At 45.9% G+C, this 284,255-nt stretch overlaps 1 protein-coding gene across 2 annotated transcripts; it reads right to left on the reverse strand.

Moving 5' to 3' along the window:
- Positions 1-13,332: 13,332 nt before the first annotated feature.
- On the reverse strand, positions 13,333-189,057 carry KCNN3 (potassium calcium-activated channel subfamily N member 3). Of its 2 annotated transcripts, XM_060201539.1 has the most exons (9): positions 187,849-189,057; positions 133,658-133,753; positions 85,851-86,269; positions 49,590-49,731; positions 42,509-42,619; positions 29,630-29,757; positions 28,457-28,526; positions 21,294-21,485; positions 13,333-15,872 (listed from the first exon to the last, which is right to left on the reverse strand). In XM_060201539.1, the coding sequence occupies exons 1-9, from the start codon at positions 188,743-188,745 to the stop codon at positions 15,804-15,806; spliced, it is 2,124 nt and encodes a 707-aa protein (XP_060057522.1). In that variant the 5' UTR covers positions 188,746-189,057; the 3' UTR covers positions 13,333-15,803. The 2 variants fall into 2 exon arrangements, with proteins under 2 accessions (XP_060057522.1, XP_007525408.1); XM_007525346.3 differs by having other exon boundaries at positions 13,333-21,485.
- Positions 189,058-284,255: the final 95,198 nt, after the last annotated feature.

Below are 284,255 nucleotides of genomic sequence, written 5' to 3' on the forward strand. Positions count from 1 at the left end.
CAATGTGATCCACCACATCAACAAAAGCAAGACCAAAAACCACATGGTCATATCAATAGATGCAGAGAAAGCCTTTGACAAAATACAACATCCCTTTATGATCAAAACACTACAAAAAATAGGAATAGATGGAAAATTCCTGAAGATAGTGGAGTCTATATATAGCAAACCTACAGCCAACATCATACTCAATGGTGAAAAACTGGAAGCATTTCCCCTCAGATCAGGTACTAGACAGGGATGCCCACTATCACCATTACTATTCAACATAGTGTTGGAAGTTCTTGCCATAGCCATCAGGCAGGAGCAAGGAATTAAAGGCATACAGATTGGAAGAGAAGAAGTCAAACTCTCCTTATTTGCAGATGACATGATAGTATACATAGAAAAACCTAAGGAATCCAGCAAGAAGCTTTTGGAAATCATCAGGCAATACAGTAATGTGTCAGGCTATAAAATTAACATTCAAAAGTCAGTGGCATTCCTCTATGCAAACACTAAGTTAGAAGAAATTGAAATCCAGAAATCAGTTCCTTTTTCTATAGCAACAAAAGCAATAAAATATCTAGGAATAAACCTAACCAAAGAAGTGAAAGACTTGTATACTGAAAATTATGAGTCACTACTCAAAGAAATTGAAAAAGACACAAAGAAGTGGAAAGATATTCCATGTTCATGGGTTGGAAGAATTAACATCATCAAAATGAATATACTACCCAGAGCCATCTACAAATTTAATGCTATCCCCATCAAGATCCCAAGCACATTTTTTAGGAGAATAGAAAAAATGCTACAAATGTTTATCTGGAACCAGAAAAGACCTAGAATTGCCGAAACAATCTCGAGAAGAAAGAACAGAACCGGAGGCATCAGACTCCCAGATCTCAAACTGTATTATAGGGCCATTGTCATCAAAACTGCTTGGTACTGGAACATGAACAGACACACTGACCAGTGGAATAGAATTGAGAGCCCAGAAATGAGGCCCCACACGTATGGACATCTAATCTTTGACAAAGGGGCCCAGACTATTACATGGGGAAAGCAGAGTCTCTTCAACAAATGGTGTTGGAAACAATGGGTTGAAACATGCAGAAGAATGAAACTGAATCACTGTATTTCACCAAATACAAAAGTAAATTCCAAGTGGATCAAGGACTTGGATGTTAGACCAGAAACTATCAGATACTTAGAGGAAAATATTGGCAGAACTTTTTTCCGCATAAATTTTAAAGACATTTTCAATGAAACGAATCCAATTACAAGGAAGACTAAGGAAAATATAAACCTATGGGACTACATCAAATTAAAAAGCTTCTTCACAGCAAAAGAAACCACTACCCAAACCAAGAGACCCCTCACAGAATGGGAGAAGATCTTTACATGCCATACATCAGATAAGAGTTTAATAACCAACATATATAAAGAGCTTGCCAGACTCAACAACAAGACAACAAATAACCCCATCCAAAACTGGGGGGAGGACTTGGACAAAACATTCACCACAGAAGAGATCCAAAAGGCCGAGAAACACATGAAAAAATGCTGCAAGTCTCTGATTGTCAGAGAAATGCAAATCAAGACAACAATGAGATACCACTTCACTCCTGTGAGAATGTCAGACATCAGAAAAGGTAACAGCAGCAAATGCTGGAGAGGTTGTGGGGTCAAAGGAACCCTCCTGCACTGCTGGTGGGAATGTAAATTGGTCCAACCTCTGTGGAGAACAGTCTGGAGAACTCTCAGAAGGCTAGAAATGGACCTACCCTATGACCCTGCAATTCCCCTCCTGGGGATATATCCTAAGGAACCCAACACATCCATCCAAAAAGATCTGTGTACACATATGTTCTTGGCAGTACAATTTGTAATAGCCAAAACCTGGAAGCAACCCAGGTGTCCAACAACAGATGAGTGGCTGAGCAAGTTGTGGTATATATACACAATGGACTACTACTCAGCTGTAAAAAATGGTGACTTCACCGTTTTCAGCCGATCTTGGACGGACCTTGAAAAAATCATGTTGAGTGAAATAAGTCAGAAACAGAAGGATGAATACGGGATGATCTCACTCTCAGGCCGAAGTTGAAAAACAAGATTAGAAAAGAAAACACAAGTCGAACCTGAAATGGAATTGGACTATTACACCAAAGTAAAAGACTCTGGGGTGGGTGGTGGGTGGGGAGAATACAGGTCCATGAAAAATGATGAATGAAATAGTGGGGGCTGTATTGTTAAATGGGAATCTGGGGAATGTTATGCATGTAAAAAAAAAAAAAGAAGTAGAAATGCAAAGCAGAAATTGACTGAGTTTGGAGTATGGCACCAAAGTAAGAAAGCAGAAGTACACTAGAGTTTGCAGTGAGTACCTCCCTAATACTTCCTCTCCACTTTTCCAAGCTTTGGGTCCATGATTGCTCAACAATTTGTTTGGCTTTGTATGTTAACTCTTTTTTCAGTCACCAGGTTCCAGGTGTCATCAGGATGCCGGCCAGATTTCCCTGGATTGAAGACCCCAGCAATATGTCCTGGAGCTCAGCTTCCCCAGAGCCCCACCCTACTAGGGAAAGAGAGAGGCAGACTGGGGGTATGGACCGACCAGTCAACGCCCATGTTCAGTGGGGAAGCAATTACAGAAGCCAGACCTTCTACCTTCTGCAACCCACAATGACCCTGGGTCCATGCTTCCAGAGGGATAGAGAATGGGAAAGCTATCAGGGGAGGGATGGGATATGGAGATTGGGCTGTGGGAATTGTGTGGAGTTGTACCCCTCCTACCCTATGGTTTTGTTAATTAATCCTTTCTTAAAAAAAAAAAAAAAAGAACAGGGCTCCATCTCCAGACAGGCATTGCTGAAAGGCTCCTGGTGGCATCCCAGGTATTCTGACACATAGACTGGAAAGGAGCTCCACAGTGAAGGTGGGTGGTGATGTGTAAGAATTTAGCCAGAAGCATCATAGTGTTCTTGGTGAGAGTGAAAAGTCAATTGCTGGAAATTAAATGCACTGTGAAGTGGCTAATATTTCACTGACTTACCTCATTTGGAGGGTAAAAGGTATTTTCACAGAGTAAAATCAGGAGTCAGGAGGGGACCAGAGCATTCTTTGTACCTGGTCTTACCCAGTGGAGGGGCACATGGCCTTAATAGCATGGCCGGTGGGAGTGACAGAGGGTCTTACAAATTGCTGGCGAGTGAGAGTCCAGCACTTAATTCACTGTGCCACCTCCTAGGCTGGGTGAACTCAATTTTTGTTTGTTTTTGCCACTGTTACTATGGGTGGGGCTCATAGCAAGTATGGTGCCTCCACTACGACTCTACAGGCTGCTTTTATTTATTTATTTATTTATTTTAGCTGACAGGGTTGGGACTTGGTGCCTGGGGGCTTTAACCTGCGTCTTCAAGTAAGGTAATGTGTGTGCTCTACTGGGTGTGCCACCGCCTAGGCTAATTTAGTTCTTTTAAGGTCTATTCCCCACCCACCCACCTACCCCTCATATATATATATATATATATATATATGTAATATATATATATATATATATATATGTAATATATATATATTAGGCCCACTTTCTTTTGGTTAAGATTAGTTGTATCTTATAAAAATTTTGTACTTTCAGTTTTGTTAATGCTTTAGATGCAACCCCTGAGAAAAAGCACTTATGTGGATAGTTTAAAATGTTTGATTTGACCATCTTTTTTCTTTTGCCTGGAGTAGTTAGTCTATTATATTTAGTCTATTATATTATTTTCATTGTGGTGATGGCAATATTTGGATATGTTTATTACATTTTGCTTTGTAGTCCCATTGGATTCTTTTTGTTTTTGCTTTCCTTGCTGGTGGATTTGAGTCTTCAAAGATGTTTCTAAAGAAAACATCATGGAATGTTCTATCAATACTTTCTTCTATGTTTTTGATGGTTTATGATCTAACATCATGTTTTTGACCCATTTGGAGTGGACTTTTGTGCACAGTGGTATGTGTTTGTCCTGTTTCATCCTTCTGCATGCTTCTTTTTTAGATTTTAATTTTAAAATAATTAATTAATTAATTAATTTGATAGAGACAGAAAAATCAAGAAAGAAGCAGAAGATAGGAAGAGAGATAGAGAGACACCTGCAGCAATGCCACACTGTTCTTGAAGCTTCCCACATTCAGGTGGGGACTGAGGTCTTGAACTCAGGTCCTTGCACATGGTAATATGTGTGCTCTAAGGGGTGTGCTATTGCTTGCCCCCCCCACTGCACATTTTAACCCAATTTTCCAAGCACAACTTTCTTGTTGTCTTATTCAGCTTCTCTGTTCTAAGCTTTTTAAATGCTAGGGTTGAGAGCTAGACCTGTCCCTTAACTTTCACATATTGCTCCTCTGGGGACTCAGAAAAGAAGAATGGCTTGTCTTCACTTTGTGCTGGATGAGACTGGAAAGCCACCTCCACATGGCTTTGCTACATAGCAAGGCCATCGACTTCAGGTTACTGGGAGCATCCATGTCTCTGAGGATGTCATCAGTGTTCCTATCACTCCCTTCTTGCCCCCTCTGTCATTAGTGTCCCTATCATTCCCTTCTTCTCCCCTCTGTCTTCTGAGCTGCTGGGTTTCCAGGATGACCTCCTGTTACTCCCATCATCTCCCCATGAAGCAAAACAGAATCTTTGTTCTTGACAGAATCCTCAGCATAGATCAGAAGTTTTCTGGAAACACCTGCTTGATCCCTGGCTTTGGACCCAACTTGGGCCCCTCTTAGGAGGAGACTAGTTGCCTGAGCCTGATATGGTGACAGTTGAGTCTTAAGTAGGATTAATCCAACCCTGAGGCCTGGTGGAATTGGGGAGTGTATAGACAAAGCTCCCAAACAGCACAAAATTGAGATACTGTGGGCTGGAGAACTGGGGACAGATGCTGTGAAGATAAAGAAGACTGGGGAAAGTGACATAGCTCACTGGGGTAGTGCACTGCTTTGTCATGTGTGTGATCCACGTTCAAACCTGGTCCCCACTGCATTGGAGGAAGCCTTGGTGCTGTGGTCCTTCTCTCTCTCTCTCTCTCTCTCTGAAAAAGTCATCCTAGAGTTGTGAAGCTATGGTGATAACAAAAAGAAAAGCAGGAGGAGGAGAAGGTGGTGGCGGCGGCGGAGGAGGAAGAGGAGGAGGATGTGGAGATTCCCAAAACAGCTTTCTTTCATCAAAGAGAAGCCAAGGCGATGCTAATTTTTTGAGATGCAAGGCCATTGCTTTCTCATTGGAACCTGAGCCTGAACAGGGCCCTAGGCCCAAATCTGTGAGTTGGGTAAAATGTTGGTCTTTCTTTGAAAGCCTCTAAGATCTCCTAGGGAAAACTCCTCCAGGCTTCCTCAGTTTTGTGGTTTAGGCTGAATTCTCCCATCTCATCCTGCGGGGGAGGGGTTGCTGAAAGAAAAAGCAACTGAATCATAGCTCAGAGGAGCCCTGACATTTCCCAAGATGAGTGACTGGGGTGTGGGTGCCCCACTTTTGTGTGATGTCGTTCTTGAGAGAAGCTTGATGACTTTGAAGTGATACCCTGGTGCTGGCAAGTAGGAGGCAAAGCAGATCTGGGAGGAGGTTTTGCTGAAGTGAAGAGCAAGGGCCTGTTGCCCATGGGCAGAGGGACCTGATGTGTTTGTGTTTCCCACTTCTGATTTCCCTGGGGCACAGATCACACGTAAAGATGTGCTGTTAAGTGTGACTTGTCCCCCCCAAAAGCAGTGTAAATGTTAAATTCATACCATACACACACACCAAAAAGAAAAAAAAAAAGAAATTATTAAGCTAATCTTGATGTGTGTGTGTGTGTTTGTGTGTGTGTATACATACAGAGTTTTTTTTTTTTTTTCCTGAGCACTGCTCAGTTCTTTAGTTCTGGCTTATGATATTGGGGTGGGGGTTTGAAACTGGCATCAGAATCTGTTTACATAACCACTATGCTATCTCTCCCATCTCCTGATCTTCATATTCTCTTTGCAGAAGTGAATGAAACAGAGATTAGTAACTCCATTAGCATAGTACACTAGAATGTTGGATATAAAATGGCATCATTTTAACAGTGTAATCTAATGTTTCCCAACCAGTGGAGTGGGGCGAGGCAGAGATGTAGGGGTTCCTGTAGATTTGTAAGCATTAGCTCTAAACTCTTTTGTAAAATTTATTTATTGGAAAGAGACAAAGAGAAATCAAGAGGCAAGGGAGAGTGTGATAGATAGATCTATAGATACATACATAGATACATACATACATAGATACACACATATATAGGGGGACAGCCCTATTTGACCACTTGTGAAGCATTCCCCCTGCAGGTGGGGACCAGGGACTTGAACCTGAATCTTTGTACATGGTAACACATGCGATCAACCAGATGCACCACAGCCCAACCCCACTCACAATTTTTTAAACTCAAAGCAGGTAGCTTTGGACACGATCATTGTCCTGCTGGAATAGAAATTGTACCATGGACTAACTTAACCAGTCCAAAGGCACAGCTTTGTTTTCAGAGAGAGCGACTGGCACTGTCGTGTACGTTTGTGGGTGAATGTATGTGAGCATGTATGTATGGGGAAATTAGCTTTAAAATTTTTTGCTTACCTTTTAGCTAATCTATTTGATTTATATATTTTTAGGGTTTTTAAAATTAAATTATTTTTTTTTTGCCTCCAGGGTTATCACTGGGGCTTGGAGCCTGCACTAGGAATCCATGTTCTTGGAGACCTTTTTTTTCCTTTCCATTGTTGTTGTTGAATAGGATAGAGAGAAATTGAAAGAGAATGAGGGAGAGAAAGACACCTGCGGACCTGATTCGTCACTTGTGAAGTGACCCCCCTGCAGGTGAGGAATGGGGGGGGTCCTTGAACTGGGATCCTTGCACTTCGCACTGTGTTTAACCTGGTGCACTCTGCCCGGCTCCCAATTTACATATATTTTGATGTAGTGCCAGGGATTCGACCTAGGGCCTTATTTAAGTCATGGGTTCTATCACTGAGTCACCTCCCCAGTCTGCTTTTTATTTTACTACACATTAGACTTTATACATTTACTTATGAGAGAGATGGGAAGAGGGAGGAAAGAGAAGTAGAACATCACTCTGGTACATGTATTGCCAGGGGTTGAACTAGAAAGCTCATACTTGAAAGTTCAACACTTTATCCACTGTGCCACCTCCTGAGTTGCTATTTTATTATTATTATTAAATATTTATTTATTTATTAGTGAGAAAGAGAGGAGTGATAAAGAACCAGGGCATCACTCTGGAACAATGCCAGGCATTAAACTCAGGACCTTGTGCTTGAGAATCCAATGCTTTATTCAGTGTATCTTCTCCTGCACTGCTCCAGCCTTATTTTTGTTTGCTTGTTTGTTTACTTATTTTATGAGAAATCCAAGCTCTATATTCATGAGGTTCCATTTGCTTTCTCTCTGCTGCTGCTGTCCTGCAGCCAAGGATCATACCCAGGGCCTCACATATGCAAAGTGTGCTTCTCTAGCATTGGGTCACCTCCCTGGCTCTTAGGGGCCTTTTACTTTTCTCTGAGGTGCCTAACTGGTAATTGCTCTAGGCAGCCGCTCTGGGCAGGCTCAGCTATCTGCTCCACAATGAACGGAACACTTCCTCAACATGGCCAGTTGTTGCTTGAATTTTCTGTGTGGGGACCAGGGGCTTGAATCTGGGTTCTCTTGGATGGTAAAATGTATGCTGTACCAAGTATACCACTGCCCAGTCCCCAGAATTTAAAAAATGGGTTATTTTCTTTATCTTGAATAGAGACAGAGAAGAGGTAAGAGGGAGGCAGAGAAGAAGAAAGAGAGGGAGCGATACCTGTAACATTGCATTACTACTTATGAAGCTTCCTTTCTGCAAGTGGGGAGTGGGGCTTGAACCTGAGTCCTGGTACATGATAACATGTATGTTCAACTGAGTGCACCACCAACCAGACCCCAGTATGTTCTTTGTAATCTTGGCTTTTTTTTCTTACTGACAAATGTCTGGGGGGTTGGCTCTGATCCAGACTTCAGCCAGGACTGTGTGCCTGACAAAGGTGGAGATTTGAGCATGAGGCAAGAGATGATAGATAACCCTGCAGTGCCAGGAGTGGGTGTGTGCAATGTAAATCTGCACAGATGCATGGGTTCAAGATAAAATGGCCCACTGGGTAAGCTGAGGAAAGAAGGGGCCTTTAAGAGCATCAGCTAGCATCTTGATGAAAACCCATCCCTTGCCTGGTCTCCTTTGCCCACATGGCAGGGGAGGTGACAGAAGGGACACTGGCCAGGCTGGGCAACCAGGGTCTCACTTCCACAAGCTTTTAAAAAAAATTTATTTATTTATTCCCTTTGGTTGCCCTTGTTGTTTTATTGTTGTAGTTATTATTGTTACTGATGTCGTCATTGTTTGCTAGGACAGAGAGAAATCATGAGAGGAGGGTAAGACAGAGAGGAGGAGAGAAAGATAGACACCTGGAGACCTGCTTCACCGCTTGTGAAGCGACTCCCCTGTAGGTGGGGAGCCGGGGGTCCGACCGGGATCCTTACACTGGTCCTTGCGCTTCGCACCACGTGTGCTTAACCCGCAGTGCTGCCAACTCCCTCCACAAGCTCTTGATCAGCATGCACCCTAGGATGCAGTGGGAGTCTTCAGGGGGAAGGTATATGCCCAGACTGCCTTGGGAATCTCCAGGGGCTGAGTTGGGGTGTTTGCAAAATCCCCCAAGGGAATCTAGTGTGAGGCCAAGGTTGAGCTTGATGGGATAATTGTAGTGTGGGACTGCCTGAGACTTTCTTGATTGGGGCTGCAGATCTGCCTGATGTCAGTGTAGCCTGATGCATGTTCTGCATGAACTTTCCCCTTGCCAGCAGGTCTGGCTTCCTCTCCAGACTGTCACAGTGGGGGTAGGAATTTAGCTGGCACTGTGCCTTCTCATTCAGTACTATCAGAATCTGGTCCATCACAGCCTTGCTTACATAGGCATACCTTACAGGGGCCTCTGCCCCTCCCGGAATAGGTAAAGATTTCCTCCTTAAAAATCCCTTTGCCAGGAGTTGGGCGGTAGCACAGTGGGTTAAGTGCAGGTGGCTCAAAGTGCAAGGACCAACATAAAAATCCTGGCTGAGCCCTTGTGACTTATATATGTCACAAAACCAAATCATCCTTCAATACAGTGGAGGCTGGGCTCATACCTGGGCCATGCAATGGCAAAGCAGCACACCATCCAAGTAAGCTATTTTGCCAGCCCTATTTTCATTTAAAGAGTTTGTGTGGAGAAATCTGCTGCTATTATTATGGGTTTTCCTCTGTAAGTTATTCTTTATTTTTCTCTTGCAGCCTGCAGAGTCCTTTCTTTATCCTTATTCCTTTTCATTCTAAATATGATGTGTCTTTAAGTCTAGGTTAGTTCTGTTTGGGATCCTCTAGACTTCTTGAACCTTTATGTTGTCTAGAGTAGGGAAGTTCTCAGGAATTATGTCCTGTAAAATGCTTTCTTCCTCTTCCTCTCTTTCTTCCTCTGGTAAGTCAATGAATTAATCACATATGTCTCTGTTACTGTTTTCAGTATCTCTTTTTTAGTTCTCTTACTTCTTTCTCAGTTTTCTCTAATACATTCTTGATCTTGCTAATTCTGTTTTCTGCCTCAGTTATTATGCTCCCTCTCTCCATCTGCTATTGTCTGTAGCTCATCTATTTTGTTATCCTGTTCAGATACTGTATTAGCTTGTTCAGTTACTTGTGCACTTAACTCAGCAATCCCATCTTTTAGCTAATTACCTCAAGGTTAAGTGTTTCCTTTCAGTCTCATTTGTTGTTTCCCCAATTCTGATACTACTACTTTCAAAATCTTTCCTCATTCCTGTAATTATTGCATCAATTAGTGTTTGGATATCATCCTCATTCTTATGTGCTTCTACTTTTGGGGGATTTATGTCTGGGCTTTTGTCCTAGTTCATTTCTTCAATGTTTCATCTCAATTTAACCATTATATCTGGTGTGTTATTAGGTCCCCTCCTCACTACTTTTCAACTTATTGATCCTACATGCCTGGATTGACTTGTGTCTAAATAAGGTACTTAAGAGTTCACAGTTGTGAAAAAGTAACAGTTGTTTCAATGTTATCTCAATCCCTAGGTGAAGCACAGTGACTGAACCGTCTTAAGTTATGATATTTATCTTCCCTTCAGGCTATGGGAGCCTGAGGGCTTTCTAACTATAAGTAGATTTTTTAAAAAAATATTAATCACTCACTAGGGACCAAGAGATAAAACTGGGTGGGGATAGATAGCACAGTGTTTATACAAAGATACTCCCATACCCTGAGGGTCCAAAGCCCCAGGCCCAATTTGATGCTCTGCCAGCAGCCAGAGCAGAGCTGGGCAGTATTACTTGGCCCTGTGAGTTCTAAACAAATCCTGTTTGTATTCCATGGGTTCTGAGGCAATTATTCACTATGTCTTCCAATTCATTAGGAGAACAATGTGGAAAGGCTCACAGTATATAGCCCCACCTCTGGACCAGTTCTCTACCCTTCCCCCACACCAGCACAGGGTTTCCCTGCTATTGCTCTAGCCACTAAGGCGCAGCAGTGGTGGAGACTCACAATTGCAATTGGTGAATATTAGGGGATCCTCTCCTCCCTTCAGCAGTCTTTTTGTTGATATAACTCAGACCAGAGATGGCACATCAACTGGCAAACTGCCGACTGGTACCAGCTGCTCCTGAGTAGGTATGGGCTTTTAGCCCCAGGAATCTATCCTTAAGCCTCTATCTGTCCATGAGCCACATGTGTTTTCACTCACCTGAGACTTTGTGGGTTCCCAAAGTAACCCTAGTCTTATATTGTTATATTCTCAGGTGGTCCTCTTTGCTATTCTCAGTTGATCGGGGAGAGTGAAATGCAGCTGCTACTACTCCATGGCCACACCTCCAGAAGTCTGGCCCTTATCTTTCATTTATTTATTTATTTTGCCACAAGGGTTATCACTGAGGCTCAGTGCCTGCTCAACTCCACTGCTTCTGGCAGCCATTTTTTTCTTTCCTCTATTTAGAGGGTGACACAGAGATGGAGAAATTGGGGGGGGGGAGAGAGAGAGAGAGAGCCTGTGGTCCCACTCCACTGCTCCCCTGTGGTGGCCCAGAGTTCAAATTTGGGCCCTAGAGCATGGCAACATATACACTCTACTGGGTGAATCATCTGCTGGCTCCTGCAGTGTCTCATCTGAATGACATCATCAGTGGCTTGACTCTAGCTGACCTGCAGGGATTTGGAGAGGAGGAAGTCCGTGGAAGGAAGTAAAATGTTTCCTTGGTTCAAGAGCAGAACAGTGCAAACCTGGAGACCCCTCGGATCTTTTGGAGCTTCTAACCAGAGAACTTGGTCCCTTGTCAGCTTTTATGCTTTAGCAAGAGGCCTCTGGCTAGGACAGAGAAACAGCTGGCTATATGTGATAGTATTATTAGAGAAAGGCAGGGTGCTAGAGCCCCTCTGAAATTCTTCTATGACAGGTCTCCCACGTGGAGGGACTTCCCACATATCTTTCACATATCTGAAGGGCAACAATATTGGAAGCTGATCAAAACCTCACCCTCCTGCAGCTTTTGTTATAAGGAACAGAGTGCCAAACAAGATACTCAGAGTATGGAGAGTCCAAGTCTGATGATCTTCTTCTAGCGTTTGCCCTTCTTCTGTAGCCAGTCAACAGCGTCAGGTTGAGCCTGATGTAAAGTTTTGAGACCTCCTTTGAATCTGGAGAGGTGGCAGTCATTGTAGCCGCAGGGGCAGTTCGGGTCATCTCTGGCTCCCCAGCGATGGAACATAGCGGCGCACCGGCCATGGCCTGTTCGATAGCGATTGAGGAGGGCCCAATCATAACATGCTAGGTCAAAGCCGGATTGACGCTTGCAGGGGTCTGTGATGAGGTGTTTGTTCTTTACCTCAGCTGACTGCCAACTCTGTTTCCAAGAGACTGGAACTGAGAATTTCAGTGTAGGCGTAGGGGACCAGATTGGGTGATGAGACGTCAAGCGTTGGACAGGGTGGGCGAAGATATCCGCGTATATTGGCAGGTCCGGTCGAGCGTAGACGTGGGAAATGAATTTAGATGATGCCGCATCCCAACGAATATCTGGCGGGGCGATGTTGCTAAGAACTGGCAGCCATGGAACCGGGGTGGGACGGATGGTTCCAGAAATTATCCTCATGGAGGAATATAATTTGGAATCGACCAAGTGGACATGGGGGCTACGGAACCATACTGGGGCACAGTATTCTGCAGTGGAATAGCATAATGCCAGAGATGATGATCGTAGTGTGGAAGCGCTCGCGCCCCATGAGGAGCTGGCCAGTCTAGCAATGATGTTATTCCTCGCGCCCACCTTTGCTGCAGTTTTTATGAGATGTTTGTGAAATGACAGAGTGCAATCTGATGATGATGTGTGACAAGAATGAGATATTAGGAGGTATCTGATTTTTGCTGTTGACTGTGGAGACCACTGGATTACTTTTTATTCTTTTCTTTTGAAATTTATTTTGTATAGAGACAATGAAATTGAAAGAGAAGTGAGAGATAGAGAGGGTAAGAGAAAGACACCTGCAGCACTGCTTCACTGCTCATGAAGCTTCCCTCTGCAGGTGGGAATTGGGTTTAAACTTGAGTTCTTGCACATGGCAACATGTGTGCACTCAACCAGGTGCATCACTGTCCTGCCTCTTAGAACTGGATTCTAATGAACATCATAAAAATCATGAACCACTCTGGTTTTTCATGGACTCCCTCCCAGGGGAAAACCAAAACAACAACACAGAAAAGCATATTCCCAAGGAAATTCCCATTTTCTCCTTGGGCAACCTGAGAAAGTTTACCATGACTCCATTCAATACCTTCAGGCACTTGACTTTTTTTTAATATCATTTACCTTTTTAATAAAAAGTAAAAAACAAACCAAAAAAATACATTGATGTCATGAATAGAAGCTCTCTATGTAAATGTCTTTACTAGACAATTAAACAGAGGACCAGACAAAAATGGAACTGCAGATAGCAATATGATCTATTATGAAGCACTTATATATGCATGTATATATTATATATGAATGTGTTAGTACATGTGTGTGCACCTATGTATGTATTAACATGTAAATATTTGCCTACATATGTCACACACATATATGTATATATTTATACTGACCTCTTTAGATTGAAGTCCAAGGCACTTTTTACAATGAACAGGTTAAAGCCATTAATTCCGAACAAAACTATTTCTGGGTACAAATAGATTTATGGTGCTGCCATCAGAATTCACATCTTTCCTGCCTTACCTTGGGGTATCTCTTGTTGGTGTCATAAAGAGAGAACAGTTTCATTTGAAGGATTTGGAATGTTCCTGGAGGGCTAAGCTAATTTCTTGGGGAGTTTCCTCTGGGAGAGGAGGGTCTCCACAGGTGGATGCTGAGTCACTCAATGATGGAACATAAATGTAGCTCTTTCTGCACTTTGATGAGTGGATACTCAGGTGGACTTCCAGGGACCTGCCTCAAGATGAATCAGGTGTTCTGCTGACCTGGCCTAGACAGGCTAAAGTAGAACACATAAAGGGGATTTGGACATGACTCAACACTACAAACTGAGACCATTGCCAGTGAGGCTGGGAAAAGCCTGCCCCAATATTGAGAGATATTTGTGTTTCTCTGGTCATATATTTATGCCATTAAATGTGTTGATTTTCTGATTATTAATGTTTCCCATTGCTGAGTGGTGAGGCCAGTGCTAGAAATATCTCCTGCATACACTCACCAGGTGGGGACCTTGTTAAAAGGCAGAATTGGACTGTGCAAGTCTGGTGTGAAGCCCAAGAGTCTGCATTTCTGATCAGCTGCCAGATGGTGCCAGGGCTGGTGGTCTTCAGACCAGACTTTGAATAGTGAGGGTTGTTAGCATGGAGCCACATCCCTGAATCATTGTCATGAGGTTGGTGTTCCCTAAATTGGGGATCTGCATTGGTTTACTTGGTTGAGATTGGATAATGACTTAGGGAGGGGGCAGAGGAAAAATCAGAATTATCCACTCTTCATAAATGTAAAGGTCTGAATTTGAGACTAATTCAAAGGAAAAAGGAAAAGCTGAATGAGATTGTTCTATTGAGAAGCACAAAGGACAGATTGACCACCACTAGGACATTCATCTATCAATTATAAAACTGAGAATGAATGAATGCTCATCACCCAGTGAGGGATTGACTTGCTAAAAACAAACAAAACCAAACTGATGCCCAGGGGTTCTGATGGCTTGTGCACAACTAAGGGATAAGTCAGACATGGAGCCTACTTACTCCATCAAAAGGAAATGTATTTACAGTCGAGGTCTCAGCTCCACAAAGAACCCCAATTTGGGCCTTTCTCTAAAGGTCTCTCTTCCAGAGAACACGAATAACTTCTATTACTGAGACCCCAGCCTGATATATATTTATACTGAAATTAGTGGAATCTTGAGAAGATTCTAGCCTTCTCCCAGGAGAAAAACCCTCATCCTGCACCAGCATAACCTCTTTATGGATTTTCAGTCACTAGGTGGGTGGGAACCCTCCTCAGTTAAATTTACTCTTCTGCTCCCTGCTTTGCATCTGTACTAAGCACAGGGTGAGGAAAGTGGAGGGAAGGGATTCCCCCTGGGACGAGGCCCAGATTTGTTCTAGATCTCAGAACACCCCATTTTAAATCTGTAAGCATTCCCTCAGTCTTTCAAAAGAGAGGAAGTGAGAACTAGCTGTGCATCTCATGGTTGTAGTAGAGAAGGAGGGGAGAGGGCTTCATGAGTTGCCTAAATAGAAACCATCTCCTGATACACCTTTCCTTGGGAAACATCTCAAAAGGGGTTCTCTCTGCTCCCAGTTAGAGTGAAATTAACAGAAAAGGCAGCCCAACTCTGGGCATGCCCCCATAGGCTTCCTCATTCCCTTCGGAGCTGTGCTCTGGTATTGTGATCAACACATGTAGACCTTGTCCCTGCCAGGGTCCCACCAGCTCATAAAAACACACTTGTGCATGGGACTCTGTAAATATAGAACTCTGATCCCATTTCAATCTGACATAGAGAATGCTTAGGACTCTGCTCTGTCATACCACAGAACAAAGCTCTTCCTAAAGCCTAACTCTGACATTGTCAAAGCTGACATTGCTTGGCTGAGTTAGAGACTCACCAAAGTTTAAGGCGGGGGTGGGTGGGGGCTCTGCAGGGTCATAGGGAGAACCCACACTTCTCCTGAACTGCTTTGGCACAGCTCCTAAAGGACTGATGGCTTTGAAAAAAGATCCTCTTCTTAAATGGCTTGGTAGCGTCCTATACGGTAGAAGCATCCTTTTACATTCAAAACAGTGTTCTCATGCCTCTCCTAGTCAGGTCTGGAGAGTGAGCAGATGGCAGGTCTACAGGTTGAGGGTCTTCAGAGTGGGGGGTCAGGCAGCCACCAACATCGATGTGTACTCAGAAACAGTCATGGGAGGGTTAGGTGGGGGGAGCAGGCTGACACGGGCCTTGCTAGACACAAGTTTGATATACAAAAGATGTTAATTGAAAGTTACAATATATTTTATAATATAGCAATATATTTCATATTTAAAATAAACTGTTATGCTTTCTCCTATCATTAAAAAATAGCAAGCAGTACAGAGGCAAGATGCAAATTCAGATTGACAAAGCTCCTCCGATTCGGAATACGAACGCTGCAGTCTCTGGCTTTGCTGAGACCACACTCCCTCCATCTGTGTCTGGTGGCTGTGCTCTTCCAGGCAGTGCAGAATGGGGCATCAGAGGCACCAACACCAAGCTGTTGCCTCCTTGGGAAGCATGTCTGATGAAGGTGGGTTGGCCCCCAGCTGAGAGTCAAAAGTGGAGAGAGCATGTGACACACCTAGAGATGGCTGTTGACAGCCTGTCCTCTTTCTGGGAACTTGGACATTGGCTGACCCCATCAGATTCAGAGTGGATGTGTCATGAGTTTTTTGGGGGTGAGGCTATAAACCTAGCATCTCTTTGGGACCCTCAATACAGATTGATGTTGACTTTTGTGCTTTTCCTCCACAAGCTTGGTTGACTGACCTTGGATGCAACACCTCTTTTGTGTGTCCCAACACTAGCTCTAGGCCTAAGATGACAGATTCCAGAATGCATGTCTTGGGTGTGTGAGCAATAGCTGTCCCCGGGCACCCACCACCTAGACCAGAAGGCCATACATTGAAGGGAACTCCATTTTACGCTTGAGCATTTCCAGTAATGGTTGTAAGAAAACAAAAAGATCATAGTTATTTTTTGCCCTCTACCTGTATATACATATACACCACTGTAGTCAATACTCTTTAATTAGCTTGGGACTATTTCAACAATAATAATAATAATAAATCTATGTATTACTTGTCTGATGGGGTGGCATGTTAATTTCTGTCATGCAGTCTGGCACAAGCATTCAGAGTGAAGGGCTCTCACTATTTTACTCCCAGAAGCAGGCAATTAATATTGCTACCATAATACTTCTTTCTCATTAGTATCAAGGAGACCAGCCGCTAGTGTTTACTTTGGTGGCAGTAAGAAGGAAGGGAACTGTCCAAGGCAGTTCCCTAGCCCACAGGCGGCAGTGAGAGAAGCTTCCTGCCTAAGGACGCTGCAGTCGCTGTCCAAGGTGCTGAAATTAACGGCAGAGCAGCCCATGCAGACAGAGAGGACAGCCATCGGATCCTGACTCTGCTTCTGAGTAATTTCCAGGAAAGGAAAACGTCTTGGCTAGACCACGGACATATTCCCGACTTCAGAAGCAATGACTTAGAGCAGTAACCTAGTGGTAGTGCAATGACCTCATTGTGTCTCAGTGTGGTACTGCCATGATGGCGACACCCTTTCTTCTGGAATGCAACACAATTTTTTTTTTTAATTAAAGGAATGGGGGCACTGTTTGTTGAGGTACACTCTGAAGGAGAGAGGGCCTGCAATTAGGTGTTAATCTCATATTTCTCCCTGCTGACTTAACTATCTAGACAATATACAATAAATACCTTTTGGTAATGATTGGCTGCATTTGTTTATTTTTTATTTTTATTTTTTATCAGAGCACTACTCAGTTCAGGTTTATGGTGGTGCTGGGGACTGAACCTGGGACCTCAGAGCCTCAGGCATAAAAGTCTTTTTGCATCACCACTGTGTTATCTTTCCAGCCCTGGTTGCATTTAGCTAACACTCACGAAGTGTCAACTAGAATTGGTCTGGTCTGCTGTTGGTGACAACAGTGATTCCATCTTTCAATCTACTGAATACTTTTAACTTAAAAATATTAATGCTTATTTTCATTACTAGGGGCAGAGAAGTTGAGGTATGTGGTTAATTGGCCAAATAAATGGACCTGGCTTTAGTTTTATTTATTCTGATTATGTCTTTAGTTTTTAAAATTTTCCATGGCTAACCACAAAGAAACTTCTGGAAATCTAATGGGGAGGGAAAAACTCAAGTTTATTAAAAGCTCTCTCTCCATATCTCTCTCTCTCTCTCTCTCTCTCTCTCTGTGTGTGTGTGTGTGTGTGTGTGTCTGTGTCTCAATCAGACTGCTGCTCAGTTCTGGCTTATGGTGGTACTGGGGATTGAACCTGGGACCTTGGAGCCCAAGGCATGAAATTCTGTTGCATAACCACTATGCTGTGTTTCCAGCCCTAAAATTAGTATTTCTTCAGTACCACCCCTTCTTGAGCTTTAATCAGTAACAACAGCCTTCTCTTATTTGGCACTTTAGAATTTATGTGCAGGTACCTTTTCTACACTTCCTGACCCATGAGATTACTGTGATCCTACCAAGGCCTTCAGTCTCTTGTCCTTTTGAACTGTACAAGCATTATAAAGACATAATGCCATAAAGTCACACACAATAGAGATGGCAAGAGCATCTTGTGGGAATACTTTATGATGACTTGCTAATGATGACCACACACATGTAGCCTTTGATCCTATGGAACAGTTTCTATTTGGACTTCAATCTAAGGAGGAATAAGCCCCTAGTCTGGTATCATTTACCAACTGATACTATGTCCTGACATTCCACTGAGATTAGTGGGCTTAAATATATCACATGCTTTACAGTACATGAAGCTAGAATATGGCTTAAGCAATGAGTGGGTGGCTCTTGATTTTTAATTCAAGTGTCTAGATATTTTAGTGACTATTAGAGATCTTTTTGAAACCTATCAGAGAAGGTCAAGTGAGCCACCGAGTCAGCCTTCATGCATGGGTAGAATTCAGTACATTCAGTCTTGGATTGAGGTTATCATAAGTAGTAGTATTTTAAAAAAGACACATGTAGCCAATTCTTGAATAGAAATTAAAGTTCCTTCACCACCAAACTGGGAAGTAGAGAATAAGAAGGCAAGGCAGGCAAATCCATCGACTCCCTGTCCCCACCTAACTCTGCTCCTGACATGCCAGGGAGTGAGCCAAAGACAGAGGAAGAACACTTGTCTGAGTCATGCCCTGGGTGTCATCAAGGGCTGATTATACTTGCAGGCGAATGGACAACTCTCCCCACAGAGAACAGAGGTGCTAGCCTAGGGAAGTATCTCCCAATTTCCCACTTAGGGTCATTGTGCACAGTCAGTCCCTGGCTTTTGGTTTGTGTTCATAAGAGTGAAGGACTGGTTCACCAAGGAGAAGACCCACACATAGACTGCACTACCAGTAGGTCCACTCTTGCAGCAAATGGCCACATGTTTACAGGATGCCTGGAACCACAGCTGGAAAGAACTCTGACCAATTCCATAACCAGTACTGCTAGTTTGGCCTTCAAGGATTTTACCTAAGTGGACACTTTCATGATGGTTTAGGGGAGGATTAGTCACAGCCTACAACAGGCCATCGGCAATCTGGACATAAGAAGAGTGGCTGCATGGTATTTCTTTGAAATCAACTCAATTTCCATGAGCATGTGCATGTGCTTGGGAGTGCGCGCGCGCGTGTGCGCACACACACACACACACACACACACACACACACACACACACACACGGAATTATAGCAAAAACAGAAAGGGTGGAGAGGAATCAGTGATTGGAGGCTGCAGTTGAAAATAAGCAGTCATGGCACATCCGGGCTGCCTTGTGGGTGGTCTGCACTTTGTGAAATGGGACTAATACAGCCCAGACACTATGTGGCTATGTAATCCATTTAGATACCTGTTTTTGTGTTCCAGTCACTGAAAACAAGGGAGCATGAATGAGGAAAGGGGCATCTTTAAGATAACCAATAGTTCAAAGAAAAAGTAAAAAAACAACAACAACCAAATAAACAAAATCAAGCCAACAGTAAATAATGGCATCTGTCATATGCAAAAACAGCAAGTGACAACATTCAAAAGAATCATCGTGATGAGAAAAAAAAAAAAAAGGAAAGTGAGATCATCAAAGGGTCAGCAACAGCAATAGAAAGAAAGAAATGGAGGATAGCAAGGTCTTCTCTCTCTGCATTTCTTAGCTGCTTTTGGCTGTCCAATGTGTCCCTCATCCTTAGAATAGGCTTAGTGCTGCAGAAGCAACTCCTCCTTAGCCAGGAATGGGGACAAGACAATGTTCCCTTGCAATGAGAAACCCAGCGGAACAAAGGTCTCTTTTTTGATTCACCCTGGACAGATGAAATATTCAGCATGGTATTAGCCAACTCCCCTTTCACAGAAATCCTAGGACCCCAGGAGGAAAGTAAAACAAAAAAGAAGTGGATAGATTTGCACATCACAGATGTTAAATGTGGCTTAATTGGGTGCAAAGAACATATTTTGTACTGGCCTGCCCTCTCCTTACAACACCTGCCCCCCATGCTGCATCTAGAAGTCTCAGAGTTTGAGCTAGAGTAGAATTGGTTTTGTTTGTTAGTTTTTGCACCAGGATTAACATAGCATAGTAGGAGCAAGCTACTGATGGATTATGGTTTGTGAACCTTCCCTCTGGCTCCCTTGAATCTAATATCTCAAGTCAGGTGAAAGGAAGTAACATGGGCCACTCACCATGTCTTCTCCTCCCTGCTTTGTTGTTCTCAGTGAAGGCACCTGACTCCTTTGCATACCTAACATCTGGGACTGGTGCCCTGTGGCTAGATAAATAGAGCTGAGCAAGTGCCCAGATGTTCCACTCCCATTCACTCAGGTGACACTGGGCCACGCACACGCACAGATCCTGTCCCCTCCCTCACAGCCATACACCCAGACAGGTGCTCTATGAGAACACAGCTCCTCTGGGAAAGTGGAAGAAGATTCTGCAGAAGCTACTGTTTTGGTTGCAAATCCCCCTATGCCAATGGTCTGGGCTTGTCATTCCTTGCAAAGCTGACATGGTGCCTGCTTAGAGGGTGTGGAGGCCCTTGTATCTTCCAGATGTGCTTAGAAGATGCCTGACCCTTGCAGGCTACCAGAGCTGAAAGCACCCATATCTGGGTCCAAACCACCTCAATATGTACATGGAGGGCCCCTGCTGTGTGCAGGGTGAGGCGCTGGGTCTCTTTGACTATAGGATTGCATTCAAACAAGAGAAAGCCTGGATGGATTGTGGGATGTGCATGTGTGGGGTGTGTGTGCATGTGTGTGTGTACATGTGCAAAAACACAGGGCTATGCAGGTATCCATCCTGTATGGAAGTCTGGCTTATAATTTGACTTTTTTTCAGTCTAAATTAGGTTCTGTGATGGTCTATAGTACAGGAGAGAAGGATGTCTGTTTTGGCAAGTTGTGGGCACTCTTCTTTCCTTTTGTCACTCAGAGGCTCCCATGGACAAAAGGCAAGGAGACCTGCCACCCAGAGCTGAGGTACCCCTCCCCTGCCCCATGAGGCTCCACTGTGGGCCCCCTCTATACACCTGCTTCCCCCCACCCCCCATGTGAAGACCTGAGATTGAGTGTGGATTTCTGTGCTCCACTGCTCTGTGGCAAGGGCCTCCTATCTTATCTTTCTGCTCCCCAGCAGAGGCACCTGGTCAGAGATTAGATTTCTGGTTTCAAGGCATAGCGAACCGAGCACACCAAAGGAACACGAGTTAGTCAGTTAGCCGGTCTCTCTTCTGCTCTTCCCCTGGTCTCCCGGGTCCTGGATGGCAAAATGACCAGGGGATGGCTGAATTGCATCTTAAGACCTATGGGTAATGCTGCTGCTGCTGCGGCGGCAGCAGTGGGACTGTATTTAGCAACTGCTGGAACTGGTGTATGGGGTGGGGAAGGAGGTGGAGCTGACCCCAATGGGGCTGTCTGAGATGGGTGTGTGGGTGGTGCCCACAGCCACACTGACCCCCCTTGCCTCCAGCATGGCCGACAGGAGCTGCTGCTGCTGCTGCCGCAGGGTGTCAGCGATGAGCAGGGGCAGAGAGTTGAAGCTAGCCGATAGGTGTTCCAGCTTCGACTCCAGGCTGCTGATCTGTTTCTCTAAGTCTTCGCTCCGGTCGTTGAGCTCGGTGATTAAGTCATACATGACATTCTGCATCTGTGCAGACAGACGTATGGACAGAAAGGAGACAGGGAGATGACAGGTCACCATGGGGGTCAGCAATAGGAGAGATGGGACACTCGTTTCCATTACAATAGGGATGAGGACTTTGCTGGCCAAGAGACAGAGAGAAACACACACACACACACACACACACACACACACACACACACACACAGACAGAGACAGAGAGACAGAGAGACAGAGAGTGCCAGCACAGTTCTCTGTTCTTGGAGACACAGAGCATCAACCAGGTGTGACCTTCTGGCTTTAAAAAAGTACTACCAGGAGTTGGGTGGTAGCGAAGCGGGTTAAGAGTATGTGGCCTGAAGAACAAGGACTGGTAAGGATCCCGGTTGGAGCCCCTGGCTCCCCACCTGCAGGGTAGTCGCTTTACAAGTGGTAAAACAGGTCTGCAGGTTTCTATCTTTCTCTCCCCTCTCGGTCTTCCCCTCCTCTCTCCATTTCTCTCTGTCCTTTCTAACAATGACAACATCAATAACAACAACAACTACAACAACAATAAAAAAAAAACAAGGGCAACAAAAGGGAAAATAAATAAATAAATAAATATTTTTTTTAAAGTACTACCAGAAGTCCAGGAGGTGGTGCAGTGGATAAAATGTTGGATTCTCAAGCATGAGGTCCCTAGTGCGATTGTGGGCATCACATGTACTAGAGTGATGCTCTGGTTCTCTCTCTTCCTTCTCTCTATCTAATAAGTGAATAAACAATACTAAAAAGAATAACTGAGGGGCTGGGTGGTGGCGCACCTGGTTGAGCGCACACGTTACAATGCGCAAGGACCCAGGTTCGAACCTCCGGTCCCCACCTGCAGGGGGAAAGCTTCACAAATGGTGAAGCAGGGCTGCTGGTGTCTCTGTCTCTCACCCTCTCTATCCCTCCCTTCTCTCTCGATTTCTGACTGTCTCTATCCAATAAATAAATAAAGATAATAAAAAAATTTTAAAAAGAATAATTGGATAAAGCATTGGACTCTCAAGCATGAGGTCCAGAGTTTGATCCCTTGTTGATGCCTCCACTAGGTTCTACTTTTTTTTTAGATAGGGACAGAGGCAGAGAAAGAGAGTGAAAGAAGCCATAGCACTGAAGCTTCCTCCAGTGTGGTGGAGGCCAGACTTGAACCTGAATCCTGCACACGGAAAAGCAGTGCACTATTCAAGTGAGCTGTTCTACTGGCTCCACCATGTGTGTAACCATGTGTGTAACACAGCACAGACCTCATCATGCCCTGCCACCCCCCACTCCCAATCTTGTTAACCCTGCTCAGCTTTTCCTTTATTATTTTACTTTAACTATATGTTTTATTTTGTGGAGCTGAGTAATGAACCCAGGGCCTTTATGTGTGATACCACCACTGAGTAACCTCCTTGGCCCAATGTTCACATTCTTTCATTCTTATTTTTTCTAGGTGAGGGAAGGATAGAGGAAGACAGATATGCAGAGAGGAAAAAACACCACAGCACTACTCCACCATCCATGGAGCTTCCTCTAGTGCCATCCATAGTGCTTCCATGTGGTAGTGGGGTCCCAGCCCAGGGCTTCCAAGATAATAATGCATGTGCTCCACTGGAAGATTTGAGCGGTTGGAAAAAAATTGAACACAGGCTTCTGGTTCTATAGGGCATGTATTCAGGATTGTTCTGGGAATTAATGTGAAGGAAGGAGCTGGGGAGCAAAAATAAATGGGCATCTCCACAGATCTAACTTAAGGGGCAGGGGTGGGTGGTACACTTGGTTGAACACATGTGCAAAGAACAGGGTTCAAGCCTCCAGTCCCTACCTGTGGGTGGAGGCCAAGAGGGAATTTCGTGAATGATGAAGCAGTGCTACAGGCATCTTTCTTTATCTCTTACCATCTATCCAAGAAGAAAACAAAAAGAAAGGAAGGAAGAAAGAAAAAGAAAGAACTGAAATGGAGTAAGATAATCTTGCCTTTTGAGTGCTAGGTCATAAAATCAGGTCAGAGTAGAGCTGACCAAAGGAGCCTGTGTCAGGAATATGGTTTCCTTCTGGCTGCTGGCTGCCAGCTCATGCACCCAAGCTGTCCCCATCAGAGACCCAGGCTCTAACTTCCCCTCACCTCACATGGGGTGCCATGTTTCACCAGTGCCAAGTTCTACCTGACCCTCTTTCAGCTCTTCCAAGTTCTATCCCACAGCAACTAACCCACTGTGGCTCCAGCCTGTCTCTTCTAGCTTCTGTGTACCCGTATGGGTGCAGCTCTTGCCTCTGGCTTCATGCTCCTTTGGCAGTTTTGACTCTAATTCAGCTTCCCAGACTGGTCTGCAGGATTCTCACCTCAGTGACAGCTCTGCAAGTGAACTAAAAGATGCCACCAGGCCCTCATACAGGAAGGTTCATGCACCTCTGTCCTCACCCCAGACACTGCTGTTCTCAGGACTCTGATCATCTTCCAGTGACACCCTGATCTTATGCCACCCTGAAACTCAGGTCACTCTGTTACAGGTCACTGCTAGGCTGTTGTCTTTGCTTCATGATTCTAAAGAATTGAGGTGCATAACTTGAAACAGAAAAATGACATTTCCCAGAGTTCCTGGTAGCAAGCAACAAAAAAAGGAAAAGATAGCTCACAGGAAGAATGCAGGCAAATGCCTGGACAGGAGAAGACCTTTCACTCTGAGTTATAAATGCCAGGAGAAGAGCAAGAAGAAGCTGAATGGAGGAAGAGCTGGAGAAGGAGATGCAGGAACTGAGCTGAGCTGAGCTAAGCAGAGGATATGTGAGGGCTGGGCCAGCAAGAGGAGCAATAATGACTAGAGGTGGACGGGAATAGTCGTAATGGCTACTTCTTTTCTGAGTGTTTTTCACTGTCTCTAACACACACACACACACACACACACACACACACACACACACTCCACTACGACCACCACCACCAAAAAAAAAACATGTTTGGGCCCTGGAATATGATGGCAGAAGAGGACCTGGGGGGTTAGATTGTTATGTAGAAAACTGAGAAATCTGCTCAACAAATTGTTTGACTTCATATGTTAACTCTCTTTTCAATCACCAGGTTCCAGATGCCACCAGGATGCTGGCTAGGCTTCCCTGGATTGAAGACCCCACCAATGTGTCCTGGAGCTCAGCTTCCCCAGAGACACACCTTACTAGGGAAAGAGAGAGGCAGACTGGGAGTATGGACCGACCAGTCAACGCCCATGTTCAGCGGGGAAGCAATTACAGAAGCCAGACCTTCTACCTTCTGCAACCCTCAACGACCCTGGGTCCATGCTCCCAGAGGGCTAGAGAATGGGAAAGCTATCATGGGAGGGGGTGGGTTATGGGGATTGGGTGGTGGGAAGTGTGTGGAGTTGTACCCCTCCTACCTTATGTTTTTGTTCATTAATCCTTTCTTAAATAAAAAATTTTTTAAAAAAACTGAGAAATGTTACATATGTACAAACTATTGTATTTTACTGTCTGCTGTAAACCATTAATCCCCCAATAAAGAAAAACAAAACAAAAATATGCTAGCCCCTGGTAGGTAATAACCTCAAATTAGTGATTTCTATACTAATAGAGGCAAGAAATCATATGTTAATTTGGGGGCATATGAGGTCTCCCTTTAACAACCTTAAAAAGGTGAAAGAATAATTGGTGGTGTGTCTGGGGGGGCAAGGGGGCAAGAGTGTAGGACAGAAGGTGAGAGAGGCGCAGAAGAGGAGTGAAGGGAGGAGGCAAAATAGAAGAAAGCAGAGAGGAGCTCAGGGATGAAGGTAGGTAGAGGGTGACACCTTCCCAACCAAGGACAAGACCCACAAGGAAACCTACTAGGACAGCAAAAGGAGTGGGTGGCTGTGTGAAGGAAGGAAGAGGGGCAAGGCCAAGAGTAACATTGGTTCTTTAATTCATTAACATTCTCAAGGACTCTCCAAGGTGCATCCATTTCCTGGAATCTGCAGGATAACTACAGATGTATCTGACTTCAAGAGCCCCCTGACTGACACCAGGCCCCCAGGGCTCAGCCTCCCCATAGCTGCTCATTTGCTGGGCAACCCTGGGACAGCCACTTTGCTCCACTGAGGCTTGGAGTCCTCATCCGTATTCAGCAGCAGTCCAAAGGCTCACAAAAACTGTCGGAGTTGGCAAAGTATGTGCAGGGCCAGCTTGTATGTTCACTCCAGTTTCAGTTACTAGGGATTATTTGCACATATTCAGTGCAGAAACTGCAGTGAGCAGAGGGGAACCCAGGCCCTCCAGGCTCTGCCATCCTATGGGAGAGTGATTCACTACCAGAGGGCAGTCCTTATTCTAGAGAGCCCCAAAAGGCAGGACTGGAGGGTGGTGTATTGGAGGACAGAACTCCACTGCTGGGAGATGGTGTGTGTGTATGTGTATGTGTATGTGTATGTGTATGTGTATGTGTATGTGTATGTGTATGTGTATGTGTATGTGTGGGGGTGGTAGTGGTGATGGTGGAGGTGGAGGTGGAGGTAGAGGTGGATCAGTGTGACATTTGCTGAGCTGTGGTCCAGACCTTGGGTGAGCCTTCCTGGGGGAGGACAAAGACCAGATGGCCAGCAGAATCCCCTTCTTCCCAGGCCTCACATGCCTCCCAACAGTGCTTCCTGGATACTGCCCTCTGCCCATTCTATCCTGGTAGTTCACTCTGCATTGTGGTTGGTTCAGGCCCTCCTGGACAACTTCCACTGTGGGAGCCTATGGGTCCTGGGAGAGACTGATGAGAGGGAAGGCAGGATAAAAAGTCTGGGTGCACCCTGTCTCTCACTGCCCTTCAGAAATCTCCCAGGATGGGTTCCCACTTCTATTTCCTGGTCACAGCTGATTGGCCCATGGGTGGGCAGGTCACCCCAACTGGCCAATCACTGCATTACTTAGAAAAAGCAATCACTGCATTACTTAGATAAAGATGGACAACAGGCCTACTGGCCTTTGCCTGTGGCTGGAGCAGAGAAGGGGCTCTGCAGAGAGGAACTGCCACATCTGCAGAGGAGTCAAGGAGTTCAGGAAAGGGGAGGGAGAGGGAAAAAAAAAAGAGGAGAGAAGAGAAGTGAGCACTTGAAGAGAAAGGGTGGGAAGAGAAGGTAGGAGGTGTGTGGCTCTTTCCTGTGTTGCTCAGACCTGCCTGGTTCTAGATGGTTCCTTCCTGCCTCTGTCCACAGGCCTACTCTGAGGTTTCCATACTCCTCACCCTGATACCCCTCACTCCAGAGAGTTCCCAATGCTAAAATCCTAGAATTCACATCACCTGGAGACTTCAGGTTGCTACACCCCCTGTTCTGGGCCTGTGGTCACTCCCATTCTCAGGAGCTCCACACTGGCTTCAGCACATTCCCCCTCCCAGGCATGTGGGCATGTGGGCATATGGGTTTCCCCACCCCTGCAGAGTGAGGCCCTCCCAGACCAGGGAGGCCCTTTCCTTGGCGAATCCCCCCTCATTGAGCGAATCGCCTACACGTGGCCCTGTAACTGGCAGTTTCTCTGATGGCACCCTCTGTTTAAATGCCACCTAATTTGCCCGGAGGAGTTTCTCTGGCTCCCCCAGGGCCAGTGTTCCATTAGAATAATTGACATCTGCTGGAATGTTCTGCCTGCCTGACCCTGGGCTCTGCACTTGATATACAATTTCTATCCAGAGGGAGCAGGGAATTGAGGCTATAGAGGGGGTGGCCCTTTCTCAGGGCTCTCACTTACAGCTATGTTGGCCCCCAATGTGCACTCCATGGCTTCAAGAATTGTAAGAGGAGCAAGACTTTTCACTGCTAACACAAGACAGTGCCAGAAATGTGGGATGAAAGCTCTTGAGCCCCAGGCACCATTTTGGCATTTTCCTGTTCCTTGGAAGCTACCTGCTTCTTCAGACATAATGAAAGACACCCAGGCTAAGGAGATAGCATAATGGCTATGCCAAAAGACACTCATGCCTGAGGCTCCAAATCCAGGTTTAATTTCCAGCACCACCATAAGCCAGAGCTGAGCAGTGCTCTGGTTGAAACAAGGACCTTTTTATGCCCTCTCACCTGTCCACCTTTGGGCCAGAAAGATTAGGTTGTAGGACTGGGAGGGTGCAGGGGAAAGAAAGTCTGTTTATCACAGCGAGAACAAGGCTCTTCCTAGGTCACATGATTCACCCCTCATGGACCCCCAAGTTCACAGTTAGGAATCCTGACTGAACTGGATGGCTAAGAAAGTGACTTTAGGAGGTTACTGCTGGCCACAACATGATAAATACACAAGGAAGCCAGAGCTGTCAGATTCAGAGGGGCAGATGGCAGAGCACTGGTTACATCAGGTGTGGGGAGAGGAGGCTGGGGTAGGGGTGAGGCAGGTGATTGTTCTGGGGGTAGAGTGTCAGCTTCTGAAGGTGGAGAGAGGGTTCTGGAACTGGATAGGAATAGTGTTTGTACAGCACACTGAGTACACAAAGTGCTATGGATCTGCATACTTAAATGGATCAGATGGGGTCTATATATTAATAATAGTATAATAATAATAATTATAATTATTTTACCAGGGTTATCACTAGGGTTTAGTGCCTGCATGGCTTCACTGTTTCTGTCAGGCATTTTACATTTCTTTTTAACAGAGAGACAGAGAAAGAGAGAGACAGAAGGAGAGGTACCTACAGCACTGCTCCACGACTTGTGAAGCTTGCTTCCTGCAGGCAAGGACCTGGGGACCAGATGAGCTACCTCTTGGCTCTAATATATTTATATTTTTCCACAACGAAAATTAATTATTCCCAAAAGATAAAAAAAAGCACGAAAGAGAGAACTGACAACAGATCCAATAACAAAAATCAAGAACTTGGAACCCAGGTGGTTTTTCAACCAAGGGGGGGGGCATTGCTTTTTTCATTTCAAATCCTACACAGCACGGTGCAGACAGGGGGCCCAGAGCTCCCCAGTCTGGCCTGAGAAGTCTGTGCCTTTTCTAGGCTGTCACTGTACAGGGTTACTCACCTTGGAGAGGTCCACCAGGGTATTGGCTTGGTCACTTAGCTTCCTCTGCTCCATCTTGACACTCCTCAGTCTGTCATAGGAAAAAGTCATCACAGCCACACCCCTCCAGTGTGCCTTGGGGTTCAGCCCTAAGAACAGTGTCCACTTGCACAGCCAGTGACCTGGTGTCAGAACTCAGCTCAGAGGCCTCAGATGCGGGGCTGCTTACCCGACTCTGGGGCTGTAAGGGAGGGCCAGCACTTGGCTGCCCACACTTCTGTTCCCTCACTTGGCTTGGGCCATTTCTGCTGTCTTGTTTTTGTTCACAGTACACCTTCTACATCCAGGCCCCTCCCCCAAACCCCAAGGCATATCAGCCTGCAGAACTCCCCCAAATCTCGTCAGAAAAAAAAAGATTTCCTCCTCTACTTTCTCACTATTTAACCTCTCTTAGAGAAAACATTGGTCAGAATTTGTCTTCCTTACTGTTGTACTGTGTGTGTGCGTGTGCATGTGTGTGTGTGTGTTTATGATGAGAGTCTTGAAGCTCTAAGCCTAATTTTATTTCTTCTCTCTTTTTTTAGCTAGAAACAGAGAGGTGGAGAGAGGGAGAAAGAGAGAGAAAGAGATAGACAAAACTTCCTCCAATGCAGTGGGGGCCATGCTTGAACCCAGGCCACATATTTGGCAAAGCAGTGCACTATCCAGGTGAGCTATTTCTCCTGGCCATATTTATTAATTTATTTGCCACCAGATTTATCACTAGGGCTCGGTCCCTGCATGGCTCTATCATTTCCAGTGGGCAGTTCTTTCCTTTTTCTTTCTTTCTGATAGAGGGGCAGAGACAGAGAGAAGGAGAGACACTTGCAGCACTGCTCCACTGCTCATGAAACTTTCCCCCACTGCAGGTGAGCATGAGGGGCTTGGACTTGGCCCCTGGTATATGGAAATATGTGTGTTTTATGGTGTGCACCATTGCCAAGCCCCTCTAGTTCTGGCTTTCCATGGAACCTGCCTGGAAGTGGCAGGTTTGGAAATGAACAGACAGACCCGCCTGTCAGCTGTCCCTGGTGCTTATGGAGTGAAGCAGAAGCTGCTTTCTAGAAGGACAGGAGATCCTGTGTCGTCCCATCCCCTACAACACCCCCTCCCTAATGGTCTCTGGCCCTGGAGCCAGGCCATCTGCATACTCACTGATGGATGGCTTGCAGGAACTTGCGTTGGTGCTTCCTGACTTTGGCATGGTCGATCTTCTTGAGCAGCTTTGTGTGCTTGTAGATGAGCCATGTCTCCCGAAGGACATTGGCTGCAGCGTTCTTGATCTGAGAGAACAGAGACAGGGCTGTGCTTGCCGATAAAGCCTATCAGTGAGGATGCAAAGAGCTCATTCCTGAACATCAACTTTTGTACAGACAGAGAAGGGAGAGAGAGAGAGGGAGAGAGATAGAGATAGAGATAGAGAGAGAGAGAGAGAGAGAGTTGGGGGAGGAGATAGAGAGACTACAGCATGAAGCGTTGTCCTGTGTGGTGGCGAGGGCTGGCTTGAACCTGGGTTGTACACCTGGAAAAGCAGCACACTATCCAAGTGAGCTCTTTTGCCAGACCAAGTCATGAGCTCTGAGAAAAGATGATTAACATTCCTCTCTCACTGATCCTCTGTTGGGTGTGACAGCCTGGAGCTGAAGTTGAGAGGTACTTCTTGTTTCTTAATTATTCCAGGACAGCTCTTGACTGCTGTTGCTGACACTATATTCAGACAACTACATTATCAATACCCAGAGGCTTAGGGAGCCCCTTGAAGAGATAAATACACACTGCTGGTGGCCCAAGAGGTGGCACAGGGGATAAAGTGTTAGACTTTTAAGCCTGAGGTGCCCAAGTTAAATTTCCAGCATTGTATGTGCTAGTGTGATGTTCTGGTTCTCTTTCCTCTTCTCTTTCTTATTAATTCATAAATAAATACATCAAAAATAAACAAACAAGCAAAACCCCACAGCTGCTGCACTTGCCTGAGGAGTCCCACATTCTATCTGAGATTCTAATTTTTGGGGCTCAAAGAGTAAACAGATTTCCTATCAACTGTGGGTTTCTTTCTTAAGAAATTTTAAAATTTATTTATTCATTTATTGGATAGAGATAGAGAGAAACTGATATGGAAGAAGATAGAGAGGGAAAAGAGAAACATATGCAGCTCTGCTTTACCACTTGTGAAGCTTCCACACTCCACCCCTGTGCCCCCAGTCAACTGGGGACCAGGTGCTTGACCTGAGTCCTTGCACATGGTTACATGTATGCTCAACCATCCAGAACTACCAACTGGGAATTTTAAAGGTCCTCCCTCAGGCAACCCCTTTCCCACTACATGGTGCTATAGGTAGCAACAAGTCCTCTGTTTCCTCTCCCCATGGGATGACACACTCTCTCTGCTGTGTCACACATCAGTGAATTGGACTAGTCTCAGAGCTGCCTCAGAACATGGGTGGAGACACTGATGTGTGAACCCAGAGCTGCTGCCTTCCTGGGGCTGGCTCCTCCACAGAGAGCCCGGCAATACCACACACAGGACACTTTCATCCGTTGACATGGAAACCCTTGGCAACTCCCTGCTCGAGACTTAGCAGATACCTATCAATGGCATCCAGATGGCAGGGGACAAAGTTTGAATCCAAAACACAGACATCTTTAGCAATTAGTAGCCAGAGCAAGAAGAAGTGTTTCTCATGCAGCACAGCTAAGCAGACTTCAGACGACCCACTGCTTTTGCTTCTGTCAGTCATGCACACTGGCACAGAGTCATGGGCCTGGAGCCTGGGAGAAAGCTGGCCTGCCCTAAAGCAGTCAGGTTACTAGCCAGAAAACATTTTAATAAAACTGAAAAGCACAGACTGGCTTCTTCAGACTGACACCAACAAATGGAACGATACTGAGATCCTGAGACGTATGTGAAGGCCCAGGGAGCATTGTTCTGCAGGCTGATTACTTCTCTCTGTGTGTGTATGTTTAAAAAATTTATTATCAGGGCTGGGTTCTATTTTTCATTGGTGCTGACGGGATTTTTTTTTTAAGCACAGCTAAGTCTGCTCAGAGACGTCTTAAGTAACATAAACATTGTTTTCTTGGCGCAGTGAAAAGGCTCCACAGTGCAAAAAAACTTTGGGGTGACATCATTGCTTGACCGTTGTTTGTGTTTTCCTGCCTGAGTGGAAGCAGGTGGTAGTGAGCTGCAGCTAAGAAGGCAGCTAGCAGGGCACTGTCTAGGGTTTAATGGACAGAGCCCTCTTGGCCAAGGAGGCAGAACTGTAGAGAGGCACGTGCCTCTGCAGGCCAAGCACTGACATAGGATTTTTCTTCTGTCTCCAAGGTGTTGAGTCTCCAAGGATAGAGGGAAAGCCTGGGCTGGCATTGTGGGTACCAGCAGGGCCCCAGAACCATGTGCTTTCTCCACAGGGTCCTGGCAGTGTTCCTGCCGGTAGCCTTTGGCAGTTGTATCTGTGGCTGTCAACAAACCCTCACAACTGGAAAGCCTGCAGGTGAAGGTTTGGTCCCTATGCTCTGTATCAGTTCATAGGGGAATGTGTGATCATCTAGGAGTGGGGACCTCCTGGCAGCTGAGAGACTCACAGGAAGTGGCAATGATGTTGCTGATGGCAGCAGGGTGACTGTTAGCATGAACCAGGTGTCATGCCCAGGTCTGAATACTTCATAAGTATGAGCTCAGCATCCACAGTAATACTGCCCAGCAGAACACCATTATTCCAGATGGAGAAACAGCTGAAGACCACAACTGGAGGGGTTAGAGAAAGAGCTCTCTGGGTAGGGTGCCTGCTTTGTTATGTGAGGCCCAGCACCACGTGAGAATGCTACAACACTGGGAGCAGCTTTGGTGCCATGATTCTTGCTCTCTCTCTCTCGATCTCTCTCTCTCCTTCTAACCTCTTCTACCACCCCACTCCCACCAGAGCACTGCTCATCTCTGGTTTGTGGTGGTGCTGAGGACTGAACCTGAGTCTTCAGAGTCTCCAGCATGAAAAGCTTTTTTTTTTTTTTTTTAATGTAATCATTAAAAAACCAGTTCTTTCCTTCTCTTTTTGTGTCTCTATCTGGATAAAAAGCAGATCAGGAGTGGTGAAATACCACATGAGTAAGGTTCTGATTTGTAAAAAAGATAGCAACTGGCAAAGTGAGTCATGGTAGGTTTCAGCAACACAGAAACTGCCAAGATTAGTTATCATCATCTAAAGGACAGGGAGATTGCTTCCGAGAAACGGTGTGAGGGCCAGATGCATGCACTAGTGAGCAGCCAGGTCCCAGCAGACAGCTTCCATGTGGCCTGGCCCCATGTGCTCTCCACGCAAACAGTAGCTTCCTGTTTCCCAAGTGAGTGGAGGGGGTGTCCACATGTGGTTTCCATTGCCACAGCCTGATGGCGGCAGTTCTTCTTCTAGGGTTTGCCCTTCTTCTGTAGCCAGTCAACAGCATCAGGTTGAGCCTGATGTAAAGTTTTGAGACCTCCTTTGAATCTGGAGAGGTGGCAGTCGTTGACTATGTGGGTCATAGTCTGTCTGTAGCCGCAGGGGCAGTTCGGGTCGTCTCTGGCTCCCCAGCGATGGAACATAGCGGCGCACCATGGAACATAGCGGCGCACCAGCCATGGCCTGTTCGATACCGATTGAGGAGGGCCCAATCATAACGTGCTAGGTCAAAGCCGGGTTGACGCTTGCAGGGGTATGTGATGAGGTGTTTGTTCTTTACCTCAGCTGACTGCCAACTCTGTTTCCAAGAGTCTGGAACAGAGAAGTTCAGTGTAGGCGTAGGGGACCAGATTGGATGACGAGACGTCAAGCGTTGGACAGGGTGGGCAAAGATATCCGCGTATATTGGCAGGTCCGGTCGAGCGTAGACGTGGGAAATGAACTTAGATGATGCCGCATCCCGACGAATATCTGGCGGGGCGATGTTGCTAAGAACTGGCAGCCATGGAACCGGGGTGGAACGGATGGTTCCAGAAATTATCCTCATGGAGGAATATAATTTGGAATGGACCAAGTGGACATGGCGGCAGTGCTGTGCTAGAACACAGAGTTTGGGTCCCAGGCTCAGCTTCAGTACAGGGGGAAGGCATAGCATCACAGCATATTCAAGTGCTGAGGGTGTGTCACTAGGATAGATTAAAAGAAGGTGCCCTGCACCCTCAGGAACCTGGTGGCACAACAGGCCTTGGAGCTGACTCTGCAAATGCATGGCCAGCAGACAGCCTGGCAGGAAGCTAAATGTATCAGTTAATGGCAGGAGAAAAAGGTGGTCAGCAGGGTGGCTTGTTCCCCTGGGTTGGTGGTCATTGTCTTCGTGACCCAGCTCTCTTCACTGGGTAGCTGTTTGTCAGTGGGGTGTCTGTTCCTCCCAGGACTCCTAGGAGCTGGGTACCCTCAGAGAACACCCAGTGGGTAGGGGCACCAGGCTCAAAGGTGGGACAGGTCAGGGAAACGAGAAGGACTAAGCAAATCAGTCACCGGCAGATGGGCTCAGGGGTCTCATGCCACTTGCTCACAGCCCTCAAACCCATCAGCTCTAAGGGTCCATACCTTTGCTCTCTTGCAGCCTGAGAGGTAGTACAGTGAATAAGGCATGGGGCTTAGAAACATGAGGGCCTAGATTCAGTCCTCAGCATCACATGTGCCAGAATATTGCTCTGGTGTTTTTTTTTTTTTCTCTCTCTCTCCTATTTCATTGATGAGTGAGTAAATTAATCTTTACAAAGATGTCTGTGTTCATTCTGGCTGGGGATGATAAAGGGTCAGTGACCCCCATATTTAGAAGAAGGCTAGATTCATGGGCCTGGATGGGATACTACAAATAAGATACCACAAAGGCCTGGTGAGCCTAGCCCTGGTTGAGTGCTCACATTGTTTGCTGAACCATTAGCCAAATGGCCTGCAATCTCTGTCAGGACCCCATTTTGACCCTGAGACTCAGTGTTCTTATGTGTTCCTCCAAAAAATACTGAATGAGCCCCAGGTGGTGGTGTACTCAGTGCCCACCTGTAGGGGGGGAACTTCATGAGTGGTGGAGCAGGACTGCAGGTGTCTCTGCTTTTCTCTTCCTCTATCTCTCTACCCAGGGCAAGGTGAGAGAGAACCCCTATTGCAAGCCTGGGAAGGTGGATCCTGGAGGGGGGTGGTCACTGCCCAGGGTGCCAGCAGGAGCTCTTCCCAGGGAAAGGAGATTGGGATGGGAAGAAGGGGGCAATGCAAATCCTGTAGTGGGTGTAGCTTAGAGAATCTTAAAGAGATGCACAGGCCCCAGGTTGATTAACCCAAGACAGGCAAGTCAGATTTTATAATGCTATTCGAGTGATGTTTAGGGGCTGGGAGACAGCTCACTTGGGAGGGCACACACTTTGTTATGATTGAGGACCTAGGTTCAAGCCGCCAGCAATATCTGGGTGCACCATGCACAGGGAAGTTTTATAAACAGTACAGTATCATGTATTAGTATTAGTATTAGTATTAGTATTAGTATTAGTATTAGTATTAGTATTGCCACCAGAGTTATTGCTGTACTGCTAGGGCTCAGTATCTACCACTCCCAGAGGTCATTTCTCTTTCTTTTTTTCTTTCTTTCTTCCTTTCTTTTTTCCTTCTCTCTTTCTTTCTTTTTTCTCTTTTTTTCTACCCTTTTTAAAATATTTGATAGGGTAGAGGGAAATTGAAGGGGGAGGAGGAGATAGAGGAGAGAGAGAGAGAGAAAAAAAAAACCCTATAGCTATGCTCTATTATTATGAAGCTTCTCCCCTGCATGTGGGAACCTGGGGCTTGAACCCAGGTCCTTGCATATGGTAACATGTGCACTCTACCAGATGCGCCAGCACCCACTCCCAGTAGTAGACTATAACTGTGATGTCTCGGCTTTTCTCTATCTCTGGAATTAAAAGGGGGATTACTAGTGGGTTGAGTGCATGGTATGTGGCAAAAGCTGTCTGCCTCAGAAAATGCTGGGGGCTCCAGGAAGCAGAGAGGTAGCTGACCAAAAAACCAAGAAACCAGTTTAGGGAAGCAGAGGGCTTTTGCTCTGGTCTCAGTGCCCACTGACTTCATGGGGAAATGGACCTGGATGGAGTATTAAGGGCAAGAAGCCTCTCCTACCTTTGGTCAAACACACACTGAAGGCAGAACCAGGAGAGCAGGTATAGACATCAGACTGTCTCTCTGGGAGGCACCCCTTCACCCGAGAGTCTCCATAGTCAGGGAACCAGAGGCAGAGCATCTCCTGACACTTGGGCCCCCAAGTGGAGTGTGGCATCCAGTTGGGGGAACTGCATGATGCTGTGTGCAGTCACAGAGAACAGAGCTGGAGATGGGTAGTACAGAGTGGGCAGAAATATGGTAGATCTGATATATATATAAATTGCCTCTGTATAGCATTTGCATATATCTCACTGAGCAGCCCAGAGGTTAGCAAAAAGCATAGCTATAGAATAACAATGGCAGGAACACCAGCGTGGGAAGGCCTGATTGTACCAAAAGCAAAAATGATGGTGCCACCTGGGTCCACCAGTTAGATGAGTGAATGAAAGCCAGAAAACTCAGAAATTGCTTTTCTCCATTTTCCCCACCCCAGCATGGCCCTGCCCACAACAAATCAAACAGCCCATTACAGACTCATGGAGAAGGCTGAGGTGAAACATTTATAGCAAGGCAGGCAAAGAGAAGTAAGAGTTTTGTGACTAAGAGGTTGCAACTCATCTTTTTGTTTTGTTTTTGCTTGTATGGTGGATGAATGATGATTGCATGCACTTTTAAGAGATTGTTTTGAGTTGTTCATCTATCCGATTGTCCTCTCCTGCGAGGTTTGCAATCATGCCATGGTACCTCCTCTGAAGCCTCATTGAGACCGGCTGCATACCCTCAGCTCAGCAGCCCTTTGATGCTAAGAGCAGATTCAGCTGGGCTGTAGGCAGGGTGGTTGGCCAGTGTACAGTCAGAGTGATGTAAGAAGACACAACTCCGCCAGCTTTACAAAGTCTCTCTGCAATAACCATCACTCTTGAATTGTTTGTTTCTCTGGGAAAAGATATTGGACATTATAGGGACATTTCAACAGATGGAAGGCTTCTCAGAACTAGCAAGATGTGATTTCACTTCAAAGGTGCCTTGTACTCACGGATGGGCAATAGAGATATGTTGATTGGTTCTGCAGCCCCACTTTGCACATAGTAAGTCGACTTGAACAGGGAGCCCAGAGCATCATTATGGAAAGACTGAAATTAGTAAGTGCAGTCTCACACCCATCAACAATTATAGTGCAGAAAAATTGTTTGCTTTCCCATTGTTGGAGGGAGCTGGCTCTTCTTGGCTTTATTTTCCCCCTGTGTCTGATTTACAGAGTAAAAGATGGAGATAGAGGCTTCATATGTGATACAAAGCATATTCTGGGCTTTTCAAATCAGACCAGAATCAACCAGGAGACCTGTAATGTCTGAGTTCTAGGAAGGCAGAAATCCAGCCCCTCACTCTGGCACTGAATTATTTCAGAAGACAAGAGTGCAAGCAGAGTCAAGGGGTTCCAGGGCTTTGAGTGGAACATAGCTCTCCCCCACCCCCACACAAAATCCTCCAATCCTGCCACCTCAATGCCATGAATAATTGTCCCTCCATCAGACAGCTACCTACAACCCTCTACCTGTACCCACATAGGCATCTGAACCCTTGGCTGCTCCTTTTGTCGTCTGCACAGGCTCTTTAAAGATGTTAATAGATCAAAAACCAAACAATCAAATGCCAGGAATGATTCTGCTGGGAGAGTGGAGAGCCCTTGGCAACCGCACATTCTCCAGTAGCGTCCCCTTCTTTTTTCTTTTTGCTTTCTCCTTTCCTTTGTCTCTACTCCTAGTGCATTTCTGCTGCCCTGCAGTGGTCATTGCTGATTAAGTTTCCTCTGACTCTCAGAGAGTCAAATCAAGCCAGGGAGACAGCACATACAAGACACACCAGACTTGCCTGCCTGGGCCCCTGGAAATCTGAGGTTCAACCCTCCTGCTCTGAGGTATCTGCCTGTTTCTCTCACACAAGTAAATAAATAATCTTCAAGACCTCAGAACAAAGCCAACTCATGCACAGACTTCTTTGCCAACTTGAGGTCTAAATAAGCAGGGCTAACTCTGGGTGGTCATCACACCAAGTCTGCCCATCCTCTCCAATCCCTAGAGCAGCCACAGCTTTAAGAAGCCTCCCCACCCCCCCACCCCATCAGCTAGGGCACTAGTCAGGGAGTCCTGAGATTCCCAAACAGACATGATGGGCCTAGATCTTGAATAGATCCCTCTCTCCATTGTTTCTAGCCATGAAATAATCTCCCCAGACAATAACTTAGATCCACCAGCATATGAGGTTAGGCTCAGGGAAAAAAGAAAAACAAAACAAAACAAAACAAACTAGCATAGTCACGGGCTCTTTGGAATATAACTAAAATAGGACTACTATCTACAAAATGGAAAATCCCTAACTCTTAATGTGAACTATTCTAGCCTTTAGGTTCATGATTAATCAACACATTTTTTTTGCTCTATGTTAACTCTTTTTTTCAGCCACCAGGTTCCAGATGCTAACATGATGCCAACTGGACTTCCTTGGGCAGACGACCCTATCAATGTGTCCTAGAGCCCTGATTCCCCAGAACCCCACCCCACTAAGGAAAGAGACAGACAGGCTGGGAGTATGGATTGACCTGCCAATGCAGGTCAATATTGTTGACTGTAAACCCCATCGATTTGATGTGATCTGGGGCCCACATTCAGCTTAGGAGTCTATGTGACCTCTGCATCCCTATAGATCTGAGCTCACATTCTGTGGTCATGAGTAGGAATGTTCCAAGCTGCCCCAATTTCAGGATCCATCTTCCTCAGGTGTAGCATAGAGTATGTTGTCCATCCTCCCTTCAGAGGATGGAACATTCTTTACTGTTGCTGATCCATGTTCAGCAGAGAAGCAATTACAGAAGCAAGATCTTCCACCTTCTGCACCCCATAATGACCCTGGGTCCATACTCCCAGAGGGTTAAAGAATAGGAAAGCTATCAGGGGAGGGGATGGGATATGGAGTTCTGGTGGTGGGAACTGTGTGGAGTTGTACCCCTCTTATCCTATGGTTTTTGTTAGTGTTTCCTTTTTATAAATAAAAATTTTAAAAAAGAAAAAAAGAAGTTGCACAAGCTTACTTAAAATTAAATGAAAGCTAAACTGTATATGTCTTGTTGTGGTAAAATAAATAAAACATTTATGTTTTTTTTTTTAAAGTCTCCCATAAACATGGCCATTATGCAAACAGCCCCTGCCTGGGCTCAGTTTGCCCTGCAGCTTATCAGGTAAGCTTGTTTCTTTCTTTCCTTAAGGCCCCCCACCCTGACACTTCAGTGGTGTGTCAGGCTCCCAGCAGCAAAGCCACTCCAATCCCTGAGGAAACAAATGAGTGCCCTGTCCTCTCTAAGGGCTCTTTCAAGTCCACAAGTGACAGACACCATGCAGAATGCCTCCAAGGGGATCCTGCACCCAGTTGAACTTTATGAGGGTTCTATAGGGCAGGTCACCTTGGATGGCTTTCTTTTTTTTTTTTTGTCTTTTTTTATTTGCTAGGACAGAGAAAAATTGAGAGGGAAAGAAGTAGAGATAGAGACACCTGAAGCACTGCTTCACTGCTTGTGAAACTTCTCCCCTACAGGTGGGGACCAGGGACTTGAACCCAGGTGCATAGTAACCATGTTAGGGATTTGCTTAGGGAAAGAGTTCTGGAGGAAGGACATCAGCAAACCCTCCCTTTGTACCCTGCAAATAGCCAGGAAAAGAGGCCAGAAGCATCAGTGTATAAGCATTCTGCACCAGTATCTCCCTCTCTGCCTGATTACTAAGGCCACAAAAAGCAAATGAGTGCGGATGTGAGCATCTGGAGACAAGGCTGAAGCAAACCCCCTCAGGGTCTTCTGCATCCCTGGAAGGGAAGTTACTATAACATTTATTTATTTTTAATTTTATTTATTATTGGATAGAGACAGAGAAAAATTGGGAGGGGGAGATAGAGAGGGAGAGAGACAGAGAGACACCTGCAGCCCTGCATTACCACTTGTGAAGCTTTACCTCTGCAGGTGGGGACCAGGGGCCTGAACCCGGGTCCTTGTGTACTGTAATGTGTGTGCTTAACCAGGTGCACCACCACCTGGAAGTCACTATAACATTTAGAAGACCAGGAAACTTGGGACCCTTGCACACCTTTCTCTTTCTTTTTCTCTTTCTCTTTCTCTCTTCTCTGGTCTGCATGCCTCTAAAGTATGTGCTTTCTCTCTCTTTTTTTTTTAAACATTTTTTTTATAGTTGCCCTATTTTCTTTCTTTTTTGGAATTTATTTATTTATGAGGAAGATAGGAGGAAAGAGAGAAAACCAGACATCACTCTGGTACATGTGCTGCTGGGGATTGAACTCGGGACCTCATGCTTGAGAATCCAGTGCTTTAACCACTGCGCCACCTCCCAGACCACAGCTTTTTCTCTTTTTTATCCTTGTTTTGACTCAATAAATGCTCATCTCCCTGAAACATGGCTGTTTTGCTAATGGTTCTTTCATGTAGATGTCAGTCTAGGTACCACCTCCACAGGCTTCACTTCAGATTGTGTCCAGAGATGCCAGGCATGGAATGTCAGCCCTTCAGCTTCAGTAGTCAAGTGAGACCATTCCTAGCTCATAGCACTCCTCAGTTTCATATTGGGTGGTGAACTTCCTAACAAAGCCACAGAACCTAGATATAGACCAGGGCCCATGAAATAGAATGATATGCACATGTATCCATAAGTTAGGGGAAAATATGTGCCTTAATGTGAAAGTGCACAATAGTTTGCAGTGACTCAATATGTGTAGCAAACAGTAGAAGGACCTAAAAAGTATACTTTTTGGGGGTCGGGCGGTGGCGCAGTGGGTTAAGTGCATGTGGTGCAAAGAGCAGGGACTAGCGTAAGGATCCGGTTCGAGCTCCTGGCTCCCCACCTGCAGGGGAGTCGCTTCACAAGCAGTGAAGCAGGTCTGCAGGTGTCTATCTTTCTCTCCCCTTCTCTGTCTTTCCCTCCTCTCTCCATTTCTCTCTTTCCTATCCAACAATGAACAACATCAACAATGGCAATAATAATAACCACAACGAGGCTACAACAACAAGGGCAACAAAAAGGGGGGGAAAATGGCCTCCAGGAGCGGTGGATTCATGGTGCAGGCACCGAGCCCAGCAATAACCCTGGAGGAAAAAAAAAGTATACTTTTTAATCAAGTACCATAAAGTACCTAATCAAATATTTTCTACTTAGACTTAGATACCCTCCTCACTTACTTCCTATTTTACTTCCCTCAGTCACTCTAAATCTAACCCTGCCAGATAAACTACAGACTACATAGCTAGATAAGGGCAAGAGACTGGCAAACTCTGATGATGACCCTTTTGGTCACTACCAGGCCACCCATTATCTAGGGCCCCAGTCAGGGAATCCTGGGATTCCCACATAGACATGTTGGGCCTAGACCTCTAACAGATCCCTCTCTCCACTGTCACTGATTATCTCCATGAGGAACAACATAGTGGACCCTCTTGTGGGCCTCTACAGGACCTTGCCCTCAATGTAGGTCAACATTGATAGGGACAGCCCTGTTCTCTGAAGGGAGGCTGGGTAAACATACTCTGCCACTTGAGGAAGACTGGTTCTGCAATGAGTACAGCCTAGAATGTTCCTAGCTATGACTACAGAATGTGAGCTCAGACTGGCAGGGATGCAGAGGTTACATAGACTCCTATGCTGAATATGGGCCCCACATCAAATAGATGGGGATTACAGTTAACAATATTTATATACTGTTCCCATATGTAGGAGCTATTTTCTGCCCAGATCCAGTTTTCCAGTTCTATTTCCAACTCTGGCACCATCTCCTCAGACAACACCTTTATCCTGCCTGCATGTTAGCTGTCGGGCTCAGGCAAAAACTAGTAGTGTCATGGGCCCCTCGGAACACACCTAAAATAGACCTATTAGCTTTTGTCCAAAATGGAGACCCCAAATCTCACCTGCTATAGTCTTTCTATAGATTCCTGATTATCAAACAATTTGTTCTGATTTATACCTTAGTGCTTTTTTAGCCACCAACTGCAGATGCTACCAAGATGCCAACCTGATTCCCCTGGACAGGTGACCTCACCAATGTGTCCTAGAACCCCATCTCTCCAGAGCCCTGCCCCATTAGGGAAAGATAGAAACAGGCTGGGAGTATGAATCGACCTGTCAATGCCCATGTTCAGAAGAGAAGCAATTACACAAGCCAGACCTTCCACCTTCTGCACCCCATAATGATCCTGGATCCATGATCCCAGAAGTATAAAGAACAGGAAAGTTTAATGGAGGGGATGGGATACAGAACTCTGGTGGTGGAAACTGTGTGGAACTGTACCCCTCTTATCTTATGGTGTTGTCGATCATTATTAAATAGTAATAATTAAAAAAAAAAGATGTCAGTCTAGAACCCTATCAGCAGATCTTTGAGGGGATCTTTGTCCTTTGGCCTGGTCTCTCTCACTCCCATGCTACAAACCAGATGAGCCACCTCCCACCCTTACTTTTTTTTTTTTAAAGAACTGGATTTGTGAACATTTCCAGCAGCATCTGGAAGGCTCTCTTCTGCCTATCCTAAGGATACCATGAAAACATTGGAGAGTGTACAAAATCCTGACCCCAAGTCCTGAGATTTTGGGGCCACCATTATGCAAGGGTGGGCCCCACCAGGATGAGCCATAGATTTCATTATTGGGGTGACTATTCACCTGCTGGGGTCAGGCAGTGTGATTTCAGAGAGGATGGGTGCTGAGACTACTAAGACACAGTGCCCACTTATGCATGAGGCTGTCTACACATGTGGGGGCCCCCTTACCTCTGCACTGAGAGGCACCTTAACCTCTCTCTGTATGTGACTGCTCCCTTTGATGGCTCACCCACTGGTTATAAGATAGCCTTCCCCTCAGCTCCATGTCCCCCCTAAAACATGGGCAGTGGTGTCTTACCCGCTTGGTAAGCTGAGTGTCCATCATGAAGTTGTGCACATGCTTCTCGGCTTTGGTGAGTTCCAGCTTCCGGGCCACCACGGCCACCACGAGGGCAGTGCAGCCTGCACCCTGCAGGGGACAGTGAGGGGACCCAAGAGACAGCCCGTCATGGAGGGGAGAGGCTCATTCAGGCAACTATGGGGGGACTGTGCAGCTAGGGGCCAGGAGCAAATAAGGCCACACACATGCTCTGGGCTGCAGACTGAATGCCTAGGCAGAGAATTCTCCAGAAGATCAGCCAGCACCCCATCCCTCCTTCTTAGGAGGTCCAGGCTGACATGTCACTGCTCCAGGCTGTGACTCAGCACAGGAAAAGGCTCTCTCTTGCTTTCAGGGGAGTCTAATGGTGAAAAATAATACAGACACTGTGTCTGCCTTACTCCAAGATTTTCAGGGGGACCACAGCTTTCCAGAGCAGAGCTCCTACCCCACTGGGGCCAAGCCATTCAAGAACTGGGTGGTGGGGAGCCAGCAGGATTCTCTGTGCCTCCCTTTCTTCCCTCCCCTAATCTTCAGACATAGCAAAGAACAGGGACAGGAAAGAGGCTCAGGGGATGGGAAGACAGGACAGTGGTTCTGCAAAAGGCTTCCATGCCTGAGACTCCAAGGCCCCATGTTCAATCCCCAGTACTTCTACCAGTCAGAGCTGAGCACTGCTCTGGTTAAAAAGGAAAAGAAAGAAGGCTGGGGTTACAATATAATGGCTCTGCAAAAAGATTTTCATGTCTGAGGCTCTGATGTCCCAGGTTCAATTCCCAGCAACAGAGTTGAGCAGTGCTCTGATTAAAAATTAATTAGAATGAAATTAATTAATTGATAAGAAAGAAGCTCAGCTCATCATTGTCCTGAAGGGTGTTAAGCCCCCCCCCCACTATGCTTCAACGATGGTCAGTGGGCACTGGGGGCAGTGTCAGTCACTCCCTGGGTTCTCCACTGGTGGCAGACATCAGCCCTGCCCCGGCCAGTGTGCCCTCTGCCCACACACCGGGCCCTGGGCTCAACCCCCCACTTGAGGAAAGAGCTGACAAGCATGGTGAAGCTGGCAGTCTGCCCCATTTCAATGCCTAGCTGGAAAGTCCTGGTTGGCTTGGAGGTCAGTGGAGATCTGAAACCTCGAGTTGGAGGGTGGAGGCTCCTCTCACCTAACAGGGTGTGTTAGAAACAGACAAGAAAGATGTTCAAAAGTCCTTTAATCTGCCCTAGAGATTGTGAGGAAAACCTGGGGCCAACCATTTCTGCACTCCCTCCTTGACTGTCTCCTTCTCTTCTCTCCCTCAGCCTGGCAAAGCCCAGCATGAGCATGGCTGAGGTTGGCAGCGCTTTCTGTGAACATTCCCACTGAAGCCAATGCGTCTTAAGTAGTGTACTTGGTGGTTTGATCAGCGGCCCTCTCTGGCACAGTGGGGTTCTTCACCAGGGCAAGCCTGTGTGACCTGTCTCTTTCTGTCCTTGTTTCTCTGTCTTTATTCAGGATTGCTGTGTTTTCTTGGCCTCTGTGACTGGCAGGAAGCTCTGTGCCCCATTTTTGAAAGGTGTGGATGGGCAGTTGGACTGTCTGGTCTAGAGCCTTAATCAAGTCAGCCACGTGCCCCAAATTAAAAAAAAAAATGGCTTTAAAGGCACTGTCCTAGTGGGGATGTGTGTACTCTGTCCTCTAGCCAGACCTGGTACCAGCTCCTCCAAGAGAACTTTGGGATGAAGCCCATAAAACAGGGACATTTTTAAGCCCATAAAACAGGAACAACAAAAAAAATAGAACAACAGGGACCTGGTGGTAGTACACGCAATAAAACACACAAGACCCAGGTTCAAGTCCTGGTCCCCACCTGCAGGGGTGAAGCTTCACAAGCAGTAGTGTTGCAGGGCTCTCTCTATATATACACATCTCCCTCTCTCTCTGACTCTCTATCTCTCTCATCTTATATCAAAAAAAGAAAGAAATTGCCACTAGGAGTGGTAGAGTCATGCAGGCACCAAACCCTGGTAGAAAAACAAAACAGAAGAAAAGGGAATGCCTGATGGAGAGGGTTCTCCCCAGGCCCTGTACTCCCCTGTTTGCCTGGACCCAGAGGAACTCTGCTTAGATCACCCCCCCCTGAGTCTAGAGTGGAACCCTCCCCTGATTTTCCTGCTGTGCTGGGGATTTCATTGTCATCCATCCCTGACCCCATGCCCAGGGTGCCCCAGGTGCTTAGCATAGCCTCTTTACTGGAGGGTCTTCCAAGCAGGCGCTCCAGGGCTTTAGCTAAGCAGGCATCTCTCCTTCCTACTGAAGATGGATTTCTGTAAGGAGGTGGGGCAGGCATGCAGGCTGCTCCCCACTGTTTTTCACTCTTGAGCTATTAAGACTCTCTAGTGGATGCTTCTCTGGAGGATGTTGGGTTCTCTGCTCCTGGTTTTCACTCCAGTAGACAGCAGTGTATACTCTTGTGAAAAATCCACCCTTTGAATACCATGAGGGAAGCTATCAGTAAAAATATAATTGTGTCATTTCCATTAAGAAGGAACCCTGGGGGCTAGAGAGACAGCTCACTGGGTAGAGTGTGTGCTTGGCTTTGTGGTCCAGGTCTGAATCCTGGTACCACCTAGGAGGTGCAGTGCAGTGGGGTAGGAGTTCAGATGATGTAGTATCTCTTTCTCTTCTTTCTACTTTCTTATTTTTTCAAATGTTTATTATATTTTAATGAAAGATAGACGATAAGATAGGCAGACAGACAGAGGAGAGACCAGAGCACTGCTCAGCTTTGACTTAGGGTGGTACTGGGGATTGAACCTGGGCCCTTGGAGCCTCAGGCATTAAAGTCTTCTGCATAACCATCATGTTGTTTGCCCTATTTCTCTTTTTAGTGTGAATGAAAGGAGGCTGGAGTAGTGAAATCTCACATTCCAGAAGTCCTGAGTTAGAGGTCAAATATATTATACCATAAAACTGTAAGACTTTGGCCAGGCTGACAATGCAGCGGTAAGCCAGTGAAAACCCCCAGACTTAAGACATTTACACGTGCAAAAACTCACGTAGTCATTCTGAATATCAAAAGATAAGGCTATCACTAGGCAATTGAATAGGAGATATTGGACAGAAATGTGCCCTTATGCCAAGGTGGCACATACTGGACAACTCTTCCCCCTACTTTCCCACAGACCTAATTTTCATTGAAAAATAAATAACCAGTGCATTCCTGTCTAGCAAACAGGCAGTAAGTTGGCCCTAGCTCTTTGCTGACAAGCCTCTCTGAGGTAGGTGGCTCCTCTTTACTGTCCACCCTGCCATCTCTTGGTGACCACTTCTTCGCTTGTCTATTCCAATGAACTCCGTAAAACCATCACTGCCTGCTGCCTTATTCTCTCCTGGATTCCCTGTGTATTGCTGGCCAGAAGAAGGGCAAAATATGCCTTCTGCTCCCCTCCAAGTGCTCCTTTGGGGGTACTGGGCCTTCGTACCTAGGTGAACTCATGGGGGGGCAGCTTGGCTGTAAAAGAAGGACTGTCAAGGACCCAACTGCTGTGCCATATGAAGGTGTAGGTTGTCCTGGGGGGGAATTTCAGGGCAGACAGGCAAGAAGAACAGGAAAAGGGCAGAGGAGGGTGGGCAGCTGCTGGGATGCTGACAGCAGGGGCTTCTCTGCCCAACTCCTTCCTCCCACTTTTTCCCTGCCTTGTTCCCCTGAGTAAGGTCAAACTTTCTGAGGGACACACTGAGTAGGAGCAGAACGGGGCCAGGCAGGACACACCAAACTCATCTCCACACTCCCCTGACCCCAATCCCTTCTTGTTTCCAAGAAACACTTGCAGCTGGGAAACCTCAGCTTTGGGGCAAGTGTGTGTGTGTTGGGGAGGAGGGGGGAACCGGGAGGGTTTGCAGCCGGCTTCTGTCCCCACTTTTGTCCATGAAGTAAAGAAAATCACATTAATGGGTTGGGATCCAAGGCACAGTCAGGGAGAAGCCCAGCTTTCCAGACTGACATTAAGCAGACAGCTTGCTGAATCTTTTTTTTTTTTCTTAATTTCCCCTCCGCCCAAAATGACTCAAGGCCTGCTACCTCTGTCCTTGCCATCCCCAGGCCTGGGGAAAACTCAGAGTTCCCAGCAGGCATTCTGGAAGGGCCTGCCTGTTGGATCCAGCTTAGAGGAAACAGCCAAGCAGACACCCTCAGACTCTGCCCAGAGACTCCCTTCCCCCAGACAACCGTCACCTCTTGAAGGCTGGGTGCCTTCACACCTGCCATTTTTCAGTTCCTAGAGTGGCAAAGTGGCAACACCCTCTCTGCTGGTGTTATCATAGATTCTTGCTAGGGAGATAAGGGGTTTGCTATCTCTGCTCTGGGGGTGAGTTCCCTCAGCCACGTGGGACTATACCCAGAAAGTCATTTGCTCAGACAATGAGCTAGCTTGCTAATGGTGGGTAATTACCCCACGGCTGGGATTGCCAAGAGAAAACAATGATTAAGACTATTGCAGCCTCACACACAGTGCCTTCCTTCCCCTCCCCAGCAGGCTTTGGCCTGCGTGGTGTCCATGGCAACCAAACAGGAAGCACTACTTTGACAGACAACAGGGAGCCCTGTTGGGGGAGACTGGGGGGAGGTGAGCCATGGAAACCCACAAGCAAGGAGTGACTCAGCTGGAAAAGTCCAATCTGTCAGAAACCCCAGGGCCAGGCAGGTGACATGAATTTGGGTCAAAGCAGTGACAGAGGGGACAAGAGAGGATGAGAGGGGATGGAGAGAACCTCTTAGAGCTGGGCTGTGCAAAAGGTTGGAAAGTCATATTCAGTGTATTGTTCAGTTGTTGTTTATTTGTTGTGTGTGTGCATGCATGCATGTGTTTTAACCAGGGCTGGGGAGACAGCATAATGGTTCTGCAAATAGACACTCATGCCTGAGGCTTGGCAGTACCGGGTTCAATCCCTAGAACTACCATTAAGCCAGAGCTAAGCAATGCTATAATCTTTCTTTCTGCGTCTCTTTCATTCATAAATAAATGACATATTTTAAAAAATCAGGGCACTGTTCAGCTTTTGATGCTGGTAGTGCTGAGGACTGAACCTGGAACCTCAGCATGAAAGTCTGTTGCAGAACCGCTACACTATTCCTACCACCACTCTGAGCTGTATTTGTAATGTGGCAGGAGAGTATTAGGTTCTCCTCATCCATTTTCTCTTTCTACTCTGTGCCAATACTCACTGCTCTAAGCCAGGGAGCCAGAGGGAGCTGCAGACCTCTTGACATAGGATGGTGGAGCTGTGCCTAGGGACCCAGCTGTGCTGGGTCAGGCAGGTGTTGAGGGAATGAGAGAGACAGAGAGCAAGGGGCCCTGGGCTGCTTCTGGGACACAGTGTGCATATCAGGAGGATGAATTACTAGTATTTAAAAGTAATATGGCAGGGGGCCAGGCAGTGTCATACCTGGTTAAGTGCGTACTATGTGCAAGGATCTGGGTTCAAGCCCCTGACCCCCACCCATGGGAGAGCTTTGACAGCAGTGAAGCAGGGCTACAGATGTCTTTCTTTCTCTCTCCCTCCCTACCTCCCCACCCCTCCCAACTTCATTGTCTCTATCCAAGAAAATAAAAATAAGTAAAATATTGAAAAATAAATAACAGGGCAAGTAACACGTCTGTCCACCTCTGGGTAGCTGGGTTCAGCCTGTAGGCTGGACCCCACTGTGGAAGCCTGAGCCCTGGCATGGCTCTCAGGCAGACCATTTCTGCTCCTGGAGGTGGCATGTTCCCTTTTGGAAGAACAGGTCATTCCTGGCTCCCTGGTGACCGGAGGTGCTATGCCAGACTCCTCCTAACCTGGGGACCATGCTCCGAGTCCTGGCACTCCCTTGGGTGCTAAGCCTGTGATCCTTAACTGCTGATTCCCAGATTTTGATTGCCAGATGCTGATTGCAAGATTCTGGGCAGGGCCGTACCCACCTGTGGGTGGCTGACTGGCCCAAACCCTCTTGTTCTTGCCTGGCCTCAACCTGGGAGCAGGGGAGTCTCCCGTGCTCTGAGTGGTCCAACCATGTTGCCTTGTCCCTGGGATGGGAAGAGGGAGCCTACCCTGTTGAAGAATTAACAAGTTAATTTCCTTTCTAGAGGGAGGGGGTTTCTTTAGCTCCCCACCATATATCCCAGAAAAGTGAGAGCAAAGAATGGAATCTTTAGGAGCACTGAAAATAAGAATTTTCTTGACTCTTCATTTCCTTTCCCTTTCCTCCTTCCTCTTATTTCTGTCTCTTAACCTCTCTCTCTCTCTCTCTCAAACTCTCTCTCTCTCTCTTTCTCTCTCTCTTTCTGTTGTTTTTGTAGAGCTGGAACTTCATAGATGGGTGATTTCATCATTCCTGGGTGGCATTTTTTCATTCACAAGAAAGTGTGAGAGAGGAAAGGGAGGGATATCACAGCATGGGAGTTTCCTCTGATGCTATAATACTCCCATATGGTGCTGGGGCTTGAGTCTGAGTGCAGAAGAAAGGCCCACTACCTCCTGAGCTGGCCCTCTGAACTAAAAAGAAGCATGATGGGATGCAGAGAGTTCCCCCAAGGGAGAGCTATGATATTCCCCCTAGAGACCTAAAACAAAGTTATAAGCCCCACGCAACACCAGGACTGGCCATGTACTTCCTGGTGTGAGTCCCAGTCTCCTGTTCTGAAAGAGGAACACTTGAATATTCCCTCTGATTCTAGGGTTGGGGCAGGGGGCATTCATTCCATAATCCTCATCACCAGTCAGTGAGCAAGGCATGGCAGGCCTCCCCATTCATCTGGGAAGCCTTCCCCTATGAGTGGGGAGCAACAGAAGGGGGCCCACAGTCCATGTCCCATCTATGCACATGCTGTGACATGTGACAGCCATGTGATGGGAAAGGGGCCAAAGTCATTGCTGGAATCATAGCCCCCAACTCCAGCACTGGAGGACCACGCACCCGAAGCCTACCACCTCTACATGCAGATGTGAATGCCAAGGTCCTGGGATGAGGGGACAGCCATGGGGGACTTATCTCTAGTGGGGGTGTAGGTGGAAGGGCATGGCGAGATAGGTGCTACTTACCATGATGCCTGTGAGCAGGCAGACACCCTTTCCACAGTAGGTGTGTGGCACCATGTCGCCATAGCCAATCGATAGGAAGGTGATGGAGATGAGCCACATGGCCCCCAGAAAGTTACTAGTGACGTCCTGCTGGTCATGGTATCTGTAATGGGGAAACAACATTAGACCAGGGAGAGGTCCGCTGTGGACCTCGGCAGCATGCTTAGCAGTTGAAGATGTCATGTTGGCTTTGCTCAGCTGCTCCCCCGCTCCATGCCTGGCCTCAAGGTGGCGTGTTCGGGCCTGCTTTACCTTAGGGTGGCCATCCTCTTGTTGCTGGTGGAACAGCTCTGGCTAAATCCGTGCAACAATAAAATACAGGCTCTCAAATACTCAGAAGGCTAGACATGGACCTACAATGACCCAGCAATTCTTCTCCTAGGGATCGATCCAAAAGAAATAAACACATCCATCCAAAGAGATCTCTGTAAACCTACATTCATAGCAGCATAATTTGCAATAGCTCAAACTTGAAAACAAGCCAGGTGTCAAATTACAGATGAGTGACTAAGAAAATTGTGGTATAGATACACAATGGAATACTACTCAGCTGTTAAGAATGATGAAGTCATCTCTTTCACCTCATCTTGAATGACAACTGAAGGAATCATGTTGAGTGATACAAGCCAAAGAGAGAAGGAAGAATATCAGATGATCTCACACACAGGTAGAACTTAAGGAACAAGGTCAGAAAGGGAAAACACACATTAAAGCTTGGACTGGGTGTGGTGGATTGAACCAAAGTGAAAGACTCCAGAGAAAGAGGACAGGGTAGGGGGAGGTGGTCTTTCAGGTCTTGGCACATGATGGTTGGAGGTAAGAGTATTCTGCAGACACTGATCATGGGGAGATGAGAGATTGCACCCATGTGTCCAAAACTGTCCTGTAAACAACTAACCCCCTAATAAAATTATTTTTTTTTAAAAAGCAGGAGTTGGGCGGTAGTGCAACTGGTTAAGCACACGTGGCGTGAAGCACGAGGACCAGTGTAAGGATCCTGGTTCGAGGCCTCGGCTCCCCACCTGCAGGGGAGTCGCTTCGCAAGCAGTGAAGCAGGTCTGCAGGTGTCTATCTTTCTCTCCCCCTCTCTGTCTTCCCGTCCTCTCTCCATTTCTCTTTGGCCTATCCAACAATGATGACATCAACAACAATAATAACTACAACAATAAAACAACAAGGACAACAAAAGGGAATAAATATTAAAAAAAAAAAAAAACAGTTTCTCCCTCCCAGGCTGACAGTCTAAATGGATGGGTATGGGATTGATCTGAAGTCACAAGCTCTTGGGAGAGGGGAGATGGCAACACATGTACATTAGCCAGCATATTTAGTGATTTCCAGCCAGAGTGCTGATAGAGCCCAAAGACTGACCTTTCCCAGGGAGCATAGGGATCTAGAGGGAAGCTGGGGGCTAGGGCTGTCCCATTACAACTGCCAGAAGAGGTGGGTCCCCATGGAGGGGTTCTCTCCTGAGATGGGTGGGAGCCCTAGGTGGCCCCATATGGGAAAGAATCATGAGGAGGCATGTCATCCCACTACCTCTGTCCACACTCATACCCCCTCCCCCTTTTTCCTTTACCCCAAATACCAAGGCCCAATGTGTGCAAGCGTCTGACATCAAAAAACTGGGGAGGGGGGCAGATGGTAGTGCACCAGGTTGAGGCCATATATTACTATGCACGAAGATCTGGGTTTAAGGCCCATGTCCCACCTGCAGGGGAGAAGCTTTACAAATGATGGAGCAGTGCTGCAGGTGTCTCTCTTACTTTCTGTCTATCTCTCCTCCTCTCCTCTCTCAGCTTCTGTCTTCCTATCAAATGAAAGAGAAAAAGAAAAAAGAGACAGAAAGAAAAACTGTCGGGAATAGTGGATTTGACATACAGGCACCAAAAAATTAACAAGAACCCTGAAGGCAATTTAGAAAAACTTTTTAAGGGGCTGGGAGGTGGTTCACTTGGTTAAACATACTTATTACCATATGCAGGTTTAAGCCCTAGCTCCCCACCTGCAGGGGGGATGCTTCAGAAGCATTGAAGCACATCTGTGGGTGTCTAGGTTTCTCCTTCTGTATCTTCCCTTTCCTTCTTAACTTCCCTCTGCCTCTATCCACTAATAAATAAATAAATATATATAAATAAAATTAGAAAAATTTTAACATAGCAGATAGGAGTAAACAGTGTCAAGTATGTATGACACCATCAAGTGGCCTCCTGGGCCTAAATTTTCTTTTTTTTTTCCCTGGGGCCCAAATTTTCTATTCTTCATCCTGATAGAGATAGAGACAGAGACAGACAGAGAGAGAGAGAGAAAGAGAGAAGGGAAAAAAAAGAGTGGGTGATGCACCAAAGCATCACTCCCATCCTTAGAGAGTGAGCCCTTGGTGCTGTCTGTTGTGCTGCCACATGGAGCTATGGACAGAACTCAGGGTTATATATAATAAGGTGAGTGCTATACCCACTGAACCACCTCCCAGCATTTGAAATACAAAATGAACAGGGCATAGTCCTGCCCTTGGGCTCAGCACAGGGGAGGGGCAGTCCTGCAGGGCATGGACATTGGCAGATATCTGGGATAGAAGGGACAGGACAGGAGGAATGGTCAGAAGCTGGCCAGGGGGTGCTCATTGTGGAGCTAGCACCTTTAGAAAACCCAAAATGGTGGTCTGAGAGGTGGTGCAGTGAATGAAACATTAGACTCTCAAGCATGAGGTCCTGACAGCACATGTACCAGAGTGATGTCTGGCTCTTTCTCTCTCTTTCTCTTCCTATCTTTCTAGTAAATAAATAAAAACTAAAGAAAAAAAAAAAAAAGAAACCCAGAATGGATTCAAGCCAGAGGCTTGGCTGCACCCAAGCAGCTTCTTGGGGCCACCAGATGGGGAAGGGGACTGGGCCAGGAACAACGGCAGCACCGCTTTTGGGAAACTCAGTCCACAGAAGTGAGTCGCCAGCCAGGCCAATGAGAAGTGACTGTGTTTGAGACAGAGAGTGGATCCTGGGTGTTAGGAACCATAATCAATGCTGCCCACCCCTCTAGGCCCTGTCTGGTGGCCAGTGGATAGCTGGCAGGTGTGTTGGAGGCTGCAGGTGTAGATGGAGAAGGGCTGAGAAGGAGACAGGAGCTCTGCTATGGAAAGAAGGTGCAGGGCTGGGAAGGTATTAGGCTGTCAGAAAAGTCATGATGCATTTTTGCATAGAAAAACAGACAAATAAGTAGTGACTTTTCTGACAACCCAATAGCTCACCTGGATAGTGTGTTGCTTTGCCAGTTGCATGGCCCAGGTTCAAGCTCAGCCCCCATTGCATTGAAGGAAGCTTTGGTGCAGTGGTCAGTGGTCTTTTTCCTTTTCTCTCTCTGCCTCCATCTGAAAAAGTGAGGCTAGAGAAGTGGATTCCTATAGATATGCAAAAAAAGAGAGAGGGAGAGAAAAGAAAGGACAGGACAGGCTCCTGAGTTGGGGCACATCAAGGGTTCAGGGTGACAGATACTACTCATTGGCCACACTTTAGTTGCAAACCCCACCTGGTACAACCATAACCTGTGTGAACACTCTGGTCATCCCGCAAAGCATTTACATGTCAGCAGTCAGAAGAACAGAGATGTGCTGTGAATTTCCCAAGGACACACAGGAAATAAAGGAAGTTAAGCTCCTGCTCTTTTGCTACCCTGCCAGACCTGGAGGAGGCATGGAGAGTTGAGGGAGCCTTAGAGAGAGGAGATGGGCTCCAGTAGGAGGCCTGAGAGGTGATTCCCCTCTACTAACCAGCGAGGCAGAACATCATTCTGGCCCACATAGTGCTGGGGCTCAAACTTGGGACCTTTTGCTCTCAAACCCTGTGCTTGACTACTGAGCCACCTCTGGGTACTGCCTTTCTTCTCTCAGTTGGTGTCTGGCTTACTGCTCCGATGCATCTACATGCTTCAATTCACCACAGAGTCCTATTGGACTCATGTGTGCTGAGGGCAGGAAGAGCAGAGTCTCATTCATGCATTCATTTATCCTCTGACATGCTGTTGTGATGCTTTTCCCTCTGGTGTAGACAGGAGCGCTAAGCTGCAATGTTTGGGACCTACACCCCACTCTCCCTCCCAGGGGCTTGGAGTGTTGCTATGGAGATAAGACACTCAGCTCAGCATGCAGGAGGAGATGAGCGCCTAGTGATTCAGGCCTGTGGGGGCGATGGGGGGGGGGGAGGGAGAAAGCGTTCCAAGCCAATTCACAATTTTCAAGTGGTTTATACTTGTCCCATGTCAATGCACGAGCCTCATGCTAATGCTTGTGACAGAGAATTGTTTGAGTGAAACAGCACTGTGTTTTCCTTTTAGGGATTGAGAGGAAAAGGTATATCCCTACCTCCCTGAGTGATCCTAGTTACTAGTGTGTTTTTCCATCTTTTGATATTGTAAAGTAAATGACTGAGATGAAAGATTCCATGATCGGTAAGGACAGTGGACTAGATGAGCACACCTGCTCTTGCTCTCCCCTCAGCCCTCTGCAGCAAAGAGATAGTCTCCAACATGACAGGCATGACCCAAGCCAGCCAACTAAAAAAACAAAGGACAAGAAAGGACTCTGGATCAAGCACAGACCATTTATAGAAAAGAAGGCTTGAAAAAAAATCTCATCACTAATATTGGAAGAGAGATAAAATGACATATTGGACCCATAAGACAATGGTCTACAAAAAAAAAAAAAAAAGAAAGAAAGAAAATCAATCTTCCTCAAGGGCTAGAAGATAAATTGAGGAAGTCTCTCCAGAGGCAGAAAAAGGGAAAGACAAGAAGAGAGAACATTTTGAAGATATTATTGAGTCAGTTTACCAGTTCAAACAATCATTTGAGAAATGACTGAGCACTATCCCTAAGTAACTAGGGAAATAGCTCAGCTGGTACAGTGCAGGATTTGGAAGACTGAGGCTCTAGGGTCTGGCTCTAATTTGGCTATACTTCACTATAGTGGTTCTTCTAAATTATTTTATTATATTCTCTGACTTAGTACAACATGGAATGCTCCTAGCCCTGACCACAGAATGTGAGATCTACAGGGATGCAGAGGTTACATAGGCTCTGGTGCTGAATATGAACCCCAGATTAAATTGATGGGGTTTATAGTTAACAGTATTTATATATTTCCCCCATATTTGGGAGCTACTCTTTTCCTTGATCCAGCTTTCTGTTCCTTTATCCAAGTATGACACCATCTCCCCAAACAATAACCTGGGTCCATCTGCATATATCTTTTTTCCTCCTACCGACTCTCACATCACTCACACACAGACCCAATGTCATTTCCAAGCTCTCTGCTCTGTCCCACTGGCCCACTCATCTATCCCTGCTGTACAGCACAGTCCTCTTTGGACCTCTAGGGACTGAGCATATAGCAGGTGTCCTGTAAATACTTGTGGAAGTAAAATGGCCCGGTTGTCGTCTTTCCTCCCCCCCGCCCCCCAACTCCCTGTGAAGGTCATGTGCACATCAGTAATTCCAGGAAGCAGGTCATGACAATCTTAGCTTTCTCTTTGGCGGGCAAACTTCTGTCAAGTTGCTGCCAGACTCCTTGAGCTGGAAGTCGGTTCTCACCCTAAATAAGAACTTGCCTTCCTGACACATGCTGCAGCTTGGTAATGGCTGAAGACACTTGTCCTTGGTCTGAGCTGTTTGTTGGGAACTTGCAGGAATGGAGATAAGTGGGCTGCTTTGTCTCAGTACCCAGCACCCCCACATCCAGCTTCATGCAGTCAAACCCCAACCTCTTGGCCCTCAGAGGCATCCCAGGCTGTTGGCAGTTAAATGCACAGATTCAAATCCCAGATTTGCATCCACTGACTACATGACCTGACCTCAGTCCCTCTTCCCCCACTTGTAAAAGGAAGCGATACTGGTGCTGACTCTCACGCAGCTGCCATAGGGTTAAAGGCACTGAGGTTTGCTGCCTTCTGCCCTCTGTGACCTTGAGCAAATCCCCCACCATTGCCATTGCTAGACCTATCTCCAATGGATGCAGGTGCAACAGACAGTCTGCCTGCCTATCTTGCAAACTGTGGGGGAGGGAGTATGATGAGGCTGTCCCCCTGCCTCCCCATGTATGATATGTGACATAGGCAATGGTGTGTGACCACCTCTAGGAGTCTCCGGCCTGGGTGGCTCACATCTGGGGCTTTGCAAGGACAAGGACAGCTGCCGGGGACACGGGGGAAAGGCAGCAGGCACTGGCCTGCAGGGAAATGGGGCTTCCTGCCATCTCCTCCAACTCAGCCTGATCTCCCTGGTCTTTTTTTTTTTTTTTTTTCTGCTACCAGGGTTATCCTTGGGACTTGGTCAAGTCTGCCTCATTCCACCACTCTCCTCAAAACATTTTTTTTCTTTTTGATAGAGAGTGAGGGGCAGATAAAGATACAGAAGGACAGAGAGGAGAGATACCTGCAACACTGTTTCACTACTCATGAAGCTTCCCCCTGAAAGTGGGGACTGAGGACTTGAACCTGGGTCCTTGAGCATGGTAGCATGTGCTCAACCAGGTGCATCACCGCCTGACCCCTTCCTGTTCATATGAATCACTCATACCCCTTCCTACAGATGAAAGCCTTTATCTCCACTGAGTCCTCTCTGCTCTACCTTCAAAATACATCTGGGATCTGAAAACTCTCACCACTTCTGGTGCTCCCATAATGGCCTGTCCCCTCACAGGACATGCATTGGTCACCACCTGGCCTCCCCGACCTGCTCTGCCCCAGGTGATCCCTGCCCCCACCTAGTGTCCTTACAACAGAGTACAATAGCATATGCCACCAACTCGTACATTCCTGTGTCCCTTGGTACAAGAGATAAGAAGGGAGTCTGTGAAGGCCTAAAGAACCCCCCAAGTCCCCAGGCTGTCATAAGCCCATGTCCCACAAGCTGCTCTGTGTGCTCTCTGCTTCTGCACCTGGTGTCATCCAGCCACTTCCCTGTGTCAGAGTCTCCCTACAGGCCTGAACCCCAGAATTCCAGGCATTGCTCCAAATATCAGCCTCTCCCTAAGGTGCCCCCAGACCACCTCATGTTCCACACTGGCTATGCTCCTTCATGGGTCCCACCCTCCCCACACCCATCACTAGTTGAGCTGCCTTTGTGTCTGTCTGTGAGCCCTGTTACACACACCCCATTAGTGTGGAAGTGTCATTCTTCCTCTGCTTTGTTTACCAGGTGTCACTAGTGCCCAATAATTAATTGTCAAATGAGTGAGTGATCCCATTTCCCTTTTCTCACAAGCCAGTGGGACATGGATAGCAGGCTGGGCTGTCACCCTGATTTTATAAAGAAACAATGAGATGCTCAGGAGAGCAGTAGACCCCACATCTCAGCACCAGAAAGAGGGAAAGCAGAAGCCTTATCTCTCCTGTTACTGAGCATGGTGGTTGTTGTCAGCAGAGCAAGGGGCATCCATGTGTTGGGTGGGGGTGATGACCAGGGAACCCCAAATGCCACTTGCTAAAAGGGAGTCCTCTTGGAGTCACCCTGGGTGTCTCCCTAACCTCCATGTCAGCCTTCTAGTTGAGTCACCTCATAATTTTCAAGCCCTCTCACACGCCAGGAAAGTAAGCTGCAGTTTGGGGAGAGAAATGGTTGTTAGCTCAGCTGAGGGGGGCTTGGCATATGTGAGTGAGCACCCCTAAAACTCAGGCTTTGCAGGACACTGAAGGGCTGATGGTGATTTTTGCTTATTCCAGTCACAGGTAGACTCATAAGGCAAAAAAAAAAAAATTTAAAAATTAAAAAAAAGTTTTTCTTTTCTCTTCTTTAATTTTCTTAAAAGTGATTTCCCATGTGTAAACATCCTGAAAGGTGTAATAAGCTACTTTGGAGCTTGGGGGCTGAGCATGGGCTCTGGGTGGTGGTACTGTTTCACCCACTCCATGCCTATAGTCAGTGCCCCACTTTTCAAGAGCAGGTGTAGGGTTCAAGGAAACTGGACCATTCCCCGACCTGGTAATGCAAGGCAACAGCCCTGGCTCTTTCCAAGGCAAGTCTAAATCTAGGTTTTTTTGTTTGTTTGTTTTGTTTTGTTTTCCCAGCCCTAAGAGCATGAGTACAAGGCCTCCGGGCATTTTTGAAAGGGGAGAAAGACAGCAGTGCCTGAGCCAGCAAGCAAGTCACCACCCTAAGGAGATAGACTATGAGAATGAGCCTGCTTTCTGCTGCTAATGGTGGTGGTGTGCACATCCCCTCTGACAATGCCCTGCGTGGAACAGTGAGAGGCTGGGTAGATGGTCCACCCAGTAGAGCACACATGTTACCATATACAAGGACCTAGGTTCAAGCCCTGACTACTATGTAGGAGCACCTACAGGGGGGAAGCTTCATGAGCAGTGGAGCAATGCTGGGGTGTCTGTCCTCCCATCTCAGCCTCTTCTCCTGTCTCTCACTCTCAAAGTCTACCTGGAGCAGTGGAGTCGTGCAGGCTCAAAGCCCCAGTGAATCCCTCTTGACAAGGACAAAACACTGAGGGGAAGGGGAGGAGGACACATGACTGGGGCTACCTCTCCAGGTACAGCCTCTCTGCAGCCTTTGGAGGGAAATTTGAACAAGAGGACCCTCATGGGTGTCTCTTGTCTGTCTGTCTGAGCTCTTTGGCACCACCTCCCTGCTTCGCACAGGGCTGCCCTGTTTGAAGGGAGCCACCTGTCGCTCCTCCTCATGGGGTGCACAGCTGACCTCTGTGGACAGCTAGTGAGTCAGAAACCAGATGGCTGCTCTGGCAAAGCCCACTCCGAGTCCGTTTCTCCATGTGCACTGTTTTCTCTCATTAAAAAAATATTTCCCCATTTCCTGATTAGGAAGCAGTTCATCAAATGCATGAAAATGGAGCAAAACAATATGCTTGGGTGGGGTGATATGTGTGTGTGTGTGGGGGAAGCACGGCTCTGGGGGTTCATGTCTTCCCTGGTGTCTGGAGGTGGCATGCTGGGGGAGACTGAGGGTTTGGGTCCCTCTGCCCCCCACCAGTCTCTCCTCATTTAAGCTTCCCATCTGGACAGTCATATGGTTAAATAAGATGTTAAATCTGAGGTCTTGCATGGTGCCAGGGCCCTAAGGGGTGAGTTCATGAGTCAGCAGTTATGAGGACCCCCAGTGCCTTCCAAGCCTGATACCACTAAGGGCAACATCCATTCCAGAAAGGAGCCCACCGCTGGGAGACAGGAAAGCAAAAGAGACAGCAAGGTACACATGGTGGAGGCCTGAAGACATAATCTGTACAGTGTCTAAGACAGCAGGGGTGGGGGTAGGGATAGGAAAGGAGGGGGCACCTAGCCAGGGGACAGACTCTGCAGAAGCCCATGGTGAGGAGGGGAGTCTGGGAGTGGGGCCAGGTGGTGATGCACCTGATTGAGCACACATATTACCAGCTGGGGGGTGGGATGGGTGGGGAGGCGGCAGGAGGCAGAGTGGCCCCAGCCCCAGTCCTCAGTTGACCAGGTGGCCTCATATGGTCTCAGCTGCTTTGTCCCCAAATGGCCCCTCTGAGCTTACACTCATGAACCTACCTGCCAGCCTGGGGCTCCTGGGTGTGGGTAGGGGCAGGTCAACAAAACTCAACTTGTGTGTGTGTGTGTGTGTGTGTGTGTGTGTGTGTGTGTGTGTGTGTGTGTGTGTGTTTATTTTGCAGAGCCAAGGCCTGGCCTATGTGGAATGCCACCACTCTTAAATCTACTTCTTTTTTCATTCAGATAGAAAAAAACACAAAGAGAGACAAAGTTGGAGGTGGGGCTGACCATAATACAGGAGCTTCTTCCAGTGCCGTGCCACTCCAATGCAGTGCCAGGACTTGCATCTGGGCTTTCTTTGGGTATGGCAGGGCCTGCACCTTACCCAGTGAGCTATCTCTCTGGCCTAGGCTCAGCTCAGTTACCCTCCTCACACCCCCTTCGTTGCCTCTCCCTGTGCAAAGCTGGTCTCCTGATGACCTTGTGCTCCCTTCAACTCTACCCTGTGATCAGGAAGGACACTCCCCTGCTCCAAGCCCATCAAGGGTACCCTTGAGTCCATGTATGGGAGGGTGGGGGAGGTGGTATTCACATCAGTGTAGACACAATGGGTCCCACAGGAACTGGCAAGGCATATTTTGCATCAGGTTAGTTTCCAGGCTCTCCCTGGGCCGTGTCAGCCCTGTTGTAGGCCCTCTGATTGGTTTTCTCCCTGAAAAGGAGGGGACCCACCTCCAAGCCAGCGTGGGGAAAGGAGTTAGAATCTAAGCACGGGCTGGTGAAATAGCTCACTTAGATAGCGTGCTGCTTTGCCATGTGTATGACCCAAGTTTGAGCCCAGCCCTTACTGAATTAGAGGAAGCTTCAGTGCTGTATTCTCTCTCGTGCACACATGCACTTAAAAAAAAAAAAAAAAAAGGACCTGGGCATACCCAAAGCAGAAGCTGGCGTCTGCATGGTGGGGAGGTAAGGAAACCAGCAAACAGATAAGACAGGAGCTTGAGCTTTAGTGGATAGTCAAGTGCAGGCCTATGCAGCTACCTCTCTAACTCCCAGCACTGATGGGGCTGCCCAATGCAGCCTGACCTGCAACTCACCACTGCCCTCGCCCCATGCTCTGCCCACCTCTGAGTGTTCACATGCTGGCCCCTTCACCTGGAGCCATGTCCTCCATGATGCCTTTCTGAATCAAGTCCCTCTGTGACCTCCCATCATGGGATCTATTTCATTTTAAAAGATTCATTTGTTTATGTTTTAATAAGTGAGAAAGAGGAGAGAACACATCACTCTGGTCCACAGTATCACTCTGGATCATGTGTTGCCAGGGACAGGATATAACATTGGACTCTCAAGCATGAGGTCCTAAGTTCAATCCCTGGCAGCAGGTGTGGTCTCAGAGTCAGTCCACGCTCATCTGTCTCTAGGACTGAGCAGAAAGGCTCAGAATCGAGGGAGAGCACGGTGTGAGAGGGGGTGCCTTCCTGCTTAAAGGAGCCTGTAAATCTTCAGAGCAGTAGCTGGAAGGCTAGGCTCCTGTCCCAAGGCACAGCAGGAAGCCCCACAGCTGAGCAGAGGCCTCTTTGGTGCCAGAATTGCCTCTTCTTGGGAACAGAGGTAAAGAGAAGGCCCACCTGGAGGCTGATGCTTGCTTCCAGCCTGGGAAGAGGGGTGAGAGACCCCTCAGCATCAGTCAGTGCCATACAGCTCTGGTCTGAACACTGAGGCAGTCCTGGCTACAGGAGGCCCACAGGGGGCCCATCTACCAAGGGCTGTGGCCAAGACTGGAATCACTCTGAAACCAGAGAGGCTAGCTATAAGCCCACCTGCAGTAAACAGGACTTCTAAGGGTACCACAGTGGCCAGGCTGAGGGCTGAGGGTCTCTGTCTGCAGAAAGCATCTCTCAGAGCACTTTACCTACCCCCCACACCCCCACACCCCCACTCCCACCACAAGCTTCTGGGCCTTTTCCAAGAAAGAAGAGAGCAGCTAAGGACTTGAAGTTAGAGACCTGAGCAGGGCATGCTTAGCCAGTGGGTTATCCTGGCCCCCAGAGTCTGTCTGTCTGTATTTATTTATTTATTTTAGATAAAGACAGAGAGAAATTAAAAGGGAAGGGGGAACTAGAGAGAGGGGAGAGATACCTGTAGCACTGTTTCACCACTTGTGAAGCTTCCCCCCTCAGATGGGAACTGGGGGCTCAAACCCAGGTCCTTTCACACGATAATGTGTGTGCTCAACCAGGTGCACTACCACCCAGCCCCCAGAAGCTTCCCACCAGCTTCCTCTCTCCAGGTGAGTGAGTGGATGCAGAAGAAGAGCATGAATGGGCTCCAGGCCACCATGATTGTCACTACTGTTGCCTCCTTTTGCCTATCAGGTTCTACACACAGCAGAGGGACTGCCTGTCCCAGGAGAAAGTGCCTCCCTAGAGCTTGCATTCTCTCCTACAAGCCTGTAAGAGTTACTTCCTGCCTCTGGGCCCTGTTTTCCTCATCAGTAAAATGTCAGGATTGGGGCATCAGCCTAGAAGATGACAATAAGGAGTCAGACTTTTCAGGCAAGAAGTCTTGGGTTCAAACCCTGGCATTACATGTGCCAGAAGTGATGCTCTGGTTTTCTTCCCCCCCTTCTCTTTTATTGATAAACAAATTAAGATACTTAAAAAAAAAAGCAGCCTTGGAGGTGGTGCAGTGGATAAAGCACTGGACTCTCAGGCATGAGGTCCCAAGTTGGATCCCCCATATTGCATGTACCAGAGTGATGCATGCTCTGCTTCTCTCTCTCTCCCTCATATGTTAATATATGAACAAATATTACAAAGAGAAAGAAACTTACAATGTGAGGGCCTGGAGTCCTTTCCAGCTCAGAGTGACACAGTTCTTTGAATTCTATGATAACACTCTGCTCTCCCCCCCACCCCCCACCCCCCACCCCCCACCCCCCACCCCCAGGTGTCCCAATAGATCTGCAACTGAGGAGCTTGTGGCTATGCTAGCTGCAGGCCTAGAGGCTCCTCATTCACAAGGTCTCCACAGGAACAAGATAAGGTGTTTGGCTCTGAGTACCTGGGGAGATAGCTCAGCTGAGAGAGCACAGGATGTGCAGGCTTGAGGCTCCCGGTTGGATCCCTGGCTGCATGTGCCAGAGTGGTGTTCTGGCATCTCTCCATGGAAACACTCCATCTCATGTGAAATAAAATAAAGTAAAATAAAAGTTTGGTTCAGATGGCATCATGGATGACAGAAGCCAGCCCGTGTCACCATGGGAGCCCATCTGTCTGCCTGTCTCTCCCCTCTTCCTCCCCCTACCCTGGCAGGCCCCTGCACAGCCTTCCAGCCCCAGCTCCACAGGAAGCAGTCACCACAGACACTTGTTATACATGTTGCCAGGCAACGAAAGGCTGCCTGAAATCTACAGTCCACCTCTGACAGTTCTGGGAGCAGGCAGAGCAGAGGAGGCTTCTAGAAAAAAGAAGGAGCTGAGTGGACACAGAAGGTGGAATAGAAGTGCTTCAGGTGTACAACGTGCCCTGAAGCAACAAGAGAAACTGAGTCACTGAAATGCAGGAGGTGGGGCTAGGGAGACAGTATGATGATTCTGCAAAAGGTTCTCAAGCCTGAGACTCTGAGGCCCCAGGTTCAATCCCCAGTATCACCAGAAGCCAGAGCTAAGCAGGACTCTAGGGAGAAAGAGAGAAAGAGAAAAATAAGGGGAAAGAAAGAAGAAAGGAGCATGGGAAAGAAAGGAAGAAATGAGTTGGGTTAAGCGCACATGCACAAAGCACAAGGACCAGTGTAATGATCCCAGTTTGAGCCCCTGGCTCCCCACCTGCAGGGGAGTCGCTTCACAAGTGGTGAAGCAGGTCTGCAGGTGTCTCTCTTTCTCTCCCCCTTTCTGTCTTCCCCTCCTCTCTCCATTTCTCTCTGTTCTATCCAACAGTGACATCAATAACAACAACAACAATAATAAAAAAACCAACAAGAGCAACAAAAGGGAAAATAAATAAATAAATATTAAAAAAAAGAAAGGAAGAAAGAAAGAGGGAGATGGACAGAGAATGAGACACAGTCCTCTGGGTGTCAGTACACAGAAGATTCTCTATCTCCCTCTTTCTATCTCTTTCTCTCTTTCTTTTTTTTTTTTTTCTTTCTTTCTCTGCTGCCATCTGTGATGACTGAAGCTGAGGCTGGAGGATGAAGACGGGAGTGATGATAACAGTGGTGATTTCATGACACTTTTGGGTAAACACCAATCTACCAGGATTTCCCGGGTTAGGTGGTTTTGTCACCTCGATAGATTTTCCAAGAAGCACAACCAGCTCCCAAAACCAGGCTGGCCACAGCCTTCAAGGCCATCTCTCCACCCAGCTGAGAAGGAGGCCAGCTGGGTTGCTCAGGCAGGGGAGCAATAAATTATTCCTGTGCTTGCTTGTGCAAATAATAAATGAATACATAAATAAAAATAATGGATATAGCATAAAGTTGGTGTAAAAAAAAACAACTTCCAGGCATAGGTCCCTGAGGTTCCAGGTTCAATCCCCAGTATCACCAGCAGCCAGAGCTGAATAGTGCTCCAGTATTGGGGAAAAACAAAGCAAAACAAAACAAAAAACTTCCCTTTCTTGAGGGCCAGGCAGCCTCAGGCCTACCAGCTACACACATAGCGGGAGCTACACTGCCACTCAGGGCCTCAGTTTCCCTCCATGAAATAGAGATGATATGACCAAAGATGGCTATACAGGTGACCTGGGATTGTAGGTACAAGAAGCCAGCACTTGGACAGGGAGGGTTCCCTGCTCCCCTGGGTAAGAGGTTTCCTTAGCCAGGTGCTGGGGACCATACGCCACCTCTCTCTCTCTGTTTTTAAAAATTATTTATTTATTTATTTTAACTAGATAGACATAGAGTAGGACCAGAACACTGTTCAGCTCTGGTTTATGGTAGTGCTGGGGATTGAACCTGGGACTTTAGAGCCTCAGGCATGAAAGTCTTTTTTTATAATCATTATGCTGTTTCCCCAACCCTACATAGGCCACCTCTAATTGAACCCCAATCCCCCATTCAGCCACAGTCTGACAACCTCAGGAGGAGGTAATCTAATGTCTGAAATGGTGGGAGCTGTGTCATAGGTTCTGCTTGACAAAAAAAGATTGTAGAGCCACTCCCAGGGGCTACTGCAGAGCCCTGGGAGTCAGGCAGGAGAGAGACCTGCTTTGTCACCTCTCCGAAGCTGTCTAGCTGCTCTCCAAACCTGTATCCCTCCTCCCCCCAAAATGACATTTATTCAACAATGAGGGACTGCTTCTACCTGTGACGACTCGAGGGAAGGGTTTCCCCACTAAAATTGCTGATTTTTTAAGGACCAGTGATGTATCTGGCTGAGCACACATATTATAATGCACAAGGCAAGGATCCAGGCTCAAGCCCATGATCCCCATTTGTAGCAGCAAAGCAGTGCTGCAGGAATCTCATTCTCTCCCTATCTCCCCCTCTTCTCTCAATTTCTGTCTCTATTCTAAATAAATAAGCATTTTTATAATAATAATAATAATAATCTGGGAGCCAGGCGGTAGCGCAGCGGGTTAAGCACACGTGGTGCAAAGCGCAAGGACCGGCTTAAGGATCCTGGTTTGAGCCCCTGGCTCCCCACCTGCAGGGGAGTCGCTTCACAGGTGATGAAGCAGGTCTGCAGGTGTCTATCTTTCTCTCCCCCTGTCTGTCTTCCCCTCCTCTCTCCATTTCTCTCTGTCCTATCCAACAATGATGACATCATTAACAACAAAATAATAACTATAACAATAAAACGACAAGGGCAACAAAAGGGAATAAATAAATATTAAAAAATAAATAAATATTATAAAAAAATTCAAAGAAAAATAATAATCTCTGATTTTCTTGGCACCAATCACAGTGGCAACCCAGGTCCCAGACAGCGCACCCAGAGCAAGTTATAAAATATCCTCATAATTCAGACAGAGATGAAAGATCAAATTTGTATTGTGCTCTCTCTCCTTTCACCCTAGTAGTCACATAAGTTGGCTTCCTCTTCAACTTGGCAAATATGCAAGGAAACCCTCAGTAGACAATTGGGAGCCAGCGGTCTCAGGCTCCCCTGTCTTGTACATAAGGGTAAAGAAAACCTCCCAGGCCTGTCCTAGTGGGGACTCTGAAAATCGCCCCTTACAGGCGAGGGTCACTGGAAATAGCAGAAAATACCTGGCCTGTATGTTGGGCTTTCTCAATTTGGACAGTATCACCGACAAAAGACATAAGGCAGGTTTTTGTCTCTTGCCTTTAGATCAGAATGAGGCCTAGGAAAGAAGAGGCCCCATTGTTTGTCAAGAACCTTCCACAGAGCTGTTCAAGTAGCTCACTAGGATAGTTCACTGCTTTGTCATGTGCAAGACCCAGGTTCAAACTTGACTCCAATCACATTAAAGGAAGCTTTAGTGCTGCAGTCTCTCTTTACCTGTCTCTATCTTTAAAAAGAAAGTAACAGCAATACAACACTGAGTGTCCCTTCTCCACACCAAGGAAATCCAACCCCAGAGCCATTATAACTATGGGTAGGGTGAACATTGATGATGATAGCACATGGGACACTGTGAAGGCTAAACAGTATAGACTATATGAACACTGTCAAGAACTGGTAGAAGGAGTTTATTGTGTGTGGCAACCAGACAAAGAAAATGTTACACTGCTCCATTGGGCTGCCATAAACAAAACAGATTTTAGTCAAATACTATATTTTGAAAGGCACTATTGTGGATCAACTTGGAGGAGACTTAATTTCAACTCCACTGTACTGGGCCACAAGGTTTAGATTTGTCTCTGTATTTTCTTTTCTTTTTTATAAATATTTATTTATTTATTTATTTATTTTTGTTTCCCTTGTTGTTTCACTGTTGTAGTTATTGTTGTTGTTGTTGATGTTGTCATTGTTGGATAGGACAGAGAGAAATGGAGAGAGGAGGGGAGGCAGAGGGGGGAGAGAAAGGCAGACACCTGCAGACCTGCTTCACCACCTGTGAAGCGACTCCCCTGCAGGTGGGGAGCCGGGGGCTTGAACCCGTATCCTTAAACTGGTCTTGCGTTTTGCGTCACGTGCGCTTAATCTGCTGTGTTACCATCTGACTCTCTATATTTTATTGTATTTTTAATTAACTATTATGTTATAGCTACCAATGGGCAGACACCTGTCTACTCATGTATCAACAACTGTCCTGTAAACCATTATTTCCCTAATAAAATGGTCTGAAAAAATTTTTAAAAGAGGGAGTCAGGCGGTAACGCAGTGGGTTAAGTGCACATGGTGCGAAATACAAGGACGGGCTTAAAGATCCCAGTTTGAGCCCTGGCTCCCCACCTGCAGGGGAGTCGTTTCTCAGGTTGTGAAGCAGGTCTATAGGTGTCTATCTTTCTCTCCCCTCTCTGTTTTCCCCTTCTCTCTCCATTTCTCTCTGTCCTATCCAACAATGATGACATCAATAACAACAGCAATAATAACTACAACAATAAAACAACAAGGGCAACAAAAGGGAATACATAAATACTTTAAAAAATTTAATTAAAAAATAAATAAAAATCCTGCTACAATTATAGGCACTGACTTACTAGAGGATAAATAGGTCATCTAAGGTCATAAGGTTAGGACAAGGTCATGAAGCCAGGCTGTCAGTCTTGTAAGGAACAAAACTTTGCACTTAGAAACATCAGGCAGGGCCAGCAGGTGGCTCACCCTATAGAGCACACATGTTACTGTGTGTAAGGATCCAGCATTGAGCTCCTGGCCACCACAAGGAAGCACCTGCAGAGGGAAGCTTTACAGGGAGTGGAGCAATGATGTTACCTCTCTCCCTCTCTCTCTCTATCTCTCTCTGTCTCCCTCTGTTTCTCAACCTGTATCCACAGAAAGGGAAAAAAAATGGCCACTGGGTATAGTGAAATTGTGCAGGCACCAAGCCCCAGTGATAACCCCAGTGGCAGAGGAAGGGAGGAAAGAAGAAAGAGAAAAAGAAAGAAGAAAGGAAGGAAAGAAAGAAGGAGAGAGGGAGTCGGGCTGTAGCGCAGCGGGTGAAGCGCACGTGGTGCAAAGTGTAAGGACCGGCGTAAGGATCCCGGTTCGAGACCCCAGCTCCCCACCTGCGGGGGAGTCCCTTCACAGGCAGTGAAGCAGGTCTGCAGGTGTCTTTCTCTCCCCCTCTCTGTCGTCCCCTCCTCTCTCCATTTCTCTCTGTCCTATCCAACAACGATGATATCAGTAACAACAACAACAAAGCGATGACATCAGTAACAACAACAAAGCAACAAGGGCAACAAAAAGGAAAATAAATAAATATTAAAAAAAAAGAAAGAAGGAGAGAGATGGGAGAAATGGAAGAAAGGAGAGATGAACTTGATAAACATTTCAGAATAAAGACCCCTGGAACTGGGCGGTGGTGCATTTGGTTGAGAGCACATGTTACTATGCATAAGGACCCTGATTTGAGCCCCCGGCCCCCACCTGCAGGGGGAAAGCTTTGTAAGTGGTGAAGCAGGGCTGCAGGTGTCTCTCTGTCTCTCTCCTCTTCACACTTCCCTCTAGATTTCTGTCTGTCCCTATTCAATAAATAAATAAATATTAAAAAGAAATACATTAAAAAAGACCTTTCAAGAGAGAGAGAGAGAGAGAGAGAGAGAGAGAGAGAAAGAGAGAGAAACAGAATAAGGACCCTAGCTTGGTGCCTACATAGAGGGCTGAATGGGGTATGGGGGTGGGGGGTGGGCTGAGCGGCGATGCATCCAATAGAATGCACACATCACTATTCTTGAGAACCCAGGTTCAAGCCCCCAGTCCCCACCTATCAGTGTGTGTGTGTGTGTGTGTGTGTGTGTGTGTGTGTGTGTGTGTGTGTGTGTGTAGGAGCTTCACAGATGGTGAAGCAGTGCTACAGGTATCTCTCTTTTTCTCTCCCTCTCTATCTCTCTGTCTCTCATTCTTTATAAGGAAATAAAAAGAGGAAGAAACGGGAGGAAAGAGAAAAAAAGAAGAAGAAAGAAAAAGAATGGTCACCAGGAGTGGTGGAGTAGTTCAGGCACCAAGTGTTAATACCTTAATAGCAAAAATAAAAATAACAATAATAATCTCCTCCTCCTCCTCTTTTTCCCTGCTAAGAACCCCCCCAAGAATGAGCCTTGACCACCAATGACGAGGACACCTTTTTCCTAGCCACTGCGTGTGGCTGCAATGATAATGGGCCAGGTTACTTGTGAGGACTATGGTGTATGTAACACACCTTACTATGGCCTACCTGCTTCCTCCTGATTGCAAGAAGTGGGGACACCTCAGTGGGGACCTAACAGAGTGAAAGGGTCTCAAGCTACACAGAAGCAGCCACAGCAGCACCCAGAGGAGAAGCTTGGCCCTCAGATACCTCACAGCCTGAAACTGAACTTGTCCAGTTTTTGCACAGAGAAGAGATTTCTGTGTTGTTTAAGCTCCTGTTATCCTGGGATCCTTGTCACTGCCAGTCTAAAGCCAGTCTACCTAGTCTTCATTCAGGTGCCCCCTTGTTTGTGGACTCCTGGGAACGTGGGGCGAGGGGCAAGAATGCTGCTTCATTAGAATTGCAGCACAGGGCTCAGCCTCAGGCCTCTCATCTTGTGTCCTTATCCATGTCTAGTTTCGTCTCTCTGGTGGTTGGTGGGCACCAGGCTAGCATTTTCCATCTGTTTTTGTACATTTTTTTCTGTACCCCATGGTACAATGTACTTCCCCTATTTTTTTATTATAGTCTGCTACAGAACAAATATTGAAAAATACATTAAGAACATTATAAATGATGCAGAAGTGACATTCTCTAGTGTCATCTAAAGACAGTTGACAAACCCACTCTCAGTCCAGTCCATCCTGCCTGAGAGACCGGCAAGGGGAGACTCCTCTTTTATGAACAGATTTCAGGAACAGAGCTCTGGTACTAAGTGAGAATGGCTTGTGCCAATGGAAGGAGCTCCTGAGACAAAGACCAAAGCAGGAGTGGGAGGAAATTAGAGATAGCGTGAGAAGTTCAAATGCAAGATGTAGTCTTTTTTATTTTTAAAATAGAGGTGGTGGCGGAGGAGAGAAAGAGAGAGGGAAAGGAAGAGAGAGCACAGGAGATCACAGAATTGAAGCTTCCTTGAGTGCAGTGGGGCCTGGGCTTGAACCTGAGTTGTGCACACGGCAAAGCAGAGCACTAACCAAGAGAGCTGTTTTGCTGGTCCTTAAATGTGAGGTGGTGGGACATGTATAGGAATTTCATCCCACCTCCATCAACTGCCCTTCTAAGTCACTGTTTGATCCCACCTGCTTTACTAGCCCACTATCCTACTAGCCCACTATCCTACTAGTCTTCTTGTCCACTTCCAATTTATTTTCCACATGGGTGCTAGGGGGGGTAGTCCTAGAATGAACCAGCTTGATCTATTCTTTTTTTTTCAAACTCTCCAGAGGCTGCTGGCTGCAATTGGCTCGAATCCCTTGACAGCCCAGAGGCCCCGAACTCTCAGTCCCCTCTCCCCCCACATATCTGAGGCTCTACCCCACCCTCCATTTCGCTCTCCTGCCAGAAACGAGCTCAGGGCTTTTGTGCATCCTGCCACGCCTCAACCAGGGTTATCGCTGGGACCAAACAACTCCACTGCTCCCAGTGGTGAGTCCCCCCCCTTTTCTTTTAGATAGAGTGACAGATAAATATAGAGGGTGAGACAGAGAGAAGAGAGACACCATAGCACCACTCATGAAGTTTCCCTCTCTGCAGGTGCTTTCTTATGGTGATCTGGGGCTCAAACCTGAGTCCTCACACATGGCAGTATGTCACTTAACCAGGTGAGCCACCTGCTGGCTCTGAACAACTGCCTTTATCAGTGGAAAAATCTAAGGCAGAGAAAGGAACCCCAGACTAGGTCCTATCTCCCTAGGGGCCTAGGATGGAGCAGAGCATGAATCTCTTGCCTGAGTCTTACTTGCTCCCTAGATGGCTTGATGTCTTTTCAGCTATAGCTCCTGCCAACTGGTGGGCCATGTGGGCTGGGGTGCTGGCCACTCCCCACTGAGCTGCAAGTAGGGCCTCTGCAGCTGTGCTGGGGATGAAGGGGGACAATCATCAACAAAGTGTGTGACTAGAGTGACAGACTTCAACAGAGATGTGCAATGGGCCTCACTCCCGAGCCCCAGAAAGCCCTTGTGTTGTGGTGCCTTTCTCTCTCTCCTTCTGTCTCTATCTCAAAAAGTCAACCAGAGTGAGAAAATCCTGACAAAGACGAAAAAATTAATAATAATAATGATGATGATGGTGATGATGATGAAGGCAAATGATGTGTCTAGCTTTCTACCCCAGTGTGCACCCAGGCTGGGCTGAGAACTATGTAAGAACTAGCTGCCTGTCTGGCTCACGCATGGTCCCACCTTCATACTGTAGCTACCATGGGGACTTTATCTCTGGGCTTCTGGCATTGCTGGCAGTGCCTTAGCTCACCTGATAAGCTGAAACTTCTCTAGAGGAGGCTTCCTCCCTAGGTTCTGTGACCCCTTTATTGTGGGAATCTTGCAGCCTATCTAAAGTGTCTCAGCACATCTGGATCAACCTGTGGGCCTCTGCTGGATGCAACTCCCATGAGCCTTTGGGGCAGGGAGAGTGACCACACATAGCTGAGCCAGTGGTTTCCCAGGGCCACTGCTACCCAGTTCCCAGGGGTCTCTGACTGTCCCTGAACTCTTGGATGGGAGGTAGGTATCCAGGCAGAGTATGTTGGGACAGGGTCCTTGACAACAAGCACTTGGAGCAGAGCATGCTATCATCTGTGTTCCTGCTCAGTCCAGTCTGTGTGTGTGTGTGTGTGTGTGTGTGTGTGTGTGTGTGTGTGTGTGTGTAGGGAACACTGCAGAACCCCTTTGCTTGCGCTGATTTGAGGCTCTAGGTGCCACCAGCAGGGGGTGCTCCAGAGCATGGAGGTGGTGCAGAGCTAGGCCTAGGCAGCCCTTTGCTAATCACCTTTGCTCCTCCAAGGATGCCCAGTCCAGTAGGGTTTGGGACACTGTGTCCTCAGTGGAGCAGCCTTTACAACAGCATACCCCCCAAGGAGGGGAGGAGCTTGCATGCCTAGAGGCAGCCACCATGTGGCCACTGTTCCAGGCAACATCTGGAAGCATTGGAACTTACTCCCACTCATGCCCCTTGTGAAAGAAGGCTAGGTAACCCCCCCTCAGCCTGAGAAGGCAATCCTACCATTTAACTGAGCCTAACCACAACAGAAATCCTGGAAACCAAACCACACTGGCTGTGGGGGCTGAGTGTAACCCAGGCTGGAGTAGTCTGGGAATTGACTCAAGGAGGGGGGTTATTGAGATGAATGGTTTCTCACTGAATTATGGAGCTCCCTCTGCAACCCACACTGTCCCAAACTTAGAGCCTCTGAGTGCTAATTTTACCCTATTTTCCCTCTCTCCCTTGTGGCTTGATTATCCTTTCGAAGAGGGGCCATCTATTAATTATTCTTCTTCTTCTAGCGTTTGCCCTTCTTCCGTAGCCAGTCAACAGCGTCAGATTGAAAGCTGTCAGGAGCTGCTTGTTGCTGGCTTTGAAAGTGACTGGGATCCATGTGGATCCAATGATACACTGCAAATGTGAAACAGCATTCCTAATCTAAGTTAAAGCCCTACAAAAAAACAATAACCAGTCGCAAGTGAATGGAAGCGTCTCGGACAGATACGAGGAGAATGAGGAAGTGAGGAAGATGTGCTGAATTGGCAACAAACGGCGAGCTGTGGAGTAGGTATGGGGCGACGAAGACAAGCGCAGGGCAGCAGAGTGGGGGATGCGAACTGGGGCACCGCAGCCACTCTGAAAGCTCAAGTGGGCAGCGGGGTTGAACCTAAACCTGGAGCCAGCAGACTCCACCCAAAGTCCCTGCCATGAGCCCCACCTGTCTGCTCTTTCCCTCCTGCCTAGTGCCCCCTGGTGGACAGAACCGCCTCTGCAGAAATCCATCTGTTACCATTCTGGACACCTCTGACAGGCTCTAAGTGACACCTGCTGGGTTTAGAAGGCTGTTGTTTAGATCTCTGTGGTCACCACACCTCTATCCATTAAGACAACAACAGGCCACAAAGTGGGAGGGGGACTCTTCAAGGAGAAAAGTTTACCGTCCTTTTTTGAGGGAATTAGACATCAAAGCCAAGCCTCCCAACTTTGCTTCCCAACCCCATGCGGAGTTTCTAAGCGCACGTGGCGCAAAGTGTTAAGCATGGGCGTAAGGATCCCAGTTCGAGCCCCCGGCTCCCCACCTGCAGGACAGTCGCTTCACAGGCAGTGAAGCATGTCTGCAGGTGTCTATCTTTCTTACCCCTCTGTCTTCCCGTACTCTCTCCACAACAACAATAATAACTACAACAATAAAACAACCATGGCAACAAAAGGGAATAAATAAACAAAAATCGTTTAAAAAGAAGATGAAAACTTTTGTGGAAAACAAATGCTACCTCTTTCCATGAAAAGAAACCCCTAGCAAATGCATGTATATATTAAGTCATGCATCCCCATTGTCAAAAACACAATAAGAGGTAATGAGGAAAATCATGCTACATCCAAGTGAGAAGAAATATGTATACACAGTTCCCATTTTCTTTGTACATGTATAATTTGTATTGGTAAAATTATTTTTATTTACTTATTCATTTGTTTATTTCACCAAAACACTACTCAGCTCTGGTTTATGGTGGTGTGCTGGTGACTGATCCCAGGATCTCAGAGTCTCAGGCAGGAAAGTCTTTTGTAGAACCATTGTACTATCTCCCTCAACCTAGTAGCATCATTTATATTATTGTTGTTGTTATTGTTGTTATTTTACCAAAGAACTACTCAACTCTGGCTTATTGTGGTGAAGGGGATTGAACCTAGGACCTCAGAGCCTCAGACATGAGCATCTGTTTCCATAACCATTTCACTATCTCTCCCATAATCCTAATATGTATGCTCCTTTTTTCTTTCCACTTCCCTCCTTCCTTTCATTTCTTCTCTTATATACGTGTGTGTGTGTGTGTGTGTGTGTGTGTGTGTGTGTGTGTGTGTGTGTGTGTTTAGCTTGGAGGACATACCTGTAATTTTGTGACTCTGGACCACTCTTTAGTTGGATAAGAGACACACAGAGAGAAAGTTTCCCATTTTTGCATAACCATTATGCTATCTTCTACCTGATTCAATTATTTAAATTCTGGGTATTTCCTTGATTTCTGCTTCTCCACTACTGGGACAGCATTGTATTAAAAATTCTAACTGGCTGGGTGGAATTACATACTTGTAAAGGTTTGTGACATACTGTTAACTTGTTTTCTAGGAAGGTGGTGCTAATTCCTTTCTTTCATCATTGTGAGAAAGATAGCTCACCCCCCCCCCCCAGCTATAAACTAAGCCCTCCAGAGATGAAGTATATGGACTTAAATTGGTTTTTTTTTGTTTGTTTGTTTTTTAACAACTTTTTTCTCTTTTACTTTTTAAATAATTTTTTATGTTTATTTATTTATTTTCCCTTTTGTTGCCCTTGGTGTTTTATTGTTGTTGTTATTGATGTCATCCTTGTTGGATAGGACAGAGAGAAATAGAGAGAGGAGGGGACGACAAAGGGGGAGAGAGAGAGAGAGACACCTGCAGATCTGCTTCACCACCTGTGAAGTGACTCCCCTACAGGTGGGGAGCTGGGAGCTCGAACTGAGATCCTTACACTGGTCCTTGCGCTTTGCGCCACCTGTGCTTAACGCGCTGCGCTACCACCTGACTCCCATGGACTTAAATTGTTATCAAACCCAGGGAGGAAAAAATAACTCTTCTCCTGATTCTAATTCATAATTCTTTGATTAGTAAGGCTGAATATGTGGATTTCCTTTTGTTGACATTTTAGTATTTTTTAAAAAGATTTTATTTATTGATTAATGAGAAAGACGGTAGGAGAGAGGAAAAACCAGACATCATTCTGGTGTATGTGCTGCCAGGGACTGAACTTAAGACCTCATGCTTGAGATTCCTAGACCATGACCTTTTAGTCTTGTTTTCTTTGGGACTGTCTTATAGACATTTTTATTTTCCTAAACTGAGGTTATTTTTCCAGGTAATTTCCAAGACTGCTTTGTATATAAGGGATATTTTATTGACAATATTTTAAAAAATCAGTTTACCTCTTTTTAAATATTTTATTTATTTATTGGATAGAGACAAATAAATTGAGTTGGAAGGGACAGATAGTGAAAGAAACCCACTACATGGTTTTACGGGGGGTGGGCTTATGTATTGAAACATGTGCACTCTACTGGGTGCACCACTGCCTGGCTGAGTTTACCTCTTTTGTAAGGCAGAAATTGGAGTTGTGGGTAGGTGTAATCAGATAGTCCTGTATTTTTTATCCTGTTTCTTCTCTTCTGAGACCTTGTGCTGAGCAATTCTCTCCCAGCTCACATGTAATGAAATGCCCTCTTTGTTTTCCAAACCTTGTTCCTATTTTCTTCTTTTACACTTGACTCTTTCATCTGCCTGGAATTACTGCAGGGGACTGATGAGGCACAGGATTCTGATTTGGTTTTTTATCCGAGTACCCAATCTCCCCCTTAGCATTATTGAATTTCTAACTGGTCTTTCTTTCTCATACATTGGGTTCTTACACACAAGGGTTTATTGCAGGATTCTCCATTAGGTTGCATTGATCTGTCGTTACTGAGTTTTCAGTAATGTCACAGGCACTCCACTACCTCTATTTTAAAATGCATTTTAATCTCTAGTAGAAGGAAGCCTGTCAACGACCTTCTTTCAAAACATTAAGGAGCTGGTATGACATTTCTGTATACAAACAAGAAGTCAGAGGAAAGAGAAATAAAAGACTAAATCCCATTTATAATCCAGCCCAAAAAGATAAAATACCTAGGGGTGAATCTCACAAAGGAGGTGAAGGATCTTTTCAACGAAAACTATATGACATTGCTAAAAGAAACAGGGAAGGACACACAGAAGTAGAAGAACACTCCTTGTTCCTGTATTGGTAGAATAGACATTATTAAAACGGTCATTTTACCAAAAGCAATCTACAATTTCAATGCAATCCCTATCAAAATTTCAGTAGCTTTTATCCAGCAAATTGAATAGCATGTCCAAAAATTTGTGTAGAACCACAAAAGGCCACAAATTGCCAAAGCACTTTTGAGGAAAAAGGGAAATTATGGAGGTATCACACTTCACTATAAAGTGATACCTATAAAGTGATAGTAATCAAAACAGCAATGGGGTAGAGAAAGTCTATTCAACAGATAATGCTGGGGAAATTGGACAGCCACATGTAGAAAAGTGAAACTAGACCAACACCTAACACCATACACAAGGTCAAATAAAAATGGATTAAAGATCTAGATATTAGACCAGAAACTCTAAATTTTATAGAAGAAAATGTTGTCAGGACCTTTACATCAAAGATGTATTTGGAGACTCAACCCCCTACGCATGGGAAATGAAAACAAGAGTAAATAAATGGGATTCAATGAAACTAAAAGGCTTCTACACATCGAAAGCAAACTACACAAGGATAACCAGGCAACCTAGTAAATGGGAGAAGATATTTGCACATAACACATCAGACAAATGACTGATATCAAACATCTATACAGAATTGGTACAAATCTACAAAAGAAGCAAAAGTAACCCAATACAAAAGTGGGCCAAAGAACTAAACAGATAGTTTTCTAAAGAAGAGATACACATGACCCACAGACACATGAAGAAATGCTCCACTTCACTTCTCATTAGAGAAATGCAAATTAAAGCTACACTGAGATACCATCTTACACCTGAAAGAATGGCTTACATCTACAAACCAGGGAATGACAGGTGTTGGAGAAGTTGTGGAGAAAAGGGAACTCTGCTTCAATGCTGGTGGGAATGCAAACTGGTACAGCCCCTTTGGAAGACTGTATGGAGAGCCCTTAAACAAACAAAAATGGAATTACGTTATGATCTAGCATTTATCTCTTAAGCATTTATCCAGTGTACATTAAAGCACTAATTCGAAGGGACATATGTACATATATATTCATAGCTGCATTATTCACAATAGCTAAAGAGTGGAAGCAGCTTAAATGCCCATCATCAGATAACTGGCTGAAGAAGTTTTGGGATATATATATATTCATATTCCATGGAATATTACTCTGCAATCAAAAAGGTGATATTATGACCTCTGAAACAAAATGGATGGAACTGGATGTGATTATGCTTAATGAAATAAGAGATGAAAGACATTTATGGTATCTAGAAATCTGATTTATATGAAGTTGCCCTAAAAAAACAGAAGCAAACAAACTGTTTGTAAGACTTATGAGAGCTATGGTGGTTATCTTTGTGAAGTGTGAGGTTAGGGATAGGGAACTTTGGTGGTAGGTGTGGTGTGGAACTATACATTGTAATCTTACAATTGTGTAACAAACTATAAATAACAGATTAAAATAAATAAATAAATCAGGGTGGAGGAGGGGGTGCTGGGTGGTGGTGCACCCCGTAGAGCGCACATGTTACAATGAACAAAGACCTGTGTTCATGTCTCTGGTCCCCATCTGCAGGGGGGAAGCTTCTCTATAAAAAAAAGTAATTTTTTTTCTAACTGTTCTTGCTTTGAAAGTTTTATTAAAAGTTGGTGTCTTTTGGATTTCTAAGTTCTATTTTTCTAGTTTATTAATTCCTCCCATGGTCATGAACGTAATGTGCTCTCCTGAGTCTTATTTTGTCTAATGAATTGAGATTTTTTTTCCCTTCAGTGCTTCATTTTATTCTAAATGAAAATGTTTAAAGGCTATTTCTCATCTGCCTACATACAACTTTGGTCATGCTCCAAATTTTGATCTGATGACTGTAATTTTCTACATAGTCTTTAACTGCAATTTTGAAAAAAAACTCTTTTGACCAGGTTGTGATTGAGGAGATTGCTGAAACTCCTCATCGAGAGTTTCCTTTAATTAAAGTTTTATGGTTCTGTGGTTGGAGGACATGCCTGAAATCCTCTTCCAACATTTTGAACCATGTAGCTAAAAGTTCGATCCATTTTTCCAAATGTGCCTTGAGTTCCTGAAAAGATGCATTGCTCATTTATAGCGTACAAAATTCAATATCTACCAGTTAATTAAAACATGTGTTAACTCGGATTCTCAGTCACCTCTTTTTTTTTTCCTGAGTGTTCACAATTTTACTGTGTGCGGCATCTAAATCCATATTCATTGTTTTCTTTGGGTCATATAAGGATTTTTGGTTTAAATTCAACTAATTTCTACTCTATTGCCCTGTGGTTTTCTCCCACCTAATAAATCATCACTGCTGTTCATTTCTTCAGCTGGGTTTTTCCATTTTAGGGATCTCAGTTGTAAACAGTGTGAACGTAAATCTTAAGTACTATCCACATAAAGGATATTGTGCTCTTATAGGGGAGGTAAGCCCAAATATGTGTTTTATTTTATTTGTTTAATTTTTAGATAGATAGGTAGATAGATAGATAGATAGATAGATAGATAGATAGATAGATAGATAGATAGCACTGAAGCTTCTTCCAATGCAGTGGGCGCTGGGCTCCAAACTGGGGCATGCGCATGGCAAAACAGGGCACTATCCAAGTGAGCTATTTGGCTGGCCTGCCTAGTTATGTGAAATTGAAGTTGGGTTTTCTCCCATCTTGTTTCATGTTTTCTGCTTTTAAATCATTTATTCTTGCCTTTGTCTGTCTGTCTATCTGTCTGTCTGTCTGAGATATTGTTTCTGTGTCTGTTTACAGGCGTCGGAATCACACCTGCTCAGGCCAGGGAAGTGCTAGACCCCTGACAGAATACTGGGGTTTCAGGTCTGCTAAGGTCCTGCTCTGTCATCTACAGCACAGCACTTAAGTGCTCTGCACTTCAGTCTTTTGACAAATAAAAAGGACATCATGGCAGTCCCCTAACTTCACAGCCCTGTGCTTGCATGCAGAGAAACAACACCTGCTAATGTTAGCACTGCTGCTACATTTTGCAAATCCTCCCTGGGGTTGCTTTCAGGTTTTTTTAAAAGTTTATTTAAACCATATTTTGCTTGCTATTATTGAATAACATCAAGAAATAGAGCTTTTGAAATTCTGTTCTATGTACTATGATGAATTAAACAAACAAACAAACAAACAAACAAAAACCTCTGTTTCTCTCTCTTTTTTTGCCACTAGGGGCTGAGTGCTTGCACAGCTCTGCTATTTTCACTGACCATTTTCTCCCCCTTTTTTTTTTTTTTAAAAAAAAACAAACTTTAATTTATTTTATTTTAATGAGAGATAAAAAATACAGAGAGAAAGATACACAGAAAGAAAGAACAGAACAGCTCAGGTCTGGCTTATGCTGGAAATCAAACCTGGGACCTTAGAGCCTGTGCATCTATTCTCCCAGAATTTACTTTTTCTCTCATTTGAATCAGGCTACTCAAGCATGACTCCCTGGCATCTGGATTTCATGTTTCCCTGGTGTCAGTGCTGTTCCCCTATCTGTTGTCCTAATGCCTCCTAGAATTTAGCATCCCTGAGGGAGGCCTGCTCTTTGTGTTCATAAAGTTGCTTGACCTTGTGATTTAGAAAAATTTCCAGTAAACCACCCCCCCCCAATTCGAACTAGAAAACAGGAAACCTTTTTGATCTGCATAATCTTAACCTTTCAACCACCCCCTCCGGTTGGTCAGGGCCGGAAAGATTTTCTCCCTGCCTGTCCTTGATGAAGCTGTCATCCCAATCCCTCTGGCTTCTTCTTCTGAATCAACTCTGACTCCTGGTTTTTACCTTGCCTCCAGTTCTTTCTTATTTGTCCTCTTCTCTTGGCTTTCTGCTGTGTTCTTCTGCGTTCTCACAAAACTTCTCATGGTTCTCATTTTTAAAAGGACAGTGTGTGGATTTTCTTCTTTGCTAAAACAATCTCATGTCCTGAGACCTTCTGGGCATGTGAGCCAGGTATGCTTTACCTTCTAGCTGCCCACCCTTTCCTGCCAAAGTGCACACACCTTAGGGTGCCAGAAGTGCTTGCCTTCCTTCCTTTTTCCTTCCTTCCTTCCTTCCTTCCTTCCTTCCTTCCTTCCTTCCTTCCTTCCTTCTCTTTCATCCTTTCTTTCCTTCTTTCTTTCACCGAGACAGAGGCAGAGCGAGAAAGAAAGAGACAGCAGCTCTGTAGCTTCCTTCAATGCAGAGAGCTCTAACCTGCATCTCTCATGTGGCAAAGTGGCACACTCTAGGTGGGCTGGCCTGCCAGCCCCTGATGCTGGTTTCTGATAGTCAGACAGTCTTCTCCTACCTCCAGGGTTATTTTCCTGGTATATAACGTTGCACTTTTGTTTCAGTGGCCTCCAGCAGGATTGGTCACTCTTCACCCCTATGTCCCTAACCCATACCAGTTGAGTCTCCATCTTTGAGTTAGGAGTAGACTGTCTGGACCAGACAGTAGGATGTCCATAGGTCTCTTCTTTGCTTGCAAAGACTATCATTTCCCAGCCAGAGGACAAGGTTCCTTGGCCAGCATCATTTGGTCCATTGAAGTGGGACACTTGTCTGCCTTCATTCAGTGTCAGCACATGACCTCCAGCACCTTTCCATCAAGGGCTGCATCCCTGGTGGTGCTCCCCAAGAGTCTGTAGCACACAGCCCCCACCCCAGATGGCCAAGTGAATCACACTCTGTGATGCTGGTAAAACCATAGAATTGCTGGACCACACATTCATGTCTTTATGAGTGACTGGCTGTGGCAGCCCTGGTATCCTCAAGCCAGTGTCTTGCAAACTTTTCAAATCACAGACAGCAGACAGTGAGAAATTTTTGCACACACCCTCCCCTGTGATATATATCCTCACTAGAGATTGTGAAGATGTGCCTGGGAGGTGGCTCAGAGGATAAAGCATTGGATTCTCAAACATAAAGTCCTGAGTTTGATCCCTGACATAGCATGTGCCAAATTGATGCTATTTCTCTCTCTCTTCTCTCATAAATAAATAAGTAAATTTTGAAACAAAAAGAAAGTGATACACATGCATTTAATATTAGTAATTCTTATGTTTTAGACATAGAAATGACTTAATAGAAGTTCTGATCAAGAGTGGGGGGAGAGAGCACAGTGGTTCTGTAAAGAGACTTTGATGCCTGAGGCTCCAAGGTCCCAGGTTCAATCCCCAGCACCACCATAAGAGTTGTGAGGAGATTGTAGAGGAGAGATAGGAAACAGAAGATGCTGTTCTTGCTCCTGACTTCTAGTGGCTGCAGCCCCAAATGCCTGAGCCAAGAGGAGAAAGAGAAGGAGGCAGGAAGCTTTGTCTCTTCTTTATAGTGTGTGCATTGGGGGAGGGGGAGTTAGTTTGCCATATTCTCATAAAAGAAAGAATGGGTCACCAAGCGTGACTATCCTATCTCAGAGGCTAGGTCTCTAGAATCAGACCTCATGAAAACAACACAGGCAGGGAAGGATGAAAATGCATCCATGAATACCCCGAGATGACCCAGACATAGAGTTTGGTGAGCACAACAGATCCCCTCTAGAAACCTGGAGGTCATTCATGAGCCATGGCTAGGGAGCACAGATATTCCAGAGGTCTGATCTGTCCCTCCCCACCCCTAACATTTAGAGGTAGCTGGCAGGCCTCTACTGGGGATGCCTGAGAACTGCCTCCCCTGCCTACAAGAGAGGACTGGGAGGGTCTCTCCCCAGTGAAGCTGTGGACATGTGGCAACATCTACTGTGGGAGGCCTGTGGGAGGTAGGCAGCCAGCCAGGAGAATCCCGGAGAAGGACAAACACCACCACTACCAGCAACTCAGCCCTGGAGGAAAAACTTCGCTGGGGTCCAAAGAGACAGGCTGCTGAGGTCCCTGCCCTCTGCACAGCCCCACACCCCACTGCAGGTTGGCAGGAACTGTGAAAGGCCTTGATCGGCACATAAAAGCCAACCCAAGAGAGGAAAAATGCCTTTCAAAAGGCAGGCGTCTTGCTGAAAGAGGCATTGCCATAGCAACTTCAGAAGTGGGGAGAGGCTGGGATGCATGGGCAGAGAGAGAGAGAGAGAGAGAGAGAGAGAGAGAGATGGGGTTTCCTAAATCTTGTCCTGCTGCCTCGGTGCTTCTGCATCATCCCCACAGGGGCAGGATGTAAAGGCCTCTTCCTTCCCCTGCTCATTCTCCAAAGTGGGCCCTACTCCTGGTTTCCACCCAGCCCCTGCTGAATAGGTCCCTGCTGCAAGGTTTCTGTCCAGCTGGCACAGCACTTGACATTGGGAAAGGACACTAATCATTCCTGGAGTTAGAGATTGCTGGGTGCTTTGAAGAGAAGTGTTTTGTTTGATTAGAGGGAAATATATATATTGCTGTTGCTGGGCTTCATTTTTCCAGGTTAACTTTATCAGATAGAAAAAGACAGAGGCAGAGAGATAGAGATGAGAGAGAGAGAGGAAAAGATCACACAGTGCTGAAGCGTCCTCCAAGGTAGTGAGGGCTAGACTCAAACCTGGGTGTCACACACACAAACACACACACACACACACACACACACACACACACACACACGGAAGCAGGTGCACTATCCAGGTAAGCTATTTTGCCAGCCCTACTCATCAGTCTCTTCACAGTTCCCTAGACTGGTTCCTGGGAGAGAGTTTCTGAGACATGGAGCTCAGAAGATTTCTAGGGCTGCCCTGAGGCTCAGTAGGATGGACAGAGGGAAAAAGCATGTAGCCACAGAGGCAGCACCTGCACTCAAGGGGAGGGTCCCAAGTGTCCTTGGGGAGCAGTGCCATCCCACTGGGCCTCCAGCTTAGCCCTTGCTATGGCTGAATCTCCAGGACAGAACGAGTAACCACAGCTGGAGAAGCAGAGTCCTGGCCAGCAGGGAGTGCTGGGCAGCACACCACAGCATGCTTTCTTCTTTCATATTGATTGGTTAATTTGATAGGGGACAGAAGGACCCTTTGCTTCAGCATCCAGGAGGGATCAAACCCAATGCCCAGTTCGTACAAGTCTTGTGGCCCCTCCCCACTGAGACACCATGGCAGCAACACTTGAAGGTGTTCTAGTAGCATAGGAAGTCAGCCCCAAAGATGGGTGGGACATGGGGACACACAGACAGGCAAGGCAGGCTGAACATCAAGGTCAGGGGTTTAAGTAGCTACCTCTGTGACATGGAGACTCCTGGATGAGACAGGCTCCAGCAGAGGTGAGTCCACAGTTGGTCCCTTTGTCACTGTAGATTTAGCCTGGGGTCCCCAGACAATGGAGCTGGTGCTGTTACTCAACATGAGGTCAAGTCTGGCTGCACAGCCTAGTTCTGTGACCTAGGAGAGGCTGCTCTCCATCAGCCTCCCCAACACTGAAGCAGGGGTGGTGGGGCTCCACTGTCATAGGCTATGGTGACAGCACATGGGGGTGTGACACAGGAAGCCCGTCGCAGCGGCTGGGTGGGGAGCTCAGTGGGTAGAGCACCAGACTTGTTTGAGTGAGACCCTGCTTTGATCCCCAGCCCTGGGTACAACTGAGAGGAGTTCTGGTCTTGCTGCTTCTCTTATAAAATAAAAAATTTAAAACATTTAGTTTATTTATGAGAAAGAGCGGTGTGGAACAAGATACCTGTGATGCCAGGAATCAAACTTGGGATCTCATATTCAAGGCATCTGACTCTGATACCAAGTCCTATTCAGTGGATGTGATTCTCCCCAGCTCACAGATGGGGAAACTGAGGCCCAGAAAGGAAAAATGGCTGCATTGCTCGGCTGAGAGTATTTTCAGGAGGCTGCAGCCAGGTGTCAGCAACCGTTGGTGAGCAGAGAAGGCTTCTGGCATCATGACATGTGGCCCTGGGAAGAGCTGACATGTCACCCAGCTGCTAAGTGGTGTGGAGTTCTGAGGGGATCTGTTCTCCCTACAACAGCAGCTCACAAGGGACACTGAACCTGTGGGTCTGGGATCTGCTGTGGCAGGAGGCCTCTGACAGTCAAATGGCCAAAAGAGACACCTGCAAAAAGAACATCTCAAAGCCTGAAGAGAATTCATTATTATTATTATTACTACTACTACTATTATTAATGAGAAAGATAGGAAGAGAGAGAGAGAGAAAGAACCAGACATCACTCTGGCACCTGTGCTCCAGGGATAGAACTCAGGACCTCATGCTTGAGAGTCCAGTGCTTTATCCACTGCACCACCTCCTGGACCACTATTTTAAAAAAATATATTATTTATTTATTTATTATTGGTTAGAGACAGGGAGAAATCGAAAGGGAAGGGTAGATAGAGAGAGGGAAAGAGACAGAGAGACACCTGCAGCACTGCTTTACCACTTGTGAGTTTCCCCCTGCAGGTGGGGACCAGAGGCTTGAACCTGGATCCTTGCACTCTATAACATGTACACTCAACTAGGTGTACAACCACCTGGCCCCAGAAATCCTGATGAGCATGCCATGAGTTTTTTAAAATATTTTTTCCATTTTTCTTTTCTTTTATTTGATAGGGCACAGAAAAGTTGAGAAAGGAGGGAGAGACAGAAAAGGAGAGAGAAAAAGAGGTGCATGCAGCACTACTTCACCACTCATGAAGCTGGGGGCCCAAGGGCTTGAACCCAGGTCCTTGTACATGCTAACGTGTGTGCTCTACTGGGTGTGCCACTGCCTGGCCCCCATGAGAGAGGTTTTAGCCTAATTCTTCTCTAGACTCCCTTTCTGAGCTTCCCCTCTGCCAGAACACAGGTACATTAATGCCATTAGTACTTTTTTTTTTGCCACCAGTGTTATCACTGGGGTTTAGCACCTGCATGACTCCTCAGCTCCCAGTGGCCATTCCACCCCCCACCCATACACTCATTTTTCTTTATTGAGGGTAAGAGTCAGAGAGAAATAGAAAGAAACAGAAAGGGACAGGGAGAGGGAGAAAGAGAGACATCTGCAGCACTGGCATATCATATCACTCATGAAGCTTCCCTCCTGCAGGTGGGGACCAGGGGCTTGAACCAAGACACTTATGTATGTCAACATGTATACTCTACTGAGTGCACCACCACCCAGTATCTATTTCCATTTTTAAAGACTTATTTGTTTATGAGGGAGATAGAGATAGATAGATAGATAGATAGATAGATGATAGATAGATATGGAACCAATGCATCACTTTGGCACATTTGAGGCTAAGGACAGAACTCAGGATCTCATGGCTGAAATTCTAACACCTTGTCCACTCACTGTGCCACCTCCTGGGCATTCTGTCACTAGAGCTCACAGCCAGGACCTACAACCATTGTACAAAAGATGGATCCAGCCACCCATCCTGAAATAGAAACATACTCTCTCAGACCAGATCTTCATTCTACTACAAGAAAACTCCATTGTGAAATGCTGACACTGAGTGAAGTGACTGCCCTGAGCTGAATCCAGGTTTCTTTTTTGCCTCCAGGGCTCAGTGCCAGCACTAGGAATTGATTATCAACATCTATGCATCCAAGGAGAGGACATCTAAATACATCAAATATCTACTGAAAGAGCTACAGCAATATATCAACAGTAACAGTCATAGTAAGGGACTTCAACACCCCACTCTCTCAACTGGACAGATCATCCAGGCAGAAAATCAATAAAGAAATAAAGGAGCTAAATGAAGAGATAAACTAGAACTATTGGACATTTTCAGAATAAAAATGGTGATTTCATCATTTTCAGCCCATCTTGGATGGAACTTGAAGAAATCATGTTAAGTGAAATAAGTCAGAAACAGAAGGATGAATATGGGATGATCTCACTCACAGGCAGAAGTTGAAAAACAAGGTCAGAAGAGAAAACACTAAGCAGAACTTGGACTGGAGTTGGTGTATTGCACCAAAGTAAAAGACTCTGGGGAGAGTGGTAGGGGGGAAAGTACAGGTCCAAAAAGGATGACAGAGAACCTAGTGGGGATTGTATTGTTATGAGAAATGTTATGCATGTACAAACTATTGTATTTACTGTTGAATGTAAAACATTAATCCTCCAATAAAGAAATTTTTAATGCTGTAAATAGTGTGTATATAAAATTAAAAGCAAACGTGTGTACTGGTAACTACCAGTGAAATACATTAAAATGATAAAATTTTTAAAAAATGATGAAATTAATTTAAATAAAAATAGTTCAAAATAAAAAAAGAAATGGAATTTTCATTGCAAAAAAAAAAAAGACTCATGCCTGAGGCTCTGAGATGCCAAGTTCAATCCCTAGTGCCACCATATAGCAGAGCTAAGCAGTGCTCTGGTAATAGTAGTAATACTGGTAGTAGTAGTAGTAGTAGTTGCCATTACTATTCCTAGGGTCCCAAGTCTGAGCATCAGGGTATCTGTAACTGACAACAGAAAGCATGTTTAGGCACTTCAGAGAAAATCAGGACTAAGATAAGCATCCCACTGGTGTCATCACCACATAAATTGCCAGAGCCTCTAAAATGCTTGTGAGTACCATGCTTCTTCCTAAGGGAGGAGGGTATGAAAACCTCAAAGAGTTGTTAGGATGGGTATCTGGGGAGGGATTAACCATGCCACCAGAATGGCTGAGTCTTCCCAGCAAGTGTCGACAGAACTCGAGGACTGGTGTCTGCATGTGCACCTGGCTTGCCCAGGTGCCAGAGTTTGAGACTGGCTGGGCCTCCCATTTGGCCTTTTGCGGGATCTTCCCTGTGCACCCCAGCCCTCCCCCAAGCTCCGGTGCCCTCGGCTGGGCAGGGGCACAGGTACCTCTCGCAGACGCGCACAGTCCAGGCTGCGATGATCCAGAGCGAGATGCTGAAGACAAGCAGCACAGTGCCGGGGCAGATGGTCATGAGCGTCTTCATGACAAAGCGCGTGTTGAAGTTTATCTTGTTGAGCGCCCCGATGCTGCGGGATGAGGCGTCGGTGAAGAGCTTGCTGTGCAGCAGCATGACACGTGCGATCAGGTAGAGGCGCAGGAACATGGGGATGGACAAGATGATGTCCACATCGGCCTCCGCCCGCGACGGCGTGTATGAGAAGGCCAGGCGCGCCGTCCAGAAGAACTTGTACTCTCCGGGCACCGGGTGGATGGCGCACACCAGCATTTCCAGGCTGATGTACAGGATGCGCTCGTAGGTCATGGCGATACGCCAGTCGTCCGCCCCATTGTCGATCACGAACAGCTGCCAGGGGCAGGAGCAGAGAGCTGTTAAGTGCTGCCCCTGGATTTGGGGTTATTGATAAGGGTGGGAACCCTGAGGCCCTGCCTACTCCCAGCTCATAGATGCCTGTTGGGCTGGAGGCCCCACACCAAGCCCTGAAGGGGTACAGATGGGGAAATGGGGTGATTCCTGTGCAGGTGAGCTCCCCACATCCCTGAAGACTTCCACAGTTGTTAGGCAGCACCCAGAGTTCCCTGGAAGGAATGCTGAGGATCCAGACTACTCCGCGTACATGCTGCTCCTGGCACTGACCAGCTCTGTGACCTCTTGCAAGTTCCTGGGTCTCTCTCTGCCTTCTTGTGCCCAGCTGGGGCAGTGCTAATACCTGCAGTGGGCCAGTGTAGACAAAGTAGGTAGAGTCCTGCTAAGTCTCTCAGCAAACAGCAGTAGCCAATTTATGTTAGAAAAAAAAAAAGAAAAAAGAACAGGGCACTACTCAGCTCTGGCTTATGGTGGTGCTGGGGATTGAACCCAGGACCTCAGAGCCTCAGGCATGAGAGTCTTTTGCAGAACTATTATGCTGTCTCCTTGTTATATATTTTAATTTTTATGAGAGGGAGGGTGAGAGCGGAAGAGGGAGGGGGAGAGAGAGAGAGGGAGAGCTCAGAGTATTGCTCAGCCCTAGGCTATGGTGGTGCTGGGGACAGAACTTGGAACCTCAGAGCCTCAGGCATGCGAGTCATTTACAGAACCATAATGTGGTCTCCCCTGCTCTATGTTCTTACAAATGGAAGGACGTCTCAGTCTATTAGTAAAATGAGAGGTCTTGGGGAAAAGAACACCTTCTACACTGCTGACGGGAAAGCAAATTGATTCAACCCCTTTGGAAAACAGTCTGGAGACTTATCAGAATGTTAGAAATAGATTTACCCAGCAATTCCTCTCTTGAGGATATATCCAAAAGAAATAAACACACCTCTCTGAAGACAACAAAGCACACCTATGTTCATTGAAGTGCAGTTTGTAGTAGTCCACACTTTCCCAGTCCACAGTTTCCCAGATGCCCAAGGCTTAGAAAGCTGTGGTATATGTACATAATGAAATATGACTCAGCCATTAAAAAATGATGAAGTCATCTTCTTCACCTCATCTGGGAAGGAACTTGAAGGAATCATGTTGAGTGAAATAGGCCAAAAAGAGAAAGACAAATACTAGATGTCCTCACTCATGGGGGAACTTATGAGATAAGGACAGAAAAGAAAAACACAAGGTGAAATTTGGACTGAGTGTGATGCATTACACCAAAGCAAAGGACTCTGGGGAAGGTTGGAGTTGGGGGTGGTTGGAGTCCTAATGCATGATGATGGAAAGAGTTGGGGGTGAGAGTGTTCTGCAGACACCTATCACAGTGGGATGGGAAGTTGTACCCGTGTGTCAACAACTGTGCTGTAATCCATTAACCTCTAATAAAGTGATCAAAAAATAAAAATAAAGACGAAGGCTGGGCCTGGTTACAAGGACAGCTGTGTGCCTGTCCAACCCAAACTTTGCACAAAGCTGGGAGCCTTCTGTCACACCACATTAGTGGACAAAGCAGAGGAAATAAGCATTTACCAAGTGCATGCTGTGTGTCAGGCTGAGCTGAATGCTGGGGTAACCAGTCACCTGTGCAGACGGTGCAAACTGTGTGCTGGGGTAGAGAGGGAACTGGGGGGCCCATTTGTGCTTGGCTGTGAAAAGATAGGGTCCCTGGGCTGTGTGAACTGGTGCTGCAGGGAAACAAGCCCAGGAAGAAGCACCTAGCCTGGGAGAGTGCTGGCCAGGGGAGGAGGAGTCCCAAGGAAGACCCACAGCTACCGGGAAAGCAGGCCTGCTCAAGTGTTGAGATCACAGTCGAAACAAGTTCTGTGTCACATAAAAAGTCACAGAGGGGACAGGAGTATGTGGGATGTGAGGGTAATCTGGCTGTGACATCTGTCACCCCACTGATTGTCAGGGTTGATTTGGCTGATCTGGCTGGCTAGGTGGGTGTCTCCTTCCTCCCTTATGGCTCCATGTGTGTCCCTCCCAAAGCTATGTGCTCAGTCAAAGAGGACAATCTTCCCCAAATAGGAACAGACTAGTCTTCAGTAGAGGGTATATGAGTAGTTGTGCTCCCCTGCTAGAACCTCCAAACAAGTTCTCAAGGGGTGTGTGGATAGAGGCCACTGGCCAAAGCTGCTGTATGCCTCCATACCCCCTTGTCATCCCACTTACCAGGGAGACTAGGAGCTGTGGTGCCCTTTCTTCTTCTGTCCTTCCATTTCCTCTAGGCCTGGACCAAAAGAACCTTCTGTTTTTGTTTTTGTTGATGTTGTTTGCTTTTTTTTTCTGAATCTTATTTTTTAAATATCATTTTATTGGAGGATTGGCAATTTATAGTACAGTTGTTGACACATGGGTACGATTTCTCATCTCCCTGTGATAGATGTCAGCAAGACACAGTCACCCCCAACTTAAGTCCTTTTCCATCATGTACTAGGATTCCAACACCCTTTCTACCCCCTCCATGCCCATGCCCTCCTTTCCCAGAGTGCTTTGCTTTGGTGCAATACACCCCACCCAGTCCAGGTTTAATTTTGTGTTTTCCCTTTCTGTCCTTGTTTCTGAAGTTCTACCTATGGGTGAGATCATCTGGTGTTCATCCTTCTCTTAACATAAGTAATCAGATGCTGTCCTCTCCCTCCTTCACTGTCCCTCCAGTAGCTCACCAAATCCAGAGCCAAATAATCAGCAGATAAAACCAGGGTTCCATGCTGTGAATGGGAGGTGGGTGGGGAGTGCTGGGGAAGGGAACAGGGCCCCACTGAGGTTCTGTGTGATGCCTGACAGAGATTCCAGCAGGCCGGTCAAGTTACATGGCCTGGACTGCAGGGCTCCTTTAGTTGCTACCTTTCTCTTTTTTTCTTTCCTTCTTTCTTTCTTTTTCTTTTCTTTTTTTTTTTTTTTTTTGCATCTACCTGTGGTGTCTGCCAGGAGGAACAGGTCAGAGAAGCACAAGGAGCTACAAATACATGGAGGGAGGGAGATAATATCCTGCTGAACGTGGCTCCCAGGTTCCCTCCCTAAGAGAGCTACAGGGGAGGTGAGGGCAGAAAGGACTTTACAAACTACAGCTGACCTTGACTGACATGGAACCTAGGGATCATCAGCCCCGCACAGCTGAGAATCTGCAGGTAGCTTTTGCCTGGCCCCTCCATTCCTGCCCCAACATAACTACAAATAACCTGCAATTGACCAGAATCCTGTATAATCACCACATGCCCTGCATATCACCACATGCCCTGCATATCACATGTATGAAATATGGTGTCTTTACAAAAAAGTCAGCAAAGGAGAAGAAAATGTTATTGGACTCATATGTCCCAGTATCCTACTGTAATTTTTATTATTTTATTTTAATATAATAAAATTATATATATATATATATATATATATATATATATATATATATATACAGAGAGAGAGAGAGCAGGAGTAGATAGCATAATGGTTATGCAAAGAGACTCTCATGCCTGAGGCTCTGAGGTATCAGGTTCAGTCCTTGGCACCATCATAAGCCACAGCTGAGTAGTGTTCTGGTGAAAAAAAAAAGAAGAAGAAGAAGAAAGAAAGGAAGAAAGAAAGAAAGAAAGAAAGAAAAAGGAATTGTGTCTATGTGTCATCAACAACTATCCTAGGGGCCAGGTGGTGGCACACCTGGTTAAGTGCACACATTACAGTGCACAAACGACCCAGGTTCAAGCCCCTGGTCCCCACCTGGGGGAAAGCTTCACAAATGGTAAAGCAGGGCTGCAGGTGTCTCTCTGTCTCTCTCCCTCTCTATCTCCCCCAAACTCTCAGTTTTTCTCTGTCTCTATCCAATAATAAGTTAATTAATTAATTTAAAAAAACAACTGTCCTAAAGCCATTATTTCCCTAACAAAATGATTTGGGGGGGGGGAAGGAACTATACCCCTGAGATATCATAATTTAAGAGAGATACCAAAACCAGAGCACTGCTCAGCTCTGGCTTCTGGTGGTGCTGGGGATTAAACCTGGGACCTCAGAGCCTCAGGCATGAAAGTCTTTTGTAGAGCCACCATGCTGTCTCCCTCACCAATGTATCCTATTGTACCACAGTATCACTGCACTGTGCTTATAGAGACTGTGGGTTCATGTCACCTGCTTAGGTGGATTCATGCTGTTCAAACTGTGAAGCATCAACTGTGCAAAAGGCCACATGTTCAGGGCCAGGGAGACAGCACAGTGGTGATTCAAAAGGCTGTCATGCTTGAGGCTCTGAGCTCCCAGGTTCAATCCCCAGCACCACCATAATAATAGTTAATAGAGACCAAGTGTTCATGCATTCATTCAATAAGAAAAGCTAGCTAGAACCCTCAGTGAGAGGATAGAGTTTCAGTGGAAGCCAGCAACTGTGGTTAAGGCCCATGGTGGAGTCCCTTGAGGTAACCAGAAGGTATGGGAGAGCAAGTGGCTATGGGATAGGTCCAAGCCCAGACAGTGCTAACTAGGAACCATGGCTTCTGCCCAGAAGAGGGTCCGTGTGCCTCACTCAGTGACATCCTCATTCTCCCAGGCAGCTGTGCTGGGGTTTTCTACCATCAAGCAGACAGACCCAACAGCTTCTCCAAGAGCTTCCTGTGTGATCAACAACTAGCTGCCAGTCAGCCAGGCCATGGCAATGTGACCCTCTGGCTCAGTCCCAGTTCTTCAAGGCCAGAGGCAAACATCACCCCATCTGCAGAGCTGCATCCCATCGTCATAGTAACTGGGTGCACTCTAAGCCGACTTTAGAGCGCCAAGGTGCTTGGCTCTGGACAAGGAGAGACAGTGTCTGAACCACCTGGTTCAGGGAAAGGCTCTCTCCAGCTCCATGGGCAGAGGACAGGCTGGTCCCCAACTGCACCACTTCCTAACCCGTCAGTACTCCACTTCTGTCCCCTATACAGGGCAGGCAAAGTCATATGGAGGAGTGAGGATTGAAAGTGGCAGGGTGTGTGTGTGGGGGGGGGGATTGAACAAACTATCATGTGTCCTAAATTATTTTTAAAATATTTTTAATTTTATTTATTTAATAGGAGAGAGATGTGGATAGAGAAGGGGAGATAGAGAGGCAAAGAGAAAAAGAGACATCTGCAGCACTGCCTCACTGCCGTGCAGCTCCCCCTCCCCTCTGCCCTCCCTACATAGGTACCAGTGGCTTGAACCTGGGTCCCAAATTCTTTTTTAAGATATTTATTTATGAGAGAGAAAGAAAGGAGAGAACCAGAATATCACTCTGGCACACTCAGTGTCAGGGACCAAACTCAGGACCTCATACTTGAGAATTCAGTGCTTTATACAGTTATTATTTTTCATTATTATTCATTTATTTATGAGACTCAGAGGACAGAGAGAGAACCAGAGGGGGGCCAAGCAGTGGCTCACCTGGTTAAGCGCACATATTATAGTGTGCAAGGACCCAGGTTCAAGCCCCTGATCCCCACCTGCAGGGGAAAAGCTTCACAAGTGGTGAAGTAGGGCTGCAGATACCTCTCCCTCTCTGTCGCCCCCTTCCCTCTCAATTTCTCTGTGTCTCTATCCAAAGTAATTAATTAATTAATTAAAATATTTTTAAAAGCGAGAGAGAGAAGCAGAACATCGCTGTGGCACATGTGATGTTGAAAGTCAAACTCTAGACCTCATGCCTGAGTGTCCAGTGGTTTAACCACTGCACCATATCCCAAGCTGCCTTTATTCTATCACCATCACCTTCAGTCATCTTAATTACAATTATACTGCTTCCTGTGCAACCTCATTTTAAATGTCACATCAAATGGTCACACCATTTCTGATATATATATATATATTCTTTAAAATTTTTTTATTATCTTTATTTATTTATTTATTGGTTAGAGATAGCCAGAAATTCAGAGGGTAGGGGTGACAGAGGGAGAGAGGCAGAGAGACACCTGCAACACTGCTTCACCACCTGTAAAGCTTTCCCCCTGCAGGTGGGGGCTGGGGGCTTGAACCCAGGTCCTTGTGCATCGTAACGTGCATTCAACCAGGTGCGCCACCACCCAGCCCCAAGATATATATATATATATATATATATATATATATATATATATATATATATATATATATATATTTCATTTGATAGAACAAAGAGAAATAGAGAGGAGAGGGAGAGAATGAGACATTAATAGCATTGTGAAGCCTCCCCCTTGCAAGTAGGGACTGGGGGCTTGAACCTGGGGGCTTGCATAGGGTAATATGGGTGCTCAACCAAGTGTGCCACTGACCAGCCTCCCGAGTTATTTCTAGCGATCTATTGTGGGACCACTACCATTGACCCTGCCCAACTCTTGGGATTACCATGGATGCAGTACCATGTGCACATTGGTTAGTCTGAAGACATGAAGGTGATGAGACCTGTCATGGAGGCATACTCAGTGTGTTTAGGGAGAGGGGGTTGGGGAGGTGGCCTCGAAGAAGGCTGAAAGTGTTTAGGCTGCAGACTGAGAGCTTCTATAATATGGGGCTCCAATGCAGTTGTTGGAGGCTTGGAGGGCTGCCTGCTTTCAGGGTGCCCTAAATCTCTCATTTGAGCGCTAGAGTCAGGCCTCCAAGTGAAGTGGGCTCCTCAGCCATTCCAGGATCAGGGCAGTGAGAAGACACCTCCAGTCCCCCAGCTGTCCTCAACTAGTATCTCACTTGCTTATTCCTTGCACATTATACATCTCAGCTCCATATTCATTCATGTCTGCATGATTATAGTCTGTCTTTCCCTCTACAACACAGGTCCCTAACCCAACTGCACATTGGAATCACTTGGGGAACTTGTTGAAAAGTGTCGTGCTTGAGCCCCTGGACTGAGGAAACCTGGACCTCTGGGGGTGAGGTCTGATGCTGGGATTGATCAATTTTTCTTTTATAAATTTTTATTACCTTTATTTATTTATTGGATAGACTCAGAAATTGAGAGGGAAGGGGGAGACAGAGAGGGAGAAAGGCAGAGAGACATACGCAGCACTGCTTTACCATTCACAAAGCTTTCCCCTGCAGGTGAGGACTGGGGGCTTGAACCTGGGTCCTTATACATTATAACATTTGCGCTCAACCACCTGGCCCCTCAGTCAATTTTTCCTTCCATCTATCCTTTTTTCCTTTCTTCCTTTTTCTCTTGAGCTTTTTTTTTTTTTTTTTCATTCAGATATAGAGAGGAGAGACTTGGGGCCAGGTGGTGGCATACCTCATTGGGCACAAATGTTACAATGTGCAAGGACCCAGGTTCAAGTCCCTGGTTCCCACCTGCAGGGAGGAAAGCTTTGTGAGTGGTGAAGCAGTGTTGCAGGTGTCTCTCTTCCTCACTATCACTCCCTTCCTCTAAATTTCTGGCTGTCTCTAACCAATAAAGATAATGGAGAGAGAGAGAGAGAGAGAGAGAGAGAGAGAGAGAGAGAGAGGAGAGACTTGACAGCACCTGATTCCATGGCACTTCCCATGTGGTGCCAGGACTCAAACCTGGACTGCATATCCTAGCCAGTGAACTCATCTATCTTTAAAGCTCCCCAACTGACTCTAAAGTATGCCCAGGACTGGGACCCTCTGTGCTTAGTGATCCAAAGAGATGGAGGCTGTTTCTGCCTGCCCTCTCCAACCACTCCACCTTCTAGCATGTCCAGGGCCCAGCCTAGGATTTAGCACATGCTGGGTCAGTTGTCACTTAGCAAATCAGTCACCATTCTGACTAAACTCTGTCCCCAATCCAGCATCCTCCTCTGCATGGTGGGATAATCCTGGAAAGCCATAGCCCCTAGCATGTGTGTGAACTGGGTCCAGGCCCAACACCCAGCCAGCCAGCCTCTCTAGGGCTGAGAAGGAAGGGTGGGCAGATGGCTATGCTATAGGAGGAGAGGATGAGGCTTTGATGCCCCCAAAGAGTAACTCAGGGCCTTCCCCCAATGAATTCTGCATACGGGCTAGCTATTTAATGCTCACATGTGAAGTCACATAACAGAACAGGCCAACCAACAAAGGTGACACAGAATGGGCGGCCAGTGTGGGGGGAAGGGGGGGAACCCCAGGAGTCCAGGAAGAGGGAATTTGATCAGTGAATGGGGAGGGTGTAGAATGAATGGAGTAGGCAGCAAGCCAAGTGGTCACGATAGGCATTCCACCCTTGAGTAGCCGGTTAGAGGTCTCTAAGAAAACCACTTGAGCTACTCAGGGCTTTCCCAGAAGCCTTTTGCTTTCAGCTGGGACCCACAAATGCCTAGCTGGCCCCCCTCATGTGTGTGTGTGTGTGTGTGCATGAGCGTGCGCATCTACACCCCACAATGGTCACAGCAAATCTGTGGGGTCTTCCTGCATCTCTACAGAGCTCCCCATGGAGGGGAGGAGGGGTAGCAAGTACTAGGAGCCATGTGGTCACCTCAAGACAGGACCACTTGGGAGTACAAATCTCACCTGCAGTATCCAGGACACAGTGTCCCCTCTAACCCCCAGTTTCAACCTAACAGGGTGCTGGGGACCAGGCCCTGCTAAGCATCCCCAGGTGCCCATGGGGGAACACAGGGAACTTGCTGCTTTTTCCCCTCACCCTTTCAGAGAAAAGAGGTCTGAGGTTGATTCATTGAATTCACAGCTTCCCTTGATCCTTTTAGAAAGACTTGAGTTCTTTCAGATTCTTTCTTTCAGTAGAATCGGTCATTAAAATGTTCTCCACTGGTTGTGGAGAGGCTGCTTTGGTATTATCTGACTAACCTGAAACACTTCCATTCTTGGGAAACTGTGGTTTCTTTCTATTTTTTTTTTTAAATTAAAGGAGAGAACATGGAAAAGACCTTTTGTGTGCTCTCTCTACTGTTCTCTCTCTCTCTCTGGGGGAGAGAAACCCCAGGGGAAATCTCTCATCAGTAAAAATTGTATGTACAAAAAAAAAAATCAAAAAGAAAGAAAAAATAACACTAAAGATTATCTTTAAAATTCTGATTATATGTGAATATATATATATATATATCAATTTTTTTCAAACTCCCTGAAGCATATACTTTGCCTGTACACCATTACAACAGGGGTTTCCATGGAAACACCATCAAAAGTCCTGTAATCCCTAATTAGGCTTCTCCTGAGGACTGATGCCAATGATGGGATGAACTCCTGGTTAGGAGAACATTTCTAGTGAGCTAGGAAAACGGGAAGGAGGAAAAGAGGAGGGAAAGCAAGAAGGTGTCTCCACACAAAAGGTCAGCAAGTAGGCAGGCAGTCCCCTGTGTCTGTGGTCCTAGCAGCCAGGACACTCAGGGCCAGAGCCCCTATGAGACAGTCAGCCCACCCTCCCAAAGCTACCGACAGAGCTACAGGGTGTCAGGCAATGTGGAAGGATTCCCAAATGCCTGCCATCTGTCCTTCTGTCTCTTGCCTGTTACAGGAAAAATACAGGTCTTGTTTGGGATGACCAGGGAGGAGCCACAGACCCTTCCCCCTGGAGCTGGCTGAGGGTCGAATGGTTAGCATCTGAGGGAACAGGTGCTTTTTCATTCATACAGCAGCATCTTGGGCCCTGAGCACTGAACAGCTGGGAAAGAGTGTTCTGCCCCTGGCAGTGTGTGTCTGGGCACACTGCTTTCCCTCTCTGGTCCTCATTCCTCCCCTGCTGATACCAGGGACTGGCTTCAGTGTGTGGCTTTCTGGTTTCTCCTAGCTGTGGAGACTTTTCTTCTATTGGCTTCTTCCTAGTAGAAGGAACTGCATAAACTCAGAGCTGTTCTGGTGGGAAGGAGTGTGTTGGGGGTCAAGGTACCAATTCCCTCTAGTCTCTTCCTCTATGGCTGCCCAGCACTTGCCCATGACTCACTCCCTCCCTTCCCTCTTTCCTTCCTTCCTTCCTTCCTTCCTTCCTTCCTTCCTTCCTTCCTTCCTTTCTCTTTCTTTTTAGCTTATTTTTTAAATTTTATTCTATTTGATATAACAGAGAAATTGAGAAGGCAGGGGTTATCTGGCCCTTGCTGCAGAAATAGGAGACTCGTGTCTCCCCAGAATTCTCTGGGTATTTCTCTCTTGGCAGCTTGTCTGAATCAGACTCCTGCTTTTACAGAAGTCTCTAGCTTCATCCTGTGCAGAATGGCCCTGTGGGCCCTGGGTCATCTTCTGTCCTCTCCCTGTCATCCAGGCCTTCTCTGTGAGCAGCGAGTGAGGGGTGAGGGGTAAGACTGCAGGCAGTGCATGAATGTGGTACTGGACTTCTAGAGTTTGGATCCTGGAAGTCTCACAGGAATGTGCTCAGCTGTCTTAAGTCATATATTGGGGGGCTGAACCCAAGTGCTTCCCACCCCTTCTCTTCCCACCCCTGCCCTGAAGCTTCCACCTCCTGTACTTCTATGGGTTAATTTCCAGGGCAGAGGGATTAAGTCTTATGCTGGGCTCCCCTGGATGCCCCACCATCTTTGGTGAACCCCAAAGACATGTCCTTCATGTGCAAACAAACATGTAGACTTAAGGGTGGGCCCCTAAACAGAGATGGCTTCTCTCACCCACTCTGGGCAGGGGGTCCTGCTTGGTGGGCTGGTGTCACACGGATGCTACAGAGCGCAGGGACACTGAGCTAGCCTCTCTAGGGCTCAGTTTCTCCATATGCAAAACAGGTGTGTTAATCACAGCAGTAGGGCTGTGAGAGTCTCTTTGCATAACCATTGTATTATCTCTGCCCCACCCTGCTTTACCTCTTGGCAGGAGTGAGGGATTAAACTAAGAAGGCTACTTAAAGTTTAAAAGCCCTCAGGCTCCCATAGCCTACAGGGAAGAAAAAGAACAAAAGAGGCTTTTTAGCCACTGAGCTCCAATTCAGGGATTAAAATAACATTGAAACAACTGTCAATTTCCACAACTGTGAACCCTTTAATTACATTACTTAGACACAAGTCAATCCAGGCAAGAGTAGAGTGGTCAGTAATTTGAAAAGTACTGAGAGAGGGACCTCATAAAATACTATATAGAATGGTTAAACCAACAAGAAGAAATATTGGAGAAATGAACCAGGACAAGAGTCCAGCTAAAAGCCCCCCAAAGGGTGAAGCACAAAATAGTGAGGTCAACATCCAAACACTAGTTAAGAAAATAATCACAGGAATGAGTAAAGAGTTTGAAAGAATTGTCACCAGAAATGCAGAAGCAACAAACGAGACCCTGGAAGAAAGCAATAATTATCTCAAGGTTGTTAAAGAGCTGAAAGCTGAAATAGCTGAGCTAAGAACACAACTAGCTGAATAAGCTAAAACAGTATCAGAAGAGGGTAACAAAATAGATTAACTACAGAAAACAGTAGAGGGGAGAGTAAAATAGAATAAATGAGGCTGAAGACAGAATTAGCAAGATTGAGGACATTAGAGACAACTAAAAAAGATGTAAGAGATCTCAAAAAGATATTAAGAGATACTGAAAACAACGACAGAGATTTATGGGATGACTTCAAAAGAAATAACAAGAAATTATTGGCTTAAACCTGGAAGCAACCCAGGTGTCCAACAACAGAAGAGTGGCTGAGCAAGTTGTGGTATATATACACAATGGAATACTAATCAGCCATTAAAAATGGTGATTTTACCATATTCAGCCAATCTTGGCTGGACCTTGAAAAATTCATATTAAGTTAGATAAGCCAGAAACAGAAAGATGAATATGGGATGTTCTCACTCTCAGGCAGAAGTTGAAAAACAAGATCAGAAGAGAAAACACAAGTAGAAGCTGAACTGGAATTGGCATATTGCACCAAAGTAAAAGACTCTGGGGTGGGTTGGGGGGAGAATACAGGTCCAAGAAGGATGACAGAGGACCTAGTGATGGTTGTATTGTTATATGGAAAACTTAGAAATGGCATGCATGTACAAACTTTTATATTTACTGTTGAATGTAAAACATTAATTCCCCAATAAAGAAATTAAAATTTAAAAAAATTATTGGCTTACCAGAGGAAGAAAGAGAGGGAGGGGAAGAAAGCATTATACAGGACATAATAGCTGAGAACTTCTCTAGTCTAGACAACATCAAAGACATAAAGATTCAAGAAGCCTAGAGGGTCCCAAACAGAATTAACCCAGACTTAAAGACACATCATACTTAGAATGGAAAGGAATAAGGAAGAAGAAAGGGTCCTAAAGGCTTCAAGAGAAAAACAAAGAGTTACCTACAGAGGAAAACCCATAACATTAGCAGCATACTTCTCCACACAAACACTACAGGCCAGAAGAGAATGGCAAGATATCTATCGAGTGCTCAATGTCAAAGGCTTTCAACCAAGACTACTGTATCGTGCTAGACTGTCACTCAGACTAGATGGAGGTATAAAAACCTCCTAAGACAAGCAACAGTTGAAAGAATTAACTATCACCAAGCCTGCCCTGAAAGAAGTTCTGAAAGATCTCCTATAAATAGTCAGACCACCATAAATATGCCATCTATCAGAACACTCTAAAACTCTATAAGAATGGCATCAAAATGTCTTCAATCTTTGATATCAATAAATGCCAGTGGCCTGAATTCACCTATTAAAAGGCACAGAGTAGGAAGATGGATCAGAAAGCACAACCCAACAATATGCTGTCTACAGGAAACCCATCTAACTTAACAAGACAAACACAGACTCAAAGTGAAAGGGTGAAAACTATCATATAAGCCAATGGCCCACAAAAAAGAGCAAGAACAGCTATTCTCATATCTGACATGATAGAATTTAAAATAAATAAACTTTAAAAAGATAGGGATGGACATTACTTAGTGCTCAGAGGATCAGTCAATCAAGAGGACTTAACAGTTATTAACATCTATGCACCCAATGAGAAGCTACCTAAGTACATCAAACATCTCCTGAAAGAGCTACAGCAATATATTAACAACAACGCAGTCATAGTAGGGGACTTCAATACCTCACTCTCTCAACTGGACAGACCATACAGGTAGAAAATCAATAAAGAAATTAAGGAGCTAAATGAGGAGACAGACAAACTAGAACTATTAGACATTTTCAGAGTCATTCACCCCAAGAAACTGAAATATACATTCTACTCAAGTCCACATAGGTCATTCTCATGGACAGACCATATGTTAGGCCACAAAGACAGCATCAGAAAATTCAAGAGCAATGCAATCATCCCAAGTATCTTCTCAGACCACAGTGGAATGAAACTAACACTTAAAAATCAACAAAAGATTAGTAATAGTCCCCAAATGTGAAAGTTCAACAGTACACTACTTAACAACTAATGAGTCAAAGAGGAAATAAAGGAAGAAATCAAAATGTTTCAAGAGTTCAATGAAAATGAAGACACAAGCTATCAAAATATTTGGGGCACAACTAAGGCAGTACTAAGAGGGAAGTTCACAGCCATACAAGCACACATTAGGAAATAAGAAAAAGCACAAATAAACAACCTGATTGCACATCTTAAAGACCTAGAAAAAAAAGAAGAACAAAGGAACCCTAAAGCAACTAGGAGGACAGAAATAACTAAAGTTAGGGCAGAAATCAATAACATTGAAACAAACAAACAAAAAAAAAACATACAAAAGATCAATGAAAGTAAATGTTGGTTCTTCGAAAGAGTGAACAAAATCGACAAACCTTTAGCCAGACTCACAAAACAAAAAAGGGAGAAGACCCATGAAAGAGGAGATATCACAACAGACATAGCAGAAATTCAACATATCATGTGAGGCTTCTATGAACAACTATATGCCACCAAGCTAGAGAACCTGGAAGAAATGGACGATTTCCTAGATACCTACCAACTTCCAAAACTAAGTAAAGAGGAAGTAGATGACATGAACAGGCCCATCACAGCTAATGATATTCAAACAGTTATCAAAAACCTTCCCAAGAATAAAAGTCCTGGACCAGATGGTTTTACAAATGAATTCTACAAAACCTTCAAAGAAGAACTAATACCTCTACTTCTAAAAAGTCTTCCAGAAGATTGAAGACACTGGAATACTGCCTTCCAGCTTCTATGAAGCCAACATTACTCTGATACCAAAAGCAGACAGGGACACAACCAAAAAAGAAAACTACAGACCAATATCTCTGATGAACATAGATGCGAAAATATTGAACAATATTCTAGCTAACCATATACAGCAGTATATAAAAAGGATTGTTCATCATGACCAAGTGGGGTTTATCCCAGGCATGCAAGGTTGGTTTAATGTATGTAAACCAATCAATGTTATCCACCACATCAACAAAAACAAGACCAAAAACCACATGGTCATATCAATAGATGCAGAGAAAGCCTTTGACAAAATACAACATCCCTTTATGATCAAAACACTACAAAAAATGGGAATAGATGGAAAATTCCTGAAGATAGTGGAGTCTATATAGAGCAAACCTACAGCCAACATCATACTCAATGGTGAAAAACTGGAAGCATTTCCACTCAGATCAGGTACTAGACAGGGCTGCCCACTATCACCATTATTATTCAACATAGTGGGGAGCCGGAAGATGGCACTCCTGGTTGAGCACACATCTTATAATGCTCAAGGACCCAGGTCGAGCCCTGAGTCCCCTCCTGCAGGAGGAAAGTTTCACAAGTGGTGAAACAGTGCTGCAGGTGTCTTTCTGTCTCTCACCCTCTCCAGCTCTCCCTTCCCTCTCGATCTCTGTCTCTTTCCAATAAATAAATAAAGATAATTTAAAAATTAAAAAAGAAAAGGATAATATATATATTTTTTAAAGTTACTATTCAACATAGTATTGGAAGTTCTTGCCATAGCAATCAGGCAGGAACAAGGAACTAAAGGCATACAGATTGGAAGAGAAGAAGTCAAACTCTCCCTATTTGCAGATGACATGATAGTATACATAGAAAAACCTAAGGAATCCAGCAAGAAGCTTTTGGAAATCATCAGGAAATACAGTAAGGTGTCAGGCTACAAAATTAACATTCAAAAGTCATTGGCATTCCTCTAAGCAAACACTAAGTTAGAAGAAATTGAAATCCAGAAATAAATTCCTTTTACTATAGCAACAAAAACAATAAAATATCTAGGAGTAAACCTAACCAAAGAAGTGAAAGACTTGTATACTGAAAGTTATGAGTCACTACTCAAGGAAATTGAAAAAGACGCAAAGAAGTGGAAAGATATTCCATGTTCATGGGTTGGAAGAAGTAACATCATCAAAATGAATATACTACCCAGAGCCATTTACAGATTTAATGCTGTCCCCATCAAGATCCCAAGCACATTTTTAGGAAAATAGAACAAATGTTACAAATGTTTATCTGGAACTAGAAAAAGACCTATAATTGCCAAAACAATCTTGAGAAGAAAAAACAGCACTGGAGGCATTACACTCACAGATCTCAAATTGTAATATAGGGCCATTGTCATCAAAACTGCTGTACTGGAACATGAATAGACACACTGACTAGTGGAATAGAACTGAGAGCCTGGAAGTAAGCCCCCACACCTATGGACATCTAATCTTTGACAAAGGGGCTCAGACTATTAAATGGGGAAAGCAGAGTCTCTTCAACAAATGGTGTTGGAAACAATGGGTTGAAATATGCAGAAGAATGAAACTGAACCACTGTATTTCACCAAATACAAAAGTAAATTCCAAGTGGATCAAGGACTTGGATGTTAGACCACAAACTATCAGATACTTAGAAGAAAATATTGGCAGAACTCTTTTCCGCATACATTTTAAAGACATCTTCAATGAAACAAATCCAATTACAAAGAAGACTAAGGCATAAACCTATGGGACTACATCAAATTAAAAAGCTTCTTCACAGCAAAAGAAACCACTACCCAAACCAAGAGATCCCTCACAGAATGGGAGAAGATCTTTACATGCCATACATCAGACAAGAGGCTAATAACCAACATATATAAAGAGCTTGCCAGACTCAACAACAAGAAAACAAATAACCCCATCCAAAAATGGGGGAGAACATGGGTAGAATATTCACCACAGAAGAGATCCAAAAGGTTGAGAAACACATGAAAAAAATGCTCCAAGTCTTTGATTGTCAGAGAAATGCAATGAGATACCACTTCACATTTGTGAGAAAAGGTAACAGCAGCAAATGCTATAGAGGTTGTGGTGTCAAAGGAACCCTCCTGCACTATTGTGGGGATGTAAATTGGTCCAACTCCTGTGGAGAGCAGCCTGGAGAATTCTCAGAAGGCTAGAAATGGACCTACCCTATTATCCTCTCCTGGGGATATATTCTAAGGAACCCAACACACCCATCCAAAAAGATCTGTGTACACATATGTTCTTAGCAGCACAATTTGTAGTAGCCAAAACCTGTAAGCAACCCAGGTGTCCAACAACAGATGAGTGGCTGAACAAGTTGTGGTATATATACGCAATGGAATACTACTCAGCTACTAAAAACAGTGACTTCATCGTTTTCAGTTGATCTTGGATGGACCTACAAAAATTCATGTTAAATGAAATAAGTCAGAAACAGGATGAATATGGGATGATCCCACTCTCTGGAAGAAGTTGAAAAAACAAGATTAGAGGAGAAAACACACGTAGAACCTGAACTGGAATTGGTGTATTGCACCAAATAAAAGACCCTGGGGTGGGGGGTGGGGGAGAATACAGGTCCAAGAAGGATGGCAGAGGACCTAGTGGGGGTTGTATTATTATATGGAAAACTGGGAAATGTCATGCATGTACAAACTATTGTATTTACTGTTGAATGTAAAACATTAATTCCCCAATAAAGAAATTAAAAAGAAAGAAAAGAAAAAAAAAGGGATGTACAATGCCTTATGAGGACACCGAGGGTAGGTCTCCCCAGAACTTCCCTTCCGCTCCATGTTGGCCGAATGCCTGAGTCTCTGGCTTCCAGCCTCTGTAACACTGAAAAGACCAAATGCTGTCATACTAGCCTCACCATCTGCTGCATTTGCCTAGGGCAGACAGTCAGACAGTGGGCAGTTTGCTGCAGAAGGGCCTGTGGTCTCCCCAACTTTCCACGCAGCTCCTCCCAGCACCTCTGAGGTCCCAGTGAGCTGGTGCCCCCACTTGCTGCCCCACCCCAACAAGTACCTACTCCCATGATGGCCCCTTCTCCCACCTGCATTGTGTACCTCTGTGAGGCTGGCCTTGCCTTAAAGGCCTTTCCTCTCCTCTAGGAGCCCCCCACACCACCCCCATGGGAATTCCCAGTCCCCCCTGTAGCCCACACTGTCATAGAACAAGCCCTCGAACAGCAGCTGGGGAAAGATGGCCAGACAGTCTGGGGTGTCCGCCCCAGTTCAGGAGAGCAGGTAGGCAAGATGGTCTCCTCTACAAACAATGGCTTCAGTGTGTGCTGGCTCTGGATGTGTTACAGGATTCTGGGGAGCTATTATTATCATTCTCATCATTATGGCAGGACAGAAGTGTTCTTGACATCAACCTCAGGCCCTGTGGGCAGAATACTAAGGTTCCCTCTAGTCCACAGGTGAGCTAATGCCCACCTGCCCCCAGAATATACAATAGCAGTGAGGAATGGAGAGGGGATCTGAACCCCAGTCTGTGCTTTCATCCATTTAGCTTCCAGAGCACCCAGCTGAGTCACATCACTGCCTACTTGGCTATACTCATATTCACACTGATGCACGGCTCTTGGGAGACAGAACGAGGCAGCACCATGCCCAGCACACAGTTGCCCAGTATTGTGTAGACAGCAGTGAGTAACCAGAAAAGCATGACTGTGGGGAAAATCATTGTAATCATCCATAATTCCTCCAGATTATCTCTAGTCACACATGTGCACAAGACAGAGAAAGAAGCCAAAAGGATACGTAGCAGAGAACTGTTAGTAAAAACTGATATTTTAACAGCTAATCATTTAAAATATGGGGGGCAGTGGTATATCCATTTAAGTGCACACATTACCATATTCCAGTTCCCACCTCCAGGGGGGAAGCTTCACAAGCAGTGAATCAGTGCTGCAAGTGTCTGTCTTTCTCCCTCTCTATCTTCCTTTCTTCTTTCATTTTTTTAAAAAAAATTTATATTTTGGGAGTCGGGCTGTAGTGCAGCGGGCTAAGCGCAGGTAGCGCAAAGCATAAGGACCAGCATAAGGATCCCGGTTCGAACCCCGGCTCCCCACCTGCAGGGGAGTCGCTTCACAGGCGGTGAAGCAGGTCTGCAGGTGTCTATCTTCTCTCCTCCTCTCTGTCTTCCCCTCCCTCTCTCCATTTCTCTCTGTCCTATCCAACAACGACAACAACAATAATAACTACAACAATAAAACAACAAGGGCAACAAAAGGGAATAAATAAATTAAATATTTTAAAAAATTATATTTTATTTATTTCCCCTTTTGTTGCCCTTTTCTTATTATTGTTGTAGTACCTCTTTCAATTTTTGTCTGTCTTATGAAAGAAAGGAAGGAAGAAAGGGAGGGAGGGAGGGAGGGAGGAAGACGGCTGCTGGGAGTGATGGGTTTGTCATGTAGGCACAAAGCCCTAGTGATAATGCTGGTGGCAGTAAAAAATAAAGAAAATAAAATAATGGAACCAAACCAGAAACAGCCTCAATAGACTCCATCAGGGAAACAGTTAAATAATAATGTTGGGGTAAATGAATAAATAAACCCTGCTGTGGAAGATTATGTAGCTTAAAAAAAGAAAGAAAGAAAGAAAGAGAACAGATCAATCTGGATTAACTTTGAAAATGCCCGTGATCTATTAGTAAGTGGAAAGAGTAAAAATGTTGCATAATGGGGAAAGTGTGGTTTCTCTTAAAAACAAGCAAGCAAGCAAACAAACAAAAAAACCCCATTAAGATACTGAATCAGAAATGCTGCTAAATGCATATGCACATTGTTATGTTTGTATATGGATACACACCCTACAAGGTGATTCATCATAAACTTGTGATTAGTCACCAAATCATCAATGCCTATATCTTTGGAGGGGAGGCATGGGGCTGGGGCCAGGGAATTGATTGATCATGTTTCCCTTTTAATCATTAGGATTTACCTCTGTGTTCCAGCAAGGCTGCCTTTGTCATTTTGAAAAACCTAACAGTTATTATTTTTCCCCAACCATTATGGGGAAAGCCACTAGTTAAGCCCATGGGGCTCGCATTATTTACATACAGGCGGGCTGCTAAGCCCCCAGGAACCCTCCATACTCTGCTGCCCCTCCCCACCCTGAGATTCAGTGAACAAAGCCAGACTAGTGTGTGTTCATAGCTGGCTTCTTCTTGGTCCCTGTTCCAGAACCTTCTGGCTTAGCTTGCCCTGTGAAAATGGTTCCTGTGAACAGAGGTTGAACAAAGGCATCTAACTCCAAGCTTATGTGCATGGGAGGCCCTGAGGGTCTCATCAGTCAACATCCTGGCCTACCTGCCCACCAGGGGGCACAAGCCCTGGGATACCCTTTGGGAATCCTGTGGAAAGAACATCTGGGTTTGCCACCTGGAAATGTGGTTCTTGGCCATAGGTTGCTGGGCACAAGATTAGGGTGAGATTCAGATGCAATGGTGTGGACCCTGATCTCAGAGAGATGGGAGAGTTGCACAGCTGCCCAGGAGAAAAGGGAGAATAGCTGTCAGCTCTGTTCCGGAGTGCCCAATATGGGCACCATGCCAAGTCAGACAGCTAGGGCCGCTGCTATACCCCCACCCCTTCAATGGACCGAGTTATTTTTTTTTAAACTTTTTTATATATTTTATTTTTTTAGAGAGAAATGGAGAGAGAAGGGGAAGAGAGGGGCGGGAGAGAAAGACACCTGCAGACCTGCTTTGACTCCTGTGAAGTGACTCCCCTGCAGGTGGGGAGCCGAGGGCTCAAACCGGGATCCTTACACGGGTCCTTGTGCTTTGCGCCACAGGCACTTAACCTGCTGCACTATAGCCCGCCTCCCCAGAGGGCTGAGTTCTATCCCTCCTCTGGCCATTCTGCACTCACAGGGCTGGGGGTGGTGTCCCGCTATCAAAGCCACAATTATGTGAACCACCCTGGGGGACCCTTCTCTGAGCACCTCCCTCCTGTCTGTCCTCCACTGGGCAGTGCTCTCAATGTCTTTGGGTCACCTGAGAGGTGGGCTGGGACAGTGAGATGGTGCTACGAAGATTGCAAGCTCATTGGGACATTGGGAGGGGCACGCTGCCAGGGAAGAATAGTTGGGGGCCTGTGGGCCTGCATTTAAGATTGTCCCCAGTAGCTCTAAAACACAAGGGGTGGCTCTAGAAAGAGTTCTCTCTGTCTAGGGGACGTAGACACAGAAGGAACAGCAGCTCACATTTCTAGGTTGGGGAGATGGGTCTGGGCATTTGCTCTCAGACCCCCGTTCTTCCCTGGCCCCCTTGGACAGCCCCAGCTTCTGGCCCTGCTCTGAAGGGGTTCCATGAAACAAAACTCCATGAAGAGGGGGTCTCCATTAAGCACAGTTTGGAGAAATGTCTCAGAGATAGCTAGATTTCACCTTGTATGAATTTTTCAGATGGGGGGAGCCAAGCAGTGGTAAACTTAGTTAAGTTCACATAGTACTAAGCACAAGGATTCATGCAAGGATCCAGGTTCAAGACCCTGCTCCCCACCTGCAGGGAGGATGCTTCATGAGCAATGAAGCAGGTCTGCAGGTGTCTCTCTTTCTCTCTCCCTCTCTATATCTCCTTCTCTCAATTTCTCTCTGTTCTACTGAATGAAAAAAAAAGAGGGGCCAGTCAGTGATGCACCTGGTTGAGCACACATGTTACAGTGCGCAAGGACCCAGGTTCGAGCCCCTGGCCCCCACCCGAAGGAGGAAAGCTTCACAAGTGGTGAAGCAGTGCTGCAGGTGTCTCTCTGTCTCTCTCTCTCTCTGTCACCCCTTTCCCTCTCAATTTCTGACTGTCTCTATCCAGCAAATAAATAAAGATAAAATAATTTTAAAAAAGAAAGAAAAAGGGAAAAGTTGTCGCCAGGAGCAGTGGATTTGTACTGTTGGCACTGAGTCCCAGTAATAACCATGGAGGCAAAAAAAAAGACATGGGAGTCGGGTCAGGTGGTACCGTAGCAGGCTAAGTGCAGGTGGTGCAAAATGCAAGGATAGGTGTAAGGATACTAGTTCAATCCCCCAGCTCCCTACCTGCAGGAGGGTTGCTTCGCAAGTGGTGAAGCAGGTCTGCAGGTGTCTGTCTTTCTCTCCCCCTCTCTATTCTCTCCTCTTTCCATTTCTCTTTGTCCTATCCAATAACAATGACATCAGTAAAAACAACAATAAAAACCACAACAATAAAAAAACAAGGGCAACAAAAGGGAATAAATAAATATATTTTTTTAAAAAGACACAAACAGACACAGAAAGAGAGAGAGAGAGAGAGAGAGAGAGAGAGAGAGATTACAACATCAAAGCTTCCTCCAGTGCAGTGGGGACCAGGCTTGAACCTGTACATGGCAAAGCAGAGCACTATCCAGATAAGTTATTTTGCTGGCACAATACATAAAACTTTCTCTCTCTTACTCTTTCTCTCTTTCTTTTATTCTTTTTTTTTTCTTACACCAGAGTTATTGCTGGGGTTTGGTGCCTGTACAACTCCATGATTTCCAGCTTTTAAAAATATTTTAAACTATTTAAATATTTTTATTGTTTGTATTTTTAAAAACATTTATTTATGTATTGAATATGACAGGACAGTGAGAAATTAAGACAGAATGGAGTGATAGAGAAGAAAAGAGACAGAAAGACACCTGCAGCCCTGCTTCACCACTTGTGAAGCTTCCCTGCTGCAGGTGGGGAGTTGGGGCTTGAACCCAGGTCCTTGTACATGGTAAAATAGTACCCAACCAAGTGAGCAATTGCCCAGCCCCACACTGACAGAGACAGAGATAAATCAAGAGGGAAGGGAGAGAAAGAAAGAGAGATAGAGAGAGACCTAGAGCATTGCTTCACCACTCATGATAGGTAGGGCTGGGGCATGAACCCGGGTCCTTGTGCATAGCCACATATGCAATCAACCGGGTACACCAACATCAAGCCCCAAAGCCTGACATTTTTCAAGTCATAGCTCTGCACGCAGCCCACTTACACCCAGGCCTGACACACTCTTCTCCATCTCTTTGCTTTCCAGCCACACTGGGCAGCCTCCCAGGCCACAGAGCTATATCAGGAGCAGCCAGTCCCTGTCTCCAAACCATCCTACTTGGTCACATTCATGCCATAAACACCCAGGAGTCACTCTTCCCATCTCAGATGGACTCGGACAGTTCCAGGCCCAAGGGAAGGGCTATTTAAAAGCTGTAAGAAATCATGTGCTGGGGAAGGTGGCAGACATGCAAAGCAGTGGCTGAGACGTAGGGGGAGCTGCAAAGAAGCCGTGCTGAGCAGCTGGCAGGGGCCTGGCTCTCCCTGGTGAGGTCCCAGGACCCTGGCAAGCTCTGTGCCCATCCTCTGGCCAGGTGTCAGCTCCTGGGTAAGAAGATGGCATTTTAAAAAAATGAAGAGGAGGAGGGTGGAAGAGATACCATAATGATTAAACAAAAGACTTTCCTGCCTGAAGCTCCGAAGTCCCAGGTTCAGTCTCATACACCACCATACACCACAAGCTAGAGCTGAGTGCTGAACTAGTGCTCTGGTTAAAATAAATAAATAAATAAATTAATTAATTAATAATAAACAAACAAATAAGTAAGGGTAGGGAGACAACTGGGGAGCCAACTGTTGGGGAGGTGGTGGCAGGAGACAAAGCAGAGGATCCTGTGGTAAAACAGACACATGAGTAGGGACAAAATTCAGCAGATTCAGCTGAGAACAGCAGAGAACAGACCTTCCTTACTGCCTCAGCTCCAGGTGTCAGGATGGGAGGCCAGAAGGCTGCACCCAAACTTTGCAAAACTTCCCAGGCAATCTGTTGTCCCAACTGCACTGCTCTGCCCTCCAGGGATCCCTTGGTCCTCCCTGGTGTGTGGCCTCCATCTCTGAGAGAGCAAGTCCCTGTTCCAGGTGCTGAAGTCAGTTCTGCCTGGAGTTTTCCTGCTGCGCAAGGCAATTGAGGAAAGACACCTCCCCAGAGTCTACTGGGGTGGGGAGGGGATGAAGGTCAAGACCTACCCCTTCTCCTCCACATAGGTCCTGCCTCTTGATCCTGGGGAACAGGGGGCTGGCATGCTCCCCTCCTCCCTAACACATGGCCTTTGTGGGCAACACTGTTCCCTTGACCTTGAACATTCTCTGTGCTCTCTGCCCCTATAGCCCCTTTGCACCTATCCCCCCTGGCTGATCCCAGGCTCCACTCCACAGCTGTTTGCAGTTACTAAGGCAAGTCCAGTGTGTGCAGAGACTGAGCTATACTGAGAGTACAGATCATCTCTCTTCTTTCCCCGTCCTCTCTCCAGAGCCTGCTTTTAAGATTGGAAACTTAATAAATGGACAACAGGCACACAGCACACCTCAAGGGCTTGAAGCAGAAGAGACATTTTTGTTTTATTGCCATCAGGATTGCTGCTGGGGCTTGGTGCCTGTATGATGAATTCACTACTCTTGATGGCATATATATTCATTTCCTTTTTTGAATAAAAATAGGGAGAAATTGAGAGGGAAGAAGATATAAAGGGAGAGAGAAAAACACCCACAGCACTGTTTCACCAGTCATGAAGCTTCCCTGCTATAGAGAGAGACTGTCCTTGTACACTGTCATACACGTGTTCTACCAGGTACACCACTGCCCAGCCCCTCAGGAAAGGTATTTCTTATTTTCCATATGAATGGCCATATTAGGTCTTTCCTATAAGAATGGTCCTTAGCTCAAGGAGCCAGGGGTCCTGAGCACCTTCCTGAGCCCCCTGTGAATGAATAGGCTCTTCTTGGCTGCCCTAAGACCCACCAGGGACACCTGCTTGGCCTGGGAACGAGTCACAGAGGAAGAACACAGGCCTCGAGGTAGCTCATGGAAGAGTGACTGCAGATGCAGTGGGAGGAGCAGCCCCCTTAGATACTCTGTGAGCAGAATTCAGGGGACAAAACTGAGCTCCTCAAGAAAGAGTGCTAGGGGGCCTGAGCAGTAGTGCACCTTGGTTGAGCACACACAATTACAGTGCACACGGACCCAAGTTTAAAGCCCTGGTCCTCACCTGCTGGGGGAAAGCTTCGTGAGTGGTAAAGTAGGTCTGTAATTGTCTCTCTCACCTCTCTCCTTCTCTATCTCCCCCTTCTCAATTTCGCTGTGTCTATCAAAAAAAAAAAAAAAAAAAAAAAAAGCATGCTAAGACCCACCAGCCAGGCCTGTCACAGGTACAGCAAGAGTCCCAGTGAGGGCTTGTCACAGGCCACTCAGTCTCACTCAGAGGAGGCTGGGACACATGTTCCTTACCCTCCTAGAGTGTGACCCTTCCCAGGACCTGAGAGCACACTCTGGTGTAATGAGGGGATGCTTCTTCTACAGGGGTTCCCTGGCTAGGATCCCCACATGGATGGTTCCCCAAGTGAGTCCCCTGTATTTGCAGTTACTAAGATGGGGCTGCAGTATATATACACAATGGAATACTACTCAGCTGTAAAAAATGGTGACTTTACCGATTTTAGCTGATCTTGGATGGACCTTGAAAAATTCATGTTAAGTGAAATAAGTCAGAAACAGAAGGATGAATATGGGATTATCTCACTCTCAGGCAGAAGTTGAAAACCAAGATCAGAAAAGAAAACACAAGTAGAACCTGAAATGGAATTGGCGTATCGCACCAAAGTAAAAGACTCTGGGGTGGGTGGGTGGGGAGAATACAGATCCAAGAAGGATTCAGAGGACCTAGTGGGGGTTGTATTGTTATATGGGAAACTGGGGAATGTTATGCATGTAAAAACTATTGTACTTACTGTTGAATGCAAAAACATTAATTCCCCAATAAAAAAAAATCAGAGTCAAAAAAAATTTATTTATTGTGGTCCAGGAGGTGGTGAAGTGGATTTGAATTCTCAAGCATGAGGTCCTAAGTTTGATCACCAGCAGCACATGTGCCAGATTGATGTCTGGTTCTTTCTCTCTCCTCCTGTCTTTCTCATAAACAAATAAAATATTTTTAAATTTATTTTTTATTTAAGAAAGGATAAATTAACAAAACCATAGGGTAGGAGGGGTGCAACTCCACATAATTCCCACCACCCAATCTCTATATCCCACCCCCTCCCCTGATAGCTTTCCCATTCTCTATCCCTCTGGGAGCATAGACCCAGGGTCGTTGTGGGTTGCAGAAGGTGGAAGGTCTGGCTTCTGTAATTGCTTCCCCGCTGAACATGGACGTTGACTGGTCAGTCCATACTCCCAGTATGCCTCTAAAAAATATTTTTTAAAAAGAAAAAAAAAAGATGGGGCTGCAGAGATACCTCAGCTTGCATGCCTGAGACCCCAGAGGCCAAATATTCAATTCCCAGTACCACTATAAGCCAGAGATGAGTAGTGCTCTAGTCTCTCTCTCTCTCTCTCTCTCTCTCTTCCTCTCCCCTCTCTTTCTCCCCCTCTCACCCCCTCACTGTCTCTCTGCTCCCTTTCCCTAATATAAATAAATCCATATAATTATACTGGTGGCTCACCCAGTAAAGCATACACATTACCATATGAGAGATCCTGGTCTTTACTTGTAAGTAATGCAAGTGTCTCTCCTTCTTCCCCCTCCATTCTCTCTTTTTCTATGAGAAAAAATTTTAAATAAACCATAAATGACTGCTAGGAGTGGTGGAATCAACATAACACAAGCACCGAGACTCACCAATAACCCAAGTGATGGGGGTGGGGGGACAACAGAGTTGCCTTCATGGTACCCACCAGTTTTAAGAGAAGGCCTCCTTGAAGGTGGGGACTCTGTTCTAGTCCCTCCCAAGTCAGCACATGAAGGGATGGTAGGACCTGTGTGTAAGCCACTCATTTGTAATCGTACTGCAAAAAGACTCACATGCCTGAGGCTCTGAGGTCCCAGGTTCAGTCCTTATCACTACCATCAGCCAGAGCTGAGCAGTTAGAAAAAAGTTACTTCTGATTGAAAAAAAAAAAAACAAAAAACCAGTCACTCATTTGCACAGTGTTCCTTGAGGCAGTGCTGTTCCATGTCATATGAGGCAGGGACAGACAGAGAAGCCTGGATCACATTGAGTGCATGAGCCTCGCACACAGTAAGAGCGGTCTGTGTGTGTGGCACTGAGGAGAGGGGGCACTAGAGGGGGAGGCCCCTCTAACAGGCTGTTGAAAGACTCTGGCTGGAGAAGTGGACCCACACTTTTAAGTCCAAGGCTCAAGCCACTGTGTCACTTCCAGGGCTTTCAGACATATTTTTAAAGTATTTAATTTATTTATATATTGGATAGAGACAGAGAAGTTGAGAGGGAAGAGGTAGATAGAGAGGGAGAGAGGGAGACACCTGTAGCATTTCTTCACTGCTCATGAAGGTGGGGGCCAGGGGCTTAAACCTGGGTCCTTGACCATTGTAACACATACATTCTGTAATTTTAAGGACAGTCAGGAGCTGCAGCAGGTCAACATGGTCAAGGTCAGGTGTGTGTGTGTGTGTGTGTGTGTGTGTGTGTGTGTGTGTGTGTGTGTGTTTAGGTCCTCCAGTGAAGGGAGGAGGATAACAGAGGGAAAGAGAGGCTGCCTAGCAGGTCACAGGAGACCCTGAGTGGGGAGAGGGATGGAGGGCAGAGCTGCAAGGGGCAGAGAAAGAGCTCCTACATTCTCAGAGAGACAGAACCTGTGTCCTGGCACCCTCTTCCTGGCCTCCATCCCACAGCCCAAGTCTTGTCCTTTCCCACAGCAATTTGCTCTTGTCCTTGAGCCCTAGGACTCAAAACATCACCTTTGGACCCCATCTGAGAAGCAGAGCTCCTCATGATCACACAGGCAAATATTTAGGATTCAAAGAGGATGGGCTGCAGAGGCTCGCACAGGGCCTGTGGGCTTCAGCGGCTGGCAGTAAATGTGTGGTCTGGGAGACAAATCACAATTCCAGAACCATTCATCCCCTTAAAGCAGCAGGCTGAGAGCTTCTGAGAAGAGGAGCCCCTGGGGAGGGCCAACCCCCCCCACCCCACTGCCTGCTTGCAGGGCCTTGAGTGTGCAAATGCTCCCTAGGCCCCTGTCAATCACCAACAGGAAATGAGATGGTGCCCAGAACACAGCCTTTTTATTTTCTTGTTTATTTTTTTTATTTTTTTTTTTTAACCTTGAGGCTTGTTTTTGTGATGAATGAAAGGTGTCCCCCCACCCCCACCCCCTAGATAGGACTGAAATAATACCAAAGCAGGAATTGAAAAAGGCTTCTGGAGCTGAGACAGTGAGTCTATGGGAGGCCTGTGTGGGGAGACAGAGGGTGTTCTGCCTTCCCCAGGAGCCAGTGACAAAGTGAGACCTGTAGGAAGTTATCCCCAGGATGTTGTCACCTCTCTGATAATAAGAGTGGTGCTCAGGGAAAGAGGGGGGAGGGGGAGGGAGAGGGAGGGAGGGAGGGAGAGGGAGAGAGAGAGAGAGAGAGAGAGAGAGAGAGAGAGAGAGTCAGTCTACAGGTAGTACATCTCAGCCTCCCCTTCAGAATAAGAGGCAAAAAGAGCCTGGCTTGAGGTCTCCCAACACTTATATCAAGGCTGCCAGATTACTGTGAACACTGGGGCTATTCTCATCTCAGGGGACAATGGAAGATGGTGACGAGAGCTTAGACACTGGAGCTAGACCAAGTAGGGTTCACATCCCACCTCTGTCACTAGCTAACTGTGTGACCTGGGACAAGAGAATTCATCTCTGGGTCTGGTGGTGGTGCAACTGGTAGAACACATCCATTTCCATGCACAAGATTCTGAATTCACACCCCTGGTTTCCACCTACAGCCTTCATGAGAGGTAAAGCAGTGTTACAGGTGTCTCTCTCTTTCCCTCTCTGCCACTCCCTCCCCTCTCAATTTCTGACTCTATAAAAATCAATAATAATAATTAAAATTATTTAAAGCAAGTCAACAATTTTTGTAAGTGAAGTCATCTCTGAGCACCAGTTTCCTGAGTAGGTGAGGCTGCAGCAGGCAGGGAGAGAATATACCCAACAACACCAACATCTCAATCAGTTCATTGTTGAAATGCTCCCTAGTTAACTACCCACCTCCATAGCTCTTCACCACTGCCTCACTTTCATTGTCCTGAATCTCTATGACCTGTTTGATCCGTCACCTGTGAGTCTCTGTCCTCTACACCTCCGGCCCCCCTCACACACACACACTCCCAAGCTGTGAGGGCAGGGAGTATGCCTATCTTGTTTATTATTGTATTCCCAGAGATTAACCAGTGTAAGCATCCTTGAAATTTTTGACAAGAGAACTGGATGAGGAACACAGTGCCTGCGGTGGAGTTAATGTGCAATAAGTGGTGGATGGTCAGGTATAGACAAGGGGTCTGAAACTGGGATCCCACTGCTCACGAAAACTATGTGGGTGGGGTGAGTCCCTTCCTTTCTAAGTCTGTTTCCTCACTATGCAACAGTTAAGGTGGTCAGAAGATGATTGGCAAAGCTGTTTCCAGAACTCCAGCTCCAACACTGATTCTGTACATGGACCCTGAACTGAGTTTAGCACCTATCCCATTCTTGGGGAGTGCTCTGTAAGTATTAATGTTTTTCCTTCCCTTATTATTTCTTTAGTATAAGCAATGCTTCTTATGACAGCTATTCCTGAATAAGCTGTGCTTTCTTGTTGTGAATTACATGTTATGTGAATGTAACAGACATAGCTAAGATGCCTGAGGTCTAAATGCCATTGACTTCTTCGTCACAGGAGACACTGGGTCACAAGTGTTGAGACTATTTCCTGCTTTGTCACTTGCTGCTTCTGTGGGTGTCATTAGCACTTGCTCCTGGGCTGAGAATGAGGAGAATTGTGCCTACTGTGCCATCCTGGGCCCTGGCTAATAGTATGTGGCTTCCAGTCTCATTTTCCTGACTCTGGAGAAGACCAAAAGAAGGGAGGTCAAAGACCCTCAGCCCCATAAGAAGGCCCTTCCCTGTGTCCCTTGATTTGGTCACCTTACTTCTTACCCTGCCCATCTTCCATGCTTGTGTCAGCATTTTGTGCATTTTTGTCATCTGCTGCCACACAGCCCCTTAGGTAAGGCATTGTGCTCCTCTGCTTCTAGTTTACAGAGGGGTAAATGAGGCACAGAGCTCAGGAAACTAGTCAGAGCCAGTAGAGGCAGAGCTGGGACCTCTTTACCAGACACTCCAGAGCATAGTCACTGTGCTCCCCCAGGCTGCCTGAAGAGGCACCACAGAGCCTGCATCCTGAGCTCAAGCCCCAGCTGGGCAGGAGGAAGTCTGCATGACCGCGGGCAGCATGACCACGGGCAGAGGGACAGAGGGACAGAGGGACAGAGGGATGGGGATGACATAGCCCGTGCTCAGTGACTGCAGGGCTGGATAGCAACCAGGTCCAGAAGGGGTATGAGTCCAGGTTTATCAAGGTCAGTGTTATAGAAAAATCACAAAAGATACATAGGAAGGTATGTTTTAGGCAGACCTCTAGCTATAGCTCAGCATGCCCAGAAAATGATGGAATAAATAGGCTCTGGGCCAGTGGCAAAGCTCACCTGACTAGTATGCTGCTCTGCCAGGTTTGTGACCCAGGTTCAAGCCTGGCCCCCAGTACACACTGGGGTATCTCGCTGCAGGTATCTCTCTTTCTATCCCTCTGTATCTCCCCTCCCTCTCTGGATTTCTCTCTGTCTTAAATAAATAAATAAATAAATAAGATACAAGTCCCCTCCAAAAAAAACCCCAGCACCCACCCAGTCCAGGGAGGAGCTTCTGTTTTGCGAGACCTGCCTTCAAGCATGGAAAAGAGGGCAGGGTCAGGCAGTGTGCCAGGTGTCCCAATGGCCATGCACAGCTGTCCCCACAGCTAGTAGGAGTGTTGCAGCTGGTGGCAGTGTGGGCCAGCAGTGAACTACTTCAGCCCAGGAGAGGTACCAGGCTGAGCCCATGGGGCTGCAGGAGGGGAGGGGGGTGAACTCAGCCAAACCCCCTACACACAGCACTGCCCTCCTAGGAGCTCTTTCAGCAGCCCACTGCCACCTTCTCTGGGCTCTTCCTAGCTGGGTACTCCCCCTGCCCAGTCACATACACACACTCCCTGTATATCCCAAGGCTTTCTAAGCAGCTCCCATTCTCACTATCTCAGTGCCATCTTTAACTGCTGCATCATGGATGCTGGGGGCTGTCACTCTCAGGCAGGAGCATGTGAAACAGCAAAGGGAACCTCCCCTGTACCTCTATGGGCAACCCCCAATGGGGTTTCCCTGAATTTACAGACCCACAGGGGCTGAGGGCTGGCTGAGGAGTGCAGGCATGGTTTTAGAAGTGTGGGCAGTAAGGACAGACCAACTGTAACTTGGAAGCTAAGAAAAGGACACAGAGGGGACAATGTGAATGAGCTGGGGTCTGTCAGTGCAAACCCAAGGGCTCTAAAGGAGGGAGGTGGGAGAGAGCTAAGGGGGTGGGGACCCAGGCACAATGGGGAGGAGGACTTCAGTTGGTGGTGGGAGTGGTGTGCAACTACCTGTCTCAGGGGAGAAGAGACTGTGTATGTGTGGCCCAGGGGTGGCACAGTGGATGAAGCACTGGACTCTGAGCACGAGGTTCCAAGTTCGAACCCCAGTATGACATGTGCCAAAGTAATTCTCTCTATATCTATCTATCTATCTATCTATCTATCTATCTATCTATCTATCTCTGCTACTCCTCCTTCTCATAAATAAGTAAATCTAGAAAGAAAGAGATAAGGAAAGGAAGAGATAAATTGGGGTAGAGAGAGAGCACAATAGTTATATAAACAGCTTTCATGCCTGAAGCTTTGAGGTTCCAGGTTCAATAACTCAGTGCTCTGGTCTCTCTCTAATAAAAATCAAAATAAATAAACAAAATAAAGATCTTCACTTACAAAAAGAAGAAACTATATATATGTGATAACAAACCAATTGTAAATTACTAATTTCCCCAATAAATTGAAAAAAGTTCCATTAACATCATAACTGTGTAAAATATATCTAATAAGCAAAGACTATCTAGTTCCCACACCTCCCTCCCACCCCCCCCAAAATAACAACCCTGTGATTTTATCAGTGCTTAGATTTCACATGCCAGCTCCCACCCAGTGCCCATGTCACACGGAAGTATAATCCCACAGTAATTCAGTTCAAACTTAATTTCTTTCCCACCAGCATTATTGATGAGGTTCAGTGCCTGCATGATTCCACCACACCTGGTGACCTTTTTTCCCCCCTTTAGATAAAAGGTGAAAGAGAGACAGACAGGGAGAGAGACACAAAGAAAGAAGGAGAGACACTGCAGCACCATTCAGCTGCACAAGGAGCTTCCCCCCTGTGGGTGCTCCATTGTACCAAGGACCTCAAAGTCAGGCTCTCCAGCTCAGTAACAACTGCATTCTACCAGGTGAGCTATCTGCAAGGCCTCTGATTGCAAACTCTAAACTCTGTCTTGCAGCTCTTTGTCCACCTTGGTCTCACCCCCTTCTCAACACCCTCTTTCCTGAGACCATGGGCATTTGAGATCAGGGACACAGCTCACTCTTCCATGGGGACATCCTGGGTTTATGTGACTCCCTTGGGGCTGGGCTGAGGAACCGGCAGTGCAGCAGTGGCCACGCCATTCACCATTCACCACCTCACTGTGCTAGCTAGGCCCTTTCTCATGGATGACCCTATTTGTTTTCATGCCACCTCCTATTAGTCTCATTTCATAGATGCAGACACTGAGGTGCCAAGAGACAGAGTCATTGAAGAGACTGGAGAGACACAGCCAGGGTAAAAGGGAGGCTACAAGGGAGAGGCTGGGAGACAGCTCACTTGGTAGAGTGCAGGATGTGCACACATGCTGGCCTAAGGGTCCTGATCCATCCCTGTCAGTGTGTGTAGTAGAGTAGTGTTCTGGTTTCTATCCCTTCTTCCCTCTATCATATGAAATAAATAAGTGGGGGCAGGTGGTGGCACATCTGGTTGAGTGCACACATTACAGTATACAGGGACCCAGGTTCAATCCACCAGTCCCTACCTGCAGGGGAAAGCTTCATGAGCAGTAAAACAGTGCTGCAGGTGTCTCTATCACCTCCTTCCCTGTATCTGCAGAAAGGAGTGTAGGCAGGTGTGACCTTGACCTTGGAGAGCTGACCTACTATGGACCCTTGGCCTCCAGACTTGTCAAATAACAGGCCTGAGTTTTCTTATGCCCTGAGGTTTGTGAGATTCACTGTGGCTACAGAAAACTAGCATAGGGTGAGTGGGGATAAATTGGGGGTAGTGTGCAAATTGAATGAATTAATTGTGAAAACAAGCCGTGCTGCGCTTGGCACTTTGTAATTAGTTGCTATTATCATTTTTACTGTCACTATCCTACGGGGGAGCTGCCACCTGCTGGTCTGTGCCCCATCTCTGCCCAGCCCCCAGGCTCTGGCTCCTAGTGGTCCCAGCCCTGAGCATTAGCAATTATCATGGTCTGTAATGGGTGGGGTGGGGAAGGGGACCAGGCTACTTTTTCCTGGATGGTGCCCACAACACAGCCCAGCCAACCTCTTTGCTTCCTGACTCTGCTCTAGAGAAATAAGAGGAAACAAGGCCCCAGGCCTGTGGAGAGGCGAAGGACTGGGCAGAGAGGACAGCTCCCCCCACCTACAGGAGGCACACCTGATTACTAGCTAAGGAAGAAATGCCATGTGAAAGGCCCCCCATTTTCATCTGGAGTGGCTGGAGGTCAGCACCTCAATAGTTGGCAAGAGCTGGGCCACTGAGCCATGGGGACAGGGCCTGGCTTGGCAGGAGAGCCCTTCTTGGCAAGGAGCACCCAGGTTTGGCACTCACCAAGCTCCATGATTGTGCCAGGCTCTCGAGGACCTAGTGATATCTGGTAGGTGTGTGACCCCTGTAACTCCATTACACAGAGAGGCAAGACCCAAAGAAGGTTAGGGATTCACCCAAGGCCCCCCAGGAGCCATAAAGCTGAGTCTTAACCTTGCCTCTGAATCTAGAATATTCTATTCTGTACTGTCTACCCATCCACTTTTCATAAAGGTTAGACTGATATTTCAGTCATTGGTATTGTTATTTTGTTGCCACTAGGGCTTCACTGCTCCAGGTTGACTTTTTTTTTTTTCAGTTAGAGAGACAAGAAGGAAGGAAAGAGGCCACAGCACTGAAGCTTCCCACAGTGCAGTGGGGGCTGGACTCAGTTCCGATTGTGTGCACCTTAAAGCAGGTGCACTGTCCAGGTGAGTTCTTTTTCCAGCTTCAGCCATTATTTAATCCTAGAAGCAGGAGGACTCTGTAGGAAGAGATTCATCTTCTTTATCCCCATCCTGAAATGGTGTCAGGCATGAAAGTAGATAAACTTCTAGAACAACAGACAGCTTAAAAGAGGACTTGGAGAGTAGGCGGTGCCAGAGGAGCATATCCTGGGCCAGTTCAGAGGTGCGTCACCATCACAAACCTCGGGTTTCCTGTGGCTTTTGAAGCTACCAGGCAGGTGACGGCAGACAGGTCCACGCCCCACTGCCGGCACCCAAGGACTCCCCCCAAATTAGAAGGCTGCACCAAGCCCAGAGAACTAAATTTATCCTGAAAGGACACCGGATCAGAATGTTCTCGGCCACAAGCTATCCTGTCCCTCATTGTCCTCCTCCCCCACCCCCACCCCCTGCTCCCCCCAGAGACAGGCTGTAAAATCCAGCCCTGAGCTACACAGTAGACTTCGCAGACTGAGGGGAGCAAGTAGAAGATGAAGATGGGTGGTGCGGGTTTCCATGATGCTGGGAAGAAACTGACAGGAGGACCAGTAGAATCAAGGCCAGTGCTTGCCAGCTCTTCTGCTATGGGCTCTTGCTTGCCACAGTCTACTGCTTTCCAGGCCACAAGAAGCACTTCTTCCCCACTCCCCTCACTCTTGTACCTTAGCCCGCTGCAAATGGAGGAAGCCTACAAAAGTCCTGCAAGCTCCAGGGAGGCTTCCTGGCCAAGTCCTCCTAACTTTAGTCCAAGCTCTCTCCAGTAGAAGACTGCGCCCCAGTGTCAGACCTTTCACTGCCGTAGACCACGCCCTCTCCATCTTAGCACCAGTGGGAGACCACGCCCTACCCAGATGACCGCACACCCCCCCAAGTGCGGGTCGCGTCCTCCCAGAGGCAAATCGCACTGGTACAGCCACAGGCACTGATGTCAGTTCCCACCTTGGGGTGTAGCAAGGGCTCCCAGGCCTCTGGGCTTGAGAATGATTGTCAAAATCCTCCCTGGCTTGGAAAGTCTCATCAGAGGTGTATCCTGAGCATCCAAAAACCTGACAGGATTCTATTCCATCAGAGATCACAGAAGCTCAGATCCAGGGCAGGGAGGGGACTGTCCCCATTCCCATCACTTTTTTTTTAAATCTTTATTGGATACAGACAGCCAGAAATTGAGAGGGAAGGGGTTAGTAGGGAGAGAGACAGAGAGACACCTGCAGCCCTGCTTCACCACATGCAAATCTTTCCCCCTGCAGGTAGGGGCCAGGGGCTTGAAGCCCAGTCCTTGTGCATTATAGAGTATATGCTCAGCCAGGTGTGCCACCCCCATCCCCCCAATTCATGTCACTCTTGAATGAAAGCATAACAGGTGGCAGTAACTTCGAGTCTTAGAGGTCCCCCAAGGATGGAGATAGGTTCAATCTGTTCTTTAAGCACAGAGCAAGTGGCCCCGGGGGGGGGGTGGGGGGCAGCACAGTGGATCAAGCACTAGACTCTTAAGTATAAGATTCATCCCCTAAATTAATTAATTCATTAATTAATACACAGAGCAAGTGTCAAGGCCTCCCCTGCTCCTGCCTTATCCTTTGGTCTCTATTACTGTCACTCTCTACATGGTAAAGTACAATCCTAGAACATACTTATACATCCATTTAGTTTTGCATGAGCAGCTCTGGCTACTGGTGGTTGCTGGGAGTCAAACTGGGACCTCTCACATGCACGTCCTATGCGAGATTGCTGTCCTATTTCCCTGACCTCACTCATTTGTCTTTTAACTGGAAGTTTGTGCCATATGATCCTCTTTCTCCAAGCACCCCACCCTCCTTCCACCTCCCAGCTCTTCTTCTAATCACATATATGTCTAATATCTTTCACCTGGTTTAGTGTTTGGATTTTTTTTTTTAAAGATTCCACATATATAAGATCATCCAGTAGTTGTCTCCCTCTGCCTGACACCTTCCCCCCTTTTATCTTATTGCCACCAAGGTTATTACTGGGACCCTGTGCCTATACACTGAATCCATGGCTCCTAGCAACCTTTCCTTCTTTCTTCCTTCCTTTCTTTCTTTCTTTCTTTCTTTCTTTCTTTCTTTCTTTCCTTTTGATGGAGACAGAGATTGAAAGGGAAAGGGGTAGACAGAAATGGAAAGAAAATGAGAAATGTCTGCATTACTGCTCCAGCGTTCAATGAAGCTTCCTCCTACAGGTGGGGAACAAGGATTTGAACCCAGGTCTCTGTGCATGGTAATGTACATACTTTACCAGATATGCCACCACCCAGCCCCCTCTGTATAGCTTATTTTATTTAGCACAATGCCTTTCAGATCTATCCCTGTTGTTGCAAATAGTAGGAGTTCCTCATTTTTTTCATGACTGACTAATACTCCACGATATATATAGTATCCCTCATGTCTTTGTCTGTTCATCCACTGGTGGACATGAGGGAGGGAGGGAAGGTTGGTTTTGTGTCTCAGCTGTTGTAAACAATGCTTTTATGAGCATCAGAGTGCAGCTTTCTTTTCAAGTTAGTGTTTTCGTTTCCTTTGGATAGTTTCCCAGAAGTGGGGCTGCTGCATCATTGGCGGGTTCTATTTTTAATTTTCTGTGGATCCACCATATTTCTCTCCACAGTGGCTGCACCAAATGGACATGCCCACTAGCTAGGACGAGGTCCAGCTGCTCCCCATAGCCTCCAGCTCTTATAATCACATATATGTCCAGTATCTTATCTTTCACCTGGTTTAGTTTTGGGATATTTTTTAAAAAGAGGTTCCTTTTATTTATTTATTCTTTTTTGTTGCCCTTGTTGTTTTATTGTTGTAGTTATCATTGTTGTTACTGATGTTGTCATTGTTTGATAGGACAGAGAGAAATGGAGAGAGGAAGGGAAGACAGAGAGGGGCAGAAAAAGACACCTGCAGACCTGCTTCACCACCTGTGAAGCAACTCCCCTGTAGGTGGGGGAACCGGGGGCTCTAACCAGGATCCTTATGCTGGTCCTTGCGCTTTGTGCCACGTGCACTTAACCCACTGTGCTATAGCCTGACTCCCTAGTTTTTGGATTTTTTAAGATTCTACATATATAAGATCATCCAGTAGTTGTCTCCCTCTGCCTGACACCTTCCCCCCTTTTATCTCATTACCACCAGGGTTATTACTGCCCCAGCTCTGCACAATGACTCAGGTGGCTCCTTCCCTGAAGCTCTGCACCTAGCTGCATTTGCCAGCGTGGCCTGACTGGCACTCAGGGCCTGTCCCAAGTGTAGTGCCTGCTCCTACCCAGAGGGCCTGGATATGTGGGTCACACCCTCAGTCTGTCTGTCTGCAGTTTAGCACTTGGCAACCAATGCTGGGACCCTGAAGCTTATCTGCCCATGAGGTCAGGGCAGGGACCTGGCTGCTCCCCTGGTGTCTGGCACAGAGCACCTTCTATAGCTCCATGTCCATTGAGCTAATCACTCTTTGTCCAGGTCTTGGGGTGGGAAGCATGGCTGCTATTTCAAACAGCAGCAGGAAGGCAAATGCAGCCATGCCCATGGCCCCCTCCACTCCCCCACACACAAGGTACTAGGGAATTCTCTTTGCTCACAAGAGAGTAAGGTTTCTGGAACATTTTATCAAGAGTGCCAGATAGAGCTGGGAGGGAGCTTGGAGAGCTCCTAGTTTCCTCAATGGTTACCCCATGGGGTAGCTGAGGGCAGGGCTCACAGGCACTGCTACAGAGGGTTGGAGTCAGGGTGCTGCCTCCTGCAGGGCACTCAGAGGACTGCTTCCTGGTATCCCAGGGAGCCCTTGAGGTCAAACCAGCCTATTGGGGTGACACCAAGGCAAGCCAGTCCTGCCAGGTAGCCACACCTTATCTGCCCTTTCATTTCACAGACCCTGGGTAGCAAGGTGACAGGGACACTGAACAGGGAAGGAAAAGAGAACCTCAGCCATGTGGAGGTCATATAATGAGCACCCCCAGCAAATTTGAACCCCTTGTCCCCCACCTGCCTTGAAGCTAGTGAGAAAAAGCATGGCCTGGTCCACTTCCGGCTCCACATGACTCTCAGATATGTGTGGATGGAGCAATCGTCCTTGGGCTAACAACATGGGGGGAAAGAAGGCTGGATAGGTCTTCAGTACATGCAGCTGACACCTGACAGACTATAGCAGCCCTAGGGAAAGGGGGCAGAGGCAAATGAGGGGTGCAGCTCTTCCCCCCACAAAAGCCAGTCTTTTAAGGGTGGAAGGTGGGGAGCAGCGGGCAGATGGCCTGGGGTTTGGCAGCTCTGTGAAGAAGACAAAAGTTTTGGGGTGCTAGGAGATGGCTCACTAGAACGCACATATTACCTACCACAAGTGAGGACTTGGGTTTGAGCCTCAGGCCACCACATGAGAGGACCATGAGAAGAGGAGTTTCATGACTGGTAAAACAGTATTGTGCTGTCTCTCTTCTTTCTGTCTCTCTTTTCCCCTCTGTCTCTCTCCCTCTATCTGGAAAAGAGAAGAGAATATAGCAAGAACGGTCTCAGAAGTGGTTGGGCAGTGAGGAAGCTGCTGAGGCCAGGCCCACCTAGGCCAATGACAGCTCAGAATCAAAGACGGACAGCTAGTTGCAGCCTGGGAAGAGACCTGGGAGGATGCAGAAATGAGGCAGGTATAGGTGGCCAGGGCCCAGGGAAGAGTAATTGGGTCTGGGGGGATCAGAGGATGGTGGGGCATCATGGGGGTGAGCTTCTCTCCAATGGAGAATGTAGGATCTCAACCCAGGAGCAGGCCTGGAGCCCAAGAGGAGGAAAGTGGTGACTCTTGGATAAGGAAGGGCATTCTAAGCAGTGTACTATAGATCCCCTGGAAGACACAGCCAAAGGTGGGGCCCCTCCTAGAGTCAGCTTCCAGATTGTTATTGAGCCCTGAGCTTTGTCATATTGGGCATAGGATAGGGCTCTCCTGCAAGCAGGGAGCCTCAACAGTGAGCCTGGATACCCCCCACCTTGGCCTTTGATGCCATCTGACAACAGACTAGCCTCTGAGACTAGCCTTCCACTCACAGAGTCTCAATTACTCATAAATCAATTACCGTAAATCAGGGCGAAGTGAGGTGCTCATGGGGGGATGAGAAGATGGAGAGAAAAGATCAGAGGCCTCAGGGACTCACACCAGTGACCAAAGGTCCCTCAGGCAAAGACACAAGTTCAAGCCTGGAGACATATGCTGTTTATACAGCATACACAGTGCACTGAAAACCTTAGAGGGATGAGAATGGCAGGAACCAGCCCTGTGTCTCTCTGGCCATGAGTTCCAGATTGCTGAAAATGGTAAAGTCCCCATAGCTCAAGGTCTGATGGGCACAACACAGTGTCCTTTTACCACCCACAGTTTGTACTGCTGGCAAACCATCCATAGGAGAGGGAACTCCACTCCTTCAAGTCACAACAAATTCTTCATTCAAAGACAAGCCAAGGGCCCGGGAAATAGCTCACCAGGTATGATACCAGGTATGGTACCAGCAGAGGCTTGGGTGCTGTGATATATCTTCCTTACTCTGTATCTCTCTCTGTTTCTCAGGCTGAGGAAAAGCAGCCTGGAGCAGTGAAAGCATGCATGTGTGGGCCCACATTTACACACACACACACACACACACACACATACACACTAAACCAAATGCAGGCCCTATCTTGTCTGATGAATAGATTTTGGAACCTTTGAACATCATTGATTTTGCCATATTTTCTCTTAAAAAATGGGACAATGTCTGTTTTTTTTTTTTTTTTTTTTTTTGCCTCCAAGGTTACTGCTGGGCCTTGGTGTCTGCACTTTGAATCTACTTCTCCTGGAGGCTATTTTCCCCTTTTGTTGCCTTTTTGTCTGTCATTGTTGTTATTACTGTTGTTGTTGGATAGGATAAAAAGAAATCAAGAGAGGAAGGGAAAACAGAAGGGGAGAAAAAGATAAATACCTGCAGAGTTGCTTCACTGCTTGTGAAGCAAACCTCCTGCAGGTGGGGAGTTGGGGGCTCAAACCAGGATCCTTATGCTGGTCCTTGTGCTTTGCACCATATGCACTTAACCCTCTTTGCTACCACCCAGCCCCCTGGACAATGTAATTTTACCAGATTCCCGTTGATCTGGGAGACTAGAACAGACAGAATTTCTTGGCAGCAGGGGCCAGGACGTGGTGCACCCCATAGGATGCACATGTTACAAAAGTTCAAGTCAATGGTCCCCACCTGCAGGGAAGAAACTTCACAAGTAGTAAAACAGGTCTGCAGGTGTTTCTCTTTTTCAGTCTCTCTATCTATCTATCTATCTATCTATCTATCTATCTATCTCCCCCTTTTCTCTGTTTCTCTCTGTCTCTATGCAAAAAAAAATTAATCAACAAAATAAAATACTTGTCAAAAAAAGAAGGGTCACTGAGAGCTGTGGATTTGTCATGCTTGTAAAAGGCCTAGCAGTAAATGTGGTGGCAATGAAAAAAATAAAAATAAAAAGATAAATTTTCAGCAGCAGAAGTCAAGGAAGCCTCCACATACCCAGCAGTCCACAGAGTCTTGAACTTTTCTAAACCCTCAGGCAGTTAGCTTCAGTTCGATTCCCAGGGCTTGTGCCCCATCCAACACTTGCTATTGGCACATCAAGATGGTCACAGGATGACCAAGAGGCTACAAGACCCTGCTGAGCTGTAAGTGACCCAGGAATGTGGCCAGAACCCATGAAGCTTTCCCAGAACATACACACACCCACTGCCAGGCTGGGGTCTTTCAAAGAATAGGCTGCATCTGATGCCCTGCCCAGATGGGGCAGAAATGTTCTTGGCAGAAAGACCTTTGTTCAAAACTGTCATTCCAAGGATGCAAGCTAGAATGAATGAGCTCTCTGCTAGTCAGGGACAGTATCCACTGACAATCTCTGAAAATAGAACATTCTCTTGCGATGAAGACTTGTTCCCCAGCGACCCTGAAAGGAAGGAGTTTATCTCCAGGAAAGGGGGTCAGGAATGAGCACAAAGGAAAGGAACTAGGTTGCTCATTTTCATGATCCTCATAGCTTGAAACTATCTGACCAGTTCCTATAAGAGATGCAAGAAGAAGCTGGGCAGTGATTGGTTTAGTACACATTATGATGCATGAGGAACAGGGTTCAAGCCCCTAGTCTCCGCCTGCAGGGGAGTAGCTTCACAAACAGTGAAGCAGTGCTGTGTCTCTCTTTCTCTCGTCCCCTCTATCTATCCCTCATCTCAAATTCTCTCTGTCCTATCAAATATAAGAAAAATAAAATAAAAAGTTAAAAAAGAGAGGAGTCACCTTTACACTTTAAGATGCTGAGACCAAGAACGATCTTCATGACTATTTACTATTTCAAGCTCAAGGTTGTATGGAGGGACAGCCAGCTCCATTCCTGGGCAGAAAGGCAGGACCATGAAAAGGGACAGCATGGCTTTGAGATGCAGCTAGGGAGATGACTTAGATGGTAGAGCACCAGACTAGCAGGCCTGAGGCTCCTGATGGCATTTCCAATGCCACGTGTGCTAGAGGGGTGCTTTGACTTCTCTCTTGCTCTCCCTCCCTTTATCTTGCATGGAATTTCCTCTCTTATATGCATAAAATAAAATAAATCTTTAATTTAAAAAAGGGGGGTCAGGCAGTGGCACACCTGGTTAAGCCAACGTAGTACTAAGAGCAAGGACCCGCACAGAATCCAGCTTTGAGCCCCTGGCTCCCCACCTGCAGGGGGACACTTCACAAGTGGTTAAGTAGATCTTCAGATGTCTATCTTTCTCTCTCCCTCTCTGTCTCCCTTTTCATTTCAATTTATCTCTGTTCTGTCCAATAAAATGGAAAAATGTCTTCCAGGAGCAGTGGATTCATAGTGCCAGCACCAAGCCCCAGCCCCAGCTTCAGCCCCAGCAATAACCCTGGAGGCAAAAAAAAAAAAAAGAGGGCCATCAAAATAACTCACTTGGGCAGTATGCTTTGACATGGAAGCAACCCAGGTTCAAGCTCAGCTTCAGTGCTGTGGTATTCTTTCACTCTCTGCCTCTCTGCCTTTTCTGTCTCTATCTAAAAGAAAGAAAGAGGGAGGGGGGAGGGAGAGAGAGAGAGAGAGAGAGAGAGAAATGCTTAGTCCCTTGCAAGGCCCTCCTAAACTCACACTTGGTAGATCACAGATACCCAAATCACTCACAGCTGACTCCCTCCCCTCTACTAATCCTTATCCCTGCACAGTCTTCCCACATGGAATTCTGGCCACACTGGAGACCCCAGACATCACTGGTTCAGTCTGCCCATTTATCAGATGATAAAACTGAGGTTGAGTGAGGAGTCCTTGAGCCATGCCTAAGCTACAAGCAGCACGAGAGGCCTGCTGAGTAGAAACCCCCATTGGGCCAAGTTCCTGACTGATTCTCCCAGAAGCCCTCCATTCTCAGGATCTCTTGTAGCCCCAAGGCAAGCTGGAGCTCCTGGGAAAGTATGAAAGTATGCACCAGCCTCCCTGCCTACCAGTGTATGGTTTCCAAGGCAACAAGACTGGGAGCACTCAGCCCTTCAGAGCTCACATGCTCCCCCCGCTTGGGCCCCTGCACTGGCTCAAGGGTAAGGACACCTCAGCAACCTGGACTCTCACTGTGGTGGGGACCATCCTTCCCATGGCAGGCCCAATACCTGTGAAAAGGCACAGGATACACCCTGCAGAGAATCCAGGCTCAAGGACATTTCCAAATGACAGAGGGTCATAGTAGGCTCAGAAGGGGCACAACCAGGGTGAAGGGACAGCAGGGACAGCCTGGAGGTAGAAAGGGTTAAAGCCAGGCATTCAAATATTTAGCAAATAGAATCAAAATGTCATACAGGAGTGGCCAGGGCTGGCATAACCATGGCAATTCATGAGCAGCCAAGTATGGCCAGGGAGAGAGGTCTGGAGCCAGGAGGCCATTGGAGGTGGTGCACCAGCCTCTCAGCACCCTCTCACCCCCAGAGATGCCATCTTATCTATGGGTGAGGGGGGGTAAATCCACCCCACGCTGCTCCCAGGCCTGACCTCATTCTAAACACTTACTCTGGATACTAAGTCCCCACCACCAGGGACCATAGCCTGGAGGTTGGGGGGGGGGGTGCAGAGCAGGCAGATGTTCCCAAGGCTGTAAGAGACATGAAGGGGCACCTTGTTCAGGAAGGGCATTGGCAGAGAGGCTTCCAGAGGAACTTTCTAGGCCACAACCTCAAAGTCATGGAGGTGAAGCTAGGCAGCAAGAGGTCTAAGAAGAGATGTGAGAATGCTCCAAAAAATACCAAGCTTGAGACTTGGAGAGGTGACACCACCAGTGACGTGACTGTGAAGGCGCCAGCCGCTTGGCCCAGGATTGTCTGACAGGGAGCCCTGGTGTCCACATGGTAGGCTGGAGGCTGGCTGCTTACTCCTGGTTCATTCTTCCTCTCCAGCCCTGCCCCAAGTGAGTTCAAGCCCCTAGTCCCTATCTGCAAGGGGGGAAGATTCACAAGTGGTCCTCTCTCCTGTCTCTTGCCCTCTATCAAAACAGAAAAAGAAAAATGCCCACTGTGAGTATTGGAACTATGAAGGCACTGAGATCCAGCCATAATTCTGGTGCCAGAAAAAAAAAGGGGGGGAGGGAACTGGGTAGTGTTGCACATGGTTAAGCATACATATTACAGTGCATAAGCCCCCTGGCCTCCACCTGCAAGGGGGGAAGTTTCATGAGCGGTGAAGCAGTGTTGCAGGTGCATCTCTCTCTCACTCTCTCTCTCTCTCTCCCTATTTCCCCCTTCCCTCTATCTCTGATTTTTCTGTCTCTGTCCAAAATAAATTATTAAAAATTTAAAGGAAGGGGAGGGTGCCTTGCTACCAGTGCTCTTCTGAGCCTAATTTGGATTGAAAGCAATTCAGATCCACCAGTCAAGCAGACAGAGACCCCCCCCCTTATGAAATGCCTGCTAGGTCAGCAGCCCCTATGACCCTGAAGGACAAATGCAGTCCTTCTGTCCTCTCATTGGCTCCAGGCCAGTTTTACAGAATGTTTTTGCTTTCTTTGCAAACACAGGGCCTCTGCCCTAGTGATAACAAGACTCTGCCCCCAACCCTATGGACATGGGAAGGGCAGTTCACACACCTTCCAAAATACAGTTGCTATTATGCTGGGTTGTGGTGAATCCAGGGCTAAGAACAGCCTCTCCCAAAGCTAAACTGTTTTCAGATTCTGCTATGGTCAAGGGAACTAGCTCACCTAGGGGAATGCCTATTTTGCCATGCAGGAGACAGCGGTCTGAGCCCCCAGCACACCACCAGGGAGTGCTGCAGAGCCGGGGGAAGCTTCAGTGCTGTGGGGTCTCTTCCTCTCCTCTTCTATTTCTTTCTGTCTGAAAAAGTCAGCCTAGAGCAGTGACACTGGTGACAATCACAAAAAGCAAGCAGTCCCCCACCAGTGAGCAGGGGAGATGACAGCTTTTGTATGGAGTGCTGGCTCAGGGATGAGGCCTTGGATGAAAGCATCTGGGGTAGAGCTGGTGGGAGATGAGGATGACTCCCTGTGAAATTGTGGCCTGGGAGGTGGCACAGTGGCTAAAATGCTGGACTTATAAGCATGAGGTCCTGAGTTCAGTCCCCAGCACTGCATATGCCAGAGTGATATTCTGATTCTCTCTCACTCAAAAAATAAATAAAATAAATATTTTTTATAATGTCACTAAGTAACCAGCAGCTGATATGGATTAGACAAGTGGGGGCAGGTTGGGAGAACCACATCCTTTAACACCAGCCCCTGCTATCACCCCAGAAGAGCTGGCGCTCCCTGACAGCCTCCCAAATCTGCTTCTCATATATATATTTGATAAAGACAAAGAAATTGAAAGGAAGGTGGGAGAAGAAAGGGAGAGAGACCTGCAGCACTGCTTCACCATTTATGAAGCTTCCCCCGTACAGGTGGGGACTGGGGACTTGAACCGGGGTCCTTGTACACTGTAACATGTGTCCTCAAGTGTACCACCACCCAGCCCCCAAAGCCACTTCTCATATGTTCCCTCTGTGTAAGCTTGGGGCAGCATCTCTCCTGCCCCTCATCCTCAGGAAGCAGGTCCCCTAGTCAGTTGTATGACCAGAATAATTCCCAAAGCTGCAGAATTAGGGGGAGAGGGTCTTCAGGTTCCCAATGAACAGACAAGGAAATGGAAGCCCAAGGCCACAGAACCCAATCCCGAGTGGGCCCCAGAGTGCAGAGGAAGGTCAGCGCTGTCCTGAGATGAGGTGGCCAGCCGGAGCCAGGAGGGCCCACCACCTGGCAGGAAGCAACAGTGTGACCATCACCATCTGGTGCACCGGCTGGCTGGAACAAGGCCCAGCTGGACACACCAATACAGAGGTCACAGGAAAAGACAACCAGAGTCTCCATAGAGTCCATGCTGTTCTCTGTTCTGCTGGCTGCCCTCGGCAGAGCTCAGCAGGAAAGAGATAGGACACCCCTCAGCCAAGGGACCATGGGCCAACACTGGCCTGAGGTCATGTCAGTATCACTGCTTACACTTTTTTTCCCCATACTTGCCAGGCCAGAGGCTGAAGTTGCCTCTCTGTGGCCTGTAACTGGCCCACAGCAGAGGTGGCTGTGGGATGGGGACAGGACAGAGGGTGCCTGCCAGGTACAAGACTGTCAGCTACCTGTTCCAACACCTGGTCAGAGCTCAAGTCACATCTGGCTGGGAACAAGGACCCTGGTGAAAAGAGAGGGAAGCATACCTAGCTCTCTCGACCCTGTGCCTACAGTGGGTAGAAGCCAGTGTACAGAACCAGAGGACTAGCTCACCTGAGTTGTGTGTCGTTTTGCCATGTGAGCTAACCAGGTTTTAGCCTGGCCCCTACCTCACTGAAAGAAGCTTCAGCGCTATGGTTTCTTTTACTTTCTCTGCCTCTATCTAAAATTAATTACAAATAATAATGAAGGTACCTTGCATGGGATAGGGATGAGCTCCTCTTCTCCCCCTCTCTCAAAGCCTGGTCAGAGCTGAGTTTTTAATCCTGCTTTCTAATTGTTTTGTTGTTGTTGTTATTGTTGTTTGTTTCTCTTATTTCCACCAAGGTTATTGCTGGGGCTCAGTGCCAGCACCATGAATCCACTGCTCTTGGCAGCCATTTTTTTGAAATTGAGAGGAGAGAGGGAGACATATAGGGAGAGAGGGAGATAGACAACAGCAGACCTGTTTCACTGCCCATGAACCCCACCCCCCACCCCCTGCAGATGGAGAGCGAGGGCTTGAGCCCAGATCCTTGTGCATGGTGACATGTTGCCCCAACTGAGTGTACTACCACTTAGCTCCCTAATTGTTTCTCTTGTGTCCTATTGATGGATACCTTCTACACGAGTTAGAATGAGCACAGCTACAAAGACTCCCTACAGATAAGGGCATGGGGACTCAGAGGCCTGGCCCCAAGGCTGGTTTGGAATAGATTAAGCCTGACCTTTAAAGCAGCAAGATAACTTTGTTGAATAGGGCTGGGACATGTCACTTCTCCTTCTACAGTATGGGCATTTTATCATGCTTTTTTCTTGTATCCCACTGATGGGTACCTTCTGCACTGGTTAGGGTGGGTACAGCTACAAAATGCTGCTTTGTCATGTATATGACTCAAGTTCAAGCCCAGTCCTCCCTGTATCAGAGGAAGCATTGGTGCTGTGGTCTCTTTCCTTCTGTCTGTCTTTATCTGAAAAAGTCATCTCAGAGAGGGGAAGCCCTGAATATTACAAAAAGAAAGAATTAAATACCTGGCCTTAGACTCCTGCCCTGGCTGGCCCTTGCCCCCACCCCCAACACACACACCTGCATAACTGGTTCCTTCTCAGAACTGGTCTCTGTTAGAATACCCCTCACTCCAGTTTTGTCCACTGGTGGCATCTTTGCATAAACACCTGTTACCCCCCAGAGGCTACAGTGTCCCCCCTCCCAGACTGACACTGATGAGAGCCCAAGTTCTCATTCCCAGTGGAAGAGAGCCCCACACCCCACACATTTGCAGCCTCATGCTGTGCATTCTCAGAGTATGTTCCCACACTGCAGGTCACAACAGTGGAGGCAGTGGCCCCTGGAAGTGGCACAGTGGCAGGGAACAGGATTGGCATGTGTGCAGTCCCAGGTTCAAACCTTGACACTGCATATGCCAGAGTGATAATTTGTTAACAAATAAATAAATCTTCTTTTAAAAAAAGTGTAATAAAACCCCCACACTCCAGGAGGAGGAGTGACATGTCCCAGCCCAGAAAGGTCAGAGCACTGGCCATAGACACACCATGAGACAGACTCATGGCTGGGACATCACGCCAGCTGTCCCCACTTTGCCTTTTGGTCCTTGTCCACCTCCTGCCTGCTACCCAGATGTGGAGCTGTCCACAGTCCTCCAGCCAGAGACCCAGGGCCAGCTTCAAGCTCAAAAACAGTTGAGGAAAAACATCTGGAGGTTTCTGAACTCCCTGTGTCCCTAGCTGAGCAGCTCAGCCTGGAGAGCTGGGCAGTGGGGACAACCCCTGGCCACCCTGGTCTTGAATCCACGCATGGTTCTAGGAGGTACCTCCTGCTTCTCCCACCAGGCAGGACAAACTGGAAGGTACCCCAATGTTTCTCTGGGTGCCAAATTACCCCTGGACAGCAAAGGGGCAGACCCCATTACACACAGCAGACTTCTGTTCTATCTAGAAAGTAGTTTTGACCAGCCTGGCAGGGTCTAGTGAGCAGAGGGCAAACAACTCAAGAATATAGACTCTTGTTGCTATTGGGGAGCTGGGAGGACTTAGCAGCTCTGTCCTCTGCCACCTCCCTACAACAGGGAGACTCAGTAGCTGAGGCTCAAAAAGGAGACAGCAAGAGACAGGAAAGGCAAGACAACTGCCAAGGGGCTCAGAGAGGACATAGGACTAAACGGGGATCCTGAGCAGGACACTCCCCCAAAAAACCATGTAGGCCTCTGGGATCCTTGAATGAGAACAGTGTCACCATTGTCCCAAAGCCATAGGGCAAAACTTTCCTCACACACCCGGGATTTAAACTGGAGGAAAAGAGCCACACCCTTTGGGCCACCTTGTAAAATCACCACAGTTGTTGCTTGGGGGGTGGGGTTGAGCTAAGGAGGCAGCCACTCCATGAAGGGGGCAAGAAACCTACCTGGACTTCCCGAGTGTGGTAGGCGATGATCAAACCCAGGAGGATGATGGTAGACAGGCTGATAAGGCATTTCAAGGCCAACGAAAACATGGAGTCCTGTGAGAGAAGGGGAGAAAGAGAATTAGGGGGCCCATCCCAGAGCAGCTCCTTCGATGCTGAGACCCTGGAACAGGGCAATGTTGGGGCAGGGTCTGTCACAATTCCCTACTGAGAAAAGGTGAAAACACACACAGACACACACACACACACACACACTCGCATCTTACGCTAGCGTCTGGCCCAGCTCAGTTCAGCAGCCGCCCCTGAGCTCTGCTTTCCAGGGTTAAGTCATATTTGCATTCCTTGCAGGAGTCCAGCTCTGACATGAAGTTGCCTGCTCCTGACACAAGGTGAGAATCAGCTTGCTGATGGCTTGTTTAAAATTCTGGCCCCTGTGCTCCTGAGTCACCAGCACAGAATCTATTAAAAGGATGGGCTTTTTTTTTCTGAATAAACCCGAGATAAGGTCAGGGAGATAGAACTGTGGCTTATGGCACCAAACTTTCATTCCTGAGGCTCCACGGTCCCAGGTTCAATCCCTGGTACCAGCTTAAACCAGAGTTGAGCTGTGCTCTAATCAAAACAACCAGGCAAGTAGAAGGTTTTCTGATCAAGGCCTCCTCTAACAATGTGGTTTTTCTAGGCCATGGGCAGGGAGAGGCAAAGAGGAACTTCAGGAAAAAGGAGCCTAGGAACAGAAGAGGGATCCCAGGAAGGAGATGGGAGAGGCCAAGGATGGGGAGGACCCTAGGCTACCAGCCTCCACAGGCAGCTTAAAGACACGTTGTGGTGGGCACAACCACTGAGGAACTGTGTAAACTTAGGCTGCTCTCTGATGTGCTGGCTTGCATATCAGCTGGAGGCAATGCAAGCAGCTGCCTCTTAAAATGGCTATGAAGAGCAAAGGGGTAGCAGACGGGCAGTACCTAGCCTGAGCCTTCACTGGTATAAATAGCTGGGCCCCTATAACCAGGCACTTCACATCAGCCACAAATACAGGCACCTAGGCTGGAGATGCCATGTTCTCCTGAGCACTTAGAAGCCAAGAGGTACAGCAGGCCTCCCAGGGCCCAAGGGAGGCTAGGAACACAGTCCTGGGCAAAGGAACAGATGAGGACAGTAGGCACTCCTTGAACCTAAGACTGGGAAAAGCTGAGTTCCTGTAGAGATCCTGGTGTGTTCTCACACCAGACCTAGGTCTCTAACCAAACTTTTTTTTGTCACTCAGTGCCTGCATGATGGATCCATGGCTCCCTATGGGCGTTTTTTAAAATCTTTGTCCTTTCTTATTTGATAGACAGAGAAAGATGGGGGCAGAGACAGAGAGGGAGAGAGACATAGAGGCACCTGCCACACAGCTTTTCTATTTGTCAACTTTTCCCTTTGCAGCTGGGCACCATGGACTTAAACCTGGGTCCTTGCATATGGTAGTTTGTATGCTCAGTCAAGTACACCACCTAGCATTATAGCTCTGACAGGCAGGGGCTCAGAGGGCTGAGTACCTTGTCCCAGAGGTCAAAAGCCAGATCTCTGGTGACCAGCCCAGAGCAATGCCCATAATCCTCAGACCCACTCTCCAAAGAGGGGACAAACAAATAGGACCCTAAGAGGTGTCCACTGAAGTAAGCCACATGATGGGGGGGGGGGAGTGGTGGTGCACTCAGTAGAGTGCACACATTACCAAGCTCCATGAGCATCTACTCCACATCCAAAAGGTCCTAGAAGCTAAGGGGTATGAAAGCCCCCAGCTTACATACAGTTCCTTAATTTGGGGGTCTCCCAATCACCACAAGCTAAGAAACACCCCCCTCTTCTGAGAGCCTGGAATAACTGTGTCTCCCAAGGGATTGAGGCGGCTAGGGAGCATCATAGGCCTCCCACACCCACCCCAATCCCATAGGAGGACCAGGGATTAGATGCATATTTTAACCTCTAATTTGTCTCTTTCTTTTTGGCAGAAAGACTCTGAACATCAGAACCCAGGCCTCCTTCCATCACTTGGAGAGGAAGGTGGAAACAGGGCCAGCTATCACCTCTCCTTTGAGCCACTTCCTTTTGTTCTGGGTCTCAAAAGCATAAGCAGAGACTTTACATAAGCAGAGACTCCCACTTGCTATAAGGTCTGGGCCGGTGTGACCTCCCCCTCCAGCAGGAGGCCTGCACTGACATTCAGGGGGCTCGTTTAGCCCCAGATGTCCCCACATTCTCCATCACATGTCAGTGAGAAACAGACCACCAAGGTCATTTAATAGCAGGAAAAGAAGCCGGCGACAGAGTCTAGCTGTACAAGGCACGTTTATTATTTGTTAGAATGCTGAATTATGGTCTTTTCCTTCTGCTGGAATACCAGTGGAGCTTGAAATTGATAGGGTTCTTTAGGTGACAGTAGCCACGCAGGGCTGGCTAGTTAGATGCCACCCACCACAGGGCAGGGACATCTGACCCCCTCTGCCCTGTCTCCATCCACTCCCATCAGGAACTAGAAGGGACTCAGGGCTGGGAGGGTGTCTTGGAGTTAAGTGGTTGACTCTCTGTCTCCCCAACAGCTCGGCTCTTTTCATGAGCCCTAGCACCCAGGAATGTTCAGGAATTAGCTACTTACAGGGGAAAGTCATTGCAAAAGCCAGTCATTCCAAAATGCCAAAAATATTAGAGCTGTTAAGTAGCTTCCAGAACAGGCAGTGATGGAACACTGTGTAGCTACTAAAAGTCATTTCTGGAGACTATTTGAAGGCATGAGGAAAGGTTCATGATATACTGTCGAATGGAAAAAAAAAATCCTAAAGGTGCATATGTAGCATGTTTCCAATTGTTTTTATTTATTGTTATTATTTTTTAAATGTACCACTGCTTCCAGTGACTTTTTTTTAAGTTTCCTTTCTCTCTCTCTCTCTCCTTTTAATAGAGGATAAGAGATAGGGAGACAGAGACAGAAAGAAGGAGTGATACTTGAAGCTTGGCTAGCACCAGGGGTCTGAACCTTGGTCCTCAAACATGGCAAGGTGTGCACTCTATCGAGTGAGCCACCACCCAGCCTGGAATTTTTCTTCTTTCTTTTTTTTTAAAATTTTTTTAATATTTATTTTATTTATTTATTCCCTTTTGTTGCCCTTGTTGTTTTATTGTTGTAGTTATTATTGTTGTTGTTGTTGTTGGATAGGACAGAGAGAAATGGAGAGAGGAGGGGAAGACAGAGAGGGGGAGAGAAAGATAGACACCTACAGACCTGCTTCACCGCCTGTGAAGCGACCCCCCGCAGGTGGGGAGCCGGGGTTCGAACCGGGATCCTTATGCCGGTCCTTGTGCTTTGTGCCACCTGCGCTTAACCTGCTGCGCTACAGCCCGACTCCCCCAGCCTGGAATTTTTACAGTTTTAAATGTAAAATGGTTATGATAATAAATCAATACCAGAGATATATCTCACTAAGTAGATAAGTGACCATATGTGTAACCCAGGTTTGAACCCCAACACCACATAGGAAGTGCTAGGGTACTGGAGGAACCTCCAGTGTTGTGGTGCCTTCTCTTTCTCTCTCTTTCTCTCTCTCTCTCTCTGTGTATGTGAATTAATGAATAAAACAATCAACAGCCTATAGCAGTGAAATCATGTATGTGCAAAGCTGCAAAGCTTCAGCCCTGTGAAATATTCAATAATATTAACAGTAATAATATTTAATAGTAATAATAACAGTAATAATAACCAAAGAAACTAAACATCACAAATAACTAGAGCTGCTTTTTCTTGTTTTTCTTTTCTACCCAAATTCCTACAATGAAAACATTATATTTACAATCAGAAAATTCCCTATGTGTTTTTTAATCTGAGTGGTTTTGGTTTTTTTGTTTTTGTTGTTGTTGTTTGTTTTTGTTTTTTACCAGATCACTGCTTAGCTCTGGTTTATGATGGTATGGGGGATTTAACCTTGGACTTTGGAGCCTCAGACATGAGAGTCTCTTTGCCTAACCATTATGCTATCTACTCCCACTCCTGAGTGTTTTTTATAAAACCTATATACCTGGTTTAATCTGCTAGAAAGAACTGTCTTTGAGGTGGGATGCCAGAGATAGGGCCTGCCTAAGACTGCTATAAAGGAATCCCACCTTCTGAGGACACAGCCTATAAAAGGTCTTTCTGCCTACTTAACAGCCATATCCCACGGCCACGCTTATAAAGCCAGGGTAGTCCACCCGCAACAGGAGCCAGTGAGAGTACCTGCTGGCTGGGACCAGGGCCCTTTCCACTCCCAGACTGGCAGAGAGAAAGATTCCAGGAGGATGCAGGACAGTACTTAAATCTTCCAAGATTGGTGTTGCGTGGTGGCACACCTGATAGAGCACATATGCTACTAGGTGCAAGGACCAGGGTTCAAGCCTGTACAGGGGAGAAGCTTCACAAGCAGTGAAGCGGGGCTACAGATCTCTCTCCCTCTCCCTCTCTCCTCCTTTCTCTGTTTCTATCAAAAAATAAAAAGCCTTCAAAACCAAGAATTGTGCTGTTCTTCACCTGACACACGTCATTCTCAGATGCGACGAGTGAGACATTTGCACCATATCACCTCTTACGCTTCAAATGCATAGGTGATTCTTGAAACAACATAATAGTATTTTGGAGGGTTCACTGCACTGGGATGACTTTCTCAGATACAGAGAGAGAGTGAAAAAGAGAAGGAGAAAGAGAACAACACTGAAGTTTCTTCCTTCAGTGTGGTGGAGGCTGGGCTCTAATCTGGGTCAGGCACATGGCAAAGCAGCACACTATCTAAGTGAGCTACTTGGCCAACTCAGTCCCAGAACTTTTGTAGTTACCTAATATCTACCAAGTACTGACTGCATACTAGATCCCAGACTAGGCCTTCTATCTGACTTGCATGGAGGGCCATAGTATCTCTCTTCATCTTGATGATAAACAGAGACCAGAGAAGCAATTGGACTTAGCCTCAATACCCCAGCTTTCCCCAACTAACCTAGGTTTTAGCCTCACAACAGAGTTTTCAATACACCATGATACCCACTCCTACCTGTGCAATGAACCCGGAATCCACATGAGACAGTACCTTACTGTCTCCCCACTGGGGCTGCCACAGCCACAAGGCAGGAATTTCCAGAGGGCTGCACAGACTAGGAATGAGCATTCCTTCGAGTGGCCCACCCAGGTGGCCTCTCCCTGCCCCCAGCCATGACCTGCATAGACATATGACTCCCAGGGACAGCCAGGGAGCAGCCACCACCTGCTGTGGCAGAAGAGGAAACTGAGCCTCTGAGAAGTGGCATGCTGACCTGCCCAAGCAAGCACACAACCAGCCAGTGGTAAAATCTGGTGTTAAGAAGCCCAGCTTCACTCCCTTTCCTCCTCTCTCCGGTGCACCAGCCTCCTGCCCACCCTCCTGCCTTTCCTGCCTGGCTGGCCTCTGCCCCTGAAGCTAGGCTCTCCTGCTGCTCCTGCCCTTGGCCCTCAGGCCTGCAGTGCATGGAGTGGGCTCCCCAGATTTCCTTCTATCACCAGCTTCCCTTCTGCTATATAAATCACTCTCCTGGCCTGCCAGACAACCTTCAGAATTGTAATGACCACAGCTGATCATCCTAGAGACTTTAGAATTGTGGTGCATCAGACTATTTGGAACATTCAAGAATAACTGGGATTCCAGGCATAGGCCCACAGGGGTAGCTGAGCCAGCATGAACTATCAGCCCAACTGAGGTTACAGTGTGTAGGCACCTTCCCAGCCCAACTCACAGCTCTGAGTACATGCACGTGTGTGTGTGTGTGTGTGTGTGTGTGTGTGTGTGTGTGTGTGTGTGTGTGTGTGTGTGTGTAACCCCCAAAGGGGGAAAGGTAATACCTAATTCACTGAATTAAGAACTCTCTGACATCTCAATGTTCATGTGCTCAGAGTGGGAACTAATTGAATGAGAATCTACTCTGCTTCCTAAGGTCAATTTTTCCTTCAAATGCATGGAAAGGCTCCAGAACAGATTGATATTCCGCAGCCACTTAATCCTGTGGTTCAGAGATGGTTGTCCTAATTATACATGCTTGCTAATTAATTCTATGCAAATTAAAGACAGCCCTATACCCCCTGGCAGGGGAGATGGCATTCCTGGGTGCTGGTTCCCCCATTTGCTCCTTGCCTTAGCCCACTTCTATAACTGCCTCTCTCTTTCCACCACTCCCACTCTGCCCCTTTCTTAGCCCCCCTCTACTCTTTCACCCCCATGCTCCTCAAAAGGTCTCAGAATTGTATTTAAGTTTTCCAAGGCCCAGTGAGTTTTATAACCCAAATAACTCTGAAGGAGAGCCCCAGACTGGGGGCCACAGAGCCCAGTGGTCTCAGCTTTGGTCTTCTGGGCCACACTCCCCAGCCCTTCCAGTAAAATCTAGTGTCAAATGATCTCTGAAATACAGTCAGCTAAACCTGCTGGCCTGAGGCACTGGGTACACATAGGCCACAGTTCATGCAAGCTGTGGGGATTCTACAAACATGACTTTCCTTTTGTGTTTTCCTCTCCCAGGTGGTACAAGATGGGATCAAGAGTGTGATGGTTACAACTCCCTTGAACTGTATTCTCAAAAAGAACCAGGGGAGGTGGGCGGAGGAGATATCATAATGGTTCTGCAAAAGACTTTTGTGTCCAAGGCTCCCGGGACCCAGGTTCTGTTCCCATAACCACCATTAGCTGGAGCTGAGCATTGCTCTAATTAAAAGGGGAAAAGGGGGAAAAGAAAAGAGAAACAAAAAAGGAAGGAGAAGAATTAGAAGAAAGAAAAGAAAAGAAAGAAATTAAGGCTTGAGGGGGTCGGGCAGTAGTGCAGTGGGTTAAATGCATATAGCACAAGCGCAAGGACTGGTGTAAGAATCCTGGTTCGAGCCCCAGGCACCCCACCTGCAGGGGGGTCACTTCACAAACAGTGAAGCAAGTCTACAGGTGTCTATCTTTCTCTCCCCCTCTCTGTCTTCCCCTCCTCACTCCATTTCTCTTTGTCCTATCCAACAACATCAATGACAACAATTGCAATAAAGACAGCAACAAGGGCAAAGACAAGGACAAAAAAATGGGAAAAAATGGCCTCCAGGAGCAGCAGATTTGTAGTGCAGGCACCAAGCTCCAGCAATAACCCTGGAGGCCAAAAAAAAAAAGAAAGAAAGAAAAAAGAAAGAAAGAAAGAAGGAAAGAAAAGAAGAAAGAAAGAAAGAAAGAAAGGAAATTAAGGCCTGAGAGTGAGGGGTAACAAAGACAACTAAGGTTGTCTGTCTTCTTCTAAATGACACAGGTTTGACACTGAAAGTCCAGCATTCAAGTCATGTTTTTGCTGACAGGTACTCTGTCAGGAGGTTCTGTGTACAACCTCACAGAACCTCCCCTCACCTTACTCACAGGGCCTGGAGGGCAGAGAAATCACATACAAGGGGGAAAATGTTCACACACATTTCTGTGGTTCACACACACAGAAAGCATACATTCTTAGAGTCAAATGCACCCCCCTCCCCTTCTTACCACACAGATGTCACTCACAGGAACTCAGCTGAGGGCTGCCGAGTGCTCCTCCAGTGCCACTATGATGGGGCTGTAATGACTACAAGGACGCTTCCCTAGGCATCTCTGAAAGGCTCACTGGGCTGGCTATGGTGCATGCCCATACATTCTCACATCATTCACATGGCCCCGTACTCCTGATATAGGCCCCAGGCGAGTGGGGGGGGGCTCAAAATCCCATAGCCCCCACCACCATCACCCTTCCCTGGGCCTGCATAGCCTGAATCCCACCAGGCAGTGCTAGAAGGGTAGGTGAGCAGTACCTGGAGGACAAGTGGGGGATTGAGGAGAGGATGGAGACAGAAAGGGCAATGCTCCAAGTGGCTCAGTGAATGGCCAGGGTATGGTCAGGACTCAAGCAGGGACCATGGAAAGGCAGCCAGGGCTCATCCCACATCAACTAAGCCAAGGCAAACAGGGTTCCCAAGCCTGGTTTCTCCCCCCACATGCAGCTTGGGAAACCTGGCTGCCTCACTGGGCCCCTGCATGGACCAGGCATGGCAGGCACCCCAGGCCCCAGGGCTGCAGGCCATCTCAGCATCCCTGCCGCCATTTCTGAGTCTGAGTCACCTCTTCTGCCTCTCTTGGACTCCTGCTCCTCACCCCACACAGCACCCCCCACCCCCAGGCTGGGGAATGTGGGAGGCTGCCTTCCAGTGGGGGGAGTGGAAGATAAATCATCACTCTCTCTGCTCTGCCCCAGATGCCCGTCTGCCTTGCAGGGACACTATGCACCAGCAGACAGGACAGAAAGGGACTCTAACCTTAGCCTCCCCGCTTCCTCCACACTTGCCCCCCTCAGTCAGCCATACTCTTCGTGGCCAGGAGCCCCTCTGGTCTACCTCAGGTCCCATATCTTCCTGAATAGATGCCACGTGTCCCCAACCCCTTGCCTGCCTCACCTCTACAGGTATGACAGGATTAATTGTCACCCTTAGAGCATCCCCCTTTCACTCACTGTCTCTCTTATCCCCCTGGGGTGGGAATCCCATAAGGGCAGGGCCTGTCCTCCGTACCTGTTCACCTCTCCAACCCTGCCCAGAGGGGTCCAGCAGGCCCACCAAGAGACCACCTGAACTCAACATTCCATCAGAGGGAGCCCCACTCAAGACATGGGGAGCAGATGGGCACTGGCTCCTGAATTCCCACAAGAGGAAAGAGGAAACAGACAGGCCAGCATCAGATAGCAACCAGCATGCCTCCTGCATTTACTCTGTGCCATTGTAATGGCTCCAGTGCCTCAGAACACATACATACCTCTCTCAACCTGGGGCCCCCAAGAAAAGGTGAGAAGGAGTCCAGCTTCAAAGTCAGAGATCTGTGCTCTGCCTTTGTCTTGTGCCACATAGTGTCACCCCTCTGGGCTGCAGGCTGTAGGGCTGGGGTCTGCACTGTCACAGGTTCTGCCCAGGTGTGAAGTAGGGACTCAAATAGGATACACTGCAGAGCAGAGGAGGCTACTGGCCTCCAGGAAAAACCTATCAAGTCAGACAGGCCTGGGGCACTTCCCAGTGACCCTCCCCCCCCCACCCCCCCCACCCCCCCACCCCCCACCCCCGTTTTTCCCAGCAGGTGCGAGAGCTGCTATCCCAGGACCAGCATGCAGCTAATGACTAGGACATCAGGTCTGAGCAGGGGGTGACCAGGCCACATCCAGAAGAAGCAACTGTGTGACCAGGACACCAATTAAGAGCCCCAGGCCCAGCTCCCCCATTGTGCGGCACTCACACTGACAAAGTATCAAGAGAGGCAGCCACCCCTCTGGGCCAAGGGCATAATTCCACCTAAGAAATCTCTTTCTTTCACAAGGGCTGCACCAAGGAGAGCGGCCATGATGGTTCTCTGATTGCTTGCTACCTCCTGGTTTATTTCCTGGCAAAGCTTCTGTGCAAGGCAACCCAGACTTTATTACCTGCCAGCCACTGGGCTGAGTGTGGATGTAGATACACACAAGGGAAAATGGGTGTTTTTTTTTTTTTTTTTGGTCACTGACTGGGACTTCTCTGCTCCAAGCCAACTTTATGCAGACTGAAAGAAAGGGAAGGGCACAGAGAAACAGAAGGAGAGAGACCATGGGACCAAAGCTTCCCCCAATGCAGTGGAGTCTGGGCTTGAACCCAGTCTGAGTGTGTGACAAAACAGGTGACCCCTGTGAGCTATCTTGCTGGCCGGGTGAGGTTGTTCTCTCAGGCTGTTTACTGCTAAGATAGCATGAGGCTCACCTAGCCAGGATGCTCCTGAGTACAATGTAGGCACCTCACAAATGAGGAAGGAGGGTGGGTGTGGAAGGTAAACAATCTCTGACTTTAGAGAGCTAAGTGGGGGGCAGACCAGAGAAGGTATCCCTACCCCAACAGGGAACCTGGGCCTTCTCCAGAACACTCAAGTCAGAACCTCTCATATGAGACTCTGGAACTCACATCTCAAATATATTTCAGTGAGGGGTTCAGGAAGTGGCTTAGCAAGGTAAAGCATATCCCTGAGACCCTGGGTTTGATCCCAATACCACATGGATAGCACCAGGGGGATCTCCATGGGTTGTGGAGCCATGCTGTAGTTTCTCTCTAGATCTCCTTCTGTCCCTCTTCCTTTCTAAGGAAAATATAGAATTTAAAAAAAGATTTGTTTATTTATTTATGAGAAAGAAAGAAAGAACCAGAGCGCTGCTAAGCTCTGGCTTATGGGGGTACCAGGGATTGAATCTGAGTCTACAGCCATACTACCCTGAACACACCTGATCTCATCTGGTTGAATCTGAGGCCTCTGGGGCCTCAGGCATACAACAAATTGGTGCTCTAACAGGCTTAGCTATTCCCCAACCTAATGTAAAATATTTTTAAGTTGGATGGGAAGAGCCTTAAGAATATCACACAATCCCACAGATGCTAAACCCTGGGTTCATTACTTGGAAGTGTAAAAAATAAAGAAAAATATATGTGTGATTATAATGTGCAGGTCAAGGATGAGAATGACTTCTCTGACCCTATGACCCTGTAATTTCTCTCCTGGGGATATATCCTAAGGAACCCAAAACATCCATCCAAAAGGATTTGTGTATACCTATACTCATAGCAGCATAATCTGTAATAGCCAAACCCTGGAAGCAACCCAGGTGTCCAACAACAGATGAGTGGCTGAGCAGGTCATGATATATATACCGTGGCATACTACTCAGCTATTAAAAATAGTGATTTCACCATTTTCAGCCCATATTGGATGGAACTTGAAGAAATCATGTAAAGTGAAATAAGTCAGAAACAGAAGGATGAGTATGTTATGATCTCACTCACAGGCAGAAGTTGAAAAACAAGATCATAAGAGAAAACACAAGTAGAATCTGAACTGGAGTTGGTGTATTGCACTAAAATAAAAGTAAAAGTCTCTGGGGTGGGTGGGGGAAGAGTACAGGTCCTGGAAAAAGTAGACAGAGGACCTAGTGCGGGTTGTATTATTATGTGGAAAACTGAGAAATTTTATGCATATACAAACTATTGTATTTACAGTTGAATGTAAAACATTAATCCCCAATAAAGAAATTAATATATATGATATTGGCCATCTAAATACATCAAACACCTACTGAAAGAGCTACAGCAATATATTAACAACAACACAGTAATAGTAAGGGACTTCCATACCCCACTCTCTCAACCTGACAGATCATCCAGGCAGAAAATCAATAAAGAAATAAAGGAGCTAAATGAAGAGATAAACTAGAACTATTGGACATTTTCAGAGTAACAATGGTCATTTTGCTATTTTCAGCCTATCTTGGATGGAGCTTGAAGAAATCATGTTAAGTGAAATAAGTCAGAAACAGAAGGATGAATATGAGATGATCTCACTCACAAGCAGAAGTTGAAAAACAAGACCAGAAGAGAAAACACTAAGCAGAACTTGGACTGGAGTTGGTGTATTGCACCAAAGTAAAAGACTCTGGGGTGGGGAGATGGAGTTTAGGTCCTAGAATAGGATGGCAGAGGACCTAGTGGGGGTTGTATTGTTGTGGGGGAAAGTGAGAACTGTTATGCATGTACAAACTATTGCATTTACTGTCAACTATAAAACATTAATCCCCCAATAAAGAAATAAAATATATATATATGATACTGTGTTGGTATGCTTCTAATTCTGCTTCTAAAAACCCCTTCTGTTTCATTTGGTTTAATCACCCCTGCTTAACACTGTATTCTATTTACATAACCACTGTTAACTAAGCACCACCCTCCCTCCAGGGCATTGGTGGTTCAGTGGTAGAATTCTTACCTGCTCCGCCTCCTCTCCTTGTCACACCCTGATTTTCACCAATCTCTTTTTGCTCCACACTCTCTACGTCACATCCTGTTTACACCCTACTTGGCAAGTATATATAAGGACAACATTGTGAGTTTTAGTTTAGTTTTTTAGCTTGACTTAGCTTAGATTGTGCTGTGTTCCACGTGAATAAAGAAATACCGCTTACAACTCAGCCATGAGTCCCTGGTCATCTGTCTCCCGACTGCGAAGCTAGTCTGACAATACTGTGTCCTTTGGGACAAGAGGGGAGGATAGAAATGGACAAAACAGAGGTGATTATACTTAGGTAAAGAGATGGAAGACAAATGTGGCATCTAGAGAACTGATACACATGAACTTGCAAAAAAAAAACAAAAAAAACCAGAAGTAAGCAAACTGTTTCTAAGACTTTGTGATTATCTTTGGGCAAAGAACATTGGTAGTCAGTGCAGTATAGAAATATAGCCTGTAATTTTGCAATCTTGTCAGTCACAAACAAAGAAGACTTGGGGAAAAAAGAAAGAAAATACATCTGATTCTTGGTTTATCTGTTCCCCAAAAAGCCTGTCTACCACCACCACTCCCAGCACTATGCTGACAGTCACCTCCAAACCACTAACACAGCTGCCCTGTCACATTTTCCAATATATACCCACTCCCCATAACCAATCATCCCCTCCTCAACTGTGAGACTAGTGCTCCTGGCCAACCAGCATCTCTACACACTGGTGTGGTTTCTTGCATATCCCCAGGACTCCCCAGTACTGGGCAGGAGGTATAGCCAGCCCATAGCAGAGATCAGCTAACCACCAACCCCCAGTGGAAAGAGCTTCGAATAGGATGACTGGTTTGTACCACCTGACAGTGTGTGTGTTGCTTTCAGACACAAACCAGAGCCAGGTGTTGGCATACCCATAGAGTGCACACATTACACATGCACAGAGCCCAAAGTCCAAGCCCCCAGATCCCACCTGCAGGGAGGAAGTTTCATAATTGGTGGAGCACCCCCAAGCCTGGCACTGAATGGCAAGAAGAGAGTTTGAAGAGGCCTAGAATGAAGATGTGATGAGAGAAACAGGCACCCTGCAGGCCCGTAGGCACCTCTGAAGACTGTTCTAGAACTTCCAGTCAAGAAAGGCCCAACTAAGTCTCCCCATCATGCCACCAGGCTCCCCAGAGCAGCCCCAGGGATGGTGCCACCTCCCTTCCAGCTGACAGGTATGGGCCATGTCCTCTGTCCAGCACAGAGTCCCTTCTAGAACATTCCAGTCCGACTCCCCCATTCTGTAGGTCTAATGGCTAGTCCAGTGCTTTCCCCAAGGCCTATCCTGCCTGTTCCGCCTCCTCTGTGAGTGTTCCATGCAGCTTCAGGGGGACCAAACTGAAAAGAACAATCACCTACTCTGGGCTCTCCATCTTCTTTCTGCTTAAACACATCACAGCTGAAACAGGAAGAAAGGAAAACAGTCTGGAAAAATAACCATGACATTCAGCACCTTGGTGCAATGAGGTTTGGGGGAATCCCTCCTCCCCTAGTGCACTGCCAGCCATAGCTGCCCACAGGAGCATCCCTTGAGTCTTTTATGCATCTTTCTCTCTAAGGACTTGAGGCAGCTCCCCTCCAGGCAGAACCTAATGGTTCTAGCTGGAGCTGTCTCATGGCACTGGGATCCCTGTGGCTCCCCAGTGGCTGCTACTTCTAGGAAACCCTTCCAGCTTCACTGGAAGCTAGTGTCGTTCACTACCCAGAACAAGTGAACTCAAGATAACTCTGTGTGCACTAGGGAGTACACTCAACCCACACAGTGGACAGGTGCTATCTCTGCTTGACGAGTAAGGAAAGTGAGGCACAGAGTGCTTGTACAATAAGCAAAAAACACAGAACAAGCTCAGGAAGCTTAGGATCCAGTCCCAGGATTGGGAGGGTGGAGACCTGGAAATCCTTATGACCCAGCAACACCACTCCCAAGTATATATCCAAAGGTGACACACCCAGTAGAGCATGCACATTACTGTGCATAAGGACCCGGGTTCATCCCACTCCCCACCTGCAGGGGAGAAGCTTCACGAGTAGTGGAACAGTGCTGCAGGCGTCTCTCTTCCTCTCTATCTTCCCCCCTCCCTCAGTTTCTCTCTGTCTTATCAAATAAAAGAGTGAAAAAGACAAAAATGGCCATGAGGAGCAGTGGGTTCATCATGCAGGCACCAAGTCCCCAAATTAACCCTGGTGGCAATTTAAAACATAAAAAGCATATGCACCTCCATGCTCATAGCCATATTATTCATAATAGCCAACAAGTCAAAGCAACCTTAATGCCTCTTAAAGATGATTGGACTAAAATGCTATGGGAATATATTAATGGAGTACTAGTTAGCAATTAAAAAGGATGACACTGTATCCTAGAGACAAAGTGGCTGGATCTGGAGATTATTATACTTAGTGAAATAAGTAAAAGGTGAAAGCAATTACTAAGTGGTCTCACTTATTTGTAGAGTACAGATCATTGAAATACATGAACTTGGAAAACTTAAAAGAGAGAGAGAGAGAGTAAGGGTTGCTGAAATAGACTACTTGTATAGTACATTGCTTTGGCATATATGTGACCCAGGGTTGAGTCCAGCCCATACCACACTGGAGGAAGCTTTGGCGCTACTCTCTCTCTCTCTCTCTCTCTCTCTCTTTCTCTCTCTCCCCCCTCCCCCTCTCCCTCTCCCTCTCCCTCTCCCTCTGTCTCTCTCTCTCTCTCTGTGTGTGTGTGTGTGTGTGTGTGTGTGTGTGTGTGTGTGTGTGTGTGTTTCTCTTCCTCTGTCTATCTCAAATTGAGAATAAACTATGTTTAAGACTTTGTGAGAACTAGGGTGGTTGCTGTGAACCACTATTGAATGAAATTAAAAAAAAGACAGGCAAAGGGAGTTGGGCATTGGCACACTAAGTGAAGTATGTGTGGCACACACACATACTACAGAGTGCAAGAACCTGCACAAGGATCCTGGTTTGAGCCCCTGTTCCCCACCTGTAGGAGAGTCACTTCACAAGCAGTGAAGCAGGTCTGCAGGTGTCTTACCTTTCTTGTTCCTTCTCTAATTTTCCCCTCCTCTCTCAATTTCTCTTTGTCCTACCCAATAAAAATGGCCACCAGGAGCAGTGGATTCATGGTGCTGGCACCAAGCCCCAGCAATAACCCTAGAGGCAAATATGTGTGTGTGTGTGTGTGTGTGTGTGTGTGTGTGTGTGTGTGTGTGTGTGTGTGTGTGTGTGTGTGTAAAAGAAAAAAAAAAGGCAAAGTCCCCACCAAGACTTTGCTACTGCCACCATCCTCCCCTCTGGAGCTCTCTGGTTTCCCCACCTAAGCAGCCTCCTGACCCCAGGCAACTGGGGTCAACCAAGTACAATAGGGGAGGTCAGTCAAGGGTCAGCAAAGGGCTACTGGACCCTGTCATCATATATAACACCTACAGAATGAAGGCAAGCACCCTTTCTTCCAGAGTCATCAGGAGGATGTCCCGGCTTAGACAAGAAACCAAATGATCACCGTCCATAGGAAGCAGGCACTACTATGCATCCAGGAGAATTAAGGCCCCATTCCACCACCACCCCCAGGAATCTTCATCTAGAGAAGGGAAAAGAGGGTCTGGCCTCTGCCGTTAGCCAGGGTGTTTGCTCCCGCTTCACGAAGAGCCCTCATCTTGTTCCATCAAAGCAATCAGAAGCTGACACTATTTTTAGCAGGGCTCAGATTAATTGCAATGTCATGTCACTCCTTTGAGATTCATTTTGTCCCTTGAAGAGGATCTAAGTCTCGTGCCCCACCTGCCTTAACCCTTTATGATGTGGGTTTTTCAGCATTGTAAGGAGTCCATGGCCAGGTGTGGACTAGAGGCCAGAATGGAATTTCTAAAGGATCCTCACACCCTGGCTGTCACTTGGGGGCTTTCCTGCTTGTAAAGCATTTTTTGGCCCCACTGCATCTGGAAGGCGGGAGAGCCACAACCCATCTCACCTGCAGGTAAATGGAAGCTTGGTTCAGCAACCCAGGAGGAGCATTCACCATGCAGAGCTGTCCTCTCCTGCATCCCCTTGAGCTGCCCAATCACCAGGGGGACCAAGCAAGAGAAATACTCCAGGAAGAGGCAGTCTATGCCAGGGAGACATATAAACATGGAGACCTGGAAAGTTCTTTCCTCGAGAAAACACCTCCACCAGAAGACCTCCTTGCTGCAATCCCCCACCTAACTCAGATCAGTGTGAAAAGGAGGCATACCAGAGGGACACCACATCTCCTACTGGAAGGGCCCCCAACCTTGGGATGCCTCATTTATCCAAAACAGAGCTCCAAAATCCCTTCATTTTTTTTCACTATTTATTTATTTATTTATTTATTTATTCTCTTTTGTTGCACTTGTTGTAGTTATTACTGTTGTTGTTATTGATGTCATCATTGTTGGATAAGACAGAGAAATGGAGAGAGGAGGGGAAGACAGAGTAAGTGAAAGATAGACACCTGCAGACCTGCTTCACTGCCTGTGAAGCGACTCTCCTGTGGGTGGGGAGCTGGGGGCTCGAACCGGGATCCTTACACTGGTCCTTGCGCTTCACGTCATGTGCGTTTAACCTGCTGCGCTACTACCTGACTCCCAAAATCCCTTCATTTTACAGATGGGGAGACTGAGGTGCCATGATGAGAGTGAGCAGTCTATGACTAAGCATCACAGACACAGCCTTGGCCTTGCCCTCCACTGGGCTCTATTGCTCAGAAATTGGGGGTCTGGGAGCCTTCTAGAACCTCTGGATCTAGAAGCATTTTTCCTCAACTCTCTCCTCTGCCCTCATCCCTCTTCACCCACACATCTCCCTGCTTACACTATGTCTGCTTTCTGGGAGGGAGGAGAAGATTGTCAGCTAGTGGTCCTTATTGTGCTTCAGTCCTAGAACCTCAAGTCCTCAAATTCTGGACAGTGGTCTTGTCTGTGTCTGTACCCTAGTTTCTTAATACAAGTCCTGGTACTTCATAGTAGGTACTCAAAATAATGAGTGAGGGGCCAGGGGATGGCTCATCCATTAGAGCCCACACCTTATCATGTAATAGGATGTGGGTTCAAGGCCCATTACACAGGAGTTCCCGCAGAGGGGAAGATTCACAAGCAATAGAGCAGTATTGTAGTACCTCTCCCCTATCATTATCTGGAGGGGAAAAAAGGCAGTGGAGTCATGCAGGCATAAAGAAACAGTGAAGTTCTGATGGAAAAAATAAATAAATGAATGAATGAATGAATGAATGAATGAAGAGAAGAAAATGAAACAATTTCTCCACTACTGATAGTACATGAGTCAGGTTTGAACACACACACTCACTCTCTCTGCCTCTCTATCTCAATCTGGAAGAGGAGGGAGAGGAGAAGAGAAGGAGGAGGTAAGGGAGGAAGAAGAACTGAGGTGATAGCAGCACAAATGGTACTTAGGAGGTGAGGACCTGTCTTTCCACCCCCAGCTGTTTTCAGAGTCTGCTGCAAAAGTGGCTCTGAAGACTCTTGGGCGTAGCACTGAGAGCTAGAGACCCCACAGTAAGGTGTGTGTGTGTGTGTGTGTGTGTGTGTGTGTGTGTGTGTTTGTGTCTGTGTGTGTCTCTGTGTGTGTGTCTCTGTGTGTGTGTGTCTGTGTCTGTGTGTGTGTCTATGTGTGTGTGTGTCTGTGTGTGTGTGTCTATGTGTGTGTGTGTCTCTGTGTGTCTGTGTGTGTGTGTCTGTGTCTGTGTGTGTGTCTGTGTGTGTTTTTTTTGTTTTTGTTTTTCTGCCACTAGGGTGATCACTAGGGTCCCATGCCTGCAAGACTCCACCACTCTAGGTGGTCTAATTTTTCCCCCTCTAGACAGTTAGAGAGGAAGAGCGAGAGAGGAGAGACACAGAAGCACTGCTTATCAAGCTTCCCCCCACCCCCTGCAGGGATTCCCACATGGTCCCTGGCTTGAACCTGGGTCCTGGCATGGTGAAGTTTGTGCTCTACCAGGTGAGTCACCTGCCAGCCCCACGCTAAGCCTAAAACCCAGGACAGGGACTGCTTGTGCTGATGGCTCTCCCTCCATGGTCACTGGCCTCCAGGTGGTGACCCCTCACTGTCTCCTGCTCTAGGCATTGGGTGGAGGGGTAGAGGCTGAGGACAGAGGATTGTTTCATTAATGAAAACCCAGCTGGGACAGGGCTTTGAACTATGGGGCCAGGTGAGCAGGGCCTATGGGATGAGAACACAGAAGCCAGGGCATCAGGAATGCAAGGTCCTCTCAGGAGACCCACTCCATCCCTCCAGCTGTCACTGGCAGGACGGCCAGAAGAAAAGATCATGTGGTCAGAGGTGGACAGCCAAGTGCAGGATGAAGGGAATGCAGGTTGTCTGGGGGGTAGGGGGGAGGCAGGAATATGGAAACAGAAAGGGACCAATTTATAAGCCAGACCCTGAGGTCCAGGCTTGGCCCAGATGGAGCTAGAGAGTGAGAATCTATCAATAGCTCCCCAGACCCAGCCCACTGTAACTTCTGCTACAAAGGCGCCCCACCCCCACCCCAAGTCACCAGAAAGCACAGCTTGTCAGGACTGCATAGTGATACAGCTGATATAACACATAGATTATCATGCGCAAGGACACAGGTTCAAACCCCCCAACCCCCACCTGCAAGGGGAGAAGCTTCACGAGTACTGGAACAGGTCTGCAGGTATCTCTCTCTCTCTCTCTCCATATATATAACTGTATTTATTTAATTTGATAAGACAGAGAAAAATTGAGAGGGAAGGGGGGTAGAGGAGAGAGAGACAAAGACACCTACAACACTGCTTCACCACTTGTGAAGCTTCCCCCCATAGGTGGGAACCAGGGGCTTGAGCCTGGGTCCTTGTGAATAGTAACATGTGCACTTAACCAGGTGCACCACTGCTCAGCCCTTTCTGTCTCCCCCTTCCCTATTGGTTTCTCTATCTCTGTTCTATAAATAAATAAATAAATAAATAATATTTTAAAAGGCCATCATGAACGTGGAGTCCTGCAGGTAATAATCCTGGTGAAAGAAAGAAAAGGAAAAGAAAGAAAAAATGAAGGATGAGGGGAAAGAGAGAGATAGAGAAGAAGGAGAAGGAGGGAAAGGAGGAGGAGGAAATTATATTGCCCCTCATCTTATATCCCGTCCAAAGTACCCCATGGCCTTTGGGCCAAAGATGGGTCCCCTAGCCAAGCTCATTCATGAGCCAAGCCGGCACACACACACATGCACACACACACACACCCCACTTTCTTGTCCTAGAGTCATGGCTCTGTCCCTCTTCTGGGCCTTGGTGCAAGCTTGCTGGCCATGAGCACCCATCCACTAACTCATAAAGCCTCCCTGTAGTCTATACTCTGGGCAGTGTACTCCCTGGGTGTGAGAATAGTTGGTCTTTCCTGCTTGCTAGTTTTCCCTCACCCCCCCCCAACCCCAAGACCTCCTTCACTGTTTACAAACATTCATTATAAAGTCTTGGAGCAAGTATAAAGTCTTCACTGTTTACAAACATTCATTATAAAGTCTTGGAGCAAGTAACCACCAGGCAGCACTACTGATGTTTCTGATGTCCTTTGAGGTATCACTCAAGCCACAGAAGGACCAGCATCCCATGAATCACTCTGAGGCTCCATTCCCCCATGGGTGATGGTGGTTGTGGGAGTCCCCAGCCAAAGCCCAGAACTGTGCAGGGTGGCTCTCTAAACAGCACCAGCCAAGAGAACAAGAACCAGTGTATCTGTCTGGCACATGCAATGCCAAGGATCAATCTCAAGACCATATGCTTATAAGGCCAGTGCTCTATCCATTGAAGCAACTCCCAGGAGTTGAAGTCATTTTAGGTCTTTTTTTTTTTTCTTTTCAAACAATGGAGCACAGAGACAAGCACAGACAGAACGAAGTGCCCAGACACATAGCACAGCTGCCTCTTGAAGCTTCAAGGGGTTCCCTGACTGCCATGCCAGTATACCAGATGGCAAAGGGCTGGGGAGGTATGCCCAGAGCCAGGGGTTTCCAAGCCTCTGCATGAGAAGCTGATAGGAAAGTCACTGGAAATTGTACTTCTCCATTTGGTTTGTCTAAGTGTCTCCTGCAATTTATCTAGTATTTCCCGAAAGGTCATTCAGTGGCAATTTCAATATTGTAAAATTTGTAGAGATGCCCTCAAAGAAATGTACAAATTTCACAGGCTTAGCAGTAATGCACTTGATGAAAGGCATCTAGGCGGGCTGCACTTTGGAGAGGATTTGGCGGCCGATTGGTTAGAGATCCTCAGAGCGACCTGTGCTATTAAAAGACTCGCTGTGTTTTTCGGGGTGGGAAAAAGAGAGGAAATCAAAGGCACTGAGAAGGTTTGGTCTGGGAATGGAGAAGAGCATGGTGGCATGTGAGATCACAAAATGCTTTGTTGCCTGTCTGCCCAGAGCTGGAGGACACTGATTAGAAGCAGAAGCAGGCCGATTCTGAGGGAAAAAAGCCTCCCCACATCCACAAGCCTCCAGACCCCTCCCCACCTCCCACTCAGGACTCCTCATTAGCTACATTCAGACTCTGTCATTCAAAAGCAATAATTGCCTGTGGGAAGGAGGGAGAGAGAGAGACAGAGAGAGAAACACCTCCACTCAGTTGAACAAAACAGCTTTCCTAGCCAGTCTGCAAGCCCCTCTTCCCCCAGCCCAAGGCTGTACCCTCTTCCTCTGCACCATCAAAACCATCTCCTTCCTGTCGTAGTGAGGCACCACTTCCTGTCAGGGTAGCATAGGAATCCCGGAAATCCTTCCCCATCAGCCCCACCTAGGGTGTAAAGCACCTCCTTGGAGACTTTCCAAGCCCTCTTCCACTTTTCTTCCCACACCTGAGACACCCCTACCCCCGCCCCCCACCAGCCTCCACTAGCGCCCCTGATCAGCCTACCAAATCCAGACAGGGGTCCCCCATATCTATCCCCCACACCTATTACCTCAGCCTCCTTGGGAAGTGGGGGGGGGAGGCAGAGGGAGAGGGTTCCCATCCCCAGCTCCTCATACCTCCATGTAGTCATAGCCTCCCTGGGACCATTCATTTGAGACCTGCCCTGAGTTGTGGAGATAGCAAATGAGCAAGGATTTGTTAGCTTATGAGACAGAGACCCTATACCTGGATGATACTGAAGGGCACTGGAAGGGCACTAGAAGGTAGATTGGGGGTAGCGCAGTGGGTTAAGCACACATGGCACAAAGCGCAAGGACCAGCGTAAGGATCCCGGTTCAAGCCCCAGCTCCCCACCTGCAGGGGAGTCACTTCACAAGCAGTGAAGCAGGTCTGCGGGTGTCAATCTTTCTCTCCTCTCTGTCTTCCCCTCCTCTCTCCATTTCTTTCTGTCCTATCCAACAACAACAACATCAGCAACAGCAACAATAATAACTACAACAATAAAAAAACAAAAGATTATTATTATTATTAATAATAAATAAATATTTTAAAAATGAAGGCAGACTAGGAGCACTATGAAGCTGGCTGAACTAGCAAGCAACCCCTCACCCAACCTCCTTGCCCCCCACACACACACACCATCCTCCCTGCTCTCTTAGCACACAGCATAGATGAGGGACCGATACCAAATGTCACTGAGCTACAAAGGGGTCTCCCCCTCCATCTGCTTTGAGGCCATATGATGGTATGGAATGTAGGTGTGCACACTAGAGCTCAGTGAGTAAAGATTAAGCATCATGGAATCGGGAGGAGGTTAGGACCTGAGAAACCAGTCACCTCTTCATCTTTTTTACAGTGACTCACCCCAATCCTAGACCTACTATAAACTAGAGGGCCTGGAAAGCTAGTGTCTCTCACACTCGAGGGCCTATACATCACTGTCCTTATATTTCTCTTTTTCCCATATCTGTACCTGCTTCAGTAAATGCTCACTCTACCTGAAGCCTGACAGTCACTGATTCCTCACCATGTATTCATCTATTACCCAGTCCCCAGAGTTCCAGAGTGGGGTAGGGGAGTGTCCCTAGACTCCTTAGCCTGGTTCACTTGCAACAGACTCCTGTAGTGAAGATGGGCCACTAACAGTCAGACCCACAGAAGAGTGGCATGAAAACTTTCCTCTGTCCAGCATCCCAAGTCAATGGAGAGCCTGGAGGGGGCAGGATGACCAACAGTCCTGCTATTAATGGAGTCCTCCATGTCTGCTCCATCTATTAGTCTCCACAAGCCCTGTAACCAATGGTCTACCATGGATAATGAGAGTGCCAGTATCTCCTAGGAGTTGTTTTTAAATCTCAATGCCCAGTCTCCCCCACCCCAGACTAAGGAAACCCATCAACCAGATGGTCAGAAACCAGAAAGCAGGATCAACACTTTTTTTTTTTTTTAAAGATTCCCAGGTGACACCAAAGGATAGCACAGTGCGGGAAACACTGAGATACTTGCTGTCATTACCCACTTCGTAAACTGTGAGGAAAGTGACACTAAGAGTTTACAATAGGGGGTCAGGCAGTGGTGTATCTGATAGAACACATATATTATCCTGCACAGGTTCAAGCCCCAGGTCTCTACTTAAAGGGGAGAAACTTCACTAGCAGTGAAGCAGTGCTACAGATCTCTCTCTCTCTCTCTCCCCACTTCCATTTCCCCCTTTCCTTTTGATTTCTGTCTCTATACACAAAAAATGGCAGGAGGGAAGGGAAATTGCAGTATTTTTCCCAGGAATGGTGGATTCATTATGCAGGCACCAAGCCCCAACAATAATCCCAGTGGCAATAAAAAGTAATTCACTGGGAGTCGGGCGGTAGTGCAGCAGGTTAAATGCTCGTGGCACAAAGCACAAGGACCAGCATAAGGATCTCAGTTCGAGCCCCCAGCTCCCCACCTGCAAGGGAATCGCTTCACAGGTGGTGAAGTAGGTCTGCAGGTGTATCTTTCTCTCCCCCTCTCTGTCTCCCCTCCTCTCTCTATTTCTCTCTGTCCTATCCAACAACAATGACATCATTAACAATAACTACAACAATAAAACAACAAGAGCAACAAAAGGGAATAAATAAAATTTTTAAAAAGTAATTAATTAAAATGAGTTAACAATGACATGTAGTCTACATTGTGAAGCTGGACTCACAATTCTTTGATTCTAACTTCTGCACCCTCTTTCCTTCCAAATTCCTCAGGCCTAGCAGGAAGACCTCCTCTCACTGAACCCTGCCTATCAGAATATCCCCAGTTCTGTAAGCAGGAGTGAGGACCTCATTTCTCAGCAGGGCTGAGGTGCAGGCAAGTGGAGGGGAAGCCTGGAATGTGATCAGTAAATTCTGCTCCTTCCCCAGCAAACTATCCCATTCAGATCCTTTCCAGAGCAGAGCCCTCATGGTAAGCACAGACGGGGTGCTAAGGAAGACATATACCCCTGGAAGAGGCCAGAGGATACCCAGGGTGCCAGCAAGCCATAAACAGGAGAGCCCAGCTGTGCTTGTATTGGAACCCCCAGGACCTGGCTTGCTCCCTCATGGGCTGTGTAGACTCAAGAAGTGAAATCTCTCCCTGCCCTCCAATGAGCACAACATCCCTCCTGTTTTCTGATCTACACAGGTATGGCTATGGCTACTCTCAGCAGGCAGAGTCCACACTTATCAGGCAGCATCACCCTATACACAAACACACACACAGAACATCTGGGCCTGGTCAGAGAGGCTGCTGCACCTGCTGAACATATGAGCACAGGAAAAGGTGCCCAGGGTGCCTCCCCACCCCTATTCCCTCCCCTACTCTGACTCAGCAGGACCCCTCGAGCAGCATGGAGGCTGAAGTCTGTCGTCTGTGCCGCTTACCCACCAAGAGGAGACTGAGACCATCTGGAATGCTGTCCCACCCCCCAAAGGCCCTCACCCCAGCATGCAAACCACAGAACCTGTTCTGCTCTCTGCAAGCTTTATTTATTTATTTATTTAGACACACAGAGAGAAAGAGAGAGAGAAAGAGACCTATAGCACTGCTTCATCACTCATGGAGCTTCCCTCCTGCAGGTGGGGACCAGAGGCTTGAACACAAGTCCCTGTCCATGGTAACATGTGCACTCTATTGGGTGTACCACTATCTGCCTGCCCCCCCCCTTGTTTTTTGCCCCCCTGTGGTTTTTGTTTGTGTCTTCATGCCTACAAGATTCATCATTCCCGAGGGTCGGCCAGTAGCACACATGGTGCAAAGTGCAAGGACCAGCATAAGGATCCCCGTTCAAGCCCCCGGCTCCCCACCTGCAGAGGAGTCACTTCACATGTGGTGAAGCAGGTCTGCAGGTGTCTTATCTTTCTCTCTCCCTCTCTGTCTTCCCTTCCTCTCTCAATTTCTCACTGTCCTCTCCAACAACAATGTCAACAATAACAATAATAATAATAACTACAACCATGATGGGCAACAAAAGGGGGAAAAATAGCCTTCAGGAGCAATGGATTTGTAGTGCAAGCACTGAGTCCCAGCAATAACCCTGGAACCAAAAAAAAAAGATTCATCATTCCCAGTGAACTCTCCTCTCTTTTTTTAAAATAGCCAGTAAGAGACAGAGAGGGAGGCCAGCAAATAACTCACTTGAATAGTGCACTGCTTTGTCATGTATGCATCCCAGATTTGAGACTGGCACCTACTACATTGAGGAAAGCTTCATTGTTGTGGTCTCTGCCTGCCTTTCTCTCTCTATTTCTCTTTTTTTTCTCTCTCTCTCTCCCTCTATGTCTCCATATTAAAAAAAAAAGTTAACCTAAATAAGTGAGGGAGATAGCATAATGATTATGCAAATAGACTTTCATTCCTGAAAGGCTCCAAAGTCCTAGAGTCAGTCTCCCTCACCACTGTAAGCCAGAGCTGAGCAGTGTTCTGATTAAAAGAGAAAAATTAAGTTAAATTAAATTAAAATAAAAAATAATAAAATAAAGAGACAGAGAGAGAGGAGAGGCACCATATAGCACCACTCCAGCAATCAAGAAGCATCATCCCCTTTGCATGATGCTCCTTCCCACTTGGTGGCCAGGGATTTGACTTGAACACAAGTCCCCCAGTGAGGGCTCTTGCCCAGATCCAGGAGCCCACCCAGCCCAAGAGCAGCAGTACCACTGGGGACCACCAGCTGCCCTCCCCTCCCAATGCCAGCCCCTGCCCACTCAGCCTGCAGCACCAGCTGAGGTGAGGCCTTCAGGCTTCAGCTCCAGCCCTGTCATGAGGGAAACTGCAGTACTAGGAGCTGGAGTAGGGAAGGGGGAGGCAGGAGGTGTGGCCTGGCATGCAGAGGCTGGTCCCTTCAGAGCACTGATCAGGGAGGCCGGGAGCACTGACAGCTGACAGGAGAAGTCCTCTCACCAGCACTCCCTAGACAACCAGAAAAAGCCGCTTGGCAGTAGTTACTGTTCCAGGCAGCACTTAACCAAGTCCCCTGTCTGGGCAAGAGAGCTAGAGCTAATGACCCAGGGACTTCTCCCAGGATCTATCTGTGTGTGCGGAGGGTGGCAGTGACAGCTAATGAAGCCAGTTCCGTGACACAGGCAGGCATGGGGTAATGCACCCTGCCTAGGCAACACCCCAGTGAGTGGGAGAGACAACCGGCAGCAGCCAGTGTCAGGGAATCACAAGGGGAGGGAAGGAGCAGGGAGCAGGTGTCCCCATTGCTTGTCCCCATCACTCGCTGGGCCCTCCTGTAGCCCCTCCATTATGCAAATCAAGTGACTGAGCAGATCTGCATAATTTGTGCATTCCTGTCAGGCTTCTAGACTCTCCAAAGCAGAGCTGTTCTCTCATGGAGAAGAGTCTCCCTGCTGTCACACAAAAGCAGGCTCTAAACTCAAGGGCAGAGAGGGTCAGGGTGAGATGTCATGGCTTCCACTTGAGCAGACGACCTAGCACAACATGGAGGCTGGGGTGCCAGGTGCTGTACCTCCATATGCCACAGCAGGCGGAGGTCAGGGGGTGGGGGTGGGGGTGTTGTCTGCAGAGAGGCAGGGGAGGCAAGATCATGGACAATACCACTACTGGGTCATGTTGGGCTCCTGGGTGACTCAAGAGAACAGCATCTCCACTGTGTGCCTGTCACCCTTTTTAGATTTTGTAAAAGGCCCTCAGTACATTATCTTCCCATGGTGCCCACATAAGCCACCCAGGTGGCAAGAACAACTTTTTTTTCAAGTGGCACCAGAGCAATTCCACTAGGATGATCAATCTCTCTCTCTCTACTCCGGGGCGGGGGGGGAGACAGAGAGAAGGAAAGACACCATAGTGCCTTTCCACCATCTATGGAGCATCTGTGATACTCCCATGTGGTGCTAGGGCTCAAACCCCAGGTCTCCCACATGATAAGATAGGCACTTTAGCAGGTAGTTTTATCTCCCAGCAACATTTTGACCCACATCTCAAAGATTGGGAAAATTGGTATTTCTGGCCAAGATGGTGGCAAACTAACAAGTCCTGTTTGTTCTTGCTGTCATCAACACAACAAAACTTCAGCCTACATGGAGAAACCAGCATAGTAACAGGCTTGAAGCTCAGTTGAGCTAATAGCAAAGAGTTGAACCCAGGCAGTGAAGACAGAAAGACTCATAACTAGGGGCAGAAAATGTTCCATTTGGTTCCATGCCACCCACCCAGAATTTGGCCTTGGCAGTCAGCTGCCTCACTGGGCTCTAACCATTGCCCAATCCAGCTGTTTCAGCTGGCACAGTAGCACCTCTTCCACAACCCCTCCTTCAGCACCCCAGTTTCAAGCTGACTGTATCAGGGTGGCTGCCAGGTTCTGCTCACTCCCAGCTTGTAACTAGGTCCCCTGATCACAGTTTCAACCCAATTCAGCCTATGCCCAGTTCCAGTTAGGCCCCCAACCTCTGTGACTGTCATCCAATTTCAGTTAGGATTCAGTCACCTATTGTCTCAGCCACCTTTGCATGAGAATCAACTTTGATGGAAAGATGGCAACATTCACCTGCAATGTTGAACCAAGACAACTGTGCAAAGAACATTTCATATTCAACACAGCTATATAAACCTCCTAGTGGAGACCTCAAAACTATGGTCCTAGAGATGTTCACCAAATTGAGAAGAATTATGAAGGGCCACACAAACTTAGAGAGATAATGAGGAACAAAATAGATAACTTTATAATAACACTCAGAGGAATGAAGAATGACAGAGAGAGGGGGAGGGGGATAAAAAAAAAAAAAAAAAACAGCAAGGAGAATACCTGCAAGAGTTTTCAGATACCAAAGGCCAAAATGGAGTGTTCTGAGAGGTGGAACAGTGGATAAAGTGTTGGACCTAAAGTGTGTTGTCCTAAGTTTGATCCCTAGCAGCACATGTACCAGAGTGATATCTGGTTTGTTCTCTCTCTTTCCTCCTATCCCTCTCATTAATAAATAAATAAAATATTTAAAAGGGCTGGGGAGACAGCTTGATGGTTATGCAAAGAGCCTCTCACGCTTGAGGTACTAAAGGACAAAAGTAGAGATCAAGAAGGTAGTCTGGAGAACTCTCAAAAAGTTAGAAATGGGCCTACCCTATGACTCAGCAATTCCTTCCTAGGAATTTATCTTAAGGAATCAAACACACCTATCCAAAAAGAACTGTGTATATCTATGTTCCTAGCAGCACAATTTATAATAGCCAAAGCCTAGAAGCAACCTAGGTGTCCAAAAACAGATGAGTGGCTGAGAAAGTTGTGATATATATACATAATAGAATGCTACTCAGCTATTAAAAATGATGAATTCACCTTCTCAACTTCATCTTGGATGGACCTTAAAGGAATCATGCTAAGTGAGATAAGCCAGAAAGAGAAGGATGAATATGGGATGATCTTATTCATAGACAGAAGTTGAGAAATAAGAACAGAAAAGGAAACACAAAGCATAACTTGGACTGGGTTTGCTCTAAAGCATAGGCTTTCGGGTTCTGGTGCATGATGGTGGAGGAGGGCCTAGGCTAAAAATTAGAGTATTTTACAGAAAACTGAGAAATTTTACACATGTACCAACAACTATATTTACTGTAAATAATTAATCTCCTCAGTAAAAAAGGTAAAAGAAGACACCCAAGAAAGAAAAAAATGCAGATAAATAAGAGAATTATGGGACAACATCAAGAACAACATTCGCATCATATAGGCAAAATAAGGAGAGAAAGGAGGACAGACTCATACTTGAAGAAATTCTAGTTGAGAGTTTCTCCCAAATTAAAGAAGGGGATAGACCCCCCAGATTCAGGAGGGTTGAAGGGCTCCAAGAAAAACGGACCCAAGGGAGTCAGGCGGTAGCGCAGCGGTCTAAGCGCAGGTGGCGCAAAGCACAAGGACCGGCATAAGGATCCCTGTTCAAACCCCGGCTCCCCACCTGCAGGGGAGTCGCTTCCCAGGCGGTGAAGCAGGTCTGCAGGTGTCTGTCTTTCTCTCCTCCTCTCTGTCTTCCCCTCCCTCTCTCCATTTCTCTCTGTCCTATCCAACAACGACAACAACAATAATAACTACAACAATAAAACAATAAGGGCAACAAAAGGGAATAAATAAATAAAATAAATATTTAAAAAAAAATTTTAAAAAGGACCCAAATCCAAATTCATCAAGGAATATAGTAGTCAGAATAGCAAAGGTCAAAGACAAAGCATTCTGAATGCTGCAAGAAAAGCAGAGTCATCTTTAAGGGAAGAGTGTCAGCTGATTTCCCAACAGAAAATCTAAAAGCTAGAAAGACTGGCAGGATATATTCAAAGTTCTGAGTGGAAAAGGCCTCCATTCAGTGATACTTTATCCTGCTAGGTTAGCCATCAGATTTAAGGGCACATGAAGAGGTTTTCAGATAAGCAGCAGCCAAGGCCTGGAAGAAAAACAAAAGGAGATCACGTAAAATGAAAATAAGGAATGCCTTTACCCATAAGGGGAAAACAAAACCAAAAGAATAAGCAAAGCCTCACAAAGACCACAGACTTCACAGCGGAACTAAGGTTAGGAATGGGTTCCAGAAGCTAGAGAGAGAGAAGTGGTCGAGTAACTTTGTTAGAAGAACACTGGTGATTTTGTAGGGATAGTAGTGGGGTAACGCCTTTTGTGGAGGTGAGAAATTTTCTTTCTAAAACACTAACTGACTTGTAAACTGAGGTCATCTCAAAATAAATAAAAAATATTACAGACTAAGAGAGAGAGAGGAGAAAGGGAGAGAGAGAAAGGGGGGAGAGAAACATTTAGAGAGGGAGCAACTCAGGAGGTGGCACAGTAGATTAAGCACTGGACTCTCAGGTATGAGGTTCTGATTTCAATCTCCATTATCATATTGCCAGAGTGATGTTCTGATTCTCTCTCCATGAATGAATGAATGAGACATTGAAACCCAAAGCAACAGAAGTCACCAGCCTACAGTCAAATCAAATCAAATGCCTTCAATACTGGCATTACCAGTCAACCCCTGCATGCTGCCCATCAAGGTCAGTCTGCACCTCAGAATCTTTCTCAACACAGCCCTGCTGGCACTCAGGGCTGATTGCCCAAGACTGACACACAGGTGAATCTGTCCACCAGCTGCTCCATACCCAGCCACAGTGCCACAGTACCCTGTGCTTCTGGGCAGAGCCCATGGGCTAAACTCCTAACTGCAAGTCACCTTGCACCCTGTGTTCACATGGGTTCCAAAAGGGACCAGACACAGCCACTTCCAGGAGTGGACCCAGGACAGCTCCCCCACTCCTGGGTCCCAAAGGTCCCTGATGTCCATGCCACATGGAGTGGGAAGATGCTGCCAGCCTCTGTTCAAATGCTGGGGAGCAGCCTGCCAACCCCCTGGGGGATTTGGATGATGGAGCCCATACCCACTGACTCCTATTGTCCTGGCAGGGGCTGGGGGAGCTTTATTCTAGAGAGGTCCCAAACCAACATCCTGCTAGGCCCAAGGGAGATGGACCCCACACACACATCCTGAGGGCCTAGACGAAGTCACCCCAGCCCACACCCAAGGCCTCGACCTCACCCCCTTGGGCCCCAGTATATACACCCCATAATCAGAGGCCCCACACTTTGGTTCCCCTCTGCTCCCTGGGCTCAGGGGGCATCCCTCCTGGTGTGAACAGCTCCTCAAGCTCCAGGAAGACTTGAGCACTGACCTTGTCTCTCAAGAACAGGTGCATGACACTCATAAAAGCAGGCCTAGAGAGTCCAGGCAGGTGATTGACAGTTCTTACACTCTCTGCAGACAGTGCCCACCAAGTAACAGGTTGCTTCTTCCACCCATAGGCAGTTAGCTGGTGGAAACAGCTTCTATACAGCCAGCAGAACCCCACCCACCTGGCCCACCATAGCCAGGCACTCAGGCACACCTGGGGAAAGCCATCGGAGACACACTGGCCCATGCTGTACACAGTAAACAAGACTGTTAACTAAGTACACCCTATGGCTCAGCCTGTCCACCCTCCAGACACGGGGGTGGGGGTGCCACCCACACACATAAGGTGGTGCAGTGGGTAAAGCTCCTTAAGACTTTTGCGGGCTTGCTCCGGGTCCCCCGCCTCCCTGGCCACTGGTGGTGAAGGTCAGAGCAGCTAGGGAGATCAAGGGTGGCTCTGCATGTTGGGGGTGATGTGCAAGGAGAGAAGAAAATCACGCCAGACTCATCCAGCTCCGGGAGAGGCCTCAGAGAAGAGGGTGACTTGTTTATTGAGGGAGAAAGCAAGCAGCTATACCCATTGTCCAGGGGGAAGGTTGAGGTAATCATTAACCCAAACACAATACATAATTGCATCTTGACCTACAAACTATTTGATCACACTGGAAAGTTATCATACAAGGCTTGATCACGAGTTCACAATGCATATTTCTCTGGGGGTAAATTACAGGTACTTCAGAGCAGAGGGAAAGGGAGAAGTTGAGCAAAACCAGTATATTTGCAGTGGTTTTCAAGTCGGCCATACACAATACACAGTAATTCATGGCCTTTGTTTTAAGGGGGGAGGAGGGGCATATGCAGAAAGATAGCCCCCCCCCCCCCCCCCCCCCCCCCCCCCCCCCGTCCGGAGAAGTGTCAATCATTAGTTCACAAGGTCAGGGGGACCTGCCTTTGTCTGGGCGGGGGTGGGGGGGGGAGCTTGGGGTCTACCCACTCACTCAGACTCTCATGGAAAAAGTGGCCTGGACTTCCCGGACAGTGGGCCCACTCCTGACAAGACTTGGAAGGAAGTTCAAAGTCCTCCTGTTCCTACTCCAAAGGACATGGGAGCACTCACCCCCAAGGATCTCTGCACCCCTTATTCATGCCTGTACTCTTCCCAGCAGCCCAGACACAAAAGCAACCTTACGGCCAGGGACAGAGCTGGATGAAGAACTTGTGAGAGTGTTTTTGAGGAAATACACATGGCCATTAAAAAAAAAAAAAAAAGGTTATATCATTTAGAGCAAAAATGGACAGAACTTGAAATGACTGTGTTCAGTGAAATAAAGTGATAAGGGACAACTACTAGATGGTTTCACTCCTGTGTGGCATGGAGAGAACTAAAGCAAACAAACTACAGCCTGAAGGTGGTGCAGTGGACAAAGCGTTGGACTCTCAAGCATGAGGTCCTAAATTCAATCCACAGCAACTCATGTGCTAGAGTGATGCTCTGGTTCTCTTTTCTCTCTCTCTCTCTCTCTCTCTCCCTCTCTTTATCATAACAAAAATACCTTAAATAATAAGTGAATGAGAGTTTGGGAGATAGCACAATAGTTATGCAAAAATACTTTCATGCCTGAGGCTCAGATGTCCCAGGTTCAATCCCTAACACCACCATAAGCCAGAGCTGAGCAGTGTGCTGGTAAAATAAATAAACAAATAAGGTTCCAGGGGAGGTACACCTGGTTGAGCACACACATTACAGTGCTCAAGGACCTGGGTTCAAGCCCCTGGTCCCCATCTGCAGGGGGAAAGCTTCATGAGTGGTAAAGTAGTACTTGCAGGTCTCTCTCTCTCTTTCTCTCTCCCTATTTAACTTCCTCTTCCCTTTCAATTTCTCTGTCTCTACTCAAAATAAAAACAATGTTTTGAAAAAAGAATTAAAATATTTTTAAATAAATAAAGTAAACAAACCTACAAAAGAATAAAAATAGCAACCAAATTGTCCTTTAGACTTTATGAGAATTAAGGTGATTATTGGGAAGAGGAGGAGGAGCATAGAACTTTGGTGGTGGTTATGACCACACACACACACACACACACACACACACACACACACACACATACACACTTATGGGTATGACACTATAGTCCTGAAATCCTATCATTTTATAATTTTATAAACCACTGCTAAATCAAGAATAATAAAAATCACAAAGGTTCGGGCCAGGTGGTGGCGCATTTGGTTGAGCACACGCGTTACAATGCACAAGGACCCAGGATCGAGCCCCCAGTCCCCACCTGCAGGGGGAAAGCTTCACAAGTGGTGAAGCAGGGCTGCAGGTGTCTCTCTGTCTCTCACTCTCTCTATCCCTCCCTTCCCTCTCAGTTTCTGACTGTCTCTATCCAATAAATAAATAAAGATAATAAAAAAAAATTTTTTAATCACAAAGGTGTATTACACACAGAAGTGTTTCTTGGGAGACACACAGAGAGAAGCCAGTGCTGCAGTAAGTACCAGAGAATCAAACCAGGGTCCTCAGGCCTGCAAGTTGGATATTCTCTTTGCCAAGCTGTCTCTCCAGTCACGATACCATTAAACTCTCTCCTCCCACGCAGCAAGCTGAGCATCACTAGATCCGTGGTTCCACACTAGGAGACAGAAGCTGAGGGCAGCCACTGGCACCAGCAGGGGTGAGGTGGGCTGCCCCTGGCACTTCTGCATCTCCCAGGTGGGAATAGGGTGAGTCCACCGCTGCCGGACCTGGCAGGAGGCCAACCCAGGGCCCCGTGCTTGCAGAAGGAAAGCCCCAGCCAAGCAGTGGTGGGCACTGTGCCACCACTGCCAGACCCTGGCAGGTTGCCAAGTGCTCCCGGCTTGCCCTGCTCCTGAGAAGGGTTGGTCTGTGCACAGAGCAGCCAGGAGGTCTACCCACAGCCTGGCTGCCCCCCCCCCATGCACCCCACTCATCAGAGGGAGCAATGGGCCTGCCTTGTTACACCCAGTCTGCCTCAACCCATTGCTTCTTTTCTAGAATTAACAAGCTTCCCTGTTTGAGCATGCTCCTTTTACAACCTGCCCTACCCCCTCCAGCTCCTGCTGCATCACAGCTCTGCTCAACCACCTTCCATTGCTCCCCATGCTTCCAGACTAATGCTCGCTTGGCCCTGTGCAGAGCCCCTATCAGCCACTGCCCTGGGCCCTCCCCATCTTCTCTCCCGACACTTCCAGGAAAGCCGACTCCTCTGTCCCTCCCAGAGGACACCTGGCACTGTTTCACTCTGGGCCGATGGTCAAGCTATCCCTCAGCTGCCCTGTCACCAGCACAGCCAAATCCAACCCTATCGCCTCCAAGAAGGCTGCAAACACCCAGAATTGAGGCACCTCCCCAGCACACTGGTGTGGCTCACTGTCATCCCTCCCTGGGCCTTGTCCCACAATCCCTCCCATTCACAGGTGAGGCTCCCCCCTCCATGAAAGTCAGAAAGACAAGGAGTGGGGAAGAATGTTGGAGTTTGGACTTAAAATCAGGGCTCCAGGCCCAAAGGCTTCCCTGCAAAGTTGGGGGGTGGGCAGTGCAGGATGTGTTGAATCATGTCTGCTTACTCCTTCCTCTTCATTTGCCCCTCAGCATGGGCATGAGGACATAGGAGCCAGATAGACCCTTATATAGGGGGACACACTATCCTGGGCCCCCCAGGGGAGCTTTGAGGAACCAGCTAGGGGCCTTAGCAGAAGGGTCCGAGGAGCCTCATGTTCCAAACCTGGAACCCAGCACTGAACCCAGTAAAGTTGGAGGGAACCTTAGAAATCCTTTCTGACTCCCCTCCCTGCTCTCTTCCCAGACAGTGGGAGGGGGAAGAAACTAGAATGACAGCAAGCTTCCTTTGTACACCCCAAGAACCCTGGGTACCCCACCTAAACATCTAATGTTTAGGTCACAGTCAACAAGATGAAGCTGGGGACTCTCAGCAGCTGGCGCTCCCTTGCTCCTCATTCATGACCCGCCCCCCACCCAACCCCCCAGCCTCCACAGTCCCTGCAAGTGAAGCACTTGGAAGTTTCAGTGTTTTGTTATCTTGGCCACCTCCCCCCAAATCAGGCTTCCCATGCTGGAGGTGGAGGGGTGAGGACACTGCTGAGTATTAGTAGACACTTCCTGGCCATGTTGGGGGTCTGGAGGGGGGGGGGCAGTAAGAAGGAGTGCTGGCTAGACTCTTATTAGACTCTTCCTTTAATATATTTTATTTAACTAGGGGGATACACAGAGAGAGACCAGAGCACTACTAAACTCTGGCTGATGGTGGTGCTGGGGATTATACCTGGGACTTTGGAGCCTCAGGCCTGAAAGCCTTTTTGAATTGCTACTATACTATCTCCCCACCTGTTCTGGGGTCAGCCTGGAGCAAGGAGATTTGGCCTTGAATCATGGACTAAGCAAGAAAGACTCCAAGATACATAGCCACCTTGGTGAAGTAAACACCAATAGTTCACGAAGCAGAGAATGTATTTGATCCTTTTCACTGGGGCCAGCTGGGTCTCAGCCCCAGGGTGACAATGAGTCATCCATCCTGGACTGTCCTCAGACCCCCCACTGAGCCTGGTCCACATGCCACCCACATTATAGTGAAACCAAGACAGCTCAGACCTAGCAAATCCAACACTGATTGTCTGATTTCCCCAAGCCCACTGCCTTCTCCATCACAAGACATCCTGTCCTCACCTCTCCCCCCCACACTTTATTTATATAAGCACAGAAAGGCAGAGAGAGAGTGGAAGAGGCCACAGCACCAAAGCTTCCTTCTATGCAGTGGAGGCTGGGCTCAAACCTGGGTCACACTCATGGCAAAGCTGCACACTAGCTAGGTGAGTTATTTCACCAGCCCTCTGTCCTCATCTTTGTCTGGACCATCATGTTATCCAACTCAGTGGCACTGATGCCAAGGAGCCACCCAGTTCTCACTGTCCGGTGGCCTCTCCTCAGGACCTGATTGAGATCTTTCATCTATAGCTCACCACAGATTAGAGATAGAGAGAAAGTGAGGGGGAGCAGAGGAGAGACAGAGATGGATAGAGAAAGAGAGAGATCTCAGTATTGCTCCATTGCTCATGATGCCCCCACCCCATCCCATAGATGGGGACCAGGGGTTTGAAACTGGGACCTTGTGCCCTTGTGCATGGTAATGCTTGTGCTCTACCAGGTGTGCCACCACCTGGACCCCTCTGTACTTTTCTTAATATGAGACAACTTGAAATTCTAAGGTGGGACCAGCAAGAGACCTCACCTGGGAGAGTGAGCACCTGCTTTGCCATGCATGCGGTCCAGGTTTGAGCCCCAGCATAGCACTTGGGGGAAGCTTTGGTACTGTGGTCTCTCTCTCCATCTCTCTCGCTCTCTCGCTCTCTCTCTCTCCCTCTCTCCCTTTCTTTATCTCTCTACTTCTCTCTATCTAAATAAGCCATCCTAGAGTAGTGAAGCCCGATGATGAAATAACAACAACAATAATAATAACAATAGTAATAATAATGAATCTAGTTAAATGTTTAAATGAACGGGCAGAGTGGTGGCACACTTGGTTGAATACATACATTACCATGCACAAGGACCTGGGTTTAGTCCCCTGGTCCTCACCTGCAGGGGGGAAGCTTCACAAGTAAGGAAGCAATGTTGTAAGTGTCTCCCTTTCTCTCTCCCTCTCTATCCCCGCTTTTCAATTTCTCTCAATCTCTATCTAATATGAAAAAATAAAATAAAACGGATTAAGTTTTTAAATGAATAACATGCCAAGGTGGTCCAGGCTTCACTGGCAGTAGACACTGCTGTCCACACCAGGCCAGCACCTTCAAGCTGAAATCTGCTCTCCCCAATACAGACACACACATACAGCACCACTATCAAATGTCACCTCCCTGACCCCCCACCCGCCATGTACTATTCACTTATACTCAAAACTCTTCCCTTAGCTCCCTTTCCCTCCTACCTGCCTTCTTTTTACCGGAGCCTTAATCACTGGGAATGATGAACTCAGAGAGCTCACTGCAATGTCTCCCACACAGATGTGCCTTCCTAGCAGCCAGGGGTTTCATCAGCAGTGGGCTTTCCCTTCCAGGTCCAAGGGGCACAGGGCCAGAGCTGGCACAGAATGAGCATTCAGGGACTATGTGTAAATGAATATAATCATATGCTGGAGCTGTTGGCTGGTCTGGCCAGTCTCCTAGGGCAGTGTCATAGCAGGCACATAGCCACCATGTCACCAGGCCAGTGGGGAAACAGAGGATCCCCCTAACCTCAATTCTGACTCAACTTAAGACAGGAGAAACAAGTGCCCAAGACCCCAGCCATGGACACAATGTCTCCTGGCCCCAGCTGTCCACAGGCCTCTCTCCACATCCCAGAAGGTTCCCCCTGCCAGCTCCCCAGCCAGGATAGCCCTTCCTTAGGAGGAACAATTTCTTTCCTTCCCATTGATTTTCCTTCTCCCATAGAGACAAATCTGTCTCCCCTCTGCCAGAAGGCCCTGAGCCACGACTCCTTACATTAGAGTAATTAAATCCCTACTGGGAGCAGGCCTTCAAGCCACCAGGCCATGTGCCAAGGGCTGGCCTACCGGGAGGAGGCAGCAAGAGGAGACTGGCCAGCAGGCCCAGACCTGGCTGCCTCCTGCCAGGGAGAATACCCACTCAGCTGGGGTCCCTGCTCACTCCAGGGAGATAGAATAGGTACCTCCTCCTGCCCCCTGCTCAGCCTGGCTCTAGCCCAGCTTCCCACTCCCCTTTGCTTACTCCCCAGCACACCTAAGCCCTCAGCCCCATGCACCCCCACCCTAGTTCTCTTCACTCCTCCCATTTCCAGATGGTAAAATGGATGTCCAGTCTCCCTGGCCTCATCCAGGCCTCTCCTCTTCAGGCCAGGGTCCACTTTGCCTAGACAGTGCCTAGACCTCCCCCTAGCTAGTCCTCCTAAATACCCAGGACTCATGCTGTGTCAATCCCCAAGGTGTAAAGCCATTTACTCCATGCCACAAAGCCAAGAGTGACAATCAGGATTCAAACTCAGGTCTGTCCAGTGTCAGGGCCTGTTCTGCCATACTAGGCTCTATTGCCCACAGGGGAGGCTGAGGGAAGCGGGGAGGAAGGGCACAAAGACCAAGGAAGACAAGGAGAGGGTGGATGGCTAGGAAAGAGAAGGCAGGACAGGAAACCCATCTCAGGCCTGTGGGTTAAATCTGGACTACATACCTGTGGTTTTTTTTCTGCTATAAAACTCTCATCACAGGGTAAAGCATTGGACTCTCCATCATGGAGTCCTGAGTTTGATCCTTAGCATGGCATATGCCAGAATTATGCTCTGGTTCTCCCTCCCTCTTTCTCATTAATAAATAAATTAATCTTTGAAAAAATCTTCATCATATGTCAATCTACTTATGACACCACCCAACCTGGGACAATTCAACTCCCTCCCTAGGCTGAAGGTGCAGAGGCCTTTGAAGGGGCCATGCCTGTCCTAGCTGCACCCCCTGGAAAACCCAAAGAGCTTAACCATTCATTGAACCATGAAATGCCTCCACCTGCATCACCTCACCAATCCCATGCAGCTCTGAGCCCCTCCTTAGGCTGCCTTGCCACCCTAGCCCTTATTACGAGGGTAGCAACAGCCTCTCCATCATTGGCACTGGGCACCCCCTGCCAAGACAGTGCAAGCCAGGCCAGATCAGCCAACCCGATGGAAGCCAGAAAAGCATTTAACTCACCAAAAGTGAGGCCCTGGATTTGAGAAATGGAGAAACCTCATGAATGGTGGGTCCTCTTTATATCTCTTCCCCCCCCCCCCTCTAGCTCTTTGTCTAAATAAAGTTGAGAACTGGGAAAGTGCTTACTGGGTGGGAAGCATAACTTGCCATGTAATTCTAAGATTGAGCACCACATGTGAGGTGCTAGGGCATTAGAAGAAGCTCTGGTGCCATGATGTCTCTCTCTATATATATATGTCTCTTTGTCTGAATGAGAAAGTGGACTGGGGTAGTGGAACAGCATATGCATGAGGCCCCAGGTACACACACACACACACACACACACACACATACTACAAAAAGAATACATACGTAAATGATGAAAATTTGGTCCCAGAGGCCATTCAACTGTTATCATTTGAATTCATTCCCAGATTCCACCAAAATAAAATTAATTAATAATAAATATTTTAGGGGTCAGGTGGTGGCACATCTAGTTGAATACACACATTATAGTGCACAAGGACCCAGGTCCAAGGCCCCAATTCCTGCCTGCAGGGGGGAAGCATCACAAGAAATGAAGCAGTGCTACAGGTGTCTATCTATCTATCTATCTATCTTCCCTCCCGCTCCCAAATTCTCCCTTTCACTATCCAAATAAATAAATAAATATCTTTAAAGATATTTAAATTTTTATTGATTTAGTTTTAATAATTAATTAATAAGAAAGAGAGAGAGAGCACCAAAGTATTACTCTGACACATGTGATGCTGGGGGCCCAACTCAGGAGCTCAAGCTTTACCCACTGCACCACCTTCTAGACTGCAAAATCACCAATCTTTAAAAAAAAAAAAAAACTATTGCCTGACTTCAAAAGAAGTAATATAAGCATTATTGGCTTGCCAGAGGAAGAAAGAGAGGGAGGGGAAGAAAGCATTCTACAGGACATAATAGCTGAGAACTTCTCTAGTCAAGACAACATAAAAGACATAAATGTCCAAGAAGCCTGGAGGGTCCCAAACAGAAGTAACTCAGACTTAAAGACACGAAGACATATACTTAGAATGAAAAGGAACAAGGTTAGGGAAAGGATCTTGAATGCTGAAGAGAAAAACAAAGAGTCACCTACAGAGGAAAACCCATAAGATTAGCAGCAGATTTCTCCACACAAACACTAAAGGCCAGAAGAGAATGGCAAGATATCTGTCGAGTGCTCAATGAGAAAGGTTTTCAACCAAGACTACTGTATCCTGCTAGACTGTCATTCAGACTAAATGGAGACATAAAAACCTTCTCAGACAAGCAACAGTTGAAAGAATCAGCTATCACCAAGCCTGCCATGCAGGAAGTTCTGAAAAGTCTCTTATAAATAATCACATCATCATAAACATGCCATATATCAGAACACTTTAAAATTTTAGAATAATGGCATTAAAATATCTTCATTCCATAGTATCAATAAATGTCAATGGCCTGAATTCACCCACTAAAAGGCACAGAGTAGAGCTGGGTCAGAAAACACAGCCCAAGCATAGGTTGTCTGCAGGAATCCCACCTAACTCAACACGACAAACACAGACTCAAAATGAAAGGATGGAAAACTACTATACAAGCTAATGGGCCACCAAAAAGGGCAGGACATGACAGACCTTAAAATAAATAAAATTTAAAAAGATAGGAATGGACATTACTTAATGCTCAGAGGATCAGTCAATCAAGAGGACTTAATTTTTATTAGCATCTATGAGAGGCCATCTAAATACATCAAGCATCTCCTGAAAAAGCTACAGCAATATATTAACAGCAACACAGTAATAGCAGGAAATTTCAGCACCCCTTGGATGTTAGACCAGAAACTTTTAAATACTTAGAGGAAAATATTGGCAGAACTCTTTTCCATCTAAATTTTAAAAGCATCTTCAAAGAAAGGAATCCAATTACAAAAAAAAAAAATGTCCAACAATAAACACAAAGCAGAACTTGGACTGGGTCTGGTGTATTGCACCAAAGTAAAGGACTCTAGATTCAGGTCTTGGAAGATGATGGCAGAGTAGTACCTAGAGGAGGGTTGAATTGTTATGTGAAAAACTGAGAAATGCTAACAAGGGTAGATGGCATAATGGTTATGCAAAGAGACTCTTAGTCCTGAGGTTCCAAAGTCTCAGGTTCATGGCAAATTCACCTTCTCTACCCCACCTTGAATGGAGCTCAGAGATATCATGTTAAATGAGATAAGTCAGAAACAGAAGGATGAATATGAAATGATCTCACTCATAGACAGAAATTGAAAAACAAGATCAGAAGGGAAGACTCTAAACAGAACTTGAACTGGAGTTGGTGTATTGCACCAAAGTAAAAGACTCTGGGGTGGGGGTGGGGGGTGGGGAGGCTTTGGATCCTGGAACATGATGGCAGAGGAGGACCTAGTGGGGGTTGTACTGTTATGTGGAAATATACCATTAATCCCCCAATATACCATTAATCCCCCAATATAGAAAAAAATTTAAATGTTGCCCTTTTATTTTACTTATTTTTTTGATAGAAGTTGAGAGGGGAGGGAGAGAGACAGAAAGACACCTGCAGACCTGCTTCACCACTGGTGAAGCTTCCCCCCTATAGAGTTTGAACCCAGGCCCTTCCTCATGGTGATATGTGTGCTCAACCAAGTGAGCCACCACTCAGCCCCTAAAACCCTCAATATTAAAAGGGAGACAAAGCAAACATCTCTGCGGGTAGCACCTAGCAAAGATGCAGTTGGATGCTATCTCAGGCCCAGGTATCAGCCTGACCAACTGAGCTACCACTCCCCCCAACCACAAGCACCTGTGCTTCTCACTGAACTGGCAAGTGCCACTGTCTCCACTTACAAACTGAGGCTCAGAGAGTTGGAGTTCTTGGCCTTACAGTCATTTTGCACCAGGCTTAGCCCCTGCCTCTGTGGTCCTCCCCTTAGGAGCTCAAACCAGGCACCAAGCAATACCACCCATAAGTGCTGGCAGGCAGGCCGCCCTGGGAAATATTTCTGCCCCTTTGACACCAAGCAACACCACACCTGGCTTTTAAGGGAGGGCCCCATGAGCCTCCACAAAGAACAGATGCAGGTTTCCAGAAGATTTCACACATTATTTGTATGCTGTTCACTTAGTGTCATAGTGCTCTAGCCGGAGCACTACCCCAGTTACCTTGCCACCAGGCCCTGTGAAGACAAATGGCCTCCACGTCAAGCAGGCTCCAGCCCCCATCTATCCCTGCCCTGCCACTCCCATGCCCTCAACACCTGGGCAGGCGCACCACTACCTGCTACAGCAGTGAGAGCACAGGCACCCTAACCATCTAGTCTCCAAAACCTTCTGAGCATGAAGGAGCCCTCTCTTAAGTTGTAACTTGTCCTTTTTTGGAGCATCACGGGGCTCCACTATTTCAGTCTGAATTTCTTAGATATAAAGTGAAAGACAGGGGCTAGGTGGTGGCCCACCTGGTTGAGCATACATGCTACAGTGCTCAAGGACCCAAGTTCAAGCCCCAAGTCCCCACCTGAAAGGGGAAAGTTTTGCGAGTGGTGAAGCAGGGCTGCAGGCATCTCTTCTTTCCTACCACCCCCTTCCCTCTCAATTTCTGGCTCTCTCTATACAATAAATAAATAAAGATAAAAATTAAACCTATAAAAAAATTAAATAAAGTGAAGAGAGACACAGAGACTGAGCAATGTGGCAGCCAGTAGAGTACACTTGTTGCCTTATGTGAAGACCTGGGCTCAAGCCCCTAGTCCCCACCTGCAGAGGGAAGCAAGAAAACAAAAAGGGGGGACACCAGGAGCAGTGGATCTGGCATGCAGGCACTGGGTACCAGAAATAACATTGGTGGCAATAAGAAAAAGAGAGAGAAAAAGTAGGGAGGGAGGGAAGAAAGGAGAAAGAAAGAGAGAGAGAGAGAGAGAGAGAGAGGGAGAGAGAGAGAGAGAAAGAAAGCCACCAAAGGAGAGAGAGTGAGAAAGACCACAACTCCTGTGCTCCTTCCAGTTCAGTGAGGACTGTGTGACCTGGCTCGAACCTGGGTCACACACATGGCAAAGCAGCACGCTATCAAGGTGAGCTATCTTGCCATCCCACTTCAAATTTGTTCTTATTTCTTATTTATTTATTTGTTTGTTTGAATGAGAGGGGAAGAGAGAAAACCAGAGTGTCATTTTGGCACATGTGATACTGGGAAATTGGGACCTCATGCTTGAGAGTTTAATGCCATATTCACTGCATCCCCTCCTCAAATCTGTTCTCTCTTGCAGACATGTCAGAACAGTACTAGTCACCATGCTCCTGAGCTCAGCCACAGCCCTGCCCCCCAGCTGGCTCTCTCCCCAAGGAGCTGGCTCTCTCCACACCTTCTGCCTGGTCATCATTTAATTCTGACCCTCCTTGGGGCTGCTGTGTAGCTTGTTTTTGCTTTTTCCACCTGTCTTCTGTGTGTGTCCACACCTCATTAGCAGTGGCCAGACCACAGAGCACTGACTCAGTGCAGGATGACAGGTCCCATGAGGGTAGAAGGTTCCAGAAACTTGGGTCAGAGCACTGCCCCACCCCACCCTCACCCACAAGACCCATCCAGACATGACACCAGATCCTATCACTTAAGCCAAGGTTGGAAAAGGCTGCTGGAGAAGAAACTAGTGGCATCCCACCCCCACAGAGGGCTGGCCATGGGGAACAGGAGAACTTCTAGACACTGCCCTCACAAAAGCCTTGGTCAGGGAGGCCTGGGAACAGGGAAGGCCTGATCCTGTGCTGGCCACACCACTGCAGGCCCATGTGGGACAGGCTATGGGTCAGGTCACACCTGACGTATGTGGCACTGTGCATCACTGGTGCGCCACTGTGGCAGGACTCAAAATGCAGAGCACACACCTTTAACATTCAAGCCAAGGGTGCCAGTCAGTGGTGCACATAATAGAGTACAGGTTACCATGTTGAAGGACACAAGTTAAGTCCCCACCCCTAACCTGAAAGAGAGGTAGCTTTGTGAGTAATGAAACAGTGCTGCTGGTGTCTCTCTTTCTCTCTTCCTCTCCATCTTGACTTACCTTTCAGTTTAACTCCTGCCACATAAAAGAAAGGAAACCAGTGGTGGCCCTGATAGTATGAAAAGTTTTTTTAAAAATTAAGAAGAAAAGAAAGAATGGACAAGCAGCAGCAGATCTGTTTCTCTCCTCTCCTCTCCTCTCCTCTCCTCTCCCGGATCAGCTAGGAATACCAAAGGAGACCACCTGGGACCAAAACAAGACAGGACTAGAACAACTACAGGAACCCACCAAATCACCAGTGACTGCAAACACGTGTGGCTGGTGACAGAGAGGAGCCTAGGGAGAGACTAAGTGGCTGGTAACAGTCCGGCGGTTTATCAGTTAAGACACCACCTCCAGTCTGTTCCACCAACAAGAAGACAGCTGAAGGGAGGAGAGGACTCCCTGGAGACTCACCAAATGCAACTCTGAGTCTCCATTGCTACTGCCCTCAGAATCTGGAGCAGCAACAGGGAGGGACACCAGGGGACAGAGATCTAACCATGAAACTCAGGAGAAGACCTATACCTCGGTGGCATAGTTGTGGGGCTGTGAAAGTCTCTTTGCATAACCACTGGACTATCTCTGCCACACCCTGCCTTATCTCTTGGTCAGGAGTCAGTGCTTAATGATCAGTCAATCAAGAGGACTTAACAATTATTAACATCTATGCACCCAATGAGAAGCCATCTAAATACATCAAACGTCTACTGAAAGAGCTACAGCAATATATTAACAGCAACACAATCACAGTAGGGGACTTCAACACCCCACTCTCTCAACTTGACATCCAGGCAGAAAATCAATAAAGACATAAGGGAGCTAAATGAAGAGATAGATAAACCAGAACTATTGGACATTTTCAGAGTCATTCATCCCAAGAAACTGGAATACACATTTTACAAATCCACATGGGTCATTCTCAAGGATAGACCATATACTAGGCCACAAAGACAGCATCAGCCAATTCAAGAGCATTGAAATCATCCCAAGCATCTTCTCAGACCACAGTGGAATGAAACTAACACTTAACAATCAACAAAAGATTAGTAAGAGTCCCAAAATGTGAAAGCTCAACAGTACACTTCTTAACAACCTCTGGGTCAAAGAGGAAATCAAGGAAGAAATCAAAATGTTTGGATAGTTCAATGAAAATGAAGACACAAGCTATCAAAATATTTGGGACACAGCTAAGGCAGTACTGAGAGGGAAGATTATAGCTATATAAGCACACATTAGGATACAAGAAAAAGCACAAATAAACAGCCTGATTGCACATCTTAAAGACCTAGAAGAAGAAGAACAAAGGAACACTAAAGCAACCAGAAGGACAGAAATCACTAAAGTTAGGGCAGAAATAAATAACATTGAGAACAAGAAAACCATACAAAAGATCAACAAAAGTAAATGTTGGTTCTTCGAAAGAGTAAACAAAATAGACAAACCTTTAGCCAGACTCACAAAACAAAAAAGGGAGAAGACCCAGATAAATCGGATAGTAAATGAAAGAGGACATACCACAACAGACACCACAGAAATTCAACATATCATGCGAGGCGTCTATGAACAACTATATGCCACCAAGCTAGAGAACCTGGAAGAAATGGACAATTTCCTAGATACCTACTTCCAAAACTAAGTAAAGAGGAAGTAGATAACATGAACAGGCCCATCACAGCCTCTACTTTTAAATGTCTTCCAGAAGATTGAAGGCACTAGAATACTCCCTGCCAGCTTTTATGAAGCTAACATCACTCTGATACCAAAAGCAGACATGGACACAACCTAAAAGAAAACTACAGGCCAATATCTCTGATGAACATAGATGCGAATATATTGAACAAAATTCTAGCTGACTGGATACAACAGTATATTAAAAAGATTGTTCATCTTGACCAAGTGGCGTTCATCCCAGGCATGCAAGGTTGGTTTAATATACGTAAATCAATCAATGTGATCCACCACATCAACAAAAACAAGACCAAAAATCACATGGTCATATCAATAGATGCAGAGAAAGCCTTTGACAAAATACAACATCACTTTATGAACAAAACACTACAAAAAATGGGAAGAGATGGAAAATTCCTGAAGATAGTGGAGTCTATATATAGCAAATCTACAGCCAATATCATATTCAATGGTGAAAAACAGGAAGCATTTCCACTTAGATCAGGTACTAGACAGGGCTGCCCACTATCACCATTACTATTCAACATAGTGTTGGAAGTTCTTGCCATAGCAATCAGGCAGGAGCAAGGAATCAAAGGGATACAGATTGGAAGAGAAGAAGTCAAACTCTCCCTATTTGCAGATGACATGATAGTATACACAGAAAAACCTAAGGAATCCAGCAAGAAGCTTTTGGAAATCATCAGGAAATACAGTAAGGTGTCAGGCTACAAAATTAACATTCAAAAGTCAGTGGCATTCCTCTATGCAAACACTAAGTTAGAAGAAATTGAAATCCAGAAATCAATTCCTTTTACTATAGCAACAAAAACAATAAAATATCTAGGAGTAAACCTAACCAAAGAAGTGAAAGACTTGTATACTGAAAATTATGAGTCACTACTCAAAGAAATTGAAAAAGACACAAAGAAGTGGAAAGATATTCCATGTTCACGGGTTGGTAGAAGTAACATCATCAAAATGAATATACTATCCAGAGCCATCTACAAATTTAATGCTATCCTCATCAAGATCTTAAGCACATTTTTTAGGAAAATAGAACAAATGCTACAAATGTTTATCTGGAACCAGAAAAGACCTAGAATTGCCAAAACAATCTTGAGAAAAAAGAACAGAACCGGAGGCATCACACTCCCAGATCTCAAATTGTAATATCGGGCCACTGTCATCAAAACTGCTTGGTACTAGGACATGAATAGACACACTGACCAGTGGAGTAGAATTGAGAGCCCAGAAATGAGCCCCCACACCTATGGACATCTAATCTTTGACAAAGGGGCTCATACTATTGATTGGGGAAAGCAGAGTCTCTTCAACAAACGGTGTTGCAAACAATGGGTTGAAACATGCAGAAGAATGAAACTGATCCACTGAATTTCACCAAATACAAAAGTAAATTCCAAGTGGATCAAGGACTTGGATGTTAGACCACAAACTATCAGATACTTAGAAGAAAATATTGGCAGAACTCTTTTCCGCATAAATTTTAAAGACATCTTCAATGAAACGAATCCAATTACAAAGAAGACTAAGACAAGCATAAACCTATGGGACTACATCAAATTAAAAAGCTTTTTCACAGCAAAAGAAACCAAGAGACCCCTCACAGAATGGGAGAAGATCTTTACATGCCATACATCAGACAAGAGGCTAATAACATATATAAAGAGCTTGCCAGACTCAACAACAAGACAACAAATAACCCCATCCAAAAATGGGGGAAGGACATGGACAGAAGAGATCACCACAGAAGAGATCCAAAAGCCTGAGAAACACATGAAAAAATGCTCCAAGTCTCTGATTGTCAGAGAAATGCAAATCAAGACAACAATGAGATATCACTTCACTCCTGTGAGAATGTCATACATCAGAAAAGGTAACAGCAGCAAATGCTGGAGTGGGGTCAAAGGAACCCTCCTACACTGCTGGTGAGAATGTCAATTGGTCCAACCTCTGTGGAGAACAGTCTGGAGAACTCTCAGAAGGCTAGAAATGGACCCACCCTATGACCCTGCAATTCCTCTCCTGGGGATAGATCCTAAGGAACCCAACACATCCATCCAAAAAGATCTGTGTACACATATGTTCTTGGCAGCACAATTTGTAATAGCCAAAACCTGGAAGCAACCCAGGTGTCCAACAACAGATGAGTGGCTGAGCAAGTTGTGGTCTATATACACAATGGAATACTACTCAGCTGTAAAAAATGGTGACTTCACCGTTTTCAGCCGATCTTGGATGGACCTTGAAAAATTCATGTTGAGTGAAATAAGTCAGAAACAGAAGGATGAATATGGGATGATCTCACTCTCAGGCAGAAGTTGCAAAACAAGATCAGAAAAGAAAACACAAGTAGAACCTGAACCTGGGACTTTGGAGCCTCAGGCATGAGAGTCTCTTTGCATAACCATTATGCTATCTAACCCCACCCATACTTTGAAAGATTTTGGTGTATTTTTTAATGTTATTTAATTAAATTTTTTAATAAAATAAAGAAAGAAAGAAAACACAAGTAGAACCTGAAATGGAATTGGCATATCGAACCAAAGTAAAAGACTCTGGGGTGGTTGGGTGGGGAGAATACAGGTCCATGAAGGATGATAGAGGACCTGGTGGGAGTTGTATTGTTATATGGGAAACTGGGAAATGTTATTGATGTACAAACTACTGTATTTACTGTTGAATGTAAAATATTAATTCCCCAATAAAGAAATAAAAAAAAAGAAAAGGAAAGAAAAGAAAGAAGAAAGGAAGGAAGGGAAGGAGGGAGGAGGAAGGAAGGAAAGACACACAAGCCAAGTCACTTGTGACAACAAAGTTCACCTCTGAGGAAAGAATAGTGTCAACCCTCAGAACATGAGAGAGAGTACAGAATACCAAGCAACACTCAAGTATACCCTAACAGTGAGCTGTCCCGTGCCCTCATACTCCCCACCCAGAGCCCTGGCTTCTCTGTCCCTTACCAGGAACTCTCAGCCACCCTTTCCTATGTTCTAACACTGAGAAAGGCACCCATCCAGTACCCCCACCACCTTGATCTAGACCTTCAGGGTTCACCCCACTTTCCAAAGGGAGCCCCCCCAAGCCCAGTACTCTGCCCAGCCTTGCCCAAAGGAGCAATGCCCAGGTGTGTGAGTTAAAGACCTCAGTGGATGGAAGAGGAAGGTGGCATAGCCTGGGGTCCTGCCTTCCTCTTCGTTGAGGGAGATAGGCCCAGAGAGGTGGGGGTGGGGCACAACCAAGGCCACACAGCAGGTCAGAAGCCCCTGCTCAGGGGTTCTTCCAAAACCCAGTGTCCACTGAAGACACCAAGAAAATCTCTCACCAATGAAGTAAGTCATGGAGATGAGGGCCAGCTGGACAGCTCACCGCTCTGCCAAGTAAGAAACCCAGGATCGTGGTCCAGGAGGTGGCACAGTGGCTTAGGCACTAGACTCTCAAGCATGAGGTCCTGAGTTCAATCCCCGGCAGCACATGTACCAGCGTGATGGCTGGTTCTTTCTCTCCTCCTATCTTTCTCATGAATAAATAAATAAATAAATTCTTTAATTAAAAAAAGACGAAGAAAGAAACCCAAGAACAAATCAGGCCTCCACTGAACTGAAGGAAGCTTTGGTGCTATGGAACTTTTTTCTCTCTCCCTTGTCTCTGTGTCTCTTCTTATATATGAAAAAGTCAACTGAGAATAGTGAAGTTCCCACAACAACAGAAAGAAAGAGGAAGGAAGGACGGGAGGGAGAAAGGAAAGAAGGAAGAAAAAAAGGGGTGGGATATAGGAATTGAGGTTCAGTGGTCCAGGAGGTGGCGTAGTGATAAAGCTTTGGACTCAAGCATGAGATCCCAAGTTCAATCCTCAGCAGCACCTGTGCCAGAGTGATATCTAGTTCTTTCCCTCTCCTCCTGTATTTCTCATAAATAAACAAAAAATCTTAAAAAAAAAAAAAAAAAAAAAGGAATTGAGGCTCAAGAATGAGGAAGAAAATTCTAAAACCATGAATGGAAAAACCTTCAGAGGCATGTGGTCCAGGAAGTGGCACAGGGGATAAAGCATCGGACTCTCAAGCATGAGGTCCCTAGTTCAATCCCCGGTAGCACATGTACCAGAGTGATGCCTGGCTCTTTCTCTCTCCTCCTATGTTTCTCATAAATAAATAAATAAATAAAATCTTTTTTAAAAAAAGGAAGAAAGAAAGAAAGGAAGAAAGAAAGAAAGAAAGAAAGAAAGAAAGAAAGAAAGACCCTCAGAGGCTCCATCAATCGAACCCCAGCAGAAGTTTGGGATGGGGTTGGACCCAGGAGACAAATAGTGCACTATAAAGACCTAGGCTTTAATTCTAGAACCATCTCTGCTGAGATGGACCCCTGCCATACAATCAGCCCATCTCCAGCCTAGCTTTCTTATGCAGCTGCATTTTCTCATCGGGAAGTGAAGTGACTTTGGGATAAGTGTGCAGATCCCCAGGAATAAGCTTAAACCCTGCAGTAAGTATCCCCAGAATTAGTGCTGGAGGATAGAGGGGGGCCAAGAGATAAAGAAGGGAATGGTGAGAGAGGCAGACAACAGAATACAAAACTGTCCCACAGGGTGTTGGGGGTTTGTTGTGGGGGATCCCACACCAGCTCGAGCCTCAGCTTTCCCTGCAATATGCACATCCACCCCTCCACAGTAACAACAGCCCCCACCTAGGGCAAGACCTCCAGAACTCCAGATGGAGGGATGCCCAGAATGCTGGCCATGACCCCCCATCATCCCTGTCCCTCACACTGTAGCTCTCTTCATCTCTCTCTCTCTCTCAAGCTCCTCCAACTAGGGCTCTTGAAAGGCTGATAGATGATGCAGCAGAGCAGACAGAGAGAAGAAGGGATTGGCACTTACCCCTCCTGGGCAGATGACTATCTGTGCCAAGGGACCAAGGCTACCACCACACATAGGACAGGAGGGTCTAGTTCTGAGCAAGGTCCTTGCTGTCCCCTCTTCTGCTACCAAGCAGTGTTGTTACTCCCCATCCCATCCCTCCTCCCTACTCTGGTGCAAGCTGGGCATCTGGGATGACAAGACCAGGAGGTGAGGGCACCAAAACTATCAGCTTCTTGGTGACTTCCTTCACAAGGGGAAAAAAAAAAAGACACAAGAATGTTCCTCCCTGCAGCCCTCCTTTACATGCAGGAACTGGGGGGTGGGGGGGATTTTGCCTGCTCAGTCTCCCCTAGGGCCTGGAAAGAGAAGAAAAACAACCCCACATTGGGCTGTCTGCAGCCTTGCTGAGTAAAGTGGTTATTTCATCAATATGAGCCACCCCCTCACACCTCACCCCTCCCTCTCACACATTCATCTTCAACCCCCAAATGTGCCTTCAAGTGCCGGTGAGAAACCACAGCTCTGTTCTGATTTGACACATTCATCCGGGCCTCACTGCCTCTCACTTTCTTCCCCTCACCCTATATATACACATGTTTGAAGCAGACCTCTCAGCCCTGACTACACCAGCCCCCCTTCCCCAAAAAGTTCATTGAGGGAGACACAGGGCCCCAAGTTCCCTCTCCATGACTTCACAGCAGATCAATGTAAGGAAGGGACTTAGTTAATATAATGTCACACAAAGGGAGATGATAGATGATAATAGATGGAAAAATGATCTAAAAGGCCAGGGAAATGGTGTAGTGGATAAGGCATTGGACTCTCAGGCCTGAGGTCCTGAGTTTAATCCTCAGCATTGCATGTGCCAGAATGATGCTCTGCTTGATCTCTCCAACCCCTCTCTCCACAACCCCCATATTAGTTAATAAATGAAAAAGATGGAGGAAGAGTAGGCATTCCTCTCTACGGGACAAAGCATGTGGTTTGTTTGCATACTGACCATAGAGGTTGCAAGTTACCCCTTGCTGAGCACCCTGAGCTTCTCTTGCCTGGTCACTTATAAGAAGTCTTTTACCCAGGGAGTCGGGCAGTAGCACATCGGGTTAAGCGCAGGTGGCGCGAAGCCCAGGAACCAGTGTAAGGATCCTGGTTCGAGCCCCAGGCTCCCCACCTGCAGGGGAGTCACTTCACAAGTGCAAAAGCAGGTCTGCTGGTGTCTATCTTTCTCTCCCCCTCTGTCTTCCCCTCCTCTCTCCATTTCTCTCTGTCCTAACAACAATGACATCAATAACAACAATAATAACTACAACAATAAAACAACAAGGGCAACAAAAGGGAATAAATAAATAAATATTTTTTAAAAGAAGTGTTTCACCCATAGAAAGAGCATTCATGGAAGCCGGGCGGTAGCGCAGCAGGTTAAGTGCATGTAGCGCAAAGCGCAAGGACCAACGTAAGGATCCCGGTTTAAGCCCCCGGCTCCCCACCTGCAGGTGGTGAAGCAGGTCTGCAGCTGTCTGTCTTTCTCTCCCCTTCTCTGTCTTCCCCTCCTCTCTCCATTTCTCTCTTCCCTATCCAATAATGATGACATCAATAACAACAATAACTACAATAAAAAACAAGGGTAACAAAAGGGAATAAATAAATATATATATATATATATATATATATATTTAAAAAAAAGAAAGAGCCTTCTTCCCATATAAGCCCGAGACTCCTCCCAAACCTTAGGACACCACAACAGCCAATATTCACCCCAAAGCAGCTGCAGATTTAGCAGAGGGACTAAGCTCCTGCTTAGTCACCCCACAGCTGTGAGATAGGAGGTAGATTCAGGGATACCCCTATGAGCCCAGCAGAGACACATGGTCCCCCAGGAAGCCTCAGGGAAAAGAAGGGACAGAGGACTCAGTCAGGTCCCTGAGAAGGGACAATAGTGGCTTGTCACCAGCAGGGTGGCCCTGCCCATCCCAAACTCCCTGGGCCCTAGAGATAACACAGAGAGAAATGGAAGGCAATGGGGGAGCCAGGGCCCCCCTCAAACTGGCCCCAGAGGAACACCCAGAATCCTAAGAAGGATTCCTCAAATCCTCATAGTGGCACCTTAGCCTCCCAAGGCCCTGGCACAGCTAAACCCAGAGGGAAAGAACCCCCTGGACACCTCACTCAGTTTCAGTGTCTTCCAGCATCGTAAGGGGTCACTGGAACCACCACTGCTTTTCTCTGCATGGGCCCCACCCCCAGCAGCTCTCTGGTATCTGCACCCCTCAGCTCATCACTCTTCCTCCTGAGTCACCCCTGGGCTGAGGTGAGGTAGAGTACTGATCTGTCCCCAGTTCTCACCTCCCCGAACAGGCCACCACTGCACTGAATTTGAACACACTTAGAAGATAGACCAGGTCCTGGGGCTGCAGAGTGAGTCCTCCCCTAGTAACAGCTATCAATCAGCACAGGCAAACGGGACCACAGCCCCATGAGAAACAGCAGCGTGGCCTGGGAGGGGGCACAGGGGGCATGGCATTGGACTATCAAGCTTCTCCCCCCTCCCTCAGCTAGAGCACCCCATTAATCTTGGAGACAGAGTCAGGAAGCCAAGGGAAAGGAGATCTCTCTTCCTTCCACCCTCTTCCTCCTGAGTGACAGCAGTAACACAGGGCCCGCTGGAGAGAAAGAGAGCTACAGACAGCTCCTGTGGGGGTGGGGGGGAACAGGAAGAAGCCCCACATCCTGGTCTAGACTCACGTCAGAGCCTAGGCCCAAACTTCACCCTCAGTCTTTGTCTGTCCTCCCCCCCCCACCCCCAGAGGCAAGGAGACAGCTGCCTTGCCCTTCCTGTAACCACAGTAGACACCACCAAGCAGTGCTCTCCCTTAGTGATTTGGCATCCCAGAGGGCAGGTGGGGGGGGGGGAGGTGCAGGGAACCCCTGACCACATCCAGGCCCCCACATGCATAGGAAGTGCCCCCAGCCCTGCCCCTCCTTGTGGCCACCAGCTAGGTAAGGGAACCTAGAAACAGGGAAACCCAGTCTTGAGACCATCCCCCTTCCCTCATCCATAGTCAGGATTCTCTGACTCAGGGAAGTCCCTCTCTTTGAGCCCCCCTCCCCCGCAGGGTGATTCCTATCCCTCCTCCACTCCCCCATGGCACCAGGACAGGCGTGCACACAGGCAGGACTGTTCCCTAAGGAGTGCTGGCCATGGGGATACTGGCAGACACACTGCTCTTGCCCTTCCCCCAACCAGCCCCCCCACCCCCTTCAGGGACTCCTAGTGGAGGGGGTGCCCCTAGAGAGCCAGGGCTGTGCCCAGGACAGCTGCCAGGCCACCAGGCCCCTTTCCCCACTAGCAAGCAGAAGAGGTGCTTCTGAGATACAGCAGGGCCAGCAGCACCCGAATGACTAAGTGAGCTCCGGTTCCAGGGGAAACCCCTGCTCTCTCTCCCACTCACTAGCTTGCTCGCTCACCCAGGGGCCGGCATCACTGTACCCTGCAGACAGGCGAAGGCAGCTTTCAGGAGCTGGCCCGGAATCCCCCAGGGGTGGGCCTGGGGTGTCGGCCTAGAAGCCTTGACTATGACTGTTGAGGTCCCTCGGACAGGTCTGTCCCAGCTAGAGAGCCTGCCCTAACCCCGGCCGAGTAGGCTCAAAGCTGAGGACAGGGAAACCCGATAGGCACCTCCTAGGTTTTTGCTGCTGGATTTCCACAAGGAATGTGACAGTCTCGCAGCAGCTGTGGCCAGCCTGCAACAAGCTCTATTTGAAACCTCCAACAGCTGAGCCCCTCCCAGCTCCCCACCAGCCAGCCCGAAATGACACAGAAGTTGAGAAATGGAGCGACATGCCTGTGCGAGGGCGCACACGCGCGAGCACACACACACACACACACACCGGAGGTGATGGGTGGACTGAGGAAATCCCCACTTAGCCTGAGACCCCCAGTCTGCAAGATGCCCATCTTCCTCAAGCCCCATGCCTTGAGCACTATGCTACCCACCCCTCTCTGAGAGAAACCCCTTCCTCATCATGGGGGCTGGGAGAGGTGGGGTGCTGGGCCAGCTCCCCCATGAGGCAAGCCATCGCAGGTACCTCTCCAGCACACAGGATCCCGATTTATCCACTAGGGAGTTGAGGGGCAGCCCTGTTATCAAATCCAGAGAGGCACCCCCACACCCTAATGCCAGGGCAGCACCCATCTGCTCTGCCCGGGTAACACCTGTAGCCATTTTCTCAGGGGATGTTTATGAGCTGCCGCAGGTCTGTTCCAATCCCTCTTCCTCAGGGACAGGACCTTGGGCTTCCGCCACCTGTATTTTTACTTGATGCCCCAGGAGATTAGTTCCCCCATGCTCTTAGGCTCTTGGGAAATCAGGGTGTGTGTGTGTGTGGGGGGGGTAATGACAGAAACTTGGGAAGCCAGGAGGAAGACCCAGAGAAAGGGAACTTGGGAAGCACCACACAATTCCCCCCAGACATTTCTTTGTTTTCTTTCTTTCTTTTATTATTATTATTTTTTATGCTCCTTGGGAAAATGGAGTGGAGCAGGGAGGGAAGCTAGCAGAGAAGTGGCAGGCTCGGCAAGGCAGAGTATAATTAATTGGTGCGTTCAGCTGCTGGGTTAGGCTTCAGAACAAGAGCTAGCTGGGGAGAGAGATGATGTCTCAGGAGGGATTCTTTAATCCTCCTCCTCGAACACAGAATCAGGAAATTAGACATAGTCTAAAGGAAGGTTGCCCTCCCCCAAAGAAAGCCAGGGATGAGGTTTCCCAGGATTAAGGAGAAGCAGGTGTTCAACCTGCTTGAGCAAACGCCTCTCCCCGCCACCACCTCTCTCTTTCCCTCCCCATCCTCTGGCAATCTCTGTTTTGCTACCTACAGATTCCTTTTGTTCAAGGTAGAATGAGAAGTCACAGCCCCTACCTTCGAGTACAAACCCCAGGAGAGTTCAGTCTCTATCACCATAACAACAATTCCAAACATCCCAAAAATCAGAGCATAGTCACTCAGCCTCTTCCTCTTCTCAAACAGGGCTCTCCTATGCCCCAGCTTATAGCCTATGTTTTGGTTTTTCCGCTTGTTGGCTTTGGGGAAGGTGGTGCTGCCGGCGGCAGCGATGCTGGCATGCTGGTGATTGTGGGTGGCATTGGGGTGGTGGAGCAGGGTCTGGTGGGCATGATTGTCCTCGCGGGAGGAGATGATGATCTCAGGGGGGTTGCTGGGGCTGAGGAGCTGCAGGGGTTGGCTCTCGGGCTCAGCCTCGATGAGGTTCCTGCGGGAGGCGCTGAGGCGGCTCAGGGGCTTCATGACCCCGCCACTGTACTTGCAGGAGCTCATGGCGATCTCCGTGAAGGGATTGCTGTCTCGCCGGTGCACCAAGGGGCTGGCCTGCCGGTGCCGGCCTCCTCCGCCGGGCCCACTTGTGGCTGTGGAACTTGGAGAGTGGCCAAGCAAGTGGTCATTGAGATTGAGCTGGCTGCCTTGCCGGGAGGAAGGGTGGAGGATGGCGGTGGAGTTGGATGAAGGGGGGGGCCTGAAGGCGGTGGGCGAGGAGTGCAGCAGGCCAGGGTGGCTGGGCTGGCTCTGGAGTTGGGCGAGCTGAGACAAGGGGTGCGATGGCTGCGGTGGCGGTGGCTGCTGCTGCGGAGGCTGGGGCTGCAAAGGGGGTCCCGGGGGCTGCTGGGGGGCTGCTGGTGGTGGTGGCGGCGGCGGCGGTTGCTGCTGCTGCTGCAGCTCATCCCCAGAGGACGGACAGGGGCACTTGGGGTCTTCATCCAGGTCCCCCACCCCCGAGTCATGGAAGTGCCCAGAAGTGTCCATCTTGGGGCCTGGCTGGATTCCCTGCAGCACAAGCCCCCAGCCCAAAGCCACCCTTGCACCAGAGATGTCCTCAAAGAAAGCCAGGCATCCAGGCTCCCCCAGCAGTGTGTCTCGGCTCCAGTCCTTTCTCTCGGGCTCGCTTCTGTTCTCCGGGAGTCCAGGCACTGCCACTCAAGAATGCATGGCACTGGGAAGCGCGGGAGGGCAGGAGGGCCGCCGTGGAGGCAGAAGAAGGGGGCCAGAACTCTGAGTCTGGAGGTAGTCCTCCAGGAGCGTGTGCCTCTGAGCTCGGCTCGCTCCTCGCTGCCTCACTAGCTCTGCTCTCCTCCTCCTGCCACTGTTATAATATGGGCCACGCCCACTCATCAGCAGCCTACCTCATTGGCTGAGCTCGGCTTTCCCACCTCCCACTGATCCCACCCCCTAGGAGGTTCCACCCTGGGGCGGGGCCTGACGCCCTCGCTCACGCCCCCGCCCCGCCGCGGCGCAGGGGGTGCTGGAAATTGTAGTTCTCGCTTTTCGCTTGGGAGCTGGCTGGCAGCCCTACTTCCTGGGACAGGTAGGACAGAAAGCCGCTGTTCAGAGATCGGGGATAGAAGTTTAAGTGGAGCTGCATGGAGGGGGCGCATCCCGTAGAAGACACACGTCACCATGAGCAAGGAACCGGGTTCAATCCCCTGGGCCCCAGCTGCAGGGGGGAAAGCAGTATTGCAGGTGTCTCTTCTCTCTGCCTCTCATCACCTAAAAAGTAAAAACAATGGTATCTGGAAGAAGCTTCCTCAAACGAATAGTGGTGCACCCCGAAGGGCAGGCAAAGTGGCAAACGAAAGAGGGCAGGGTCTCAGTTAGGTTCTTCCACACTCACCATCCGGTGACATCCTTCAAGCAGCCCAAGAGGGGGCGCTGTGTTCCCCTTTCACAACCGGATGTTCAGGCGACTTCAAGGACACTGCCTGAGGGAAGCGACAGCCTCCTAGCTCTAGGTGCAGAGCTTACCTGCCAGCAGCAGAAGGCTTGTAAGCGTGTGGGCAGGGGCTGCTCTGCACTTATTTCCAACCCTCACGTCAGTACTAGGGAAGTGATGTCATCGCTCTCCTTTTGCGGATGAAAACTGTAAAACAAACAAAAAAATCATATCTATATATCCGAAATATATAGGTAGAGCAGCAGGTAAAGCATGAAGCCAGTCCTTCAAGCATGAAGTCCTGAGTTCAATCCCTGATGTTGCATGTTCTAGAATGATACTCTGGTTTTATCTCTCCCTTTCATTAATAAGTAAAGTTCTTTTTTTTTCTTTTAATCATCGAAGCCCATTTAAGCAGCTGGCCAGTTGTCACTCGGCTTGGAATTAAGGGTGCTAGAATTTGAACCTAGGTCAGCTGGCCCCCAGCTCCAATGCCCCCTCCCTGGATGCTCTGTCACTTGCTGTCCCAACAGTGGGGGATGGGAAAGAGTCAATCAGAGGCTGTGGAAGGATGGCTTCTCCATAGCTGGCCATGTGTGTGGCATAACTGTGACTTCCACCTTTCCAGACAGCTGACCATGATGTGACCAGGGGCTCTGACAGGAGCACCAGACACCCCTGGAGTGGATCCCTGACTGATCTGTCCCCTGAGACCCTGAGTGCTAGATCTGGGAACAGCTGCTGGCTGTCCACTGTCATCAAATATTTATTAAGATCCCACTGTGTGAAAAGGGGTTTCCAAAGAGATGGGCCAAGAGCTGAATTTATTTCCATTTCTAATGACAGCAGCAGGGGTGGGGAGAAATTATGGGATCCCCCAGGTGTGCAAAGACTTTTGAAGGGAAGCATCTTCCTGCTTTACTCCTGCTTCCCCATTGCCCTTTGGCCTCTGTCCAGCATCTTCCCTGAGTGGGAGACACATATTTGTGCGCACGTGTACACACACACTGCACATAGGTGCACAGACTGGCCCACACAGGTGCACACGCAAGGGGCATTCAATGAGTTTCTTGTGCTCCTTGGTGGTCTAGTGGTTAGGATTCGGCGCTCTCAATGAGTTTCTTATGCTGCTTTCCCTGAATGGTGAGAGGCTCGTAGCAGGGTGAGGAAGGGGCAGTGCCCCATCCAATAAGCCTGGAAACCACTGTGTGCCAACTCTCACCTCTCCAACACTTCTTCAGTATTTTAGTCTTTGTTTTGTTTTTTCTTTGTTGTTTGTTTGTTTTCCACCAGGGTTATCTCTGGGGCTTGGTGCCTGCATGACAGATCCATCACTCCCAGCAGCCATTTTTCTTTCTATTTTATTTGTTAGGACAGAGAGAAATTGAGAGGGAAGGGGGGAGAGGAAGAGAGGAAGACCTGCTTTACTGCTCATGAAACAGCCCCCCTACAGGTGGGGAGCAGAAGCTTAAATCCTGGTCCTTGTGGACTGTAGTGTGCATGCTCAACCAGGAGCACCACTGCCCAGCCCCCTAGAATATTTTTTTTCCAGAGCACTGCTCAGCTGTGGTTTATGGTGGTGCTGGGGATTGAACCTGGGGTTTCAGAGTCTCAAGTATGAAAGTCTTTTTTCAGAACCACTATGCTGTCTCCCTGTCCTCCAGCCCCTCCTGGGTCCTGATTCCTACACACCTGTAGTACAGAGCTGCCACCAGAAACCTGCCTGAGTCCAGTCACTCACACAATCACCTTGAGTACTGTGGTTATTATCAACCACAGGCTTGTTTACCTGCCTCCTCCACCCCTGCAAGTCTTAACTGGGCTTCAGGCACAAGTCTGGAGCCATGATGTTTTTTCAAGAGAATGAATGAGGCACAGGAATGATTTCTGTACTTTGAAAGATCATCTGTGGTCTGTGGAACCTGGTGGCTCCAAATGGTAGAAATGGCTTAGATCAGGGTTAAAAGAAGTGGTTTGTGGTGTGTGGCTGCCTTCCCACAACTTCCCTGGGGCTGATCCCCTGGAATGCTATTTGCATCCCAGCCTCAACACATCACCTCCTGTTGGTGTTAGAGTGTCTGCTTCTATGCATTCTCTCCCTGCTTTTAATTTACACCATGAGCTCCCTGGTGACAACACACACATTCATACAGTCAGTTATATTCAGTCTCACATACTTATATATAATCACATAGTCACACACAGGCTCACTCAGACACTCACACACACAGACACACTCACAAACTCACACACTCAGATACACACAGTCACATACACTTATCACACACACACTCACATACACTTGCCACACTCTCACTCACACACATACACTCACTCACTCACACACAGCCACACACACTAACACAGACTTGTGCACTCCCACACTTTATCACACGCACTCACACTCTTTTAAAATCTGTTTTTAATTTTCCCTTTTGTTGTCCTTGTTTTATTGTAGTTATTGTTGTTACTGATGTCATCATTGTTGGATAGAACAGAGAGAAATGGAGAGAGGAAGGGAAGGCAGAGAGAAGGAGAAAAAGACACCTACAGACCTGCTTCACCGCCTGTGAAGCGACTCCCCTGCAGGTGGGGAGCCGGGGGCTCGAACCGGGATCCTTACTCCGGTCCATGTGCTTAACCTGCTGTGCTACCGCCCAACTCCCTTAAAATCTTTTTATTTATTTACTTATTACTGGATAGAGACAGAGATAAATTGAAAGGGGAAGGGGAGGGAGATAGAGAGAAGGAAAGAGAGAGACAGATGTAGCTCTGTATTACCACTTGTGAAGCTTTTCCCCTGCAGGTTGAGACCAGGGGCTCGAACCGGGGTCTTTGTATACTGCAATGTGTGTGCTTAACCAGGTGCACCACTGCCTGGTCTTCTCACTCACACTTACACACACACACTCACACCTGGATCCAAGCCCAGGTTTTGCATGGACTTGATGACTAGTATGGCTGGTGCAGGGAGAGAAGTCAGTGCTGTGGCCCTGGATACACTACTCCCCCAAGGCCCACACTGCAGAACCTACTAAGTGGTGGCAGCCATGCCTTGTGGCCTGATACCTGCAAGTTCAGCCTGCAGACTGAGCCTCCCAAAGCCTCAGCAACCCCTCCCTAGGCCCTGGCAGCCAGACTGAGCCCTCTCCCCACCCCTTCCTGTCCCTAATCACAGTACTGTGGTGCCCATCCCTCTACAGTCTCACAAGGTCCCCTCCTGCTTCCACTTCACTGGGGGAAAGCTGACAGTCTAGTGCCTTGTCTGGGCCCCATGATGAAGAGAACACACAGGCTCCCAGTATGTCCTCTGTTCATCTGTGACTGGGAGAGAGGGAGACCTATGTCCCCACTCTACGAGTGGGTAGAGCAACTTCAGTCCCAGAGAAGGTCCTGATGCTCAGGGGAAGCCACAACCAGGCTCAACCCAGCCCATCCTCCCATGTCCCTACATAATGAGACACCCTCGCCTCCCCCCTCCTGGACACCTCCTCTGACAAAATCAGTGGGACTGCTTTCAGAAGAGCAGCTCCCAACACAGGCTGGAAGAAGAGTGGTTCCACCCCCAAACCAGGGCAGGCAGCTCCTAGCCTAGCCATGCAGTGCAGGCAGCTAGGGACCTCCCACCCTGAATCTGGTTTAGGGTTGCTACTTTTCCTGCCTGTGATCACAGGGGGCACTGTACACTCTGTAACATCTTTCCTCCCTCCTTTTTTTTTTTTTTAAGATTTTTTTAAAGTACTTTTATTTATTGAATAGAGATAGCCAAAAATGGAGAGGGAAGGGGGAGACAGAGAGGGAGATTAACAGAGACACCTGCATCCCTGTTTCACCATTCGCAAATCTTTCCCCCTACAGATGGAGACTGGAGGCTTGAACCTGAGAGCCTGGGCACTGTAATGTGTGCACTTAACCAGGTGTGCCACCACCTGGCCCCCACTTGGGATCCACTACTAGCTCAACAGCTGGGTTCTGAACATTGAGATACATCTTTATTTTATTTATCTGTTTGTCAAAGCTGAGGTTTCACAACTCCAAGTCACTTTTTTTCCCCATAGATAAGAAAGAAAAAGACAGAGACAGAGGGAAAGATGTCACAACACAGAGGCTTCCACCAGTGTCATGTGGATAGTGGGCTCGAACCTGGGGTGTGAGCATGGAAGATACATTCTGTTTATAATATTCTATCTATTTATTTAGGCTTTTATTTCACATTTGGCACCAGGGTTGTTGCTCTGTGCCTACACAACAACTACACCACTCCTGGTGGCCTTTATTTTATTTATTTATTTATTTATTTATTTTTACTTTTTCTTTGATGGAGGGTGACAGGGAGAGAGAAACAGAGAAGGAAAAATAGAGAGGAAGGATACCTGAAACACTGTTCTGCCATTAGTGATGCTTTATAAGTGGTGATATCTCTACTCCTCTCTCTCTCTCTCTCTCTCTCTCTCTCACACACACACACACACAGTCTCTCACTCTCTTTCTATGAAACAAAGGGAGAAGGGGGAGCTAGAAGATGGCTCTCCTGATAAAGCACACATGTTACCATGTTCAAGGACTCTAGTTCAAGCCCCTGGACACCACATGCAAACACCTGCAGGGGAAATACACAAGTGGTGGAGTACTGTTGTAGTATCTCTTTTTCTCTCTCTCCCTCTTTATTGCTCTATAAAATAAAGACAGAAAGAACTTCCAGGAATGGTAGAGTGACTTGACTCAGGCACTGAGCCCTAGAGATGACCCTGGCATCAATATATTATACATACATAATACATATATACATACAGTTTCTTTTCTTCCTTTATTAGGGGGTTTGTGTTGTACAGTCAACAGAAAATACAGTAGTTTGTACTTCCATAACATCTCCCAGTTTTCCACATAACAATATAACCCCCCCTAGGTCCTCTGCTATCGTGGTTCAGGACCTGAACTCTCCCATGCCACCACCTCCCAGACCCACCCCAGAGTCTTTTTTAAAAATTTATTTATTGGAGAATTAATGTTTTACATTCGACAGTAAATACAATAGTTTGTACATGCATAACATTTCTCAGTTTTCCATATAACAATACAACCCCCACTAGGTGCTCTATCATCCTTTTTGAACCTGTATTCTCCCCCACACACACACACACACACACCCCAGAGTCTTTCACTTTGGTGTAATATACCAATTCCAGTTCAGGTTCTGCTTATGTTTTCTCCTCTAATCTTGTTTTTCAACTTCTGCCTGTGAGTGAGATCATCTTATATTCATCCTTCTGTCTCTGACTTATTTCACTTAACATGATTTTTTTCAAGCTCTGTCCAAGATCAGCTGAAAATGGTGAAATCACCATTTTTAATAGCTGAGTAGTATTCCATTGTGTATATATACCACAACTTGCTCAGCCATTCATCCGTTGTTGGACACCTGGGTTGCTTCCAGGTTTTGGCTATTACAAATTGTGCTGCCAAGAACATGTGTATACACAGATCTTTTAGGGTGGGTCTGTTGGGTTCCTAAGGATATATCCCTAGGAGAGGAATTGCAGGGTCATAGGTTAGGTCTATTTCTAGCCTTTTGAGAGTTCTCTAGACTGCTCTCCACAGGAGTTGGATCAATTTACATTCCCACCAATAGTGCAAGAGGTTTCCTTTGACCCCACAACCTCTCCAGCATTTGCTGCTGCTACCTTTTCTGATGTATGACATTCTCACAGGAGTGAATTGATATCTCATTGTTGTCTTTATTTGCATTTCTCTGACAATTAAAGACTTGGAGCATTTTTTCATGTGTTTCTCAGCCTTTTGGATCTCTTCTGTGGTGAATATTCTGCCCATGTCCTCCCCCATTTTTGGATGGGGTTATTTGTTTTCTTGTTGTTGAGTCTGGCAAGCTCTTTATATATTTTGGTTATTAGCCTCTTGTCTAATATATGGCATGTAAAGATCTTCTCTCATTCGGTGAGGGGTCTCTTTGTGTGGGTATTGGTTTCATTTGTTGTGCAGAAAAGCTTTTAATTTGATGTAGTCCCATAGGTTTATACTTGCTTTAGTCCTCTTTATAATTGGATTCATTTCATTGAAGATGTCTTTAAAATTTATGCGGAAAAGAGTTCTGTCAATATTTTCCTCTAAGTATCTGATAGTTTCTGGAAGACTTTTAAAAGCAGAGGTATAAACTGTTCCTTGAAGGTTTTATAGAATTCATTTGTAGAACCAACTGGTCCAGGACTTTTATTCTTGGGAAGGTTTTTGATAACTGCTTCAATTTCATTGACTGTGATGGGACTGTTCATATTATCTAGTTCCTCTTTAATTTAGGAAGTCAATAGGTATCTAGGAAATAGTCAGTTTCTTTCAGGTTCTCTAGCTTGTTATACTTGTTGTTCATAGAAGCCTCACATGGTATGTTGAATTTCTGCAGTGTCTGTTGTGGTATCTCCTCTTTCATTTACAATCCAATTTATCTTGGTCTTCTCCCTTTGTTTTGTGAGTCTGGCTAAAGGTTTGTTGGTTTTGTTCACTCTTTTGAAGAACCAACATTTACTTTCATTGATCTTTTTGTATGGTTTTCTTATTTTCAGTGTTATTGATTTCTGCCCTAACTTTAGTGATTTCTGTCCTTCTGGTTGCTTTAGGGTTCCTTTGTTGTTCTTCTTCTAGGTCTTTAAGATGTGCAATCAGGCTGTTTATTTGTGCTTTTTCTTGTTTCCTAATGTGTGCTTGTATAGCTATGAAATTCCCTCTCAGTACTGCCTTAGCTGTGTCCCAAATATTTTGATGGCTTGTCTTCATTTTCATTGAACTCTCGAAACATTTGGATTTCTTTATTTCCTCTTTGACTCAGTAGTTGTTAAGTAGTGTACTGTTGAGCTTTCACATTTGGGGACTATTACTAATCTTTTGTTGATTGTTAAGTGTTAGTTTAATTCCACTGTGGTTTAAGAAGATGTTTGGGATGATTTCAGTGCTCTTGAATTTGCTGATGATGTCTTTGTGGTCTAAGATATATGGTCTATCCTTGAGAATGACCCATGTGAACTTGAGTAGAATGTGTATTCCTGTTTCTTGGGATGAATGACTCTGAAAATGTCCAATAGTTCTAGTTTATCTATCTCCTCATTTAGCTCCTTAATTTCTTTCTTTATTTTCTGCCTGGATGGTCTGTCCAGTTGAGAGAGTGGGGTGTTGAAGTCCCCTACTATGACTGTGTTGCTGTTAATATATTGCTGTAGCTCTTTCAGTAGATGTTTGATGTACTTAAGTAGCTTCTCACTGGGTGCATAGATGTTAATAATTGTTAAGTCCTCTTGATTGATCCTCTGAGCATTAAGTAATATCCATCCCTATCTTTTTAAATTTTATTTATTTTAAAGTCTATCGTGCCAGATATAAGAATAGCTGTTCCTGACCCTTTTTGTGGGCCATTGGCTTGTATGATAATTTTCCATCCTTTCACTTTGAGTCTGTGTTTGTCTTTTTGAGTTAGGTGGGTTTCCTGTAGACAGCATATTGTTGGGTTGTGTTTTCTGATCCATCTTCCTACTCTGTGCCTTTTAATAGGTGAATTTAGGCTATTGACATTTATTGATATCAAAGATTGAAGATATTTTAATGCCATTCTTTTTTAAATTTTTTAACATTTATTTATTTCCTTTTGTTGCTCTTGCTGTTTTATTATCTAGTTATTATTGTTGTTGCTATTGATATCTTCATTGTTGGATAGGACAGAGAGAAATGGAGAGAGGAGGGGAAGACAAAGAGGAGGAAAGGAAGAAAAGCAAGGAAAGCAAGGAAGGAAAGCAGACTTGCTTCACTGCTTGTAAAGTGACTCCCCTGCAGGTGGGGAGCTGGAGGCTGGAACCAGGATCCTTACACTGGTCCTTACACTTTACACCATGTGTGCTTAACACACTGTGCTACCGCCCAACTCCCTTTAACACCATTCTTATAGATTTTTAGAGTGTTCTGATATATGGCATATTTATGGTTGTCTGACTGTTTATAGGAGACCTTTCAGAACTTCTTTCAGGGAAGGCTTGATTATAGTTGATTCTTTCAACTGTTGCTTGTCTAAGAAGGTTTTGATGCCTCCATCTAGTCTGAATGACAGTCTAGCAGGGTACAGTAGTCTTGGTCGAAAACCTTTCTCACTGAGCACTTGATATATATCTTGCCATTCTCTTCTGGCCTATAGTGTTTTTGTGGAGAAGTCTGCTGCTAATCTTATGGGTTTTCCTCTGTAGGTGACTCTTTGTTTATCTCTTGCAGCCTTCAGGATCCTTTCTTTATCCTTATTCCTTTCCATTTTATATATGATGTGTCTTGGTGTCTTTAAGTCTGTTTGGGACACTCTTGGCTTCTTGAACCTTTATGTATTTTATGTTACCTAGACTAGAGAAGTTCTCAGCTAATATGTCCTATAGAATGCTTTCTTCCCCTCCCTCTCTTTTTTCCTCTGGTAAGCAATAATATGTTTATTATTTCTTCTGAAGTCATCCCACAGGTCTTTGTTGTTTTTTTCAGTATCTCTTGATCTCTTTTTGAGATCTCTTACTTCTTTTTTAGTTGTCTCTAGTTCATCCTTGATCTTGCTAATTCTGTCTTCAGCCTCATTGATTCTATTCTCTCTCCCCTCTACTGTTTTCTGGAGTTCATCTGTTTTGTTACCCTGTTCCAATGCTGTTTTAGCTTGTTCAACTAGTTGTGTTCTTAGCTCAGCTATTTCAGCTTTGAGCTCTCTAATAACCTTGAGATAATTAGTGTTTTCTTCCAGAGTCTCATTTGTTGTTTCTGCATTTCTGATTACAATTCTTTCAAACTCTTTGCTCACTCCTGTGACTATTTCCTTAACTAGTGTTTGGATGTTGACCTCACTATTTTGTGCTTCAACCTTTGGGGGGATTTTAGCTGGACTCTTGTCCTGGTTCATTTCTCCAATATTTCTTCTTGTTGATTTAACCATTCTATATAGTATGTTATGAGGTCTGTCTTTCAATGCTTCTCAAATTACTGATCACTCTTGCGTGGATTGACTTGTGTCTAAGTAAGGTACTTAAAGAGTTCACAGTTGTGGAAATTAACAGTTGTTTCAATATTATTTCAGTCCCTGAGTTGGAGCACAGAGGCTGTTAAAAACCTCTTTTGTTCTTTTTCTTCCCTGTAGGCTATGGGAGCCTGAGGGCTTTTAAACTTTAAGTAGGCTTCTTATCTTAATCCCTCACTCCTGACCAAGAGATAAATCTGGGTGGGGCAGAGGTAATACCATGGTTATGCAAAGAGACTCTCACACCCCAAGGATCCAAAGCTCCAGGCTCAATTCAGCTTCTCTGCCAAGCTGAGCAGCACTGCTGGGCCCTGTGAGCTTCTAAACAAGTCCCATTTATAGTCTGTAGGTTCTGAGGCAATTATCACCGTATTCTCATCAGGAGAACAATGTGGTTAGGCTCCCACTATACAGCCCCACTGCTAGGCCACCAAGGTGTAGCTCTTCTCCTGAGTTTCCTGGTCAGTGCTCTGTCCCCTGGTGTCAGCATAGGACCTCCCCCCTGCTGCTCCAGCTTTGAGGGCAGTAGCAATTGAGACTCACAATTGCATTTGGTGAGTCTTAGGGGAGTCTTCTCCTCCCTTCAGCATTCTTTTTGTTGGTAAAGCAGACTGGAGGTGGTGTTTCAACTGGTAACTGCCGGACTGTTACCAGCCGCTCAATCTTTCCTTAGGCTCCTCCCTGTCCATGAGCCATGCGTGTTTGCACTCACTGATGGTTTGGGCAGGTTCCTGCAGTCGTTCTAGTCCTGCCTTGTTGTGGTCCCAGATGACCACCTTTGGTATTCCTGGTTGAGCCAAGAGAGGAGAGGAGAGAAACACAGTTGCTGCTGCTCCGTAGTCCAGGGTCCGGAAGTCTAACCCCCCATACATACAGTTTCTAAGGGAACTCGTGCAGGCCCCCCTAGAGCAGTCTTGGCAGAACAAAAAGAAGAAAAAAGGAGGAAGGAATAGAAGAGAAGGAGGATGAAGGGGAAGGGAAAGGAGAAGGAGAGGAAAAGGAGGAAAAATAAGAAAGAAAAGAGAGAAAAAGGAGGAGAAAGCTTACTGAATAAGTCAACCTCCTCACCACCATCCTAAAAGAATCAGAGAGGAAGGAATATATATATATATATATATATTTTTAACATTATATATATAAACACATATGCTGTTGCCTGACCCAGAGCGGGCAGCTGAGGGCAGCCCAGAGCATTGGGCACATGGGGAGGAGTGCACACAGTGGCTTTGAATGAACCACTCCTCCAATGAAGGTGGCAGGTAGTGGACACAGGCCCGAACCCTGAGAGCCAGCCAGCACCTGCCGGCCCTTCCCCAGCCTCCAGCTGGCCAAAAGTGGATGTAGCAGAGGCTCCAAGCTGTTCCCAGCCCAGGGCAGGCTCTGAATCCCAGGCCCCAGCTGGACTGCATCCCCCGGGTTTGCACACCTGGGGCTCAACCACCTGCAGCGGCGTTCTGAGGAGTCTGACGCCCTCTGCCGGTGGCCCAGGTGGATAGCTCCTCACTCTGGACCCCTTGGGTGGAGCTGAAGGAGCAGGAACCTGCTGTATCTACTTTGGGGAGGTGGGGACGGGGAGGATCCCTGCTGGGTGTCCTTGGTGAGGCAGCTTGAAGGTGGGAGTGAGAGAGCAGGAGGGAGCCCAGTGACTCCATGGGAGCTTCCCCACCAACAAGAGAGGAAGGCTGCCCAGAGGCAGAAGCCATCTGTCTGCCCACAAGGTCAGGACAAGGCCAGAGCCCAGTGGGTGCCCCTTCTCGGTCCTCTGCCAGGGACCTGCATTGCAGGTGTTTGTTAGAAGTCCTTGGGGCATCTCCCTGCCTCCTCTCCAGCCCACTCCCCCAACCCTCTTATGCCCAGCCAAAGGCCCCAAGCAAGGTCCCCCCTTGTGCAATGAGGGACAGTCTTATGTCCCCACACCTCAGCCAGAGGGCAACTGAGAGCTGGGCCCTGTGCTTTGACATGAATAATGCAAAAGGCCAGCTCCTGCCAGCCTGCCTTCTCCTGCCAAGGTGAGAGCCCTGGTTGCTATGGACACTGCTGGGGGGGGGGGAGCAGCCTGCTGGGGGGAAGCAGCCTGCCCCACTGGAGCCTCTATCAGGCAGTGGAGGCCTCACAGCAGCCCAAAGAGCCCCTGATCAGAGGGGTCGGGGGAGGGGAGAGTGACAAGATGGAAATCACCTGAAATCAGAAGCAGTATGTTCAGCCTAGGGCAGCTGGTGGACAAAACCAATATAGCCAGAATTCACAGGCTCCACCTTGAAGCAAGCACCCATGGAGGGGCTGGGTGTCCTGGCAGCACAAGGGGAGGCAGGCTGTCTACCAGAAATAGCTTAACAGCTCCTGGATCATCATCATCATCATCATCATCATCATCATCATCTTCTCCTTCTCCTTCTCCTTCTCCTTCTCCTTCTTCTTCTTCTCCTCCTCCTCCTCCTCCTTCTTCTTCTTCCTCTTCTTCTTCTCCTCCTCCTCACCTCCTCCTCCTCTCCTCCTCTTCCTCTCCTCTTCCTCCTCCTCCTCTCCTCCTCCTCCTCCTCTCCTCCTCCTTCTTCAATTTCTCTTTAATTTCATTATTTATTTATTGGCTAGAGACAGAAAGAAATTGAGAAGGAAGGGGAAAGACAAAGGGAGAGAGACAGAGACACCTGCAGCACTGCTTTACTGCTTATGAAATTCCCCCAATCCCACGCAGGATTATTACTGCTTATGAAATTCCCCCAATCCCTGGCCTTGAACCCAGGTCCTTTGCATGGTAACATGTGCATTCAATCAGGTGTGCCACTGTCCAGCCCAAAAGATTTATTTTCATATTTACTCATCAGAAAGAGAGAGAGATAAAACCAGAGCATGACTGTGCCACATGTGATGACAGGGATCAAACTTGAGACCTCATACTTTAGGGTCCAGTGCTTTATCCATAGCATTACCTCCAGGGCCAGGAGGAGCCAAGGGTCTGGAGGCTTCCTGAGATATACTTGTGGCCACTCTGCTGCCTGGGGAAAGGATCTGGCTCCTGGGGCCACACAAACAGCTCTCACCCATCCTCACCAGGAACACAGGCCCAGTTTCCCACCATGCAGTTAGAGTGTATCACCTCCATGACATAGATGTCCCCTCTAAGTGTCAGAACTTCAGTAACACCATTATTGTCCCCACCACAGTAAAGCAGAGGCCTGTCACCTCCACCCATATCCTCCAGCTTCCCACTTGCATATCAGAAGAGACTAGTGCAGCCTCCAGGCTCCATGAAGGTCTCTGCGTGGGCAAAGAAAGGTCTTCTGTGAAGCACCCTTTTCTTGACTTTGAATCCAATACCACACACTGCCAGGCAGGGCTACAAGGGCTTCCTGCTTAGGACACCCAGTGGACACCAACAGACCTTTTCTTTTTTTTTAAGAATTTTATACTTATTTATTTTTATTGAATAGAGACAAAGAGAATTTGAGAGAATAGAGGGAGACTGGAAGAGACACCTGCAGCACTGCTTCACTGCACATGAAACTTCACCCTGAAGGTGGGGACTAGGGGCTTGAGCCTGATTCCTTGCACATAGTAACCTGCTCTACCTGGTGTGCCACCACCCAACCCCTGATATAAGCCTTTAAAGAGGGCACTTGGAAAGCACCCAGGGCTGAGCACATGCTGATGAGGGATCTTAATCTTCACTGTGTGGCCACAGTGGTGACAAAGGCGGTTTTGCTCTGCCTCAGTCACCAGTACAAAGACACACACATGCTTATGAATGGGCTAGGGAAGGCCAGCTCTGTTCCAAAAGACTCCAGGCCTAGGCAGCTATACATGTAACTGTGCACACAAATGTAGCCATGTACATGAGAAGAGGCAAAGAGAGACAGGGAAGGGTCAAAGATTCACCTCATTCCCCCACTTACCAGGATTTTTTTAAAAATTTCTTTATTGGGGAATTAATGTTTTACATTTGACAGTAAATACAATAGTTCGTACAAGCATAAAATTTCCCAGTTTTCCATATAACAATACAACCCCCACTAGGTCCTCTGTCATCCTTTTTGGACCTGTATTCTCCCTACCACCACCCCAGAGTCTTTTACTTTGGTGCAATACACCAATTCCAGTTCAGGTCTACTTGTGTTTTCTCTTCTGATCTTGTTTTTCAACTTCTGTCTGAACCCACTTACCAGGATTTATCTCATTTTTTTATGTTTTCTTCAAGAAGTATTTATTTACTTGAGGGGTGGTGGAGAGAGAGAGGGAACAAACCAGAGGGAACAAACCATCACATGTGATGTCAGGGCTCAAACTCAGCACATCATGCTTGAGAGCCCAGCACTTTATCTGCTGCACCCCCTCCTGGGCCACTCGCTCAATTTCTGATTTCTGCCCCTGACTGCAGAGGAGTAGGAGAGGCAGTTGTGCCTCGTGCATATGCTGTCATGAGAGCGCTAGGCAAGAGCTTGAAGTGAGAGCCCTGAAGTCACCCCAGGACACAGGCACTAGACAGCCAGCCAGGCTCACCCACCCACTCCCTCGGAGCCCAGACTTCAGGGGAGACACCAGAAACACTCGAAAGGAGCTTCATGTCTTTTTTTTTTTTTTAACCACCAGGACTATTGCTGGGATTCAGTGCTTGCACAGCTCCACCACTTCCAGCAGCCATTTGTCTTCTTTCTTTCATTCTTCTTTTCTTTCTCTCTCTTTTTTTAATCAACAATCCATCTGAATTCTTATAACATTTAGAATCCCTAGCTTCTCTCTCCTCTCCTTTTTAATATTTATTTATTTCTAAGAAAGATAGGAGGCAAGACAGAAAGAAGCAGACATCACTCTGGTACATGTGCTTCCAGGGATTGAACTTGGGACCTCATGCTTAAGAGTCCAACACTTTATTCACTGAACCATGTCCCAAACCAATGTTTTCTTTCTTTTTGATAAAAGGTGAGAGATAAAGAGATGGAGGGGGAGCCAGACAGTGGCACACTGGGTTAAGTGCACATAGTACAAAACACAACTCAAAGATCTTGGTTCAAGCCCCCAGCTGCCCACCTGCCGAGGAGTCATTTCACAAGTGGTGAAGATGGTCTGCAGGTGTCTATCTTTCTCTGTCCCTCTCGATCTCCCCCTCCCCTCTCAATTTCTCTCTATCCTATCCAATTTCTTTTATTTTTTATTTAAGAAAGGACCAATTAACAAAACCATAGGGTAGGAGGGGTACAACTCCACACAATTCCCACCACCCAATCTCCATATCCCACCCCCTCCCCTGATAGCTTTCCCATTCTCTATCCCTCTGGGAGCATGGACCCAGGGTCATTGTGGGTTGTAGAAGGTGGAAGGTCTGGCTTCTGTAATTGCTTCCCTGCTGAATACGGGCGTTGACTGGTCGGTCCATACTCCCAGTTTGCCTCTCTCTTTCCATGGAAATAAATGGCCACCGGGAGCTGTGGATTTGTAGTGCCAGCACTGAACCCCAGCGATAACCCTAGAGGCAAAAAAGAGGGGGGAGGGGGATAAAGAGAGACACCTGAAATTCTGTTTATCCATTTGTGAAGCTTCTCCCCTGCAGATGGGGACCAGAGGCTTGAACCTGGGTCATTTTGCATGGTGAGAACCAGCTCCCAAAAGTAATTCTTTTTTTTTTTTTTTTTTTGCCCCCTGCAGACTTGCTTCATTGTTGCTATTGCTGCTGTTGTTGTTGTTGGATAGGACAAAGAGAAATCCAGAAAAGAAGGAAAGACAAAGAGGGGAGGGAAAGATAGACACCTGCAGACCTGCTTCACTGCCTGTGAAGTGACCCCCCCCCCCCTGCAGGTGGGGAGCTGAGGACTCAAATCAAAAAACTTATGCAGTTCTTTGCGCTTTGCGCCATGTGCGCTTATTCCGCTGCACTACTGCCTGGCCCCCCTCCAAAAGTAATTCTTGTGGCAAATATCAGGGCCTGAATGTCAAGTTCCTGCCATCATGTGAGGCAGGAGGTGCAGCCTGGCATCTACTGTAGGGGAGAGAGCCCCTTTGAGTTGAGCCTGGGACTCCCAACCCCACCACAGAGCCTCTGGCAAGATACAGCTCTCCCAGCCTACCTGTGACCTCTGCTCGAGTAACATTCTCTTCCTGTCCAGGACATTCCTCAATTCTTCAGAGGGCCGGAGGAGAGCAAGCATTGAGTTTTGGATTTCCAAACTGTCAGTGACCAGGGAAATGGGGCTCCTGCCATCACACCAGTACTAGCTTTGGGCTATAGTTCCAAATCAGATTCAACCAACAGGATTTGTTGTACCACTTGTGTTTTTTCTTATTTCAGAACCAAGGCCTTGTGCCTATGTTATTTCACTAATAGAGAAAGGCAGAGAACCACCACAGCAACAGAGCTTCCTCCAGTGCTACAGTATCTCCCATGTGGAGCTGGGACTCACATCTGGACTGCATGCATAGAAAGGCACTGCCCGGCTGGGAGTTGTATTGACCAGTCAACACCCATGTTCAGCGGGGAAGCAATCACAGACGCCAGACCTTCTACCTTCTGCATCCCACAATGACCTTGGGTCCATACTCCCAGAGGGATAAATAATAGGAAAGCTATCAGGGGAGAAGATGGGATATGGAGATCTGGTGGTGGGCATTGTGTGGAGTTGTACCCCACTTATCCTGTGGTTTTGTCAAAGTCTCCTTTTTATAAATAAAAAAGAAAGAAGGAAAGGCACTGCCCTACCTCACAAGCTATCTCTATAGCCCTAAGTAGGTGTTTTTTCAACAAAGTCTTTTTTATATTTAATTATTTATTTATTTTTAATGAATGATACACAGAAAGACAGAGACCAAAGCACTGCTCATCTCTGGCTGATGGTGGTGCCGGGATTGAACCTGGTACCTCAGTCTCAGGCATTAGTCTTTTACATGACCATTATGCCATCTCCCCAGGCCTTCAATAGCTTTTTTGTTTTTGTCACTGGGATTATCACTGAAGCTCCAAGCCTGCACAATTCCACCATTCCTGGAAGACTCTTTGGGTTTGTTTGTGTTTTAAGGTAGAGAGTGAGAGACAAAGAGGGAGAGTAAGACAGAGAAGGAGAAGGAGGCAGAGAGAAAAGCACAGCACTGATCTGTTGTGGTGACCAAATACTTGAACCTGGATCCTTGAACATGGTAAAGCATGAGCTCTGCCAGGTAACCCACTCCCCAGTCCCACCCCTGCAGTTTCTGAGTAGCTACCACCAAGCTTCAGGCCCCAGGCAGCTGACTCTCACCAACCCCTATGGCCCTCTGCAGTGGGTCTCGTTGTACCCATTTTCAGAAGTATCTGAGCCACAGAGAAGCTGAAGGTTGAGCTACAGGATCCCCAGGCTAGGCCCCTGGTCCTGGCCCATCTCCCATCTGAAGCTGAGGAGTCATGCCTCAGGCTGGGTGTGCCAGCATGGTGCTCAAAATAAGTCATTCTTCTAGGCGACCTGTTCCCACAATTGAGGAAATGTGCCTCCTCTCTTCCCCAAGCACTGTTACCAGGAACACTGACTTTATGACAATTGGTGACTCCAGGAGTCCCCAAGGCCCTCAAAGAGCCAGGGAGGGCCTCTGCTCCAGACACAATGCCTTCTTCCTCCCACAGATGAGAGTCTGTGATTGGGTATACAATATTACAACTCTTCATTGTAAAACTGTGAGGTAGGAAACATGCAGAAGTGATAGTAAAGTTCAGGGAGAACTGGGGAAAGAGATTACACAGAGAAAAGCCTTAGCAGGTGCAAATTGCCTTTATTTCAACCCCATCCACATCATACCTGGGCTAGCTTCCCATTGTCTGCTAAGATTGCCAGGTACAGTTACCTTATTAAAAACTCTTCCCGGAGACTTCCGGAGGCGGAGCTATGACCAGCAGCAGATTACTTTCCTCTCCTCTCCTCTCCTGGATCAACTAGGAATACCAAAGGAGACCACCCGGGACCGAAACAAGACAGGACTAGAATGACCACAGGAACCCAGTAAATCACCTGTGAGTACAACACGTGTGGCTGGTGACAGAGAAGAGAGAGGAACCTAAGGAGAGATTAAGTGACTGCTAACAGTTCAGCAGTTTATCAGTTGAGACACCACCTCCAGTCTGCTCCACCAACAAGGGGACAGCTGAAGGAAGGAGAGGACTCCCCAGAGACTCACCAAGTGCGACTCTGAGTCTCCATTGCTACTGCCCTCAGAATCTGGAGCAGCGACAGGGAGGAACACCAGGGGGCAGAGATCTAACCAGGAAACTCAGGAGAAGACCTATACCTCGGTGGCATAGCTGAGGGGCTCTGAAAGTCTCTTTGCATAACCACTGGATTATCTCTGCCACACCCTGCTTTATCTCTTGGCCAGGAGTCAGTGATTAAGCTAAGAAGTCTATTGATAGTTTAAAAGCCCTCAGGCACCCATAGCCTACAGGGAAAAAAAAAGAGGTTTTTAAACCACTGAGCTCCAACTCAGGGATTAAAATACTATTGAAACAACTGTTAAATTCCACCACTGTGAACCCTTTAATTAACTTACTTAGACACAAGTCAATCCAGGCAATAGTGATCAGTAATTTGAAAAGTACAGATAAAGGGAACTCATAACATAATATATAAAATGGTTAAAACAACAAGAAGAAATATTGGAGAATCGAACCAGGACAAGAGTCCAGCTAAAAGTCCTCCAGAGGGTGAAGCACAAAATAATGAGTTCAACATCCAAACATTAGCTAAAGAAATAATCACAGGAGTGAGTAAAGAATTGAAAAGACTGCAATCAGAAATACAGGAAAAACAAATGAGACTATGGAAGAAAATACTAATTATCTCATGGTTATTAGAGAGCTGAAAGCTGAAATTGCAGAGCTAAGAATGCAACTAGTTGAACAAGCTAAAACAGTATCAGAACAGGGCAACAAAATAGATGATCTCCAGAAAACAGTAGATGGCAGAGAGAATAGAATCAATGAGGCTGAAGACAGAATTAGCAAGATCAAGGATGAATTAGAGACAACTAAAAAAGAAGTAAGAGATCTCAAAAAGAGATTAAGAGATGCTGAAAACAACAACAGAGTCCTATGTGATGACTTCAAAAAAAACAATATACGCATTATTGGCATACCAGATGAAGAAAGATAAGGAGAGGAAGAAAGCATTTTCCAGGCCATAATAGCTGAAAACGTCTCTAGTCTAGACAACACCAAAGACATAAAGATTCAAGAAGCCCAGAGGGTCCCAAACAGAATTAACCCAGACCTAAAGACACGAAGACATATCATACTTAGAATGGAAAGGAATAAGGATAAAGAAAGTATCCTGAAGGCTGCAAGAGAAAAACAAAGAGTCAACTACAAAGGAAAACCCATAAGATTAGCAACAGACTTCTCCATACAAACACTACAGGCCAGAAGAGAATGGCAAGATAGCTATCAAGTGCTCAATGAGAAAGGCTTTCAACGAAGAATACTATATCCTGCTAGACTGTCATTCAGACTAGATGGAGGCATCAAAACCTTCTCAGACAAGCAACAGTTGAAGGAATCAACTATCACCAAGCCTTCCCTGAAAGAAGTTCTGAAAGTTCTCCTATAAACAACCAGACCACCACAAATAGGACATATATCAAAACACTCTAAAACTCTACAAGAATGGCGTTAAAATATCTACAATCTTTGATATCAATAAATGTCAATGGCCTGAATTCACCTATTAAAAGACACAGAGTAGGAAGATGGATCAGAAAACACAACCCAACAATATGCTGTCTACAGGAAACCCACCTAACTCAACAAGACAAACACAGACTCAGAGTGAAAGGATGGAAAACTGTCATACAAGCCTAATGGCCCACAAAAAAGGGCAGGAACAGCTATTCTCATATCTGACACAATAGACTTTAAATAGATAAGATTAAAAAAGATAGGAATGGACACTACTTAATGCTCAGAGGATCAGTCAATCAAGAGGACTTAACAATTATTAACATCTATGCACCCAATGAGAAGCCATCTAAATACATCAAACATCTACTGAAAGAGCTACCGCAATATATTAACAGCAACACAATCATAGTAGGGGACTTCAACACCCCACTCTCTCAACTTGACAGATCATCCAGGAAGAAAAACAATAAAGACATAAGTGAGCTAAATGAAGAGATAGATAAACCAGAACTATTGGACATTTTCAGAGTCATTCATCCCAAGAAACTGGAATACACATTTTACTCAAATCCACATGGGTCATTCTCAAGGATAGACTATATATGTTAGGCCACAAAGACAGCATCAGCCAATTCAAGAGCATTGAAATCATCCCAAGCATCTTCTCAGACCACAGTGGAATGAAACTAACACTTAACAATCAACAAAAGATTAGTAAGAGTCCCAAAATGTGGAAGCTCAACAGTACACTTCTTAACAACTTCTGGGTCAAAGAGGAAATCAAGGAAGAAATCAAAATCTTTCGATAGTTCAATGAAAATGAAGACACAAGCTATCAAAATATTTGGGACACAGCTAAAGCAGTACTAAGAAGGAAGTTTATAGCTATACAAGCACACATTAGGAAACAAGAAAAAGCACAAATAAACAGCCTGATTGCACATCTTAAAGACCTAGAAGAACAACAACAACAAAGGAACCCTAAAGCAACCAGAAGGACAGAAATCACTAAAGTTAGGGCAGAAATAAATAACACTGAGAATAAGAAAACCATACAAAAGATCAACGAAAGTAAATGTTGGTTCTTCTAAAGAATAAACAAAATTGACAAGCCTTTAGCCAGACTCACAAAACAAAAAAGGGAGAAGACCCAAATAAATGGGATACTAAATGAAAGAGGAGATATCACAACAGACACCACAGAAATGCAACATATCATGTGGCTTCTATAAACACCTATATGCCACCAAGCTAGAGAACCTGGAAGAAATGGAAGATTTCCTAGATATCTACCAACTTCCAAAACTAAGTATAGAGGAAGTGGATGACATGAACAGGCCCATCACAGCTAATGAAATTGAAACAGTTATCAAAAATCTCTCCAAAAATAAAAGTCCTGGACCAGATGGTTTTACAAATGAATTCTACAAAACCTTCAAAGAAGAACTAATACCTCTACTTTCTAAAGTCTTCCAGAAGATTGAAGACACTGGAATACTCCCTGCCAGCTTCTATGAAGCCAACATCACTCTGATACCAAAAGCAGACAGGGACACAACCAAAAAAGAAAACTACAGACCAATATCTCTGATGAACATAGATGCGAAAATATTGAACAAAATTTTAGCCAACCGGATACAACAGTATATCAAAAAGATTGTTCATCATGACCAAGTGGCGTTCATCCCAGGCATGCAAGGTTGGTTTAATATATGTAAATCAATCAATGTGATCCACCACATCAACAAAAGCAAGACCAAAAACCACATGGTCATATCAATAGATGCAGAGAAAGCCTTTGACAAAATACACCATCGCTTTATGATCAAAACACTGCAAAAAATGGGAATAGATGGAAAATTCCTGAAGATTGTGGAGTCTATATATAGCAAACCTACAGCCAACATCATACTCAATGGTGAAAAACTGGAAGCATTTCCACTTAGATCAGGTACTAGACAGGGCTGCCCACTATCACCATTACTATGCAACATAGTGTTGGAAGTTCTTGCCATAGCAATCAGGCAGGAGCAAGGAATCAAAGGGATATAGATTGGAAGAGAAGAAGTCAAACTCTCCCTATTTGCAGATGACATGATAGTATACACAGAAAAACCTAAGGAATCCAACAAGAAGCTATTGGATATCATCAGGCAGTACAGTAAGGTGTCAGGCTATAAAATTAACATTCAAAAGTCAGTGGCATTCCTCTATGCAAACACTAAGTTAGAAGAAATTGAAACCCAGAAATCAATTCCTTTTACTATAGCAACAAAAACAATAAAATATCTAGGAGTAAACCTAACCAAAGAAGTGAAAGACTTGTATACTGAAAATTATGAGTCACTACTCAAAGAAATTGAAAAAGACACAAAGAAGTGGAAAGATATTCCATGTTCATGGGTTGGGAGAATCAACATCATCAAAATGAATATATTACTGAGAGCCATCTACAAATTTAATGCTATCCCCATCAAGATTCCAAGCACATTTTTTAGGAGAACAGAAAAAAATGCTACAAATGTTTATCTGGAACCAGGAAAGACCTAGAATTGCCAAAACAATCTTGAGAAGAAAAAACAGAACCAGAGGCATCACACTCCCAGATCTCAAACTGTATTATAGGGCCATTGTCATCAAAACTGCTGTACTGGAACATGAATAGACACACTGACCAGTGGAATAGAATTGAGAGCCCAGAAGTGAGCCCCCACATCTATGGACATCTAATCTTTGACAAAGAGGCCCAGACTATTAAATGGGGAAAGCAGAGTCTCTTCAACAAATGGTGTTGGAAACAATGGATCGAAACATGCAGAAGGATGAAAATGAATCACTGTATTTCACCAAATACAAAAGTAAATTCCTAGTGGATCAAGGACTTGGATGTTAGACCACAAACTATCAGATACTTAGAAGAAAATATTGGCAGAACTCTTTTCCGCATAAATTTTAAAGACGTCTTCAATGAAACGAATCCAATTACAAAGAAGACTAAGGCAAGTATAAACCTATGGGACTACATCAAACTAAAAAGCTTCTTCACAGCAAAAGAAACCACTTTCCAAACCAAGAGACCCCTCACAGAATGGGAGAAGATCTTTACATGCCATACGTCAGACAAGAGTTTAATAACCAACATATATAAAGAGCTTTCCAGACTCAACAACAAGACAACAAATAACTCCATCCAAAAATGGGAGGAGGACATGGACAGAATATTCACCACAGAAGAGATCTAAAAGGCCGAGAAACACATGAAAAAATGCTCCAAGTCTCTGATTGTCAGAGAAATGCAAATCAAGACAACAATGAGATATCACTTCACTCCTGTGAGAATGTCATACATCAGAAAAGGTAACAGCAGCAAATGCTGGAGAGTGTGTGGGGTCAAAGGAACCCTCCTACACTGCTGGTGAGAATGTCAATTGGTCCAGCCTCTGTGGAGAACAGTCTTGAGAACTCTCAGAAGGCTAGAAATGGACCTACCCTATGACCCTGCAATTTCCCTCCTGGGGATATATCCTAAGGAACCCAACATATCCATCCAAAAAGATCTGTGTACACATATGTTCTTGGCAGCACAATTTGTAATAGCCAAAACCTGGAAGCAACCCAGGTGTCCAACAACAGATGAGTGGCTGAGCAAGTTGTGGTATATATACACAATGGAATACTACTCAGCTGTAAAAAATGGTGACTTCACCGTTTTCAGCCGATCTTGGATGGACCTTGAAAAATTCATGTTAAGTGAAATAAGTCAGAAACAGAAGGATGAATATGGGATGATCTCACTCTCAGGCAGAAGTTGAAAACAAGATCAGAAAAGAAAATACAAGTAGGACCTGAAATGTAATTGGCATATCGCACCAAAATAAAAGACTCTTGGATGGGTGGGTGGGGAGAATACCGGTCCATGAAGGATAATAAATGACATAGTGGGGGTTGTATTGTTAAATGGGAAACTGGGGAATGTTATTGATGTACAAACTATTGTATTTGCTGTTGAATGTAAAACATTAATTCCCCAATAAAGAAATAAATTTAAAAATAAATAAATAAAATAATGGGCATTAATCTATTGAACTGAGGACCCACCAAAAAAAAAAAAAAAAAAAAAAAAACTCTTCCCACAGCTACTTCCTTTTGTGCTTCCTAACTTCTATTTCCTGGTGCCACCTTCAATTTCTTCCCTACTGGGATGGGGATCATGATGGCATGTAACAAGGTGTCTGTGTCCAGGATTTTAGTAATTTCCAAGCCTCCTATCCTTGTTCGGTCCATAATAATTCCTTCCTTCCTTGTGACCCTCTGGGAATAAACCCGAGGCCACACACTTATACAATATCACTGAGCAGTCAACCGGGTCCAGCTTTTCATTATATAGAAAGAGAGAGAGAGAGAAAGGGAGATATCATTATACATAGAAAGACAGAGAGAAAGGAACCCTCCTGCACTGCTGGTGGGAATGTCAATTGGTCCAACCTCTGTGGAGAACAGTCTGGAGAACTCTCAGAAGGCTAGAAATGGACCTACCCTATGACCCTGCAATTCCCCTCCTGGGGATATATCCTAAGGAACCCAACACATCCATCCAAAAAGATCTGTGTACACATATGTTCTTGGCAGCACAATTTGTAATAGCCAAAACCTGGAAGCAACCCAGGTGTCCAACAACAGATGAGTGGCTGAGCAAGTTGTGGTATATACACAATGGAATACTACTCAGCTGTAAAAAATGGTGACTTCACCGTTTTCAGCCCATCTTGGATGGACCTTGAAAAATTCATGTTGAGTGAAATAAGTCAGAAACAGAAGGATGAATACAGGATGATCTCACTCTCAGGTCGAAGTTGAAAAACAAGATTAGAAAAGAAAACACAAGTCGAACCTGAAATGGAATTGGAGTATTACACCAAAGTAAAAGACTCTGGGGTGGGTGGGTGGTTGGTTGGAGAGAATACAGGTCCATGAAAGATGATGAATGAAATAGTGGGGGTTGTATTGTTAAATGGGAATCTGGGGAATGTTATGCATTAAAAAAAAAAAAAAAAAAAAGAAGTAGAAACGCAAAGCAGAAATTGACTGAGTTTGGAGTATGGCACCAAAGTAAGAAAGCAGAAGTACACTAGAGTTTGCAGTGAGTACCCTCCCTAATACTTCCTCTCCACTTTTCCAAGCTTTGGGTCCATGATTGCTCAACAATTTGTTTGGCTTTGTATGTTAACTCTCTTTTTAGTCACCAGGTTCCAGGTGTCATCAGGATGCCGGCCCGACTTCCCTGGACAGACGACCCCACAAATATGTCCTGGAGCTCCGCTTCCCCAGAGACCCACCCTACTAGGGAAAGAGAGAGGCAGACTGGGAGTATGGACCGACCAGTCAACGCCCATGTTCAGCGGGGAAGCAATTACAGAAGCCAGACCTTCTACCTTCTGCAACCCTCAATGACCCTGGGTCCATGCTCCCAGAGGGATGGAGAATGAGAAAGCTATCGGGGGAGGGGGTGGGATATGGAGATTGGGCGGTGGGAATTGTGTGGAGTTGTACCCCTCCTACCCTATGGTTTTGTTAATTAATCCTTTCTTAAATAAAAAAAAAATTTTTTTAAATCTCAAAAAAAAAAGAAGAAAAAAAAATGGTGACTTCACCATTTTCAGCCGATCTTGGATGGACCTTGAAAAAATCATGTTGAGTGAAATAAGTCAGAAACTGAAGGATGAATATGGGATGATCTCACTCTCAGGCCGAAGTTGAAAAACAAGACTAGAAAAGAAAACACAAGTTGAACCTGAAATGGAATTGGAGTATTACACCAAAGTAAAAGACTCTGGGGTGGGTGGGTGGGTGGGGAGAATACAGGTCCATGAAAGATGATGAATGACATAGTGGGGGTTGTATTGTTAAATGGGAATCTGGGGAATGTTATGCATGTACAAACTATTGTATTTACTGTTGAATGTAAAACATTAATTCCCCAATAAGAAATAAATTATTTTAAAAAAAAAAAAAAGAAAAAATCATGTTAAGTGAAATAAGTCAGAAACAGAAAGATAAATATGGGATGATCTCACTCTCAGGCAGAAGTTGAAAAACAAGATCAGAAAAGAAAACAGAAGTAGAACCTGAAATGGAATTGGTGTATCTCACCAAAGTAAAAGACTCTGGGGTGGGTGGTGGGGAAAATACAGGTCCAAGAAGGATTCAGAGGACCTAGTGGGGGTTGTATTGTTAAATGGGAAACTGGGGAATGTTATGCATGTACAGTCCATTGTATTTACAGTTGAATGTAAAACATTAATTCCCCAATAAAGAAAAAAAAAGTGAAAAAAAGACCTCAAAAAAAAAAAAAAGAAAGAAAGACAGAGAGAGAGAGATCATTATACATAGAAAGAAACAGAGAGAGACTTATTATTATACATAGAAAGACAGCAGTTATGCCTCCAGTGGCCCCATGAAGTGGTAAATGTGACCCCAGGGGTCAAGAAAGGCCAGGTGGTTTCCTACTGACTTCTTGGCCACTTGTGTTCTAGAAGCTCCTGATCATATCAGGAAGGACAGGCAGAGGAGGGAGACCCAACAGTGAGAGCCTGCCTGGACACCGGTGTCCCCACCACCTCATCATAGCCGCTACAGTGCCCCTCACCCTGCTGGATGGGGTACCTGTGTCCCTGCTGAGAAAGGCCTAGATAGTTCTAGGTGTGGGACTGGGCAGTGGCGCATAAGGTAGAGAGAACACATTACCACACACAAGGACCCAGGCTTGAGCCCCCTGCTCCCCTACCTGCAGGGAGGAAGTTTCATAAGCAGTGAAACAGTGCTGTAGGTGTCTTTCTTTCTCCCTCTCTGTCTCCTCTCAATTTTCTCTATCTGAATAAAAAAAAAATTTTTTTTTTAAGTACTAGGTGCTCAGACCCATGGAACTTGGCTAATGACACTTTCCATGAGAAGAGAAAGAATAAGACAACAAGAAAGCCTAGGAGACCTGAGCCCCAGTTCCAGGACTGGAGAAAATGGCTATATGTGTATCATTCATGCCAAGGCTGGAATGTTGCAGAACACATTGCCAGGAACAAGCAAGCAGCTAATGTCTCCTCGTGAGAAAAAAAGCTTAACTGGGAAGATCTTTTCTCCCCATGAAATAATGAATGTGAAATGGGTGGTCCAGGAGGTGGCACAGTGGATAAAGCACTGGACTCTCAAGCATGAGGTCCTAAGTTTGATCCCCGGCAGTACACATACCAGAGTGATGTCTGGTTCTCTCTCTCTCTCTCTCTTCTCTCTTTTCCTCTCTCTCTCTTTCCTTATACCTCTTACTAATAAGTAAATAAAATAAACGAATGTGAAGTGCTTACCATGGGGCTGGAGGGATAGTTCACCAAGTAGGGCCTGTGCCTTACCATCACATGACCCAGCTTGAAGCCCCAGCATCAAATGGGATGACCCATGGCATTAGGGGAAGCTCTGGTGCTCAGGCATCTTTTCCTTATTCAGTTTTTTTTTTTTTTTTTTAACCAGAGTACTGCTCAGCTCTGGCTTATGGTGATGCGAGTGATTGAAGCTGGGACTTTGGAGGCTCAGGTATGAGAGTCTGTTTGCATAACCATTATCCTATCTCCCCCATCTTTGCTCAGTCTTTCTATCTAACAAGGAAAAATATCTCAGTGTGTGGCTGGTCTTCATTAAATGTTCATTGCTTTCTCTTCTTTTATTTCTAGATGTATTAATTTTTTATTAATGAGAGGGGGTGGGAGGAGAGAGAAAGCCAGATATCACTCTGTTACATGTGATGCCAGGTATTAAACTCAGAACTCGTGTTTGAGAGTTTGATACTCTATCCACTGCACCACTTCCTGGGATGCTGGCTCTCTTCTAGCACAATTGCTTCTAGTTCACTCCACTGTCCCTGCGAGGGCAGAGGCAGGCAGGCACAAATTGGATTCATTTCATTGAAGATGTCTTTGAAATTTATGCACATGAACAGGGACTCTGGAATCATAGGAAGCCAGCTGTGCCCTGGCAGTCTGGGAAGGGGCCATCTCAGGAGGAGCCCACACCTCTGGGAGCCCCTGTGTGACTCTTTTTCCACCTCCTAAAGAGCTGGGAGAGATGCCTGGGAGGTGGTGCAGTGGATAAAGCACTGAACTCTGAGGCATGAGATCCTGAGTTCAATCCCCACCATCACATATGCCTGAGTGATGGTGCTCTGGTCTCTCTCTCCCTCCTCTCTCTCTCTCTCTCTCTCTCTCTCTCTCTCTTTATCTTTCTTCTTCTCTATCTCCTCCTTTGTCTCATGTTAATAAATAAATCTTTGGTAAATAAATACAAAGTTAAATAAAAAAATCTGAGAGAAATGTAGTCACAACAGCTCAAGGAACATAGAGTACAGCCCAAGCCTAAGTTCAGCCTCAGAGAGAGGGTTGGTTCCCTGGCTGCCATTCGTCCTCTGGCCCCTCTGGAAGTTTCTGTGCCCACTGACACTGAGAGCAGGGAGGAGGCGAGGACATGTGTGTGACTGCACCTGGAGTGGCAGCGGCAGGTGCCTCAGAGCCGGTTGGGGGTCATCTCCAACTTTAAGTCACCTCTGTCCCTTAGCACAATGGCACCTATACCCCCGCCACGCCAGGCTGCTGTTGGCATTAGGGATGTGGTTTGTGCTTATAGCAACTGCAGGTTAAGGACTCAGAAATGCCTTTCTAGAACATTCTCCTTGGCCCTGGAATCTCATTAGCTAATTCTCTGCACCTGATACCACTTGGTCCCTTTGCAAATAGCTAGGAGAAGGGCAGATCTGAGGAGAAATGAGCCAGTAGTTACTGGATATCCATGCAATGCTTGGTACTTAGTACTTGGAATTTGGTACTCAAGCTGCAGCCAAGGAAGCTGCAGCTCAGAACAACCAAGTCCATGCCCTGACACAGCCTTGTGAATCCAAGGATCCTTTCACACTTTGCCCCTCTCTACAAAATATAGTGGCATTGGATGCCAGATAGTAGTGCAGGCCTAAGGATCCCAGTTCGAGCCCCCGGATTCCCAGCTGCAGAGGGGGGTCACTTCACAAGCAGTGAAGCAGGCCTACAGGTGTCTTTCTCTCCCCATCTCTGTCTTTCCCCACCCCATTGCAATTTCTGACTCTGATTTTTTTTTATTGGGGAATTAATGTTTTACATTCAACAGTAAGTACAACAGTTTGTACATGCATAACATTCCCCAGTTTCCCATATAACAATACAACCCCCACTAGGTCCTCTAAATCCTTCTTGGACCTGTATTCTCCACACCCCAGAGTCTTACTTTGGTGCGATACGCCAATACCATTTCAGGTTCTACTTATGTTTTCGTTTCTGATCTTGTTTTTCAACTTCTGCCTGAGAGTGAGATCATCCCATATTCATTCTTCCGTTTCTGACTTATTTCACTTAACATGAACTTTTTAAGGTCCATCTAAGATCGGCTGAAAACGGTGAAGTCACCATTTTTTACAGCTGAGTAGTATTTCATTGTGTATATATACCACAACTTGCTCAGCCACTCATCTGTTATTGGACACCTGGGTTGCTTCCAGGTTTTGGCTATTACAAATTGTGCTGCCAAAAACATATGTGTACACAGATCTTTTTGGATGGATATGTTGGGTTCCTTAGGATATATCCCCAGGAGAGGAATTGCAGGATCATAGGGTACGTCCATTTCTAGCCTTCTGAGAGTTCTCCAGACTGTTCTCCACAGAGGTTGGATCAATTGACATTCTCACCAGCAGTGTAGGAGGGTTCCTTTGACCCCACACACTCTCCAGCATTTGCTGCTGTTACCTTTTCTGATGTATGACACTCTCACAGGAGTGAAGTGGTATCTCATTGTTGTCTTTATTTGCATTTCTCTGACAATCAGAGACTTGGAGCATTTTTTTCATGTTTTTCTCAGCCTTTTGGATCTCTTCTGTGGTGAATATTCTGTCCATGTCCTCCCCCCATTTTTGGATGGGGTTATTTGTTGTCTTGTTGTTGAGTCTGGAAAGCTCTTTATATATGTTGGTTATTAAACTCTTATCTGATGTGTGGCATGTAAAGATCTTCTCCCATTCTGTGAGGGGTCTCTTGCTTTGGGTAGTGGTTTCTTTTGCTGTGAAGAAGCTTTTTAGTTTGATGTAGTCCCATAGGTTCATACTTGCCTTAGTCTTCTTTGAAATTGGATTCGTTTCATTGAAGATGTCTTTGAAATTTATGCGGAAAAGAGTTCTGCCAATATTTTCTTCTAAGTATCTGATAGTTTGTGGTCTAACATCCAAGTCCTTGATCCACTAGGAATTTACTTTTGTATTTGGTGAAATACAGTGGTTCAATTTCATTCTTCTGCATGTTTCAACCCATTGTTTCCAACACCATTTGTTGAAGAGACTCTGCTTTCCCCATGTAATAGTCTGGGCAGCTTTGTCAAAGATTAGATGTCCATAGGTGTGGGGGCTCGTGTCTGTTCATGTTCCAGTACCAAGCAGTTTTGATGACAATGGCCCTATAATACAGTTTGAGATCTGGGAGTGTGATGCCTCCAGTTCTGTCCTTTTTTCTCAAGATTGTTTTGGAAATTCTAGGTCTTTCCTGGTTCCAGATAAACATTTGTAGCATTTGTTCTATTCTCCTAAAAATGTGCTTGGGATCTTGATGGGGACAGCATTAAATTTGTAGATGGCTCTGGGTAGTATATTCATTTTGATGATGTTAATTCTACCCTCCCAAGAACATGGAATATCTTTCCACTTCTTTGTGTCGTTTTCAATTTCCTTGAGTAGTGACTCATAATTTTCAATATACAAGTCTTTCACTTCTTTGGTTAAGTTTACTCCTAGATATTTCATTGTTTTTGTTGCTATAGTAAAAGTAATTGATTTCTGGAATTTCATTTCTTCTAGCTTAGTTTGCATAGAGGAATGCCACTGACTTTTGAATGTTAATTTTGTAGCCTGACACCTTACTATATCGCCTGATGATATTCAAAAGCTTCTTGTTGGATTCCTTAGGTTTTTCTGTGTATACTATCATGTCATCTGCAAATAGGGAGAGTTTGACTTCTTCTCTTCCAATCTATATCCCTTTGACTCCTTGCTCCTGCCTGATTGCTATGGCAAGAACTTCCAACACTATGTTGCATAGTAATGGTGATAGTGGGCAGCCCTGTCTAGTACCTGATCTGAGTGGAAATGCTTCCAGTTTTTCACCATTGAGTATGATGTTGGCTGTAGGTTTGCTATATATAGACTCCACTATCTTCAGGAATTTTCCATCTATTCCCATTTTTTGTAGTGTTTTGATCATAAAGCGATGGTGTATTTTGTCAAAGGCTTTCTCTGCATCTATTGATATGACCATGTGGTTTTTGGTCCTTCTTTTGTTGATGTGGTGGATCACATTGATTGATTTACATATATTAAACCAACCTTGCATGCCTGGGATGAACGCCACTTGGTCATGATGAACAATCTTTTTGATATACTGCTGTATCTGGTCAGCTAGAATTTTGTTCAGTATTTTCGCATCTATGTTCATCAGAGATATTGGTCTGTAGTTTTCTTTTTTGGTTGTGTCCCTGTCTGCTTTTGGTATCAGAGTGATGTCAGCTTCATAAAAGCTGGCAGGGAGTATTCCAGTGTCTTCAATCTTCTGGAAGACTTTAGAAAGTAGAGGTATTAGTTCTTCTTTGAAGGTTTTGTAGAATTCATTTGTAAAACCATCTGGTCCAGAACTTTTATTTTTGGGGAGATTTTTGATAACTCTTTTGATTTCATTAGCTGTGATGGGCCTGTTCATGTTATCCACTTCCTCTTTACTTAGTTTTGGAAGTTGGTAGGTATCTAGGAAATCTTCCATTTCTTCCAGGTTTTCTAGCTTGGTGGCATATTGTTGTTCACAGAAGCTGGCATGATATGTTGCATTTCTGTGGTGTCTGTTGTGATATCTCCTCTTTCATTTAGTATCCCATTTATTTGGGTCTTCTCCCTTTTTTGTTTTGTGAGTCTGGCTAAAGGTTTGTCGATTTTGTTCACTCTTTCAAAGAACCAACATTCACTTTGATTGATCTTTTGTATGATTTTCTTATTCTCAATGTTATTTATTTCTGCCCTAACTTTAGTGATTTCTGTCCTTCTGGTTGCTTTAGGGATCCTTTGTTCTTCTTCTTCTAGGTCTTTAAGATGTGCAATCAGGTGTTGATAGAAAAGATAGAAAAGATGTAGAGATATTGTGAAGAGATGGTTGATCTGGCTGCGCTTAAACCTATGAGATGAGTCCCTCCAGGTAAGTCTCTCTCTCTAAAGAGGGGTTGAGAACAGGAGGACACATAAATCTCACAAGGTTGGCAGCCATTTAAGCCTTCCCTCCTCCACAGAAAGTCCTACATCTTCCCACCTGAGCAGGACACTCTTTAATAACATTTAAGCCGAATCCATTCCATTTTTCTTTATTGTGTCCATTTAGATATAAAGGGAAAGAAGATGATGCTGAGGAATTATTCTGATGCAGTCTCTGCCCCCAGGCTTTACCACACCCCGCGGAATCCTAGCAGTGTCCCCTTCAACCAATCCTGGCCCCACACGTCACCCCTGGTTGTCGCCCAGTGAAAGCCCCCTCACCTCCCCCCCACTCTCTCTGGGCTCTTGGCTCCCCCCCCCTCTCGGCCCCTTCGGCTCTCAGATCTCTCTCACTTCTCTCACCCCGTGGTCACTTAGTGGGGACGGCAATTGTCGGCTGACTCCACGTGGCCTGAGCCACCTCCCCCCCATCCTGTAATAAAGATTTGTGTACCCCACTTGCTCTGGACTTCCTCTCTCTTCTCTGTGGTGCAGCCCGACACCTGACCACCACAACAACAACAATCAGGCTGTTTATTTGTGCTTTTTCTTGTTTCCTAATGTGTGCTTGTATAGCTATGAACTTCCCTCTTAGTACTGCTTTAGCTGTGTCCCAAATATTTTGATAGCTTGTGTCTTCATTTTCATTGAACTCTCGAAACATTTTGATTTCTTCCTTGATTTCCTCTTTGACCCAAAAGTTGTTAAGAAGTGTACTGTTGAGCTTCCACATTTTGGGACTGTTACTAATCTTTTGTTGATTGTTAAGTGTTAGTTTCATTCCACTGTGAGAAGATGTTTGGGATGATTTCTATGCTCTTGAATTGACTGATGCTGTCTTTGTGGCCTAACATATGACCTATCTTTGAGAATGGCCCATGTGGATATGAGTAAAATGTGTATTCCAGTTTCTTGGGATGAATGACTCTGAAAATGTCCAATAGTTCTAGTTTATCTATCTCTTCATTTAGCTCCCTTATGTCTTTATTGATTTTCTGCCTGGATGATCTGTCAAGTTGAGAGAGTGGGGTGTTGAAGTCCCCTACTATGATTGTGTTGTTGTTAATATATTGCTGTAGCTCCTTCAATAGATGTTTGATGTATTTAGATGGCTTCTCATTGGGTGCATACATGTTAATGATTGTTAAGTCCTCTTGATTGACTGATCCTCTGAGCATTAATTAGTGTCCATTCCTATCTTTTTTAATCTTATCTATATTTCAGTCTATCGTGTCAGATATGAGAATAGCTGTTCCTCCCCTTTTTGTGGGCCATTGGCTTGTATGATAGTTTTCCATCCTTTCACTCTGAGTCTGTGTTTGTCTTGTTGAGTTAGGTGGGTTTCCTGTAGACAGCATATTGTTGGGTTGTGTTTTCTGATCCATCTTCCTACTCTGTGTCTTTTAATAGGTGAATTCAGGCCATTGACATTTATTGATATCAAAGATTGTAGATATTTTAACTCCATTCTTGTAGAGTTTTAGAGTGTTCTGATATATGTCCTATTTATGATGGTCTGACTGTTTATAGGAGAGCTTTCAGAACTTCTTTCAGGGCAGGCTTGGTGATAGTTGATTCCTTCAACTGTTGCTTGTCTGAGGTTTTGATGCCTCCATCTAGTCTGAATGACAGTCTAGCAGGATACAGTAGTCTTGGTTGAAAGCCTTTCTCATTGAGCACTTTCCCGCTACAAGACACGTTCTCAAGATCTTCCCTCACAGTCATCACCGCCCAGCTATCATCCACATTGGTCTCCAGCTCCCACTGATTTTGTGCTCGGAGAAACTAAGATGGAACTTTTGGAAAGCAAACTGGCGTCTGTTCAGTGATCTTATCAACAAATCTATTCCTGCAATTCCAATTAACTCTATCCCCTCTGAAGATTCCTACAGGCGCTTCCGCCAAGCCATCTTCAAAGCAGCTTCCCAAGCTATTCCTCATGGGAGACGTGCTAACTATACACCTTGTCTTGATGCTGAATGCGAGCAACTACTAAAGCAGTATGATGAGTCGGGTGACCCAGATGTATCTGACCATCTCATTGCCTCCCTGGATGCAGCACGCCAAGCCCGCTGGCAACAACTCACGGAAAGTCTGAACTTCACCCACTCAAGTAGGAAGGCCTGGAAGCTTCTTCATAGTCTGGGTGCTGGTAGTCAACCCTCTCCCATCTCCCATCCGCCCATATCTCCAAACTCAGTGGCCAGTCACCTAACTCAAGTTGGACGTGCTAAGATCGACCCAGTCTGGAAAAGAGAAATTTCTCATGAGTGGTCATCCCACTTCTGTTTATCTTGTCCATCTTCAAAACTCTCTCTCTTTACACTGTCTGAACTGGAAGACGCTTTGAAGAGGGTTAAACCGGGAACGGCTGCTGGCTATGATAACATCACCCCAGAACTCATTCTTAACCTGGGTCCTGCGGCAAAGAAGTGGCTCACTTCATTCCTGTCCCACATCTTGGAATCCAAATCTATGCCCAAAATTTGGCAACGTGCGAAGATAATAGCAGTTTTGAAACCAAAGAAAGACCCAACACTGGCCGCCAGCTATAGACCAATTTCTCTCCTCTCCGTGTGTTACAAACTCATTGAGAGGCTGCTTCTGTCATGTATTTCTCCTCTTACAGAGAAATTCCTATCACCCGCCCAGGCTGGTTTCCACCCAGGAAGATCTACCTGCGAACAAGCCCTGGCCCTCTCAACTTACATTGAAAATGGATTCCAGAAGAATTTAAAGAAGGGTGCTGTCTTTGTTGATCTCACAGCAGCCTATGACATGGTCTGGCACCGTGGTCTCCTAGTCAAGATCTCAAGATGCCTGCCTCCATGGGTGGCCAACAGTATATCGTTTCTTCTCCAAAACAGAAGATTCCAGGTGCATCTGGGTGACAAGTCTAGCAGATGGAGACTTGTCTCAAGTGGCCTCCCCCAGGGCTCTGTTCTGGATCCTCTGCTATTTAATATTTACATCAATGACCTTCCAGAAACTTCTTCAAGGAAGTTCATCTACACCAATAACATCTGCTGTGCAACTCAGGCATCCATGTTTGACATCCTCGAGGAAACACTCACGAAAGACATGTCTCTGATATCTGATTACGTAAAAAAAATGGCGACTAATCCCTAGCACTGCAAAAACGGTATCATCTGTTTTCCATCTACACCATGCCTCGGCCTCGCGTGAGCTTAATGTGCAGCTTGACGATACGAGAATCCGGCATGAAGCCCAGCCAGTCTATCTTGGCGTTACTCTCGATCGCACCCTGTCATTTCACGAACATCTCATAAAAACTGCAGCAAAGGTGGGTGCGAGGAATAACATCATTGCAAGACTGGCCAGCTCTTCATGGGGCGCGACCGCTTCCACACTATGATCATCATCTCTGGCATTATGCTACTCCACTGCAGAATACTGTGCCCCAGTATGGTTCCGTAGCCCCCATGTCTACTTGGTCGATTCCAAATTATATTCCTCCATGAGGATAATTTCTGGAACCATCTGTTCCACCCCAATTCCATGGCTGCCAGTTCTTAGCAACATCACCCCGCCAGATATTCGTCGGGATGCGGCATCATCTAAGTTCATTTCCCATGTCTACGCTCGACAGGACCTGCCAATATACGCGGATATCTTTGCCCACCCTGTCCAACGCTTGACGTCTCGTCATCCAATCTGGTCCCCTACGCCTACACTGAACTTCTCTGTTCCAGACTCTTGGAAACAGAGTTGGCAGTCAGCTGAGGTAAAGAACAAACACCTCATCACAGACCCCTGCAAGCGTCAACCCGGCTTTGACCTAGCATGTCATGATTGGGCCCTCCTCAATCGCTATCAAACAGGCCATGGCCGGTGCGCCGCTATGTTCCATCGCTGGGGAGCCAGAAATGACCTGAACTGCCCCTGCGGCTACAGACAGACTATGACCCACATAGTCAACGACTGCCACCTCTTCAGATTCAAAGGAGGTCTCGAAACTTTACATCAGGCTCAACCTGACGCTGTTGACTGGCTACGGAAGAAGGGCAAACGCTAGAAGAAGAAGATTGAGCACTCAATAGATAACTTGCCATTCTCTTATTGCCTGTAGTGTTTGTGTGGAGAAGTCTGCTGCTAATCTTATAGGTTTTCCTTTGTAGGTGACTCTTCTTTTTTCTCTTGCAGCCTTCAAGATCCTTTCTTTATCCTTATTCCTTTCCATTCTAAGTATGATGTGTCTTGGTGTCTTTAAGTCTGGGTTATCTGTTTAAATCTGGGACCCTCTGGGATTCTTGAATATTTATGTCTTTGATGTTGTCTAGACTAGAGAAGTTTTCAGCTACTATGGCCTGAAGAATGCTTTCTTCCTTTCCCTCTCTTTCTCCCTCTGGTAAGTCAATAATTCGTATATTGTTTCTTTTGAAGCCATCCCATAGGTCTCTGTTTTTGTTTTCAGCATCTCTTAATCTCTTTTTGAGATCTCTTACTTCTTTTTTAGTTGTCTCTAATTCATCCTTGATCTTGCTAATTCTGTCTTCAGCTTCATTGATTCTATTCTCTCTGCCCTCTACTTTTCTCTGGAGTTCATCTGTTTTGTTACCCTGTTCTGATACTGTTTTAGCTTGTTCAGCTAGTTGTGTTCTTAGCTCAGCTATTTCAGCTTTCAGCTCTCTAATAACCTTGAGATAGTTAGTGTTTTCTTCCAGAGTCTCATTTTTTGTTCCTGTATTTCTGATTACAATTCTTTCAAACTCTTTACTCACTCCTGTGATTATTTCCTTAGCTAGTGTTTGGATGTTGAACTCGTTATTTAGGACTTCACCCTTTGGGGGGACTTTTAGCTGGACTGTTGTCCTGGTTCATTTCTCCAATATTTCTTCTTTTAGGTTTACCCATTTTATATATTATGTTATGAATTCCCTCTCTTAGTACTTTTCAAATTACTGATCACTATTGCCTGGATTGACTTGTGTCTAAGTAAGGTAATTAAAGGGTTCACAGTGGTGGAAGTTAACAGTTGTTTCAATATTATTTTAATCCCTGAGTTGGAGCTCAGTGATTTAAAAGCCTCTTTTTTTTTTTCTTCTCTGTAGGCTATGGGAGCCTGAGGGCTTCTAATCTATAAATAGGTTTCTTAGCTTAATCACTGACTCCTGACCAAGAGATAAGGCAGGGTGTGGCAGTGATAGTCCAGTGATTATGCAAAGAGACTTTCACAACCCACAGCTATGCCACTGAGGTATAGATCTTCTCCTGAATTTCCTGGTTAGATCTCTGTCCCCTCATGTCCCTCCCTGCCGCTGCTCCAGATTCTGAGGGCAGTAGCAATGGAGACTCAGAGTTGCACGTGGTGAATCTCTGGGGAGTCTTCTCCTCCCTTCAGCTGTCCCCTTGTTGGTGGAACTGACTGGAGGTGGTGTCTCAACTGATAGACCGCCGGACTGTTACCAGCCACTTAGTCTCTCCCTAGGCTCCTCTCTGTCACCAGCCACATGTGTTTGTACTCACCAATGATTTGGTGGGTTCCTGTAGTTGTTCTAGTCCTGTCTTGTTTCGGTCCCAGGTGGTCTTCTTTGGTATTCCTAGTTGATCTGGGAAAGGAGAGTACAGTCCCCTATTGCAATTTCTATACTATTCAATAACAACAAGGCAATAAAAGGGAAAAAATAGCCTCCAGGAGCAGTGGATTCATAGGGCAGACACCGAGCCCCAGCAATAATCCTGTAAGCAAATATATGGTGGCCTTCTCTCAGAAGTCCCCACCTGCAGCTGCTATGAGGTTCTCAGTTACCACTGAAGAAAACTCAACTCATGAATGCTTAAACACAAGGCCATCTACTATCCCACACACAAATGATCCACAAATTTGGTGACACACATCATCGTGACCACAGGTTCTTTGTAATTTTCTTCTCTGCACCTCTTCAACCTACTTACCACTCCCTCATGCTGACAAGATGGCTGCAGCACCTCCAGGCATCCCATCACCAGCCTTCAAAACCCAGAAATAATAAAGGGAAGTATTTCTACTTTGAAAAATTATCCTGGAAGTCCTTAAACATCCCTTCACATCTCCCTGGTCAGAAATATCACATGCCCAGACCTAGGGGAGGAAGGGGGCCTACCATGTTGACCTGTCTACCAGGGTATTATCAAGTGGGGATACAAGGAAGACAAGAGCCAGAGTGATAACCTGAGAACAGCACAAGGGGGTTCTTGCCCCCAAGGAGAGTCCCCCCTGTGCCCCCCAGAACAGGTGCCTTCCTTGTGTCCTTTTGACTCATCAGAAGGGGACAAGGTGGGGGAGCTCACACTGGAATGAGAGCCCACTGACCATCGCTTTTCCAGAAGACACGCACAGGCCACTTCATTAGAGAGAGGTGGGGAAGAGGCCTTCTTAGCTTGGTGCTCTGTCACCCTGGAAAGAAAAGTCTTGTTGGAAACAGGTTATGGGAGTAGTGACACAATGTCTAGGTCTTTAATTTCCTGTCAGATCAGATGATTATCTGTCTGGAAGTCTCTTAGCCTCAGGAGGGAAAAGGGAGAGCTACAAATTCAGACTTCCTCCAGAGAGATGCTGAGCAAGTGAGACAAACAAATTAAGAGTGCCCTCACTAAAAGTGCCCTCATTAAGAGTGCCTGGCCTTCTTGAAATTCCTTATTTCTGGGAAAATCAGGGGCTCCCTTAAATAGAAAAATTCCAAAGGTAGCCAAGAGGTGGGGGGATTTCAAAATGAAAGAGATAAGGGGAGGAGAAAAGATTCGTAGAAATGAGATGAGACCGAGAGATCAGAGAGAGAGTGACAAACAAAGGAAGAGGAGGGAGAGTAAGAGAATAAGAGGAAGGAGAAAGAGGAAGAGGAGGAAGGAGGAGGAGGAGGAGAAGAAAAAGGAGAAGGAGGAGAAAATATGACAGGAGGGAAAGCAATACAGAGAGGGGCCAGCAGATGGCTCACCCACAAGATCACATGCATTTCAGAGCTCTCAAAGACCCTGGTTCTAGCCACTGGCCACCCCTGGCCTGGGAGCAGAGAGTAGATGCATGAGTGGTAGAGCACCTCAAAGTGTCTCCCTTCCCATTGTCTCATCTCTCTCTCTCTCTCTCCCTCTCTCTCTCTCTCTCTCTCTCTCTCTTTCTCTCTCATAGGACAGAGAGAAAACAAAAAGGAAGGGGAAGATAGAGACTGAAAGAGAGACAGAGACCTACTGACTTGCTTCAACGCTAGTGTAGCTTCTCCTCTGCAGGTGGAGACCAGGGGCTTGAACCTGAGACTTTGAGCATTGCAACATGTGCATTTAGCCCAGTACACCACCATCCATCCCTCACTCTCCCTCTCTATCTTTCTGTCTCTCACCCTCCATCTATAGAAGAAGAAAAATAAATGGCCAGTGATGGGTAAAGAGCACAATGATTCTGCAAAACTATCATGACTAAGGTCCTAAAGTCCCAGATTCAATCCCTGACACCAACACAAACCGCAGCTGAACAGTGCTCCTCTCTCTCTCTCTCCCTCTCCCCTCCCTCTCCCCTCTTCCTTTTCTCTCTCTCTTTCTCTCTCTCTCTCTCACACAGACACATAAATAAATATGAAAGGAAGAGAGAAAGGGAGGAAGGAAGGAAGGAAAAGAAAGAAGGAAGAAAGGGAGGGAGAGAGAGAGAAAAAAAAAAATGGCCACACTAAGTCCCAGCAACAACCCTGGTGGCAAAGAAATAAACTGGCAAAGAAATGCAGTGAAGAAGAACGCAGAGCTGGTCAAAGAAAGGCCCTGTTACCACTCTGCATGAACCTCCTGCTATACTAACATCTACAGGCCTCGGCTTCCAGTGGGGTCACCTTCTGGCTACTGGCCTTGCTCCCTAAGGGACAGGAATCCAGGGTCAAAGGCAATGTTTCCAGCTCCACAGGATCCAGATGTTTCCAGTTCCTGGAGCAGGAGGTTTTGACTGGCCTGGGGACTCATTCATCAGAGGCTTTGAGCACACGCTAGGAGCTAGAGGCCAGGGAAGAAGCAGCCAGGACTCAAAGGAGCTAGTCTCACTCCAGAGTTGAGATCTCTGAACCCCCTTCTCTTTCCATGGCTATAAACAATCCACTTTTTCCATCTTCCCTCAAAGCACACGTAGGCATCTCCCAAAGCTACTTCCACTATGCCCTAGTCTCTGTGTCCCTTTCTATATTACAACTCCATTATTATTATTTTGATAGAGGCAGATAAATCAAAAGGAAAGGGGGAGACGGAGGGAGAAAGAAAGACACCTGCAGCACTGTTTCATCACTTGTGAAGCTTCCCCGTTGCAGGTGAGGTCTGAGGGCTTGAATCTGTATCCTTGTGCATGGTAATGTGTATGCTCCATCAGAAGCACCGCTGCCCAGCTCCTGAAACTCATTTTCCCCAAATAATTTTATTGTGGAGATAGTGGTTTACAGGGTATAGTTTTTTTTCTTTCTTTCTTTCTTTTTTGTTGTTATTGTTGCCTCCAGGGTTATTGCTGGGGCTCGGTGCCTGCACCATGAACCCACTGCTCCTGGAGGACTTTTTTCCCCCCTTTTGTTGCCCTTGTTGTTGTAGCCTTTTTGTGGCTATTATTGTTGTTGTTGATGTCGTTCGTTGTTGGATAGGACAGAGAGAAATGGAGAGAAGAGGGGAAGACAGAGAGGGGGAGAGAAAGATAGACACCTGCAGACCTGCTTCACTGCCTGTGAAGCGACTCCCCTGCAGGTGGGGAGCCGAGCTTGAACCAGGATCCTTATGCAGGTCCTTGTGCTTTGAGCCACGTGCACTTAACCCACTACACTACCACCTGGCCCCCTCTTTTCTTTATTTATCTCTTAAATCACACCTATGAGTGAGGTCATCCCATAATCATCTTTCTCCTTCTGGCTTGCCTCACTTGGTGTGATTCCTTCAAATTCCATCCAAGATGAGACAAAGGATTTTTTTTTTTTAGTAAATGACTATTGTTTTTTAAATATTTATTTATTGAGTAGAGGCAGAGAGAAATTGAACATGAAAGGGGATAGGTGGAAGAGATAGTATAGTGGTTATGCAAACAGACTCTCATGCCTGAGTTCCTAGGTTCAATCCCTCCTACCACCATAAACCAGAGCTGAGCAGTGCTCTGGTAAAATAATAATAACAATATATGTATATCAAAATATCATCTTCTTCTCATGCCTCACCTTGAATACTAGGTGAATTTTCAATAATCTCTAGAGCTCTTCACTAAAAATAACAAAATTTAAAAATAATAAAATAGGGAGTCAGGTGATAATGCAGCAGGTTAAGTGCAGGTAACACAAAGCACCAAGACGGGCGAAAGGATCCCAGTTCAAGCCCCCAGCTCCCCACCTGCAGGGGAATTACTTCACAAGCGGTGAAACAGGCCTGCAGGTGTCTATCTTTCTCTCCCCCTCTCTGTCTTCCCCTCCTCTCTCCATTTCTCTCTGTCCTATCTAACAATGACGACATCAATAACAACAACAATAAAACCAGGGCAACAAAAGGGAATAAATAAATATTTTTAAAAGAATAATAATAAAATAAATAAAAAATAAAAGAATGGGGAGAAAGAGAGATGCCTGCAGCCCTGATTCACCACTCATGAAGCTTCCCCTTGTAGCTGAAGATTGAAGGCTTGAACCTGGATCCCTGAGCATCTACTGGGTGCACCACCTCCTTATCCCCCCAATTTCATCATTTCTTGTTTGTTTTTCTTTTTTTCCTTCTTTTCTCTTTTTTTTTTTCTCTCTCTCCTCCTGATACACACTTTTTTTTTCTTTTTTAGTAAGGGGAATACCATGATATCTCTCTAGCCTGGCCCCTGTAGATGTGACTCCAGGGCCTGCTGCTAAAACCACTGTAGAATCGAGCACAGGAACTGTTGTAGTTAGTGGTCTGGGCCCAGTATCAGTCTCTTGGGAATCCTCGATCTGTGGTGCTGATTCCTGGTCTGTTAGTCAGTTTTGGGATCACCTTTGTCTTCCTCTACAAAGAGGCTCGTCTAAGGCTAGGGAAGCCCTCACTGACTCTTTGAGAACTCTATACATGCAAACCCTTTGGGTGGCCACTAAACTTATCACGAGGTATGGTGACGCGGTTGACTGAACCACAGCCACAAAAGTATGCTTCCAGGTTTTCCACTGTTGCAGCATAGTCTACATTGCCAATATAGATGGAATGGGCGTCAGCCTCCATCTTCTCCTCAATGGGCATGATCACTGAGCTAGCATTACCTAGGAGGAGGGGCGGGGGCTCCTCTTCTGACTCCTGCTCAGGCTCCAGCAGCAGCTCCCTAGTTCCTCAGACTCCAGGCCATTCCTGTAGTCCTCTGTGCCCCCTGGGGCCCCCTCCCTAGCCTCCCCACCGGCCCCAGGCATAAGATGGTGCCCGCTGCCCAGGGCCTGGAGCCCCCACCGACCACAGCCAGCGTTGTTGCAGTCATTGACCCCAATTTCATTGTCTTTAATAGCTGTATAGTATTCCAATGTGTACAACTTTCTTTTCTTTTTTTTTTATTTAAGAAAGGAGACATTAACAAAACCATAGAATAAGAGGGGTACAATTCCGCACAATTCCCATAGCCCGATCTCCATATCCCATCCCCTCCCCTGATAGCCTTCCCATTCTCTATCTCTCTCTGGGAGTATGGATCCAGTGTCGTCGTGGCTTGCAGAGGGTGGAAGGTCTGGCTTCTGTAATTGCTTCATGTGTACAAGTTTCTTAACCACTCATCTGTCCTTGGGCATCTGAATTGCTTCTACATGTGGGATGTTACAGATTGTGCTGCTCTAAACATAGGTATGCATAGGTCTCTCCAGATAGTGTCTTTATGTTCTTCAGGTAGATCCTCTGGAAAGGGGTTGCTGAATCATAGGGTAAATCTGTTTCTAGTGTTCTGAGGAATCTCCAGACTATTCTCTACAGGGATTGGACAAATTTGCATTTCTACCAGCAGTGCAAAAGAGTTCCTCGTTCCCCACATTCTCACCAGCACTTGTTGTTTCTGTCCTTTCTATTGTATGGCATTCTCACAGGTGTAAAGTGGTATCTCATTGTTGTCTTTATGTTTATTTCTCTGGTAATCATTGACTTTGAACATTTTTTATATGTTTGTTGGCCCTCTGGGTAACTTAGTAAATATTCTATTTATAGCCTCTCCTGGGTTTTTAATGGGACTGTTTGTTTATTGCTATGTTGCAACTCATTCATCCTTCAAAGCCCTGTTCAAATTAGCCTCCTTGATAAAGCTTGACTCCCGCAAGCCACACAGAACCTGGCTTCCTTGGATGGACCTTCCACTGAGGCCCTCCCCCCACAGCACCATCATGTTTGCTCCGAGAATGTAGGAGCCAACCAGGAGCATAGCAGAAACATCAAAGATGCATGCTAAATTTATGAATGAGTAAATAAGTATCTGCTTCCCTGGCTAGACTGTGAACATCTCACTTTGTGTGGCATCAAGTGGAATCTCAGAACTCAGGAGTCAAAGGGCTCATTCACATCCCCAGAGCACTAATTATTTCTAGTTTATGGTGGTGCTGGGGACTGAACCAGAGACCTTGAAGCCTCAGACATGAAAATCTTTTGCATAACCACTATGCTGTCTTCCCAGCTCTCTCTCTTTCCTTCTCTATCTCACTTTCTCCTCTCAATTTCTCTATGTCTCTATACAACAAATAAATGAAAGAAAAAAATTCAGATGGATTTAAACAGTAAGGAGAATTTCTCATCTCAGAAGTAACTAGCTGCAGGCATGGTTTGCTCAGTATTCTGCTTCTCATTAGTTTTCTTTATTAAAAGATTTATTTATTTAATAATGAAAGAGAAGGAGAGAGAGAGAGCCAGAGCATTACACTGGCACATGCAATACCAGTGATCCAACTTGGACCTTGTGCCTGAGAGTCCAATGCTTCACCCACTGTGCCACCTGCCAGACTGCTCTCACTAGTTTTCTAGAGTCTACCTCCCCTTTGTTCCTGGTTGGTTGTTCCCAAGGCATCAATATGGCTTCCACGCACAGTGACGACTTATACTTTCCCTTGCTCACCTACTGTGGGAAAGAGAGTTGAGCTCTCCCCCAGCCATAGAGCCATAACGAGCCTCATGTGGTCAGACAGAACCCCACAGGCAAGAGAAGTCATGCACTGGCTGAGTGTGGCTGCTGTTGCTGCCTCTCCCTGAGCTGTATGTGTGCAGTAGAAAGGATGAAGCTATGCCTGTCACTGCCACTGTGGAACTGGGCGGGGTCAACCTCACCTGACCATGAGGCCACTGTAAAGCGCAAGTGGGGTGACCCCCAACAGGAGAACTCTAGAGAGGGGAAGTGGCAACTCTTGCTACTAGATCTAAGGAGACAGAATAGTGGTTACACAAAAAGACTCTCATGCCTGAGACTCTGAGGTCCCAAGTTCAATCCCCAGCACCACCACAAGCTAGAAATAATTAGTGCTCTGGGGATGTGAATGAGCTGAGCAGTGCTCTGGTCTTTCACTGTGTCTTCCTCTCTGTATTTCTCTCATTTAAATAAATTTTAAGAAGAATGTCTTCTTTAAAAAAGGGGGGGGGAATTGGGTGGTAGCACAGCAGGTTAAGCGCATGTGGCACGAAGCACAAAGACTGACGGTTCGAAGCCCTGGCTCCCCACCTGCAGGGGAGTCGATTCACAGGTGGTGAAGCAGGTCTACAGGTGTCTGTCTTTCTCTCCCCTTCTCTGTTTTCCCCTCCTCTCTCCATTTCTCTCTGTCCTATCCAACAACAATGACATCAATAACAACAACAATAACTATAACAACAATAAAAAACAACAAGGGCAACAAAAGGGAAAAATAAATAAATATTTTAAAACAATTTTAAAAAGAGAGAAGGAAAAAGATACTTGCAGCATTTCTTTACCACTCAAGAAGCCCCCCCCCCCCCCGCCGCCGCCTGCTGCCACTTGCAGATGGGGACCAGGGACTTAAACCTAAGTCCTTGTATATTGTAATATGTGCTCCCTACCAGGTGAGCCACCTCCCAATCACAATCAAACTGACTTTTTTTCTCTGTTACTTGCAACCACAAGCATCCTGACAGAGCACCATGGGAAAGGGACAATTCTCTCTCTCTCTCTCTCTCTCTCTCTCTCTCTCTCTCTCTCAAGATTTATTTGGGCAGAGGGTAGATAACATAATGGTTATACAAACGGACTCTTATGCCTAAGGCTCCAAAATCCCAGGTTCAATCCCCCACACCACCATAAGCCAGAGCTGAATAGTGCACTGGTAAAAAAAAAAATTATTTTATTGGTTACCTATGAGAGATTCACAAGAGACAGAGAAAGGAGAGAGAGGAAAGCCAGAACCACTCTGGTACATGCAGTGCTGGGGATTAAACTGGGAACCTCAGCCATGCAAATCCAATGCTCTAACCATTGAGCCATTTCTCTGGTCTCAGGACAATTGGTTTTGTCAGATAACATCAGGGAAGGCCTCCCAGAAGGCTCTGGTTTCTGAGTGGGCTCTAGTTTCTAGGATGAGCAGGAGTTCCTCAGGAAAGAAAAGGTAGGAAGGATGGGGACAGCAGACAGACCTCTGTGACCACCTCAAGGCAGGTGGCCTTGAAGACTGTCTGAATTCCTTACCTGCCTCTGGAAGCCTCTAGCTTAGTCCTCCTCCCCCACAATCAGCACTCCTCATCCCCATCCACCAAGGACCCTCCATCACCAGCAAGGGCAGCTCATAGGACTGACTCCTATCCAGGAACTGGAAAGGACCCAGAGGAATTTGCTGAGGAGACATATCCCACAGCAAAGAACATCTTCAGAACTTTCCATGAGGCCAGTATCCTTTGAGTGGCTCTCAGCACTTGTGAGTTCTTTGTCTGATCCAAGAAGACCTTGGGGACCTGCTGGAGAGTTAAAATTTTCCCAGCCTGGTCACTACCTCGGCTGTCACTCTTGTTTGCTTTTCCCTGGCTAGTCATGTGGCCTTCACTACAAACCTACACAGTCCAAACCCCCAGCTAAGAGCAGGTAGACTCTTTCCTTATGAAAAGCACTCTCTCCCCTCTGGGACTGAGATGAAAATCCAGTCTCTGTTGTGGCCTGCTAGCATGCCATTGTCATAGTCCCTTCTGGGGACATAATTGTTGGCACCCTGTCACATCAGCACAGTGTCTGACTGGTCCTAGTAGCAGAAGAGGACCCACAGGCTTACACCCTAAATGACCTGCTCAGAGATCCCAAAACCAGAGCCCAAAGGGACTAATATTTGAACTTGGGCCCTTGTGGCAGTCTTCTCCTTATATAAATAAAAGGAGAAGCCTGTCTCTCCTGCCCACCCAGTGTGCTTACAAACAGCTACAAACCATACTGAGGCAGGAGGAAACCACAGAACTCATCAAAATAAATAAATAAATAAATAAGAACCCAGATCCATCTACAAATTTAATGCTATCCCCATCAAGATCCCAAGCACAGTTTTTAGGAGAATAGAAAAAATGCTACAAATGTTTATCTGGAACCAGAAAAGACCTAGAATTGCCAAAACAATCTTGAGAAAAAAGAACAGAACCAGAGGCATCATACTCCCAGATTTCAAACTGTATTTATTATAGGGCCACTGTCATCAAAACTGCTTGGTACTGGGACATGAATAGACACACTGACCAGTGGAATAGAATTGAGAGCCCAGAAATGAGGCCCCATACGTATGGACATCTAATCTTTGACAAAGAAGCCCAGACTATTAAATGGGGAAAGCAGAGTCTCTTCAACAAATGGTGTTGGAAACAGTGGGTTGAAACATGCAGAAGAATGAAACTGAACCACTGTATTTCACCAAATACAAAAGTAAATTCCAAGTGGATCAAGGACTTGGATGTTAGACCACAAACTATCAGATATTTAGAAGAAAATATTGGCAGAACTCTTTTCCGCATAAATTTTAAAGACATCTTCAATGAAACAAATCCAATTTCAAAGAAGACTAAGGCAAGTATGAACCTAAGGGACTACATCAAACTAAAAAGCTTCTTCACAGCAAAAGAAACCACTACCCAAAGCAAGAGACCCCTCACAGAATGGGAGATCTTTACATGCCATATATCAGATAGGAGTTTAATAACCAACATATATAAAGAGCTTTCCAGACTCAACAACAAGACAACAAATAACCCCATCCAAAAATGGGGGGAGGACATGGACAGAATATTCACCACAGAAGAGATCCAAAAGGCCGAGAAACACATGAAAAAATGCTCCAAGTCTCTGATTGTCAGAGAAATGCAAATCAAGACAACAATGAGATATCACTTCACTCCTGTGAGAATGTCATACATCAGAAAAGGTAACAGCAGCAAATGCTGGAGAGTGTGTGGGGTCAAAGGAACCCTCCTGCACTGCTGGTGAGAATGTCAATTGGTCCAACCTCTGTGGAGAACAGTCTGGAGAACTCTCAGAAGGCTAGAAATGGACCTACCCTATGACCCTGCAATTCCTCTCCTGGGGATATATCCTAAGGAACCCAACACATCCATCCAAAAAGATGTGTGTACACATGTGTTCTTAGCAGCACAATTTGTAATAGCCAAAACCTGGAAGCAACCCAGTTGTCCAACAAAAGATGAGTGGCTGAGCAAGTTGTGGTATATATACACAATGGAATACTACTCAGCTGTAAAAATTGGTGACCTCACTGTTTTCAGCCGATCTTGGATGCACCTTGAAAAATTCATGTTATGTGAAATAAGTCAGAAACAGAAGGATGAATATGGGATGATCTCACTCTCAGGCAGAAGTTGAAAAACAAGACCAGAAAAGAAAACAGAAGTAGAACCTGAATTGGAATTGGAGTATTGCACCAAAGTAAAAGACTCTGGGGTGGGTGGGTGGGGAGAATACAGGTCCATGAAGGATGATAAATGACATAGTGGGGGTTGTATTGTTAAATGGGAAACTGGGGAATGTTATTGATGTACAAACTATTGTATTTACTGTTGAATGTAAAACATTAATTCCCCAATAAAGAAATAAATTAAAAAAAAAAAAGAAGAAGAAGAAGTAATTGTGACTTAAAAAGGAGGAGAAGGCAGGACCACAGGGAAAAAAGGGGGCAATTATATGTAAATATAGTTATGGAAATAATATTGAACCCAAATCTGTGATCTTGGGAGAACTAATAAAATTTCCAGAAGAGGTAATATGGACACAGAGCTCTACTGGTGGGAAAGGTGTGGAATTGTACCCCTGTTATTTTATAATTTTGTAAATTAATATTAAATTACTAATACAAATGTGAAATGGAAAAAAATATAAGAGGACCCCTGGGGAACCAGGTGGTGGCACATCTGGTTGAGTGTTACAAAAATAAGAGGAGGGGGTCGGGCGGTGGCGCAGTGGGTTAAGCGCATGTGGCGCAAAGGGCAGGGACCAGTGTAAGAATCCCGGTTAGAGCCCCCGGCTCCCCACCTGCAGGGGAGTCGCTTCACAGGCGGTGAAGCAGGTCTGCAGGTGTCTATCTTTCTCTCCCCTTCTCTGTCTTCCCCTCCTCTCTCCATTTCTCTCTGTCCTATCCAACAACGAATTGCGTCAACAAGAGCAATAATAATAACCACAACGAAGCTACAACAAGGGCAACAAAAGGGGGGAAAAATGGCCTCCAGGAGCGGTGGATTCATAGTGCAGGCACCGAGCCCAGCAATAACCCTGGAGGAGGAAGAAAAAAAAATAATAAGAGGAGCCCTACAAGGCAAGGCCTTCCACATCCTTGAGGTTGGAGTGGTAAACCAGAGCTGGAGTGAGACCGGGAAGGTAATTCAAAGTGGGCCCAGGTGGTGGTGACCCCTGTAGAGTTATTTGTTTGTTTGTTTGTTTGTTGTTTATATGAAAGACAGAGAAAGAAAAAGGGAGGGGAGGGAGCCAAGCAGTGGCACACCTGGCTAAGCACACGCAGTATAAGCTCTAGGACCTGCACACGGATCTGGGTTTGAGCCCCAACTTGCCACCTGCAGGGGGAAGCTTCACAAGCAGCGAAGAAGATCTACAGGTCTGTCTTTCTCTTTCTGTTTATCTCCCCTCCGCTCTCAAATTCTCTCCGTCCTATCCAATAAAATGGGGGGAAATAATGGACATCAGGAGCAGTGAGTTCGTAGTGCCAGCACTGAGCCCCAGTGATAACCCTGAAGGCAAAAAAGAAAAAAAGAAAAAGGAAAGAAAAAAAAAAAAAACAGAAAAGAATCAGCTATTAAAAATAGTGATTTTGAGGCCAGGGTGGTGGGGCACTGGGTTAAGCACACATACTAGGAAGCACAAGGACACGCTCAAGGATCCTGGCTTGAGCCCCCGGCGGGGGGTGGGGGGTAGGAAGGGGTTGCTTCACAAGCGGTGAAGCAGGTCTGCAGGTGTCTATTTTTCTCTCTCCCTCGCTATCTTCTCCTCCCCTCTCAATTTCTCTCTGTCCTATCCAAAATAAATAAATAATTTTAAATAATAAAATAAAATAGTAAAAATGATGATTTCACTTTCTTCACCCCATCTTGGATGGAGCTTGAAGGAATCATGTTAAGTGAGGTAAGTCAAAAAGAGAAGGATAAATACGGGATGATCTCACTTATAGAAATTGAAAATATGGGGGTCGGGCACGTGAGGCAAAGTGCAAGGATCCCGGTTGGAACCTCCGGCTCCCCACCTGCAGGGGAGTCTCTTCACAGGCAGTGAAGCAGGTCTGCTGGTGTCTTTCTCTCCCTTCTCTGTCTTCCCCTCCTCTCTCCATTTTTCTCTGTCCTATCTAACAATGATGACATCAATAACAACAACAATAATAATTACAACAATAAAAAGGGCAACAAAAAGGCAAAATAAATATTTTAAAAATATTTTTTTTTAAAAAGTTGAAAAATACTACTATGACACCACCCTGCATTCCCGGGGCAGACGACTCACCAACGTGTCCTGGAAACTCACCTCCTGAGAGCCCTACCTCACTCGGGAAAGATAGAGACATGGGGGTATGGATCAACATGTCAGCATCCATGTCTCTCCTCTTCTCTGTCTCCCTCTACCTCTCTGTCTTCATCTTCCTCATTCATTCTCACTAGCCACTAAAAATTTTACTAAGAACCATGGCATTATGATAGCCCTGGTGACTATATATATAGGCACTTTTAACACTGTTTAACCATCCCCATCTTCCCATCTTTAGAGGAAAAAAATAAATCAATTTTCAAGAACTTAAGGTTGGGCACAGTAGTTATGCAAAAAGCTCTCATGCCTGAGGCCCCCAGGTTCCTTGTCCAAACCCCAGCACCATCAGGCAGAGCTAAGTAGTACTCTAGTGTCTCCTGCCCTCTCCCTTTTTCTCTCTCTGTCTCTTTCATATAAATAAATAAATAAATAAATAAATGTCTTTAAATTGAGGTGGAGTGGTTGGAGAGAACCAAAAGCGACCAAGACAGTATGACCTCAAGCCTCACTGAACCATCTTTATAACAAAATCCACATGCAAGTGGGGACCCGGTTGTCCCTGACATGGTGACAGTTCCAAAGAAATAAATACAGTCAGAAAAGGGGAGGGCCCCAGATTGGGAACACTTTGCTGCCCTAAGAAACTCCCACCTGTCCTAGTCACCAATTCACAATAATCCATCAGCCTTGTTTTGAGAACAGACTCATACAGTTTGGACCCTTATCCCCACCTCACTGAAACTCCAAACCTCTCTGCCACACCCCCACTATCTCCATCTCTAAGTTAGGCCCCACACACCCACAGGGACCTAGCCTGGTAAGTAGCCTTCTCTCACCCCCTCCATCCCCTATAGAGAGTCATCCCCACACACAGCTTCTGCCCAGAAGTCTAGGCATACCCTTGGGGTCATCTGCCCCTGTAACTGAGTCCAGCCACCAAGGGAAGGCCAGGGGAGCCACTTGCCCTTGCACCATAAATCCTGCACTGTGCACAGAGCTCAGAGATATCTGTGGCAGCAGAGAAACCAGACAAGTCACCCCTGCTCCCCTCACAAGGGGCATCACCCCTCCCTCCCTCCCTCTCTTCCTCAGCCTTTAGAGGAAACAACTCCCATACATACATCCACACACATGTGCACCTGCATAAACACATGTACATGTATGAACATCAATGTTCGTGTGAATCTGCATGTGTGTGGATAAACATGTGTGTGCCCACATGTGCACATGCATACATACACATAGATGCACAAAGCACTTACACACATAAATACATGTATACATGCACACTCATACACACACTGGCTGGGCAGTGCTAGCGTTCATGTGAGCCAAGCACATACATCACATGCACACAGACATTCACATGCACACACACACAAACACACACACACACACACTGATGGGTGGAAGTAGAGTTGACATGAGACATACAAACACATGCACTGGCTGGGCAATGCTGGAGCTGGTGTGGGACCTGAGGGTCCAAGCTGAACCTGGTTTGACTCAGCTGGGGCAGGGAAAAGCCACTTAGGCCAGAGCATGGTCAAGGGCAGGGCCACTTCCACCTGCTCCAACCCTGATTGTGGGAACAGGGAGCCTCAGGGTGAACTCTGTGCTGCTCACACTTTCCATCATCCTGCCGATAGCACTTCCTTTCCCACACTGTGCCTCAGCGCACAATGGGCCAGGCTCCTCCTTAGTCAGTGCGACCTGCCAGTATCACATGGGCCTCCTGACTGGTGGGGACAGGACAGGATCCCTCCAGTATGCACTCTACTGCTTCCAGCCCTCTATGTAGGACCCTCCTCCCTGGCTCCCACCCAGGCTTCCCATTAAAAATATGAAGGGAAACACCTAGAATTGCCAAAACCATCTTGAGTAAAAGAAACAGAAATGGAGGCATCACACTCCCAGACCTCAAACTTTATTATCATCATCAAAACAGCCTGGTACTAGAACAAAAATAGGCACAAAGACCGGTGGAACATAATTGAAAGCCCAGAACTAAACCCCCATACCTCTGGACATCTAATCTTTGATAAGGGTGCAAAAGTATTAAATGGAAGAAGGAGGCTCTCTTCAATAAATGGTGCTGGGAAAACTGGGTTGAAACATGCAGAAGAATGAAACTGAACCACTTTATCTCACCATAAACAAAAATCAACTCCAAATGGATTAAAGACCTGGATGTTAGACCAGAAACTTTCAAATACTTAGAGGAAAACATTGGTAAAACACTTTCCCACCTAAACCTCAAGGACATCTTTGATGAAACAAACCCAATTGCAAGGAAGACTAAAGCAGAAACAAACAAATGGGACTATATTAAATTGAAAAGATTCTGCACAGCCAAAGAAACCATCACACAAAGAGACCCCTCACAGAATGGAAGAAGATCTTCACATGCCATACATCAGACAAGAAACTAATCACCAAAATATACAAAGAGCTCAGCAAACTTAGCACCAAAAAAGCAAATGACCCCATCCATAAATGGGCAGAGGATATGAACACAACATTCACCACAGAGGAGACCAAAAAGGCTAACAAACATGAAAAACTGCTCCAGGTAGCTGATTGTCAGAGAAATGCGAATAAAGACAACACTGAGATACCACCTCACTCCTGTGAGAATGGCATACATCAAAAAGGACAGCAGCAACAAATGCTGGAGAGGCTGTGGGGACAGAGGAACCCTTCTGGTGGGAATGTAAATTGGTCCAGCCTCTGTGGAGAGCAGTCTGGAGAACTCTCACAAGGCTAGACATGGACCTTCCATACGACCCAGTAATTCCACTCCTGGGGATCTACCCCAAGGACTCCATAACACCCAACCTAAAAGATGTGTGTACTCCTATGTTCATAGCAGCACAATTCATAATAGCTAAAACCTGGAAGCAACCCAGGTGCCCAACAACAGATGAGTGGCTGAGAAAGCTGTGGTATATATACACAATGGAATACTATGCAACTACTAAGAACAATGAACTCAACTTCTCTGACCCATCTTGGACAGAGCTAGAAGGAATTATGTTAAGTGAGCTAAGTCAGAAAGATAAAGATGAGTATGGGATGATCCCACTCATCAACAGAAGTTGAGAAAGAAGATCAGAAAGGGAAACTAAAAGCAGGACCTGACTAAATTGAAAGTAGGGCACCAAAGTAAAAACCCTGTGGTGAGGGGGAGGATGGACATTCGGCTTCCTGGGCCGGTGGGGGGGTGGAGGTAGGGGATGGGACACAATCTTTTGGTGGTGGGAATGGTGTTTATGTACACACCTATTAAATTGTAGTCATATAAATCACTATTTAATTAATATGAGAGGGGGGAAATTTATTGTATGTCTAACAAAGGGACTTTTCAAAGTTAACCCAATTACCAAATGTTAACAATGTTAACAATATGATGTTAACAATATGATGTTAACAATAACTATCCATTGTCTTCTTGAACCCTAAGACAGCAGGAACCTCACATTTCTACTATAGAGCCTAAACTTTCCCCAGTCCTGGGACCCTAGGGTAGGGCCCACTTTCCCTTATGCTTCTCCCAGTTCTAATCAAATAATATTGCATCCATTGATTGCAACCTAATCAACTTAACAAGTTCCATCCCAGCAAGCTTCACTTCAGACTGTGTCCAGAGACTTCAGGTGTGGAATGACAACCCTTCAGCTTCATCACTTGGGTGAGTCCTTTCCTTTCATAGTATTCTCTAACTCCATCCCAGGTGGTTCACTTCCTAACAAAGTCCCAAAACCTAGGTATAGACCAGGTTCCAGGAGATAGAGCATATGTCCACACGTATCCATAAACCAGGGCAAATATATACCTGAAAGCAGTAGTACACTAGAGTTTGCAGTGAGTACCCCCCAACACTTTATCTCCACTATTCCATCCTTTGGGTCCATGATTCTTCAACAATTTGTTTGCCTTTGTATGTTAACTCTCTTTTCAGCCCCCAGGTTCCAGATGCCATCAAGACGCCGGCCAGGCTTCCCTGGACTGAAGACCCCACCAATGAGTCCTGAAGCTCCACTTCTCCAGAGACCCACCCTACTAGGGAAAGAGAGAGGCAGACTGGGAGTATGGATTGACCAGTCAACGCCCATGTTCAGCGGGGAAGCAATTACAGAAGCCAGACCTTCCACCTTCTGCAACCCACAACGACCCTGGGTCCATGCTCCCAGAGGGATAGAGAATGGGAAAGCTAGTGGGGAGGGAACGGGATATAGAGATTGGGTGGCGGGAATTGTGTGGAGGTGTACCCCCCCATCCTATGATTTTGTTAATGTCTCCTTTCTTAAATAATAAATAAATAAATAATAAAAATATGAAGGGGTAAGCAGACAGCCTGGGAGAAGATGGAGAGCATCCCTCTGATTACACAGCTGGGGACAGTGACACAGCAGTCCTGTGAGACTAACAGGCCAGAGACGACAGACAATCCCTCCAACAGGCATTTTTTCAACTCCACCTCCACCACCTCCACCACCTCTACCACCTCCACCAGCTTCACCATATCACCTCCACAATCCACACCAAATACATCACCACCACCATCTCTACTATCACCACATCCACCTCCTTCCTCCACCTCCCCCACCATCACCTCCACATCAGTACCCTTGCTTCCCATTTACTAGGAGGAGTCCCTGTGCAAAATGACAAAAGCCCACTCATTTCTCCACCCCCAGACCCCCATGTACTCTCATGGAAGCCACCCTCTCTGTTTCCCTCCTGTAAAGAAGGATAGTGTCCCTTAATCTACTCCTATCTCCATCCCTTCACCTCTTATTCTCCACCCTGTGTTACAGTTCTCCTTTCCTACCAAAGCCCCACTCAGTATATGAGCTTGCTTTTGTGTTTCCCATGTTTAAAATCTCCCCTAGAAGTCCTGAGATTCCCAAACATACATGATGGGCCTAGACCTCGAATAAATCCCTCTCTCCACTGTTACTGGTCATCCCTATCAGGAACAACAAAATAGACTCCTTTGTGGGCCCCTCATAGGAACTTGCCCTCAATTTGGATCAACAACGGTAGAGAATGTTCCATCCTCCAAAGGGAGGATGGACAACATACTCTAAGCTACACCTGAGGAAGATGGGTCAATATTGGGGCAGCTTGGAATGTTCCTACTCATGACTACAGAATGTGAGCTCAGATCTACAGAGATGTGCAGAGGTCACATAGGCTCCTAAGCTGAATATGAGACCCAGACCAAATCAAATCAATGGGGTTTACAGTCAACAATATTTATACACCTTTCCCATATTTGGGAGCTACTCTCTTCCCTGATACAGCTTTCTGGTCCTTTTCCAGCCATGACATCATCTCCCCAGACAATAATTTGGATCCACCTGCATATAAGATTTAAGGCTCAGGGAAAAGAAAAAAAAACTAGTATAGCCTCAGGCCCTTTGGAATATAACTAAAATATGCCTACTAGCTATCTACAAAATGGAGATACCCACCCCCAACTCTTCATCTGCACTATTCCAGCCTTTAGGTTCATGATTGTTCAACAATTTGTTTGACTTTGTATGTTAACTCTCTTTTCAGCTACCAAGTTCCAGATGCTAGCATGATGCCAACCAGACTTTCTTGGACAGACAAACCCACCAATGTGTCCTGAAGCTCCGCTTCACCACAGCCCCACCCTACTAGAGAAAGAAAGAGGCAGGCTGGGAGTATGGATGGACCTGTCAACGCCCATGTTCAGCGAGGAAGCAATTACAGAAGCCAGACCTTCGACCTTCTGCATCTCACAATGACCTTGGGTCCATACTCTCAGAGGGTTAAAGAATAGGAAAGCTGGAAGTCGGATGTAGTGCAGTGGGTTAAGCACAGGTGGTGCAAAGTGCAAGGACTGGCGTAAGGATCCCGGTTCAAGCCCCCGGCTCCCCACCTGCAGGGGAGTCGCTTCACAGGCAGTGAAGCAGGTCTGCAAGCATCTATCTTTCTCTCCCCATCTCTGTCTTCCCCTCCTCTCTCCATTTCTTCTCTGTCCTATCCAACAACAACAACATCAATAACAACAATAATAACCACAACAATAAAACAACAAGGGCAACAAAGGGAATAAATAAATAAATATTTTTTAAAAGAATAGAAAAGCTATCAGGGGAGGGGTTGGGGTATGGAGATCTGGTGGTGGGAATTGTGTGGAGTTGTGCCCCTCTTATCCTACGGTTTTGTCAGTGTTTCCTTTTTATAAACAAAAATAAATAAATAAATAAAATCTCCCCTAGATCTTCTATACCCTTCTAGGTATTCCCCACAGTGTGTCCTCTCCTTCGGCAACCCTGGTTGTGTTCTGGACTCCATCCACTCACTTGTCCCTCTCTCAAAAGCAGGTCACTGATAGAGCTGGGGCAGGGAGAGTCACAGACTCTCAGGCTGCCAAGCCCAGCAGTTTCCTCTTCCAACAGCATTTTGTAGAGTTAAGCCCTCCACTCTTAAATCCCTTCACTCTCTTGGTTAATCTCCTCCATAGTCTCCTACAAAAAATAATAAATAAATAAATAAATAATGAAGTGTGTTGATTAACGAGAAAAAAGAGAACCAAAGCATCACTCTGGCACATGCACTACTAGGGATTGAACTAAGCACCTCAAGCTTGAGGATCCAACTCTTTATCTCTTGTGCCATCTCCCAGGCCACTCTCAAGAGTTTCCAGATTTAAGGGCTGGACAGTGGCCCACCCCATAAAGTGCACACATTACTGTTTGCAAAGACCCAGGTTCAAGCCCCTAGTCCCCACCAGTAGAGGGGAAGCTTTATAAGTGGTAAAGCAATGCTGCAGGTGTCTCTCTGTCTCTCCCTCTCTACCTCTCCCTACCCTCTCAATTTCTAAGTGGTAGGTTCATTATGCAGGCACTGAACCCCAGCAATAACCCTGGTGGCAATAAAAACTAAGTTAAGACTTCCAGAGGCAGGGCTACAGAGCAGTAGCAGCTGTGTTTCTCTCCTCTCCCGGGTCAACCAGGAATACCAAAGGGGATCATCTGGGACCACAACAAGGCAGGACTAGAACAATTTCAGGAACCCACCAAACCTCCGGTGAGTGCAAATACGTGTGGCTCATGGACAGGGAGAAGCCTAAGGAAAAATTGAGCAGCTGGTAAGAGTCTGGCAGTTTACCAGTTGAGGTACCACCTCCAGTCTGTTTCACCAACAAAAAGACTGCTGAAGGGAGGAGAGAACTCCCCTAAGACTTACCAAATGCAGCTGCAAGTCTCCATTGCTACTGCCCTCAGAGGCTGGAGCCATGGGGTGGGGGAGGGGGGGGGGGAGCCTGTGCTGACACCAAGGGACAGAGAACTGACCAAACTCAGGAGAAGATCTATACCTCAGTGGCCTAGCAGTGGGGCTGTATGGTGGGAGCATTTCCATGTTGTTCGTCATAGTGAATAGTTGCCTCTGAACCTACAGACTATAAATGGGACTTGTTTAGAAACTCACAGGGCCCAGCAGTGCTGCCCAGCTTGGCAGAGAAGCTGAATTAAGCCTGGAGCTTTGGATCTCTGGGGTGTAAGAGTCTCTTTGCACAACCCTGGTATTATCTCTCCCCCACCCTGCTTTATCTCTTGGTCAGGAGTGAGGGATTAAGCTAAGAAGCCTACTTAAAGTTTAAAAGCCTTCAGGCTCCCATAGCCTCAGGGAAGAAAAAGAACAAAAGAGGTTTTTGAAGCCATTGTGCTCCAACTCAGGGATTAAAATAATATTGAAATAACTGTAAATTTCCACAACTGCGAACCCTTTAATTATCTTACTTAGACACTTTCGGGGTCTCTCTCTGGCTGGGTGATCTCCAGGGGAAAGGTAACGGGCTGGTTCTTTCTCACTCACGACAGGGGTGACACAAAGTAAAAGACACCAGGGGACTCTTAGCGTGCCTAGAATCCGTTTATTAGCAAAGTGGACATGAGTTAAATAGAAAAGCAAACGAAGGGAATTATTGTTGAAATATGTCAGAAATTACAGTTTCTTAACGGTCGGTATGCCCCTAAGGTAGGGGGCTGGTATGACAGGAATTGATGAGATACAAGACAGTTATTCTCCATGACGCAAGCAACTTAATTATCCAAAGGTATTTGAGAGAAGCATAGGGGTTAAACCCATAGGGTGAGACAGAGAGAAGATGGATATCAAAAAGCCATATAGTTTGGAATTTCTCTTGTCTGGGGTCTGAAGTGTGTGATGAAGTGTGTGATAAGGTGTGTTCTTCTGTGCTCAAAGGTGACTTGGAATAAGTGAATCTGCGGCCATGTGGCCTGCAGTTAATGGAGGGAAGTACTGGAGTTTCTGTGGGCCTGAGAGTCAAGAAGGAAAGAACCAAATCTGAGTTTCCCCCCTTATGCTCACCTCGGTTGAGAGAGACTTACCAAGAGGTTATCATCTCAGACCTCCATCCAAGGACGGGGGTGGTTCTCCCTAAGCTCTATCAGGCTTATACATGGTCCCAACAAGACACAAGTCAATCCAGGCAAGAGTGATCAATAATTTGAAAAGTACTGAGAGAAGGACTTCATAACATACTATACAGAATGGTTAAACCAACAAGAAGAAATATTGGAGAAATGAACCAGGACAAGAGTCCAGCTAACCTCCCAAAGGTTGAAGCACAAAATAATGAGGTCAACATCTAAACACTAGTTAAGAAAATAGTCACAGGAGTGAGTAAAGAGTTTGAAAGAATTGTCATCAGAAAAGCAGAAACAGGGGAGGGATAGATAGCATAATGGTTATGCAAAGAGACTCTCGAGCCAGAGGCTCCAAAGTCTCAGGTTCAAGCCCCTGCACCACCATATACCAGAGCTGAGCAGTGCTCTGGTAAAAAAAAAAAAAAAAAAAAAAAGGTTTTAAAAAAATGCAGAAACAGCAAATGAGACTCTGGAAGAAAACACTAATTATCTCAAGGTTATTACACAGCTTGAAGCTGAAATAGCTAAGAACACAACTAGCTGAACAAGATAAAACAGTATCAGAACAGGGTAACAAAATAGATGAACTCCAGAAAACAGTAGAGGGAACAGAGAATAGAATCAATGAGGCTGAAGACAGAATTATCAAGATCAAGGATGAATTAGAGACAACTAAAAAAGAAGTAAGAGATCTCAAAAAGAGATTAAGAGAAACTGAAAATAACAACAAAGACCTATGGGATGACTTCAGAAGAAATAATATACACATTATTGGCTTACCAGAGGAAAAAAGAGAGGGAGGGGAAGAAAGCTTTCTACAGGACATAATAGCTGAGAACTTCTCTGGAAGTCTGGACAGTATAAAAGACATAAAGGTTCAAGAAGCCCAGAGGGTCCCAAACAGAATTAACCCAGACTTAAAGACACCAAGACACATCATATTTAGAATGGAAAGGACTAAGGATAAAGAAAAGATCCTGAAGGCTGCAAGAGAAAAAAGAAGAGTCACCTACAAAGGGAAGAAAACACATAAGGTTAGCAGCAGAATCCTGCTAGACTGTCATTCAGACTAGTTGGAGGCATAAAAAACTTTTCAGACAAGCAACAGTTGAAAGAATCAACTATCACCAAACCTGTCCTGAAAGAAGTTCTGAAAGGTCTCCTATAAACAATCAGACCATCATAAATATGCCATATATCAGAACACTCTAAAAATCTACAAGAATTAAAATATCTTCAATCTATTATATCAATAAATGTCAATGGCCTGAATTCCCCTATTAAAAGCACAGAGTAGGAAGATGGATCAGAAAACACAACCCAACAATATCCTGTCTACAGGAAACCCACTTAACTCAACAAGACAAACACAGACTCAAAGTGAAAGGATGGAAAACTATCATACAAGTGGATCAAGGACTTGGATGTTAGACCAGAAACTATCAGATACTTAGAGGAAAATATTGGCAGAACTCCTTTCCGCATAAATTTTAAATTCAATGAAATGAATCCAATTACAAAGAAGATTAAGGCAAGTATAAACCTATGGGACTACATCAAATTAAAAAGCTTCTGCACAGCAAATGAAACCAATACACACACAAAGAGACCCCTCACAGAATGGGATAACATCTTTATGTGCCATACATCAGACAAGAGGCTAATAACCAAAATACATAAAGAGCTTGCCAGACTCAACAACAAGAAGACAAATAACCCCATCCAAAAATGGGGGGAGGACATGGGCAGAATATTCACCACAGAAGAGATCCAAAAGCCTGAGAAACACATGAAAAAATGCTCCAAGTCTTTGATTGTCAGAGAAATGCAAATCAAGACAACAATGAGATATCACTTCACTCCTGTGAGAATCTCATACATCAGAAACGGTAGCAGCAGCAAATGCTGGAGAGGTTATGGAGTCAAAGGAACCTTCCTGCACTATTGGTGGGAATGTAAATTGGCCCAACCTCTGTGGGGAATAGCCTGGAGAACTCTCAGAAGGCTAGAAATGGACCTACCCTATGATCCTGCAATTCCTCTCCTGGGGATATATCCTTAGGAACCCAACACACCCACCCAAAAAGATCTGTGTACACATATGTTCTTAGCAGCACAATTTGTAATAGCCAAAACCTGGAAGCAACCCAGGTGTCCAACAACAGATGAGTGGCTGAGCAAGTTGTGGTCTATATACACAAGGGAATACTACTCAGCTTTATAAAATGGTGAATTCACTTTCTTTACCCCATCTTGGATGGAGCTTGAAGAAATCATGTTAAATGAGATAAGTCAGAAACAAAAGGATGAATTTGGGATGATCTGACTTATAGTCAGAAGTTGAAAAACAGGATCAGAAGAAAAAAACACAAGGAGAACCTGAACTGGAATCGGCGTATCGCACCAAAGTAAAAGACTCTGGGGTGGGGGCGGGGGAATACAGGTCCAAAAAGGATGACAGAGGACCTAGTGGGGGCTGTATTTTTATATATGGGAAACTGGGAAATGTTATGCATGTACAAACTATTGTATTGACTGTTGAATGTAAAACATTAATTCCCCAATAAAGAAATTTTAAAAATAAAATAAATAAATAAAAAGAAAACTGAGAAATGTTATGCATATGCAAACTATTGTATTTACTGTTGAATGTAAAACATTAATTCCTCAATAAAGAAATTTTTTAAAAACCTAAGTTTAAAAAGTCTTCTTTTTTAATTTTTTTAATATTTATTTATTTTCCCTTTTGTTACCCTTGTTGTTTTTTATTATTGTTGTAGTTATTATTGTTGTTATTGATGTCATCATTGTTAGATAGGACAGAGAGAAATGGAGAGAGGAGGGGAAGCCAGAGAGGGGGAAAGAAAGATATAGAGACTTGCAGACCTACTTCAACGCCTGTGAAGTGACCTCCTGCAGGTGGGGAGCCAGGGGCTTGAACTGAAATCCTTGCACCAGTCCTTGCACTTCACGACACACTAAACCTGCTGTGCCTGGCCCCTTAATATAGTCTTCTAATTTAGACAAGCCTCCAAGGATGTTCCTGCCACCCTCATCCCTTTGAAAATCCATCTTCCTTCCTTTCTTTCTCTCTTTTTACAGAGAAAGATAGTGAAAGAGACCACAGCACCAAAGGTTTCTCTACTACAGTGGGGGCTGGGTTTAAACACGAATCGTGTACATGGCAAAGCAGTACACTATCCAAGTGACCTGTTTTGCCAACTTTTTAAATCTTTTAATGTACTAATGTGGAGGCCAAGAGTAGAGCATGCACATTACCATGAGCAAGGACCCAGGTTCAAGCCCTCAGGCCCCACCTGCAGGAGGGAGTCAAGATAAAGCAGTGTTGTAGCTATCTCTCTTTCACTTTCCCTCTCTATCTCCCTCTCCCCTCTCAATTTCGTTCTATCCTATCAAGTAAGAAAATAAAATAAATAAGGGGGGAGATGGTGGTCAGGAGAGGTGGATCTGCATGCAGGCATCAAGCTCTAGCAATAACCTGGGTGGCAATAATAAAAATAATAATTAATCAATGAATTTCACGGAGATACCAAAGCATCACTTTGGCATATTCGGTACCTAGGATTGAACTTGAAACCTCAAGCACACAGGTCAGATGCCAGCTCCTAGCTATAGCCCTTTTCCCTTTCCTCTTTCAGCACCGGAGACTTCAAAGCTCAGCCCAGAACCCCTCTCTGGCCTCTGTCTATGCACTCTCTTTAGGTGACCAGCTTCTGTCGCAAGGTTTTATTTATCTTGTACAGGCTGGGCTCCCAAGTCAACCTTTATAAGCAGTGAGCTCCAGATTTCCCTAAAACACATACATACACACACACACACACACACACACACACACACACACACACACACACTGCACTGTCTTCTCTCTTGTTGGCCTACAGTTTTTTACCATACCCAGGAGAGTTAACCACCCAAGCAAGGCAGCTGGAAGGAAGACCTCCCTCTCAGTCCCTTTCAGTTCCACTGGTCCCCAGCCCTCCTGCTGGTTCCCCAACCTGCTCTGGCTCCTGCATGGAGCTCCTCCCTACTCTTGGGCCTTCACACTGGCTGTGCTTTCTCTGCTCTGTGCCTGCTCAGCCCCAGCCCTTTCTTTTGACCCTCAGAGCTGCTCAGCTCAGGTGTTATCTCTTCAGAAGTTCCTTTCAGCCACCAACCTCCAACAGCCCTACTCACCATCCTCTCTCCTGGTGGCAGGATAGCACTTCTAAATATTTCTGTCTTGTTTGCTTGTTTTGGTCTCAATTGTTTGTGGTCTCTCACAGCAAAATTAATCATCTCCACCACAGCAGAGACCTTGCTCTTGCTCAAAGTTTTTTTTTTCCTTTTGTCCTCCAGGGTTATTTCTGGGGCTCGGTGCCTGCACTGCAAATCCACTACTCCTGGTGGCCATTTTTTCCCTTTTGTTGCCCTTGTTGTTGTCATTATTGTTATTGTTGCCACTGATGTTATTGTTGTTGGATAGGACAGAGAGAAATGGAGAGAGGAGGGGAAGACAGAAAGGGGGAGAGAAAGATAGACACCTGCAGACCTGCTTCACCGCCTGTGAAGCAACCCCCCTGCTGATGGGGAACCAGGGGCTCGAACCAGGATCGTTATGCCAGTCCTTGTGCTTGGTGCCATGTGCGCTTAACCCACTGCACTACCGGCCGACCCACTCAAAGTTCTACTTAATGCCTGGCACAGAGGTAATAGCTGTCTGTTAATTAAATTAAGACGTCCAAGTGGAGCTATTTCAATTTTTCAAAGGAACTTATTTTTTAGTTGGCAAGGTCATATTTATTGGAAGAACTATGTATAGAACAGATGAATATGCAAAGAAGAGAATCTGGCATAAAGGAGACTTTAGGAGGCCAATGCAGTGAGATTGGTGAAGACCAATGACCTTCCTTACTGGGAAAGCCGGGAAACCAACATTCTCAGAAACTGTTGCTGAGCATATAGGCTGCATAATAATTCTGGAGTTAAGTCTGATGGCCCAGCATGTCTACTTCTGAGAGTTTATCCTCCAGAAAGCTTCCCCAAAACCTAAGAGCTTTCAATACAGCATTGGTTATAATGGCACAAACTTAGAAATAACTCAAATACAAATCTCCATAAATTAGGGGCTGATTAAATAAATTCTTACATAATCACACAATGTTGTGTTTAATTTTTGTGTTTTGTCCTATTTTGTTTGTCTGTTTCCCAGAGCACCTCTCAGCTCTGGTTTATAGTAGTGCTGGGGATTGAACCTGGGACCTTTGGAGCCTCAGGTATGAAAAGCTTTTTTGCATTACCATTATGCTGTCTCTCCTGTCCTTACACAATGTTTCCTAAACCAAATATTTTTACTGTAGCTTTATCGAGGAAACATTAATTTACAGGACTGTTGTCACATGGGTACAGTTCCACATCTTCCCAAGATAGGGGTTAGCATACCTCACCCTCCAGCAAACCATCCTCCTCCACCACCACTTGTACTGGGTCCCCAGTACCCCAGATCTCCCACCTTCTGATATCACCCCTTCTCAGTCCCCAAATCTGCTCCAATCACAATCCATTAAGGTCTCACCTTGCTTTGTTTCTTAAATCCCATTTATGAGTGAGAACATAATGTGTCTGTCCTTCCCCTGGCTAAGCTCACTCAACACGATTCCCTCCAATTCCATCCATGATGTAACAAAAGAGAATATTAAAAATGGAATATTATTGTTACAGCTGAATAATATTCCATTGTGTGTCTCTTCAAAAGCCACCTAACCACTCATCTCTTGTTATGTAGTCATACAGTGGACTCCATACAAATTTGTTTATGTATTTAACAAATATATAAACAGCATAATGGATTTACAACAAGATTTTCATGTCTGGGGAGACAGCATAATGGATTTACAACAAGATTTTCATGTCTCAGGCTCTGAAGTTCCAGGTTCAATCCCCAGCACTACTATAAACCAGAGCTGAGCAGTGCTCTGGTGCTTCTCTCTGTGTCCTTCTCTACATCTTTCTCAAAAATAAAATAATAAAATATTTTTAAATGGACCAGATCTGTATTTATTTTCACAGGAAGCTGTCTAAGATAGTTGGATAAGAGAGAAATAATGGGTTATAAAGTAAGCAGCGTACATAATACTGCCCTATTCTTGTTTTTTGTTGTTGTTATTTGTTTTCTTTTTTTTAATTTTTATTTATAAAATGGAAACACTGACAAAACCATAGGATATGAGGGATACAATTACCACCACCAGAATTCTGTATCCCATCCCTTCCCCCTGATAGCTTTCCTATGCTTTAACTCTCGGAGAGTATGGAACCAGGGTCATTATGGGGTGCAGAAGATGGAAGGTCTGGCTTCTGTAATTGCCTCCCCACTGAGCGTGGGCGTTGATAGGTAGATCCATACTCCCAGTCTGTCTTTTTCATTCCCTAGTGGGCTGGGGCTCTGGGGAAGCTAGGCTCCAGAACACATTGGTGAGGTCTTCTGGGTGACATCATGGTAGCATTTGGAACCTGGTGGCTGAAGAAAGAGTTAACGTATATAGCCATACAAATTGTTGACTAGCCAGAGGGATAGAGAATGGGAAAGCTATCGGGGGAGGGGGTGGGATATGGAGATTGGGCGGTGGGAATTGTGTGGAGTTGTACCCCTCCTACCCTATGGTTTTGTTAATTAATCCTTTCTTTAATCAAAAATAAAAAAAATTAAAAAAAAAAAACAAATTGTTGACTAATCATGAACCTAAAGGCTGGAATATTGCAGGTGAAGATTTGGGGTCTCCATTTTAGAAATAGCTAGTAGATCTATTTTAGGTATATTCCAAAGGGCCCACAACTTTATTAGTTTTTGCCTTAGTCTGAAATCTGATAGGCAGGTGGACTCAAGTTATTGTCTGGGGAGATTATGTTGTGGCTGGAAAGAGGGCTGGAAAGCTGGATCAAGGAAGAGAGTAGCTCCCAAATATGGGAAAAGTATATAAATATATCCCATCAATTTGATATGGGGCTCATATTCAGCACAGGAACCTACGTAACTTCTGCATCCCTGTAGGTCCGAACTCACATTCTGTGGTCATGAGTAGGAACATTCCAAGTTGCACCTATTTCAGGACCCCTCTTCCTCAGGTGGCAGATAGAGTATGTTATCCAACTCCCCTTTGGAGGATGGAACAGTCTCTACCATTGTTGATCCACATTGAGGGCAATGTCTTATGGGGAACCCCATTTGTTTGTTTTCTAAACATTATGTTGTCTTTCCAGCCATGACTTTTATTTTTTTCAGTCCAGAACACTACTTAGCTCTGGCTGATGCTCTGGTAGTGCTGGGAATTGAGCCTGGGACCTTGGAGCCTCAGGCATGAGAATCTTTTTGCAAAATCACTCAGGGCCAGGTGATGGCACACCTGGTTGAGTGCACCCATTACAGTAGGCAAGGACCCAGGATCAAGCCCTTGGTCACCATCTGCAGGGGTAAGCTTCACAAGTGGTGAAGCAGGGCTGTAGTATATCTGTCTCTCTCCCTCTCTATCTCCCCCTCCACTCTCAATTTTTCTCCATCTCTATCCAACAATCAATCAACAACTTTTTTTAATATTTATTTTCCCTTTTGTTGCCTTAGTTGTTTTATTGTTGTGGTTATTACTGTTATTGTTATTGATGTTGTCATTGTTGGATAGGACAGAGAGAAATGGAGAGAGGTGGACATCAAATCTTTGATAAAGGTGTCCCCCCAAAAAAAAAGTGCCCAGACTACTAAATGGTGAAAGACGAGTCTCTTCAACAAATGGTGTTGGAAAAAATTGGTTGAAACATGCAGAAGAATGAAACTGAACCACTGTATTTCACCAAATACAAAATTAAATTCCAAGTGGATCAAGGACTTGAATGTTAGACCAGAAACTATCAGATACTTAGAGTAAAATATTGGCAGAGCTCTTTTGCGCATAAATTTTAAATTCAATGAAATGAATCCAATTACAAAGAAGATTAAGGCAAGCATAAACCTATGGGACTACATCAAATTAAAAAGCTTCCGCACAGCAAATGAAAACAATACCCACACAAAGAGACCCCTCACAAATGGAAGATCTTTTTTTTTATTATTTCTTTATTAGAGAATTAATATTTTACATTCAACAGTCAATACAATAGTTTGTACATGCATAACATTCCCCAGTTTCCCATATAACAATATAACCCCCATTAGGTCCTCTGTCATCCTTCTTGGACCTGTTTTCTCCCCACCCACCCACTCCCACCCCAGAGTCTTTTACTTTGGTGTGATATACCAATTCCATTTCAGGTTCTACTTGTGTTTTTTTTTTCTTCTGATATTGTTTTTCAACTTCTGCCTGAGAGTGAGATCATCCCATATTCATCCTTCTGTTTCTGACTTATTTCACTTAACATGAATTTTTTAAAAGATTTTATTTACTTATGAGAAAGATAGGAGCAGAGAGGAACGAACCAGATGTCACTCTGGAACATGTGCTGCCAGGGATCGAACTCAGGACCTCATGCTTGAGAGTCCAAAGCTTTACCACTGTACCACCTCCCAGACCACAACATGAATTTTTCAAGGTCCATCCAAGATCGGCTGAAAACGGTGAAGTCACCATTTTTTACAGCTGAGTAGTATTCCATTGTGTATATATACCACAACTTGCTCAGCCACTCATCTGTTGTTGGACACCTGGGTTGCTTCCAGGTTTTGGCTATTACAAATTGTGCTGCTAAGAACATATGTGTACACAGATTTTTTTGGATGGATATGTTGGGTTTCTTAGGATATATCCCCAAGAGAGGAATTGCAGGATCATAGGATAGGTCCATTTCTAGCCTTGTGAGGGTTCTCCAGACTGTTGTCCACAAAGGTTGGACCAATTGACATTCCCACCAACAGTGTAGGAGGTTTCCTTTGACCCCACACCCAGAATAGGAGATCTTTACATGCCATACATCAGACAAGAGGCTAATAACCAAAATACATAAAGAGCTTGCCAGACTCAACAACAAGAAAACAAATAACCCCATCCAAAAATGGGGGGAGGACATGGACAGAAGATTCACCACAGAAGAGATCCAAAAGGCCGAGAAACACATGAAAAAATGCTCCAAGTCTTTGATTGTCAGAGAAATGCAAATCAAGACAACAATGAGATATCACTTCACTCCTGTGAGAATGTCATATATCAGAAACAGTAGCAGCAGCAAATGCTGGAGAGGTTATGAAGTCAAAGGAACCCTCCTGCACTATAGGTAGGAATGTAAATTGGCTCAACCTTTGTGATTAACAGTCTGGAGAAGTCTCAGAAGGCTAGAAATGGACCTACCCTATGACCCTGCAATTCCTCTCCAAGGGATATATCCTAAGGAACCCAACACACCCATCCAAAAAGATCTGTGTATTCATATGTTCTTGGCAGTACAATTTGTAATAGCCAAAACCTGGAAGCAACCCAGGTGTCCAACAACAGATGAATGGCTGAGCAAGTTGTGGTATATATACACAATGGAATACTGCTCAGCTATTAAAAATGGTGACTTCACTGTTTTCTGCCGATCTTGGATGGACCTTTAAAAAATCATGTTAAATTAAATAAGTCAGAAACAAAAGAATGAGAAATGGAGAGAGGAGGGGAAGACAGAGGGGGAGAGAAAGAAAGACACCTGCAGACCTGCTTCACCGGCCTGTGAAGCAACTCCCCTGCAAGTGGAGAGCCGGATCTCGAACCAGGATCCTTACACCAGTCATTGCACTTTGTGCCATCTGCACTTTTTTTTTAATTGTTTTATTTTTTTTAATTGGGGAATTAATATTTTACATTCAACAGTAAGTACAATAGTTTGTACATCCATAACATTTCCCAGTTTCCCATATAACAATACAACTCCCACTAGGTCCTCTAAATCCTTCCTAGACCTGTATTCTCCCCACCCACCTACCCCAGAGTCTTTTACTTTGGTGCAATACGCCAATTCCATTTCAGGTTCTACTTATGTTTTCTTTTCTGATCTTGTTTTTCAGCTTCTGCCTGAGAGTGAGATCATCCCATATTCATCCTTCCATTTCTGACTTATTTCATCAACATGAATTTTTCAAGGTCCACCCAAGATCGGCTGAAAACGGTGAAGTCAACATTTTTTACAGCTGAGTAGTATTCCATTGTGTATATATACCACAACTTGCTCAGACACTCATCTGTTGTTGGACACCTGGGTTGCTTCCAGGTTTTGGCTATTACAAATTGTGCTGCCAAGAACAAATAAGTACACAGGTCTTTTTGGATGGATATGTTGTTGGGTTCCTTAGGACCACCTGCACTTTTTTTTTAAATTTTTTTAATATTTATTTATTCCTTTTTGTTGCCCTTGTTGTTTTATGGTTGTAGTTATTATTGTTGTCATCATTGTTGAATAGGACAGAGAGAAATGGAGAAAGGAGGAGAAGGCAGAGAAGGTGTTGGTATGCATGAGACCCCTTCTGTTTCATTTGGTTTAAATCCCCCCTGCTTAAGACTATTCTATTTACATAACCACTGTTAACAAGTACCACCCTCCCTCAGGGCATTGGTGGTTCAGTGATAGGTCCATCCATACTCCGGGCCTGTGTTCTCTTTCCCTCGTGCGGCAGGGTTCTGGGGAATCAGAGCTCCAGGACACATTGGTGGGGTTGTCTGTCCAGGGAAGTCTGGTTGTCAGCATGCTAGCATCTGGAACCTGGTGACTGAAACTGAGTTAACATATAAAGCCAAACAAATTGTGTGTGTGTGTGTGTGTGTGTGTGTGTGTGTGTGTGTGTGTGTGTGTGTGTGTTTTAGTGAGAGATACAGAGAGAAAGATACACAGAGTGACCAGAGCACTGCTTAGCTCTGGCTGATGGTGGGGCTGAGGACTGAACCTGAGACCTTGGATCCTTAGGCATGAAAATCTTTTTGCATAATCATCATGATGCTATCTCCCCAGCCCTAACTGTATTTAAAATTGGTGATTTAAAAAAAAAAATCAGTTGGGTTTTGGGTTTAAAAAAAAAATCAGTTGGGAGTTGGGTGGAAAATTCCTCAAGATAGTGGAGTCTATATATAGCAAACCTACAGCCAACATCATACTCAATGATGAAAAACTAGAAGCATTTCTACTCAGATCAGGTACTAGACACTATCACCATTACTATTCAACATAGTGTTGGAAGTTCTTGCCATAGCAATCAGGCATGAGCAAGGAATCAAAGGGATACAGATTGGAAGAGAAGAAGTCAAACTCTCCCTATTTGCAGATGACATGATAGTATACACAGAAAAACCTAAGGAATCCAACAAGAAGCTTTTGGATATCATCAGGCAATACAGTAAGGTGTCAGGCTACAAAATTAACATTCAAAAGTCAGTGGCATTCCTCTATGCAAACACTAAGTTAGAAGAAATTGAAATCCAGAAATCAATTCCTTTTACTATAGCAACAAAAACAGTAAAATAGGAGTAAACTTAACCAAAGAAGTGAAAGACTGTATACTGAAAATTATGAGTCACCACTCAAGGAAATTGAAAAAGACACAAAGAAGTGGAAAGATACTCCATGTTCATGGGTTGGCAAAATTAACATCATCAAAATGAATATACTACCCAGAGCCATCTACAAATTTAATGCTATTCCCATCAAGATCCCAAGCACATTTTTAGGAGAATAGAACAAATACTACAGATGTTTATCTGGAACCAGAAAAGACCTAGAATTGCCAAAGCAATCTTGAGAAAAAAGAACAGAACTGGAGGCATCACACTCCCAGATCTCAAACTGTATTATAGGACCATTGTCATCAAAACTGCTTGGTACTGGAACATGAATAGACACACTGACCAGTGGAATAGAATTGAGAGCCCAGAAGTGAGCCCCCACACCTATGGACATCTAATCTTTGACAAAGGGGTTCATACTATTAAATGGGGAAAGCAGAGTCTCTTCAACAAATGGTGTTGGAAACAATGGGTTGAAACATGCAGAAGAATGAAACTGAACCACTGTATTTCACCAAATACAAAAGTAAATTCCAAGTGGATCAAGGACTTGGATGTTAGACCACAAACTATCAGATACTTAGAAGAAAATATTGGCAGAACTCTTTTCTGCATAAATTTCAAAGACATCTTCAATGAAACGAATCCAATTACAAAGAAGACTAAGGCAAGTATAAACCTATGGGACTACATCAAATTAAAAAGCTTCTTCACAGCAAAAGAAACCACTACCCAAACCAAGAGACCCCTCACAGAATGGGAGAAGATTTTACATGCCATACATCAGACAAGAGTTTAATTACTAACATATATAAAGAAGTTGCCAAACTCAACAACAAGACAACAAATAACCCCATCCAAAAATGGGGGGAGGACATGGACAGAAGATTCACCACAGAAGAGATCCAAAAGGCCGAGAAACACATGAAAAACTGCTCCAAGTCTCTGATTGTCAGAGAAATGCAAATAAAGACAATAATGAGATACCACTTCACTCCTGTGAGAATGTCATACATCAGAAAAGGTAACAGCAGCAAATGCTGGAGAGGGTGTGGGGTCAAAGGAACCCTCCTACACTGCTGGTGAGAATGTCAATTGGTCCAACCTTTGTGGAGAACAGTCTGGAGAACTCTCAGAAGGCTAGAAATGGACCTACCCTATGACCCTGCAATTCCTCTCCTGGGGATATATCCTAAGGAACCCAACACATCCATCCAAAAAGATCTGTGTACACATATGTTGTTGGCAGCACAATTTGTAATAGCCAAAACCTGGAAGCAACCCAGGTGTCCAACAACAGATGAGTGGCTGAGCAAGTTGTGGTATATATACACAATGGAATACTACTCAGCTGTAAAAAAAAAATGGTGACTTCACCGTTTTTAGCCGATCTTGGATGGACCTTGAAAAAAATCATGTTAATGAAATAAGTCAGAAATGGAAGGATGAATATGGGATGATCTCACTCTCAGGCAGAAGTTGAAAAACAAGATCAGAAAAGAAAACACAAGTAGAACCTGAAATGGAATTGGCATATTGCATCAAAGTAAAAGACTCTGGGGTAGGGGTGGGTGAGTGGGGAGAATACAGGTCCAAGAAGAATTCAGAGGACCTAGTGGGGGTTGTATTGTTATATGGGAAACTGGGGAATGTTATGCATGTACAAACTATTGTACTTACTGTTGAATGTAAAACATTAATTCCCCAATTAAAAAAATAATTAAAAAATTATTTAAAAAAAGAATAGGAAAGCTATCAGGGGAGAGGATGGGATATAGAGTTCTGGTGGTGTGAATTGTGTGGAGTTGCACCCCTCTTATCCTATGGTTTGTCAATATTTCCTTTTTATAAATAAAATGAAATGAAATGAAATAAAAAAAAAGAAAAAAGAAAATATGGTCACTGGGTGTGGTGGAGTTGTTAAGGCACCAAACCCCCTCATTGACCTAATAATGATGGTGGTAGTGGTGATGAGGAAGAAGAGGAGGATGAGAAAAAAGAAAAGGGAAAAGGAAGAAGGAGGAGGGAGAGGAGGGGAGGAAGAAAAAGGAAAAGAGAAGAAGCAATAGTAGTAACAGTTAGTATATACATAAAAGTGAGCCTGGGCCCTCTGGGATTTCAGGCATGCAAGACTAGCGCACTATCTCCCCAGCTCTACACACACTCTTTTTTTTTTTTTTTAATTTCTTTACTGGGGGATTAATGGTTTACAGTTGACAACAAAACACAATAGTTTGTACATGCATAACATTTCCCAGTTTTCCACATAACAGTGCAGCCCCCAGTAGGTTCTCCTCTGCCTTCATGTTCTAGGACCTGACCCCTCCCCCCAACCCCAGAGTCTTACCCTAGTGATACACCAACTCCAGTCCAGATTATGCTTAGTGTTTTCTCATCTGATCTTGTTTTTCAGCTTCTGTCTATGAGTGAGATCATCCCATATTCATCCCTTAGTTTCTGGCTTATTTCACTTCTCATGATTTCTTTAAGCTCCATCCAAGATGGGGTAAAGAAAGTGAATTCACCATTTTATAAAGCTGAGTAGTATTCCCTTGTGTATATATACCACAACTTGCTCAGCCACTCATTTGTTGTTGGACTCTTGGGTTGCTTCCAGGTTTTGGCTATTACAAATTATGCTGCTATGAACATAGGTATACACAAATCTTTTTGGATAGGTGTATTAGGTACCTTAGGATATATCCCCAGGAGAGGAATTGCAGGGTCATAGGGTAGGTCCATTTCTAGCCTTCTGAGGGTTCTCCAAATTGCTCTCTATAAGGACTGGACCAATTGACATTCCCACCAGCAGTCTACACACATTCTTTTTTTTTATTATTTCTTTATTGGGGAATTAATGTTTTACATTTGACAATAAATACAATAGTTTGTACATGAATAACATTTCCCACTAAGTCTTCTGTCATCCTTTTTAGACCTGTCTTCTCCCCCTACCCCACCCCAGAGTCTTTTACTTTGGTGCAATATGCAAATTCCAGTTCAGGTTCTATTTGTGTTTTCTCTTCTAATCCTGTTTTTCAACTTCTGCCTGAGAGTGTTGTGTCTCTCTGGTTAGGGATGATCTCCAGGGGAAAGGTAATGGACTGGTTCTTTCTCACTCATGACAGGGGTGACATGAAGTAAAAGACACCAGGGAGCTCTCCAGCATGTTCAGAATTCAGAACTCATTTATTAGCAAGGTGGACATGAGTTAAATAGAAAAACAAACGAAGGGAATTATTACTGAAATATGTCAGAAATTACAGGTTTCTTAACGGTCGGCATGCCCCTAAGGTAGGGGTCTGGTATGACAGGAATTGATGAGATACAAGACAAGAGATACATGACGCAAGCAACTTAATTATCCAAAGGCATTTGAGAGAAGCATAGGGGTTAAACCCGTAGGGTGAGACAGAGAGAAGATGGATATCAAAAAGCCATATAGTTTGGAATTTCTCTTGTCTGGGGTCTGAGGTGTATGATGAAGTGTGTGATAAGGTGTGTTCTTCTGTGATCAGAAGGTGACTTGGAATAAGTGAATCTGCGGCCATGTGGCCTGCAGTTAAGGGAGGGAAGTATTGGTGTTTCTGTGGGCCTGAGAGTCAAGAAGGAAAGAACTAAGTCTGAGTTTCCCCCCTTTTGCTCACCTCGGTTGAAAGAGACTTACCAAGAGGTTATCATCTCAGACCTCCATCCAAGGATGGGGGTGGTTCTCCCTAAGCTCTATCAGGCTTACACATAGTCCCAACATCTCCTCCTTATTTCTTTAATTAGTGAACAGTGTTTATGGATCAATGTCAGTTAGAGCATTTATTTCCTCTAAAGGAATACGAGTGTAAGGGTGAACAGAGACTCTGTACTGTAATATGAATTATGTCATGTTTGCATTTCTTGAGTAATTGAATGAGGCAAGGAGCAATCAGCGATAGAGCTACCATAGCTAGCAAAGGGCCTAGGAGAGGTAGAAGCCAAGCAGTTAAAGGAGAAAAGAACCAGGAGTTAGTACCAAAAGAGGAAAAGGAATTCTTAATATCACGGCTGAGTTTGTGCAAGATATTAACATTTCAGTTTTACAAATCTAATTTCATTTACGGAAGAAGCAACATTTTTCTAGACAAAGATCACATTGTTTAGCATAAATCAAGTCCAAACCATGGCGATTCTGGAGTACCACCTTGGCAAGGGAGTTCATCTGTCTCTGGAGAGGCTCCAAGCTGTCAGAGGTGAAGTCAAATGGACTGTTGAAGCTGATTTTCAATGCGTTCAGCAGCATAGAGAGATTGTCCCAAAGTCCACCAGCAAGTCTAAGGGGAGCAGTCAGTCGATGTGATGTCCAGGGGAAGAAACACAGCATGTCTGGTCCTCTGGTGGTCATCAGCGCCAACTGATGAAATTCTTCTTCATAGAGGGTCAGCTGTGGAACAAGCGAAACTAGGAAGCAAGGACCAGATAGAGAAGAATTGACATGAAAATATGGGGTGGTGTTGCACCAAAACACAAACAGAGGAGGTGCATACACATTAGAAGTCAAGGTGAGGTTCCTTGAACATCCATTGAGGAACATTGGGAGAAAAGAGGTCAATAAATATCTAAGAATGAAGTCAGAGCCAATGGATTATGTATAAAGAGGAACTGAAGTCAGCAGTGGTAGGTCAGCAGAAAGAGAAGACTTGGATAGGCTGGTGAGGTTAGCTGGAGTATATACTGGCACGGTGTCCTTTATGGTAAGGACTTGCCAACAGGGACTCTGGATTTTGCAAGAGCGATAATGGCATCCACCATAATAAAAGGAAAACAAACATGGACATCTAGTGTTGAAAAGAGAAAAAAGAAAAAAAATATGTCTCTATGACTGGAAAAGTGGGTGGCTTTGTCAATGAGATATAGTAAATGGACAATTTGAATTTTTGTAAATATTAAGAAGGTTTAATACAGTTACTTCATTGACACTTTAGCCAACTGAATACTGGGGGGGTGCATTCCCCTTCTTTTTTTATTCATTGAGCTTAAGGGTTATAGTTTAGGGAATACTGTAACATGGATATATCTATTGAAGCAAAACAGGAGAGCATATGGCTCATAAGGTTTTTGAGCTTTTTCCTGTTTGAGCTGTAGCCCACATAAATTTAGAAAAAGTACCAATTGAGAAAAAAATGTTTTTGTTTAACAAACATGGGCAGGTGAGTTACATTAATCTGCCAGCGAGCACTGGCTTTTATCAATGGGGATTAATCTTAAAAGTCTGAATAGCAGAATCTTAATTAAACAAAGCAGTAGCCAGTAAAGTGCTCTCACTATGGCAGGTCAAGCGTTAAAATTCAAGAGGTTTGTAAAAAAATGAGAAAAATTTTAGGATATGAGTGACTTTAGGAGTCATCACACACCCATAAATAAAAAAGGAAAGATGTTTAGTTTTAAATCTTACCATATGAGCAGTTGGTTCTTCATGTGCAGGTTGTACCTGTAATTATTTACTTAGGAATAAAACTTGTACCAGGTTAGAAGTTTACTATAATTGATGATTTAATGGTTAAAATTGGCTTAAGTTCTTTCATATGATTTTAGAAGGCTCTTTATTAAAATATACCAGTATGTTATAGAAAGTCAATATCTAATGTGTTAACATGATAAAATGTTTACTATTTTTTTAATCACTTAAACAATTTTAAGTAAAATGTTAAACTTAGTTTGTTAGGATCTTTGCTTATCAAAGCTTATCACACCCTTAGGGCAGCTATGAACAAGGGTGGGTACACAACTTAATTGATCTTTCACTTAAAAAGCTAAGATAAACCTCATAGCTTAAATGTTTAAAAATAAATTTTTACTGTTACATTTCTTTTAGATGACAATATTAGACTAAATAATTATGTTGAATCACATTTGCCGAATAAAAATTTTTTATCAGGCCAGGAATATCATGTTTAACCCTTCTTTCCTGGCAAGGCCACTACTCTACCCTGACTGGGTCATTAGAAAGCCAATCCAAACATGGACTTTGTTACAAACAGTAGCAGTTGGTATTGGGGTGCTGGTACAATTTAGAATTCTCACAAGAGTGAGAGAGACTGCAGAGGCGTCTTACCACGCCTAGAGATCTCAGAAAATCTCTAACTAATGAACTGATGCTGATATTAGCTATCAGAAGGAGGAAACTGTCTTATATTTTAGTCTGGTAAAGGTGTGCCAACTCTACGAGTCGGGATCTTTAAAATCACATTCAGCTTAAATAATCTTATTTAAAAGTTAAAACAAACTCTAGTTATTTTAGAGGGTTAACACACATTAGTGAAAACAAGGTTAGTACACAGACTTAAAACAGACATTCTTGGTGAAAAGAAATTTTTCCCTTTGAAAAGCAGTTTTTGGATTTCTAGCTCATAGCCACTCCCCCGAGGAGGGGTGGTGTGGCTAGGGGAATGATTGACTGAAGCTTTTGCCAATCTGTGGAGCAGTGGCTCTGTGACATGATTGGCTGCGCTGACGGAACAGGCAGGCTTAGTTTACTGCCACGCACAGAGAAAAATCTTTGGAAGTTCTTTTCTTGGCTAAGGTACATTTTAGATTTTTAAAGAAACAAATCATTAAATTTCTATCAAAAGTGTGTGCTGGTTCTCTGATTAATAGCTTTTAAGTTAGAGAGAACGTCTTGTGTGATTGATTTCTTTTTTTCTTTAAAGAATAGCTTGCTAGACAGATAAGATCTCACTCAGGGGAGTCGGGCTGTAGCGCAGCGGGTTAAGCGCAGGTGTCGCAAAGCACAAGGACCAGCATAAGGATTCCGGTTCGAACCCCGGCTCCCCACCTGCAGGGGAATCGCTTCACAGGCGGTGAAGCAGGTCTGCAGGTGTCTATCTTTCTCTCCTCCTCTCTGTCTTCCCCTCCTCTCTCCATTTCTCTCTGTCCTATCCAACAACGACAACAACAATAATAATTACAACAATAAAAAAAAACAAGGGCAACAAAAGGGAATAAATAAATAAAATAAATTATACATATATATATATATATATATATATATATATATATATATCACTCAGAATTGGTTTAACGCTTTCTGAGAGCTCTGGCTGCCACTAGAGCAGAGGAAAAAAGCTTTGTCTTTTGCGTTTTCCTTTTAGGCAGTAAATAGCAGTTTTAAGACCATGCCTAGGTCCAATTTAATGTCTATTTGACTCAGAAATTAGGTGAGGGTATAGAACAAACACCACAAAAGTGGGAGAGGAAAAATTAGGTCAGACTCGTTAAGATTAAACAGGGGAAGGACACTCAGTTTCTCAGAGCCTGGCCAGGGTTCTGATCTGCTGAGGTTCCTTCTCTGCATCCACTCCACGAGCTTCCCTGGAGCATGAAGGATAGGGAGAAGAAGAGAAAGATCACAGGGACTCAAACGAGAGCCTTGGGGTTACCTTCCGATGTACTTTGGTACTTCTTCTTGATTCTCTGGAGCCACAGTCCCGATCCTCTCCAGTTGGACCGGCGTTTTTCAACCCGGTGAAGCACACAATGCCTGTTGGGCTGATTTTTTCTCTTGGGGTCGGGAATTCTGCCCCACGCTCTGGGCACCAGATGTTGTGTCTCTCTGGTTCGGGGTGATCTCCAGGGAAAAGGTAATGGACAGGTTCTTCCTCGCTCATGACAGGGGTGACATGAAGTAAAAGACACCAGGGAGCTCTCCAGCGTGTTCAGAATTCAGAACTCATTTATTAGCAAGGTGGACATGAGTTAAATAGAAAAACAAACGAAGGGAATTATTACTGAAATATGTCAGAAATTACAGGTTTCTTAACGGTCGGCATGCCGGTAAGGTAAGGTAAGGTAAGGTAAGGAAGGGCTGGTATGACAGGAATTGATGAGATACAAGACAGTTATTCTCCATGACGCAAGCAACTTAATTATCCAAAGGCATTTGAGAGAAGCATAGGGGTTAAACCCGTAGGGTGAGACAGAGAGAAGATGGATATCAAAAAGCCATATAGTTTGGAATTTCTCTTGTCTGGGGTCTGAGGTGTATGATGAAGTGTGTGATAAGGTGTGTTCTTCTGTGATCAGAAGGTGACTTGGAATAAGTGAATCTGCGGCCATGTGACCTGCAGTTAAGGGAGGGAAGTATTGGTGTTTCTGTGGGCCTGAGAGTCAAGAAGGAAAGAACTAAGTCCGAGTTTCCCCTCTTTTGCTCACCTCGGTTGAGAGAGACTTACCAAGAGGTTATCTTCTCAGACCTCCATCCAAGGGCGGGGGTGGTTCTCCCTAAGCTCTATCAGGCTTACACATTCTCTCCCTCCCCCACCCCAGAGTCTTTTACTTTGGTGAAATATGTAAATTCCAGTTCAGGTTCTATTTGTGTTTTCTCTTCTGATCTTGTTTTTCAACTTCTGCCTGAGAGTGAGGTCATCTCATATTCATACTTCTGTTTCTGACTTTTAACTTAACATGATTTTTTCAAGCTCCATCCAAGTCACCATTTTTAATAGCTGAGTAGTATTCCATTGTGTATATAGACCACAACTTGCTCAGCCACTCATCTGTTGTTGGACACCTGGGTTGCTTCCAGGTTTTGGCTGTTACAAATTGTGCTGCTAAGAACATATGTGTATAAAGATCTTTCTGGATGGGTGTGCTGGGTTCCTTAGGATATATCCCCAGGAGAGGAATTGCAGGGTCATAGAGTAGGTCTACTTGTAGCCTTCTGAGGGTTCTCCAAACTGCTCTCCATAGAGATTGGACCAACTGACATTTCCACCAGCAGTCTACACACACTCTTAAAGAACACAGTTACCCAGAAACTCCACTTCTGGGCAATCACCACATATACAAACCTGGACATGGATGTTTAGAATAACCAAGGTGTGGAAGCACTCCACAAATCCATTAACAATGAATGGCTAGACAAACATAGCAGATCTAAACACAGGAATAACATTCACTTAGGAAAAAATGAAGTCGGGGGCTGGGTGGTGGTGCACCTGTTTGAACACACGCATTACCATGCACAAGTACCCGGGTTTGAGCCCCCACTGCCCAGCTACAGGGGGGAAGCTTCAGAATCAGTGAAGCAGGACTGCAGGATTGTGTATCTGTTTCCCCCCGCCTCTCAATTTCTGTCTTTATTCTAAATGCTATAAAAAATAAATAAGTAAAAGTTGTTGGGTCAGGTGGTGGTGCAGCAGGTTAAGCACAGGTGGCGCAAAGCACAAGGACAGTCATAAGGATCCCTGTTCCAGCCCCTGGCTCCCCACCTGCAGGGGAGATGCTTCACAGGTGGTGAAGCAGGTCTGCAGGTGTCTATCTTTCTCTCCCCCTCTCTGTCTTCCCCTCCTCTCCCCATTTCTCTCTGTCCTATCCAACAACAACGACATCAACAACAATAATAACTACAACAATAAAACAATAAGGGCAACAAAAGGGAAAATAAATAATAAAAAAGGTTGTTTTTAGCGTGCACACACACATACTTTCCTCACTCAGGAACATAACTCAGTGCAGGTGCAACCCTACACTTCCTCTTTCAAAACTGACTTCTCACTAGCTGTGGCTACAGGACAATGATCAGGCTTGTTAGCAACGAGGGCTCAGCCAACGCTGAAGATGCATGGCGCCTAGTGGGCAGGCAATATTACAGCAGGAAAGCACTAGATTGAAGAGAAGATTGGCTCGTGTGACAGCTGTTTGGCTCATGACACAGCAACAATGCTAAAGTGTCTCTCCCAATTCAGTGGGGCCACCTCACAGTCACAAAAGATCCATGTGTGCACTTACTTTTGAAGGCTTTCCCTTTTAGGCAAAACAAAACAGCAACAGAGAAGATGAAACATAGGAGTCAGGCGGTAGCGCAGCGGGTTAAGCGCACATGGCGCAAAGCCTAAGGACCCGCTTAAGGATCCCGGTTCCAGCCCTCTGGCTCCCCACCTACAGGGGAGTCGTTTCACAGGCGGTGAAGCAGGTCTGCAGGTCTGCAGGTGTCTGTCTTTCTCTCCCCCTCTCTGTCTTCCCCTCCTCTCTCCATTTCTCTCCGTCCTATCAAACAACGGCGACATCAACAACAACAATAATAATAACTACAACAATAAAACAACAAGGGCAACAAAAGGGAATAAATAAATATTTTTTAAAAAAAGATATAACATTTGTTCTGTAAGGAGTGGTCTGAGCAAGGAGAGTAGCCATTCCCTGGGGACCCCTTTGGGTGGATGACACTTTTTTTAAAATTTTTTTATTAATTCCCTTTTGTTGCCCTTGTTGTTTTATTGTAGTTATTGTTGTTGATGTCATAGTTGTCGGATAGGATAGAAAGAAATGGAGATAGGAGGGAAGAATAGAGAAGGGGAGAGAAAGACACCTGCAGACCTGCTTCACCGCTTGTGAAGCGACGCCCCAGCAGGTAGGGAGCCGGGGGCTGGAACCCGGATGCTTACTCCGGTCCTTGTGCCACCTGCACTTAACCCGCTGCCACACTGCCGAACTCCCTAGGCACTTTCAACAACCCTAGTCCTGACTTTAAAACATGTTGGTGGGAGTCGGGTGGTAGCGCAGGGGGTTAAGTGCAGGTGGTGCAAGCGCAAGGACCCACGTAAGGATACCGGTTTGAGCCCCTGGCTCCCCACCTGCAGGGGAGTCGCTTCACAAGTGGTGAAGTAGGTCTGCAGATGTCTGTCTTTCTGTCTTCCCCTGCTCTCTGCATTTCTCTCTGTCTTATACAACAACATCAATAATAACAATAATAACTACAACAACAATAAAAACAATAAAAAACAATAAGGCCAATGAAAGGGGAAATAAATAAATAAATAAATATAAAAATTTTTTTTAAAAAAGAATGAATATCAAAGCTATTTTTAAAAAAAGCATGTTGATGTGACCTTCAAGCTGCTTCTCTTCACTGTGGTATGATTTTCTAGGTTATTTGGGGGGTCTGGGAACACACAAAGTATTCTCCATATAAAATTTGAGATGATGATGCTAAGTGAAACAAGGAAAGAGGTCAAGTGGCCACTGGTGGCTCACTCAATTGAGTGCACACATTACCATGCATAAGGACCCAGGTTCAAGTCCCCAGTCTTACTTATAGGAGGAAGTTTTCAGGAATGATGAAACAGGGCTGAAGCGCGCGCTCTCTCTCCGTGTGTGTGTGTGTGTGTGTGTGTGTGTGTGTGCGTGTGTGTGTGTGTGCCTCTCCTTCTCCCTCTCTGTTTCTATCAAAGAAAAAAGGGGAAGGAGGAAGAATAAAAGTGATGAAGGGGGGCCGGGTAGTGGCATACCTGGTTGAGTGCACTTACCACAATGCACAAGGACCCAGGTTTGAGTCCTCAGTCCCCACCTGCAGGGAGAAAGCTTTGCAAGTGGTGAAGCAGTGTTGCAGGTGTCTCTCTGTCTCTTTCCCTCTCTACCACCCCCTTCCCTCTCCATTTCTGGCTGTCTCTATCCAATAAATAAAGATAATTAATTTTTTAAAAGTGGAGAAGGACAGTTACAGGATGTTTTCACTGCTGTGTGCAATATATACAATTAAAACAAATGAACTTGTTTTAAAAAGGGAGGGGGAGGCAGGCGGTAGCACACTGGGTTAAGTGCAAATAGCATGAAGCACAAAGACCTGTGCAAGGATCCTGGTTCAAGTCCCCAGTTTCCCATCTGCAGGGGAGTCCCTTCACAAGCAATGAAGTAGGTCTATAGGTATCTATCTTCCTCTCTCCCTCTCTATCTTTCCCTCTACTCTCAATTTCTCTCTGTTCTATCCAATAAGATAGGGGGAAAGAATGACCTCCAGGAGCAGTGGATTCGTAGTGCCAGCACTTCTTCTAGCGTTTGCCCTTCTTCCGGAGCCAGTCAACAGCACTGAGCCCCAGGATTAACCCTAGAAGAAAAAAAAAAAGGAGGGAGTCGGGCAGTAACACAGCAGGTTAAGCACACGTGGTGCAAAGTACAAAACCAGCATAAAGTACCCGGTTGGAGTCCCGGCTCCCCACCTGCAGGGGAGTCCCTTAACAAGCAGTGAAGCAGGTCTGCAGGTGTCTATCTTTCTCTCCCCCTCTGTCTTTCCTTCCTCTCTTCATTTCTCTCTGTCCTATCCAACAACAATGACAACAATAATAACTACAACATTAAAACAACAAGGGCAACAAAAGGGAATAAATAAATAAATATTTTTTTTAAAAAGTGACTCCCTTGCAGGTGGGGATCTGGGGGCTCGAACCAGGATCCTTACGCCGGTCCTTGTGCTTTGCACCACCTAACTTTGTTTTTTAAATATATTTAAGTGTTTGTAACTTATTTATTTATTCCCTTTTGTTGCCCTTGTTTTATTGCTGTGGTTATTATTGTTGTCGTCATTGTTGGATAGGACAGAGAGAAATGGAGAGAGGAGGGGAAGACAGAGAGGAGAAGAGAAAGACACTTGCAGATCTGCTTCACCACCTGTTAAGCGACTCCCCTGAAGGTGGGGAGCCGGGAGCTCGAACCGGGACCCTTACACCGGTCTTTGCACTGAACTTGAGACCTCAGAACCTCAGGCATGGAAATCATTTTTGTATAACCACCATGTTATCTTCCCTGCCCTAGCCTTTAATATAATCATATGAAGCATAATACTGACTATATGCACTGGCTGACAGTGGGGCATCTAATGCTAGGATTGGCAATAGTTTTGGTTTTGGTTTGGTTTGAAATCAATTTCCAGGACTTCCTGCCTGTTTGACTCCATTGCTCCCAATAGACTCTTTTTTTTTCTCCCTGTTTTAATTAGGGGGTAGAGGGGCAGATGCTACAACACTGCATCACTATTCACGAAGTTTCCCTGCTTCTGTGCATGGTGGCCCCATGTGGTACCAGGGACTCCACCCAGGTCTTTGTCCATGTGCTTTACCAAGTGAACTACCTCCCAGTCACTGGAAATAGTTTTCTTTTTATAAAATCATGTAATATGATGTAATTAAACTTTCATAAAAGTTTAAAGATTAGATTAATATTTGATTTAACCATTTAATTTATTGAATAGAAACAAATTGAGTAGTCCGGGAGGTGGCGCAGTGGTAAAGCTTTGGCCTCTCAAACATGAGGTCCTGAGTTCGATCCCTGGCAGCACACATGCCAGAATGATGTCTGGTTCTTTCTCTCTCCTATCTTTCTCATAAATAAATAAAATCTTTAAAATAAATAAATAAATAAATTTCTTTATTAAAAAAAAAATTTGAAAAAAAAAATTTGAGAAGGGTCCGGGTGGTGGCACACCTGCTTGAGTGCACACATTACAGTGCACAAGAACCCAGGTTCAAGCCCCTGGTCCCTACCTGCAGGGGGAAAGCTTCACCAGTGGTGAATCAGGGCTGCAGGTGTCGGTCTGTCTCTCTTCCTCTCTATCTCCTCCTCTTCTCTCAATTTCTGACTGTCTCTATCCAATAAATAAATAAAGACAATAAAAATTTTTTGTCTTAAAAAAAAAGAAAGAAAAAAAGAAACCAATTGAGAGAAGGGAAAGATGGAGAGGGAGAGAGAGACACATCTGTAGCACTGCTTCACCCCCTTGAAGTGTTCCTCCTGCAGGTGGGGACTGGGGGCTTGAACCCATGACCCTGGGCATGATAATGTGTGTGCTCTACTAGTTGCACCACCACCCAACCCCTACAAATTTATTAATGAGAGAGAATCAGAACATCATTGACGTATGTGGTACCAGGGATCAAACTTCATGCTTACAAGCCCTGCACTTTATTGTAGTACCACCTCCCAGGCCACCCATAAAACAATTTTTATGGGGACTAGGTAGATAGCATGATAGTTACACAAAAGGCTTTCATGCCTAAGGTTCTCAAATCCCAGGATCAATCCCCAGCACCACAAGCCAGAGTTGGGCTGAGCAGTGGTGCACCAGTTTCATACACACACAAGGACCCAGGTCCAAGCTCCTGCTTTTCACCTGCAAAGGGGAAGCTTCAGAAATGGTGAAGTAGGTCTGCAGGCATCTCTCTTTAGAAGCCCTCTCTATCTTTCCCTTTCTTTTTTAAAAATTATTTATTTATTTTCCCTTTTGTTGCCCTTGTTTTTTATTGTTGTAGTAGTTATTATTGTTGTTGTTATTGATGTGGTCGTTGTTAGATAGGATAGAAAGAAATGGAGAAAGGAAAGGAAGACAGAGAAGGGGAGAGAAAGATAGACACCTGTAGACCTCTACCTGTGAAGCGACTCCCCTGAGGTGGGGATCCGGGGGCTTGAACCTGGATCCTTACACTGGTCCTTGCGCTGGTCCTTGCACTTTGCATCACATGCGCTTAACCCATTGCACTACCGCCCGACTCCCTATCTTACCCTTTCTGTCTTCCCTCCCCTCTCAATTTGAACTCGTGGCCTCATACTCACAAAGCAAATACAGGTTTTTTTTACTATGTTTATTTATTTATTGGATAGAAACAGCCAGAAATCAAGAGGGAAGGGTGTGACAGAGACAAGGAAAGACAGAGAGACACCTGCAGTCCTCCTTCAACACTCATGAAGCTTTTCCCCTACAGGTGGGGGCTGGGGGTCTTGAACCCGGGTCCTTGCACACTGTAATGTATGCGCTCTACCAAGTGCGCCCCCACGAGGCCCCTAGCCAATACTTAATTTTATCCCATGGGCCACCTACTGGGCCACTAAAATAAAATTTTAAATCGCCAGCTTTACTTAAAACTCTTGCTTTAATTCTTTTTTAATATTTATTTATTCCCTTTTGTTGCCCTTGTTTTATTGTAGTTATTATTGTTGTTGTTACTGATGTCATCATTATTGGATAGGACAGAGAAAAATGGAGAGAGGAGGGTAAGACAGAGAGGGGGAGACAAAAAAGGGAGAGAGAAATAGATACCAGTAAACCTGCTTTACCGCCTGTGAAGTGATTCCCCTGCAGGTGGGGAGCTGGAGGCTCGAACCAGGATCCTTTTGCCAGTCCTTGAGCTTTGAGTCACATGTGCTTAACCACCCAACTGCTGCCCTTGTTGTTCTATTGTTGTAGTTATTGATGTTGCCGTTGTTGAATAGGACAGAGAGAAATGGAGAGAGGAGGGGAAGACAAGAGAGGGGGAGAGAAAGACACCTGCAGACCCCTGCTTCACCACCTATGAAGCGACTCCCCTGCAGATGGGGAGCCAGGGGCTCCAACCAGGATCCTTTGCCCAGTCCTTGCTCTTTGCGCCTACTGCTACACACGGCCCCCTTCAATTTACTTTTTAATGGAAAAGATTTGAGGCAGTCAAGTGGTAGCGCAGCAAGTTAAGCGCACGTGGCACAAAGCTCAAGGACAGGTGGAAGAATCCGAGTTCCAGTCAGATCCCCACCTGCAGGGGAGTCGCTTCACAGGCGGTGAAGCAGGTCTGCAGGTGTCTATCTTTCTCTCCCCCTCTGTCTTCCCCTCTTCTCTCCATTTCTCTCTGACCTATCCAACAACAATAACATCAATAACAACAACAATAAAAGAAAAAGAAAAGATTCATTCCTTTTTGTAAAGTCTTCTTTGTGCTGTCATCTCTTGGGTCAACACTGTCAACACCACACAGGGCTGGCAAGCTGGCACATGATCCAGATTCAAGCCACGATCGTCCTACATCCAACAAAGTGGAGGAAGTTTCAGAGGGCCAGGCAGTGGTGCACCCAGTTAAAGCACATAGTACTAAACACAAGGACCCATGCATGGATCCAAGTTGAAGGATCCAGGTTCAAACCCTTGCCTCTCCACCTGCAGCGGGTACGCTTCACAAGCAGCAAAGCAGGTCTGCAGGTGTCTATCTTACTCTCTCTCCCTCTCTATCTTTCCCTCTTGTTGCTTTGTAGCGGGGGGACACAGAAGAAAAAAGAAAAGAGGGTCCAGAGCGGAGAGGGAACACAATTCTTTATTCACGGGGGCACCTCAGGGTTGGGTTAGAGCGCAGCAGTTCAGGCCACGTGGATCTAGCCAAAAATGGCCATTCCCCACTACGTGCACCACCCTTCCGTCACCGAGGTAAAAAACTGGGCGAGAGAAAGAGAGAGGGGCAGAAGTAGGAGGGCTTTTTATAGGGCAACAGCCAGGAGTGACGTGTCGGGACATGATTGGTTGGGAAAGGCACTTGAGAATACCATATTAACTCTCCTGGGAAGTGGCTGAGCCTGAGGGGACAGCCTGGCAGATGTGACTGCATCTGTATAATTCCCCAGCACCCTATCCTTTCAATATCTCTCTGTCTTATCCACTAAAATGGGGTTGAGTGGGAGTTGGGCGGTAGCGCAGCGGGTTAAGTGCACCTGGCACAAAGCGCAAGGACCGGCTTAAGGATCAAGCCCCAGGCTCCCCACCTGCAGGGGAGTCGCTTCACAGGTGGTGAAGCAGGTCTGCAGGTGTCTATCTTTCTCTACCCCTCTCTGTTTTTCCTCCTCTCTCCATTTCTCTCTGTCCTATCCAACAACAACGACACCAATCATAACTACAACAATAAAACAACAAGGGCAACAAAAGGGAATAAATAATAAATAAATATTTTTTTAAAAAAGGGGGGGTTGGGGAATGGCCATTGGGAGCAGTGGATTCACAGTGCCAGCACCAAGCCCCAGAGATAACCCTGGAGGCAAAAAAAAAAAAAAAAGGGAGTTTCAGTGCTGTTATGTCTCTCTTGGTGTCTTTCTAACTCTATATATATCTGAAAAAGTTGGCTTGGAGTGGTAAAGCCCCAGCAATGACCTCAAAAAATGTTTTTCCCATTAGGTAAAAATCCTGACCAAATCAAAATAATTACTAAATAATTAAAATAAAGATTAAAAACTCTTCTGGAGGGGGGCTAGGTAGTGGCGTACTTGGTTGGGCGCATATGTTACAGTGCGCAAGGACCCAGCTTCGAGCCCCTGGTCCCCACCTGAACGGGTAAAGCTTCACGAGTGGTGAAGCCGGGCTGCAGGTGTCTCTCTCCTCTATCTCCCCCTTCCCTCTCAATTTCTGGCTGCCTCTATCCAATAAATAAACATGATTTTTAAAAAAATCTTCTGGAGGCTGCAATGACACTTGATGAATGCTATCTGCCATGACTACTTATCCCCTCATCTCTGGCCTTTGCACCAAGTACCCACACACTCACAGTGATAATTAAATGTGATCAGTTGTGAGCCCTTGCCAACTTGGAATTACACATGTTCCAATTTTGTCATTATAAAGCTATATTTTTCGGTGTAGGAGGTTGGGACACATTTTATTTAACAAGTTGCTTGTTTTCTTGAGAATTTTAAAATATTTAGACATGTTGTGTCTGGTCCTCTCCATCCAGCCCCAAATGGGGACCAGTACCCCATTCCCCACTGACTCTTGCCGAGAGGGATGGGAGGATGTGCACAGAAGATGAACAGCCATCCCCCTAGAGATAGCATAACTTCTAGGGCCCCCAAGGCCCTTCACAGTGCGCGTCCACTGACCCTACAGCCGAAAAAGAGGGCCCCAAATAGCCCACTAAAAACTCAAGACCCTGTTTATATTTCTGACCCTTCTGTCAAATCCCAGCCCTCCCAGCAGAGGTTCCATAGACACAGAATAAGCCTGCGCTTTCATGCCAGCAAATGCACAGGCCCTACCTCCTAGCGGCCTCCAGCAAGGGAGGTAACCTCTGGTCACAGGTGGACCACGGCAGCCCAACGTCCAGCAGGGCCTGCCAGGTCCAGTCTCCTCCGAGCTGGGAGTCACATCAGCAGCCCTCTACACTGGACACCCCTCCCCTGCCAAAAGTGAGAGTGTCTCAGAGCAGGAGCCCTGGTTCATGTACATGAGCTCTTGTCACCAACGCAAGGGCTGGGCCCCAGCTGAGGGCATACACTCCCCCGCTTAGGTCCCTGGAAAGAAAGCAAGACAAGAGGGACTCACTTAGAAGTCGTGGCTTCTAAAAACAAACAAATAAAAAAACCCATGGGGAGTCAGGCGGTAGCCCAGCGGGTCAAGTGCACATAGTGCTAAGCGATCCCATTTGGAGCCCCCGGCTTCCCATCTGCAGGGGAGTCGCTTCACAGATTGTAAAGCAGGTCTGCAGGTGTCAGTCTTTCTCTCCCCCTCTCTGTCTTCCTCTCCTCTCTCCATTTCTCTCTGTCCTATCCAACAACGACATCAATAACTGTTGCTTTCAATGGGTTATGTTGTTTTCACCGGGCTGGCTTCATGGGCGTGTAACAGACGACCAGGGACTTATGGCTGGGTTATATGCAGTATCTCTTTATTCATGCAGGACGCAGCACAGTCTAAGACGAGCTCAGCTAAACTCAAGTTAAAGTACCGTAAAACTCACAATGCTAATAACCACAACAACAATAAAACAACAAGGGCAAGAAAAAGGGAAAAAAAATAGCCTCCAGGGATCTTTGGCTGTGGCTTCTTCTCCTGGTCAGATGCCTCTCATCTGAGGTGCTCCAGGCATCCATCCGCCATGTCTACTTCTGAACATGTGTGACTCTGCTAGCTGGTAAAGTTTTAGATCCCTCTACAGCCATGAGCAACCTTTACCAGAGCTGATAATTGTTTATCTTATGGGACTAAACTTTTGATGACTATACTCAGACTTTATAGACCGAGCGTATGCTTAACCCTTGATGATAAGTGCTTATTTTGCCTTTTATCTGTTTCACCCTAATAAACCGTGTATTTAAACCAAAAAAAAAAATAAAATAAAAAAATTAATAGCCTCCAGGAATAGTGGATTCATGGAGCAGGCACCGAGCCCCAGCAATAATCCTGCAGGCAAAAAAAATAAATAAATAAATCCATGTAGCTGAGTGACTGTTTTTCCCTTTTCGATACATGGAGGGCAAGTTCCAGTGGAGGGGAGTGGGGTGGGAGTGGGAGGTGGGGAGCAGAGAGAGAAGCAGCAGGTGAAGAGTGAACAGAGGATTAAGAACTATTTCTCTAGAGTCACCCCATGTGGAAAATCCCCAGGTTCAGTCCCACCGGGGGGCATGAAAGTGAAGAATGACTGACAGAAGGGAGTCAGGTATTAAATGGTGCCTTCCTGCTGCTTTAATGTCTGGATTCATACTAAGAAGGGTCATTCCCAACTCACCCCTGGGCTCAATTTCAAAAAACTCTGTGACAGCCCCAGGAGGGAGAATTCTGACTTGCAAGCATGAGGTTTGATCCCTGGTATCACATATGCCAGAGTGATATTCAGATTCTCTCTCTCTCCTCCACTCTCCTGTCAATGAATTAATAAATAAGGTACCAGGTGGTGGCACACCTGGTAGAGCAAACATTAATATGCATAAGGACCTGGGTTCAAGCCTCCACTTTCCACCTGCAGGTGGAAGCTTCACAAGCAGTAAAGCAGGGAAGGTCTCTTCTCTCTCTCTCTCTCTGAAAAGGAGGAGGAAGAGGAGGAGATGAAGAAAGCAAAAAAGAGAAAAGAAATGACCACTTGGAACAGTGGAGCCTTTGTGCAGGCATCAAGCCCCAGAAATAGTGTCAGTAGAAGGAAAGAAGGAAGAAGAGAGAGGAGGAGAAATAATTTTATAATTTATTTTTATTTGATAGAAATTGAGAGGGAAGGTAGAGATAGGGAGAGAGACAGACAGAAAAGACAGAAAAAAAGACACCTACAGCTTCACTACTTAATCTCTTGTGAAGCTTCCCCCTTACAGATGGATGAATGATATCTGGCATGACTACTTAATCCCTCATCTCTGGCCTTTGCACCAGGTACCCAGACACAAACAGTGATAATTAAATGTGATCAGTTTTGAGCCCTTGCCAACTTGGAATTACACATGTAAGGACCAGGGGCTTGAACTTGGGTCCTTATGTATGGTAACCTGAGCTCAACCGAATGCATCGCACCCAGCCCCCACCCCCAACAACAAAAAAAAATATTGTTTTAAAAAGACACCTGGGAGTTGGGTGGTACTGCATCTGGTTAAGGGCACGTGGCGCAAAGCACAAGGACTGGCGTAAGGATCCCAGTTCGAGCCCCGGCTCCCCACCTGCAGGGGAGTCGCTTCACAGGTGGTGAAGCAGGTCTGCAGGTGTCTATTTTTCTCTCCCCCTCTCTGTCGTCCCCTCCTCTCTCCGTTTCTCTCTGTCCTATCCAACAACAGCAACATCAATAAAACAACAAGGGCAACAAAAGGGAATAAAATAAATAAAATTAAAAATAAAAAAAAAAGACACCTGAGGTCCTCATCCTAAGGCTACTTAGAAGCCACTCAGAGCCCTGGGCCACCAGAGGGAGCTGATGAGCCTTCCCCAGGCTGGTACACGTGCCCAGCCCCTAGCAATTCCAGGAGGGCTCAGACCTTCCAGGCACACTCAGAGCAGACTGAAAAAGCTTCTAGGAGGGCCTCCAAGGACCGGAGAAAAACCTAGGGAGGAGGGTGGGAGGTGGCAGTATAGACCAGCCAGAAACACTGAGAGGGGATTAAGGACAAAGGGAGAGGCAGGTGAGCCCCAGCAAGCCAGAGGATGAGCATCTTTAGCACTCTGTTCATTCATTCATGTCTAAGTTTTTCAGCAGGTTGGAGAACTTGAGTTTGAGCCCCAGATCACCACAAGGTAATACTTGCAGGAGGGGAGATTCACAAGCAGTGGGTCACTGCTGCAGTGTCTCTCCTCTCCCTGTCTCTCTCTCCCGTTCATATATAAATAAATAACTATACTTTTCATATATACATATATATGTATGTATATATGAAAAGTATAGTTATTTATTTATTTTGGATAGAGGGAGATATTGAGATTTGAGAGGGGAAGGAGGGAGGGAGGGAGAGAGAGAGAGAAAGAGAGAGAGAGCTCTGCAGCCCTGCTTCACCACTTGTGAAGTGTTGCCCCTCCAGGAGGGGATAGGACCGGGGCCTTGAACCTGGATCGCTGTGCATTGTAGCATGTAGCATTGTAGCACTGTAGCCAGGGGCACTGTTGTTGTAGCGGTCAGGTGTCGGGCTGCACCGCGGAGAAGAGAGAGGAAGTCCAGAGCAAGGGGGTACACAAATCTTTATTATAGGATGGGGGGGTGGCTCAGGCCACGTGGAGTCAGCCGACAATGGCCGTCCCCACTACCTGACCGCGGGGCAAGAGAAGGGAGCGAGATCTGAGAGAAGGGGGAACTGAGAGCCCAGAGAGAGCGAGGGGGGGGTGAGGGGGCTTTTTATTGGGCGACAACCAGGGGTGACGTGTGGGGCCAGGATTGGTTGAAGGGGGCACTGCTAGGATTTCGCGGGGGGGGGGGGGGGGGGGGGGGTAGTAAAACCTGGGAGCGAAGACTGCATCAGAATAATTCCTCAGCAATAGGGCACCACCACCCAGCAGTTTATCTCTCTCTCTCTTTTTTTAATATTTATTTTATTTATTCCCTTTTGTTGCCCTTCTTGTTTTATTGTTGTAGTTATTATTGTTGTTGTCGTTGTTGGATAGGACAGAGAGAAATGGAGATTGGGGGGGAAGACAGAGAGGAGGAGAGAAAGACAGACACCTGCAGACCTGCTTCGCCGCCCGTGAAGTGACTCCCCTGCAGGTGGGGAGCCGGGGTTCGAACCGGGATCCTTATGCCGGTCCTTATGCTTTGCGCCACTTTTTTTTTTTTTAAACCAGAGCACTACTCAGCTCTGGCTTATGGTGGTGCAGGTGATTAAACCTGGGACTTTGGAGCTTCAGGCATGAGAGTTTCTTTACATAAACATTGTGCTACCTTCCTATGCCCTCTCTCCCTTTTAAAATTAATTTTCTGTTGTTTTTGTTTGTTTGTTTTTATTTTGTTTGTTTACCAGAGCACAGCTTAGCTCAGGTTTATGGTGGTGTGAGACTTTGGAGCCTCGCACATGAGTGTCTTTACATAATCATTATGCTATCTACTCCAGACCCCTTACTGTCTCTCTTGCCTCTATCTAGAGAAAAAAAAAAAAGTGGCCATCTGGAGTGGTGGGGTCCTAAAGGTACTAAACCCCAATGATAACCCAGGTGGCTATTTTTTTTAAAAAATTGTTTTTGTTGTTGTTGTTTTTTGTTTTTAATCTTTTTCAGGGCTGGGGAGATAGCATAGTGGTTATACAAAAAGACTTTCATGCCTGAGGCTCTGAAGTCCCAGGTTCTATCCCCAGCACCACCATATGCCAGAGCTGAGCAGTGCTCTAGTAAAAATAATAATAATAATAATAATAATAATAATAATAATAATAGTGGGCTGGGCAGTAGCACAGTGGGTTAGACGCACATGGCATGAAGTGGGACTGGCGTAGGGATCCCAGTTGGAACCTCTGGTCCCCACCTGCAGAGGGATAACTTCACAAGCTGTGAAGCAGGTCTGCAGGTGTCTCTCTCTCCCTCTCTCTGTCTTCCCCTCCTCTCTCCATTTCTCTCTGTCCTATCCAACAACAACAACAACAATAATAACTACAACAATCAAACAACAAGGGAAACAAAAGGGAATAATAAATATTGAAAAATAAAATAAATTTTAAAAATTATTAAAAAAAAAAAAAAGGTAGCAACAACAAATGCTAGAGAGGCTGTGGAGACAAAGGAACCCTTCTACACTGCTGGTGGGGATGTAAATTAGTCCAATCCCTATGGTTAACTGTCTGGAGAACTCTCAGAAGGATAGAAGTGGACCTTCCCTAAGACCTTGAAATTTCTCTCCTGGGGATATATCCTAAGGAACCAATCACACCCACCCAAAAAGATCTGTGTACACATATGTTCATAGCAGCACAATTTGTAAAAGCCAAAACCTGGAAGCAACCCAGGTGTCCAACAACAGATGAGTGGCTGAGCAAGTTGTGGTCTATATACACAATGGAATACTACTCAGCCTTTAAAAATGGTGAATTCAGGGAGTCGGGTGGTAGCGCTGCGGGTTAAGCGCAGCTGGCACAAAGCCCAAGGACCAGCATAAGGATCCCGGTTCAAGCCCCCAGCTCCCCACCTGCAGGGGAGTTGCTTCCAGGCGGTGAAGCAGGTCTGCAGGTGTCTATCTTCCTCTCTCCTTGTCTTCCCCTCCTCTCTCCATTTCTCTCTGTCCTATCCAACAATGACGACATCAATAACAACAACAATAATAATAACTACAACAATAAAACAAGGGAATAAAATAAATAAATATTTTTTTAAAAAATGGTGAATTCAGCTTCTTCACCTCATCTTGGATGAAACTTGAAGATATCATGTTAAGTGAGATAAGTCAGAAACAAAAGGATGAATATGGGATGATCTCACTCATAGAAAGAAGTTGAAAAACAAGATCAGAAGGGAAAATACTAAGCAGACTGGAACTGGAGTTGGTGTATTGCACCAAAGTAAAAGATTCTGGGGTGTGGGGGAGAGTTCAGGTCCTGGAACATGATGGCAGAGGAGGACCTAATGGGGACTGAATTGTTATGTGGAAAACTGGAAAATGTTACACATATACAAACAATAGTATTTTACTGTTGACTGTAAACCATTAATCCCCCAATATAGAAATTTTAAAAAATTAAAATAAAGAAAGAAATGTGAGGCACAGGGCCAGGTGGTGGTACACCTGGTTAAGCACACACACTACGGTGCACAAGGACCCGGATTCAAGCCCCTTGGTCCCCAACTGCAGGGGGAAACTTCAGAGTGGTGAAGCAGGGCTTACAGGTGTTTCTCTGTCTCTTCCCCTCTATCTACCCTGCCCTCTCAATTTCTCTGTCTCTATCCAATAATAAATAAAGAAATAAAATATAAAAAGGATTGTTAAAGGAAAAAAGATAAGAAAAGGGAGTCGGGCGGTAGCGCAGCAGGTGGCGCAAAGCACAAGGACCAGAGGAAGGATCCCGGTTCGAGCCCCCGGCTCCCCACCTGCAGGGGAGTTACTTCACAGGTGGTGAAGCAGGTCTGCAGGTGTCTTTCTCTCCCCCTCTCTGTCTTCCCCTCCTCTCTCCATTTCTCTCTTTCCTATCCAACAACAATGACATCAATAATAACTACAACAACAAAACAACAAGGGCAACAAAATAAATAAATAAATTTTTTTAAAAAGGTAAGAAAAATGTGAGACACAAATAAGACAAGTAGAGTCAGGTGGGCAGGTGAAGAAAAGCTTTATTATAGTAGCCAGGAGAGAATGAGGGGGTGGGGGACTTAAGGGCCTTATCTAGGGTCTTGGTTCAGAACTATTTTGGCAGTGTAGGAAGACTTGGATTTAGTTGGATTTATTTAAGTATTCAGGGATATTTTCTGGTTTCCTGTGAAGACTGGCCACAAAGAGATCTCTTGGATATGTCTGATGCAGGTGGAGCAAGATAAGTTTCTCCTGTGAGATGGGAGATCTGTTGCATGTCCCCCTCAGTCTGTTTTATCAAGATAAGTTCTGTGTAGGTGGGGGGTCAGGCCTCAGCAATATTTCCTTCACCTGCAGACCTGCTTCAGCCACTCCCGAAGCTTACCCCCTGTGGGGAGGGAGGGAGAGACCAGGGACTTGAACCCAGATCCTTGTGCACAGTGATATGTGCACTCGACCAGGTATGTCACTGCCTGGCCCCATTTTGCTTTGCTTAGAGCCTTGCTTATTAATTTAGAGACAGAGAGAATAAAAAAGACCACAGCCCCAAAGCTTCCTCCACTGTAGTGGGGGTGGGGCTTGAACCTGGATTGTGTGTGCATGACAAAGCAGCACACTATGCAGGTGAGCTATTTCACCAGCCCAACTCACGATTTGTTTGTATTTTTTAATAGTATGTATTTATTGGATAGATACATATCCAATATGAGAGAGAGACTGACTCAGCACTGCTTCACTGTTTTCCTCCCTGCTGGTGGGGACTGGGGATTTGAACCTGGGTCCTTACACACTGTTATGTATATGATTAATCCAGTGTGCCGCTGTCCCATCCCCATGGTTTGTCTGTAAATATATATATATTTTTTGCCTCCAGGGTTCTTGCTGGGGCTCAGTGCCTGCACTACAAATCCGCTACTCCTGGAGGCCATTTTTTTCCCTTTTGTTGCCCTTGTTGTTTATCAGTGTTGTTGTTACTATTATTATTGTCATTGTTGTTGGATAGGACAGAGAGAAATGGAGAGAGGAAGGGAAGACAGAGAGGGGAAGAGAAAGATAGACACCTGCAGACCTGCTTCACCACCTGTGAAGTGACTCCCCTGCAGGTGGGGAGCCAGGGGCTCAAACTGGATCCTTCCTCCGGTCCCTGCGCTTTGCGCCACACGCACTAAACCCGCTGTGCTACCGCCCAGCCCTCTGTCTGTTAAATATTGCCACAGGAGTTTGCTGTGTTCAAACATACACACCCTAAATGTGAGCACCTAAAAGTAGGACAGAGCGTTCAGACAGTAAATTGGGGGTGGGGAGATTACTGTCTTTAGATGCTCATAAAATGTTTCAGTCTCTGCTGTCATAAAATAATGGGTGAAGCCTTTTGCCAAACTGACAAGATAGCAAAAACTAGTGAAAATCCCCAAGCTTAGGACATTTAGACATTCAAAAGCTAGCAGTCAGCTACTACTCATTCTGCATATCAAAAAAGGCTTCCGAACCTAGCAATTTAATAGGAGGCGATTAAATAGGACAGGAATTTGCCCCTGACACCAGGGTGGCTATACAACCCTCCTCCCCCCATCCCCACTTTTCCAAAGACCCAGTTTTCACTGAAATGGATATAACTAGCACACTCCTGCCCAGCAGGCAGGCAGCTGGCTCTCTCCTCAATGATGTGCCTCTCCTCTATCTCAGCTTTGCGGCAGATGGCTCTTAACTGTCCACCCTACTCAGCAAAATATGTCTTCAGTTTCCACAAAAGCTTGTTATACCCAC

The sequence above is a fragment of the Erinaceus europaeus genome, chromosome 11, assembly GCF_950295315.1.
Source record: "Erinaceus europaeus chromosome 11, mEriEur2.1, whole genome shotgun sequence".
Taxonomy (NCBI): Eukaryota; Metazoa; Chordata; class Mammalia; order Eulipotyphla; family Erinaceidae; genus Erinaceus; species Erinaceus europaeus.

Excerpts from the sequence above, each read along its gene's own strand:
- KCNN3 (XM_007525346.3), bottom strand. The coding sequence starts at position 188,745 with ATGGACACTTCTGGGCACTTCCATGACTCGGGGGTGGGGGACCTGGAT. Across the intron at positions 86,270-133,657 it reads ACCACACTCGGGAAGTCCAG|CTGTTCGTGATCGACAATGG; the intron begins GTAGGTTTCTTG and ends TGCCCCTGGCAG. Across the intron at positions 28,527-29,629 it reads TTCCTGCAAGCCATCCATCA|ACTGAGGAGTGTCAAGATGG; the intron begins GTGAGTATGCAG and ends TTCCTATGACAG.